At 43.8% G+C, this 220,146-nt stretch overlaps 7 protein-coding genes, 2 non-coding genes and 2 pseudogenes across 13 annotated transcripts; 5 read left to right on the top strand and 6 right to left on the bottom strand.

Annotated features, from left to right (window-relative positions):
• Nucleotides 1-2,203: 2,203 nt before the first annotated feature.
• Gpn3 (GPN-loop GTPase 3) lies at nucleotides 2,204-14,518 on the bottom strand. The gene is made up of 8 exons (XM_020159757.2): nucleotides 14,359-14,518; nucleotides 10,682-10,790; nucleotides 6,933-7,100; nucleotides 5,444-5,568; nucleotides 4,588-4,703; nucleotides 4,370-4,466; nucleotides 3,748-3,876; nucleotides 2,204-3,125 (listed from the first exon to the last, which is right to left on the bottom strand). Exons 1-8 carry the CDS (start codon nucleotides 14,404-14,406, stop codon nucleotides 3,063-3,065), a joined length of 855 nt encoding a protein of 284 aa, XP_020015346.1. The 5' UTR covers nucleotides 14,407-14,518; the 3' UTR covers nucleotides 2,204-3,062.
• LOC141419094 (small nucleolar RNA SNORA14) lies at nucleotides 11,077-11,208 on the bottom strand. The gene has a single exon (XR_012443758.1). It is a non-coding gene; the product is annotated as a small nucleolar RNA SNORA14 (small nucleolar RNA).
• Fam216a (family with sequence similarity 216 member A) lies at nucleotides 14,405-30,150 on the top strand. Its single transcript, XM_074060827.1, has 8 exons — nucleotides 14,405-14,584; nucleotides 14,895-15,232; nucleotides 17,430-17,470; nucleotides 22,520-22,641; nucleotides 24,130-24,259; nucleotides 24,335-24,509; nucleotides 25,312-25,394; nucleotides 27,424-30,150. The coding sequence occupies exons 1-8, from the start codon at nucleotides 14,405-14,407 to the stop codon at nucleotides 27,540-27,542; spliced, it is 1,188 nt and encodes a 395-aa protein (XP_073916928.1). The 3' UTR covers nucleotides 27,543-30,150.
• Nucleotides 28,450-37,329, bottom strand: Vps29 (VPS29 retromer complex component). Its single transcript, XM_020157546.2, has 4 exons — nucleotides 37,232-37,329; nucleotides 31,853-32,044; nucleotides 29,156-29,391; nucleotides 28,450-28,927 (listed from the first exon to the last, which is right to left on the bottom strand). The coding sequence occupies exons 1-4, from the start codon at nucleotides 37,232-37,234 to the stop codon at nucleotides 28,810-28,812; spliced, it is 549 nt and encodes a 182-aa protein (XP_020013135.1). The 5' UTR covers nucleotides 37,235-37,329; the 3' UTR covers nucleotides 28,450-28,809.
• A 98-nt stretch (nucleotides 37,330-37,427) lies between these two features.
• Rad9b (RAD9 checkpoint clamp component B) lies at nucleotides 37,428-84,109 on the top strand. The gene is made up of 11 exons (XM_074061199.1): nucleotides 37,428-37,572; nucleotides 39,433-39,503; nucleotides 40,784-40,930; nucleotides 41,138-41,252; nucleotides 49,584-49,683; nucleotides 54,244-54,350; nucleotides 61,914-62,020; nucleotides 62,137-62,201; nucleotides 63,098-63,220; nucleotides 69,152-69,395; nucleotides 82,982-84,109. The coding sequence occupies exons 1-11, from the start codon at nucleotides 37,536-37,538 to the stop codon at nucleotides 83,108-83,110; spliced, it is 1,245 nt and encodes a 414-aa protein (XP_073917300.1). The 5' UTR covers nucleotides 37,428-37,535; the 3' UTR covers nucleotides 83,111-84,109.
• On the bottom strand, nucleotides 39,723-39,836 carry LOC141419073 (U6 spliceosomal RNA; annotated as a pseudogene).
• Nucleotides 84,110-84,972: 863 nt separating the features above from the next.
• Nucleotides 84,973-123,412, bottom strand: Pptc7 (protein phosphatase targeting COQ7). Its single transcript, XM_020164224.2, has 6 exons — nucleotides 122,876-123,412; nucleotides 100,503-100,682; nucleotides 94,935-95,133; nucleotides 91,265-91,388; nucleotides 89,658-89,787; nucleotides 84,973-88,668 (listed from the first exon to the last, which is right to left on the bottom strand). Exons 1-6 carry the CDS (start codon nucleotides 123,096-123,098, stop codon nucleotides 88,610-88,612), a joined length of 915 nt encoding a protein of 304 aa, XP_020019813.2. The 5' UTR covers nucleotides 123,099-123,412; the 3' UTR covers nucleotides 84,973-88,609.
• Nucleotides 123,413-132,871: 9,459 nt separating this feature from the next.
• On the top strand, nucleotides 132,872-133,233 carry LOC109686747 (elongin-C pseudogene; annotated as a pseudogene).
• A 7,479-nt stretch (nucleotides 133,234-140,712) lies between these two features.
• On the top strand, nucleotides 140,713-140,836 carry LOC141419117 (small nucleolar RNA SNORA40). The gene has a single exon (XR_012443780.1). It is a non-coding gene; the product is annotated as a small nucleolar RNA SNORA40 (small nucleolar RNA).
• A 1,169-nt stretch (nucleotides 140,837-142,005) lies between these two features.
• On the top strand, nucleotides 142,006-174,688 carry Tctn1 (tectonic family member 1). Of its 2 annotated transcripts, XM_020178837.2 has the most exons (15): nucleotides 142,006-142,301; nucleotides 145,677-145,797; nucleotides 159,928-160,058; nucleotides 161,187-161,338; nucleotides 163,731-163,830; nucleotides 165,423-165,532; nucleotides 166,812-166,832; nucleotides 167,457-167,591; nucleotides 168,060-168,185; nucleotides 168,561-168,646; nucleotides 169,088-169,228; nucleotides 170,337-170,499; nucleotides 172,898-173,020; nucleotides 173,576-173,720; nucleotides 174,550-174,688. In XM_020178837.2, the coding sequence occupies exons 1-14, from the start codon at nucleotides 142,082-142,084 to the stop codon at nucleotides 173,717-173,719; spliced, it is 1,773 nt and encodes a 590-aa protein (XP_020034426.1). In that variant the 5' UTR covers nucleotides 142,006-142,081; the 3' UTR covers nucleotide 173,720; nucleotides 174,550-174,688. The 2 variants fall into 2 exon arrangements, with proteins under 2 accessions (XP_020034426.1, XP_073917307.1); XM_074061206.1 differs by lacking the exons at nucleotides 142,006-142,301; nucleotides 145,677-145,797 and having other exon boundaries at nucleotides 161,217-161,338.
• On the bottom strand, nucleotides 173,252-197,465 carry Hvcn1 (hydrogen voltage gated channel 1). Of its 4 annotated transcripts, XM_074061210.1 has the most exons (8): nucleotides 197,355-197,465; nucleotides 197,074-197,170; nucleotides 192,718-192,757; nucleotides 181,196-181,474; nucleotides 178,305-178,409; nucleotides 176,422-176,653; nucleotides 175,238-175,350; nucleotides 173,252-174,924 (listed from the first exon to the last, which is right to left on the bottom strand). In XM_074061210.1, the coding sequence occupies exons 3-8, from the start codon at nucleotides 192,736-192,738 to the stop codon at nucleotides 174,859-174,861; spliced, it is 816 nt and encodes a 271-aa protein (XP_073917311.1). In that variant the 5' UTR covers nucleotides 192,739-192,757; nucleotides 197,074-197,170; nucleotides 197,355-197,465; the 3' UTR covers nucleotides 173,252-174,858. The 4 variants fall into 4 exon arrangements, with proteins under 4 accessions (XP_073917311.1, XP_073917308.1, XP_073917309.1 ...); XM_074061207.1 differs by having other exon boundaries at nucleotides 173,252-175,350; XM_074061208.1 differs by lacking the exon at nucleotides 197,074-197,170 and having other exon boundaries at nucleotides 173,252-175,350; nucleotides 197,355-197,420.
• Nucleotides 197,466-220,146: the final 22,681 nt, after the last annotated feature.

The raw sequence follows: 220,146 nt of genomic DNA, 5'->3' as shown, positions 1-220,146 counted from the left end.
TGAGCTCAAACCCCAGTACTGCAAAAAATAAACAAAAATAAACAACGAAGTATCATTAGGTTGGGTGCTAGTAACTCACGTCTATAATTCTAGCTACTTGGGAGCCAGAGATCAGGAGGCTCACAATTCGAGGCCAGTGTGGGCAAAAAGTGAGATCCTATCTCAAAAAATATCCAAAACAAAAAGGGGCTGGTGGAGTGGCTCAAGTGGTAGAGTACCTGCCTAGCAAGTGTGAGTTCAAATACCAGCACCCACAAAAAAAAAAAAAAAAGAAAAAGAAAAAAGAAAGAAAGAGAAAAAGGGGGACTTTGTCCTTTTGTGTGCTGCTGTACTTCCCACACCTGTGGCAGTGATAGTGATGGCTTATGGTAAACATTAGTAAATTTTGTTGAGTAAATGAATGAACCAACCCACTACTTCTTATAACCAGGAAACTAAAGGGCAAAGGCAGGAAGTAATTTGAATGTTCCTCTGTTCCACTATTCTTTCTTTCTCATGAGACAGGGTCTTCCTATGCAGCCTAGGCTGGCCTCATGATGCTCCTGCCTCAGCTTCTAAAGTGCTGGGATTACAGGCAAGTGCAGCCTCACCGAGGTATACTGCCATTCTTTGTGTAACAGTTGAGGAAGTGGCCCTGAGTTTGAATTGTACTTCCAGCATGTATGGGCTGTGTAATTCTGGGCAAGTTAACTCACCTCTCTGTGCTTTGCCTGAAAATGAGACAATATTTACAGTATTGTTTTTTGAGGATGAAGTAAATTACATGAAAAGTGCTTAGAATTTACATGCCTGGAGCACACTGAAAATTCACAGCCAGACAGCACCTTAAGTGAAAAGCCAAATTCACTGCTGCCTCGGAGCCTTTTCTTCTGCCAGTCCCTCAGTCTGGAATACTCCACCTCATATTCCCACATCTGATTGATTGTTCACCTGGGTATGTAGCCGAAGAGCACTTTTTGGAAGAGCCCAAAGTAGCCCCTCACTCACTATTTTGTTACTTTCCCCTACTGTCCCTTAGCAGTTTCCTTTTTTGAAGTTGGTCTCACCAGTCAGCATGTTACCCCATTCAGGTTAAGGTCATCTCTGCCCTGGGCCTTCTCATTCTACCTGCAGTGCCCAGCATCCACAGGACCTCATTATAGGGTTGAGAAGTGGGGTCAGGCTCCCCTCTGAGACAGTCAAATCCCAGATTCTTTAAAACCCTGCTGTCCCAAAGGGATGAATGCCACTTGGCCCCTCTTTTTACTCCATGGGCACATACTAGAATCTTCAGAACCAAACCAGGGAGGCAGAGCTTAGGAGCAATGAAGAGTGCAAATAAAAAGTTGTCTCTTCTGTCTTCCCCTCTGAAGTGACAAAGTTCCTAAGCACTGGTAACACTAGGGGACCAGGAGGCTCAACCATCAGGTAATTGGTAGGTCACAGGCAAGCAAGTCCCCAGGCTGCCCTACTCAGCATGGTCTTCCAGCACTGGCCATGGGACAGAAGTTCACGCTCAGTCCAGTCCAGACACCTGACTCCTCCCCCTGGCCTGGGCCTTCAGGTGCAAGCTGCCACCCATACCTTTGCTCATTTCACTTCTCTAATTAAAATGGATCAAATTGGACACTGCAGGTATACTTTTGCCATTTAGGCCAAAGAATGATAAAAAATTTAACCTGAGCTGCAGGGTTTCTATGAAGGTTCAATTTGAATCCGCTGGCAGATCAGTCACCAAATGATGAATGGAGCCTTGGGCCTGTTGTAAGGATTAAATCAGACAGATTACAGTAAATGCTTCTTAGCACGATGTCTAGCAGTATTTAATAAGATCAGCCTTGCTTTGGCAGAGCCAGGCCAACAGCAGGTACTAGAGAAGTATCTACTGACTGGCCAGGGCTTCTGGTCACATCCAGCTAAAATTTACTTAGAATTTCTGAAAACAAGTCAATGTGCTATGCAGTTTAAGAGAAAAATTATGTCTTCTGCATTCTGGTATGTATTTATTATAGGAATGTATACACTTTTAAATGCTCAGAGACTACAAACCAAATTTCTAAACAATCACTACCTGAATTTTCACACTTGGCAAAATCTACCCATTTGAAAATTGCCTAGGGTTTCATATTTCAAATTCTAGCCTTGAGGTCAAACCCCAGTCCTACAAAAAAAAAAAAGAAAAAAAAATTAAATTCTGCACAGAAAACAAAAATGTAATGAAAGGTTAGTATTACCCTTTTTATTATCTCTTTTCTATATGTACATATATATCGCAAAACAGTTACATTTACTTTTAAAATTAAATAATTCATTTTTAGTGTAGGAGGATAGTAAGATACAGATAAGCAATGGTCTTATCTATACCCTTCCAGATTTTTCCTCTGGATGTACATATGTGTATTTTGTCATAATAATTCGTATCTCTCAGAAACAAAAACAAAACAAACAAACAAACAAAAAAACCTCCTCAAAAATCCACTAGGTGCTGATGGCTCATGCTTGTAATCTTAGCTACTTGGGAGGCTGAGATTGGAAGGATCATGGTTCCAGGCCAAACGCCATCTCCAAAATAATCAGAGTAAAATGGGCTGGAGGTGTAGCTCAAGCAGTAGAATGCCTGCTTTGCAAGTGCAAAGTCCTGAGTTCAAACTCCTGTCCATAAAAATAGGCTTGCCTTAACTATACAGCAAAGATATTTATTTATATTATATAGAAATCTATATGCAGTCATTTCAATTTGGACTTTTAAAATAAAAATGATGGCATTAGTATACTTCGGAAAGATTTGTAAATTTTTCTTTTTGCGGTGCGGGGGATTAAATACAGAGTTCTCTGAGTGCTATGCAAGCACTCTACCACTGAGATGCACCCCCGACTCCTAAAAGATCCCTGTTGAAACAGCAACAGTTTCAGAGTAACTCAGTACTGTGGTCAGGCATGCTCCCAGTGAAGAGCCACCTACTTTTTTTTTTTTTCCATTAAAAAAAGTAGCATTCTACTATTGCATCCTTTAAAGGGAAGAATGTTCTGCCAATTTGGCCACCAGCTCTTCACATATTTATAGTTACTTTTTAGTAAACTCTTCATTCGTTCTGGCGTTCTTGAAAATATTCATCAAACATAGAGGAAGATCCATCTTCATGTTCCTGGCACAAAGTGAACAAAGCAGAAAATGCACTCATTTTTTCTCAGTTAACAAGTGTGTTCACGTACTGCTCAGATAATGCTCTGCATGGAACTAACACCCAAGTGTCGCTCGTTGCAATCATTAATGGTAGGAAAAACCATGAGAGAATTTTGCGAACAGTCGTACACGCCTGTAATATTAAGTACTGTGCAAGACCCTGTCTCAAACCAAGCAAAGCAAAACAAAGGAAATCTGTGGTAAATCTGATAAGCTTAAAAGCATTTCTCACTTAAATTCACATTCATAGCTGATTCTCAGCTAATTTGTTTTGTTAGTGTTCTCATTAGTGTCTTCAGTAACTATGTGAGAGCAGCCCAAGTTCAAATAGATTTCACCTCCTCTTTGCACAAAACCCCAAGCCTGAGTATAAAAAGACTTAATAGTATTTTTCAACACCAGGTAGAGTAAAACTCATACCACTTTTGAGCACAGCTGTCAATTTTGGAGATCACCCAGAGAAGCCCCTGGCACCACCACCATAAAAATAAAACCTAAGTTAAGGAGTTGCCTGGATTATGCAGAGGCTGGTGAATGCTGGCAGATATTTTCCCCAAAGCCAATCTACACACATCAGAAATTACCTTAGGTTCTTTAAATTCCAAGTCTTCTCCATATTGAATGGCGAAATCGATATGCTGTAATACAATGTTCATGCTTTCCTCATCTGACTGATCGTAAGGCAAAAATCGAACCATGCTGTAGTCATCAATCTGTGAGTTGGGGATTTCAAGAAAGGCTCATTCTGAAGTCCCACAAAATACGTAATTTTCAGCTTACATCTGACTTTATAACCACTTGTACTTCCAATTATAATGTGTGTTTGGGTAGAGGGGGAGGAGGGATGGCCAGAGACAGAACAGCACCAAATCATTACTGATTTTCTGACCTCTAACTGACCAGAGCACTCATTCATTGCCATGGCTTCCAAAGTGCTGGGATTATGAGAGTGTAACACTGTACCCAGCACAAAAAGTTCTGAACTATCCAAATGGCTTACAATAATAGACACATTAATGCATTGGTCACTGTCAATAACTTCTCACTTAAGTTGCTGGGTGGCCAGCCTACAGACCCTCCATACTTCTTTGGAGGAAATGGTGTTGGACCATGTATCCCATGAAGGTGGCTACTGACTGGATGTGGGCAAACCCTTAACCAGGTCATTTAGGAAAACAACCCCATGTCTACATTTCAAAAGCTTACCAGACCGCATATAGCATTAGTCAATTTTTTGAATTTTTTGCTTCTTAAGTCACTTGTTGAATCTTGTAACAAGGAATACATGTCTGGATCTAGAAATCTTTAAAAGCAAGAAAGAAGATGATGAATAAAAGACTAAATCAGAAAACTAGATTGACATCTCAGTAAAACAGGCTCATATCTGCAATTGAGGCCTGATGGTCGCAACACAGTGAACTTACTTCTCAATTTCCTTTTTAGCTTTCTTACTCAGCAGATCCATTTTCGTCATGATGTTAATTTGGGGAATTTCTAGAGAGATCATGGCACTTAGGGCTGCCAGGATGCCAGAGATAAACTAAAGGAGGAAAAAGAAAGAATGTGAGTCAACTGTTGCCAACTAAGTCTCCCAATGGAGAGAGGCTCCTATTCATCACCAGAAAAATACTGAACCAAGTAAAACAAATGCTACTCTTTCAGAAAAAGGCCGCTCAGTACTCAGATGGCACCACAATTTAGACAGTACCGTTAATGTCCTTTCTCATCTTATACTCCCCAAGAGCTATTAGTGAAAAATAAAATTTGGTTTAGATAGTTCATTAAATGCACAAAACATCTTCAGAAAATTAGATACAGACTTTTGCTGGGTGCCAGTGGCTCATGCCTGTAATCCTAGCTACTTAGGAGGCAGAGATCAGGAGGATCGCAGTTCAAAGCCAGCATGGGAAATAGTTTGAGACGCTATCTCAAAAAAACCCAACACAAAGAAGGGCTCAAGGTGTAGGCCTGAGTTCAAGCCCCAGTACTGCAGCAAAAAAAAAAAAAAAAAAAAAAAAGACTTTTATTTTTATTTACAAGTATAGCAGTTTATAAAATATTCGTATGTGTCAATATTTTCTTAGTAAGCAGCTCTCCAAAATCTATATATCACTTACTATTTTTGAGCTTAAAATGTATTGCAATAATAGTTAATAATAAGGGATACTAAATAACTCTACAATAGTCTGTGAATAGTCTGTAAGTGTTCAGAACCACAAATAATTAAAGGAGACTGCCCCCTGCATGCACCCATGATTGAAAACTCTACATACAACAGACCTTGAATGACTCCACCATGAACTGAGAATCAACAAGGAAAACTCCGCAGACTCGGAACTCCCACTGCTCAAGCTGCTGGACCAGTTGTTTCATGACAGGCAGGTGAGTGTACAGCTCGATCTGACCTGCAGGAAGAACAGCAGAGGCAGCACCCACAGGACATGGGTTAAGTCATCAAACACAGAGCATCCCATGAGATAGTTTACAACAGGGAAGTAGGGCCCTAGCAATAATACATTCAGTTTTTGTTTTGTTTTGGTGGTCCTGGGCTTTGATCTCAGGGCTGTGGTAGGCAGGTACTCTACAGCTTGAGCCACACCCCCAGTGTAATGCACTCAATTTTTAAGGGTCATTACAAACTGTCAAAACAACATAAAGCTTGAGGTTCTGCCACCCTAGGAATCTCAAGCAACTATCCAGTTTCAGGTAGAAAATGAAGTTTTCACACTTTCAGTTTGTGCCAATCAGAAGAGTGCTAAGACTGGGGCTGAAATGGAATGGTGGAGTGCTTGCCTGGCACTACAATTAAATAAACAAATAAGTAAACAAACAAACAATAAAATAACCCCCCAAGTGCTACCAAGGGATATGCAATTTTGGACTATTCATCAAGCTTCATACCTATGATACGTACCCTTTTCTTTGAGTATATGTTCAATTAAAAGAAACGGAAAACAAACGAGGACCATGAATTATCAAAACTAGATTAGGCTCAAGTTCATAATTTGGGGCCTGGCATGATGGCACACGCCTATAATTCCAGGAGGCAGAGGTCAGGAGGATTAAGGTTTGAGACCAGCACAGGGAAAAAGTTAGTGAGACTCCCATCTTGATCAATAAGCTGGGGATGGTGATGCATGCCTGTGATCACAGCTATTTGAGAGGCAGAGGTACAAGGATTTCAGTTCAAGACTGGCCACAGGCAAAAACTCAAGATCCTATTCAGAGAAAAAGAGCAAAAGGTCTGGTGGCATGGCTTAAGTTGGTAGAGTATCTGCAGTACTTACCTGCCTAGCAAGAGTGAGGCCCTGGGTTCAAACCCCAATTCCATAAAAGAAAGGCTCAGGCACCTCCAACCTGTCTGTTCCTTCCTGACTCAAGACTGTCAGCATGCTATGCCCTCTGTCTGAACCAGTCTCCTTCACTGTCCCCATCGCCCAGCTTAAAGGCCACCAGATCAGAAACCTTCCTAATCTCCCTGCCATGTGAAAGTCTAGGTACTGTGGAATACCAGTCACAAATGAATATAAAAAGGTCGCGGGGGTGATTCTGTCCACACTGTGTCGCATGCTATTGGACTGTGAGCTCCAGGAAGGCTGAGACCATGGCTTGCTTGCTCTCAGTAAGTTCAATGGGTGAATTAGAACCAACTAAGAGCTTGGCACCCTACTGCCATATGGCTTAGGGCTACAAATACTCCAGTTTCTCCCACTGAGAACACAGCCATCACAGCTCCAAGCACAACAGCACATTCAAACTGCTGACTGACCTGGACAGTCAAAGAGGATGTAGTCGTCCTCTACATGGCCAAGACAGTTCTCTAGCCAGTCAAAATTATTGGCAAAATACTCCATGCAGAAGACCAGTCCTCCGTTGGGGCCAAACCGCAGAGAGTCATCCTCCATCACATCATCCACTTCGATCAGTTCTCGGATGTCTGAAAGGACCAGTAAGGCTCAGAATGTAAGTAATAATTAACAACTTTATAAATATCAAAAAACTTCACATGTATGAAATTACTTATGTACATGGTTTTCATGGAAGCAGTGTCCATCAATAGGAAAGTGAGCAAATAAGTTATTAAATAGTCAGACACTGTATAGAGGAATATATGCAGATATAAAAAAGGGAGGAAAGCTTGAAGTACTGATCTAAGACAACCTGACATACTAAGTGAAAAATATAAGGTAGAGAACTCTATAACAAATCCCATCACGTGGGCCGGAGGCGTGGCTCAAGGGGCAGAGCACCCGCCTAGCAAGTGAAGCCATGAATTCCAACCCTAGTACTGAAAATAAATAAATAAAAACTTTGGGCTGAGGATATAGCTCAGTAATAGTCTAGCACTCACAGGGTCCTGGGTTCAATCCCTAGCACTGAAAGAAAAAAAAATCCTGTTATGTTCATTAAAAGAAAAAAGATGAAATAAAATCACTACATCTAAATAATGTGCACAGGCACTGGATTTCACGTGTACCGGCTATTTATGGAAGGACACACAGAAATTGGTAATACTGGCTACATAGAGGATTTTTTTTTTTTCTTGTGGTATTTATTGTTGGTTGAACTCAGGGCCTAAGCTTACTAGGCAGGTGTTCTACTGGTTGAGCCACACCCCCTACTTGGAGAGGATCTGACTGCTACACACAGAGCTGGGAGACATTTTCCTGTACACTTTTACTGTTTTGTGTTTTTTGCATTTTGAATCATGTAAATGTGTATTACTTAAAAAAAAAAAAAAGTAAAACAAAAACAAAGCCAACTGCCATTCTCTCTCTTTTCTCCCTCTCCTGGCATAGCAGTAATGGGGTTTGAACTCAGTTTTAACTGGGCCTCGAGCTTGCTAGACAAGTGCTCTACCATTTGAACCACCCGCCAGCCCTACACTACAGTGTCTTACCACAATGACAGAAGAGAAGCTACTTAACCTCCCTGAGCCCTGCTTCAGTTTTTATAAAGATGGGAAGCAGGGGTGGGAATCATACATCCTGGGGTAGAAGGATGAAGACTAGGAAATAAATCACCATTTGGAAGGGCTTTAAGATTCTGGTATACAGATTATTCTTTAATTTTCAGAAATCAGCATTTAGAATTTTCTACCTTAGATTTGTATTTATTTTTGTGCTCTGTTTGTGGAAAACTATACTTCATTCACAAGCACATTTATGCTGGCGACATCTTCCCACTGCTCCTCCAGGAATAAACAATTGACCTGAGTTGGGACAACAAAACCGGTCTTCTGAATGGATGGACCAACATTTGTCAGTCAGTAAGACACTTGGACCAGAAAGTGATGTGAACTTGGGGACCTTGTTAGGCCACCTGCACCATGAAGTAGAGAAAATTGGTCCTTAGGGGAGAGAAGACATCAGAGACAGCTAGAAAGCTGGTTTGGTTCCTGTTAGTTTTTGTGTTTGGGGTTCTAGTCTCTTACAGAGTCTTGCTCTTGGGTTATCTAAAAGTCCTACTAAATCTTTTTTACTTCAGCTAGCTTGAGCTTTCTGTATGCTGCAAACAGAAAGTTAATTTTTATTTTTAATTGTGGTACTGGGGCTTGAACTCAGGGCCTTCACCTTTAGCCACCAGCCCTATTTTTGTGAAGGGTTTTTCAAGATAGGGTCTTGTGAACTATTTGCCTGAGCTGACTCTGAAGGCAAGCCTCCTGATCTCTGCCTCCTGAGTAGCTAGGATTACAGGCGTGAGCCACCAGCACCTAGCCTTATAGTTACTCTGGACTGCCAGCTTAATTGGCTTGAGAAACACCTAGGAAATTAGTAAAGCATCTGGGTTTGTGAGTGCTTCCCAGAGATGATTAGATCACGAGAGCTCTGACCTAATGAATGGCTTAATCCCTACTGAGTTCATAATGGAAGTGATGAAAAGAAGGAGGTGGGGCCTGGATGGAGGAAGGGGGTCACTAGGACTGTGGCCCCTTCCTTTTTTCTCCTGTCCATGTTTTCCTGCTGCCGTGAAATGAGCCACTCTGCTCCACCAGGGGAAGTGAACCCTCCGAAGCTGAGCAAAATAAACCTTTCCTCCCTTAAATTGTTTCTCATGGATTTTTTGGTCACAGCTATGCAGAAGTAAATTAATACAATCCCAAAGCAATGTAATGTCTTTTCCCAAGGAAGATGATGATTTCTGCCTCCTCTCCAACCTGCCTTCCTCTCCCACTCTCAGCTAAGATCACACATCATTATCAAAAATCAGAAGTCAATAAGAGCTTTTTTCTTTTGTTTTTTGAGGCAAGGCCTTGTTAAGTAGCCCAGGCTGGCTGCATACCCATGATCTTCCTAACTCTGCCTCCAGAGTGCTGGGATTACAAGTGAGCATCACCATGCCTGGCTGAAAATTTTTCATAGTCCCACAACCAACACCACATGAGACCTTCTGCTGGTCTTTCCTCTTGATACTGGGTAAGAACTTCACTCCTCACAAAGGCAAACCCCTTCTTTGCTCAGGATCTCCTCTCCCTTCTCACTCTTGTAGTTATTTCTGCTTTCTCTGGCACTAACAGTTTCTTTCTTCACTGGATTGTTTTAGTGAGTAGACAAGTACATCCAGTTACAACCTCCAACCTGAAAACCAAAACCTCCCTTCCCTTCCAGTCATCAAACCATCTCAGCCCCTTTCACCACTCTTCATAATCCCTCCTGCTTTCACTCCTACCACTCCACTGACGTCACTGGCCAAGTAGCCAGGGTCTCCAAGTTCCCAAATCTAACCACCACTCCTCTGTCCTCATCTTACAGCTTTTCAGCTGTACTTACATTACCAACCCCCACCTCTTTCTTAAAACACTCTCGCCTGAGTGTTTCCCTTCCACCTTACTGACGCCTCCTCCTCTACCAGATCTCCAAAGAGCAGACAACTTCGATGCTTAGTCTTGAGTTCTTTTCTCTAACCATACTCTCTACTCCATACTCTTGTTGCAGAGGTTTTATGTAGCTATATGCTGTTGACACAAATATTTACATCTCCAGTGTAAGTGAGCTGTTTTCACTTAAGCTTAATCTTTTTTACTTAAGCTAGCTGTTTGCTGCAACCAAATCAGCTTCATTACAGATTTACTATGGCAGAACTATGTAAGAAGGGGTTGAAGGACAGTGAAGGAGGAGTCTACTCACTTTTAAGCCTTACGTCAAAAACCATGAAAGACGCCAGCAAGGTAGTATATGCCTGTAATCTTAACTAGTCAGGAGGCACAGGCAAGAGGATTGGGGGGGGAGGGGTTTCAAGGCCAGCCCCTGGCAAAGTTACTGAGATTCCATCTCAAAAACAAAATACAAACAAAAGAACTGGGGCTGTGGCTCAAGTGGTAGAGCACTTGCCTAGAATGATGTAGGCCTAGAAAGGATACTGTCACACACATCATGTGAACATGTCACCAAATAACACTCAGTCTCATTCCATTCACCGAGAGACCAGGGTATGAGACAACAATAATTAGTTTCTCAGTTTCCAGGTAAACAGCCAGCACTAACTTCCTGAAGCTGGGAAGGCTCTGCCAGGACTTACCAGCCATCACAGGGTAGTTGAAGTGCTCTGCTGCTGGGTCTAGGTTGACCACCTGGACAGACCGGTTGAGGGCTTCACAGTGCTGGACCATGGTGGCACAGTACGTACTCTGTAATGTCACACGGCATGAGGAGTTACAGCAATTGGCAGTGCTACCTGCCACACCCCCATAAGGAGTTTTTTTCTTTTTGCAGGGCTAGGGTTAAACTCAGGGCTACACCTTGAGCCACTCCACCAGCCCTTTTTTGTGATGGGTTTTTTTGAGATAGGGTTTCATGAACTGTTTGCCCAGGCTGGCTTCCAACTATGATCCTTCTGATCTTTGCCTCCTGGGTAGTTAGGACTACAGGTGTGAGCCACCGGCACCCAGCGAAGATTCTTTTTCTTTTCTTAAAAGATGTTGCAGGTATGAAATAAGACTGAGCCACAGGAAGCACAGCCCTTTGGACTCCCTGCAATTTCTCTCGCATTCACTCATATCTTGGAAGCATGAAGAATGAAGCCACCAAGAGGGTTTAAGAATGCAACCCAGAAGGATTCTTGACACCCTTTTGGAGCAGTGTCCACTCAGACCAAATGTATGCTTTCAACCAAGAAGATGGCTGAAAATAAGGAAAAAGGCACTGATCTGGCAGGCACTGATCTGCCTGGGCTGCAAATCCATACCAGGCCTGAACTCAAGGGTAACCTCCGGAAGTGGCTTCTCTACTCTGTCCCTCAATTTTCTTGTCTCTGAGATATCCTTTGTGATCACTAAGGCTTCTTACCAAGTGGACTTTAAAGGAAAAGCTGTCTGCTTACACAGGTCAGCACCTAACACACAAGTCTCTACTACAACTTGTACAGTCCAAACAAAACTTCAGGTGTACGGGCAGGGATGATGTCTCTGAGGTGGTACGTGAGCACACGGGAATGTGCTTCCAACCTCAGAGAGCACTAAAAGGTCAAAAGGATAGCTTGAAGGTTGGCTAGCAGTTTACACTTTTGGTTGCGAGAATTCTTTACCACACATTCCAGAATATTTACCATACTATGTTAAAGTCTCTAGGTTGCTTGCCCTTCTCCCATCCTGTTTAAAAACAGAGATAGCTGTATGTACGTATGTTTTTTTTTTTGGTGGGGGGGAGTACTGGAATTTGAACCCAGGTGCTCTACCACTTCAGCCACGACCCCAGTTCAATTTTTTGCTCTAGTTATCTTTTCAGGTAGGGTCTCCTGTTTTTAAGCAGGGTCAACCTCATGCTGACAACCTACCTACGGCCTTACTCTGAGCTGGAATGATAGGCGTGCACCACTACATCCAGCTTATTGGTTGAGATGGGATCTTGCTAACATTTTGCCCAGGCTGGCCTAAACGGAGATCCTCCCAATCTCTGCCTCTAGTAGTTGGGATTATAGGCATAATCAACTGTCCACAGCTTAAAGCCAGAGATATATCTTAGTCAGTGTTATAAACCTAAGTCCAAGAACTAGCACAGAATCTGTTATATAGTAAATGCTTGTTTTCTCCTAAATGACCGACTATGTTTTGAATATAGCTTCCACAAAAGCAGGAATTTTTGGTGTGTTTTATTCACCACATAATCCTCAGGGTCCAAAACAATGCCAGCATAAAAAACATGCTCAATGAGTGTTTTTGATAGAAGACAACAGAAAGTTATAGAAAGACACTTATTTAACACAAACAGTACAAAAGTTAATGCAGAGTATAGAAATAACTTCCATCATGCTTTTCTTTCTTTTTTTTTTTTTGCAGTACTGGAGTTTGAACTTAGGGCCTATACCTTGAGCCACTCCACCAACCTCTTTTTCAAGATAGGGTTCATAAACTTTTTGCCCAGGCTGGCTTCAAACCATGATCCTCCTGATATCTGTCTCCTGAGTAGCTAGGATTACAGGCGTGAGCCACCGGCACCCAGCCATCATGCTTTTCTTTACATATACTCTTATTTCTACCTACCATGTATCAAATGGTGCCTTAATGGACAGGTCAGCTATCTATCTCTTCAAATACGCTACAGGCTCTGGGTAGGTCAGGGCTACATCTTAGTCATATGTAAATATCTGATACCTAGAATAGGTCAATGGCCCAGAACAACGCTTTTGCTTAAGACTGAAGTGACACACTTCCATAGACTCTCAGTAACTTCCTACACTTTTGTATTTGTTCAATATCTTCCCCATTTCTACTATTTTAGGACCCCTAATATTATTCCTGTTTACAAGGAAAAATTATATTACTAAACAGAAACCAATTATGATTACATTGATCATGATGTGAAGGTAACCATATAATCATATACAGCTTTAGATGTTTTCTTTATTATTGTTTTTATATACAACTTTAAAATGCTTACAATCTTAGCTAAAATGCTTACAATATTAGCTAAATACTGTTGCCTATTAAAAGCTGAGTCATGAGGAATGGTAACCTCAAAGTTCATGAGATGCTCATCTCAACCAATGGCTGGGTATAATAGTGTGCACCTATCATCCCAGCTATGTAGGGAAGCAAAAATAGGAGGACTGTGGTCCACAGTCAGCCTGGGCATAAAGTGAGACTCTATCTCAAAAATAATTGAAACAAAAAGGGCTGGTGGAGTGGCCCAAGTGGAAGAGCACCTGCCTAGCAAATGAGGTCCTGAATTCAAACCCTGGTGGTGCTAAAAAAAAAAAAAACAAAAAACTCTCTTAAAAAAAAAAAAAAAGACTTGGGGATTAAAAAAGAGTTGAAGACACACTAAACACAATGTCACCCCACTGTGAAGTGAAGAGCTGAAAGAACTGAGAAGGGAACAACTTTCTAGATACACGATCCCACATTCCTTAACATAGGGTCAATCACCTCAAATACCTTAAGTTCATGTCCCAACTTCTGACAGTGAAGACCCTGCTTTACCCTCTTGGGTATGAGACAGGGTGAGATTCAGGAGTTGAACCAAACTAGACTCAAATTCAGCTGTAACTTACTGGCTATCCTGGCAAAGAACTTTACATTTCTGAATCTCATTTTCCTCTAATTGGGCTTTGTGGAGTTTTTGGTTTTGCTTTTTTGTTGTTGTTGTTTGTTGGGAAGAGGATCGCACACAATGTAGCTCAGACTGGCCTGAACTTGAGGTCCTCCTGCCTCAGTCTGCAGAGGACTGAGATCACACACGTGCACCACCATGCCCGGCTCGTTTTCCTTTACTTGTAAAATGGGAATTAACAAGACCTGCTTCACAAGGTAGCTATGAACGTACAAGAGGTGCCAGGCGCGGTAACTCACACTTGTAATCCTAGCTACTTAGGAGGCTGAGATAGGGAGGATCGCGGTTCGAGGCCAGGCCGGGCAAATAGTTCACGAGCCTCCCATCTCCAAAATAACCAGAGAAAAATGAACTGGAGATGTGGCTCAAGTGGTAGAGCGCCTGCTTTGCAAGCGAAGAACCCTGAATTCAAATACTAGTCCCACTCCCCCAAAAAAGAAAAAAATACAGCAGTATACCTGGAGTATAAGTATTCAATAGATATTAACAACTATCATTACTCCTCTTCCAAACAAAAAGAACCTTGAAACACAGAGATGTAAAGGAAGCTCCCCAAGATGTCAGGATCCGCAGTACACACGCCCGCTGGCCCCTCCCTCGCGACCTAAACCCCCTGCCTCCCGCGAACTACAACTTTTCGCTCCTCACCTTCCCGCTGCCGGCAGGGCCCATGACCAGCTGTGCATACCGAGGCATGCCTGCTCTCAGAATTCCCGGTCCTCTCCGCCACACTCCTACAGCCTTCGCGCGACGCCCACTGAGTTCCGGGAACTCGAATCGCGAGCCAATCGCAATCCAACTTCCTTTTACGTCATCAGCACTGCCACACCTCCGACTACGGAGCGATCCGCGGCCCAAATCCCGTGACAATCGCGTGCTAAGAAGACGAGGGGAGCGGCCGGGAGGATTCGCGCGTGCGCAGAAGTAGTCTAGGGAATTTGGCAGTTGGGAAGCCCGCAAAGCCTGGTTGCCTAGGTGATAACCGTTAACGGACAATCTTCCGCACCCATACGCTGGGTGCACTAGTCCTTATTTGCGGCCTAACGTTTGACTTATAATGGTGACAAATAAGATTTGCAGATTTGCTGAGTCTGGAAGAGTTGAAGTGAAGAGACATCGTTTGTTTTAGGAAGCGTGTATATTCCCTTCCCCTCACGCATCCTTCCCAAAGAAAGATGCCTTAGGCGCCCGAGCGCCATCAACCGAAGGACTCCCGCCCCTCCCCCACCCGGACAGCGGGGTCGTGCTTCTGCCCCCCGCGCGCTCCCGAAGCGACTCGGGCCGTGTCCGGACGGCGTCGGAGGGGCTGGAACCCGGCGTCGCGCGCCACTTCAGCCCACTTCTCGGCGCCTGACGCACGCGTGCTGACGGGGTCGAGAACCGGGCAGGAGCCGCTTGCGCACACGGCTCGTGAACAGGGCAGCGGGAAGATGCCGGGCCAGGGTTTGGGGGCAGAATGGACCCAGTACAGCTCTTCCTCAGGGCTGTCCGCAGTGGCCGGGAACCAGGGTGGCGGCGGCGGGTGAGGCCGGGGTCCCCGCGGGTAAAGGGGACGATGGCCGGCCCCGAGCGTCGGGTGGGGCGGGCAGCTCTGGGACGCGGTGCCTGCGTCCCGAAGCGAGAGGAGGGAACCCTTGTTAAAGGTGCCGGGATGGGAAAGATGGAGGTGCCTGGCCGTGCCGGGGGAGGGTTTGGTGCAGTGACGAAGCGCGGTGACTGCGACAAGTCGCGGGCGTGCGTTTTTCTGCCCCGAGGGGGCGCAGCGAAGCCGCCACCATCTCTAGCCCCAAAGCGTGGCTCCACCTGCACCCCTGGCCGAGTCTCAGTTTTGTTTTTAAATGTCTTTGTTTTCTGAGACCGGGCGGGGGGGTCTGCCAAGTTGTCTTTCCACCCTCCTCTCTCAGCCTCCCGAGCCCTGTACTGTGAGGACCTGAAGATGCGACTAGGGGTTTATTTATTTATTTTGGTGGTACTGAGGTTTGAACGCAGAGCCTCACTCTTGCTAGGCAGGCACTCTACCACTTGAGCCACTCCGCCAACCCCCTTCTCCTTCCTCCCCCCCCTTAGGGTCTTTCGAACTCTTTCTCCGGGGCTGGCTTCGAACCCCCATCCTCCTGATCTCTGCCTCCTGAGTAGTTGGGATTACAGGCTTGCACCACTGATGTCCGGCGGAAACAATACATTTCAATTCCAGCACAGGTTAATTACTCCTCAGAAACCCAAGTTACTTTACTGGGCTGGCACAGTGCTCAAGTGGTAGAGCCCTGAGTTCAAATCCCTGTCCCACGAGAGTGAGAGAGAGAGAGAGAGAGAGAGAGAGAGAGAGAGAGAGAGCGCGCGCGCAATAAGGTAGCACAGGAACCCAAACCTACTTAATTGATTTGTTGGCTATGTAGGGGTTTTTTTTTTTTTTATATGACTGGAGTTTGAACTCAGGCCCTCTTGGTTGGTAGGTGGTCTATCAGTTGAGCCACCCCTCAAAGCCCCCCCCCTTTTTTTTTTAACTAAGGGCTCTTCACATTTGCAAAGCAGGTGCTCTGCTGCTTGGGCCACATCTCCAGTCCATTTTGCTCTATTTATTTTGGAGATGGGATCTTCTGAAGTATTTGCCTGGGCTGGCAAATCTGCAGTCCTCCTGATACCAGCCTCCCAAGTAGCTAGAATTACAGGAGTGAGCCACCAGTGCCCGGCCAGTTTGTTTTTCACATAAGGTCTCTCTGGTCCTTTTGTCTGGTTTGATCTCTGAAAAACCATCTTGTTACCTACTGTTTGCCTTATGTCTGGGATTACAGGTGCACCACCATAGCTGAGCTTATTGATTGAGATGAGATTTCCCTTTTTTGCCCCTGCTAGCCTGGAACCAGGATCCTCCTAATCGCTTCTCCTGAGTAGCTGAGCTTATAGCCATTAGTTACCATGCCCTGTGCTATGTAGTTTTTTTTTTTTGGGGGGGGCGGTAACTGGAGTTTAAACTCAGGGCCTCACACTTGCCAGGCAGGTATTCTACCATTTGAGCCACTCCTCCAGTCATCTATGTAGCTTTTTTGAGGCAGTGCTTCACCATATAGCCTAGGCTGGCCTCACACTCAAGATCCTCGTCTCAGCCTCCCAAATGCTGGAATTACAGGCGTGAGACACCTCTCCTGGCCATACTACTTAATTGAGCTCATTGTAGGAATTAGATTAGGAAGCTATGAAAGTGAAACCAAATCTGCCTTAAAATAAATCTGTTTTTTTTAGCTGGGTGCTCGTGGCTCATGCCTGCAGTCCCAGCTACTTGAAAGGCAGAGATCAGGAGGATTGCAGTTTGAAACCAGCCAGGACAAAATGTTAATGAGACCCTATCCTTGAAAAAACCCATCACAAAAACAGGGCTGAAAGAGTGGCTGAAATAGTAGAGCACCTGCCTAGCAAGTGTGAGGCCCTGAGTTCAAGCCTTAGTGCTGCCAAAACAAGAAAAAAATGTTTAGCATGGTAAAAATCTCAGATAACTTACCTCAGAAAAACCTGGAGCCATTAGGATTTAAGTAGAATTAGGGCAGAGAATTTGAAGACATTATTTCTGATGGAAACATGAAAAATTAAAAGCATATGTGGTCAGATGTGGAGAGGAAAAAAAAAGAAAAGCATATATAATGCTATCCCTTTGTTATTTGAATATGTTTTTTAGTGCTTATAAAACTCAATAATTAAATATTATTTATATCCTTTTTTAACAGATCAGCTGAGCATTCTTATTACCAGAGTTCCAAAGGTACTGGTAAGTAGTGCCTATAAAGCAGATGTGCATATAAAAGGTTCAAGAAGCCAATTTGCTTGTAGCCACCCACACAATGGAGTTTTAAAAATAGACTTTATTACCATCCCCAGGAAGCTCAGTCTTTTAAGATTTTCAAAGAACAATCTAGCAGGTTCTTTTTTGTTAATATATCTCAAGTCAACCATTTAAAACATTACCAATGAATTCTAAAAGAACTGTATTCAGAATTGATGTCTGAAAGCACAGAATACAGCTTGGGGGTTTATATATGGATGGAAGGAAAAATTCTAAACTGAACAGCTTCAAAGAGCATAAAATATTTCTCAATGCTAACACTTTCCTCTCAAAGGATAAAGCTTTCAAAATATTTACCTCTTCTATGCTGGACAAAAACAACCCCTAAAGGCCTCTTACTAATCTGGGGGGGGGTTATATAAAGGGAGGTGAGTTTACTGACCTTAGGTGTATGTATGTAAATAAATATATATATTCTAAGTGTAGTAGTCATTAAATGTTTTATTTAATAATATGTAAACTTGGATTCACTTCGCTTTTCCATAGAAAATTTATAGTCTTTGCAACTGCATAAATATATACATATATATATACACACACGTGTGTGAGTGCATCTAAGTATATATACATATATATATATATATATATATATATATATATGTATATATATATATATATATATATATATATATATATGTATATATATATATATATATATATATATATATATATATATATATAGCATGGCCATATTTATAGTGTATTGTACTGGGGTTGGTTAATTTAGATTCCTCACCAAAATTACTGAATTACAGTTAAATGTAAAAAAGAGTTGGGTATGGTGGGGACCACCTATAATCCCAGCACTAGGGAGGCTGAAGGTAGGAGAATTGAGTTCCAGCCAGCCTAGGCTGTATAGCAAGACCCCGCCTTAAACCCATACAAACAAACAAACACACAAAAAACCAAAAAGCTGGGCATGGTGGTTTACAGCTGTAATTCCAGCTACTTGAGAAGCAGGGGCAGGAGGATGGCCAGTTCGAGACCAGCCCTGGTAAAAGGTAGTAAGACACTGTTTCAAAAACAGAAATAGAAACAAAAGGGCTAGGACAACTGGTAGAATGCTTGCCTAGGAAGTGTGAGGCTTTGGGTTTACTCTCCACTGCCACAGAAAGAGAAAAAAATGTAAGAAAAGCAAAACACAAGCAGAAAACAAAATTAATACAACTCATATTTGGAAGGAAATAGAAGAATCTTAATAACTGTTAATGTATGAAATAGATTGATTTAATTTTACAAAAACAAAATTTTCTAAACAAATATTAAAATAAAAATGAAAAATTTACACATTTTAAAACTACTCAAAAATACTATATATAAGCTTAATAAAAACTCTTTTTAAGTGCTGGCAGAATGGCTTAAGTGGTAGAGCACCTACCTAGCAAGCATGAGGCTCTTGAGTTCAAACCCCAGTACTGCCCCCCCCCCAAATAAAACAAAAAAACTAAGCTGGGAGGTGTAGCTCAAGTGGTAGAGCACTTGCCTAGTATGCTGGTGGCCCTGCGTTCAATCCCCAGTAGTGCAAAAAATAAGCAGAAAACCCTGAAAGGCAATATATCAAAATACTTTAATTATTAGGTGGTTGGAGATGTTATTTTTACATTTAGTGTACTTCACAAATCAAAAATGAACGGTGCATATTGGTGTTCATAATTGGAGGAAAAAAGAGGAGTATGCAACAATTTTTTCCTCCATATTGAAACTTAAGTTCTCATCATATTTTTAATATAGAATTTAGCTAACTGTTTATTTATTTGTTAAGACTGGGGTTTGAACTCAGGGCTTCACTTTGTTAAGACTGGGGTTTGAACTCAGGAGGGCTTCATTTTATTTGGTAAGATTGGGGTTTGAACTCAGCTTCACATTTACAAAGCAGACATTCCACTGCTTGAACCACATCTCCAGTCCATTTTGCTCTGGTTATTTTAGAGATGGGGCCTCAAGAACTATTTGCCCCAGCTGACCACAAACCATGATCCTTCAGATCTCAACCTCCCAAGTAGCTAGGATTACAGGCATGAGCCTCTGGTGCCTAGCACTTTAGCTAACTCTTGACAGAATCTAGGTATTATTTACCCTGTCCTGTTTTATTGTTTGCAGCACAATGCCCAGCATAGAACATAATTGTAAATATTTGGCCACGAAAAAAAAAAAGAGCTAGTGCTCATTTACAAATGGAAGACATGGTCCTTTTATTTTAAATAAATACTTAATCATAACCTCAATCCTAGAAGCCCTAGAAGTATCTGGAAGGCTTGAGGCATGGTGTAAGCCATAAAGCACCTGCCTAGCAAGCACAAAGCCCCAATACTACCAATTAAAAGTGGGGGGAGGGCACTAGAAGCATCTGGATTCTAGGTCTGAGTTGAAGAGCTACCTTTCCCACTGGTCTGCAATAATGCGTGACTACACCTCCACCCCAATAATCAGTAGATGGATTTGAGGTGTCAGTGGTGGAATGAGATCACAATAAGCACCTCTCCTAGAGCCTGCTCCAGCCCAGTACAGACATGATGTGGCCAGGACAAAGAAGATTGGAATTTCTCACAGGTCAGCTGTCCCTAACATTTCCTGTGGTCCGGTTGGTGCCTGCTGATATGTGATCATTATTACTTTACGGTATGGGGGATGGTACTCAGGGTCTTGCAAATGCTAGCCAAGTATACTACCATTAAGTTCTACTCCCAGTTCCTGTTTTTCTTTTCTTTTTTTAGCAGTGCTGGGGTTAGAACTCAGGACCTTGAACTTGCTAGGAAGGCTCTCTACCGCTTGAGTCATTCCGCCAGCCCTTTTTTGTGTTGGGTATTTTCGAAATAGGGTCTCAAGGATTTTCCTTTGCATTTCATGACATTGACGTTAGTGAAGAATACAGACCAGCCCACACCAGTGGCTCATGCCTGCAATCCTAGTCACATGATCCCTTAAAAGCACAGAAGTTTCTCTGGCTAAGGGGAGGCAGATGTGGGAGAAAAGGGTTTGGTCTGAAGATGAGGAGGGCTCTATGTCAAGGAAACTTGAGTCCTCAGTCCCAAATCTGCAAGGAACTGAATAGTGTCAACAACTTGAATGAACCAAGAAGATTCTCCTCCCATAGTTTCCAGATATTATCTTAGGCAAGCCGACATCTTGTTGGCCTTGTAAGGTTCTAAGCAGAGGACCTGGCTGAACCATGTTGTACTTGGTCTTCTGGCCTATAGAACTATGCCCTGGTGTTGTTTGAAGCTATAAATTTATTAATTAGTTATGGCAGCAATAGAAAAAATATAGAGCCTTTTTAAAGTGGAGAACAGTACTTAGAAACTAGGCTCTGGGCTAGGAGTGCTTAATGGATGAGCATTGCTTCTAGCTGCAGAGCTAGGAAAGAAATGTGTGTGCATTTATATATAAGTACATGCATACTTATCCACACATAGCAGTGTTTATTTCTGTTTCTACTTTATATAAAAGCATATAACACACACAAATATACATACATACATACATACTATGGGGCTTAACGTGTAGCTCAGTGATAAGAGTGCATGCTTTAGGTTTGATTCCTACCACCAAAACAAAAACGAAAACCCACCAAACACCTATGGTAGAGAGCTTGCTTTGCAAGCATGAAGCCCTGAGTTCAAATCCTAGTCCCACTTAAAAAACAAAAGCCTACTAATTAGAGATCAGTGTTTGCTTATAGTACTTTTTGTTTGAGGACAATGTATACAAAAGTTCTTGGGTTAGGTAATAATTTATTTACTTACTTGTGGGGAAATATAAAATGGACCATTTTAACCATTTTTTGATGTGTATAGATGAGTGGCATTAAGTTCATTGACGTTGTATAGCCACCTTCCTAAACCAAAATGTCATCCAATGAGACTATACTAACTCCCTAGTTCTTCCTTCCCCCGCCTGTCACAGTCACCATTCTACTTTGTCTCTATGAATGTGACTTTCCTAGTGTATTAGTCGTACTTTATGTCACTGTGACTAAATACCTGAGAAAAGCTATTGAAGGGAGAAAGCTTTCTTTTGGCTCATGGTTTCATTGCATAGTCTTTGGCTTCATGTTGCTGTGCCTGTTGTGAGGCAGAACATCATAGTGGCCAGGAGTGTGTGGTGGAGGAGGCTCTTCATCTCATGAAGAGGGACTGGGACCAGGAACCAGATAGAACCTATAAAGGCATGTCCCACTGGCCTTCCTCCAGCTAGGTCCTGTCCCCTGAAGTTTTCAGAATCTCCCAAAATAGCACCGCAGCTGGGGAACAAGCATTGAATACATGATCTGTGGAGGACATTTCCTATTCGCAGCATAACACGTAGGTGGAAACATACACATATTTGTCTTTTAACTTTTTAAGTATTTATCCATTTGTTTTTTGAGAGTCTCACTATGTAGTCCAGGCTGGCCTTAAACTCTTGATCTTACTGCCTCAGCCTCCTGAGTGTTGGGATTACAGGTATGTGCAACCACACCTGCCAGTATGTCTTTTTGTGACTGGCTTATTTCACTTAGCATAATATAGCTAAGGTTCATCCATGTTGTGAATGTGTCAGCATTTCCTTTTTAAAGCAACAATATAATGCCCCATTATATGAGTATACCACATTTTATCTGTTTATCCATTGGTGAACACTTGAGTCTCACTTGAACAGTTGTTTTTTTTTTTTTGGTGACAGCTGTCCTGAAGGGTGTGAAATGGTGTCTCATTGTTTTTGATTCGCATTTCCCTAATGACTAGTGCTACTGAGCATCTTTCTATGTGCTTATTGACTACTTGTAGATCTTCTTTGCAGACCTGTCTATTCAAGATGTTTGTGTGCTCCAAAACCAAAGGGCATATCACACATTCTCGTCATCTTTAACTATCTGGTGTAAAATATCACATTACTTCTCAGGATAATGGTTGATACATACAGATATCCACATATTATTAAATTTGTTGAACTGATCTTTGCCTCTGAAATTCACAAGAATGTCCTTGTCTACAGACAGAATCAAAGGTGGACACAAAGCGCACTCACACATAGGCAAGTTGCAACAGTTACGGAAAACTCCTCAAATTCAGACAATCCATATTTCTAAATCAACGATGGATGCATCCTTTCTAAAGGTAAGTGAATGGAATTTTTTTAAGGGGTGCCAAGGATCAAACCCAGAGCCTTATGCATGTTAAGCAAGCCCTCTACCACTAAGCTGTAGCCCCAGCCCAGAGCTGAACCTTTTATTCAAGATGATCAATTCAGAGAGAGGGTAAGGCACCAAAAATTACAAAGTGTCCTCTGCACACGGTCAATGAGTCAATAAGTATCTGTTGGGTAAAGTCCTGAGTGAGTGTAAGGATTGAGATTCCCTGTCTTTAGGGTGCATCTAGGGCTTCAGAGCTAATGTGTCTGTCCTCGGGAGGCTCAAGGACCCATCAGAGATGCTTAGGTTCCCTTAGAGAGGAAATCCAGCCATTGTCCTAAAGCCTTCACGCAAGGAATTAAAATTAGAAGCAGGAAAAGAAGATGGTAATTAGGATTTTATGAGTGTTGACTTGCACTGCTCATTAAAGAGCATAGCTATGAGAGCCAGAGATGGTGACATGTACCTATAGTCCCAACTACTTGAGAGGCTAAGGTGGGAGGGTTGCTTGAGTTCAGGAGTTTGAGACTAGCCTGGTGACATAGTGAGATCCCTGTCTGGAAAAACAAAAGACCAAATCTACTAGAAGTATCATCTCTAGAGCTATGTGAGTATGTGAATTAGATTTAATAGATTGCTGTATACTGGTAAACTTTCTGGTGAACATTTTGATACTTCTCTGGATTTATTACCTAACTATAAATCCTATGTGTATATACACATGCATATATAGTGGAGTCTTGCACCTTAAGTGAGCATTAACTTCTAAAATCAGTCAGTATACTTGGTCAAAATTACTTAGATTGGAAACCAACATACTATCCTTAAGTATGTCCAACACAAAGATTCTTCTGGTGCTGGAAGAGACTTCTGTTTTTGATGGCACTGGGGTTTGAATTCAGGGCCTCACACTTATTAGGCAGACACTCTTGCCACTTGAGCCACTCCACCAGCCCTTTTTTGTGATGGGATTTTTTTGAGATAGGGTCTTGCAAACAATTTGCCTGGAGCTGGCTTTGATCTCTACCTCCTGAGTAGCTAGGATTATAGGCACCTGTGTCCAGTAAGACTTGTTTCTTTAGTTGAAACTAGAGTAATTGGGTTGCTTTTAAGTACCAAGTTATCCAAAAATCCTATTGAGAAGGCAAGATGCCCACAGTGACATGTATGTAGGTACTAAAACTGGCTGACAGAAGATTCACTCCTTCCTTGTTCCTATGGGATTCTTCCTTTGAGAACCTTGTTTCTTTGGTTCTCAAAGCTCAAACATCTGAATCACTTGAGAGGAATGGCAGGTAGTTACTTGCACCCTTTACATGGCCATTTCTTTTATGTCTGGCTAAGTTAACATAGTTGAATTTGCTTAAGTAAAATATACAGATGGTATATCTTTGTCAACATCACTCTTTCAGATAAGGAAGATTGCCAGTCTGTGTTTTACAGCACAGATGATAAATCTTATTTTGTCTTTTAGCATTCAGATCTCACCACAGGCCAGAAGCGTTATCTGTGCAGCATTGCTAAGATCTATAACTCAAACTATCTGAGGATGTTAATGAAGAAGCAGTACATGCACGTGATTCAACGCAGCTCACAAAAGCCAGGCAGGTGCACTTCCTGTTGGTTTCCCACTAGTCCTTACCAGAAGTGAGTTTTGACAGAGATGATTTGTCTGACAGGTACCCTCAGTCATCACAGGAGCCGCCTCAGCTCTCGCTCCTCACAGAAACATTCACCCTGTACTACATGGCGACACCAGGTGGAGAGAGAGGACTCTTCTAGCATTGAGGCCATATCTACATCTGAAATGATCATACAGCATTCTCTTTGGCGACCAGTGAGAAACAAAGAAGGGTCTGTTTCTTAACAGTTCCGAATTTTATACAAGGGGTAGCTACGCGATATTAAAACTTGGGTTCCCTAGTATGTTTGTTTTGCTAAACTCAGAATAGGATGCACAAAAAGCACAAAAGGTTTTTACTTTCTCTATTTAGCTGATTGGGATATGCTACTTCTTTTAGATATTTTGTGGAATAATAAAAACTTAGGATCAGCCAGAGATATGGACTGCCCTTTTCAGTATGTTCCCATTCAAATTCAAAATAATGCAAGTACTTTCAAAAGGAAAAGAATATGGTTGCTTCTGCACAGGGCAATTCTTACAAAACAAAAAAGGAAAAAAAGATTAGAAAGCCTGAGTATTCAAACTGTGCTATGCACATACGAATAAAATAAAATAAGAACTGTGCTATCACAGTTATCTTTGCATTTCAGGGTTGATAAATCACAGGCAAATGTGGGGGCTGAAACAGTTTCTTTGATAATGCTAGAAGCTAATAAAAGTAATTTGTATGTTGGGTACTGATGGATCACACCTGTGATCCTATCTACTTAGGTGGCTGAGATCTGGATGATCATGGTCAAGGCCAGCCCAGGCAGTTCAAGAGATACCACCCCCCCCATCTCCAAAATAACCACAGCAAAAAATGGACTGGAGGTGTGGCTCAGGTGGTAGAGTGCCTGCTTGGCAAGCGTGAAGCCCTGAGTTCAAACCCTAGTACCCTCCCTCAAGAAAAAAATATTTTGTGTGATTTTCCACATATATTAGGCATGTTCACTTTGCTTGCTCCAATTAAGATACTTCTCTTTATTATAGGTTAAAAACTGGATATGTGTCTAAAACAAGATGTAAATCACTAAAGATCTTTAGAAGACCAAGCAGACTGTTCATGCAACCAGGTAAATGTGGAATTTAAAATAATATATATGCATTTTTGAACATATGCTTAATATTTATTAAACCAAATAGTTTCTACTATGTCTTCATTAAAATTTTTGGAATGTGATCTACTTTGATTGCTACAAATAAAAAAACTAAATGTAAATCAGGCATGGTGGCACATGTACAATCTCAGTATTAAGCAGGTTGAGGCAGGAGGAACATGAGTTCCAGGTCAAACTGGGCTATATAGTGAGACCCTATCTCAAAAAACCCAAAACTTCTAAAGAATGAAATTATGTCATTTGCAGGAAAATGGATGGAACTAGAGATTATCATATTAAATGAAATAAGCCAGACTCAGAAAGACAAATATCGCAAGTTTTCTTTTGTATTTTGCATCTGGACCAAAAAATTTATGTATATGACATAAATGTAAAAGGGGGACAATTTGGTGGAGGGACTGGGGAGGCAGAGAGGATGATGGGGGCGAATATGATCCAAATACATTATATGTATGTATGAAAATAGCATAATAAGGGCTGGAGTTGTGGCTCAAATGGTAGAAATGGTAGTATTTGGCTAGAAAGCACAAAACCCTAATGAGCTCAAACCTCAAAACCACTACCACCACCATCCAAAAAAAAAAAAAAAAAAAAAATATATATATATATGCGCTACGAAAATAACATAATGAACTTCATCCTCCAAAACCTCTAAAAATGAATAAAAGAGTTTGTGCTTTTTTTTTTTTTTTTTTGGTGGAACTAGGGGTTGAACTCAGGGCCTTGTGCTTGCTAGAGGAGCTCTTTAAGTGAAAGCACTTATGCTTTCACTTAAAAGAACTCACTGCTCAAGGGAGTCAGATTCAAGTTTTGTTTTTTTTTTTTTGGTAGTTAGTGCTGAGGATTGAGCCCAGGGCCTCATGCATACTAATTATGCACTCTACCACTGGCAGCACTGGGGTTTGAACTTGGCCTAATGTTTGCTATGCATGCACTCTTACAGCTTAAGCCATTCCACAAGCCCTATTTTCCAGTTCTAAATAAAGATATTTTCATTATCAGGGTCAGAAAATGAACTTGTCAGAACCCAGATCTACAAACATGCTCTTCTTAAGCCATCACACTTTTTATGAGATAGTGCCATTTTTGGATGAACAGTATATTTTGTTTATCATTTAGTAGTTTACAAAGGGCTGTATCATTTAGGTCATTTTGTTTTGTCATTCAACAAACTCATGAAAGCAAGCCAAGCAGATGATATTGTCAAAATTTTGCAGATGATGGGCTGGAGGCATGGCTCAAATGGTAGAGCGCCTGCCTAGTAAGTGTGAAGTCTTGAGTTCAAATCCCAGTACTTCCAAAAAAAAAAAAAATTCTACAGATGCAATTCAGACAAATCCAGACTTTAGAAGGAGCTGCATAAAGGATCCTTCTACCACAAGTATGGAATACTACAAACTGAAAAAGGCAAAACAGGAAGACATATACTGAATGATCAGAAGTATTTCTTAGAACTATAAGGTGAAAAGGATTAAGTGGAAGTTAATTTCCTGGTGAATACCACAGTAGGTAGGAAGTAGGGAAGTTAGGGCTTCTGAATTGATATTCCATCACCATATGACAGTATAAACCAGATCTGCTATAAATGTCATTATTATGCCTACCCTGGAAATAAGGAAAGGGCAGGGGAGAAGGTACGGTTCCAAAAAGAACAGTTAGGGAAACCCCAGATGAGCGAAACAGGGAACTAAAGGAAAATGGGGAGACACTAAAGAAAAAACTGACTACTTTAACTTACCCCTAACCAAGATTTTGAAAATCAATGGAATGTTGTACTTAGAATTTGTTATACAGTAACATGGCTTGAAATATAGTACTATGACACTTAACAAGTAAGTGATTTGGGGCTGTGGGGGAGATGATTAAGAACTGAAAACTACACAGAATTTGTTTTTGCTAAATAAAGGTTTACTAATAAGCTAGGTCATTTTCAAAGCTGTACTTAGAACTTTAACGGACATTATAAACTCTGATTTTCCTTCAGTTTCTTCAAATGATTCTGAATCGTACATGAATGAAGAAAAAAAGGAAGAAGACTTACTAAACAAGTGTATGCAATCAATGTCAATTCAAGAACAGGGAGAGCATGTAATGTTAACTTGAGAGAGTCTTGTGTACCAAATGCGAACACCAACTGACACCCACATTGTGCCAAAGGTGGAGGGGCGGGCTGTGTACTGTGCCCTTTATATTTAGGATAGTGTTATTCACCATTAGGCCATTAGTTTTGGTTTGTTCAGAAACTTTTACAGTAATTTACTTGGTCTGATGTAGTTCTGTGTACCAATGACATTTGTTTACTAAAATTTTTGTGGAATATATGCTTGTATTTGTAGCTAGGTACAATTAAAGTTTTTCTTGTTGCATAAAATTGAATTTAAAAAAGTCTGACAAATGGATTGTATAATTCTGTTTCTAATAATTCTAACACAGTAAATTAGAATATTCTACAAGCATTAGTAATAGAATATTCTACAAGTATTTTCTTGATTAGGCTAAGAGAAACTCTGAAATATCCAGAGAATAGCATTTGATAGAGATAACACCCTGACTTGCAAAGTAGGTGCTCAATAAATATTTGATACTTGAATACAACTTAAAAACATAAATAATAGATTTTTCTATACCTTATAAAAATTGCCTCACAAACACATGGATTCCCAAACTAGATTTAGGTGGGAACAGTTGCCCTAATGAGAGGATTCTTGACATTATATATTTATTTAGTCTAGTTATACTTCTCTGCTAAACTTTAGTGTTTAAAAAAATTTTTTTTGATTAAACCTTGAAAAATGGGAGTAGCAACAATTTGAAGAATCACTGCTGATTTAATATGGCAAAATGGTACATTATTTAGAAAGTAAGATGTGAGTTCACAGTAAGATACAAATGTAAAAGAGAGCTCAGAAAGGTCTCATCTACCTCTTCAGTTTAACACTTAGATCTGCACAGTTTGATTTGGTCTCTCATTTTTATATTTTAAAATTAAACACAGGTTATCAAGAAAATATAAATGAGAGGTAAACATTTATTACTGGAGAAGAAAAAAAGTATACAGAAAGTCTAGATTCTTTCTGTTCATGCATTAGTTTTGTAATAAACTCCAAATACCAACTTTGAAGATATTTACAAGGATAAATTTTTCTTAACATGTAACCATTTACTGTGTTGTGGACCTTTTTTTCATAGAAACAATATACTGCAAACTAAATATATTCTTATAGTTTACAAGAAGCTCAGAGCAAGTATTAACAGAAGATGTATTATATTTTACTGCAAAATATTATAAAAGTGATACAATTATACGGTTCTTTTAATTACTTGATTTGAACAGGGGAATGAAAAAAAAAATCACCAAAACATCGTGGCTTTAAGATTTTTTGTATTCAATTCGTTCTACTTTCACATCATCTCCAATTAGCTGATAGACATAAGTGACCACTGTAGAAGCCTGGATATCCATCAACACAAATGAGGGAATAATATTTCTGGAAGAAAAAAAATAATGTGTTTTGTACTAAAAAGCAATAACTATAAATTTCAATTTAAGATAAGTTGGACTCGAGAAATCTGATTCTTACTTGCATATTAAAGAGAAGAATTACCAAAAAAGAACAGAATGATTTAAAAGGTTACAATTCTTTTTTATGAAACATCACACATGTAGTTGTTAACTTTCCCAAAGCCCCCTAGTTTCCAAACTGTTATCTACTTACGTTTCCAAGGCATTATATGCTCCAGTGGCAGAACCTGGGTTGATGTAGAATTTATTTTCATGCTCAAATGCTTCAAATTTGTGTGTATGTCCTGAGATAAGAATGTCCACATCAAACTGCCTCTGCAACAGGGCCAAGCTGGCCATGTCTCCCCATGGAATAACTTGATGTCCATGGATCAAACCAATTTTGAATTGTCCCACTGTCACAACTTTCTGTTCTGGGTAATTCAGGTTCTAACATAAGAAACAGATGTAAAGAAAATAAGTACTTTATAGATGATGATGTTAAAAATTTTGTTTACTCATCATATAGATGTCTTGATTAAGAGTATCCCACAAAAAGCACATTTATAAATATTTGACTTCTCAATCTAAGACTGCAACTATGCTTAAAACAATATATTCAATGTAAATTGGAATTTACACAGCAATCCCTTTACTGTGTTTATTTCTATAGAACACGGGTTCTTTTGAGCATGTTCTAAATAATATTACCCTGCACTTCTGAGTTTCTTCAACCTAAAACCTATGACCTATTAAGTATGTTCAAATGATATCCCAGGCTTTACAGTTATCCCCATTTTATGAAGAGGAAGCAGAGGCACAAAAAGTTAAAATAACTTGTCCAAGGTTACATGCCAGTAAGTGGTTGAGCTGAGCTACAGACTCTGGTAGCATGGCTCCAGGGTTTGTGAATTTGACAAATTAGAAATTTAATTCTTATTAAACTCTCCTTAACGTAACACAGATAGAAACCATATTATGTTTTAATAAATGAGATATGTATTCTAATTAGCAAGAAGTTTATCCTCCCTATTTCCCTGGTTTTTCACCTCTATACCACCTCGTTTATCCAAACTCTTTTTTTTTCAAACCTGCTAAAAATAATGTAATACTATGTTCATTTGGTTTGTATCCTGTTAAAGAGCACTAAGTTAAGTAATTTATGAAAAGCTTATATTACCAGTACAAAATAAAATTTTCATATTGGAATCAGGTTTATTATTCTGAATGTACAATGTTAACACTGGCAGGGATTTTTAAAAATCAACTATTCTAATCATGTTTGTTTATGAAAGGTCATAAGGGGAAGTAATTTGTCAAAAACCTCATTATTAATAATAGGCAAAGGTGGAATTCCAAAACTCCTTACTTTTTTTTTTTAAATCAGGTTCATTGAGGTAAAATTTACATACAGTAAAATCATTCTTTTTAGTGTACAATGGGTTTTAACAAATACACACAGCTGTGTAATACCAACAAGTGCAAGATACAGAACAGTTCTCTCCCTCATAACCCCTTTGTGCCCCCTAAAATTAACCCTGAGAAAGGGAGCCAAGGGACAGTTGTCAGCAGAGTAGTGAGGGGATCTTACCTCACTTAAAAAGGATCTTTCTAGGGAAAAAAGGGATAAAGGAGAACTATGGAGGGGTGAATTCAACTATGATATATTTTAAAACTTTTGTAAATGTCAACCCCCAGTATAATAATAATAATAAAGAAAAAGAAATCAAGGGGAAAAAGAAGGATGTTTCTTGGTTCAAGTGATAGAGTGCATGCCTAGTAAATGCAAGGCCTGGAGTTCAAAACCCTCATCCCCATCTCCTCCCCCAAAAGGATCATTCTGGTTGCAACTTGGAGAACAAACTGAAGGAGAGGATAGAATCAGGAAGATGGAACAAAGGAAAGTAATGTGGTAGCTTGGTATGGGGTTAATAGAGGGTGGTAGTAAGTGAGAAGATCATGATGAAAAAAATTGTAAACTAAGTGATGGTATCACAAAAAATAGTCACAAAGCGACTTTTACTATTGCTTTATTTGGTTATTTAGTTAGAACAAGTATTTAATGTTTACTGGGTGATCTAAATCAGTGACTTTCAAACGGGGGTGGGGCAAGTTGAGTATCACTAAATTAAAAATCCAAAATCTGAAGTACTCTAAAATCCATAAATTTTGAGTGTCCACACAACACAAATGGAAAATTCCATACCAGCAACCTGTTGGGCTGCAGTCAAATGCAGGCATAACAGCGAGGCATGGTGGCACATGTCTGTAAACCCAGCACTTGGGAGCCAGAGGCAGGAGGATCTCAAATTTGAGGCCAGCCTGGGTTACACAGCAAAAATCTTGTCTCAAAAAAATAAAGGAAAAAGGCAGGTATACTAAAAATACTGTGTAAAATTACCTTTAAGCTACATATACAAGATATACATGAATGAAACATAAATGAATTTCATGTTTAGACCTGGGTCCGATCCCCAACACTTCTCACTATGTATATACAAAAAAATCCCCAAATTAGAAAAAGTCCAAAATCCAAACCAAAGTGCTTAGGCTAATGGATACTTGACCTATAATTTTATATTTTGAAAAAAATTTTTTGTGTGGTGTTAGGGATTGAACACAAGGGCCTTGTGTTCTACCACTGAGCTACAGCCCCAGAAAGTTTTTTCCCCTTGGAATGTTTTTTAAAAGAGAGGAAAAGAAAAAGACATTAGCAGTTGAGAAACCTTAGTGTAAAAGGTAAAGTTTTGCTGGCAGAATGGCTCAAATAGTAAAGTGCCTGCCTGGCAAGCGTGAGGCCCTGAGTTTAAACCCCAGTACACTAAAAAAGAAAAGAAAAAAAAAAAAAGAAAAAGTTTATATAAGAATTAAGAAAGGGAGCTATATGGAAAAGGAAATGGAAATACATCACCTCATCGAAGTCTCCTCTCACAATGTGAACATCACCAGCCAGAGTCTTGAGATAGTCATAACTCTCTTTGGTGCAAAGATTTCCAGTGCAGAGAATGTGCTGAATCTTTCCTGGCACCAGGAGTTTTTTGAATTTAGCTGGCAAACTGTTGCACCGGTGGGGAATATGCAGATCTCCTAATACCAACACCAACTTTAAAGTGTCAAGGAGATAAGGCATAATATTAAACATGATGTCAAAACAACATTATCCTCCCATGATTCTCCTTTTAAATTAAACTTATAACAGATTTCAGAACCCAATAAAATAGAAGTTAGTCATACAGTTCCTATCATGATCATTAAACAAACATACATATGGTAATATACTCTGTTCTAAATCAATCTTACTTTGGATATAAACAACTGTGCATGTACTATAGAGGTAATCATACTCATTTACCAAACTGATTCATTTAAAGAACTATAAATTATGCTAAATAAAATCACAAAATGAAAAAGTATACTACTGGGTCCTATGGAATTTTTTTGTGTGTGTGATACTGGTGTTTGAACTCAGGGCCTACACCTTGAGCCACTCCACCAGCCCTTTTTGGAGATAGTGTCTCTCAAACTATTTGCCTGGGTTGGCTTCAAACTGCCATCCTCCTGATGTTTGCCTCCTGAGTAGCTAGGATCACAGGCATGAGCCATCAGTGCCTGGTTGGAATTTTTTTTTTGGTGGTGGTGGTACTGGGCTTGAATTCAGGACCTCCTAATACTTGAGCCATGCCCACAGCCTTTTATGCTTTGGATTTTTTTTTTTTTTTTTTTATGGTGGCAATGGTATGCTTTGGATATTTTTGAGACAGGCTCTTGCATTTGTGCCTGGGCTGGCCTGGTGATCCTCTATTTACGCTTCCCACATATGTGGGATGACAGGCACATGCCACTATGCCTAGGTTTTATTGGTTGGAATGGGATCTTGAAAACTTTTTGCCCAGACTGGCGTTGAACCACAATTCTTCTGATCTCTGCCTCCCGAGGAGCTAGGATTACAGGTGTTAGTCAACATGCCCAGTGGAATCTGGCATTTTTGAAGACTGATATAGTAATTCATATTTCTGCACTTGTAATATAAAACCCATATAATTGTAAAAACATTAAGGGGAATTATTAAAAATTAATGATAGAGAAAAAAGTTAACTCTATAATTTATGATTACTAGACTGTCAACTATTTGGGAGAATAGCAGCCAATATTTACCACTTTTTTTTTTTACTTCAAATTATTAGCTATACATTATAGGGGTATAAAGGCATATGTTTCAATAGATAAATATGTGATTTTTAATTACAGTTTTTGACATTTTCACTTTCCTTCATTAGAAATCCTCATTGTCATATTTTTATTACTGGGATTGAATTATCTGTATAGGTCACAAACTTAAAAAAATGTTTTCACAATCTTTCATGTGTATTACAGCATTAAAATAAAAAAGAAAGGTCAGTTAAATGATGACTAGCAGGAGATGGTTTAGAGCTGCAACATAGTCTCAGATGACAATAAAATTTGCTCTTAATACAAAAATGCAATCTTGTAAAATTTTAATTTTTAGGATTTCAAGATTTGACAAATTATTTAAATTTATTCATTTAACAGAATATTATTAAAAGGGCTATTTAAAAATAGTATCTATCCTCCAAAGGACAACAGAATTAACTTTTTCATGCTGACCAGTATAAGCACCTCCTTCTACACAGGACTCTTTTCACACAGACATCCCGCTTGCAAATGCATACACTTTTCAACTGCTTGTCAAGGCGTGACGTCATTAATATTATCAAAGAAAACATTAAATATCTAATGGAACAAAATAGTTTTTCCAGCACAGACTTTGTAACTAAAGTTAATAAAAAATACATTATATGTGAAATTAAAATGATTACTAAAACAAGCTTGATTTATCTGGCAACAAAAATTTAAATGATTGCAAAGAAAAAGAACTGTTATTAGACACAGAGTAACCAAAATCAGCACTCATTAAAAGAAATTGTTAAATTTGAGTTTCTTCTTTATAAAGAATAGTTTCAGTTAATATTTATTCAATGACCATATTAATTGTTTCAATGAAGATCTTGGTGGACAAAACAGTTGTAAAACTAAAAACCACTATGAAGTATCCACCCTCATTGATAATCAATATAAAAGTACCTTCATAGAGAACAATCTTCATTTTAGAGGGGGATCCCTTCAGATATAGTTTGAAATACATATTGTGAGAAGCTGGCATTTGAAAAAAGGTTAAAAATAGATTGCTATATTAAAAAAAAACAAGTTCATAAAAAAGTGTGTATCTGTAACAAGTTGAAAATACTTGGGACTAAAAATGAATGAGCTGTTCAACTGGAAAGTACCAGAAAGAATGAGACATGGTACGTTAGGATTAATGACCTAAATTCTACAAAGTACCATGCTTTATTTCCAAGTACACCCAAGACTATTAACAGTCTAAAGCTATAAGTATATAAATGACCACAGAAATAATTTCCTATGAATTAAGGATCCTTAGTAGGACAAAATCTGGTTTCCTGCTGGTGATTAGGTTATAAGAGAACTAGTGTTACAAAACATTTGTTGAGGAGTGTCCCTGCTCAAATCACACACGTTGACAAATCAGGTTAGTCATAGATTGCAGAGTCCTTTAAGACAGCAAAAGATCCTGAAAATGGCAGTCTTGTTAAATTCATATAAAGAGACAATCCAAATAAAGCATGGAAATCTGGTTACTTCCTACTTGATAGATCTTAAAAGGCTGAGAAACCCAGTCAGTAACTAGCCACCCAACCACCATTGTTAGTAGGAGCTAAGAGAAGGAACTTACTCTGTGCCCAGCCTTAGTGGAATGAAGAAGTTGATTGCAGACAGGGGAATGAAAAAAAAAAAAAGGGTGAAATATGACCAATGTTAAAAGAAAGCAACAAAAAGAAACAAACCAAAAAAAAGAACGAAAAATCCATACCAAATTAATATGCAAAAAATTGTTAATGATTTCTGAGTGTTATGAAAGAAAATGTTAAAAATACCAAAAGAGCCATTTGCTGTATTTTTAAATATGACACACACATAAGTTTGCCTTGCCAATTTCTTTTTACTTTTCCTCATCTTGTTCTCCACACTGACTCCCATCCATTTTGTTTTCCATTTGGTTTAGATTTTTATAAGATTACATGAAGTAATTAATTTAAATTTTTACAAGATAATTTGAAAAATTCATCAGCTATTGCTTAAAGGCTAGTATTTTTGGATTCTTGGAGTCTAATTACCCCCCACTTATATTGATTTTAATTCTTTTATGTTCAAAGTTCTAGTAATGAAACTATGCTGTAGCTACATCATAATTTGTTGTAGAAGATGTACTATAACACCATGAATACATTATCAAGTGTTGAAAATGTCAACTAAAGATGGAGATAAAGATAATAAAAACTGACTGTGAGGGCGATCTGGCTGTGACCTTGGTCATCCCACTGATCACCAGGGTTGACTGGACTGATCTGGTTGACTAGGCATTGTTCCCTTTCTCCCTCACTACTCCAGGTGTGACCCTCCTGAAGCTGCACAGTTGTGGGTGGAAGAGGACGACCTTCCCAGACAGAGGAGAACCATTCTTCTGTCAAGGATGTACAAGTAGCTGTGCCTTGCTGCTGGAAACTCCAAATAATTTCTCAAGATAATAAAAACTAACATATTCCTAGCTAAAACTGGGCCTTTCCCACATCTATTTATTGCCTCTCATAGACTTAGGACACTGTGCAGAATGCTGAATGCCTCTCTCCTTTACCAAATAAAACTGGCCAATGATAAAAGTTTGCACAGTTCTTTTTCATATGAAAAGTGATATTCTAGTACAACCACCCCCAAAGAGTGTTCACCTTCCAAAACAACTTAAGAAATATTAATATGGAATCACAGCAGGTATTTATTCTTTAGTGAGTGTCTAAAAATCACCATAAACTGTACTACCTAAGCTGAAGAACTTTTTAGAAGCAAAAATCAAAAAAAAAGAGAATGACTCCTTTAATGAAGTTAAAGCACCATAAATCTTTGGCTGTCGTGTTTATAAACCATCACTTGAAAGGTTATGCTTGCCAGAGAACAGTAATCATCTTAAAAATGCAATGGATACCTATCAGAAGGAGAAGTTCCTGGAATTTAGCCTCCATCAACAAAAACACCAAGACAATCAGAGCTCCTTTGAAAAGAGCTGACTTTTTTTTTTTTAATTCTCTGTCTTTGCAAAATTGGCTTTTGTGTACAAGAGCTGACTTTTTTTTTTTTTTAGTATAGCCCAGGCTGGCCTCAAACTCATGATCCTCCTGCCTCATCCTCTTCGCCTTGTTGATTACCAGCGTGCACCACCACAGCTGACTTTTTAATTGGGCCAAGGGCCTCGATAATCTGATTCCAGCTGTGCGCTCCCCAGATGTTACGCAGGAAGGTCTTAAGGGCAGCAACTTATTGGGGTTCTTAAGCAGGGTGAGGGAGACTGGGGAAGCCTGTAGAACTAAAGAGGCAGAGCTCCCTATAATACCCCTTGGAGTCAACACTGACGCTAGGACTAGCTTTATTTATTTATTTTTTTGACTGGGGTTTGAACTCAGAGCTTTGCGCTTGCAAAGTAAGAGCCACACCTCCAGTCCATTTTGCTCTGGTTATTTTGGAGATGAGGTCTCGAGAACTATTTGCCCAGAGTGGCCTCAAACCGCGATCCTCCTGATCTCAGCCTCCCAAGTAGCTGGGATTACAGGCGCGAACCACCGCGCCCGGCTTCATCCCAGCATCGCAGGCGCCCAGCGCTGCCCTCGTGGTGCCGGCCACTGTGTTTCAGTGGCAGCGGCGCGTTCTCTCCGAGGCCCCCTTCCCTGGGTGGCACACTCAAGCGAGGCGCGAATTGGGCCGCGGCTTCCCGTTTTGCATGGGGAGACCGGCTCTCCGCACACGGGCGTGGACAGCAGCGCACCCCAACCGGCGGGCGGTGCTTTACGCTGCACGGGCGTCGGGAAACGTCTGGAAAGCGGGCCGCCGCAGGCACAGGCCCAAAGGCCTTCCCCAGCCCGGGCGTGCAGATCTCGTGACCGCACGGGCGGCTGCGAGGAGCCCTGTCCCTCCGCGGACGTCCTCTGGACCCCGGGGCTAGGAGGCGACGCCAGGGCCGACCGCACCCAGAGGCGGCCGCTCCCCTTCTTCCCCGACCCCCCTCCGGGGCCTTCCCCAGGTCAGCGCTTTGGCCGCGCCCGCCAAGGCCTCTAGGATCCCCCAAACCCTCACCCCGAGACCCCTAACAATTCAGCACCCTGGCCGAGAGCCGGGCCTCGGTCGCCGCAGCGGCGGTGCTCACCATCCTGTCACTGGGCTCCGCTCAGTCACCACAAGCGCCGCCGCCCTCTTCCTCAGGCTCCTCGTAGACCCGCCCACTTTTCCCACAGCCAATGAAAAGCGAGGCCGATAGGAGACCTCTGTACGGCGGCTCGCACAGGCCATTTCCTGCCGGAAAGCGAAGCTGTACTTTGGGAATTAGTGGAGGCGGGGTGGGGATGGGAAGGATGACATTGAGAAGCTTGGAAAGCGCGGGCAACATCCGGGCACTTGGGTCCGTCGCGCTGAGGCGCGCCTTCTGACCCTGCCTTTCAGAGCCAGTAGCCATGCTGAAATGCACGATGAGCGGCAGCCAGGTGAAAGGTGGAGCGACCGTTGTTGCCTTTTGCGTGACCTCGGACAAGCCACTGAGTCAAGTGGAGGCTTAGTTTCCTCAACTGTAAAATGGCAATAATAATAGTAGCAGCCCTCATTGAAATGGAAAGAGCTCAGTAATTAAAAAAAAAGATGGTGGTTGGGGGTGCGGCTGGAGTGGTAGAGCACCTGCCTGGTAGGCCCTGAGTTCAAATCCCAGTACCGCCAAAAGAAAAAGGAAAGTTTGGGAACTATTTTTATGGTAAATGACCCTTTACAAGTGGAAGTTACACCAGGAACTTTTGCAGTGTGTACCTTATTTGTTGGGAGGGAATTATAATTTTGGAGCTATGGGATTTGAACTCAGGGCCTTGGTGCTTCAGCACTTGAACCACTCTCCCAATACCTTAAATTTATTGTTTATTTAGGACAGCCTGTACTTGTAATTCTTAAGCATTATAATCTGATTTTATGTCCCGGAATTATTTTTCCATATGTATATATATATGTTTTGGGTTTTTTTTGCTTATTCCTAATTTATAAGAACAAGAACAGTGTCATACTGGGTCAGACCAGTATTTCATCCAGTTCTGGCATCTCTTTAAGACAGGGCATGTAAGTGTGTTTAATAGAAGTCTGGCATCTTCCACGCTACCCTGAAGCTTCAGAGATGCATCTTGAGTATCTTTAATCTCTCTGTCATGACTCTTGACTTTGCCATCTGTGACGGTATTAAAACATTTCAAATCGTCCTCTCCATGTACTTTTCCCAAACTATTTCTTGACAGATTTATTTCAACCAAGTTTAAAAATACATTAGAAGGAGCTGGGGGTGTAGTAGAGTGCTTGTCTAGCATGCACAAGGCCTTAGGTTTGATCCCCAGTACTGCAATAAATACTCCAACACTTAAGTATGGAAATTGGCTTGCCACAGTAGCTCCACGCAACATTGCAAACATACAGAAGAAAATCTTTGCTGAATTTTATATCATACAATCATTCTGCAAATTTATTGAGCTCTTACTATGTCAAGAATATTATACTGTATTTTTTTTTTTTTCTTTTTGGTGGCACTGGGGTTTGAACTTGGCTTCATGTTTGCTAGTCAGGTGCTCTTACCACATGAGCCATTCTGCCAGCCCTTTACTGTATTCCTTAAAGCAATGTAGCATTGCTACATTAAAATGATGTATGGATCAATTGAATAATTTGTCAGATGTATTCAGATAATGAATTTGTCTCTAGATATTTATACCAAAGCATATGAAAATCAGAAATCAAAACATCATACTGGTTAACAGAATGTTGTCCTAATATGTGCAGGAAAAGGGATTTGAAAGAATTATTTCCAGATAATTGCATCCCTAAATTTGGCCAAATTGGAATTACCATGTCATGATGAACTCTCATGATCTTACACTTTCCTTTGGATTTGCTCAATAGGACTTGACACAGAATGAAAGTTGAAATCATTATGGTTAACCTGATCATACTGGAAGCCAAGGAGAGGCTGAATGTTACTACAGTATATGTAGCCCATGAATCAGGGTGAATAGTAGACTCAGGCTGAACTATGTGGTACAAAATAGGCAACAAAGTTTGGGTAGAATGGTTGCCAACAATTTCCAAATAACAAATTATGGGCTGAGTAGCATCTACAGTTCCAAAAGCTCCTGTTTCCCCGTCTCGGAACTCAACCCACAGGGCAGGGAGATATCATTCAATTGAGGAATCAAAGAATTCAACATACAGGAACAAATTTTTCAGTTGATCCCACTGGTCTTTACCAACTTGAGTCCTCTGCATGCTCAAGTAGCCTGTGATTTATGTTAGAAAGGATGTAAGCAGCACCTTTCTTTATCTCCATAGTATTTGGGAAAGCAATCCAAGCTCTATCCCGAGTGAGTGGCGAGCTGTGGCTAGACCCATCGGAGAAAGGTGTAAGTAAGAATATTAAGTAATAGTCAAGAGAAGTGTTTAAAGATTCCAATCTGAGCCAAGCATGGTGCTGCACGCCTTTAACCTATAGTAGGAGGATCTGAAGTTTGAGGCCAGCTTGAACTACGCAGTAAGACCCTATCTAAAAAAAAAAAATAAATCCCAGATTGAACGTTAAATTCAGAAATCGCAACCATACCTTTCACCTATCTTCTTTTTTTTTAACTATGGAACACCTCACGAATTTGCGTGTCATCCTTGCAAATTAGTAAGGGGCTATGCTAATCTTCACTGTATTGTTCCAATTTTAGTATATGTGCTGTCGAAGCGAGCACATTCTTTTTCTTTATTTTATTTTATCGTTTTTACATTTACTCATACATTGTTTGGGCCACCTCCCTCCTTATGCGCCCCCCCTCTTTATTTTACATGTTCAAATATACTTGAAGCATAGTAAACCTGAAATCATGTGGATAAGAATAATTGATTTGGGCTGGTAGAGTGGCTCAAGTGGTAGAGCACCTCCCTAGCAAGCATGAGGCCGAGTTAAAACCCTAGTAATACCAAAAAAAAAAGAAAGAAAGAAATAATTGATTTAAGTCAGAAGTTACAAATCAATGATAAGAGCCTAAATATGGTCTTCAGAACTGCACTGTATTTTTTTTTAACAAATTGAGTGGCTGAAGGTGTAGCTCAGAAATGAATACTTAATATGCAAGTTCCTGAGTTCAATCCCAAGGAATGCCCCCCCAATTGAAATAATTTCTAGCATTTAAAAATTGGAAGAGTGTAAATAAAAATCTTGATTTTCTGCTTCTGTTAAAAATTCAGAAGACCTGACAATTCTGGGCTTGAATTTCCAAAAGGAATTAATTGGCTGGAATTAGTTCCTCTTAGACAAAGTGTGAGACTGCCAACTTGCTGAAACTCCATTTTATATTGTCTTCTATCATTAAAGTTAATAATGCAGGAAGTAATTTGTAATTTACAAGTTCAACATGTAAAATTTTAGATTTAACGCTGTTACATATTCAGTATAGCTATGTACACATATGTATATACAATATGTGTGTACACATATGTATATGTATTTGTATACACATTTGCAAATACAATGAACACTATACAGTGCAGTCCATAGTTAAGATCTTATGTTCTTATTTGAACATATTCGTGAAGTCTTGGAACATAGTTCCACTAGTATACATAGTGGAATTTTAAAAATTAAACTGTCTGTTGAAGGAAGTTGGTTTTCTCATAAACAGCTAACTTATTTTTCCAGCTTGCTCTAAGATCTATGAATTCTTCTCGGTCAGCATATGGATGTGTTCTGTTCTTTCCTGTGTTTTTTCAACGTTATCAATGGTCAACTTCAAAGACAATGAATGATAACAAACCATTAAGTTTAAATTGCCAACTGGCAATGAAGGTAAATATAAGTGTTTTTCTATGAATGGGAAATATTCATTATGTAGGATATGACATCTTTTCTACACTGAACAGTTGAAATGGCATTCGGGATAAGTCTAGTCATTTGTGAACACACAGTTTTTTTTGTTATTGTTGGGTTTTAAGAACCTAATCAAACAGCCATATTACATATGTGCTTACTATGTGTAATGTATTTGTATTACAGTCAGTTTTGCCCATCTTTAAATACCTGAATTCTCTCGAAAGAAATGTAGAGAAGTGCAAAATATTCACCAGATCTGATAAGTGCAAAGTTGTTATTCAGTTCTTCTGCAGACATGGTAGGTGCAATTCAAAGTGATTTAAAATATTGTGTTCCTTCTTAATATTTTTATGTTTAGAATATTCAAACTCCTGTCAAGACTTCACATAGCATTGTTGCTTAAGATGAAAAATATATGTAGTTATGTGATAGGGTAGGTATATTACCTTACCTGTCTTTGTAGAAGTATTGTTAAGATAATTGGTAATAATGATTTCCTTTTATATGTTACGTATGGCACAAGCATAAAAGACAATATATTTTTTTTTAACCATACTGGGGTTGGAACTCAGGGCCTCCCACGTGCTAGGCAGGTGCTCTACCACTTGAGCCACACCTCCAGCCCTTTATTGCTTTGGCTTTCAGTTAGGGTTTCATGTTTTTGCTTGGGGCTGGCCTAAGTCCTTGATCCTTCTACCTAAAGCCTCCCATGCAGCTGGGACCAAAGATGTATGCCTCCACACCTGGCTTATTGATAGAGAGGTGGAGTCTCAATAACTTTTTGCTGTGATCCTCCCAATCTCCACCTCCCAAGTAGTTGGGATTATAGAGGTGAGTCACAGTGCCTGGCATCAATTTTTTTAAATGCTCACTTGAATTTAAATTGGTTGTTCTACCCAGTGTGGTGGGGCATGCCTTTGGGAAGCTGAGGCAGGAGGATCTCAAGTGTGAGGCCAGCCTTGGCTACACAATGAGATCCATGTCTCAAAACACAACAAACAAACAAAAAACCCCAAAACCTCATACATGTGGTCCAAATCTTTTTTTTTTTTTTGGTAGTGTAATGGTCTTACTCTAATGTTATCTTGCTGTTTCAATTTATCTTATATTACTTAATTTTATCTTATTTATCTTAATAATATGCTTTTATTTCAGTCTGCATTTATAATCATTAATTTTTTACTCTACAAATACCAATGATTTAACATATTTTCCCTCTTCTTCAAACTTTAGTTCATGTAATAGCAGAATCCCTCAAAGGGCATGATTAAAATCCAGCAAGCCTAACATCACAAAGATGTGGGTGTGAATTTTGCTTTTCTTCTTCCTAGCTTTGTGACAGTGCATAAACTCTCTGAACCCTTGTTTTCTTCTCTGTACCCTGAGGATTGTCTTGCCTGCCCACCTGTTACAGGTTGCTCTGAGGAGGGATAACATAACACTAGTTTCTGCTATCATTCTGGTTAGCCTCTTCCCTTGTCTCCAGCTAGATTTTAAATGACCAAGTGTTCAATTTCTGAAGTATCTCTCAAGTGGTATGATTAGAGTAACATCCAATAAATATTTGCGATTGGTTCATTTTTTCAACAGTTTTTGTAGCTCAGCTGTATTAAATAGAATGCTTTAGATTACAAATATCAGAAGGAAAAATTAGATAATCAAATGGACTTAAATAATAAAGAGGAGTACTGACTCACATAAATAACAAGTTTCATGTTAGGTCATGGCATGGTTCAATCCAGAGCTCAGATTTTTTTTAATTTGCAGTATTAGAGGTTGAACTCAGGGCTTCATGTTTTGTTAGGCAGGTAAGTGCTCTACTGTTTGAGCCACTCTGCCAGTTCCAGATTCTTAGATCTACTTTCCTCTTTGTATTTTATCCGAAAGCCAGCTTCACTTATGAACTTTCAGTGGTACTTTTTTTTTTAAGTGGGATAGTTTACTGAACCAGAAAAGTAGCAAAGAGTACAGCCCCCAGAACTGGGAGGGGTCCCAAGAGGTGCCTGGTACTGGGGTTTGAACTCAGGGCTGTCACACTTGCTAGGTCAGTGCTTATGAACTTTTAATAGAGACTGGGGTAATAACTCAGTGCTTAGTGTATGTGAGGCCCTGCGTTTGATCCACAGCATCACCACCATTGCCACCACTGCATCAACAGTACTTATAATAATAAGGTAACTTCCAGCAGCAGTAGGCACTACATACTTTCTCTTTCTTATCCAGGATTAATGAGAGCCTTGCCTTATATATTCATTGACAAAAGTGCTTGACCTTGCTCTGACTGGACCAACCTGAACTCAGCCTGGTGACCAGGAGGATTCTATTTTCTAAATGTCTTGGCCATATCTGGACCACATTCCACCAGACAGGGATAAAAGCACACTAATTGGTTTATGCCAAAGATGGCCCATCCCAGAGCTAGAAGTAGAGCCAGTCCCAGCCAAAACTCATGGCCACTCCACACTAGGGAAGGGATGGTCAGGAAGGAAGGGGACATGGGATATAGATTGTGCTCTAATTGAGTTAAGTAGTTACACTTTCAAAAACTGTATGTGCTCAGTAAATTATTCTTGTAACCTTACATAAACTGGTGGAGTGGGCTGGTGAAGTGGCTCAGGTGGTAGAGGGCCTGCCTAATAAGCATGAGGCCCTGAGTTCAAACACTAGTAGCACCAAAAAAAAAAAAAAATCTGGTGGAGGAACATTGTTAAAATTTATTTTAGAAGAGTCACTTGAGCAGAGATATCCAAGCAGCTTCTAGAAACACAGAGTTGAAATTTGGGAAGAAATGAAGGGTTAGTGAAGTAAGTTTGACTTTCTTCACGGGTGGAAAACAATTGCCAAAACATGAGCTACCAAAAATGTGGGGAGTGGATTTTGAGAAGCCTGTGAGACCTTGAGTTCAACCTCTAATACTGCAAATTAAAAAAAAATCTGAACCCTGGATTGAACCATGACCTGACCTAACATGAAACTTCTTATTTATATGAGTCAATATTCCTCTTTATTATGCCCAATAATCTGCAGGCTGAGTTTGCACGGCCCCAGCTGCAGAAGGGGGTGAGCGCAAAATGCAGTACAGTTGCTTTTCCTAAGATGTTTACGTTCAGAGAGTAGCAATGTCACCCCCGCTCCCCCTGCCAAGAACTGTTGCTCCACCTCCTTGTTTGCCACAGTATATAATAAACTCTCTGGAGGTGGAGGAGGGCTGGCTGCTGCTGCTGCAGCTGCTGCTGTTGAGGCAGTTGTGTGTCTCTATCCCAACTTTCTGCACTGAGAACTCTATATGTAGGCTTTAAGAAAGTTATGCTGAAGAAAACATGGGACAGTGAGATTCTAAGGACCTAGACTTTAAGAATTATTCTAATGCAGTTTTTAGATTTTGTACAGGAATGCAAAAAGAACTAAATGAATAGAAAAGAAGTAAACCTGCTGTTGTGTGTCTCCATCTGAGCACCCAGCCCACCTGACCCCAGCTTTCTGCATGTTTGTCTTCTATCTTTTGTCCTTTCTTCATTTCCCGTCACTCTCAGGTTTCTAGGACAAGCTCATTCAGGTTGCAAAACAAGACCTAGTTTCTCTGAATCAAACGATAAACAGCATCTAGAATAGTGATTTCTTAGCATCTACTAAAAGGAAAAAAAGGATGCTTTCTATCGTTTATATTGTCAAGAGCCAGATTCTTCTGAAATATTTTATCCACCTATTGATGGTTCCTCCACCAGTCGTCTGTATTTCCTTTTGTACTGGACCCAGAATTGCTAAGAATGAGTTAATAGGTTGTCCCTGAAGAATTGTTGTATACAAACAACCTGCTGAAAAGTTCTTTTGGGGCTCAAGGAGACAGGTCTTCAAGCTGGGTGCTGGTGGCCCACGCCTGTAATCCTAGCTACTCAGGAGGCAGAGATCAAGAAGATTGCAGTTCGAAGCCAGCTCATGCAAATAGTTCAAGAGACCCTATCTCAAAAATATCCATCATAAAATAGGGCTGGTGGAGTGGTTCAAGGTGTAGGCCCTGAGTTGAAGCCACAGTATTGCAAAAAAAAAAAAAGAGAGAGAGAGCAAGACAGAGACAGAGACAGGTCTTCAGTAAAGAGCATGCACTGAGTTAAGAGAAAACAAAACTGATTTGTGCCATGGATTAATGAAGTGAAGAGGGCTAGATTCAGGTGCTTAAGTTTGTCAAATGGTACTCTACAGGTATGCTAATGACTTTAATGAGGTTAAAATAATGTGGTTGAATAATTTACAAGATTTTTGAAGGTGTCACTGGCCTCTGAAATTGCTCCATAAATGTAATGATTCTGAGAGTCCTCTGGACCCACTGAGAGAAGTTCCAAATTGAATTTATAAATTGGGAAACAGATGAATTTATGCTGAGAAAGTTTAAAAAACTAAGACGCTGCATCCCAGATTGAACCATGCCTAAGACCTAACTTCAAATCAGGTTGATCAGGAGCAGATAGTGTGACGTGCTAGTCTTTAGAGTGGTTCATGGACTGGCTGCTAGGCCCAAAACATTTGTTACTAGTCAGTGAGTCTGTGGTTTGATAAGGAGCTTATGATAGAATTTAAGTCAACCACATCACTAAATATTCTTTTTAGTTCAGCTGGCATTTATTTATTTAATTAATTTAAATTTTTTTTGAGGGTTAGTGGAGTGGTTAAAATGGTAGAGCACCTGTCTAGCAAGCATGAGGCCTCCAGGTCAAACCCCAGTACTGCTTTTTGCTTTTGGTATTTTTCAAATAGAGCATCACCTTTATGCCCAGGCCAGCCTGGACAACAATCCTCCTATTTATGCTTCCTTTGTCGCTAGGATGCATGGTGCATGTCATCATGCCTATTTTTTATTGGTTGGTCCTGTGAACTTTTTTTGCCCGGCTATCCTTGAACAACTATCTTCCTGACCTTTGCCTCCCCAGTAGCTAGGATTACAGATGTGAGCCACTGTGCCTGGCTTCTAATTTATTTTCTAAGAGATAGCATCTCACTAGATTACCCAGTCTGGCCACGATTCAACTGATCTTACCTCAACCTCCTGGGTAGCAGGGACTACCAGTGTGCACCATGGTGCCTAGCTTATTTTTTAAGATTTCTTTTCCTTTCCTTCTCTTCCTTTCTTTCCTTTCCCTCTTTCTTTTTTTTTTTTTTTTTTTTTGCAGTATTGGGGTTTGAACTCAGGGCCTGCCTCTTGGGCCACTCCACCAGCCATTTTTTGTGATTTTTTTTCAAGATAGGGTTTCATGAACTATTTGCCTGGGGCTAGCTTCCAACAGCAGTCCTCCTGATTTTTGCCTCCTGAATAGCTAGAATTATAGACATGAGCCACTAGCACCTGGCTCTTTGTTTTTTTGAGATAGGTTCTCTGTGTAACCCATATAAGTTGTGGTCTTCCTTGCCTCAGCCTTCTGAGTGCTGGGATTTCAGACATGCACTACCAGGCCTGGTACAATAATAAGACTTTCTTGATGAAGGAAGTAAATTCTGCTGAAAACTTCTTATCTCATTGCAGTCTAGTACTTTGTGCAGCACTAAAGTTATTAAATGACCCAGAGAGAAAATAAGACTGTTAAACTTTGATCCCAATTTGCATCCTATCTGAAAAAATTATTATTAAACTAGAAGGGGTAGAAAAACAACAGTGATAAGGTACATTGAGCCAAGTTGTTTTAAAATGGTCCATTGAATGTTCTTTGGGCAAGAAAGTCAAAAGAGGGAAAGGTGAAGAGGGAACACTTTCTGGAAAGTGGTGACACATATGGGAAGTTTTCAACAGTCAGAAATGGGAAGGCATTCTAAGAAGAATTATCAAAATATAGGTTGAGAGTGTTTAATGTGTGTCCATAAGGAAAAGGGGAAGAAAGCCAGTAGCAAGAGAAACAGGGTCAGGGCTGACAACGAGTGAGGACATTTCTCAGCGTGTACATCCTCAGCAGTAGCAGTGTTCATGCAATTCAAGTATTTGCTGTGCAGGGGTAAAAGTGCTTGTCTATGCATAGGCTGTTTCTGAGGAACACCTAGGACACTGGGTACAGTAGCTGCTTCTGTGGAGGGGTCTAGTATGGCAGGAGTCATGGTGGAGAGTGACTTACTCTTCAGTCAGTTCTTAAATATCTTTTGATTTTGTTGTCATGTTAATCTATTATCTATCTCTCCATCAGTAACTTGAAAATATTTTTTTACAACAGGTAAGATATGGCCATAAACAAGGGACCCTATTTAAAAAATAGCTAATGCTAAAAGGGCTGGGGGTGTGGCTCAAGTGATATAGTGCCTGCCTAGCAAGCACAAAGCCTTGAATTAAAACTCCAGTACTGCCAAAAAAAAAAAAAAAACAAAAAAACAAAACAAAAAAAAAACCAAAAAACAGGTAAACTATGTCAACTTTTGAGCTTTGTGTATTCCCCAAACAGCAGCCACACTGACTCCTTTAAAATAGGTCAGATTATGTCAGTGCTCAAAACTCTCCAGTGGCTTCCTGTTTTACCAAGGGTAAAGTAGAAGATCTTAAAATGGCCTAGAAGATTATCCAGGGTTCAGGGGTCCTGGCATGCTTTCCCCTTGGGTGCAGGTCCAGCTCCCTGGCCTATTATTTTGTTTATTATCCATTTCCCATTGCTAGAAAGCAAACTCTGCAAGGACAAAGATTTTTGTCTGATTTGTTTTCTTAGTTCCAGCTCCTAAAGTTGCCCCTGTATTGTAGATTACAACAACAACAAAAAAAGTTCCTGAGTTATTTTAGCCCCTCCCTTCACAGTCTGAGGATCAGGGTTATAGTTCAATGACAGAACACTTACCTTGGATGCCCAAGGCCCTGCGTTCAGTCCCCAGCACTGCAGGGCAAAAAAAGTTTCCAGACATTGCAAAAGCTGGATTCTGGTTCCCCACTTTGAATGTTGGCAGGCCATAGACTTGCTTTGTCACCAATAGGAGTGATACTGTGTGAGTTCAATCCAGGGTATCAGAGACCCTGTCAGCGTCCACTGTTGCCCTATGAATCTTTCCACTAGAATGAGAACAAGCATGGTGTAGCCTCCTGGAGGATTGGAGACCATGTGGTGAGAGGCCTTAACCATCCCAACCATCCAAATTTTTCCTGCTGAGGTCCAAGACAGGAAATGAGGCTGTCCCAGGTGATCCAACCACAGCTAAGCCCACCATAGACCAGAAGAATCACTCAGCTGAATTATGAGAAGTATAAGTGTTTGTTATTTTAAGCCACTAAGTTTTGGCATGGTTTATTATGCAGCCAAAGCTAATTAATACATCCTGATACACAGATGTGCTCAGTAAATATTTATTAAATTAAAATTGTTATTAATTCAGTAAAATACAACAAAACATCAAATACATTAAGCTGATAAATGTTTCTGGTAGGCCCTTTTGGTTCTCACTGCAGTAGTGTTATGCTGTATACTAGGGGAGCATGATAGAGAAAGAGTAAGTAATGGGGGGAGTCAATCTAATTAAAGCACAATACATACATTTCTGAACTGCTAAGGTGAAACCCCCCTTTTTAAACAACGGACAGGAGGGTAAAACAGGTCTTCTCCAGGGGTGAGTACCAGTGGGACCAGGGAGCATAAGGAAAGGGTTAATGAGGTTGAGTATGATGGATATATTTTGTATTCATATATGAAAATAGAAGAATTAAATCTGTTGAAATTGTTTTAAGAAGGGGAAAGGGAAGGAGGAATAGTAATGGAGGGGATGAATGTAAGATATATTGTAAGCACATATGTAAATATCACAATGTATCCCCCTGTACAACTATTATATAGTACTAATAAAAAATTTTAGAAGTATTATGCTATAGAAAGTTATAGCCCACCTGGATTTAATTACATGGATTCTGTATATAAATGAATTCAAGTTCTAGTTGTATTTGTAGAATAGTGTAACCTTGAAGAGTCACTTACCCTCACTGAACTGTAGTTTCATCTTCTGAGATTTAAGTCCTTCCCTCTCCCAAGGAATTTTGTGAAGATCAGAAAGAATGGATGTAAAATCCATGCTACAGTTTCTGGCACTTAGAGCCACACTCATTACAAGTTGAACATTCCTAATCTGAGAATGTGAAAGGCTCCCAGATTTCATGTTCATATTACAGGTGCTCAGCCTGTAAAGTCTATGCAGCTATTCCAAAGTCCAAAGAACTTTCAAATCTGAGACTTTTAGGTCCCAGTATTCAGGATAGAGATACTCAACCTGTATTGCTACCTCTCCTGCTCTTCCTCTAAAGGAAAAAATTCACAGACTGGATGTTGAGGTCTGACTGCCAAAAGCCCAGTGCAGAAAGGCTAACTCTAGAAAGAGATGCAAAAAGAGGCTCATAAAGCTATGATCTGTGGTGAGCAGTCACTGCCTTACAGAGACTACCTGTCTTTCGAAGGAATTCCAGCACTCTATGGTGTGATTGGTCAGAGTGTGACATGCCAGTGGTGTCCACTAGAGAGCGATAACACGTTTCATTAAGGAGCAGTGTCACTCTAAAATACAGGCACCTGCCACATAATAAACATTACTTTAAATTTATTGTTTTAATTTGACTGTGTAACTTAAAGGCTTTAGAAATCTGTTCATTTTGCAGTTACAATTATTAAGAGGTTGCTTTATTCTTTTTAAGGTATTACAAGAACTCATAATTTGTGTTTTCAAGAAAGTCGGCCTTTGCAAGTTATTTTTGAAAAGAACATGTGTACTAATATACTAGTGATTCAACCAAGGTAATGAGTTTATTTTTCCTTTTTCTGAAATGGTTACAGAGGGAAGAATTAGTGCCCTACTGCTTTTCAGTCAGTTACAGTTTTAAAATTATTTTTTATTTTGATTTTTTTTCTTGCAGTGCTGGGGATCAAACCCAGGGCGTTGTGCATGCTAGGCAAGTGCTCTACCACTGAGCTACATGCCCAGCCTACAGATTTTTTTTGTTTGTTTCTTTTTTCCTTTCTTTTTTGTGAACTCAGGGGCAGCACTCTAGTGTGCGATTGGTCAGAGTGTGACATGCCGGTCACACTCTTACTATGCAAGCACTTTACCACTTGAGCATGCTTCCAGCCTTTTTGGCTTTAGTGTATTTTTCAGGTAGGATACTGGGCCTTTGCTGTTGGGCAGCCTCAGACTTGGACCCTCCTACCTCTACCTCTTGAATAGTTGGGATTACAGGCAAGCTCCACCACACCTGGCCCCCACAGTTTTTGTTTTGTTTTGTTTTTTAAGCTAAACTTAACTTTGAGAAATCACCTTAGAGGGTCAAGGGGAAACCTGAAGAAAGGTAGTAATAGATAATAACTGCCTAAAGTTAGCAACAATAATTTAGTGGACAAGAAAGCTCTAAAAATATACCACCAGTGCCTTTTAATATCAAATTCTATCTAGAGAGGAAAATATATTACCTCATAATACTTTGCATTTATATAGTTCTTAGAACATGCAATTTAAGGAAGTGTTGAACTTTTTTTTTTTTTTTTTTTGCGGTACTGTGGTTTGAATTCAGGGCCTACACTGTGAGCCACTCCACCAGCCCATTTTTTAAGATAGGGTCTCTCAAACTATTTGCCCAGGTTGGCTTCAAACCAAGGTCCTCCTAATCTCTGCCTCCTGAGTAGCTAGGATTACAAGCGTGAGCCACCAGTGCCCAGCTAACACTGAATATTTTTTGATGCAAACTGATTTTATCCCTAAGTGTTTCACATTTTTCTTTTGATAATGGGAGAGGCACTCATTTCAGGTCAGCTGTAGCATTAAACATTAATTAGCATTACTTTGTGAGCCAAAGTATATTTTATCCTTATTGTTTTTAAAATTATGAAAACAATGCATGATCCTTGCAATACATCCAAAATATATAGAAGAATGAAAAAGTAAAAATATAAGTCTTTCTCCTTTACCACACCCTATATCTCACTTGGTAGGATAACCTTTTAACAATTTGGCATCTCTCCCTATGACACTCTCTCCCCCCTCTTATTAATATCACCCACTAGACACTTATACGTAGTTTCTTTTTTTTAAGAAAATATGCTACTATCAGTTGTTTGGCATTTTTTCTTTTTTGTTGTTATTGCTGTTTTTGGTGGTACTGGGGATTGAAATTGGGGCTTCTAGCTTGCTTTGCTAGGTCAGTGTTCTACCACTTGAGCTGTGTCTCTAGTCCGACAACTTGCTTTTTTAACTTAATATACTGTGAGCATCTTTCTGTATCAGTTCATTCAAATCAATCTATTCTTTTAAATAATTACATATATTTTCATTATATACCTGGACTGTAATTTACGTATACATTATCTCACTGGTGAAAATTTAGGTTATTTTCGCTGTCACAAACAATTTTGCTAGTAGAACATAGAATAATGTATTAGCTATCAGTTGCTGCAGAACAAATTCCCCAAAAGCTTACAGCCTTCAGGAATCAGACACTTATTACTCTACAGTAGTAAATATGTGAGGTTGAAGACAAGGTGCCACAAGGGACGTAGTCTCATGTGAAGACTCACTTCTAGGGGATTCTCTTCTGAGCTCACTGATAAGGTTTTTGGGAGCCCAAGAGGATTCATTTCCAAGCTCCTCCACGGGTTGCGGATTGGCATGCCTCAGATCCTTGCCATGTGCACCCAGCTGTAGGCTGCCGAAGTATCCTCCCGAGTGGTTGCTGCTGCTGAGAGAGAGAGAGAGATCCCAAGACAGAAACTATGATCTCTTTACACTTTAATCTCAGAATCATCATCTCATTGCTTTTCATTTTCTCTTTGTTTAAAGTGAATCTGTAAATCTGTCCCACACCTAAGGGGAGGGGATTAAGGGCATGAATTCCAGGAGGTGAGCATCATTCGGGACCATGTTGTAGGCTGTTTAACAGAGTCTTAGAGATGGAATTAGTGGGTGAAAGGCTTACTAAATTGCCATCTGAAAAGTTTGTGTTAGTTTATATTCTTACCAAAGTGTGGGAGAACTCTTCTAAATAAAAGATGCAATCATTCTTTAAAATTTTTGCCCACCTAGTTAGGTGCTGGTGGCTCATGCCTGTAATCCTAGCTACTTGAGCAGCTGAGATTGGGAGGATTGTGGTTCCAGACCAGCTCAGGAAAAATAGTTCATGTGACCCTATGTCCAAAATAACTAGAGCAAAATGGACTGGAGGTGTGGCTTAAGTGGCAGAGCACCTGCTTTGCAAGTTCAAAGCCCACCAAACTCTAGGCCCACCAAAAAAAATTGCCAACATTGAGCATATTTTATATATTTATTAGAAATTTATATTTTTCTTCCTTTTTATTTTGTTTGTTTTGAGACAGGGTTTTGTAGCCCAGGCTGACCTGGAACTGTTTATGTAGCCTAGTCTGACCTCCAAATTGCAATCCTCCTGCCTCTGTCTCTGGGGTGCTGGGATTATAGGCATCTATCACTATGTCTGGCATTTTTCTTCCTTTTTGAATTTCACGTTTATGTTGTCATTTTTTATATCAAGTTACTTGGCATGTTAGAGGCTAGGGGTGTAGCTCAGTGGTAGAATACTTGCCCAACATATACAAGGCCCTGCTTTTGATCCCCAGCACTACAAAAGGAAAAATTATTGGGCCGTGTGGTACAACAAACCTGTAATCCTAGCACTCGGGAGATTGAGGCAGTAGGATCCTGACTTCAAGGCCAGCCTGAGCTAGGTAGTGGGACATTGTCTCAAAAAAAAAGTTATTTGGCATCTTGTATAACATGACAGAAAAGTTTCCAAACAAATTTTCTAGGTGTTCCTGACATTTTGACATGGAGAAACACTGCTAAATTAATGTCTACCATCAGCTTGACACCAAGATTGCATAAATTCTGATTTCATTTTTATGTAACAACATCTCAATTTCAAAAGGAGGTCAGAACATGTAATGCAGTTTTTAAAGACAACCCTCCTAAAAAATGGCCAAAGATTTTTAGTAGACATTTCTCCAACAAAGACATAAAATATCCAATAAGCACATGAAAAATTCAACACTCTCAGTCATTAGGAAAATGCAAATCAAATAATTTCAGCTCTGTGAATTGTGTCATATGTGAATGATAGCTCGATAAAGCTGTTTTTAAAAAGTGAACCTAGAATAAAATGGCATTTGGGATGTCAAGAGAATCTTGAAAGTAGTAGGTGTTAGGTAATCTAGGAAAGTAACACAGGGAAGCTGGTACGTATAAACTCTACCCCTCAATGGGCCTCTATCATGGTTTGCCTCAGCTGTATTTGAGCAGCTCCATTTTCTCCTGTCTCCCTTTATAAAACGATCTCGGCCAGTTTTTTAAATTGTATATATTGGGTATATAAAAACATATAATTAAAGATATTTGATTCTGGTGTTTTTTTCCCCATATATTGCAGCTTTTACATGTTTTACTAACGTCATGTTGATATCCCAAATGCCCTTTTATTCTGGGCTCCTTTAGTTGGCCTTCAAATGAAGTTCCAATTTAAAAATATACTACAAGTTTAGCAGTTCATGTGTGTGTGTGTGTGTGTGTGTGTGTGTGTGTGTGTGTGTGTGTGTGTTGTGTGTGTGTGTAAAGTGTAAAGATAGATCTTTTGGGCAAATTTTTCTAAACCCAGACCTATTTCCAGAGTAAAGATTAAAGATTGATTAATAAGGCTATGTCCTGCTGGGTGCCAGTGGTTCAGGACTGTAATCCCAGCTTCTTGGAAGGCAGAGATCAGGAGGATCACAGTTCCTAGCCAGCCCAGGTAAATAGTTAGTGAGACCCTATCTTGAAAAAAACCCAACACAAAACAAGGCTAGTTTAGGCTGGTGGAGTGGCTCAATGGTAGAGTGCCTGCTTAGCAAACGTGAGGTCCTAAGTTTAAGCAAATGAATAAATGAATAGATACATAAAAAACTAAATAATGTGCCAGGCACATTATTGTGAACATTAAGGTGAACATCTGTAATCCCAGCATTTAGGAAATGGATGTGAGATCACAAGTTCAAGGCCAGCCTGGACTATGAATGTGTGTGCACTATAAGATACTGTCACAGAGAAAAGAAAAAAAAAGGTCTGGTGGAGTGGCTCAAGTGGTATAGAGCACCTGCCTAGCAAACATGAGGCCCTGAGTTCAAACCCCAGTACCACCAAAATAATAATAATAATAATAATGCTATGTTTTTCTGTTTTGTTTTGTTTTTTGATACAGGGTCTTACTATGTAACACAAGCTTGCCTTGAACTAGCTGTGTAGCCCTGGCTGGCCCAATCTCCCGAGTGCTGGGATTACATGCCTGTACTACCACATCCATTAATAATTGTTACTCCGTCTTACAGATTGCTTGCTGAGGCAATTGTTCTTTTTACATCAAATCAAGAGGAAGTTACCCTTGCTGTCACTCCAGTGCATTTTTGCCTCAAGAGTTCTACTGAGGAATCAATGGGTAAGGATAGTACCTGTCTGTCTTGGTCTATGATGAATTTATTTCCTGGCATTGATCATTACTAGCCATAGAATGCATATTAGTAGTGTAATAGATATTCCTGTGTAGGAAGCCATAAAATGTAGAAAGATTGCAAGAATTTTTAAGAGATCTGGCAAGTTTAACACAATTAGCATTTGGCTTTGAATTTTAAGCTCTAAAATTAAGAGAATGGTTTCTGAGGAAAATACATTTTAAGTTAAAGTTTTAATGTCTGTTGCTCATCCTTTATCATCCTTTGTGTTTAGCATAAAGAAAAATTGAGATCATTTTTGACAATTGAAGGAGAAAAAGTAATTTTGAATTAGAATTGTAAAATATTCCAGATGGCAAATACATAGGGCAGAAATGTGAATACTTCCAAGAGCTATCTAGATGGAATAGAGTTTTGGTATCATGAAATCTTGCTAGGTTCTTTTTGGCACAACAATCTGTTTGAAACTTTTTTGACTTTGGATAATTTGTTCTCCATAATAGCAGTGAACAGAATGTAAAGGAAGGAGACATTTATTATTATTATTATTATTATTATTATTATTATTTTAGTAGTAGTATCACTATTATTATTTTGCAGAGTTGGGGATGGAACCCAGGGCCTTGTGCATGAAGTCTAGTATGCTATACTTCCTACCTTCCTAGACCAGGAACTGTATTATTTTAAAGTGAAAACCCAGTAAAACCAGGGTGTATGTTGGGTCAGATGACTGTTGTATCTACTTTGAGCCAGGATCTGTTCTAAATTGCTTACATTATAAATCCATTTGGTCTTCATGATAACTCTATGAGTAGGTACTGTTACTGACATATGAAGAAATTGAAGTACATAGAGACTCTGTGACCTGCCTGGTGTTAGAGTTCATAAGCAGTAGCTTGTAATTCAAATACAGGTACAGGCTTGTTATTACTGCATTTTATTACTTCCCTCAGATCTCCTCCAGCACTGACTTTGCTCTTGTGAGACAAGTGCTCTTCCACTTGAACCACATCTCCAACCTTTGTGCTTTAGTTATTTTGGAGATAGGGACTTACTTTTTGCCTAGGTTAACCTGGACCTCAAGCCTCCTTTTAAGCTTCTCACCATTGCCTGGATGACAGGCACACACCACAACACCAAGGTTTTTTTCCATTGAGAGGAAGTCTTACAAACTTTTTTGTCTGGGATGGCCTGGAGCTGAGATCCTCACAATCTCAGCTTCCTACATAGCTTGGGATAACAGGTGTGTGCCACCACCAGCTATGAGACTGAGGATGGGGTCTCCTTGCCTAGGCTGGCTTCAAATCATGATCCTCCTGATCTCAGCCTCCCAAGTGCTAGGATTACAAGCATGAGTAAGTGGTTCCTGGCTCAGCATAGTATAGTATAGTATAGTATAGTATTATACTCTTTCAGACTGTAGTATAGTATTATTTCAGACTATAGTATTATTTGGAAAATATGTGCTTGGCTAGTGAAAGGGTCTGTTTTATGTTCCAACATGCCATCTCTAAATAAAGATGGTTGTTTAGTAACCAGTAAACCGTGCCTCGTGAGTAGGTTTCTGATGAGTAGTGTAGTTGACTGGGAACCAGTTATTTAGTATTACTATTAAACTTCCTTGATGCTAGCACACTGGGAGTGATGTGAGCCTTCTTGTTTGAGATGAGTATGATACTAAGGTTTTACTGGGTCCTTTTAAAAACATCATTTAGCCTTTGTTTTTCATATGTATGCATGTATGTGTGTGTGTGTGTGTGTATATATATATATATATATATATATATATAACTTATGTTCATTGAAGAAAATGAAAAATACAAAAAGCACAAATAAAATACCCACCTGAAATCCCACTATAAAAAATATAAGCATGTTAGTAGTTTTGTGTATCTTCAGATCAAACACCGGGAGATTGAGTAAAGGTAATGAAATACAAAGAAATTGTTAAAAGTAATGTTATGTGTGTGTGTAAATATATTCCTTCTCTCTCTCTTAGTATATTATAGATATTTACCAAAGCAATTTTTTAGTGGAAAACTCAAAATACCAACACACACAAATAATTATAAAAATGTGCTTACTGATAATCATTGAGTAGATTATAAAGTGCCATATACAGTATGATATTTCATTTAAATATGTGCTTTATAAAAGCAGAATTATATTTCAGTAAACAAAATTCAGTACCTCATTAAAGAGATCACTAGCTATGACCAAGTGGGATTTATTCCAGAAATGCAAGGTTGATTCAATATTAGAAAATCTTTTTACATAAAATGCTATAATAGTAGGTCAAAGGAAAATATTTTTTGTGGTAGTGGGATTTGAACTCAGGGCCTTCGCCTTGAGCCACTCCACCAACCCTTTTTGAGATGGGATTTCAGGCTTGAGCTACTGGCACCCAGACAAGGAAAAGATTTCTATTGTTATCTCTATAGTTGCTAAAAGAAAAAAAAAATAAGCCTTAGAGGTCTGGCAACATAGCTCAGTGCGACAGCACTTCCTAGTATGCACAAGACATTGAGTTTGATCCCCAGCATGGGTGGGGGTGGGGGTAAAAGCCTTAGAAAAAGTGTAACACCTATTCTTGATATAAAACACTGAAGAATATAGTAATTGATGGATACTTTCCTAATATGATTAAATCTATGCATTTTCCACATGCTAAAGTCAGTATCTTACTAAATAGGAACATATAGTGTAACTCCCACGAAGATCAGAAACAAAGCAAACAAAGTAAGGGTACCTCCACTACTGCCCAGCATTATGCTAGAGGCACTAGGCAGTGCAATTAGATAAGAGAAGTGGATTAGAGTCACTCAAGAAAAAGTAACACTGTCTCCATTTGCAAAGGACATAGTAGTATACCTGAAAACCCCCAGCAAAGCAATGAGAAAACTAACCCAAAAAATAATTCAGTAAGATAGCAGGATATAACACAAACATGAAAAAAAATCAAATTGTTTTCCTATAAACAATTCCCAGTAAGAGGACAGAATGCTAGAAAGCTCATTTATGGTAACAAAAAATAAGAGAAATATCTTGGAATGAACAATAAATTTAATGAAAATCTGCACATAGTTACAAGGAAATATTGATGACTAATTAATGGCCAGATCTAACTGACACAGATGCAAGAATGGGACTTTTTAGTTTTTGCTCTACCATTGAGATACGCCCTCAGCCTGAGAACAGGAATTTATAAGAAAAATTTGTTCAGCTGAAGTTTGTTTTCCAAAATAGGCCTTATCTATAGATATAATTATCACTCAAGATGCAGATCCATGTGTTAATGAGGGGACTGGGGCTGGGAACCAGTGAGAGCAGGGAGGAGGAAAGGAAGGGGGAAAAGGGGTGAATAAGACTGAAGTGCTGCATACAAATGCATGAAAGTAGAATAATGAAACCTGTTAAGATTGTTTTTAAAAGGGAAAGAAGGGGTAAGAATTACTAAAGGGGGAATTTTGATCAAATATATCATATGCATGTATGGAAATATCACAATGAAACCTCTTTGTACAATTAATATATACTAATTAAAAAAGAAAAAAATTCATAATGAGAAAAATCCACATTTTGTAGGTTAAAAAAACCTCAGAGAACTCTATTAATCCTTAAATAAAATCAACTTAAGTACAAAAAAAACCTTCTTGTTACGTGTAGATTCTATTAAAGATACTGAGTGATATTTAAGTTATTAAAAATATGAGTGAAAAATAAAGCGAAGACTATATGTGAATTAGAATTATATTTTTATACCTTTTCCACTAGAAATTTTATTCATCTCAAATCAATTTAGGTAAGAACTCTGGTATTCAACATAAATTGTTTGATTTATGTGATGTGGACCTGTAGCAAGTCATAAATTGTTACAGAGTTCAGGAGGATTGTAAACTTACCGTATTGAATTTCTCTTTTGAACAAAGGTACTTAAAATTAGCTTACAGATGTTGTGGGGAAGGGGATAGTGAAGAAGGAGGAGATGGGCTATGGATAGAAAGACAAAAACCTTCTTTTTCCCTTCAAATTCATCACTCTTTTAAAAACAGCTTTATTGAGATACAACACGTATACCATACAATTGATCCATTTAAAGTGTACAATTCAATGATTTTCAGTAGAATTTGACTTGTGTAATCATTATCACAGTATAGAATATTTAATTTTAACAATATTTAATCACCCCCAAAAGAAATTCCATATCCATTAGCAGTCTACTTCCCATTTCCTCCCAACTCCTGCCCTGGGCAGCTACTAACCTGCTTTCTGTCTCTTGGATGGCCTGTTCTGAACATTCCCTATACTTGGACTCACACAACATGTGGCCTTTTGTCTGCCTTCCCTCACTCAGCATCACGCTTTCAAAGTTATTCCATGTTGTAGTATTTGTCAGTACTTCGTCTCTTTTTATTGCTGAGTATTACTCTTTTGTATGGATATGTCACATTTTATTTACCCATTTACCATTCGGTGGGCATTTTGATTGTTTTGCTTTTCGACTCTTAGTGATAATGCTGCTGTGAGCACTTGTGCAGGTTTTCATGTGGACATATGTTTTTACTTATCTTGGGTACATACTTAGGAGTGAAATTAGTAAGTGTTGTGGAAACTCTGAGTTTAGCGTTGTGAAAAACTGCCAGATGTTTTCCAGTGACAGATGTATCATTTTTCATCCCACTAGCAGTGTAGGATGTTTTCTCCATGGCCGTGACAATTCCTGTTATTGTCCATTTTTTAAATTATAGCCAGCCTAGTGGGCATGAAGTAGTTTCTCATTGTGGGTTTGATTTGCATTTCCCAAATGACTAGTGATGTCGAGTATCTTTCCATGTACTTATTGGTTATCTCATACCTTTTTTGGAGAAATGTCTGTTCAAATCTGTAGTCTATTTTTTCACTTAGATTGTTATTTGATTCTTCTGTACACTAGCCCCTTTATTTCCTCCAGTTCATTCGTTTTTTCTCTGTATCTCCCTTCCTCCCTCCCTCCCTCCCTCCCTCCTTCCCTTCCTCGCTCCTCTCTCTCTCTCTCTCTCTCTCTCTCTCTCTCTCTCTCTCTCTTTCTCTGCCTGCCTTCCTTCCTGTTTTTTGTTTTGCTTGGTTTATATCACTATCTAAACCTGGGTGGTCTGAAAATCACAATCCTCCTGCCTCAGCCTCCTGAGGACTGGGATTACAGATGTCCACCACCACTCCTAGTTTCTTTTTACTTTCTGATGGCTTCCTTTTTTTTTTTTTTTACAATAAAATACTGCATTTTATAGAATGCACCTTTTGTAAAGAGATACTCTGAAAGTCATTCTTTTTATGCAATAGCTTACATTTTCTTTTTCACATTGTAGAAGCAATTTCTATAAAATAAATATTTAAAATTTCATTTTTGTTGTCTGTAAAATATTCTTAAGTATATCTATATTATAATTTCTTTGATGATGGACTCAAGGCTTATGAATTTTCACCATCATAAATGTCATTACAACTGATGGCTTCCTTTCTGAAGCACAAAAGTTTCAAATTTTGATGGAGCTCAATTTATCTGTTTTTCTTTTGTTGGTTATACTTTTGGTGCATCATTCTTTTTTAAAATAATGAAAGAATATGTGATAAAAGGCATAAAACCTGTATCTTTGATTATCTTGGAAAGTCCATGTAACATTCCAAAGATCATGAGTTACTAGGATGGTGAGTCACTGAGAAAAATCCAAGTTCATTAGTCTCTTCTTGAACAAAGACACAGATGAGAATTTACCTCTGTTTCAGGAAATATAATATTAAAAAGTTGTAGGGTGGGCTGGGATGTGGCACAGTGGTAGAGCACTTGCCAGTGCAAGGCCCTGGGTTTGAACCCTAGCACTGTACAGTGTGTTATTTAGGATTACCTTCAACTGTGAGAGGCAGAAAACACAAAATAAAATAATAGTGGTTGGTATAGCTACACCAGGTTCTGTCTCGTCCTCCACCATCTTTAATAAGTGGCTTCTCCCTCAGAATCCACATGAATAGTCATAGCAGCATTATTTACAAGAGCCCAAAGTCATCAACTTGTGAGTGGAGAAACAAACTGTGCTGTAGCCATACAGTTGAATATTATTTGGCCATAAAGAGGAATGAAGTACTGACACATGCTGCAACGTGGATGAACCTTGAAAACACTGTGATTGCATGATTCTGCATAAAGAGAATATAAAGAATAGCTAAATCCACAGAGCAGAAAGTAGATTTACTGGAAGAGAGGGGAATGGGGGATGACTGCTAACAGTATGGGGTTTCTTTTTGAGGTGATTAAAATGTTCTGGAATTAGACTGTAGTGATGGCTGCACCATCTTGTGACTATACTAAAAACCACTGGATTGTTTATTTTTAAATGACAAATATTATAGTATAAAATTATATCTCAATTAAAATTTTTTTTGCAGTACTGAAGTCTGAACTCAGGGCCTATACCTGGAGCCACTCCACCAGTCCTTTTTTGTGAACTTTTTTTTCCAGATAGGGTCTTGACAACTATTTGCCCAGGGCTGGCTTGGAACCATGATCCTCCTGATCTCTGCCTCTTGAGTAGCTAGGATCACAGGTGTGAGTCACTGGCGCCTGGCTTTTTTATTTTTTATTTTTTGCCTGAAGTGTTCCCTGGCACCTGACACTAGCTGGGCAAGCACTCTACCACTGAGCTATATCCCCTGTCCTAAATTTACTTTTTAAGCCATGTTTTATAATTTAGTATGATGCATTTATTTTTATCTCAATCTATTTTTTGTTATTTTGCAGGGAGTTGAATTTTTAAAATATTTTTGAAAGAAAATGTGATATTATTACATATATCATTTGTCATATATGAACTATATGTATAATCGGTCATTTTAGAATAAATTAGCTTTTGTGGTATTCTGGTTACTTATTGCTTAAAACAAGCCACCCCAAAACATAGTGGCTTAGGGCAATACTTTATTATTGTCTCTCAGGCTCCTGTGGGTTGATGGGACTCAGCTGGGCAGTTCTCACTTGGGACTATCATGCAGCTCTTGGTAGTGACTGGGGCCAGAATTATCTGAAGATGTGAAGATGGCACAAACACATGGCTCACAGTGGATGCTGAGCTCCGCTGGGCTGCTAAGCAGGGTACCTGCCCTCTGGTGGCCTCTCCATGTACCCTGGACTCGGTGGCTGAGTTACAAGAGCCATAGTTGCAGGAGAAAGGAAGTGGAAACTGCCAGTCTCTTAAGGTCTGAGCCAGACACTGGCACAAGTCACTTAGCCCATAACCTGTTGGTCAGAGCAGTCACAGAGCCCATCAGATTCAGGAGGAGAAAATACAGACTTAGGCCTCATCAAGGGCTACAAAGAACTTTTTCCTTCTAATTAACTGTCAAAGAATTTGTGGCTAATTTAAAACTACCACTTATAGTTATATATTTGCATTAAAATTTAAGCTGTTGAAGTGGCTCAAGGCATAGGTCCTGAGTTCCAATCCTAGTACTGCAAAAAAATAGTTAACAAATACTTCTGGGACCAATTTTCTTCTTTATTTTCCTATAATGTTAAACAGCTTTGACCAGTTCTGTGTACAGTGAGATGTTTGTTGCCCGAGATGAGTTTGATTTATTTCAGATTGGAATGGATACTGAAATAACATTTTGCTTCAAAGAATTGAAGGTAAGCAAATGTTTGTGTGAAATTCAAATTCAAATTTTCATTGGTAGTTGTTTGGTTTTTTTTTTTTTTCTTTAAAAATACAGGTTTCAAACCCTTTTCTTCTTTTCTTCCTTCAGGGGATGCTGACATTTTCAGAAGCTACACACGTTCCTATATCCATTCACTTTGATTTTCCTGGGAAGTAGGTCTTTGGGAATTTTTCTGAGTTTGTTTCTTTTCTTTAGTGATATATAGATAACAAAACCATTTTGATCATGGTAAAATTAATCTGTGCCTTAGGAATTCCTTAACTTTACTAGCAATACTTGTAAAACTAAAACTTTTGGAAGATGCCATGACATTTTTAATTGGCAAAAACTAATTGATTGAGAAAGATAAATCTTTTGCAGAATGAAACATTTATAAATTTGACATGTTGCTAAATAAATGGCCTAATTAGAAAACTCTGCACGACTTGCCAGGATAGTGGCAGATAACTGCAATCCCAGCATGTAGGAGGCTGATGCAGGAGGATGATGAGTTTAAGACCAGCCTGGGCTATGTAGAGAGACCCTGTCTCAAAATAAACCAACCAAAAAGAAAAGACAAAAAGAAAGAAAATTATACATGGCTTAAGCAAGTTAAATCTCTATGAAGCTATACGTTATATGTTGCAGAACTAAAATTTTAATGAGATTGGGTTACATTTTATAAAATTGAATCTCATAATTTCTAAGGGCCATTTCAGATTTTAGGATTGAATTTGTGAAAACACAGCAAGGACACCACTTGTACTGTTTCTTTTTACTCTGGAATTATGTATCATTTCCTAATATGTTCCTAAACAACCATCAGAAAGTAAGTATGAGCCAGGCACTGCTGGCTCACGCCTGAAATCCTAGCTACTCAGGAGGCAGAGATCAGGAGGAATGCAGTTCGAAGCCAGCCCAGGGAAATAGTTCATGAGATCCTATCTCGGAAAAAAAATCACAAAAAAGGGTTGGTGGAGAGGCTCAAGATGTAGGCCCTGAGTTGAAGCCCCAGTACTGCAAAAGAAAAAGAAAAGAAGTGTGATTTTTGCTAACTTTGTCTCTTTAGACCAGTGGCTCTAAGTATTGATGATATGCTATTGGAAGCCAACTTTATTTTGGCTACATTGGCTGATGACCCAAGTAGAACATCTTCACCGCAATCACTGTGTCTTTCCCAGGCACCAAAAAGGTAAGTCCCTGTTTCAACTTGATTATTGGCTCAGAAGTCATTGACATTCTGAAATGTGGCATTCACTTAAGAAAACAGGAATGAAACCTGAGATATATTTTGACAGAATCTGGAAGAGCCCCGGTAAGACTGCACTGTAACAGAAACTTCACCAATCTTGTACTGGTATTTGCTTTTCCTCATCTGACCAGACTTTACCAGGACTGTCTAGTTTACTGTCTTTGTCATCACTCAGAACTCATGTCCAATTTTCACTTGTTTTTTTAAAGACTGATACAGTATCAAGTGTCACAGGAAAGTCTCTGTTCAGTACCTACTACTCTTTCTTAGATATAGGGACAGCCACTGATTTTCTTTCTTTCTTCTTTTTTTTCTTTATAACTTTTTTGAGAGGAGGCATACTTCATTGTAAGGTAATTCAAACTTATTGTGAGAAATTTGGAAAACATAAAAGAGTACAAAGAAACAAATAAAACTCACTTATAACTGCACTACCTAGAGATAGTCACTATTAACATCTTGACGCACTGTTTTCTCTCAGACTTTTTGTTTTGCATATACATACACGTGTATGTGTGTATGTGCTACAGTTCTAGGGAAGGAACCCAGGGCCTTGTGTGTACTAGGCAAGTGCTCTACTACTGAGTTATGTCCCTAGTCCTATGTATTTATATATTAAAATAATTGTACATCAGTTGTACGATTTTCCCCCGCAAAATACATTGTGGTCATGTTCCAGTATTGCTGATTGTGACTTAGAAATATGGGGTTTGGGTCCCGGTGGCTCACACCTATAATCCTAGCTTCTTAGGAAGCAGAGATCAGGAGGATTGCAGTTCAAAGCCACCCCAGGCAAATAATTTGCTAGACCCTAGCTCAAAAAACCCTTCACAAAAAAAGGGCTGCTGGAGTGGCTCAAGGTGGAGGCCCTGAGTCCAAGCCCCAGTATGAAGGGAAAAAAAGCCAAAAAAAAAAAAAAGTAATAAGGATTTTCATGACCTTATAAAATTATATCATTCAATGTCTGATAATTTAATTTTTTTCATTTCATCCTGTTACCACTTTATACAATGTCACGCACACTGAGTTGCTTTACAGAAAGACTCAGTTCTTTCCAAGGAATTTCAGAATGATCATATACAAGCCAGGTGCCAGTGTTTCTTACCTGTAATCCTGACTTCTTGGGAATGATCACAGTTTGAGGCCAGCCCAGGAAAAATGTTCACAAGACCCCATCTCAACCAATAGCTGGGCATGGTGGTGTGTACCTGTCACCCCAGCTATGGCAGGAAACTTTTTTTTTTTTTTCATTTTTCTTTTATTATTCATATGTGCATACAAGGCTTGGTTCATTTCTCCCCCCTGCCCTCACCCCCTCCCTTACCACCCACTCCACCCCCTCCCGCTCCCCCCCTCAATACCCAGCAGAAACTATTTTGCCCTTATCTCTAATTTTGTTGTAGAGAGAGTATAAGCAATAATAGGAAGGAACAAGGGGTTTTGCTGGTTGAGATAAAGATAGCTATACAGGGCATTGACTCACATTGATTTCCTGTGCGTGGGTGTTACCTTCTAGGTTAATTCTTTTTGATCTAACCTTTTCTCTAGTACCTGGTCCCCTTTTCCTATTGGCCTCAGTTGCTTTAAGGTATCTGCTTTAGTTTCTCTGCATTAAGGGCAACAAATGCTAGCTAGTTTTTTAGGTGTCTTACCTATCCTCACCCCTCCCTTGTGTGCTCTCGCTTTTATCATGTGCTCATAGTCCAATCCCATTGTTGTGTTTGCCCTTGATCTAATGTCCACATATGAGGGAGAACATACGAGTTTTGGTTTTTTGAGCCAGGCTAACCTCACTCAGAATGATGTTCTCCAATTCCATCCATTTACCAGCGAATGATAACATTTCGTTCTTCTTCATGGCTGCATAAAATTCCATTGTGTATAGATACCACATTTTCTTAATCCATTCGTCAGTGGTGGGGCATCTTGGCTGTTTCCATAACTTGGCTATTGTGAATAGTGCCGCAATAAACATGGATGTGCAGGTGCCTCTGGAGTAACAGTCTTTTGGGTATATCCCCAAGAGTGGTATTGCTGGATCAAATGGTAGATCGATGTCCAGCTTTTTAAGTAGCCTCCAAATTTTTTTCCAGAGTGGTTGTACTAGTCTACATTCCCACCAACAGTGTAAGAGGGTTCCTTTTTCCCCGCATCCTCGCCAACACCTGTTGTTGGTGGTGTTGCTGATGATGGCTGTTCTAACAGGGGTGAGGTGGAATCTTAGTGTGGTTTTAATTTGCATTTCCTTTATTGCTAGAGATGGTGAGCATTTTTTCATGTGTTTTCTGGCCATTTGAATTTCTTCTTTTGAGAAAGTTCTGTTTAGTTCACATGCCCATTTCTTTATTGGTTCATTAGTTTTGGGAGAATTTAGTTTTTTAAGTTCCCTGTATATTCTGGTTATCAGTCCTTTGTCTGATGTATAATTGGCAAATATTTTCTCCCACTCTGTGGGTGTTCTCTTCAGTTTAGAGACCATTTCTTTTGATGAACAGAAGCTTTTTAGTTTTATGAGGTCCCATTTATCTATGCTATCTCTTAGTTGCTGTGCTGCTGGGGTTTCATTGAGAAAGTTCTTACCTATACCTACTAACTCCAGAGTATTTCCTACTCTTTCTTGTATCAACTTAAGAGTTTGGGGTCTGATATTAAGATCCTTGATCCATTTTGAGTTAATCTTGGTATAGGGTGATATACATGGATCTAGTTTCAGTTTTTTGCAGACTGCTAACCAGTTTTCCCAGCAGTTTTTGTTGAAGAGGCTGCTATTTCTCCATCGTATATTTTTAGCTCCTTTGTCAAAGATAAGTTGCTCATAGTTGTGTGGCTTCATATCTGGATCCTCTATTCTGTTCCACTGGTCTTCATGTCTGTTTTTGTGCCAGTACCATGCTGTTTTTATTGTTATTGCTTTGTAATATAGTTTGAAGTCAGGTATTGTAATACCTCCTGCATTGTTCTTTTGACTGAGTATTGCCTTGGCTATTCATGGCCTCTTGTTTTTCCTTATAAATTTAACAGTAGATTTTTCAATCTCTTTGATGAATGTCATTGGAATTTTGATGGGAATTGCATTAAACATGTAGATTACTTTTGGGAGTATAGACATTTTTACTATGTTGATTCTACCAATCCATGAGCATGGGAGATCTCTCCACTTTCTATAGTCTTCCTCAATCTCTTTCTTCAGAAGTGTATAGTTTTCCTTGTAGAGGTCTTTCACATCTTTTGTTAGGTTTACACCTAGGTATTTGATTTTTTTTGAGGCTATTGTAAATGGAATTGTTTTCATACATTCTTTTTCCGTTTGCTCATTGTTAGTGTATAGAAATGCTAATGATTTTTCTATGTTGATTTTATATCCTGCTACTTTGCTATAGCTATTGATGATGTCTAGAAGCTTCTGAGTAGAGTTTTTTGGGTCTTTAAGGTATAGGATCATGTCGTCTGCAAATAGGGATATTTTGACAGTTTCTTTACCTATTTGTATTCCTTTTATTCCTTCTTCTTGCCTAATTGCTCTGGCTAGGAATTCCAGTACTATGTTGAATAGGAGTGGAGATAGTGGGCATCCTTGTCTGGTTCCTGATTTTAGAGGGAATGGTTTTAATTTTTCTCCGTTAAGTATAATGCTGGCTGTAGGTTTGTCATATATAGCTTTTATAATGTTGAGGAACTTTCCTTCTATTCCTAGTTTTCTTAGAGCTTTTATCATGAAATGATGTTGGATCTTATCAAAGGCTTTTTCTGCATCTATTGAGATGATCAAGTGGTTTTTGTCTTTGCTTCTGTTAATGTGGTTTATTACGTTTATTGATTTTCGTATGTTGAACCACCCCTGCATCCCTGGGATGAAGCCTACCTGGTCGTGGTGAATAATCTTTTTGATGTGTTGCTGAATTCGATTTGCCATTATTTTGTTGAGGATTTTTGCATCAATGTTCATTAAGGAGATTGGCCTATAGTTCTCCTTTTTGGAGGTGTCTTTGCCTGGTTTTGGGATAAGTGTAATACTAGCTTCATAAAATGTGTTTGGCAGTTTTCCTTCCCTTTCTATTTCATGGAACAGTTTAAGGAGGGTTGGTATCAGTTCTTCTTTAAAGGTCTGATAGAATTCAGCAGAGAATCCATCAGGTCCTGGACTTTTCTTTTTGGGGAGACTCTTGATTGCTGCTTCAATTTCATTTTGTGTTATAGGTCTATTCAGGTGATTAATATCCTCTTGGTTCAGTTTTGGATGATCATATGTATCTAGAAATCTGTCCATTTCTTTTAGATTTTCAAATTTATTTGAATATAGGTTCTCAAAGTAGTCTCTGATGATTTCCTGGACTTCCATGGTGTTTGTTGTTATCTCCCCTTTTGCATTCCTGATTCTACTAATTTGGGTTTTTTCTCTCCTCATTTTAGTCAGGTTTGCCAGGGGTCTATCGATCTTGTTTATTTTTTCAAAGAACCAACTTTTTGTTTCATTAATTCTTTGTATGGTTTTTTTGGTTTCTAGTTCGTTGATTTCAGCTCTTATTTTTATTATTTCTCTCCTTCTATTTGTTTTGGGATTTGCTTGTTCTTGTTTTTCTAGAAGTTTGAGATGTATCATTAGGTCATTGATTTGGGATCTTTCAATCTTTTTAATATATGCACTCATGGCTATAAACTTTCCTCTCAAGACTGCCTTAGCTGTGTCCCATAGGTTCCGGTAGGTTGTGTTTTCATTTTCATTGACTTCCAGGAACATTTTAATTTCCTCTTTTATTGCATCGATGATCCATTCTTCATTAAGTAATGAGTTATTTAGTTTCCAGCTGTTCGCATGTTTTTTGTCTTTACTTTTGTTGTTGAGTTCTACTTTTACTGCATTGTGGTCAGATAGTATGCATGGTATTATTTCTATTTTCTTATATTTGCTGAGACTTGCTTTGTGCCCTAGGATATGATCTATTTTGGAGAAGGTTCCATGGGCTGCTGAGAAGAATGTATATTGTGTAGAGGTTGGATGAAATGTTCTGTAGACATCTACTAGGTCCACTTGATCTATTGCATATTTTAGATCTTGGATTTCTTTATTGAGTTTTTGTTTGGATGACCTATCTATTGATGATAATGGAGTGTTAAAGTCTCCCACAACCACTGTGTTGGAGTTAATATATGCTTTTAGGTCTTTCAGGGTATGTTTGATGAAATTGGGTGCGTTGACATTGGGTGCGTACAGATTGATGATTATTATTTCCTTTTGGTCTATTTCCCCTTTTATTAGTATGGAATGTCCTTCTTTATCTCGTTTGATCAATGTAGGTTTGAAGTCTACTTTGTCAGAGATAAGTATTGCTACTCCTGCCTGTTTTCGGGGGCCATTGGCTTGGTAAATCTTCTTCCAGCCTTTCATCCTAAGCATATGCTTATTTCTTTCGGTGAGATGAGTCTCCTGTAAGCAACAAATTGTTGGATCTTCTTTTTTAATCCATTTTGTCAAACGGTGTCTTTTGATGGGTGAATTAAGTCCATTAACATTAAGCGTTAGTACTGATAGGTATGTGGTGATGGCAGGAAACTTAAAATAGGAGGATCGTGGTCCAAGCTGACCTGAACAAAAAGCAGGCCCTTATCTCAAAAATAATAACCAGAGCAAAAAGGGCTGGAGGCATAGCTTAATTGGTAGAGCATCTGCCTAGCAAGCATGAAGCCCTGAGTTCAAATCCCAAAACTGACAAGAAAATTACATACATAAATCTTAACTTTCAACAAGTAACTGTGTTATTTCAGTACATTTCCTAAACCACTACTATTTTCACCCCACATTGCTCCATTAATAATCTGAAAATATATTCCAAAGTAAACAGCTCTTTCATTTAATCCCTGTTAATATCTCAGGTCAGATCCAATAGAGTCAAATTCAAAGGCTGATAAAATTGTAACCAGCCAGGCCCCAGAGTGCATCTCGAGAAAAACAGCACCCAAAAGACTATATCCTAGAGATCCTCCCACAGAGAACTCTGCAATGGAAGACTGCTGTGGCCCTCTGACGAAGAAAGCCAATGGAGACAACACCTGTGATGTGCCGGACAGCAGGGTCAGTGACACAGGGGAAGAGCCAGGCTCTTCAGACCTCAGGAAGGTAAGAGAAGAATGTTGAGCTGTGACCATATCTCAGTTAAGAGTTCTCATCAGCAGCCTCATTTGCTGTCTTTCTGCCTCAGCCCACTTCCAATGTCCTGACAGTTAGTTTCCTTCTCAAGTCTATGAGCATGTGTCAACCACTGAGCTACACTCCTGACCCCGATTATTTTATTTTTATTTATTTATTTATTTATTTGTTGCAGTCTGGGGCTTGAATTCAGGGCCTTCACCTTGAGCCATTCCACCAGCCCGATTTTTTGTGATAGGGTTTTTTCGAGATAGGGTCTCATGAACTATTTGCCTGGGTTGGCTTTGAACTGCAATCCTCCTGATCTCTGCTCCTGAGTAGCTAGGATTACAGGCATAAGCCACTGGTGCCTGGCTATTGTTTTATTTTTTAATAGGAGAAAGGTGAAACTAGACTCACATGTAGCAAAGTCTGATTTATAGACGATCAATACAAAATAGTTAAATTGTTCAGTCAGTAATTTTTTTTTTTTGGTGGTATTAGGGTTTGAACTTGCTAGGCAGGTGCTCTACTACTTGAGCCATTCTGCCAGCCCTTTTTTTGTGTTGGGAACTTTGAAGATAGGTCTCTTGAACTATTTGCCTGATTGGCCTTGAACTTCGATCCTCTTGATCTCTGCCTGCTAGCAGTCAGTAATTTCTAACAAGGCTATACTCAGGTAGAGATTGGGTACTTGTTTTCAAGAATAAATTATGGTGCCGGGTACTGGTAGCTCACATCTGTAATCCTAGCCACTCAAGAGGCAGAGATCAGTAAGATTAGGGTTCAAAACCAGTCCAGGCAAATAGTTCACAAGACCCTATCTCGAAAAAACCCATCACAAAAAGGGCTGGTGGAGTGGCTAAAGCTGTAGACTCAGTTCAAACCCCAGTACTGCAAAAAAAAAAAAAAAAAGAATAAATTATATTCATAGCATAGTCTACCTTTGTATAGAAATAATATGCTAAGTCATAAGGATAATTCTTTTGGTCCCATTCACTGCACTTCCTTCTTCACAGGCAACAACAGGAAATCATTTCCCTACTGCTTCAGGTCCCTGAAATTCACTACTACTGCCCATTCCTCACAAGAGAAAGTGGTGTTTAGCATTGTAAGCATGAGCACCATTAAAGCTCCTCACTCCAAATTTCCTATCATGTCTTTAAATTCTAAAAAGAAGCACTATTTTAAAGGGAATTATTTGCCTTAATGTGGCAAACTCCTGCAGAACTGAAATTCCATTATGGATAAACTACATAAGCCATTATCACGTTCTACCTGAATGACCGTGGGTCTTCTATAGCCTGAGTGCCTCTGCTCTCCTCTGCCCAGGGTTCTCCTCCTCCACCATCATCTGAGAGAATCATTTCAAATCTCAGATCAACAGAGTCACAAGGTGCAGATCCCTGGCTCTGCAGTTCAGATTCCTGGGTTCAAACCTCTCTTATTAGCTGTGTAACTTGGGCAAGTTACTGATCTTTGGTTCTACTTCCTTCTCAGTAAAATAGGGATAATAATTATAACCATCAAATGGAATTGTTGTGAAAATTAACTGAACTAACTGATATAACTGGCACATGGTTTGTGTTCCATAGATGTTAGTGATTATTGTTTGAGGTCATTCTCCTTTTAGAAGTGTTACATTAGCTCACTTCTCCCATACGGCTGAGCTGGCTTTCCCTGGGGAATTTAATTCAGTCATCACCTGGCCTCCTCCTTCCCTCCCACTCCCCCATATAAAACGCACCCTGTGCCACCCATGGCACATAGGCTTCCTTTCCAGTAAGCACTCAGTTGTTTGGCTGGGCATGCTGTTTAGGACAGCCAGTCTTTGCTTGATTAGCAGGGCTGCTCTGCCTTGGCAGCGTCTGCGAACAGGACTAAAGCCACAGTCCCTGGATTGCTGGTAACACTATCATAATATGACTGCCCTGCTTATTGGCAGCAAATTCATTCGCCTTTTACTTCAAAGTAATTTCAGACCTTCTTAAAAAACGGTACAAGGAATTTCTGTATGCCTTTTCTCAGACTCCCCAAATGTTAACATTTTATTTTGAGGTACAATTATTATTTAATTGGAGGTGAGGGGGTAGCACAGTGGTAGAGCACTCATACAAGGCCTTGGGTTTGATCCCTAGCACCAAAAAAAACAAGAAAAGAATTATTATTTCACTGAAGGAAATAGACAGGTCAGGTGCCACTGGCTCACATCTGCAATCCAGTTACTTGGGAGGCTGAGATCAGGAGGATCGAGGTTTGAGGCCAGGCAACTACTTCACATGCGATCTTATATCCAAAATAACCAGAGCAAAGTGGACTAGAGGTGTGGCTCAAGTGGTAGAGCACCTGCTTTGTGACCACATGCTTCGTAAGCACAAAGCCCTGAGTTCAAACTCCAGTCTTCCCCCCTCACACACGAAAAAATAAACAGGTAATTATCTTAATTTTGTTTTTTGGCAGTACTGGAGTTTGAACTCAGTACCTTGTGCTTGCTAGACAGAGAAGTAGAGAAAGCAAGGGGGCCAAGGACAGAGATACCCTTCCAGGGCCCACCTCAGTGACCCACTTCTGCAAACTAGGCCCCACCTCCTAGTTTCTGCCACCTCTCCAAATGCCATCAAATTCTGAATCTTTCAGATTCAGAATGAGGGAAGAGCCCTCAGGACCCAATCACTTCTAAATAGTGTTACCTGCTGGGTACCAAGCCTTCAACACAGGAGACTTCACTCAACAATGTCCTCTCGTAGAGAACATGGCCTCTTATACAGAACAAATCTCATTAGTTCTCACTTATTATTTTGTGGTTCTTTTTTTTTTCGCAGATAAGCAGGTACATAATATTTTCTTAGACTCCAAGTATTATTTTTCACTTGCCTTTTGCATTTAACAGTATACACTGGAAATCACATTTTAGTTTCTGTTTCCCCACAACAGCTGTGGTGTACTCCATGTGTGACTGTCTGTGTGGGCATTTAGATTTCCCTCAGTATTTCGGAATTACAGTAGCTGCAATGAATAACCTTTCACCATGAATTTTCCTGTTTTTGGGAGTGTGTCCTTAAGGTAAATTCCTGAAAGTGTGACAGCTGGCTCAGAAGACAAGTGCAGATGTAGTTTTTTGAGGTCCTGCCAGGTCCCCTCCTGCAGACTTATGCCAGTTTGTGGTCCCTGCAGCAGGGGAGGGAGTGAGTTTCCCACAGCCTGGCAAACTGCATAAGGTGTCAAAACCTTAGAAAATTCTTTCCCAAACCAATAGTCGGAAAATGGTATCTTAATGTGGCTTTCATTTGCATTTCTCCGTGAATGACATTGACTCTTTCAATATGTTTAAAGGCCATTCTGCAACTTCTGTGAATCGTCATTAATGCCTTCCCGTTTTTAAGTGTTTTTATGTATGTGGGGTTATTAGCCATTGATCTGTGCAGATGGTGCTCAACTACTTTCCCTACATCATCAGCTATATCTTTTAAAGATTTTTGCCATGCCAAAAAATGTTATGTAGTCAAATTTATAAATAAAAAAAAAAACTGTCAGCGGAGAACCGGTGGCTCACACCTGTAATCTTAGCTACTCAGGAGGCAGAGATCAGGAGGATTGTGGTTCAAAACCAGTCTGGGCAAATAGTTCACAAGACCCTATCTCGAAAAAAACCCTTCACAAAAAGGGGCTGGTGGAGTGGCTCACAGTGTAGGCCCTGAGTTCAAACCCCAATATTGCAAAAAAAAAAAAAAAAACAACCCAAAAAAACCCCCAAAAACTGTCAAAAGACTTTTGAGTCAATTAGTAGAAAGTTTTTCCTTGCCTAGAGGTTAAAGGATTCATCCATGTGTGTGCTCCTAGAACTTGTGTGATTTTATTTATTTATTTTTATTTATTTTTGTGGCAGGACTGGGGTATGATCCAGGGTTTGCCCTTGCCAAGCAGGTGCTCTACCAGTTGAGCCACTCCTCCAGTCCATGATTTCATTTATTTATTTTTATTTATTTTTATTGTTTTATTATTCATATGTGCATACAATGCTTGGGTCATTTCTCCCCCCTGCCCCCACCCCCTCCCCTACCACCCACTCTGCCCCTTCCCTCTCCCCCCCACCCCCTCAATACCCAGCAGAAACTATTTTGCCCTTATCTCTAATTTTGTTGAAGGGAGAGTATAAGCAATAATAGGAAGGAGCAGGGGTTTTTGCTGGTTGAGATAAGGGTAGCTATACAGGGCATTGACTCACATTGATTTCCTGTGCGTGTGTGTTACCTTCTAAGTTAATTCTTCTTGAACTAACCTTTTCTCTAGTACCTGTTCCCCTTTTCCTATTGGCCTCAGTTGCTTTAAGGTATCTGCTTTAGTTTCTCTGCATTAAGGGCAACAAATGCTAGCTAGTTTTTTAGGTGTCTTACCTATCCTCACCCCTCCCTTGTGTGCTCTCAATTTTATCATGTGCTTAAAGTCCAGTCCCCTTGTTGTGTTTGCCCTTGATCTAATGTCCACATATGAGGGAAAACATACGAGTTTTGGTCTTTTGGGCCAGGCTAACCTCACTCAGAATGATGTTCTCCAATTCCATCCATTTACCAGCGAATGATAACATTTCGTTCTTCTTCATGGCTGCATAAAATTCCATTGTGTATAGATACCACATTTTCTTGATCCATTCGTCAGTAGTGGGGCATCTTGGCTGTTTCCATAACTTGGCTATTGTGAATAGTGCCGCAATAAACATGGATGTGCAGGTGCCTCTGGAGTAACAGTCTTTTGGGTATATCCCCAAGAGTGGTATTGCTGGATCAAATGGTAGATCGATGTCCAGCTTTTTAAGTAGCCTCCAAATTTTTTTCCAGAGTGGTTGTACTAGTTTACATTCCCACCAACAGTGTAAGAGGGTTCCTTTTTCCCCGCATCCTCGCCAGCACCTGTTGGTGGTGGTGTTGCTGATGATGGCTATTCTAACAGGGGTGAGGTGGAATCTTAGTGTGGTTTTAATTTGCATTTCCTTTATTGCTAGAGAGGTGAGCATTTTTTCATGTGTTTTTTGGCCATTTGAATTTTTTCTTTTCAGAAAGTTCTGTTTAGTTCACTTGCCCATTTCTTTATTGGTTCATTAGTTTTGGGAGAATTTAGTTTTTTAAGTTCCCTGTGTATTCTGGTTATCAGTCCTTTGTCTGATGTGTAGCTGGCAAATATTTTCTCCCATTCTGTGGGTGGTCTCTTCAGTTTAGAGACCATTTCTTTTCATGAGCAGAAGCTTTTTAGTTTTATGAGGTCCCATTTATCTATGCTATCTCTTAGTTGCTGTGCTGCCGGGGTTCTGTTGAGAAAGTTCTTGCCTATACCTACTAACTCCAGAGTATTTGCTACTCTTTCCTGTACCAACTTTAGAGTTTGTGGTCTGATATTAAGATCCTTGATCCATTTTGAGTTAATATTGGTATAGGGTGATATACATGGATCTAGTTTCAGTTTTTTGCAGACTGCTAACCAGTTTTCCCAACAGTTTTTGTTGAAGAGGCTGCTATTTCTCCATCATATATTTTTAGCTCCTTTGTCAAAGACAAGTTGGTTATAGTTGTGTGGATTCATATCTGGGTCCTCTGTTCTGTTCCACTGGTCTTCATGTCTGTTTTTGTGCCAGTACCATGCTGTTTTTATTGTTATTGCTTTGTAATATAGTTTGAAGTCAGGTATTGTGATACCTCCTGCATTGTTCTTTTGACTGAGTATTGCCTTGGCTATTCGTGGCCTCTTGTGTTTCCATATAAATTTAACAGTAGATTTTTCAATCTCTTTAATGAATGTCATTGGAATTTTGATGGGAATTGCATTAAACATGTAGATTACTTTTGTGAGTACAGACATTTTTACTATGTTGATTCTACCAATCCATGAGCATGGGAGATCTCTCCACTTTCTATAGTCTTCCTCAATCTCTTTCTTCAGAAGTGTATAGTTTTCCTTGTAGAGGTTGTTCACATCTTTTGTTAGGTTTACACCTAGGTATTTGATTTTTTTTGAGGCTATTGTAAATGGATTTGTTTTCATATATTCTTTTTCCGTTTGCTCATTGTTAGTGTATAGAAATGCTAATGATTTTTCTATGTTGATTTTATATCCTGCTCCTTGCTGTAGCTATTGATGATGTCTAGAAGCTTCTGAGTAGAGTTTTTTGGGTCTTTAAGGTATAGGATCATGTCGTCTGCAAATAGGGATGTTTTGACAGTTTCTTTACCTATTTGTATTCTTTTTATTCCCTCTTCTTGCCTAATTGCTCTGGCTAGGAATTCCAGTACTATGTTGAATAGGAGTGGAGATAGTGGGCATCCTTGTCTGGTTCCTGATTTTAGAGGGAATGGTTTCAGTTTTTGTACTGCTGGCTGTAGGTTTGTCATATATAGCTTTTATAATGTTGAGGTACTTTCCTTCTATTCCTAGTTTTCTTAGAGCTTTTATCATGAAATGATGTTGGATCTTATCAAAGGCTTTTTCTGCATCTATTGAGATGATCAAGTGGTTTTTGTCTTTGCTTCTGTTAATGTGGTTTATTACGTTTATTGATTTTCGTATGTTGAACCACCCCTGCATTTCTGGGATGAAGCCTACTTGGTCGTGGTGAATAATCTTTTTGATGTGTTGTTGAATTCGGTTTGCCATTATTTTGTTGAGGATTTTTGCATCAATGTTCATTAAGGAGATTGGCCTATAGTTCTCCTCTTTGGAGGTGTCTTTGCCTGGTTTTGGGATAAGTGTAATACTGGCTTCATAAAATGTGTTTGGCAGTTTTCCTTCCCTTTCTGTTTCGTGGAACAGTTTAAGGAGGGTTGGTATCAGTTCTTCTTTAAAGGTCTGATAGAATTCAGCAGAGAATCCATCAGGTCCTGGATTTTTCTTTTTGGGGAGACTCTTGATTGCTGCTTCAATTTCATTTTGTGTTATAGATCTATTCAGGTGATTAATATCCTCTTGGTTCAGTTTTGGATGATCGTATGTATCTAGAAATCTGTCCATTTCTTTAAGATTTTCAAATTTATTTGAATATAGGTTCTCGAAGTAGTCTTTGATGATTTCCTGGACTTCCATGGTGTTTGTTAATATCTCCCCTTTTGTATTCCTGATTCTACTAATTTGGGTTTTTTCTCTCCTCATTTTAGTCAGGTTTGCCAGGGGTCTGTCGATCTTGTTTATTTTTTCAAAGAACCAACTTTTTGTTTCATTAATTCTTTGTATGGTTTTTTTGGTTTCTATTTTGTTGATTTCAGCTCTTATTTTTATTATTTCTCTCTTTCTATTTTTTTTTGGGATTTGCTTGTTCTTGTTTTTCTAGAAGTTTGAGATGTATCATTAGGTCATTGATTTGGGATCTTTCAGTCTTTTTAATATATGCACTCATGGCTATAAACTTTCCTCTCAGGACTGCCTTTGCTGTGTCCCATAGGTTCCGGTAGGTTGTGTTTTCATTTTCATTGACCTCCAGGAACTTTTTAATTTCCTTTTTTATTTCATCAATGACCCATTGTTCATTAAGTAATGAGTTAGTTAGTTTCCAGCTGTTCGCATGTTTTTTGTCTTTACTTTTGTTGTTGAGTTCTAGTTTTACTGCATTGTGATCAGATAGTATGCACGGTATAATTTCTATTTTCTTATATTTGCTGAGGCTTGCTTTGTGCCCTAGGATATGATCTATGTTGGAGAAGGTTCCATGGGCTGCTGAGAAGAATATATATTATTTAGAAGTTGGATGAAATGGACATCAAGTAGGTCCATTTGATCTATTGTATATTTTAGATCTTGGATTTCTTTATTGATTTTTTGTTTGGATGACCTATCTATTAATGATAATGGGGTGTTAAAGTCTCCCACAACCACTGTGTTGGAGTTAATATATGCTTTTAGGTCTTTCAGGGTATGTTTGATGAAATCGGATGCATTGACATTGGGTGCATACAGGTTGATAATTATTATTTCCTTTTGGTCTATTTCCCCTTTTATTAGTATGGAATATCCTTCTTTATCTCATTTGATCAATGTAGGTTTGAAGTCTACTTTGTCAGAGATAAGTATTGCTACTCCTGCCTGTTTTCGGGGGCCATTGGCTTGGTAAATCTTCTTCCAGACTTTCATCCTAAGCCTATGCTTATTTCTGTTGGTGAGATGGGTCTCCTGTAAGCAATAAATTGTTATATCTTCCTTTTTAATCCATTTCGTCAAGTGGTGCCTTTTGATGGGTGAATTAAGTCCATTAACATTAAGTGTTAGTACTGATAGGTATGTGGTGATTCCTGTCATTTAGTTGTCTTAGTTGTTTGAAGGTTTGATTGTGTGTGCCTAAATTGAGGTTACTCTCTACTTTCTTGCTTTTTCTTTTCCTGTGATATGGTACTGCCTGTCCTTTCATGGTTAAGTTGGGTTTCACTTTCTGTGTGCAGAATCCCTTGCAGAATCTTTTGTAGTGGTGGCTTTGTGGTCACATACTGTTTTAGTTTCTGCTTATCATGGAAGACTTTTATTGCTCCATCTATTTTGAATGATAGTTTTGCTGGGTAGAGTATCCTAGGGTTGAAGTTATTTTCATTCAGTGCCCTGAAGATCTCACCCCATGCTCTTCTTGCTTTTAATGTTTCTGTTGAGAAGTCTGCTGTGATTTTGATGGGTTTACCTTTGTATGTTATTTGTTTTTTCTCTCTTACAGCCTTCAGAATTCTTTCCCTAGTTTCTGAGCTTGTTGTTTTAATGATGATATGTCATGGGGTAGTTCTATTTTGATCTGGTCTGTTTGGTGTCCTGGAGGCCTCTTGCATCATATGGGAATATCTTTCTCTAGATTTGGGAAATTTTCCATTATTATTTTGTTGAATATATTACGCATTCCCTTTGCTTGCACCTCTTCTCCTTCTTCGATGCCCATGATTCTCAAGTTTGGTCTTTTGATGGAGTCAGTGAGTTCTTGCATTTTCTTTTCACTTGTCTTGAGTTGTTTAATTAATAGTTCTTCAGTTTTTCCTTTAATTACCATTTCATCTTCAAGTTCTGAGATTTTGTCTTCTGTTTGTTCTATTCTGCTGGATTAGCCTTCCATTTTGTTTTGCATTTCTGTTTCATTCTTTTTTCTGAGGTTTTCCATATCCTGAGTCATTTCCTCTTTAATGTTGTCTATTTTTGTCCTGAGTTCATTTATCTCTTTATTAATTGTGTTCTCTGTTTCACTTTGGTGTTTATACAGTGCTTCTATGGTTTCCTTTATTTCTTCTTTTGCTTTTTCAAATTCTCTATTTTTGTTGTCTTGGAATTTCTTTTCTTGAGTGTCTCCTGTACATTTTGGTTAACCCTATCCAGTATCATCTCTATAAAATTCTCATTGAGTACTTGTAGTATGTCTTCTTTTAAATTATTCTTGTGGGCTTCATTGGGTTCTTTGGCATAGTTTATCTTCATTTTGTTGGAGTCTGGATCTGAGTATCTGTTTTCTTCATTTCCCTCTGGTTCCTGTACTAATTTTTTGCTGTGGGGAAACTGGTTTCCCTGTTTTTTGTCTTCCCGTCATTGCCTTTGGTGTTGTTATTGTCCCTATACTGTGTGCAATTAAGTATTTTCTGGCTTGTAATAATAGCACTAGTTGTATTTAGAATGGAAGGGTGAGAGGGGATGGAAAGCAAAGAAGTTAAATGAAAAGGAAAAAACAAATAAACAAGTAGAAAAAAAACAAAACAAAGAAACCAGCAAAAAGTTTCAAAGATATAAACAGGGAGAGACAGTGTACTAATCAACCGTAAGCTGAAAAGGCATTAGAGAGACAGAGAGAGGATTGAAAAATAAATAAATAAATAAATAAAAAGAACAAAGATAAGAGTAAAAATAAAAAATAAGTAAATGAAAGAAAAAATATAAATAAAAAATAAAAATAAAACAAAATTAAAAATAGAAAAAAAAAACCTCCAAGTTCAAATGCAATGAAGTTTCAGTCTTAATAATTTTGGTGTCCGTCTCAGCCTCCAGTCCTGGAGATGGTGCCTCAGATGTTGTTCTGTAGTTGTCTCATCAAAGGGGACGCATAAAATAGAACAAAACTACACACACAAAAAAAACAAAAATCAAAAACCCACAAAGTGTCCCAAGCTCAAGTGCAATACAGTTTCAGTAAATTTTTCATCATGCAGGTGTAGTTTTGTTGTTTTCTCATCAAAGGTAGGGAGAGAGGCAAAAAAGAGAGTCTGGAGACAGTTCTGTGAATGACTTATCTGTGGCTGTGGCTTGCCTGCCCACTGCTGTCAGCCTGCTGTTGCTGGAGGATTTATTTATGCAGATCTCAGGAGTGAGCTTAACAATCACCTGGCCCCGCAGGTTTGTTTACTCAGAGTTCTGTGCACGATGCCACTGCTACAAGCTTTCCCCTTTCCAAGCATACTGGGGCAGGTGACACTGCATCCGCTTTTTCAGGCCTGCATGTTTATTTACAGTTCATGTGGGAGGTGGGTCTTCCCCTCTCTCCTGTGGAGTTTTCCTCCAACCGCGGCTTTTACAAGCTTTCCCGCTCCTGATTGTTGGGCGGTGCTGCTGCTCCCGCCAGAGCCTCTCTGGCCAGGCCCGGCTTGTTTATTTACAGTTCCGGGAAGGAGTCCTCTCCCCCTCTCTTCGGCGCTCAGTGTGCCCCACCCTCTTTGCAACGTGTCTTTATTCTTATTACTCAGTTTCTCTTTTTTCCCTGGGTGGAGGTCGGTCTGTCCAGGGGGCTATGCTGCTCTGGCCCAGGATTGTCTGTGGGAGTACCGCCTACCACTTAGCTCACCTTGTCTGCATCTTCCCAAGCCATCTGGGTGCGGGCAACTGGCAGCGGCCTGGGGGCCCTCCTGGTTTCTCCATTTAACGTGAAGTGGTGATTCTCTGCCCCGGCTGGAGGTGTGGAGGGGTCAAAGTTTTGCCTCTTCTCTGTGGTTTTGCCTGCAAGGTATGTCTCCAGCGTCTCTCCAAGATTTCACTATAGGAGGCACTCTTTCTGCTTCCTCCCTGTAGCTGCCATCTTGGAATTCCCATGATTTCATTGACATGTTGAAAATCTAATTTCATCTTTACAGAATGGCTATCCAGCTATTCCAGAACCTTGGTTTTGTTTGTTTGATTTTAAGGAGGGGTCACTCTGTGTAGCCCAGGCTGACCTCAATTCACTGTCTTCCTACCTCAGTCTTCATACCTGGGTTTACAGGTATGTACTACCACACCTGGTTAGAACCATTTATTATAGTCTATCTTTGCCCTAGTGGTTGGTGTGTCCCCTTTATCATATGCAGGATTTCCTTACATGTTTGACAGGACTTTCTTTGGACTTTCTGTTGCTAATTTGTTAGTCTCTGCATGTGTCAGTTCACACTTCATTATGGTGACTTTAGGGTATGAGTTTGGTAAGATTAGTATTAGTATCCCAGTGTGGGTTTTCTTAGTTTTTTTCCTGAATATTCTTGTTTTTAATTTAAACTTTAATATCAACTTACTCAGCTTCATAAAAAACTGTTGGTATTTTTTATTCGGATTTCCTTACATTTGTGTTAATTTAGGGGAAACCGAGATATTTATCCTGTTGAATCATTTATCCAAAAATAGCAATGTCATTTTTTGTTCAAGTCTGTGGTATTTCAGAAGTGTTTTACAGTTCTGCTCATGGAACCTTTGCACATTTATTGTTTATTCCTATAGAACTAATCTTAATCTCTGTTGCTATTGCAGATGAGCTTTTCTCAATAGTATGTTCTCTGTCTATTGCTTGTATATATGTGACTATTTTTGTTTCTTTCTTTTTTTTTTTTTTTGCAGTACCAGAGTCAGGGCCTTGTGCTTGCAAGGCAGGCACTCTACCACTTGAGTCACTCCACCACTCCTTTTATGTCATGGGTATTTTCAAGATAGGGTCTCTCTAACTATTTCCCTGGGCTGGTTAAAAATAGTGATCCTCCTCATCTCTGCTTCATGAGTAGCTAGGATTACAGGCATGAGCCACCAGCACCTGGCTTAAAGTAATTTTTTTTGAGGTTTGAATTCAGGACCTTATGCTTGTTCTACAACTTGAGCCACTCCACCAGCTTAAAAACACTTTATAATGATTTCTCTTCTTGCTTAGTTCATGCTGTACTTGAGGCCAGTGCTCACTTGCAGATAGTCTCAAAATGTTCTCCACCAATTTTTTTTTTCTTTGTTGTCGGCCATTTGCGATTTAAAGGGGAAGGTGAGGTGGGAATGAGGGAGGGCAACAAATAGCACTCACCCTAGCCAGTGGCAAAATCAGGCGGCTCAAAGACCTTGCCTCAGCAGGCACCATGGACAGCACCGAGAGCTTCTGGCACACAACCATAGGCCTTCTGTAGACACTGGTGCTGTTTAGGTCATTTCCAGAATTAGTACCTTGACCTTGGTCAAGACTAGACTCTTCAGAGGCAGCTGACACTGTGCCTCCAGTTACGATCAAGGCCAGTGTATCAGTTTCCTATTGCTCCTACAACAAATTCCCAAAAATGATGTGGCTTGAAATATATTTGTCTTATAGTCCTGAAGTTCAGAAGTCCAAAATGGCAGAAGTGTGTTCCTTTCAGGAGACTCCAGGGTAGAATCTGTTTTCTTGTCTTTTCCACCTTCTTGGGCGCTCACAGTGCCCTTTCATCAACCTTGGTTTGAGACTGGGTAGAAGAGGGCAGCCACTGAGCAGACTGAGCGGCCAGTGTGGGATGGGAGGAAGGCTGGGGAAGGCACCGTCACAGTAGCTCTCAAGTGGAAGGACACCTAACTGGGACACTGACTTAAAGGACATGGTTACATCTGGTGATTACAATAAGAACTTCTGGCCTGGTACCAGTGACTTGTATCTGTAAACCTAGCTACTTGGGAGGCTGAGATTGGGGGATTGAGGCACAAGGCCAGCCTTGCAAATAGTTCACGAAACCCCATCTCCAAAATAACCAGAGCAAAATGGACTGGAGGTGTGGCTCAAGTGGTAGAGTGCAGTCTTGAGTTCGAACCCAGTCCCACCAATCAATAAATGAAAAATTTGTTAAGTGGTGGGGTCAGAAGCTTTTAAGAAAGAGCCAAAGAGGAAAGGCAGTAGCAAGCTGAGGGGGATGCAGTGTGGGGAGGCATCTGCATTTTAAAGATGGCATTAGATTATCTGAAATGCTAATGTCCCTCCCCAGCCCAGGAAGGCCTAGGAGGGGCTGGAAGGCAGATAGGAGGGAAAGACTGGCTTGTCCTGGAAAAGTGGCTTGTGAGCAGATAGCCGGAGGGGAGGGAGTACAGCTCAGCTCATTTCCGTTGCTTGCGGAGCCACTTTTGTTTCTCTGACCTGGTGAAAATCTCCAGTGAAAGTCTCCAGGAGAGAAGTCAGCGTATTGCAGACCCCAGACAGAAGATTGCCTGGGACCTTTGAATTAGGGCAGAGTCTGGTTTTAGGATATGGTGTGCATATAAAGAAGGTTCTGGGTGTTCCACAAGCCATTACTCACTAAGACAGGGATACCATATTGGTCCCCATTCCTTAAAGAGCTGTCACCTGGAGCACTTAATGAGCAAATTCTCACTTTGAAATAAACAGTGCAATTTTTTTCCCCTTCTAGTTTTCTTCCATGTTCTTCGGGGCAGTTTCTTCTTACCAGCAAGAACACATCGACCACCCTTTTGACAGTCTGGCAATAGCGAGTGACAGTGATGAGGACATGAATAATGATGGCGTGTCCACATTCTGATGCTTAGTGGTATGAAGCTGGGCCTGGGTTCAGTGACGGGCCCACCTGCACCTCAGCAGGAGCTTTTACTTTACAGTGTGTGGGAGCTGCTGTCCCAGGTGTCTCTGAGGTGAAGGAAGGGCCTCTGCTTTTCCAAACAGCTGCTTGTCAAGTGTATAAAATTTCCTTTAAATGCGTTGTTACTTGGGAGGTAGAAAAATGCCCATCAGAGTTCCATGCATAGGCACCTGGAGCCTGTAATGGTTCCTGCCCATTTTGTGAAAGGTGCCCTCCTCGGCTGTCATGGGGGTGTGGGAGCCGCTGCAGGCTCTGTACCTGATGCCAACACAGTTTTTTGGTGCTTTCAGAAATAGCAAACCTTATGCAATGTCTTTTCACTTAATGACTTTTTTTGTCCATTGTTGTAAGATTTTTAAAGTAATCTGTAGAAAAAGAGGTCAAGGGTCTTTTTTATACATTGTAAAGTTCTTTCCTGGCCATCAATTGTTCTGCTTTCTGTTTGGCTTTTTATACTGCGATGCAGAAAAGAATGGTGTGAGAGTGTGACAAGTCTCTGTACAGCGGCTCTGATAGAGCAGCAGTCTCCACGCAGCCCAAGTTTGAGTGACACAGAAGTCTATTCTTGGCTCCTTTAAGAATTCTCTCTTACTTGCACCAACAGATTAAAAAGTCTAGCGCCAAAGCACTGTCTGTAATACCTTCTTTATGTATCTCTCCCGCCCCAAGCCTGTTTGCAGTCCACTGTAACCCAACCAACGAGCCTCACACCCTGCCTGTTACATCCCTAACATCTTATTTCGGTCTTTGGAAGATCATCAAACCATAGGAAATGCTCACTGGCAATCACTTGTACTTCAGATTTTGTGAGCACTCCGAAAAGGTGGCTGACTGGATTAGCACACTTTAAGCACTGCGAGAGTTCTAACTGAACCCAGAATGAATTTGGCTCTTGTGCCTTAGTGAGTCACAGCTGCCCACCGTAACCTAATAAAAACTCCTGTTCACCCACGATGTTCCTCTGAATGAAAATGGCTTTCACCAGGCTTTGTGTGGAAACAGGCAGTGCCCACAGAACTTCAACTCCTTCCCCTCACTCTGATGCTTAAATGACTATCATGGAACTCCTGATATTCCCAACAAATGCACATGTCTACACAGAGAACTTTTCTACACGGAGTAAGTCTGTAGGGCTGCCTTGTGAGGAGAAGCTTCTAGTTTATCATGGACCAGGTAGGGTTACTTTTCACAAGTAACCTGTAGGCAGTCTGGGCGCAGCACTGTCTGCAAAGCATAGTGGTGCTGTGAAAGCTGTGGATTTTAAAAATTCAGTAGAGTGCCACTAAGCTTAATTACTCCTAAATGTTTTTGTGGTGCCAGGGCTGAAGCCCAGTGTGTGACACACTAGGCAAGTGCTATACCCTGAATTTAGTGTGCTAAGCTTTCATACACCAGCGTTTTGATGGCTTCACTCTGTACCATTTGGAAGGCACAAAGCCTCAGCTGGGAAAACCTCTTAAGCACAAAGGAAGCTAACTAATAGAGCAATCTAGCTGGTGAGAAAAAGAGCTATAGCAGAAAGGACAGAAAATGGCAGCTATGCAGCGTAAGAGTCTCTTCTTAGTCAACCTAGACTAAGAAGCTTGGAAATGAGGACTTGGTAGAGACCAGCAAACTCAATGTCAAGAGCTGATTTTTAAGTTAGTATTCAAATCAGAAAAGCAGGGCGTGTTGGCACACAACTGTAATTCCAGTATTTGGGAGCCTAAGACAAGGAGAATTGTGAGTTTGAGGCCAGCCTGGGCTATACTACAAGACTCTGTGTCGTCTCACCCCCCCCACCAAAAAAAATAAAAACAAAAAGATACAGATTAGTATAAATACTATATTTATTAAATATCTTTACAGTTTATTTAAATGTATTTACAGAACTATTCCTGCTTAAGTTATATTTCAGACATCCAATTCAGGTAATTGCCTCTTGGGTAAGACAAATAATGATAGTCTCAACATAAAAAAGCAGCTCATTAGTATACACAGATTCAAATTTGCTTCATTACTTAGGCATCTTTACCAGAAACTACCTGCTAACAGTTAAGTGTTAACATGGACACTGTTTTCAGTTGAGAAGTTCAATTTTGCAACAAATTTAATTTTTTCAGCAATAGAACCCAATTGTTTTCTGCTTCATATTTTGCTTTACAAACAGATATTGTTAAATGCAAAAATATGATTCAGTTTCCACAGAAACTGACTGTGTACCTTCTACCAAAGCTAGCTGGTATAAGGTGAAGAGGACTTACCCAAAACTACCAACAGTTACAGGCTAGCCAATCTTGTTGATGCCTCCAAACACTCAACTGACTCGGTAAGTTCCATGCTCTCGCGTGCTGCCTGATGGAGCAGTGGTGCTGCAGGTGGTTTCCATCTGCGGGCTACTCTACCCAGAACAAGCGCAGTGACAGGAAAGGGCACTTTCCCATCATGCAAAGCTTGAAACCGAGTTCCTACCCTAGACACAGCCCAACCCCCAGACACGCACACACCTGGAATGGATTCATGTGTGAGTTAGTACATCAGCCACGTCAAACGAGTACAGTAACTCGGGACAAAAACTCTGTTTCCCCTCATTTCTTCTTTCAGTGTTTAAGAGCCTGTGGACTCTATCTACTTCATCTCCATTTGGTAATTTTTTTTTTTTTGTGCGCAGGCAGCTTAAGTTCATAGGAAGAAATAAGGTTTTGATATGTTTAGAGTGCACATTTTAAAACAAACAAAATAAAAATTTCAAGCATGTGATAAAAATATTGATTTTTATAATACAGTATTGCTTTATAAATATAGATGGAAAAGCTATAAACTTTACTGGTCTTTGGTGCATCCAGAGAGGGATAATTTGCCACTTGTAAATTAGAAATCCAAATTTTTTTCTTTTGTTATAAAAGACCATTACATGAGGCAAGTGTGTGTGTGTACACTGCTTGATTTAAAATACAATCAACACACACTCATCAGGTTCAGAATTAGACCCGCCAAGTGGTATAGCTCAGCCATGCCCCTGGGAAGCCAGGTTTGTGACATGGAAAAGTGTACGGTGGGTCCAACCGAGCCTCTGACCACGAGGACAGGAGAGCACTCCACCTGACCCCTGGCAGTCATGAAAATAAGTGCATAACAAAACGACGGGGGGGAGCAGAAAAGAGAATTTTATGTCACTAACTTACAGGCCACGTCCAAAGTCAATCCACTGTGAAAGTCACTTCTTGCCCCACTGTTCTGAGCGGCACTAGAACAACCAATTGTTGATTTCTAACAATCACTGCTCAAAAAAGTAAGTTGATTAAATAAGTTGTGGAAAACACCATCAATCCGGCTTTACAAAGACTGTTTGACAGGTTAAGTGAGAGCAGAGAAATGCCAATAACTTGACCAGCACTGCTCTACCAGGAATTAAACGTCGGCATTGGAAAATTAATGCAAAGTAAACACAGATCATAAGGCTACATGCCTCTGACCCAAAATAATTACAAACCCAAACAAAAGAGCTGAAGTCATCAGTCCTAGTACAAATGCATTCCTTTTAACAAACCCCATCTGGATGCAACTTTCTTTACTTTTTAAGTACACAGAGACTGCAAAGAGCTTGTGCAAAATAAATACCCACACTTGCCACGCACACTCCGTGTTCCATCAGAGCATAACGATGGCTCCTTAGACAGTCTCCCCGCCCCTGAACCCCTGCCCTGCCCCCACCTCCTCTACTGAAGATTTCTGTTTTGTCAAGTTAGGGTAGTTAAGGCATTCTAACATGTCATTAAAGGTGATTCAAAATAGGTACCTAACATTATGCCAATTTAGGAATAGTAGATAAATTACTGAACGGCTTACAAATGAATAACTCATTCTTATTATAAACGAAATGCCTGTTACAAGCATGATGCATTGAAATATAGTAATGACATGTACATGGTACATGTTAAACAATTTTAAATAAAACAAAAGCTTGACAGTTACTCAAATATACAGTACAAATTCACAAAACACAATTTTTTGAAACAAGGTGAGGTAACCTCAAACATAAGTCTTAATGCAATAAACCAGGGAGTCAGTGTCTCCTTCAGAGAGGATCTCATGTCTCCTCCAGTGGCTCCATCAGGTTTAGCTGCACTCTCATCTATCCACTCTTACCTGACGTATATAAAACATGGCTTTAATTTAAGGATTTCTAAATATATATATATATATATACATATATATATATATATATATATGTATATTCTTCTACCACCAAGTTAATGAAGAAAAAAAACTGACCCAAAAATATCTATCTTTACAGCAGTCAACTTGTACACACACCTGCAGGTAACAGGACCGAATGCGGGGTAGCTTTAGAAGGACACTACACACTGCTACTCGGAAACTGTAAACATTAAGCTTGACCCAGGACCCCACAGTTCTGTCTGGGTGACAGCGAGTGTCAGATCATCACGAGGAGTTTTCCTGGTGGGCTCTGTGCTGCCACCGCCGCTGCACGCAGTGCTCTTGCCACACAGACGCTGTGAACGCGCGTGCTCTAAGAAAGCCAGGCTCCTAAGGGAGGTCTGAGGGCACTATGGCAGCACGGCCACCCAAAGTCGCTGTCTATTCTCAACCCGTCAGCCTGGGGCCTAGAGACCCCCCCCCCCCAACGCCAGGGGCATCCTTTCCAATGGTGGGGAAGAATTTCAGCCATAGCGTTAGATTTCTAAGCTTTGAGGGAGTCTATAATCTTGAGCAGTATTTCCATTAAAAAATTCTGGGAAGGAGTCTCCTTCCGTCCCCCTCCTGTGATTTGGGCTAATTGATAAACTGCCCAAACTTTAATCACAGGAACACAATTAAGCATCTTTTTAAAAGCACAAAATACTTGCATCCACAGAACTAAAAATTTTCTTCCAATTTGTAACAAAAAAGCTCCTGGGATGAAGACTTCATAGCCCAGAGCACAGTTTTAGAGCAAAGTTCGAAGCTCCTGCAAAACAGGAGCTGACGATGAGAACACAGAGCCACGCCAGATCACCACAACAAAGGCCATGCCTGTGGAGAGCACGTGGACACTTCTTCTGATGGACAGTGTATGTTTCTAGTAGACGCAGCATTACACACAACCTGTATTAGACTTTTAAAATCCCATTACCACACTGTAATTTTGAATTCGCTTTACCAACATAACTCATTTTCAATACTTCAACTGCTTTTGAAAAGAATAGGCTTTGAAAACCTCCATGAGGAATGAAGGCCATGCTTCAAATCTTGCTTCTCTTCGGTTGTTGCCAGCAGGGACAAGCTAGTGGATGATTGCAGTGGTTCTCAACAAAGATCTCCACGGGTCTCAGGCCAGAGCTTCCGTCACTGGCCGCTGAGATCAGTGGCAAAGAAACGCGGTCCTGCCAGCAGGATCAGCACACATGGCAGGGAAAATGGGGTGATGATGGGAAAGGCAGGAGTCGACGGCTCGGCCAGTCAGTCTGTGTACTCGGCCACTATTGAGAGGAGGACAGTAATGTCATCTGGCTTTCCACCTAAGACACAAATGGAAACCCATCAGTACGTTTTAAGAAGAAAAGCCAGTCAAGAATGTAAGCCCAAGTAAAACCAGACACAAACGCTTGCATTTCAGCAGGTTTGGCTTGCCAATATGCCCTCGTAGAAAAAAGAAAAAAAAAGATTGATAAAGAGAAACCATTAAACAACAACAAAAAAACCACTAGGAAATGTCATGTAATTTAACTGAGGTTTTTAAAAAAATCTTCACTGCTCCTTTGCATCACAAGCTCTGTGAAAATGGCCACCATATCCTCTGTTTACCTCAACCACAGGACAGTCAAAATCTGTTAGGATAACTTCAGCCTGATGAGAAAGTTACATGCTTCTTCCACAAGCCTAATTTGGACAAGCATGTCCAATGTTTTGAAACTAGAAATAGCCTCGTATTCTAATCTGCCAAACAGCCGTGGCATGAGCTTTTCTCTCTGACGGTTTCCTGGGCTCAGAAATGCTCTCCGTGTCACAATATTAATTCAGCAAAAGCCTGACCCACTCGCCTAGTTCTGAGATGCCAGCACCAGCATGTCGCCCCAGCTGGGGCCGCCTGCCCATGCATACCATGCAGATGATAGAAGGACTCTTTAGTCAAGGGCAGGTTCACATCGCTTCCCTTTTCAAAATCTGCTGGGGCAATATGGCAGGCAAATACCATCAACGAGTCCCACAGAGCCAGAGGAAGGGAGCAGTGACATGTCAGCCACATGGGCAAAAGTGAAACTGTTAGGAACGCACAGGCCTGCAGGCTGGCTTGCAGGTTGGAGCAGTGTAGTGGCTGCGTCAAGAGGGTTAGGTTGTGTCAGCGCTGCCGGAGGGCAGCCTCAGGATAGTGGGAACATACCACAACTCAACTTGCTCTTGCCCTCCTGGCCTTGCTCAAAGACATACATTCTCGGCCAGAGCCCAGAAAGCTCCCACTCTCCCATGTACCCAGTCAGTCCCTCTGACCTTCCCAAAGAATGCTTACCTCTCACATTCAATCCGTTGTCACATGCAAACTGTGCAAAAGGTGACATATAATTTGGATCATAGGCCAGCTCGTGAGCTTGCTCAGCAATGCTTCTTGCAGTCTGTTGTATACTCTCATAATTTGAATTCTAAGGTGAAAGGACGAGGGAGTTACTTCCACCAGAACGCCTCCTGTGATCTCTGCATGCAGGCACACTTAAGACAGCAACAGTTGGCCAAACACATTTTCTACCACTCAAGTTTTATTCTAGTCAGGCAAGACATTAAATAACTCACTAATAGGACTGAAACTCCCTGTCACCTCCTTAAAAGACCCTTTGGTGGGTGGCTTTGAGCCCTGAAGTTCCATTTTTATTCTTGCTTTCCTACTTGAAGTTCTTAAGGTATTCTTGCTAAAATGAGATGGACTGAAAAGGTGAGTTCTGACATCATTTTCACAATGACTTTAAAAGTTTCCAAGTTTGGGAATGAACCCTGGCCAACTACAGTCTGCTCTCCAGGTAAGAGTTTCCAGTTGTCCTTCTGAAAGTACCTTTAGGCTTTATAGCGTAAGAGAAGATTCTTGTCTAGCTATGTACTTTTCAGTCACACCCTCACACCCTTGCTGCTTCAACCTCATCTGCAAAATGGGGTGGGAAAACAAGGTCCATTTCAGCTCTAACAGGCAGAAATTCTGAATCATGTGAGTTTAACTATTAGTAAATGCTGCCTCCTGAAAGAGGCCTTCCCTGACCAACCTATTCCCTCAGCCTGGCTTATTTCCTTCTTATTTACCATCGGCATTACATCTTATAGTTGTGTCTCCATGACAGAAGGGACTGCTTGGTGTCTGCTCCTGCCCATCACCTCAGGGAGCACAGTGTCCACTCACGTAAGCACCTAAGAGTTCCTGACCACCACAGACAAGGCCGGTGTAAGGACTTCCGTCACATGGCTCAGTTAGTTGTCCTTGCAGCCCTGTGAGGCAAGCCAAGCACTCCATCACCCCCCCCCCGTCCCCCTACCGTTTTACAGATGAGGAAACTACTGTGTGGACAGCTGAAGAAACGCACCAAGGTCAGAGTAGGTTGAGGTAAAGATTTAGAGCCAAGACTTATTTTCCCAGAGCCAGGGGACCCTGAAGAACTTGTTTTCTGCCTCCTGCTACTCTAGGGAGTCGAGTCTGAACTGTCTCACTACTGCTGAGGCTCCAGGCGCAGCAAGGCTCCTAGCTGCGGCTGCCTGGGCTGGCTCTGGTATGACTACTTCCTGTCTTTCCAGCCTAAGCACCTGCTGGGTGTGTGGTAAGAATAAAGGAAAAGAGCTGACAGAAAAAGATTAAGAGGAGAAAAGGGGCCATGCCACTAAACTACAAAGAATACAGACGAGCAGGTCCTCCTACAGGCTTTTCCTGCCTTTACCACCCTGCTAAACACGCGGATGAAAGCCTGCTCTCTCCTCAAGTTCTTATGAGCACTGCCATTTATAACCACTTGGAATATTGCAATGATTATCTTCTACAAGTCAACAAAATAGTCCTTTGCAGAACTACAGAAAGACAACTGATTCAACAGAGCCCGGTGTGCAGAGGGCCAGTGCTCCCCGGCTAACCGCTGAGTCCGTTACCTTTAACTTTTTTAGCTCCTGAAGGATCATATAATCAGGCATGTTGTCAAAGAGTCCATCTGTCGCCGTCAGGATAATGTCTCCTAACTGGACATCGAAAGATGTGCTATCAGCAGCATCTGGGCTGTAGCAAGGACAGGGTAAGGTACAGTTAGGGAAGCCCTTCAAGATATGATTCAAAGGTCACTTACACAGGCACCATTTTATAATACAGTAAGATTTTTTAAATGGAGCCAATTAAAAAAAAAGTTCTTCTGAAGTTTGAGAAAACTTAACTGAAAACCCTACTATAAATGTTTCAAAAGCTTAGCTGAAAGCAGTCTCTCACAGCTTAGGAGGAAGACTTCTCTCCGGAGTGAGACCTAACAGCCTCTAAAACCCCACACATGGCTCCTCCTTTCCCAGCCTCCCTCTCCACTCCCAGCCCGCATGGAGAGGAGCCTGCCAATCCCGTGGGCTCCCTCGCATGGACACCCGCAGAGTAACTAAGGACTGTGTGCCCCCTAGGGTCACAAAGTGCTGCCCCTCACGCACTAGCATTAATTTAGTATGCCTGGCACATACATCTTCAAGAAATATCTGCTAAATGAATGACTGACTAAAGAAATAAAGTATTTGACCCTAAAAATTGGGAAGATACTCTTCTCACGCTGTTAAGAGAAAAATGCAAGATGCTGATAGAGTGTGGCACTGCGGACATCTTGGTAAAAGGGGAGAAGACACAGATGTAGATGCTTCTCAATGCAGAGGATCAATCCAGAAAGGCCTAAACTAACAGTGGTTCCTTTGCACATGTGTGGCTTGGAGCAAAAACACAAAGATTTCTCACTTTTTGTGTGCATGTACAACTTTTTTTTTATTTGTTTTTGAGACAGGGTCTGGCTATGTAGCTCAGGCTGGCCTCGAACGTACGGTACCCCTGCCTCTCGTCTCCCAAGTGCTGGGATTATACATATGCACCTCCATACCTGGCTATGCACAACTTTAAAAAAAAAAAACAAAACAGACAGGAGATCTTTTTTCTGACAATGCTTGATGAAAAGAGGGCTAAGAATGGGGGAAAGCCCAGATGGGAGAAAGATCAACATTCAAAGTTCATGGCCCCTCTGAGGCTCATCCTCAGCCACTTCTGAAGGCCACCTTCACTTCTTCCAGGCCTGCAAGGGGTGGGAGAGATGAGGTGTCTGATAATCTGCCTTACCCTATGATTAGTGAATAAGAGCCAGGAAAAAAAACTCAAGACATTTCTTGACAGAAAAACCCCAATACTTGGGTAAGTGACTCCCTAAGATATGTGAAGAAAAAACATAAACCCATCAATGCGTGGAGATTTACACAAAGTACTCTGAGAAACTCCTGGCTCACCCTGGAGTGGCTAAGGAAGCACATGGGAGGGAAACTTATCACACAGTTATTACTTAGTAATTATCTGTGAAATCAGCTACTCAAGGAAAGCTTCCAAGTTAAGTTAAAATACTGTTTAGATAAGAGCAATGAATAACTAAGGACATGCCCTAGGAAGAAAAAAACACTGTACAACAGCGGCAACCAGGTCGATTCCTTCTGTAGAGTAAAGAGAAACAGCAAGAGACACTTTCTTCATCTGCTGTCTTTGCAAACAAGTCAGGTTCTTAAAGTGTAGATTAATGAGCAGGCTGGTATTGGTGCTGTTTCATGCTGCAGTTTTCTTTCCCTGGAGTGGCCTTTGCTATTCTGCCGGGAGAGACTGGCTCCCATCGGAGAGCTCTTCCTCTGCCAATGCCCCTACTCATGAGCTTGGTGTTCCGCCAGCTGCAGTTCTGCCCATTTTGACTGAACACACTGTGCTGCTGGAAACTTCTGACTGCAATGAAACCCAAGTCGCGATCACAGGCTAGTGAGCGTCTCTGGGTTCCAGGGAGTCACCTCCAACTTGCTATTAGGCCAGCAGAGTGTGACCTTAACCAGGTCGCCTCAAACACAGCATGTGACATACAGCAGGACTGCTCCAGAACTTAGAAACCAAAACAGGCAGCACCATTCTCCAAACCTGTTTGCTGAGGTTGGCATTTACTGAGGCCATGGGGTTCTGAAGTCTTCCACTCCAATATGGCTAATATTAATGCATATTTCAGTAAAGTGAAGAATATAATAAAATATATAACCAAACAGACTTCTAATTAGGGCAATCAACCGAAGTCTGAAAGTAGAAAGGATTTCCCTCTCTCTCTAGGGAGTCAGCAACAGACTTTTTGTTTGATTTTTTGAGACAGGGTCTCACTATGTAGCCCTGGCTGACAGCTCTAATTCACAATCTCCTGCCTCAGACTCCTGAGTGCTGGGATTATAGACGTATACAACTGTGCCCAGCCAGTATTGGCAACACCAATACCCACTATGTAACATGTTCATTCCAGAGTCAAAGATGCAGAATTAACCATTTTATCTTAGCCTTGAGATCTGCTTTAATATGAGTCAGTAGAAAACAAAATGGCACTTGCCAGAAGACGTCTGTTTTTACAAAAGGTTCCTTATCCATTTATGGGTTGCCATTGTTACACCAGATCCTGTATAGTTGCTAATGGAAGTGAAATCTGAGACTGTTTTAGCCTTACTCTAATCTAAAATAAACTGTAAAAGTTAATTCAAAGAAGTATCAATTATCGTGGAAGATTCTTGACAATTTAAGAACGAACAGAGAGGCTGGGTGCGAATGGCTCACCCCTATAATCCTAGCCACTCAGAAGGCAGAGATCAGGAGGATCAAGGCCAGCCAGGGCAAATAGTTTAAGAGACCCATCTCAAAAAAACCATCACAAAAAAGGGCTGGTGGAGTGGCTTGAGGTGTAGGCACTGAGTTCAAACTTAATTGTGTGTGCACGCGCCCACACACACACAAATGAACTCAGAGAAGATGTCACAAAGAGAGAGCACCTCATGACACCCTCACAGAGGAGATGCAGGACAAGGACGCTTCTATTTCCTGCAGTTCTATTAGATGTATGGAAGAAGAGGATGTGAGAATCGGGAAGTTATTCTGACAAAGCACATGCTTTCTGCAAGTTTCCTTAACAATGTATGTATGCAAAGCCTGGACAGGCAGAGGTGCAGGAACAACGCCTCACACCTCCAGACAATTAAACACTGCGTGTGCCATGTGCTAACGGCAGGAGAAACTGACAACCCGTAAGCTCTAAATAGGATTTTCTTTCTTTTTAGGCAGCAGTGGGGTTTGAACTCAGTGCTTGCTAAGCAGGCACTCTCTCACTTAAGCCACATCCCAAGCCCTTTCTTTGGTTGTTACTTTTCATATGGGGTCTTTCGCAAATGAGTCAAAATTGCCCCGGTTGGCCAGATTTACATATATGTACCCCCATTCCTGGCTTGTTTGTTGTTTTTGACTGTGCTAGACTCAAACCGTGATCCTTGGATCTCTACCTCCTGAGTAGCTGGGATTGCACGTGTGAGTCACCATGCCTGGCCTCAAATGGTATTTTCATAATCCTGTCAAGTTACTTGGTATCTATCAGAACTCAACATGGCTGTAATATCTGCTTCAAAAAAAATACCTTCCAAAGGCCCAACTAGGTCCTCTTGATGAGAGCACTGCTGCTGTGTGGCTTCGTTCATCACAGGCAAACGAAGATGCCTATCCCACTATATTCAAAGGGCAGGGCTGAGGGGAGGTTACCTGTCACTCAGGACGACTCCCTCGGCTTCTGGGGGAGCGATTGAGAGCTGGAATGGAGTGTTGAAGTAGTGCTGCTGCTCGTCGGATCGGTGTACCACTTCACCGCCCCTGACCACCAGGAAGCCCGAATCGCCCAGGTTGGCTGTGTGTAAGCGGTGACTGGTTCTGTCTAGCACCACGATGCAGGCAGTGCTGCTACCTAGAAACCAAACACATACCCACTTATTTTCTCTCCCAAGGCTGCCTCTACACACACATCTTTATCCATAACTCCAAAGAGCAACGTGTCTTCATCTGAGTGTCTTGCATAAACAAAACTGTTCTTAGTACTGCTCCGCCTCCCCCTGAATGTCAACAGTAACCCGATGAGGGTCACCACAGGGAGTAAGCAGGCTGCTGCGGACTGCATTCTTCCGGCTACAGGACTGGGGACATACATCTGTGCCAAAGGCGCAAATCTTACATGCCAGCAAGGATGCTATGCAGGGAAGCCTCCTCCACAAATCACTAATACTGAAGACAGGGTGCATGACCACAATTTAAAACCAGACCCCATCTGCTGAAACCATGAAGAACTCTTGTTAGAAACCAAAGACTCCCTATGAAGTAACAAGACCAGTTTTCCCAGGAAGCTTGAGGAATCAACCTGTTCATGCCACAGGGACAATGATGCCAGAGGGACAAGCCCACATTTGAAGCAGTTACCAGAGCCCTGGAAACCTCTGCTGCACAGAGGACCCTCCTCAAAAGGAAGGCTGACTGGGCAGCTAAAATTAAACCTGCACCACGTCTAACAGAAAAGCAGCAAACACAAAAACTTGCAGTTCACCAAGAAATACATGTAAATGGACTGTAGTATGTGCTGGTTATTGCACCAGTAATCATTTTTGCCTATTAGTTTAGCAAAAGTCAAAAAAAACCCCAAAAAACAAAAAAGACAACCCACAAAAGTCCAAAGGAGACAATGCACGATGTTGGCAATGGTGCCAAGAACACATCTGCTCACCCTTCCCCTTTCTAAGGCCTCACAGTTCTGGAAGGTACATGTCCTATGACCTAGCAATTCCACCTGTGAGAATTTATCCTAAGAAAATAATTAGAGATGCAAGACTTAAGTATAAAAACCGTTTTAAGATCAGGAGAAAACTGGACGTGGTATGCACACCTATAATCCTGGCACCCAAGAGGCTGAGATAGGAGGATCGTGAGTTTGAGGACAGCCTGAGGTATCTCAAAAAAGGAAGAACTGGAACAATTTAGACACCTACAATAAAGGGCTGCAGCTGGGGCTCCACGGCAGGGTACTTTCCTAGCATGCACAAGAAAATGAGTAAGTAAAATTAAAATTAAGGAGTGGTTAAATAAATTACAAAACGTTCACGGAATACATGAAATACTTGGAGGAGCAGACTCTGGAGCCTGACAGCTTGCCTACATGACTCCCAGCTCTGTACTTGCCAGCTATACGATCTCAGGCAAATAACTTCTCTGTGCCTCAGTTTCCTCATTTACAAAAATAGGAACAAGAGTAACCACCTCATAGAGCTGTCCCTAAGGATTAAAATTAGTTTTGGCAAACACCTGAACAGGTAAGTGTTAGGTTTTTTTTTTTTTAAGCAGTAGTGGGGTTTGAACTCAGAGCCTCCTGCTTGCCAGGCTCACTACTTGAACCACTCCACCAGACCTATTTAGGTTGGGTATTTGAGAGACAGCGTCTCATGAACTATGTGCCTGGGGCTGACTTCAAACTGCAATCCTCCTGATCTCTGCTTCCCAAGTAGCTATGATTTTAGGCATGAGCTAAGTGTTAGCCATTTAGCAGCCATTACAATTATGCTAAAGAAATAATCTGGAAAGGAAAGATGGTAAGTAAATTAAGTAGTTTCCTTCAAAAAAAAAAAAACTGTACATCCCAAAGACGAAAGTTCACTGCAAGTAAATTTTGAAAAGAAAAGCAATAGCAGGCAAAGTCTAAACTGTTAAGATGATCAAAGACAACAGACTATGAAACCAGCTGTGTTAAGTCCTAGGTACCTTCATTTTCCAGCTATAACTACTACAGCAAGCCCCTTATTCTCTCTAGGCCTGTGTCTTCTTCCTGACCTGTGTTACCTACCCCATGGGGTGTTAGAAGCACACGCGACACTCAGCTCCACTTACCATTACTGTACGCACAAACACAGGATGGCAACAATCCAGGGCACAATTACTAATATTAATAGTCTTCTTAGTGGGATTGTGTAATTTTGTCATAATGAAAATATGTAACTTAATGTAAAAACTTAACTGTAAGCATCTTTGTCATCCTGACTACTCTGCAATCCTCCTTCCTTGTCTATAGTACACACTTTGGTTCTCACCTTTACAGTAATGCTAAGCTCTCAGTCCCTGTCCCTTAAATGTCAAAGAAAAGAGAAACACAGGAGCTGTTAAGTAACTAGCAGTGCCATTACAACCTGCTCCGTACTTACAATACAGTAAGATCACCAACTAGTTTTCCTTCCTCTAACCATTTGTCACTAACAGAACTGCCACACGAAAGACTTTTTGAAAGCTGATGCCATTAAACTTCAGAGTGAAAAATAACAGGAGAGCAGCACAGCCTTGAAAACCCTCAGGAGGAAGGACTCATGCTGACTCACTTATGAATCACTGACAAGCCCAGGTTATCCTTTCGCTAGCACTGTGGCACTAACATACTCAGGGAGAACCAAAATGGCCCTGTGGGTGACGGAGCTTTAGTTGCCAAAGCAGCAGCAATGGACACCTGCCCAGCCTTGCAAAACCATCGGGGTGTGCAGGAGATACTCCTTCCTCTGCCTCCCCAAATCCCTCATGTGTGCTCATGGCTCAGGCCCCGAGCCTCTCATGTGGAGAAGAACCCATCCTTCTGTGTTTGAAGAGGAATGAGGGCTGGATATCCAAATGGCTGACCCACACAGGCAGACACCCAGACAAATCCCTCATGCTAAAATGGAAATCTTTTTATCACTCAACTCCTTGTTTTTAATAAGCTACTACAAAGCCTTTTGTGCAGCAGAGAAAGAGACTGACCCCTCAAATTCTTTTTTTTTTTTTTTTTTTTTTTTGCAGCAAGGGGCACTGGGGTTTGACCTCAGGGCCTCATGCTTGCTTGCTAGGCAGGCACTCTTACAAAATTATAGCTTGAGCCACGCCACCAGTCCTGAAATTCTTAAGACCTTATGAATGCACTTAAGGGTTTCTAGGGAAATATGTCAACAATTACTGGCTGGCCCTTTATATTGGATTTGCTTTGTAGGCTTTTTAGCAACTGCTGGATTAAAAAAAAAATTCTTAATTTTTAAAAGTTATTATTATTTACACTTAAATCTAACTGAGGTTCAGTAAAACTCAGAGACCGATCACTGCCAAAATTTGCTTGAGTCTAGTTACAAATGTCCCAGGGATGTGTAGATTAAGTGAGGTGGGGGTGGGGGGTGGGGTGTGTGTGTGTGTGTGTGAGAGAGAGAGAGAAATATGGCAACAAAGGATTATATCAATGTGTTTTAGGACAAAAAAAGAAAAAAGTAATCGCAATAGTCAATGTAAGTAAGTGCACTAACACATCTAAAACTTGTTATTTATTTACTTATTATTATTTACTTTATTAACATCTCCAAGTTACATGAAGCTGAATAGGAAAAGCAGCAGAAGTAGGGGAAGAAAACAGCAAAAAAAAAAAAAAAAAAAACCAAAAAACAAAGTTTTTTTTTTGTCTGGAAACAAAGCTCAAGTAGTAGAGCACCTAGCTAGCAAGTGCCAGGCCCTGAGTTCAAATCCCCATACTGCAAAAAAAGCTTTTAAAGTACGAAAAGCAGGATAGTTAATGTGTGGTGCAACTAGACCCAAGCCAAAGTAAAAGGTGGGGTGGGGAAATGGTGGCAGCAGAGGTGTTCATGGGAAGATGCAGTCAGCCCCTTGAACCTCTGTCTAGGAGGTCTCGCCATTCAACATATGAAGCAATGGGGTCAGAGGATAAGTGGCTTGCCCAAAGACATACAGCAACTCAACAGAGACTGCTAGAAAAAGAATCTAGAATTTTCATCCTGTCAGGCAATCTCCAAATTGCATGTCTAAAATAAGAGATATTAAGTAAAGTGGTATATTCTGAAACCATAAGACAAGATTTCTCTTCAGTTGGGAGGAAAACAGGCTGGTTAACCACAGCACAGAAAAGACTGAAGAGGGTAGAGTGATAAAAAGAACCCCTTCCAAAAAGGATTTAAATTAAAGGCAAAATCTATTAGTGTGGCAGTAACACTGCACACAAGCAGATTTTAAATGCAGCTGGTGACTGGGAGGAACTGAGCCTTCTAGTAACCAGAATAATGCTGGCAATTACAGAGACTTAATAACACCCTTCCTAAGAGGCTGCTGAGAAGGCTGGGTACGTTCCCAAGAAACCAGTTAGTAGAAGGAGGTAGAAGCTTGGCCAAAGGATGCTCTATTTGCACTCCAGATAAACAAGCTAGCCATTTGGTTTTAAGTTTTCTAACACAAGATTAACAGGGATCTAATTTGTGCCAAGCAATTTCAGAGACTCATTGGCTACTAGAAGCCTGGGGTGTCTGTAGTTCCCACAGGTAATCACCTGAATTCTGCAAGCCAGATTCTAGTCCCTTTCATCTGGGGGGGGGGGTGGAGAGGGGAACCATATTTTGAATTTAACAACCTCTTGTTTTTCTTTAACATATTTTATAATCCCTTAACAATGCAGCTTAAAATTTCTTATGTTTCTGAATGTGGTGAACCACATGGAATGAATGAGATGTCAGGTGGTATTCTTTCTTTTTTGCTTGCACATGGGGTTTGAACTAAAGACTTTGCACTGGCTAGGCAGGCAGGCGCTCTACATTTGAGTCAATCTGTCAGCCCTTATCACTTTTAGTCATTTTTGGATAGGGTCTTACATTTGCTTGGGCCAGCCTAGACCAAGATCCTCCTATGTAAGTCTCCTACATAACTAGGATGACAGATACGTGCCACCACACCCAACTTTATGGTTGAGATGGGGTCTCACTAACTTTGGGCCTGGGCCGATCTACCTCCAGAGTAACTTAGATTGCAGGCCTGAGCCGCTGCAGCCAGCTCATCAGGCGGTGTTCGGCAGAACACTCTGTCCTCCTCTCCTTGAGCTCGCACGCAGCGTAAGTCCTTTTCACAGCAGTATACTTTTCCACTATTGAGCTCTCAGGCTGGTCCCAGTTTTCTGCTCTTACTGACAATGCTGCTACAATATTCTTACCCCTAGTTCTTGGTACACGGTAAGAGTTTTTTTAGGTGTATATATCTAGAGTAGAATTGCTGGGCATACTCTGTTTGTATCTAAAACTTTATTTGGTAATAACACCAGTTTACCAAGTGGTGGTACCTAGCTATATTCCCTCTATGCAGTATGACCTATGCTGGTTAGCCCACTGCTTCTCCATCAACTGTGGTTAGTAAGAAGAGCCTCAGAAAAAACCCAGACTGATAAATCGTTTTCTTGGTTTTGTTTTTAACCACTTAATGGCTGCTTGAAAGAGGAAACACAGAATAGTTACTTACCAAGCAAAGGTACTTTATTTTGCAGCAACTCACAGTAGCTTGTGGTGAGAATTCCAATGGGATTACTTGGCACGAACCGTCCTTCTTTTACTAAACGTTCACACGTTCGCATTAAAGTCCCTGAGAACTGAGACGGGTCAACTCCATAGTCTCTCCATCCTCCTACACCATCTGCAACCCCTACAAAAGAAAATTACACTTAATGCACATGGGCACCAACTGCTCAGGAATTCTTACTCCCTCTCTTCCTAACAGCTCACTTTACTACATGCTAGTGTATATATTTACCTCAAATTCAAAATAAAAAGTGCCTAAGTCTACTCTACTGTCCATTAATACTCCTAGGTCACATTCTCTGCTTACAATTTGGTCTTTCGTGTATTCATAAATAAACTTTTGAGCTACCACAGGGTGGCATTGCCTACTAGCCAAGAGTTCAATTTCAACAGGATTATCATCTTTGTATGCAAGTACCTGAGTTACTAATACTGTTGTTTATAAGAATGAAAATTAACTTAAAAAAAAAAAAGTGCTGCTGTCATTGATAATACATTTGAGCCAGAGCTGGCAATCATTTAAGAACACCAAAAGCAGGGCTGGGGCTGGCTCTGTAGTAGAACACATGCTTAGCATGCACAGGCCCTGAGTCTGAGCCCTAGCACCACGAAAAAAAAAAAAGAACACCAAAACATCAGACATTGGTCACTAACTGTAAATAAAGAACAAAATAAAAACCATATTCCATTCCCCTTTCCTCCTCATTTAGAAATAACCACCATCCTGTACAGCTGTGCTGTGAGTATAAAATATGCACTGATTTTGAAAACTTAGTATGAAAAAAGAGCAAAAATTCCCTTTAATTTTATATTGAAATAACATTTTGGATATAACACACTAATAACACATTAATTTCATCTTTTTTACTTTTATTTAATGTGAATACTAGGACATCTAAAATTACATATATGGCTCACGTTTGGCTATTTCTATTGGAAGGCACTAGTGTACATTTTCAGAGGTCCACAGGGCTGCTGATGAGTTCAGTCTGCTTAAGCCTCCTTTATCAAGAGAAAACTATCGTTGGGCTGGCAGAGTGGCTCATGTGGTAGAGTGCCTGCCTAGCAAGCATGAGGCCCCAAGTTCAAGCCCAAGTACCATCCCCCCCACCCCCCCCAAAAAGAAAAGAAAATTAGTGTTTAAGAAAGTCAATAAAGCATCCAAGTCAATATCATACAACCTCCTAGTCCACCCCTGGGAAAACACCAAGCTTGTTATTCTTTTCAACGTTCACATCTATTTCTGCCTACGAATTTCAAAGACACAGAGAATACATGTTCAGCATACACATTATTAAAGTTTTAGATGGTCTTTCTGATAGAATTTATAAGAAATAGTAATAATAAGTTTTGGAAATAAGGGACTGAAAGCAATCAACAAACAGAAGAATGTCTACCTTTATTTCATAACTATTCGACATTGTTTGAATTTTATCTTTACCATGAGCACATACCATGATTTTATTTTTTAAAAATTCAAAAGAGGAGGGTGGCAGCATGGCTCAAGTGGTAGAGCACCTGCCTGCCTAACAAGCACAAGGAAACCCTTTAACTCAAACCTCAGTACTAAATAAATACATAAGTAAATACACAAATACATAGATAATTTTTGTATATGTGTGTGGGCGAGGTGGTGCTGGGGACTGAACCCAAAGCCTCATGCATGCTAGGCAAACACTAATGTTGAACTGCATCTCAGCAGGAACTTAACAATTTTAAGATTTTTCTGAACAGGACACTGGCGGCTCACGCCTGTAATCCTAGCTATTCAGGAGGCAGAGATCAGAAGGATCACAGTTCAAAGTCAGCTGGGGCAAATAGTTCAAGAGACCCAATCTCAAAAACACCCATCACAAAAAAAAGGCTTGTGATGTGGCTCAAGGTGTAGGCCCTGAGTTCAAGCCCCAGTATCGCAAAAACAATAACAACAAAAAACCCAGGATTTTCTGAATGTGGAACACCTGCCCTAATATTTTTTGTACATTCAGCTTTCATACACATCTTTGAAAAATGTACTTGGTACAAAATTGGCTTACATGAAATAGACTCCTGAACCTATTTTTTCTGGTCATGACAGCTATTAAGCAGAAATGGAAGCCATCTTGAAAAATTCAGAAGAGGCAGAATGGAAGAAATGGTGCCAAAGAACTCCCTACATTAGTGCAGCATCTGCTCCACTTATGTGACCAACCAGTAAGCAAAATCTCACTTTGGGGCAATGCCTAACTAGTTGATTAAAATGAAAAGCCTAGGATTTGTTTCCAAATTACTGGGGTGGAGGAGGGTGACAGAGGAGGGTGACAGAGGAGTAGGCAGATGAGACAAGCCTGGTCATGATGGCATCATTATTGAGGCTGAAATTGAGCTGCACTTATCTTCTGTACTTTTATATTTGAAATTTTCCACAATACAAAATTTAAATAATAATGATGATAATGACAAAAGTTTAAAAAGAAAAAACTATCCTTCTGTCTGCTCTGTGTGGAGAGGAAGAACAAAGCAGGCAGCACGGGAAGCCATCAGTCTGACCTGCAGACAAGGGATATCCAGGAAACTTAAGGTGGGTTAGGGATGGAGGTAATAGGAAAGAGATGCATGGGGCTAGGGGAGGGGGCAGTAGACACATAGATGGAGACCTGCCTTACCAGCAGTAAATACTGTATTTTACTGTTTTCAGGCAGTTGTAAGGAGACATGGGAAACTCTTAAGAGATTTTAAGATAGTTTACTAGGAAGTTCTTTTGAGGAATTCTTATTTCACGGAGGTTAAGATTTCATCATAATTTAAAATGTAACAATTTATGTTAAAACAAAATACAAATACAGTCCTTGCAACACCATCTGATGAATCATTCATTCTTTTCAAACTACTGCCTGCCCAAGGGAAGAATTTTCTCTTAACCAGTCTCTGATCCAACAGCCACAATTAACTTTAAAAACAAATTGGTTTCATCTACAAATGGCCTTCATAAGAAAACCATTAAAGTTTGAGACAGCATTTAGAGTCAAGTCCTGGCACCCACTAAGCAATCTGTCAGTGAGTGGAGTGTGCTCTGACACAGCCCTTCAACCTTAATCACATTTCTCCCAGAATACAGCACAACCTTTTAGGCACCTGTTTGCTTTTCACACGGGCAAAAGATCCCAGGAAAATTCCACTGGCCAAATTTTTTTAGGGGAAAAATAAAATTCAAAATGCACATAAACTTTCCAGTAATGCTGAAGGAAAAAAGCCTTAGTTTGTATCTGTAATTTACTTATAAAGAACAAAGTTATACAATGGGAAGAGACACATTTGGGTTCAGAATGAGCTAAAACCAGAATAACCTGTACCACGTGCACATGTAAAACCTAGTTTTATCCACATTCAGTGGTGATTTCCACACAGAAATTACTAGGTCCTCTCTTGCACAAGCTAAAGCTTCACAAAGAACAAGAACAGCTTTGAAACAGTGGAGCTGTAAAGGAAATTTTATTCAAAATACATTCCAGAAGCAAAGAAAACAATTGGTGAAGGAGAGATTGCTTAAGATCCCAAGGTGCCAGCCTAGCATCTATCCAATAGCAAAGGGTAAGGATAGCCATCAGAGCAAACAGAGGTCACATGCGTGCTCCCACACAGTGCACGCTGCACTAGGAAGCCAGAGGGCTGTTGGAGCCCCAGCCTGTCTGAGCTGTTTGCCCACTAGTGGGAGTGCAACCAGACTACTCACACAGGAACCAGACTAATGGCTCTAAATGCTGCCGAGGGACAGTTAAGAATGAGTGGTGAGTGCTTACAGGACAGACAGCAGGACACCGTGGGAATGGATCAAGCCTTCTCTGAGAAGTGCCATTCAGGAGTGCCTGGAGGGTGGGTCCAATTTCCACAGGCAGGGAGAGAGAATGGCAGACAAGGTATGGGGAACCACTGAAAAATGAAGCAGGCCCAGGACACTAGTCCAAGAGCTCCAGACTACGCTACAGCCCTGCGCTATGTACCAGGGAGCTGCTACTTACATGTGGCTGCTGCGTGTCAAGTGTGGCTTTTGGGGACTGAGATGTGCTTGTGTTAAGCGTAAAATGCACTGTGTATTCAAAAAACATAGAACCAACACCAAAAAAATCATATAGTAGCTTCATAATAGTTCTATACTGAATATACTAAAATATTTTAGATGTACAGGGTTAAGTAAATATACTAATTAAAATTAATTGCACTGATTTCATTTCACTTTTTTTTTCCCCCCTAGATGGGGGTCTTACTTTGTTGCCAAGGCTGGCCTCAAACTCCCAGGCTCAAGCTATACTCCTGTCTCAGGCTTCAGAGTAGCTAAGACTACAAGCATGTGCCCACAGCTGGCTCATTTAACTTTTTTAATGTAGCTACTAGGAAATTTTAGATTCAACAGGCGGTTTGTGGTATGCTGCTACAGGACGGTGCTGCTATAGAAACAGAAAGTAATCAAGGTTTCTTTCTTTTTCTTTTTCCGGCAGTACTAGGGTTTGAGCTGAGGGCCTTGCACTCACTTAGGTAGGCACTCTACCTCTTGAGCCACACCTCTAGTCCTCTAATCAAGGTTTCTGAGTAGGAATGATATAAATCAATCTGTATTTTAGAAAAATAATCCTGACAAGTGTGAAGAATAGATTGAGAGAGCGTAAAGGTCAGGTATCAACTTTAAGATTTTAGGTTAGAAGTAATGAAAAAAGTGGACTTGACAATCACTGGGAATACAAAGAAAAGAATAAACACAAAAAATTATCTGGACTCTCAATATATCCTATCTGGATTTGGGTAATCAGAAAGAGTACTGAGCAAATGATCGTACTGTTCAAAAGGGTGTGAGAGAAAATACCTTTAAAACACTGAATTCTATCTCAAGTGTACTGGGTTCCAGTGGTCAGCAGCCCATCTCTGAAGAAGTGCTCTGTATGAAGTCAGGAACTCTGAGTCTGTAGGCCCGAGGTCTAATATTATACTGGTGGATAAAATACTCAGGGAAGGTATAGAAAGCAATAAATTTCAAGGTGTGTGTGCACAGACTTTATCTCAAGAATGAGAATTCCTGGCCAGATAGCTCAATTGCGGATTGTATCCTCCTTCAGGCATCAAATTACAATCATAGATATGATAACTGATTAAAGAACAGCTAAGTGTCCAGTCTGTCAGAATGACATAATCCCTACAGAAGTAGAGAGAAAAGTTGAAAAGGTGGGCTGAGTTAATAACTAAAAACTCCTCAAACTGCAAGAAAAAGAGTTGCACTGAGTACAGAAGCTACTTCCTTTAATTCACCATAATCATCTTATATCTCCATTAATAACAGTCTGTGAACACATGTCTAGCTTAAGTGTTTCCTTTGACCCAAAATCCAATTACAACTATATTATTAGATTAAGATAATGGCTATATATCTGAAATAGCTGAGCAAAAGGCTAAGAAAACATTACAGGGCACAGAAAATTCTACTAGTGATATATAATTTAAATGAAAATAATCAGCTTTTTAAGTGGGAAATGATCAACTAAAAATATTTATGATTTATGAGTTTTTAAATAAAGTGCTTAAAGTTTTCTATAGACTGATTTTCTAAAGGAAAGAGCTCAGAGCAGAGCGAATAATTCTGATATGTCTCTCATTATTTAAATGTATCTTTTTATTACAAGAAGAAAATTCTAGGGCTGAGGGGTGTGACTCAAGTGTTAGAGCACTTGCTTAGCAAGTATGAGAGGCCCTGATTTCAAACCCTAGTACAAAAAAAAAAAAAAATTAAAAAGGTGGAATAAAATTCTAAGTAACAACCAATTTTCATTTTCCTAGAAAAATACCATGTTTTTATCTTATAACAACATAGAAATAAAGTTTTAGAGCTGGGATGCAGTTCAGTGGTGAAGTGAAAGCTTAGCATGAATGGGGCCCACCCTCAGCACCACCAAGTTTTGCTGGACTTAAAAACCACTCTGCCAGGTGCCAGTGGCTCACGCCTACAATCCTAGCTACTCAGGAGGCAGAGATCAGGAGGATTATAGTTTGAAGTCAGGCCAAGCAAACAGTGTAAAAGACCCTATTTCGAAAATACCCAATGCAAAACAAGGCTAGCAGAGTGGCTCGAGAGGTAGAGTGCCTGCTTAGCAAGCATGAGGCCGAGTTCAAACCCCAGTACTGCCAAAAACAAAAAAAATAAAAAAAAAAAACACTTAGCTTTTCATTAATTTCTGAACCTTACTTAGTTAATTCGGTTTAAGAAACTCAAACAGTTTAAGGCAGAAAGGTTTGATAGGTAAACTCAAATTGTGGAATTTAAAAACATCCTAGCTTCCCAGTTGCACTCAACCACCCAACTGTGTACTTGCAAAAGTCTGACCTGAGAAAGATATCTGAACTAAGGTCAGCATGACTGTCTTAAGCACTGTCCTCCATTCCTGGCCATCAGCACTGTGTGATGTTGCCATTCTTCTGAATCCCCCCTCATACTACACTCATCTACAGACTGACATGCAATTACACTTACAAAACAAACAGGTTCTAAAAGATGATGCCCAGAAAATACTTTCAGTTTAATATAAGCATCAATGAAGAAAACATCTTATTTTATCAAAAAGTGTATGTTAGCTGGGCACCAGTGGCTCACCCCTGTAATCCTAGCTACTGAGGAGGCAGAGATCAGGAGGATCGCTGTTTGAAGCCAGTCCACGCAAATAGTTCTCAAGACCCTATCTGAAAAAAACCCTTCACAAAAATAGGGCTGGTGAAGTAGCTCAAAGTGAAGGCCATGAGTTCAAGCCCTGGCACCGCAAAAAAGAAAGAAAGAAAGAAAAAAAAGTGTATGGTAAAGTCTCCAATATCAAGCAGCAGCGGTTCCGTATAGTGGCAGCTCTATCCCTTATATCCTTGATGATCTTGACAAATTTCACACGTAGCCTCCCACTCCAGTGAAGCCAGCTGATTCAGTGACACACGTCTCCTGTTGCTAGGATGAGTACCTGACAGTGAACCACAAGAGCTGAGTATGGGAACAGCAGGGTCCGACCCGCAACAGGGTCCCACAGTTGCACAATATTTCTTGCAATGCTCCAGCCATCTTTGCAGATGCCAAGCTCTTCTTCAAATGCTTCAAGCCAGTGTTCTCAGAGCAGCTCTCACTTGTCTCAAGGCATCACAACTTGAAGATTACTAAAGGAAGATGAGATCTGAGTAGAGTCCATTTTCGATCAAATGGCACAGATCACAGTCACATCCGCACTTCTGAAGCCCCAACTATTGGGGCATTTAAGAACACTCCCCTGTAATTCAGGACTGAGAAATACTCTTATCTGCAAATAATTATTCCAAAGGGAACAAAAAGCAGCATTACAGAAAAAAATATATTCAACAGTCAAGTTATTAAGAAAAAGTGCAATGTGCTTTGACTAACAGTCTTTTCAGTTCTCCAGAGGCAAAAATCATACAGATTATGATGTTCTGCTTGCTTTAACAAGCAAGCCATGAATTTCCTTTGGGAGAAGTCTCCCCAAAGCACACACTCTGTATTAATCACAATAAAGCCTGTATCTTTTGACTCTCCAGAGACCAAGGCTGCATCAAGATCTCTAGATCTTCAAGCAGAACAGTGAACTCAAATGAAGCTTAGAAGGATGAAAGGAAGAAAGGTCCAACCCTGTAATAAAGTGTGAAAATGGAACCTATAGGCAAAACAGATTTTGCTAAAGAAATGGAAAGGCACAAGTAAGAAATCAAAAGCAGGAATAAATGGTCTATATTGTCTTAGAAATCCAAAATAGCTAGCTATTCCTACTAGCTTAGTAAAAGTGAAATTACTTAATAATTAATCAAAGAGGCTACAGAACGAGACAGAGAGAGAGTGAGATTTACATCTATTGTCCAGAATACTTCCTTCACTTGAAAAGATTATTTCCACACTATTCTGGGCAGTTGTTTGTCTTAAAAAGCAGCAAAAAATGTTGAAATGAGGGCTAGGAAACAACAGTGTAAAGGCAAAACTTAAAATTAACTTTTTAAAAACAATGTTCTTCCTCTAACTTTAGTTCTTCTGTTTAAACAGCAAAGACTTATTGTAGAATAATCCATTCTGGCTCACCTGTGGCTTGGGCAACCTGGAATTTATAGACTTGGCATGAATCACTGGCCTTCCCTCCACAGTCTACAGAGCTGAAGGTTAAGTCACTGAAAAGGTCAAATCATTCCCTTGAGGCCTTCAACAGTATCTTCCTCTAACTGATGTTAGCAATGCTTTGTGGATGGGAGGAAGCAATAAGCAAATCACCTGGGAGGAGCAGGGTGTCACTCTAGTATTAAAAGCTCTGAACAATGCAGACCAGCACTAGGGATGTTACAGAATTAAGGTCTCTAATAAAGCTGTAGTTTCTGTCAGTTTAGGATGTTTATTAGGAAATGTTATAGAAAGCCAAATAACTGATGGCTCAGGCCTATAATCCTAGCTACTCAGAAGGCAGAGAGCAGGAGGATCCTGTTTGAAACCTAGCCCCAAAGCAAATAGCTCCTGAGACCCTATCTCAAAAAAAAAAAAAATCATCACAAAAAAGGGCTGGTGGAGTGGCTCAAGCGCTAAGAGCACCTAGCGTTCCAACCCCAGTGCTACAAAAATAAAAGAGAGTGAAAAACTTAACAGTTAGGCTAGGTTCCCATGGCTCACACCTGTAACCCTAGCTACTCAGGAAGCAGAGATGAGGAGGAGCGAAGTTTGAAGCCAGCCTGGGCAAATAGTTCGTGAGACCCTATCTCAAAAACACCCTTCATAAAAAAGGGCTGGTGGAGTGGCTCAAGGTATAGGCCCTGAGTTCAAACTCCAGTATTGAAAAAAACCCCACACTTAACCGTTAAGTAAGGAAGTAATGAGCAATTCATGACCAGCTAGCTATCTGGTTTGTGCCTACTTGTACTGGCCTTTTATGTTTTTGTCTATGTAACTTACAAGAATTGATCTTGAATTGTGGTCGTAAACATTAACCTAATACTTGTGACAATTAAGCTGAATGTCCCATTTTATTTGAAACGGTCTTACTGTCATGCAGACTGGCCTGGGCTCAACTGATCCTCCTGCCTCTGCCTCCTGAGTAGCTGGACTAGAAGTGTGCTGCTACCTTGAAAGCCAGGTATCTTTGACTCACCCAAAGAGACTACTATTTACCCCTTGCTTTCTTCACTCCTCTTAAAAATAAGAGCTGGCCGTGACTAAAATACCACCCTCTGGGAGAGGTCAAGAGTCAGATGCAGCCCTGGCACAAGTGCTCTTTTATCCCCCTCACTCCCTTTAAATGAGAACACTATCCCTTTGAATAAACCTGCAAGTGGAGCAGTCTCTTAATTTCTGAACACTATTTTTACTCTACATATTTTTCAGTAAGGTAGTGATCTTTGAGTGGTATGGCAATGAGTAATTTTCTTTTTTGTGTCCCATACTTTCTGGTTTTTCAATAATTAAAACACATTACTTTTATGAAAGGGCTAACAAAAACTATTCTAAATCTACTTAAAACTACATTCTATGCGTACATTCACTATTAAAGCTGTTCACCACATTTTATTGAATATTACTACATGCAGGACAGTGTGGTGAGAGTGAGCTAAAGGGATCTACATGTACTCAGAGCTCCTGTCCAAGGGAACTTAAAATCAAGTGGTAACAACTGGGGCTGGAGACCTGGGCTGGAGAGATTTAAGATGAATGACACAATAAAACAAAATAAATACAAACCAATAATTAAACCAATAAAAACAAAAGCAGATCATATCTAGCTGAAGGAATAAGAAAAGGATTCATGGAGAAGTGTCTGAAATGAGCCTTAAAGGATGAAAACATGAGCAGTGGAGAGGATGTTGAGGAGAGAGGCATTTGAGGCAGTTATCCACCATTTGGGGAGTTTTTATTTATGAAGTTTTTATTATGAATTTTATTATGGGCCTTTCATGAACCATACTTTTAATCTAGCTGTTTACTGCATTTTCCCTCTAATAAAGCCCCCAAAATTACCAAAAAAAAAAAAAAAAAAAGAGAGAAAGTTCAAGACACAAAAGTTAGGTTTCATGAGAAACATGACCTCCAGGTAAAGCCTACTACACTGTGCATGAACTCACCATCAATCAGCCTGGAATGGGAAAGTGGGAGAGGCATGCAGGAGCTCCCCTGGAGGAGAGGAGGCTTTGGTTCCCCTAAAGTCAACAAGGTTTTGTGAGGCTTTTATTTGTCTTCATTAAGGGACTTTGCTCCACTATCAACTTAGATATAGCTAATAACTGAATAGTATTCAGACTCAGTAAAAAACCACCCCAGTAGGGGCTGGTGGAGTGGCTCAAGTAGTAGAGTGCCTGCCTAGCAAGTGTGAGGTCCTGAGTTCAAACCCTAGCACCACCAAAAAAAAAAAAAAATTAATAAAAGACAGTTTAAAAGAGACAGTGTATACACTGAGCCAGGATAGGTTCTGGAGGCAGATGTGGGTTCCAGCTCCAAGACTGGGAGGAGGTATCCTTGAGCAGCTCTCTGAGCCTCCATATCTTCAGTCATAAATGAGAATCTTTCTACAAAGCTTCACCAGGAATTTAAAAAAAAAAAAAAAAGAGAGAGAGAGACTCTTATCACCAACTTCACAGGCTGTGTTCCAAGTGCCTGCCACAGCACTCAACTCACAGTGGACCTTCAGCAAATGAGTCACACTATCTTTAAGAAAGACTAGTAGCAGCTGGATGCCAGTGGCTCATGCCTGTAATACTAGCTACTCAGGAGGAAGAGATCAGGAGGATCATCATTCAAGGCCAGCCTCATCACAAAAAAGGGCTGGCAGAGCGGCTCAAGTGATAGACCAAGCATGAGGTCCTGAGCACCACCAAAAAAAAAAAAAAAAACCCTAGCAGCACACAGACCAGTCTAGCCAGTAGCAATCAGACAAAAGTCTTTTTGAACCACGCTTGTCTGCTGCCAGCTCTACATACTGGTCTGTGGTCACAACCGAAAGACAATGCCCACTCACAGACTATGCATAAAAGATGAGTGGTCCATTCAGTAATTTCAGTCATACATCCACCACTGTTCAACAGCCTATTAAATATTCAACAATAACATTTTCAAGTACCAAGGAATAAGTGTTTTCACCTGCATTCTGAAGAAATGAAATGATTTACCCTCTCACCCCAACTGAGTCTGAAATAGCCTTATTTAACAAGCATCTCTTCCATGCCTGCTCCCTACTGTGTGTCAGGGATCAGACTTAAGAGCTCTCTCACGTTAAATGGGAAATCTTAAAATAATTAGTAAATTTTCTTTGGTCAGTACAATAATCCCAGTGCTTCTAACAGTCTTTACACACTCCCCCTCCCCACCAAGTGGCTAAGTACCTGGCACAGAAGTTCTCAACCCTTGCTGCCCTTTAAGATGACCTGTGGAGCCCTCCACCTTAGCTAGCATGGCCAGGGGAGACACAGATGACTCTAATTCACACCATTGCCCCAGCCCTCAGGCTGCAATCCAGGCCAGCTAGATGCAGGCCATCTACAACCTGGTCAGCCTGCCTCAGAAATGCCTCCTGTACCACCGAAGTCCTAAATTCCCAACTTGATCCTTCCTCTTTCATTTGTTTCCCAGCCTGATTAGTGACAGTCTCACCACTTACACTTCCAGGCTAGAAACCTTAAGGAATCTGCCAGGTGCAAGCCCTCAAAACCAGCTGCCATCCCTCTTTCTCTTTCATCCTCTATGTCCTGTTACCACTAAGTGTTGTTGCTTCTGTCTGCACTGGGAGCCCCAACTACTTCCACTGCCCCAGCTAAAGCCTTCTCTAGCTCAGGTTATTTCAGTGGTTCACTAACTGGTCTCAGCCGCCTGTTCTCCCATTACACCCTGTTTTTACAACATTGCCTTGTTCACATTACACCTCTAGTCACGGTCCTTGCGTGTATAGGCCATACTTTCCTATATATGTAAAAACATTCTCTAGACGGCTACACAAGAAACCAGTAACACTGCTTGCCTACTGAGAGAGGGACTTTGGGTGAACACCATTTGAATTTTTTACCATTTGAGTATGCTGTTTCTTGAAAACAACCAAACAAAAAACAAAAGCAAAAACATTTTCCACAGCTGAACCCCAAAAGAAAATGACCCTGCAGTTGCACAAGGCATTGCACCCTGGGTTGAGAGCTTGTTGCAAAGATGTTTCTCACACACACTGTGAAAGGTTGGTAGATAGAACACTAAAAGGAGTCTGGAGACACCATCACTCCACTCCGGCTTTCTTGGTTTCTGACTGACCCAGAACACTGGCCCAATTATTTCTCTAAGCTTTAGTTTCTTTTCTTGTGAAATGAGGGGCAGGAGGACAAATTCTCTATAGTTCCTTTTTCAGATCGAAGATTCTGGGATTCTAAATCACATTGCAAGAAAAAAAGCCTGTTTTGGAAACTCCTAATAAAATCAAGGTTAATAAATATGGCTATACTTTACATTTCCACATACAACATTATATTTATAGCACGACCTAGGTTTAAAGCAGAGACGGCATTTCAGGCTTCCCAACTCACCCCTGCCTTACTACATGGCCACGTGTGTATTTTCAGAGATTGCAATGACTCAGAATAAACAATGCTCTTATCTTTTTATTTTAGTTTTTAAAACCTGACTAAAAGTGTGGAGAAAGTTTTTCTCCTTTAAGTCACTAATAAAAATATCATTTTAAATCTGAAATCCGTTATAAACAGTATGATAGTTACACATTAGTACCCTTTACTGATTCAAGTGATCTGTAAATAAATTACTACGCATGTGTAGAATGTATTTACAAAACACCCTAACCCTCATTTGAAGACCACTGATTGTTCACTGAATGCAAAAGACATTAGCAAGAAAAATAATGATAAGATAAAAGTGACAGTTCAAGAACCAAGAGAAATGGATTTCTAAGAACAATGCAGGTATAAGATGCCACTGTTTGGACTTTCCTATTTCACTGAAAATCACTGAGACCATATTGCTAACTAGTGGTCAAACCTAAAGGCCATGTACAGTTTTTCAGTTCTTATGAAAAAAGCTTGGATTTATTTTCTTATCCAAGAGAGTACCAAACATCATGAAGTTAAAACAGAACCACTTTTCTGTTTGCTTCACTCAGCACAGCCAACCTTTTACATCTACCTCAAATGACAGCACACTCTAATTCTGGGGAGTCACAAAACTTGCTAGGTGATTGGTACCCTTGAAAGACCAAAATGTTCAGTCGTGCTAGTCAAAAAACAGGTAAATTCCTTTCTGTTCAAAATAGCCTGTTAATGAGTAAAAGAAAAATTGGTGCAAAAAGTGCTGGAACTGGCCTGAGTAAAAACAGTACAGGGCTCTTCAACAGAAAGCACTCATTGTAGGAAGTCATTGTTGTGATTTTTGCAATTATTTAGTAGTCCTTGGGATTCAGACCAACAACTCATTCAATTCTAGAACTGCTCCAGAGATACAAGCTTCTTCATCTCGTAAGTATGTAAAAGCCGAGTGCCAGTAGCTCACACCTGTAATCCTAGCTACTTGGGAGGCAGAGATCAGGAGGATTGTGGTTCAAAGCCAGATGAGGGAAACAGACACTATCTCCAAAATACTCAACACAAAATAGGGCTGATGAAGTGGCTCAAGTGGCAGAGTGCCTGATTAGCAAGTGTGAGGACTGGGGTTCAAACCCCAGCACTGCCTGCCCCCCCCACAACAACAACAAAAAAAGATGAGTAAGAACTTACCGTGATGAGAACAATCTCACAGCGGTGGGAAAAGCAAAGCTGTATAACCTTTCTGGAGGGCACTCTGGCACCCACAAATGCTCATGGGCTACATGACCCAGGGGCTCCTCCTCAAGGAGCTTACCCTAAGGAAACACTCAGCTGAAAAGAGAAACTCACTCTAGGTTACTTATAACAAAAAACTGGAAAAAATATAAATAAAAACACAGAACTGCTTTAGTAGGTTATAGACTGACTATACATGCAGTAGAATAAGATGCAGCTATACTCATTAATATGAAAACATGTCCAATTTACATTATAAAAAGAATTACAGATTACAGAGCAGAATATACATTAGCCCCATATTAATTAACAGCGTATACACATACGATTACATATACAAAGGCTGAAGGGAGCCACAGTGACTACAATTACAGGTGTTTTATATGGGACTTTTCTGAGCAGGTGTTACTTTTATAAGTGCAAACTAGAACCATTAATTTAAAAGCACCAGCCACCCAAGTAAGGATGCTAACTAAGATACCAACCTTACTTTCCAGTTAACTTTACAGATGCGCAAACATTCAGATTAGCAGAGGTAAGAGAAACTACTTCAGAGTTATAAAGATGAAAAAAAGTATAACATAACTGCTTTATAAGATCTAAAGCACTACATAAATTACAGGAAAGGTGACAGACTTGTTTTGTGTTAGATATAAAGTGGTTGACTTAGAAGAAACAGTAGAGTACTGTCACTCCTTAAAGAAAAGTAGCCGGCCCCTCTCCTTAATCCACCCCAAATCCTAGTTGAGTTTGTTTTCTCTTTTTTTTGCGGTATTGGGATTTGAACTTGGGACCTTGTGCTAGCCAGGGAGGTGCTCTACCACTTGAGCCATGCCCCCAGACTCTATTTGGAATTTTATGGAAAGCACTTACATCTCTTTTCTTCTCTAAAAATCCTAAACTGAGGGCTAGGGGCGTGGTTCAAGTTGAAGAGCTCCTGCCTAGCAAGCATTAGGCCATAAGGTCAAACTCCAATACAGCAAAAAAAAAAAAAAAAATCTGTGTACAAGCTGGGGTGCCGGTGCTCACAAATATAATCCTAGCTACTAAGCAAGCAGAGATCAGGAGGACCACTGTTCAAAGCCAGCTCAGACAAACAGTTTGAGAGACCCTATCTTGAAAAACCCTTCACAAAAATAGGGCTGGTGGAGTGGCTCAAGGTGAAGGCCTTGAGTTCAAGCTCCAGTACTGGAAAAAAAAAAAAAAACCTGTGTACAAACCCTCAAGGTAAGATTTACAAATTTTACTACCAATGACGAAAAAAAAAAAAAAAGAAAAAAAAAACTACTAGGACCCAGGGCACCATTTCTTGAAAAGAGACCAAAGTTAACAATTAATTTTGAAGTGAAAACTCACAAGGCACACTATTTTCTGACTAAAGTCAAATTTCATTACAGATAAAATAATATGCACTTATTTTCCCAAAGCATTTTACTGACAACTCAGGCCCCAAGTAAGGCCTCTCTGAAAGACATGAGGAAACTATAAAAAATGAACTTGACATTTAGCTTGAACTTGCCATAAGTGTTTGATCTATCCAAAGGACCTGGTTGTAGGTCACATTCTGACCTGGTGTAGTGCTTCTGGAGCCCCACACTAGTACAAACTCCACTTGAACACTGTTGCAACCATTCAGGTTATGTATTACCCAGTTTCCTAAGGTCATGCTGAAGCTCAGAAAACGACCTCCACCTCCCACCAGCACTAACACCCGCCCCCAATAAAACCTCCAAAACTGGCTTCCTCTGTATCCTACTTTGTGCTACGATTTAAAATCGCTTGACAAAAACATATCTTTTAAAAGGTATAGTTATGCTTCTAAAATACAGTTGCTTGCTCGACAGAAAGATTCATCCAGAATCTTGTAGAGATTATGAACCATCTGAGAAGCTGTAAATTAGGAAAATTTAAACTTCTTAAAGGATCTCTAGATAACAGATTTGTGGACAGGGAAAAGAGACTCAGAAACTACAACAAATGAGAAAATGATTTAAACAAAGTACAATACCCCTATGTAGAAAAAAAAATTAAATATATTGAGCTGGAGTTTTAAAAGCAAACAGCAAACTTCCTCTACCCATGAACCCCTGAAATCTTATTACAGAATGACAGAACATTCAGGAAAGTCAGACAGCAACCAGTCAGCAGCTTCCTGAACCCTACCTCTCTATTAGTCCTGGACAGCTTTTACTGACCCCACAATTCCCACATTTCCCTAAGAGTCTACATTTTTCTCTTAAAGCACATGGGTTAATTATGAAATTAGGCACAAAGTATGGATCCATCTCTGAATGTATAGATTGTTCCAATTTTAAAAAATAATTTCCCTTACAGAAAATATACATTAAAACTATAAAGCTTGCAAAGTTACACATTATAGTATGACCCAGCAATTCCACTCTTAGGTATACACCTGAGAAAACTAAAAACACATGTCCACACCAAAGCTTAAACACACGTATGTACAACACTATTCCCAACAGCCATTGGTATAGTCACTCAACAGAATGTTATTTTGGCATAGAAAAGGGTGAAGTACTGACATGTTCCAACATGCTAAGTGAAAGTGATACATGATCACGAAAGACCACATATGTGATTCCATTTATATGGCATAATTCAGAGACAGAATCTACTTTATTTTACTAAGGATGAGGAAAGAGGAGAATGGGAAGTGTCTGCTACTTTTTTTTTTTCCTCCGGTACTGGGGTTTCAACTCAGGGCCTTGCACTTGCCAGGCACGTGCTCTAACACTAGTATCACCCCCTCAGCCCTCTCAGTTTTTTTGCGGGGGAGGGTGATGAAAATGTTCTAGAACTAGATAAGTGGTGGGACTGCACAACCTAAAGAATACAAAAACTACTGAATTGTACATTTAAAATGTCATGCATGAGAATTACAGTTTAATTTTTTAAAAACCACTCAAGGTCAACATGTACATCAGGCTGAAATTTGACTTTAAGAAAATTATGACTGAGCTGGAGGCGTGGCTCAAGCAGTAGAGCAGCTGCTTTGCAAGCATGAAGCCCTGAGTTCAAACCCCAGTCCTGCCAAAAAGAAAAGAAAATCATGACTGTATAAGGATGAGACTGGCCAGGCACTGACAGCTCATGTCTTTAGCTACTTGGGAGGATAGAGGTGTGCAGCCAGCCCAAGGCAAATAGTTCTCCCCTATTGGGGGACAGGGAGGAACACCACAAAAAAAGGCTAGCAGAGTAGCTCAAGTGGTAAGAGCGCCTGCCTAGCAAGTGTGAGGCCCTGAGTGTAAACCCCAGGGCCACCAAAAAAGAAATAACCAGGGCAAAATACACTGGAGGTGTGGCTCAAGACATAGTGCCTCTTTTACAAGCACAAAGCTCTGAGTTCAAATCCCAGACCATCCAAAAAAATAAAAGGGGGGGGGAAGACTTTTTCTGACAGGACTTGAAGTCCAGTGGAAATTCCCAAGAGGACTTCTTGAAAGGTCCTTTTTTAATGAAAGGACAACTCACGTTCAGACATGACTATATCAAGTATATTAAAATTATCATGACTATAAGCACCAAATTCTATCCAATGTACTCACTTCCTAAATAAATCTGCATATTGTCCACACAATCTATACTTAAAGTTATTATTATTTAAAAAAAAATTTTTTGCATTACTGGGGCTTGAACTCAGGGCTGCCACTCCACCAGCCCCTTTTTTTTGGGTGAGGGTTTTTTTTTTTTCAGATAGGGTCTCTTGAACTATTTACTCAGGCTGGCTTCGAACCTCGATCCTCCTGATCTCTGCCTCCTGAGTAGCTTGGATTACTGGGTGAGACACTGGCACCTGGCAAGATTATTCCTAAGATTGGTAAGAGTCACAAAAACACTTCAAAATCCTGATCACAGTCAAAAATCAGATCCAAAAAAACCTGAAGTACAAAATTGTTTTATTCTCATGTTTAGGTTCCAAGTTAAACCAAGCTTAAACAAACATCACAGAGCTTTATAAGAATTGCTTTATATCTCAATATTCAGAGGTCAGACTTTACATGGCATAGCCCATGTTGCCATTTTCAGATAAATAGTTTCTGTAAACTGTGGTTTAGCATGCATAGGAGTTTTTGTTGCATTTCAGTTATGAGTCAGAGGAAATAAAGAAGTTATAAACACACACACACCCCAAGAGGGAAAGCATTAGAAGGACAAACAGTACCAGAAGTCAGACTGATTCAGAATTCATATATCGCACCAAGAAAACTTGACCAGAGTATAATAAAAACACTGGAGTCTTGGATCTGCCAATAACTAGTGGAGTAAATGTAAAGTCATGTGACCCTCTGTAGATCCGTTTTCTCATCTGTAACATGAAAGAACTGGATTCTAAGGGTTCTAAGTCTACAATTCTCAGCAGCCTTTGATTCTATTGTTAAATAGCTTAGGGCCATGAAACACCAGCATTACACTAGGCAGCTCTCATGTATTTGTGTACCTAGGAAGTCATGCTATATAGAGTAATAAGAGAACTGGGGATTAGCCACAGGGAAGAAGGAACAAGAAAAGTGTACATAGTTCGTGTCAGTACTGGTTTACTCCTGTTAAACCCAATAAAAGAAGGCACTGTTGCCAATTTTCCAGGGGATAGGAGTGGTGCCTATGTCTCACCACACCCACCATAGTTAATTTTTCCTAAAAGAAATTCAGTAGGGAGTACAAAAATGTTGTGAAGTATGAAGTACTTTTAGTCACTGCATGACTAATAGGACAGATCAATTTTAAATTAAAGAAACAGTATTTCTTTCTCACACACAAAAATCAATAGCTTTCATTCTAACAGCCAGAGTCCAAGCTGCCCGCAGGGAGTAATCTGGGTTGCACAGATGCTTAGCAATGAATATGGCATCAATCCAAAGAAAATGAGTTATCTACAGAACTAGAAGGTTCAAAAGCACTGAAAATCCAACTTTTTTGACAGCACTGGGGTTTGAACTCAGGGCATCAAACTTGCTAGACAGGCACTCTTACCACTTGAGCCACTCCACCAGCCCTTTATTGTGCCGGGTTTTGTCAAGATAGGGTCTCAGGAACTATTTGCCCCAGCTGGACTGGAACCTCAATCCTCCTGATCTCTGCCTCCTGAGTAGCTAGGATTACAGGTGTGAACCATCGGCACCCATCCTCAATCTAACCTTATTATTATTCAACATAGCCTTTTTTGGTTTTTTTTAGCAGTACTGGGGGGTTTGAACTCAAGGCCTCACACTTGCTAGGCAGGCGCTTTATCACTTGAGCCACTCTGCCATAGCCTTTTAATGCAATTCAGTTTATAACTCCAACTTCTAGGGTAGAAAGCAGTGTTACTGAAACTCTTCACTTTTCACACCAAGAGGTAATTAGTCCCATCCACCACCTGGAATGGCATTAATAAAACAGAAGTCACCATTACGTGAAGTGGCTCAAGGCCACCAATGATCAAATGAGGCCAATTTAGAAGTTGTTTCAGGTGACTTCCAAGATGGCTTTCTGGAAGAGCTCCTCCACAACAAGACAGGCCTGGAGAACCTGTACCTCCATTGTTCCCACACACACACCCCCATTTCTCTGTGTGTGTGAGTGATGTTTGTCAAATCTGGCTGACCACCACTCCTTAGTGATACAAACAACCATCCATCTGACTGTGCCTGGTGGCATTCCTTTCAGGAAATATACAGGGCTGGGGATCTCAATCTGATAACTAAGCAGAGACCTATAGGCGGGACATGGACGGGTTACGTGCAGTCAGTGAAATCCCTGAAAGCCCATGTGAACTTTTGTTTCTGTGCTCCTTTTTCTGGGGAAAAAGTCGTTGGACAAAGATCTTTAGACTCTGTGAAATAAAATTTCAAAAGTACCAGTTTAGTGCTAGATATGAAACAAAATATTGAACATGTCCATGTGAATGATGGAAGCAATGCATGTTATTAGTGGTACAAGATAAAGGGTGCCATGTTTTCAAAACAAAAGAAGCTTCTGTCCTAAAGAGTCAGGCTATCCACTCCTTTTATCCTAAAGTCTAGATAACGTACATGAAACTCAAGAGAGGCTTCACCCAAGACCACAAATCACAGAGCTGCTAAGTGGCAAAGCTGAACCTCAAACTAGGCCAGGTTTCTGCCAGAATGCTAGAGTATGAAATTATGTTTATTCTTTTTTAGAATGGGTTTGACCAACATTTCCCATGTCCTTATAAATATGCCACTCTACTAAGAAGATAGCATCTAACTTTTAAAATCAAGCTAAGCATAGGGATTTAACACATTTAACTATGGTAAGTTGGCCCTCTTTCTCCTTGGGGGAAGATACATTCCAGGACCTACAGTGGACACCTGAAACCACAAACAGTTCTATCTATCTATCTACATATCAATCCATCTGGTGAAGTTTAATTTATGAACTAGGTACAATAAGAGATTAACAATACCTAATAAGAAAATAGAACAATTAAAATATACTGTATTAAAAGGTATGTGAATTAATCACTCCCTCTCAGTTGATCTGATAACCCAGATGGTCACTAAATGACTAACGGGTGGGTAGTGACTACAGAGTGCATGTGAGTAATAATGAGGAGACCTGGCAGGGCAAGGTTGCTCTTGCCTACACTCCCACAACTCAGGTGAGGCAGGATGATCACTGCAGCCCGGGAGTTTGAGGCTATCCTAGACAACGGCAGGCTTCTGTCTCAAAACGAAAACCCAAACAGCAACGAAAAGACCCTCCTCAGGATGCAGGAGATTTCATCATACTACTCAGAACTTTGTGCAATTTTACTTATGAATTGTTCGTCTCTGGAATTTTTCAATGTAGTATTTTTAGACCTAAGGTAACTGAAATCATGAAAAGTGAACTGTGGATAAGGGAAGATGACTATAGTCCCAAATCATTAACCAAATCAGATTTTTTTTTTAAACAAAAACCTGTTTTATAAGCAGATTTGTAAGGTAAACCTTAGTGGCTCATTATCCCCTATCCTGTTGTTTTATGGCTGCTACTTTAGAGATTTTTTTCCTTAATTTTTTTGACATGCTGGGGATTGGACCAAGGACCTCATGCAAGCCAGGGAAGTGAGTGAGTACCACTGAGTTACACCGCCACGCCCCAACTTTAAAAGCAGCACAGGTTACAAGCTCACTGAGTGAAGCACTTCCAAATGTAACAGGAAAAGAAACCAAATGACAGCCCTTAAAAAAGATAACTGAGCCCATCAAGCTGACTTCAGAGTAGATTTGTACAGTTTCGGTATGTAGCTTCCCTGACCTTCTAAGGAGTTCTCCCTCTCAAAAGTTAACATTAACAGTGTTGCCTAAATACTAAAAGATTTTTTTTTCAACCCAGGTAATGGGGTCACTCAGAAACTCAGAGTAACCTTTCCAGTCTAGTGCTCATGAACCCTGTATGTGTAGAGCCAAAGCTACTAGGCAGTTATTCTGAGATTAGATTTAAAGAAAAAAAATTACCTTCATAAAAAAACTTACAGAACCATTTGTTCCAATGCCAAACTTTGCCTCAGCATGAAATTTAAGGTAACCAAAACCTCAATGTCACCTGAGAAGTGAAACCAAAGTGACATTTGAACCTAAATTCAATGACAGCATGCCCTTCAATTTCAAAGGAAGTCCTTTATTTACTCAAAGGGCTTTAATGGCATACAAGGGCATGACATAACCGACATCTCCAAAGACACACAGTAGCTGAAGTTTCTGACAGCTTGTAAGCTCTCTCTAGCCCTCTCTGAAGCTCTCATCTCCCACTCCCCAGACCTGGAACTTGAATGGGCCTTACGAGGTACCTGTGGCCTGGAAAAGGCAGTGACCAATTCTCAACACTGTCTTGGCAGCACTTTCCCAGCAGGTTCAGCTATTCTATTTTGGGTCAAGGAGAATGTCTGCCACCTCAAACGACCTCAAAATGGACAAGATCAGTTTGAGAGTTTTTGTTGTTTTTTTTTTTGCACCAGGCCAGCAGCCTCCCTCCCCACGAAGAGACTCCAGAAAGGATGACAATCTGGTCACGATCCAGGCAGTGAAAGAAAGCGGCTGGGCTGTCGGGGGCTCACGCTGGCTGTCAGCTCTGCCCTGCCCGGAATCCCGCAGCTTGTGGCTAGGCTGCGGCGTCTGGAGGACGCGGAGAAGCAGGGATCTCCCGGGCACGCAATGGAGTGAAGGGAGGGAGGAGGGAGGAAACCAGAGCGAGGTTAGGAGCCTGCCTGCAGGTGTCGCCGAGACAGAGGACGAGGTCGCCTGGGGCCCAACACCAAGTGACTAAGAGTGCGGCTCTCCACTAGGACACACTGGTCACATTCCCAGGCGGTGACCTTGAGCACGTGGCTCGACCGTTCTCGCGCCTCGGTTTCCCCATCTCTAAAACGGGGGTTGCCGGAGCGGAAAACGCGCCTCGGGGCGCTTGGCAAGGCGCCTGGCTGCTGGTAAGCGCCCGCCGCACGTGAGCTCCCGGGAGCCGGGGAAGCCCCGCGCGGGGGAGTCCCCGGGAGGCGGACCCGCGGCTGGGGCAGGGGGACCGGGGCCGGGGACTCACCGAGCACATCGGCGGTGCGGTGCCGGGCCACGAAGCACGCGTCGTCCCCGTAGCACGCGCCCTTCTTGAGGAGGCCCTTACGGAAGTCCTTGCCGAAGCCGCAGCCCGCCGTCACCAGCCCGTAGTCACCGCCACCACCGCCACCGGCCCTGGGGTCGGTCTGCGAGAGGCCGCCGAGCACGGCGCGGGCCACCAGCCGCCCGTACGAGAGGACCGAGAACATCGCCGCCGCCGCCCCCCCGAGGAGGCGGGGGGCCGGGGGAGCAGGAGGACACGGAGGCCCGGAGCCGGTTCTCTCTTCAGCCGCAGCCGCAGCCGCGCCGCCACCGCCGCCGGGGCGCTCCTCAGGGCGGCGCGCAGTGGCCGCTGCCGCCCTTGCCCGACGCGCCGGGCCTCGCACACGCTCAGCCGCACGCACCGGAGCCAGAGCGAGGTCAGAGCCGGCGGCTCCTCCGCCTTAACCCAAGTCGGGTCCCGACTGCAGCCGCCGCTACCGCCGCCATCTTCCGCTCCACTAGCGTGTTCCGGGCCGTGCCGGCAGCGCCGCCCCCTGCCTGACCACGCCCCTAGCTCCGCCCCCGATTCGCGGCCCTAGCCCAAGCCCCGCCCCTTCGGGCTCTCAGCCCTATGTAGTCACCGAGATTGAGCGTGCGCAGAGGGTATGGTCGCAGTGTCTTGTGGGAGTTGTAGTCCCAAAGTTGTAGTTTCCTTTGACTACTTGGCGCCTAAGATCCTGTACTTAGAAGGATTCCCCAGATGTGGGACTTCGGTTAAGCTATTGGGGGTTTTATTACCTGTTTCAACCATATCTTTTAATGGCTACTTTTTTTTTTAAAATAGCACCGCGATCCCTTTAAACAAAACCTGAAAGAAACCAGGATTAGAGGTCATATTATCTTACAGTACACATATTGAGAAACAACCTGCCACACCTTTAATGATACCACCATAATAATGTTCTAGAAGGGCTCAAGGCATCAGTCTATTTGGAAATGAGACTTGCATAGTGTTTTAAGAAGAACTGAGAAAATGTTATGTGTACCTGTCAGTGTGGGGAGATATCACTGTGGACATGTCACACATAAGTGTTTTAAACTTTGCAGATGGTTCTTTCAAATTGTGAGTAACATTTTCTGCCCCAAATCTTAATTTTCTTGACAGTACATCTGTCCAAGCAGGTCTATCCTGGCCTCCTGTTCGAAGGTCTAAACAGGACATGGAGGGCCAAAGACTTGCAAAGATGAGGCCCATTTCTCCTGCTGTTGTGCCACCTCTTCTCACCAGGAGAGCAGCCCTTGGCAAAAAAAAAAAAAAAAAAGCTTTCCTTTTATTTTTTGTTTTTTAAGCTGTCAGCCCAGCTCTACTAAAGATATCGTGTAGTCTTCCCTAGACATGGACTATTATAAGTAACTTGCCTCTGAAGATATTTAGGTTAAATAATATTCAATTTAACCGGGAGTTTGTAATCTTAATGAGAAGATTAGGTTACCAACCACACACACACACTCACACACACTTGTTTGAGTGCATGGCTGGATACACATTCAGGTCATGTACAATGTCACTTGCATTGGGTAGTCCGTGATCTTGGCCTTATATACCTTCCATACCCACTTGGTGCAAACAGATGCCTCAAGATCTTCACCCTTACTCTTCCTTCTTTCCATCGGGATGTAATTGCATTTTCTCTGAGGGTCCTGTGGCTTCCGTTGCTGTACATTTGGGCAAATGGCAAATATTTCTGTCAATGAATGACTGTTTCACTAGAGGCTACTTTCCCTCAAGGGCAAGGATCATTTGTCATTGTATTACTAGTATCTGAGGCTTGGCACAGAGTAGGGGAGTTTGTAAATGTCTTTTGGAAAGAAGGAATGATGGAATAGGAACCATAAGTAAAAGAAGAAAGTAATGTTTGTTGAATAATGAAATAATTGAATGTTATTGTTCACAAACAATAACAAAAATTTGAGCATTAGGGCAAGTAATCCAATTTGGAACAACTTTTGGTTTAATGGAAACGTAAATATATATCACCCAGGAACATTGGTCTTTTTCCAGTTCACTTGTGACCGGATTGCCGTTTCTTTGGGAATTCCCATCTGGTTCTTTTATGCTCCTTTTTTTATACATTCTTAATATACCTACAGTCCTGCCAACCATCCGCTCAACACATATAATTCCCCTAATTACTGTCATCATTAAACACTTTTGTAGTTTACAGGGTGCCAAGTCTTCTATATGTTTCTGTCCTCAAGGGTTTTCATCAAAATTGAACCGAACAAATCACTTCACATAGTAAGTGGGACTTAGTCAAATAGATAGACAAAAAAAAATTCATTTACAGGATAAAAGACATAATTCCAATAATGCAATCACACCTTGCCCCCTTTTTTTTAACTGGCACAAGCATTGGAGCGTGCCCAGAGAGGGGGTGGCGCCTCCTGGAATCCTTTCCTTGTCATTTCTGTCTCTGCCAGCTGCGCTAAAGGTTGTTCTTTAAAGTATGCACACCACTGCTAAGTCCCAGGCAGCCTGGCAGGTAATTCTACCCCAAGGACAAGCTTTTTAAAAATACGATGTCAACCCCTATTCCTTGCCTTGTCAGATCCTTCAGGCTAATTAATCCTCTCTGTCATTCACAGGGCACCTGTTACCCAATTTCTGACGAGTAGGAACGAAAGAGGTGACTGGGAGCTGGCCACCACTGCTCTGATGTGACTGCTGTTCTCAGTCAAGTGACCCAGCATCTTGAGTTTCCAACAGAGGAAATGCCTACAAATGGATTGCTTGCTGAAGCACGTGACAAACGGAATCCGTTGTCAACGCTCCTGTGCACTTTTTTTGGGAAGGAAGGGGAGACGGCTTCAGATTCCCTTGAATCATTGATTCCAGAGCCAGCTGTGGGGGTGGGGACTCTAAGAGAGGGCACTTTGAGAGTCACCCCCGCCCCTGCGGCACAATACACATTTGACATTTTGCTGGCCTTGGGAACCCTGAGTTTCTTTCTTAACAGAGTTACATGCCTGCCAATTCAAGGATTCCTGGGAGGTCAGTTGCTACTCACAGAGGCGAGCAAGTGGTGAAAATACCATCTGGGCTCCTGGGGCACCTCTGTGACATTAGGAAAGAGCTTTGCATTGGGGTTGCCACAAGCTCAGCTCCTAAAAAAAAGTGCAGAGAAAAAGTAGGCATGAATTTTCTAATGAGGATTTCCTGCCAGACTGGCACCCTGCTCTGATTTCTTTTTGCTAGCCTCATCAAAAGGAGCGCTCATTCCTTCATGGCAAGGGTTCTCAACCTGGACACTACTGATATTTGTGACATTTGAATTATTCCCCCTTCCACCAAAAAAAGTACTTGTTTTTTTTTTTTTTCTTTTGGCAGCAATGGGGATTGAACTCAGGGCCTCAGACTTTCTAGGCAGGTCCTCTACCACTTGATCCTCTCCACCAGCCCTTTTTTACAATTTTTTTTTTTTTCAAGATAGGGTCTCAGGAGCTATTTGCCTGGGCTGGCTTTGAACCATGATCCTCCTGATCTCTGCCTCCTGAGTAGCTAGGATTACAGGTGTGAGCCACTGGCGCCTGGCAGCAGGTACCTTTTCAAAAGATAGTTTTTTGTTGTGGGGAGCTGTCCTGGGCACTGGTGGGGCGTGGGGACTTAGCAGCATCCCTGGCCTGTACCCACTAGATGCCAGTGGCACTCCCACACCCCAAGTTGGAACAACTGAAAATGTCTCCCTGGGGCAAAAGCACTACTGGTTTAGAACCACTGGATTACGCAATGCTAGGTGAATGGACAACACTCTACCCAGTACTTACTGGAAACAGTAACTCCTCAGTGGAGTAGGAACAGTGACAAGTTAAAATGAAGTAAATATTAAGAAAAAGGAACTGCCACTGAGTGAAACAAAAGAGGCCCTTAAGGAAAAGTGGGGCCCGCTGGAGGTGGGGAACTCTCAGGGACACTCCTGAACAGGTGATATTGGGGAGAGGCCTGAATGGACAGCCAGAGGTCTCAGGAGGGAGTAGAACCATTCTAAAAGGAAGAAGGGGAAACTGGATGGATGCCAGTGTGATTGCAGCCCAGTGCAGCTCAACCTTAGGCTTTGAAACAGGAATCATGAAAACTGAGGCTAGGAAAATCAAGAAAGGAAGGACTGGGCACTGGTGATTATAATCCTACCTACTCAGGAGGCAGAGATCAGGAGGATCATGGTTTTAGGTCAGCCTGGCCAAAATGAAAGTGAGAACCTATCTCAAAAATACATAACACAAAAAAGGGCTGGCGGAGTAGCTCAAGTGATAGAGCACCTGCCCAGCAAGCAAGGCCCTGAGTTCAAATCCTAGTATCAGCCACCATCAACAACAGTAGCAGTAAAAAATAAAGGAACTTGAAGAGGATCTTACGTGCCAACCTGAGGGTACATAATGCTGGAGACACCAAGGTGTCGTCCAGTGCTTTTCTATGTCTAGCAACAATAGAGGTGATCATGGGAACAAAACTGAAGTCCACAGATGCCACAAACTGAGATGCCTCTAGCATCTCTGCTCACCTATGTAAGCCACCCAATGGTCTTCATAGCACATATTTGCATTTGCCTTTTTTGTTTCATTAAAACACAACTTCATGAGCACAGGGAACTTTGATCGTTTTATTCACTGCAGTGCTGCAGTACAACTGTAAGTGTTCAGAACACTGCCTGGCATGTAACAGGTGTCAAACAAACACCCTGTGAGTAACTGCTGTCAAATAAAAGAACATTAGAGATCACACAGGAAAAAGGAACTTATATTACAGTCAAAGAAAGGGTGAGTAAAAAGTTTATCCCAGTGGGGCATGGTGGTACACACCCATAATCCCAGCGCTCAGGAGGCTGAGGCAGGAGGATCAAAAGTTCAAGGCCAGCCTGGGCAACCTAGCAAAGCAAGACCACAATCCAAAACCAAGACCAAAACATGCTGGGTGTTCTGGTGGCTCATTCCTATAATCCTGTTTGGTGGTTGAAATTGGGAGAATTGTAGTTCCAGGTTGGCCTAAGCAAAAAAGTCCACAAAAGCCCATCTCAACAGAGAAAAAGCTGGGGATGGTGGTATGAGCCTGTCATCCCAGCTATTATACGTAAAATAGGGATGATGGTCCAGGCTAGCCCCAGCAAAAAAACAAGACCTTAGCTCCAAAGTAATGAGATTGAAAAAAAAAGCCTGGAAACATGGCTCAAACAGTAGCGTGCCTGCCGAGAGTTGAAACCCAATACCACCAATAAATAAATAAATAGTGGAAGCCAGTGGATAGAACTGGGCTGAACTGGTGAACTGAGACTTTTTTTTTTGTTTTTTTTTTGGCATGGCAGTACTGGGGCTTGAACTCAGGGCCTACACCTTGAGCCACTCCGCCAGCCCTTTTTGTGATGGGTTTTATCAAGATAGGGTCTCACAAACTACTTGCCCAGGTTGGCTTTGAACAATGATCCTCCTGATAGCTGCCTCCTGAGTAGCTAGGATTACAGGAGTGAGTCATGGGCACTTGGCTGAACTGAGACTCTTTTTTTGTTTTGCTTTGTTTTTTATTTTGCCTTTTGTTTTTTCTCTTTTTTGTTTTTGTTTTGAAAGTGATTTCATCTTTCTTTTTTTTTTTTTCTTGGTGGCACTGGGGTTTGTACTCAGGAACTCACGTTTACTAGGCAGGCACTTTACCACTTGAGCCACTCCTCCAACCCTGAACTGAGACAAAATTACCCACTCTGCAATTCTGGATCATGTATGATGGCCAGGTTTCCCTGGCTGGAATCCACTCCCTGGTGTCTCTGCCTGCAATATTTGATTTTCCTTGGAGGAAAATCCAACACATGCCAGGTTCACACAGTTTGGATGAAAATGGATCAGGGCTCCACCAGTGGTCCCAGGACCCAGGTTTGGCCAATCACAGCATCCTACTGTCTTAGTAAGAGTGACTTTCCTCCAGAGAGAAAGCCCATGACCCAAGCCAGACCACTGAAACTCAATTACGAGATTTTGCTGATGGTAGTAGAAAGGAGAAATTCTCACTAGGGTTCCTAAGCTAGTGCATTGCAAGCTCAGAGCTGGTGGCCATCTTTGCTACGTGTTGGGAGGAACCAGCCTAAGAACGAAGCCAAAACTGAGAGAAGCAGATGGTGAAACACAGAGGCCTGCCTGGTGACATGGCCCGTACCCCTGAACCCAGCTTTGCCTGAGCGAAGATCAGTCCCTGGAGTCCTATGAGTCCCCTATTGTGCGTAAGCCTCTTTGGTTTTGGCTTGCAAAGCAATGGATTCTGCACACACATCACGTGACCCAGGTACCATGGCTACCATTATGGAGCCAAGAACAAAGTTCCCAAAGGAAGGACAACTGTTAGCAGGGAAATTATCCTCTGCTTTATTTACATAGAGGAGAGGGAACTTCTTGACCCAAAAACTACAGAAGGGAACCCCTGGCCTTTTTCTCGTGTCCCTCTGGCTGTTGGGCTTGGAAGAAGAGGCTGATGAACATGAGTGTGTTGCTTGTGCTTTTCCCCTGACCTTTGGACCTGACCTTTGGACCTCACAATTTCTCCTCCACTATGGGGTTCCATCCCTGTGGAGAAGGCGTGCAGTAACCCAGCCTGACAGTGGCTAAAGCATTTTGATCCAGGGAAAGACAACTAAGCCAGGGCTCCCACCAGTCTTGTAGATAAGGACCGTCCTTGGAGTTCTGTTTGCTTGATTGCTGCTACCCACTTCCCTGTGGACGTGCACTTCGGAAAAGCCAGGAAGAGTAATCACTTATCACCCCATAAAACTCCAAAAAGATTAATTGAAATGTTCTCTTCAGAAAGCTTAGGAAGGCAGAAACAAGGACTGACATTTGGGGGCTAAAATAACACGTGGAGATCAAATTTCTGGTGCAGTCAGGGCTTAAAGGTAACTGTGGGTCAGGATCATTCTTGATCTGGGCAGCTTGTGATAGCTAGGGTTGTTCAGCAGAGTTTGAACAAGGACAAGGGCCTCTGGGGCTGGCCTTGACCTAACCCTAACAGGTGTGAACATGGCTTTGCTCTTAGCGGGCAGCTAGAACGGGGATTAGATTATTGGGGGGAAAAGCCTTTGTGTCCTGTGGAGGCTTAACCTTAAAGCAGGCAGAGTTTTGGCTTATAAGCTTTCGGCCCTGGGGAGGAAAAGGTTTTCACTTCCTGCTGAACCCTCTTTCCAGCAAAGCTTAGGCAGGCAAGTTAACTATGGTTTGCTTATTGCATGACCCTTGACCATGGCTTTGGATTCAGGGACCCCAGACTCTGAGTTTACCCAGGGAATGGGGTATATTTTATTCATATAAACACATGGGAAGGACAGGACCCCATCATATAGGAGGTGTGCTTTTTCTCGGGTTGACACAAGGGAAAGTCAAGCTAAGAAGAAAGTTCCTGGGGCTGAGGCCTGGGAACCGTTGTCTGGGGGAAACAGGTTTGTTCAGGAAATGGAGGACTTGGATTGCTTTTCAAAATATGCTTTGACAAAACCTATCAAAGAGGCTGCCTGAACTGGAGGAAGGCAGACATCTTCAAGCTAAAATGGTGATCTTAGTAGACACCGTTCAAACAGATTTGAAAGGGAAATGATGCTTAAAGCCTTGTTTGGGTAGATATTAAGAGGGAGACCCAGGGACATGGTGAAACCTGAGGTAATAGTATGAATTAGTGGGAAAAAATATTTTTTAAATGCCACAAGCTTTATTATCCCTCTGGGGAAAAGAATTAAGTTGGAAGCCAGGCATGGTAGTGCAGGACTCTAATCCTAGCACTAGGGAGGCTGAGACCTCAGGATGGAGAGTTCCAGGCCAGCCTGGGTTACATAGTGAAACCCTGTATCAAAAAAAAAAAAAAATTTAAATTGGATCCTTAACTCAGTCGATATACAAGACTAAATTCCAAAAAATGAAAAGATAAAAAACAAGAAAGAAAAAAATAATAAATCAGATAGGGTGGGGTGAAAGCCTTTTCTGAAAAGGTATCATTTGAACTGAGACTTAAATGAAGATTTGAAAGCAGCCAGCCATTCAATGTCCTGGAAGAAGGACCAGTTAGGCAGAGGGAACAGCAAGTGTAAATGTCCTGGGGTAGGAAAAAGGTTGGCTTGGTCAAGTAGAGAAAAGGCCGGTGTGGCTGGAATGTGTAAGGAATGATACGGGGGAGGAGGTGAACTTAAGAAGCGGGCAGAAGGGCTGGGTGTGTGGCTCAAGTGGTAGAGCTTCTGCCTTGCAGGCGCCAAGCCCTGAGTTCAAGCCCCACCCAAAACAAACAAAAATATAAGAAGGGGGCAGAAGCAGATTGACGGAGTTGTGGTGGGGGTTTGGGGTTGTATGCTAAGGCAATGGGAGAAATTAGAGTGTTTCATCAGCATCATCATGTTGGTGGTGGAGTGCAGTCATGTTGGAGGTGGGGGTCAGAAGACTTCCAAATTCCCACCAGGAAGACTCCATGGCAGGACACGTGGGCGCAAAGGGAGTTTACTAAATTACAGAAGGGAAATACAAAAGGGGGCATGGTGGGCCCAGGTGGACTCTGGAGGCCAAGAGAGCATGCATCTCTTCTCCAGGTGCTTTTAAAACCTACTCTAACCTTCGGGAAGGGAAGAACCAGGAGATCCCCAATAATCAATGGGTGGGGAGGGGAAAGGGTGGTAACCAGGCCAGGTGAGGGCGGTCCCTCAGCCAGAGAGTGGTCAATCTGAGATGTAGTACTAAATTTCTATGAGTCCTGAACTTCCCCTAATTTTAGACTGCCTCAATCTGGCTGGCAACCTGGCAAGCATAAAACCCTAAATTTAATCCCCAGGACTGCAAAACAAAAAAATTTTAAAATATGTAAATATATCATTATTGCCTAGCATGCTTCACCAGAGCAATGGTGCAATCCTAGTTAAAAGCAAAGCCTGGGGCCAGGTGCTTGTGGCTCACAGCTGTAATCCTAGTTGCTCAGGAGGCAGAGATCAGGAGGATCAAAGCCAGCCCGGGGAAATAGACCCTACTCGATAAAAACCCATCACAAATAAGAGCTGGTGGAGTGGCTCAAGGTGTAGGCCCTGAGTTCAAACCCCAAAAACAAAAAACAAAGTCTGGTTGATTTAAATGAAGAACTGGATACTTTTTGTTCAATGTACCTAAGGCCTGCATAGGGGACAGGACTTGCTTCAAAATGTGGATTTGAGGAATCCAGGGCTTCAGGACTGAAGTGTGGCAGTGAAATGGTAGAGATTAAATCTGACCCTGGCTAAGACAGAACCACCCTTTGGTAGGCCATTTTTGGAGATAGAATTATGCCTCTCTCTCTCTCTCTCTCTCTCTCTCTCTCTCTCTCTCTCCACTGAGTGTGACAATGGAATGGGAACCAGCTCCTAAATCACTCTGTTCTTTAGGATACCCCTGGATCACAGGCTCATTGGTGCCTGCTCATGACTAGAGGAGTGACAAAAGGAGAAAAAGCCAGAGCAGTGGTGTCAAAAATTGGGGGAAGGGTGAAGGAAGGAGATGAAGGTGAGGGTATATGGTTGATGGACTTCATATACCTTCAAATACTTCATATGAAAGAGAACTAAAAAAACCTCTTGCAATTGCTTTAAGTGGGGTGGGGAGGGGGCTGAGGGGGAGAAATGACGGGGGCAATGTAAATAATGTACAATATAACCCTAATCGGAATTGTCACTACAAACCCCCCCATATAATGATTATAACCTAATAAAAAATTTATAATAAAAAGAGACCCTAAGTATGATTTAAAAAAATGTCAAAAATTCAAACGTGACTCATTCAAAGTGAGAAGGACACATGCCAAAGAATAGTAAATAGCAAGGGATGGCCCCAGAACCCATGGGGGTGGGCAGCAGGGTGGGGGAGTCCTGGAGTGGGGTGGTGGTACACCAGGGAGACAGCTGTGGTGGCTGCAGGGCGGACAAGAAACTACTGAAGTTTCTGTAGAACCAAAGTAGGATTTTATAAGAACATGAGGGAAGGAGAGGAGTAAACCTATGGTGGCTGTGAAGGCCCTGATCCCATGATGTTAAATTGATATCTTCTGATATTAAATTGATATTCGTCATGAATTTATTGCAAACAGAGATAACACACTAACATCAGGAACAGTAAGAGCCACGTTCGGTGGCCAAGGTCAGTTTGCTGAGCATGAAACCAATGGTGAATTTTAGAGAGATCCCTTCCCACTTTCTTTCAAAAGCCTGCATGTATTTTAGCTAGAAGTTTCAATACACTAACAGCCACACTGAGATTCCCGAATTCCCCATTGCACCCAAAATTGCACTGGAACTGCTGATGGCTGCAAACTTGTTAGACTGTTCAATAAAATAAATTATAATAAACTGTTAATTTCTTCAGTATTTAATACCTGTAGTTCAGTTAGTAATTGCTTCATATGTAGCATGTTGCCTGTGTGCAATTGAACTATAAAGTTAATTGCAAAGAAGATTATCTTCTGTTCTTTTGCATAGCAATCAGAGTTGAAATTTGTTTGCTACATCAGAAAGTTAAGGACATTTTCACAAACTGAGAAAAAAAATAGCAAGACAAACACAGGTTCATTTCCTGGCCTGAGTATGTGCTTGGCGGGCCAAATCTGGCCCTGCAATTTGGGCTTTTAATAAAATTTTATTGGAACACAGCTATGCCCGTTTGTTTATGTATCACATAAAGTCGCCTTATTCTACAGCCGCTGAATTCTATGACAACAGGGTTATCAACAGAGAGCAGGCAGCACACAAAGCCTAAAACATCATGTGCTCTTCAGATTTTTACAGAAAATCTGTAAGATTCTCAGACTCCTGTTACAGAATTTGACTTAATTTTATTAATTTTGAATTATTAAATTGAATTTTATTTTACAGCATTAATCTTTGGATAAACTTGTTAAGCCATGTTCTAAATGGTTTCAAAAGGACTCCTTTTGCCCTTTCTTTCCAAATGTTGAATAATTCTTCCTAAAAAGGAGATATTTGGTTTAATGTTTTGGCAGCATTTTGAGAGGTTATCTCTGGCCTATGTACTCCCCCTTCTCCCCCATTGGTCACAATTTCAATGTCCCTTAGTAGTCCAAACCTTAAAAAGACAATTGTGGGGTGGGCACAGGTGGCTTATGCCTGCCTACTCAGGAGGCAGAGATCAGGAGAATCGTTCAAAGCTAGCCTGGGCAAATAGTTTTCTATGTCGAAAAGACCCTTCATAGAAAAAGGCTGGTGGAGTGGCTCAAGTGGTTGAGTGCCTGCCTAGCAAGCATGAGGCCCTGAGTTCTAACTCCAGAACCACTCCCCCCAAAAAGTAATAGTAAAATGAAAAAACCCACACAATTGGTGATAAATAATGTCCTTTGTGTTTGTGGTACTGAGGTTTGAACTCAGGGTATACACCTTGAGCCACTCCACCAGTCCTATTATTATTATTTTTTTTTGTGTGATGGGTTTTTTTGAGATAGGGTCTTGTGGAAATATTCAGCTGCATTTGAACCTCAATCCTCCTGATCTCTGCCTCCTGAGTAGCTGAGATTATAGCCATGAGCCACCAGTGCCTGGCTTGTTTCATTTTGTTTTTCAAAGAAGTTGGCCTGTTTTTCCTGAGTAAGGCCTCCAGTCAGGGTTCTGCCTCCCGGAACACAGTTTCATGGATGGTTTCCTGAGGAGGCCCTCTAGCTGCTCTGAATGCACTGAAGCTTGTTGTCCACTGTAAGCTCTGAGTGTTTGCCTGGCCACCACTGTCCCCCTGGTTCCTGGCTCATGACAGGTGCTCAGTAAATGTATGAACTGGAGCCAATGAAAGAATGAGGTTTTTCTGTTCCATTCAGGGTCAGCAGGAGAGGAATCAAGTTTTGATGACAAAGGCTGCCGCCTGCAGGTAGAAGGTAGAGCTGCAAGAGTCAGAACTGAGAAGTCCGGAAAATTAGTCAAGGTCAAAGCAAGGTCAACACAAAATTTTTCTTTAGCTTTATGTGGAACTCATTAGTATCATTTTTTCCTCCCAATTGAGGAACTTTGCCCTCCTCAAATAATTTTTTTTGGGTAATACGAGGGTTTTGAACTTGGAGCCTCACACTTGCTAGGCAGGCACTCATGGCTTGATGGGTTTTTTCAAGATAGGGTCTCCTGAATGGTTTTCTGGCTGGCTTCTAACCTCGATCCTCTTTCTGACCTAGTGTCATCTGCCTGCCCCAATTTTGCAGTAGGAACTTGAGGATAAATATCATGTCCAAAGTCATGCTGTAAGAAAGTGGCAGAACTAGGGGTTTGAACCCAAACACTGTGGCTTCAGAATGTGGGCTTTTTTTTTCTTCCCCCAAAAAGATTTTATTTATTTATTTATTTATTTATTTATTTTTGTGGGACTGAGGTTTGAACTTAGGGCTTCACAGTTGCAAAGCAGGCACTCTATCACTTGAGCCATGTCCCCAGCCCATTTTTCTCTGGTTATTTTGGAGACGGGGTCTCCCAAACTATTTGTCTGGGCTGGCCCTCAAACCATGATCCTCCCAATCTCAGCCTCCTAAGTAGCTAAGATTACAGGCATGAGCCACTGGTGCCTGGCTACCCTAAAAGAGTTTGGTTAGAGTAGTTTTAGGTTCACAGGAAAATTGAACAGAAGGTGCAGAGATTTCCCATGTGCCCCCTGCCCCACCGTGCATAGACTCCTCACTTATATGATGTGCTTTTTTCAGTCTTTTCACAGTAGCACCTCTCCAGCCTGATAGGGAAAATGTTTCATAAAACACAGAAACATGGCAGATGGAGCCCATGTGGTTATCTGTGCTCTCTCCAGAAACACTCCTAAAATAATACTAAAGGAATCCGAAAGGTACAACTCCACAGAGACTGAGAGAGAAGAGGGCTGTCAAACCCTGTTTGGAAGACGGGAAGTAGACAGATGACCCTAGTACTGGCTGAAGGAAAGGGCAGCAAGTGGCAAGTGGTTGGGGCTGAGGAACCCCACAAAGGTGCAGAAGTTGAATGTCCCAGATCCCTGGGGTGAGAGATGGGCAAAAGAGACAGTAATAATTAAAACCGAACCTTCTGGCACATGCCTGTAATCTCAACTACTTGGGAGGCCGAGGTAGGAGGATGGAGGACAGAGGCCACCCCAGGCAAAACTGCCAGACTCTCTGAAAACCAGTCTAAAAACAAAAGGATTAGAGATGTGGTTCAAGTGAGCCCAGTACTGTCAAAGAATTAAAAATAACAGTGATTAATTGACCACCTCAGATTCCTGACCTGATGACTCCCTTACCCCAATCCCTGCAGATCAGATGTTTAGTCTGGAGAACTTGAACCTGAGAAGACCTGGGTTTAAACATAGCAGTCAGAGAAAAAGGTGGAGGTGAAAACAGGAGTTAAATAGAAGTATGGGAGTGAAAATGTCTCAACCTAGCCGGGTGCTGGTGGCTGACACCTGTAATCCTGGCTACTCAGGAGGTAAAGATCAGGTTCCAGCAAACAGTTCGAGAGATCATATTTCGAAAAAACCCATCACAATAAAGGGTTGGTGGAGTGGCTCAAGGTATAGGCTGTAAATTCAAGCCCCAGTACTGCAAAATACATAAATAAAGTATTCTGAACCAGTGCCTGTGGCTCACACCTGTAATCCTAGCTACTTGGGAGGCTGAGATTGGAAGGATTGAGGTTTGAGGCCAACCTGGGCAAATAGTTTGTGACACCTCATCTCCAAAACAACCAGAGCAAAATGGACTGGAGGTGTGGTTCACGCAGTAGAGCGCCTGGTTTGTAAGCATGAAACCCTGAGTTCTAATTCTAGTCCAACCCCAAAAATTGTTATTTTGTATTGGTATTGGTATTGTGTCATCAGCATTGTAATTAATGCTAAATACATATTTGGGGAAAAGGAGAAATGATACATTATGTTGGCGTTGCTGAGAACCTAACTTTATGGTGTGGGAGAGACAAGACATAGAGATTAGATCAACCGCACCTCCAGCCCACTTTACTTCAGTTATTTTTTTGGAGTGGGTTTTTGCATTTTTCCCAGGGCTGGCCTCAGATTGAGATCCTCCTACCTTAATGGCCTCCCACCTAACTGGACCGTAGCTCAATTGCTTGGACAAGTCTTGGACCATGATCCTTATCATCTCTGTGCCAGAGTGGCTGGGATTACAGATGGGACTCATCGTTTGTTTTAAGGAATTCACACGTTGTCTCCATATGAAAGAGGAAGCAATTTGAGTCGTTGTCCAAACAGACCCATCAGTTCATCTTTTTCCCTTCTAATCAACTGACAATAATGTGGTGACTTGGGGACTTTAGGGTCTTAGAGTTAGGGTTAGTTCCATCCTGATTTCTTTTTCTTTTTTTGTGTGTGTGGGATTTGAACTCAGGACCTACACCTTGAGCCACTCCACCAGATCCTTTTTGTGATGGGTTTTTTCCAAGATAAGGTCTCCTGAACTATTTGCCTGGGCTGGCCTCGAACTGCCATCCTCCTGATCTCTGCCTCCTGAGTAGCTGGGATTACAGGTGTGAGTCACTGGCGCCAACTCCATCCTGATTTCTCATCACTATGGCCACAATAACTCTGAATTACAGAACATTCCAAAGTTTCTACTGTCTTCATAAATAATCATCCTTGTCAGACCATGGGTCCTAACTTGGGGGAAGACCATGTTTCTGATACTCTGACCTGCGTCAGGAGACTGTTACCCAGTCTTAGTTTGTCTTTCTTTGTTGGGGTTCATGAGCACGTGCTTTTACATAGGCGATTCCTTGCCCCATAGCTGGGCACAGGAGGCAGGTCTGAGCTCAAGAAGAATTCACTAGCAGGCTGCCAGGAAGAGGAGAATGAAAGAGGAAGTACCTGCAGGGCTGGGGACAGGGGTGACAACATGTTTACAACATAGAACCTGAAACAGAAGTGGGGGTGGCCGAACAGGACAGCAGAGAGTCTCAATGGAAACAAGAGGCCACCTCATTTCCAGTTTTTTTGTTTTTTTTCTTTTTTTTTTTTTTGAAACAGGGTCTCACTATGTAACCCAGGCTGGCCTTGATCCTCCTGCCTCAGCCTCTGGAGTGCTGGGATTGCAGTCATGCCCCACCACATCTGGCTTAACTTTCATTCTTTGAGGCTCCTTGTCTACAGAAAAATGAAGATTTCATTGCTTCATTTAACATGTGACATGCTTTTGGCACCTCAACTTTAAAATGATGTGCCATTGGGAGGTGAAGGGATTTATTAAAAGCCAAGTAATTAATCTGCAATGAAATACCACTGAGGGCCTATCAGAATAGCTAAAAACAAAAAGGAAAACAAAACTGATAGCTGGGTGCTGGTGGCTCACCCCCTGTAATCCTAGCTACTCAGAAGGCAGAGATCAGGAGAATTGCAGTTCAAAGGCAGTTTGTGAGACCCTATCTCTAAAATACCCATCACAAAAAAGGGCTCAAGGTGAAGGCCCTGAGTTCAAGCCTCAGTACTGAAAAAAAAAAGGAAGGACTCCTGGGTGCTGGTGCTCAGGCCTATAATCTTACCTACTCTGGAGGCAGAGATCAGAAGGATCACAGTATGAGGTGAGCCCCGGGCAAATAGTTTTCAAGACCCTGTCTTGAAAAAACCTACCACAAAAAAGGGCTGGTGGAGTGTCTCTAGTGGTAAGAGCACCTGCCTAGCAAGAGTGAGGCCCTGAGTTCAAATGCTTCCACCACTCCCCCCCCAAAAAAAGGGAGGGACTGTCACTAGATGATTGTAGCAATGGTGCCAAGTCTAACAAATGCTGTTGGGGAAATATGCATACAGTGGATCATTGCCTTAGAGCAAAGACAAAAATTCACTCAAAAGAGGGAAAGAGTGCACTGGAAGAGTCAAAGCTCTTACCCTTCCAGGAAGCTTATCTGCAGGACATTGCACTCAGCAATGACAGTCCTGGTACCCTCTACAGCGCCTTCTTTCCGACACTGCTCATTCTATTTGGAAAGCTTCAATCTGAAAATAAAAGCAGAGACCATTTCAAAAAAGCCAACTCGTTTATTTGGACTGCAGTATGGTCCGGTGACAGGATTCAGGGTTAAGATTGTTGGGAGACTATGGGATGCAATGTCAGTGATCACACCCATGACTTCATTTTGACAAAACATCAAGTGTTAACATGGAGACCTTGCAAAAATGTGAATTCTACTTAAATAGACCCTTTGCCCCTCCCCCCAGTGTTTCCGAAAACACTGGAAGAACAAGGCTCCTGGGGAACAGATGAGAGCAGCCGAGGATTGTTTTCTTCTGGGTGATGGTCTAGAATTCAACCTTTTGCTTTCTTACAGTCTTTTTTTTTTAAAATTTTTTGGCAGTGCTGGAGTTTGAATTCAGGACCTCAAACTTCCTAGGCAGGTGCTCTACCACTTGAGTCACTCCACCTGCCTTCTTTGCTCTAATTATGTGTCAGCTAGGGTCTGGAGTATTTTGCCCAGGCTGGTCTTGGACCTGGATCCTCCCAAATCTCTGCCAATTGAGTGGCTGGGATTATAGGTATGAACCTCCAGGCCCTACCAATTAATTTTTTTTTTCTGTCTAGCTACTCCTGTCTGATATTTCAGGCTTCTCACATGGGTGTCTTCTAAACACAGAATTCCAAAAAACTGACTTGTCTTGAGTCCTTACAACATTGGCACAGACTATAAGGAATGGAGAATGCTAATAACCCTGGCATAACAGAAGGAGATTTTATTTTTTATTTTTTGGTGGGAATGGGGTTTGAACTTGGGGCTTTACATTTGCAAAACAGGCACTCTACCACGTGAGCCACACCTTCAGTACATTTTTGCTCTCATTATTTTGGGGATGGAGTATCTCAAACTATTTGCTTAAACTGGCCTCAAGCCAAGATCCTCCCTAGCTCAGTCTCCCAAGTAGCTAGGATTACAGGTATGAGTCACTGGGGCCCACAACAAAATGGACATTTAAAATCACAAAAATTTATGCAAAATCCAAATGCTGAGGTTTGGAGCAAAATGTGGAACTAAATTTTGGCCTCTCCTTTTGTCCCTCCCTCCTAAGCAGGGAACCTACTGAAACCAGGGCAAAGCAAGAGAGAAGGAATGCTCTTGGCTGGATGATAAAAAGAGCCTGGCAGAAATGGGTGACCTGTGACAGAAAGTTCTAGTGTTCCTAAAGCTTGCAAAACATATCTAGGTTGATGTAATCCACATTTTGACTTTGTAAGAAGTTAAATATGATAAAATTATTTTGGGGTCATTTAGCCAGTGTTTGAGATTGGACCAAAGAGAGGAGTGAGATGACTTCCTAAAACTTGTCCTTGAGGGGGGTTCTTGAAGGACGCTAAACTTGAAGAGGACCTTAGAAGTCATTTAGTCAGGGCTGGAGGTGTGGCTCAAGCAGTAGACCGCCTGCATGAAGCTCAGTTCAAACCCCAGTCCCTCTGGAAAAAAAAAAAAATAACTGGCCTGGAGGCTAAAGAGGAAGAGCAGTTGAATTCATCCAAAATAAAAACAAAAAACAAATCCTGGATGTAGAAGTCATGAGATTAAAGTTTAGAAAATGATTGATGTTTTTTAAAATGAAATATTTCATCAATTATTAAAAGTGGTCCAGAATTTCCATCAGATGCTAAAGCAACTCTTTGTCAAAAAAACTTGTGGTAGCACTAGTGTGTGTAGTACTGGGGCTTGAACTCAGGGCTTACACCTAGAGCCATTCCACCTGCCCCCTTTTTTTGTGTGTGTTGGGTATTTTTGAGATAGGGTCTCTTGAACTATTTGCACAGAGCTGGCCTTGAACTTCAATCCTCCTGATTTCTGCCACCCGAGTAGCTAGGATTACAGGCATGAGCCACCCTGCTTATGTGTGTTTTTGTTTAACTTGTGGAAAGACATATAGACAGGTGCAAATAATAAATCGTTTTTTGCAATCCAGAACTCATTGTTCAGTATGAATTTCGATACATAAGGAACATGATGCAAGAAGAAGAAAAAAACTGGAAATATCCTTATTGTACATTGCATAGTCCAATTATATTTTTATATACTGTCTCTGGAATGGCACATGCCACTTTGATGCTTTAGAATTGCTTTGTTTGGCATTCTTCTGGATTGGCAAATTCATTTTTTGAATAAATACAGTGATATGTTTAAATATTTTGACATCTACTTCTGAGCTGTAAGATTGTCGGATGTGGTCAACATCCCTGGACTTGGACTGCCAGTTTAGAATGGAGCACTTTTTTCGGTACTGGGGCTTGAACTCAGGGCCTTCACCTTGAGGTACTCCACCAGCCTCCTCCCACTTTTTTTTTGTGATGGGTGTTTTCGAGATAGGGTCTCGCAAACTATTTGCAGGTTGGCTTGGAACCACGATCCTCCTGATCCCCGCCTCCTGAGTCGCTAGGATTACGTGGAGCAACTTTTTAAAATCTTGTGGTCTCCAAGTCATTTTGCTACATTTGCTTTGTTTTTCCTTTAACATTTGTAAATTATTCTATTTCGTTTTTGTCTGTAAAAAAGTTTTTTTGTTCCGTTGTTCCCCTTATCACAGCACGATGAACAGAAGTTACCTGGGGACTTCCTGAAATGTATCTTATGCAAAGAAGGCAAAGCCAGTGTGGACAGTTTTGGATTTAGAATTCAAGGATGGTGATGCAGTGGAACCCCATGCACCTTCAAAAGACTCATAGTGGCGTTAGTTTCCACATTTCCGTCCACCCATCGGCTGCGTCGGGACATTTAGTAGAAATACTGAAGGCTAGGCTCTCTCCTAGGTTTTTCGACTCAGGATTCCCTGAGGCTGTACCTGCGAATCCGCGATTTTTTTAAACAGCGCCAAGGTCCGCAGGTAACCAGAGTTAGGATTTGCAATCCTAGCGTGGCCTCTGCTCAGGACCCGCCCCTCTCCCCGCCTCCCTCCCCGCCCCCTCCCCGCCCCTCTCCCCGCCCCTTCCATTATCAGCTTCCGCCCTGTTCTCGCTCAGGATTCGTCCCTTCGCTCCGCCCTCTTCAGGCCGGCTCCTAACTCCGCCCCCTCGGCCTCACCTAGGCCCCGCCCTCCTCCCTCCGACTCGCGCGGCCTCTCGGGCCCCTTCCCAGGATGCCTCGCGCCAGGTTATCCCTGTTGCCGGGCAACGCGTGGTTTTTTTTTTTTTTTTTTTGTGTGTGTGTGTTTTGTTTTTCCTCCTATCCCGGCTCCGGCTGTGCGGAGGCTCTGCCGGGCCATGGGGCCGCGGGGCTTCCCGCCTTTTCTGCTGGTGCTCCTGGGTTGCTGGGCCTCTGTGAGCGCCCAGGGCGAGGTCACCCCGGCGGTGACAACAGAAGACCTCAACTCCACCGAGGCAGCCCCAGCCACTCCCAGACCCTCCCTGTCGCCTAGGACCCTGGAGACCCCCAGGGCTCCGGAGCACTCATCTGGCCCTAGGCCCACCCCGGTCACGGACGGTGGGTAACAAGTGCTAACTCCTTGGGACCACAGAGACCCAACGTGGAGGGGTAGCCCGGGTGAGGACGTAATAATGAGAGCTAACGCTGTGTGCTGACATTGCTGAATGTCCAGTGGTAGAAATCTGGAGAGGTGAATATGATCTGTCACTTAACAGAGCGTAAGGGACCGTCTCAGATCTTAAAAATACTTTGCCGGTCCTGGAAACGTTCGTGCAAAGGCAGTAGTGAACAAATCCAAAATTAAATAGAAAGCTTGTAGGCAATGGTGGAAGTGAATGCAAGGGCTGCCTTGAATTTCACTTACATGACAAACAGGTGCCAAAAGTCTAGCTTACTAAGTGTGGTAAGGTAAAGGTCCTTGTGGGTTGATTTGAATTCAAACCAAAACCTCAGGATTCCTCCTGTGTTGAGCTGGAGGTGGGAAGGTATGGGGTGAGGGGTTATGTCCTCTTCTTAGGAATTTACAGTTAGGTATAGTTAATGTGTCTTTTAGAAAGATTTTTTTTTTTTTCCAGTACTGGGGCTTGAACTCAGGGCCTTCGCCTTGAGCCACTCCACCGGCCCTTTTTGTGATGGATTTTCGAGATAGGGTCTTAGGAATTATTTGCCGGGACTGGCTTTGAACCACCATCCTCCTGATCTCTGCCTCCTGAGTAGCTAGGATTATAGGCATGCACTGCTGGTGCCTGCCAAAAAGTGATCCTCTAATGCAGCACTAGTGACTTCAGGGGTTTCTCTGACCCCTAGAGATTGAGTGCATAATTTTGTGAATATGTATTTTTCTGGGGTGAGGATTCATCCCAGCATCCAGCAAATTCTCAATGGAGTTTGTGACCCAAAACAGAATTAAACAAAAAAAAAATCTTTTGTCTACATTGAGAGTGACATCAATGGGTATGAATTTTTTTTTAATCCCTTTTGAGAGAAAAAGATCATTAGCTGAGTTAGGCTCCATATTAATAAATAAAAAATGTTGTCATTGTCTGATCTCGAACTCTAGGACTTAATTTCAGTTACTGAGCCATTATTTCTCAAAGGCCTCCTTTGTAGTCTGTGTGAAAAATTACAGGGACCAGGGGAGGAGGGATGTCGCTCAGTCATAAAGTCTTTAATTAGTATCTATCAGGCCCTGGGTTCGATCCCCAGCACCCCTCCCATACAGAAAAATACCTACTTAAATATATAAACAAAACTGTTTTATATTTGACTTGTTTGGTGGTACAGCGACTCAAGTGGAAGAGAGTCGCCTAACTAGGCAGGCACTCTTACTGTTTGGGCCACTCTGCTGTACTTCGTTTTAAAGGACCTTTCTTTAGACCTGTGACAGTAATAACTCATTAGCTACTTACTGGGTGGCAGACACTGTGCTGAACACTTCGCCTGTCATGTTTCTTATTTAATCCTGACAACAGCCCTAAGATGGGGACACTGTCACCCCATTTTTCAGGGAGGTGAACTGCCTAATTCAAGTGTTGGAACAGGAAGCTGATTCTGAATGGAGAATGAGATGGAAACCTGCAGGATGGGCTGCAGAAGAGAGTGATAAGCGTTCTTGGCCCCCAGCCTGAGCCAGGCGTGCAGGGGATAAGAGGCCTGGAGAGCAGCTGAGTGCTATTCAGATCCACTGAGTGTTCAACAGATTCTTGTTGGATGATTAAGTGTACGCACATACTGGGTAGAGACTTTTCTTCCCCCTCAAGTAGAGTTATTAAACAATATTGCTTCATCTTTCCTAGTTTTATAGTGACTGACAAGGGTTTTAAGTTTTGCAAACAAATCAAGACTGTTATTTTAAACACCCAGAACAAAAGACCTAGCTGCTCTTTTTATTTTTTACATTAGTGTACACAAGTTGCGTGATTTTGTTAAGCACACACAGGAGGTCTTATTTAGAAGCATGTAACCTTAAGGGGGAACACAGTTGTGTATTTACTGATAAACCTTTCCCTCCCATGCTTTTCTCTAGAGTATATCTTTTAGGGCTACATTTTTATAAACTTCATTTTTATCATGAAATACTTGATACATACAAGTACAAATGTTGTACGACCTATCAGCATTATCTTGAGGTCTTTTTTCTGTTAGTCTTTAAAACAATTTTTTTTGTTCTAGATCTTTTTCTGGCAAAAGAAGCAAAATATTACAGATAAGATTGAAGCTTTGATTTTATTCCTCAGATTTCCTCCCTCTCCACAGTAATCTCTACTCCTAAAGTCAGTGTTTATTCAAGTTTTATTCTTAAAATTTTTGACATTACTCAGGGCCTCACACTTCCTAGGCAGGTGCTCTACTACTTGAACTACACCTCCAACTCCCAGTGTTTATTATTTTCATACTGTTATTTCTTTGGAAGGAGTTTTTCCCTATTTGAGAGAGAATGAATTAGTAGGGACGTTAAATCAGTGATTAACTGAGACAGAATATAGCTGAGAATTCAGCACCCAAAAACCTCTAAGATGTTTGGACTGGGTTGTTTTTTGTCCACATAGTACTCCATCTGTTAAAAATGGTTATTAAAAATAGAGTGGCCGGGTGCCAGTGGCTAACGCCTATAATCCTAGCTACTCAGGAAGCAGAGATCAGGAGGATCGTGGTTCAAAGCCAGCCCGGACAAATAGTTCCAAGAGACCCTATCTTGAAAAACCCTTGGTGGAGTGGCTCAAGGTGAAGGCCCTGAGTTCAAACCCTAGTAGTGAAAAAAAAAAAAAACAAAAAAATAGGTAATGAAAACTCTGGATGATCATATTATTAATAATTAAAAATTGCTCAGTGGGGAGATTCCTGCCTCTCCTCTGTGCTTTTGTCCTTACTGTAAATCCATTGTGTTTTATCCTAAATTGCAAGGATATCTTAAGCCCCCAAACCTATCTGATTCTTGGCCAAGAGCCTGTGAGTAGGAGCTCCGCTTCAAAGCTGAGGTTGTCTATGAGGAGTGGGACAAGACTGAAAACCGTCCGCCTAGGCGGTGTTCACTGGGCACTTCCAGGGGCTTAGGAGTCAGCAGGTGATGTTTCTTCAGGTCAGGCAGGTGAGGTGTGCTGTTCATAAACCTGCCTCAATTTTCACCATCACCTCTAAGTTTTTGAAAACTTCAGGTGTCTAGTTTTCATATTCAGATTATGAAATCAGAGTCCTTGTGTAGCTTGAGCACAGACAGAACTTTCTGAGGGAGTCAAGTGAGCCGCTTTGGGAGAGACTGTGTTCATATGGAGGGCTCAAAATGATGAATTTCTACTTGGCCCACTTCCCCCAAAGCTCAGTAGCCCACAAAATGGACCTTTTGTGTGGGATGGATTCATGACACCTTGCAGTGGTAGTGGCAGCCACTACCTGCCACTTGTGTTCTGACTCCTGCCCTTCTGGTTTCTGCAGTTGCTGCTTTGTGTGTCTGTGACTTGTCCCCAGCACAGTGTGATGTCAACTGCTGTTGTGATCTGGACTGCAGCTCCACGGACTTCAGTGTCTTTTCTGCCTGCTCAGTTCCAGTTGTCACGTAAGTGTATGATGATAGGGTTTTGATAGAATTGGACCAGGATAATAAAATTTGGGGACAGAAAGTAAAAACTCATCCAGTTTGAAAATGCTGAACCTGATATTTCTATTGCCCTACTGTGCAAAGCAATCTGCCAATCAGTAGTGATGCTTTGAGAAGAGAGGGAAGTTCAAGTCTAAAGACTCTAATGAAATCTCTCAGTGTTTGGAGATGGAATTACATGTCAGTTTGAGTTGTGACCAGGTATTGAGTCACATTTTGTATCAGTGAGTTTAGATGAATGAAGAGCGCACTTGAAATTGACAGCTTTTGTTGTGTTGTTTGCGAAAATTAAATAGTCAGAAATGCTTTGTGCATCCTTTTCTGATTGTGAACCCAGAGATTCTCACAGTTCACCCCATATTGAACAACAGGAAATGACATGCCCAGAGGATCACAGGATAAAGGAATAATCTCTTCCTGATTTGTTCTCAGAATTCAGGTCTTTTTAAAAACAAATAGCAGCACCTGGGAGAGGTTCATTTATTCAGGATGGAACCAACTTACCATTCACAGAGAGCTTATTTGCATTTAGCCTTCAAGCACATTTTAGCAGTGGCTATTTGATAGGTCGAATCCTTTATGGAAGTATAATAGGTTTTCCCATGAGAAATGGACCCAATGGGAAATTCAATCTGTGTTAATAGTGTGAAAAAGCCTGGAGAATGGAACTTTTTTTTAACCCTGAACTGGGTCCTTTTTCCTTGTTGGGACCGTGGAACCAATAAGATGGAGCATCAATTGAGCAGTGAATGAGACTTCTTCTTATTATTTTGTCAGTATTGGTGTTTGAACTTGGCCTCACCCTTCCTAGGCAGGTGCTCTTACTGCTTGAACCACTCCACCAGCCTTTTTTTTTTTTTTTTTTTTTTATGGGATTTCTCGAGATAGAGTCTCCTGAACTATTGGCTTCCAACCTCGATCCTCTTGATCTCTGCCTTCTGAGTAGTAGTAATTACAGGTGTGGGACTTTTATTCTTGGCCAAGAATGGGAGAAGTGGGAGATGAAGTCACACATAACTTTCCAACCTGTGGGGGGTCAGGAGGTTTTAGGTAGAGGGTAAAAGAAATGAGGAGGGGGATCAGCAAATGAAGGGGAGGAATAGCCATGTCTTTTCTGGGAGTGGATGGAGATTTTTCAGGAATTCAGGCAGCACCTCTTTTTGCTTCTTTGCAGTCCTGGCCTTGCCAGTTATCAACTACCATGGTGCTTGGTTGGTCATTTAGTATGCAGATGAGTTATAATGAAGTGAGACTCCCACAGCCGTCTTGGATCTAACCATTTGGCTAACCCACCTGAGGAGGGACTTCTGGCCTGCAGGCTTCCCTTCCCCAAAGATAGGACTAAGGCGGGGGAGAAATGCAGCTAGGTCACCTAGGCAGTCACTTCCCCCCTGCCCCTTATTTTCACTCCTCATATTTCTTTTTTGTTTTTCTTGAAGTGCTGGGAATGGAACCCAGGGCTTTGTGCATACTAGGCAAGTGCTCTAACACTGAGCTGCACCTCCAGCCCCATCATTCTTGAGGTGTTCTGAAGGGCAAAGGTCTGATTGTATAACTTCTTAAAGCTGAATTTGGTTGCCACTGAGGGGTCCACTGGAAAAGTGAAAAATTTCCCTAGCTAATCTTTTTTTTTTTTTTTTTTTTGCGGTACTGGGGCTTGTACGTAGGACTTACACTTTAAGCCATTCCACCAACTCTTTTTTGTGATGGGTTTTTTCGAGATAGGGTCTCCATAACTATTTGCCCAGGTTGGCTTTGAATCACGACCCTCCTGATCTCTGCCTCCTGAGTAACCTAGTAGCCTGTAAGGCATGAGCTACAGGCACTCAGCTCCTAGCTAATCTTAAATTTACTGCTTGGTCTTCGGCCTAGTTATTTATATTCCTGAGTAATTATCATTTGTAACTTCATGGCCTCCAGTCTTTTACTTACCATTGAGACCTGAAGTGAAGATGCTGGTCCAAGGCACAGGAGGACCAGGACAGCAGTTAGGGGATTTATCAAAAAGGTTAAGTTTGACAGGGCCTCTTTAACCATGTTTCAAATATCTTGGGCAAAGATGGCTGGATATAGATGGAACTATATCGCCATTTATAAATGTCTAGCATCTCCTTTTATGGCTCCACTGGCGTTTATATAAAAACAACAGAGTGTGGGAGATGTCCATCATTGTTTCTAGACAGTATTACCTTAAAAAGAAGCCAGAAGGAGCCAAATGTAATCCCAGCTACTTGGGAGGCATAGAAGGGTTGGAAGGTTGGAGTTGGAGGCCATCCTGGGCATAGGTAGCAGGAAGACCCTGTCTCAAAAACAAAATAAAGCTGGTGTGGTGGCTTACACCTGTAATCCCAGCTACTTAGAAGGTGGAGATCAGGAGGACTGTGATTTGGGACTGGCCTGGGGATAAACGTTGAGACCCCATATCCACCAATAAAAAGCTTAGTGTGGTGGCATATGCCTGTCATCCCAGCTATGTGGGAAGCACAAATAGGATCACAGTTCAGGCCCACCCTGGCATAAAAGTGGGACCCAATCTCAAAAATAACCAAAGCAAAACAGGCTGGAGGCACAATTCAAGTGGTAGAGTGTCTGCCTGACAAACTCAAGGCCCTCAGTTCAACCCCAGTACTGCCACAAAAGAAAAATGAAAGGAAGGAAGGAAGGAAGGAAAGAAAAGGAAAAGGAAAATAATGGAGGGGCTAGGGTGTAGCTCAAGTGCAGAGAGCTTGCCTAGCCTGCACAAGGCTGTGAGTTTGAGCCCCAGCTCCATGAAAAGAGAAAAAAGAAGAAGGAAAGCCTGAGGTTTACTCCTAGAGTAAGAAGGATCATTGTTATAAATCATAGGACACGAATCCAAATGAAGATATCTGTGCTCCTGTGTGACCATTGGGCCATCAAACACCCACAGACATTTTGGTACAACTTCTATTACAGGACCCAGGTCCTAGGATCTGGCCTGTACTTTGTAGGCCTAAAGATGTTTGCCATGAGAGACTTAATAATCCAAATGTATGGGGAGACAGCAGAAAGTCAGTGTACAATGAAAACAATGTTTTCACTCTCAGTAGTGAGAGTGTTTACATTGGCATTATCAACCTGTGGGTGAGCCTATACAGGCTGGCCTCAGATGGCAGTCCTGCAAGGAGCTAGGATTATGAGTCACCAGCATCCAATAAGCACAGGCTTTTCTGATCGCATATAAAGACCCTTCCTTTATGTCCTCCTGGCCCTAGTCACTCATGTAGGGTGACACAAGTAACATGTAGGGTGCCATACTGGGGTTTGAACTTAGGCCTCATGCTTGCTAGAGAGGCATGCTGCCACCTGAGCCACTCCGCCAGCCCAAGTGAAACCATCTTGATTTTGTTGAGTCTTGAGTTGCTGCAATGCCTGGTTATAGTTCCAGTTCCATTTAAATGGATCTTTTCTTTTTTTTTTCTTTTATTGGTGGTACTAGGGTTTGAACTCAGGCTTACTAGGCAGGCACTCTACCACTTGAGCCACTGTTTCACTTTTTTGTGTTGGGTGTTTTCGAGGTAGGGTCTCTCAAACTGTCTCCCCAGGCTGGCTTCAAACTTAGATCCTTCTGATCTCTGTAGCCTAAGTAATTAGGATTACAGGTGTGAGCCACCGGTGCCTGGCTTTAAAAGGAACTTTGAATGGTTTTTCCCTTTGGATTGTCTGCGTATGACTTTGACTTTTCCACCACCACATAGCACATTTGTCTTTGGTTGTCCTTCTCTGCTGGGTGTTCAAGACTGAGTAGGTGGTTTCTATGTTGGTCAAAAATCAACCTTGTTCCTTCTAACTGTTAAGGTCAGCCTAGACTCCTCAGGGTTCACTTTTAGGGCCTTAGGAGGACTCTCTTGGCTCTTTCAGTCTTTTCGCTCTACTAGTTGTGCCATCTGTGGGAATATCTTGTTGCTGGGAGACTGAGCGCTCCTCAGCTGTGTGTATGGACTCCCTATAATTCAGCTCTAGCGTCTTTCTTAGAGGATGTTTGCAAAACCATGACATGTCTCTCCTTTTTGCAGCATGCCCAGTGGTTAGAGTCTAACCCCTGAGGTCTCCACAGCCTCTACTGGAGGATGGGTGACTTACCAGAGTTGTAGGGCCAGCTTCAAAAGGACCTTGTTGCTGGGCGTCAGTGCCTCATACCTGTAATCCTAGCTACTCAGGAAGCAGAGATCAGGAGGATCGTGGTTTGAAGCCACCCCAGGCAAATAGTTCTCGAGACCCTATCTCAAAAATACCTGACACAAAAAAAGGGCTGGTGGAGTGGCTTAAGGTGTAGGCTCTGAGTTCAAGTCCTGGTACCACACACCCAAAAAAGGACCCTGTCAACCTCTGTTGCCCAGCTGACCTTGCAGGGCAAGTTTTGCATGATATTTGAGCAGGGAACTGGGACACCAAGGCTTTTCAGGAAGCAGTATTTATTAGTGCACCAGCAGCGGCTCAGCGGATTCCCATTCAAAGTCTGAGCTCCGAGAACAAAGGGGCTTTTCATTATGTACCTTTGCAAGCAGGTTACAGAAGCAAGAAGCAAGGTTTAACCCACATATGGTTGTATAGATCTCTATTGGCTACTTCACACTCTGTGCTATGTGACCTTCCTCATGTTCACATTCTCTTAAGTTTTATCTCCCTGCCATCCCTCCCTGCTACATCATTACCCCCTTTGATGCTTGGACCCATCTAGGGTCAAACAGCATCATTCTGATTTAGGGGTTTATGCTTCCACAGCATCATTATATGGGCGGCCATTTTTCTTTCTATAGAGGCCTCCACAGTGGTCCTGACAGACCACAATACCAGGTGACCAGGCAGGGTGACATCAAACATGCTCCCAAGACTGGACCCACCACTCGTATCAGGGTTTTGAATCTACCCAAGGCAGAGAACCTCCTGCTAAGCAGACTGTTTGGGTCCCATCCTTTCCATACCTGTATGGGTACATGTGCCACTTTTCTAGTATTAGTAGCAATTTCCGTTACTGCTTGAACGTTGTCATCTATGTGGAGGCAACAGTCCCTTCCTCAGCTAAAAGATAACAAGGCCAGGCAGTTTTGATAGATAGCAGCTTGCTTTTTTTTTTTTTTAATTTATTTTATTTTATTTTTATTTATTTATTTATTTATTTATTATTCATATGTGCACACAATGCTTGGGTCATTTCTCCCCCCCCCCGCCCCCACCCCCTCCCTTACCACCCACTCCGCCCCCTCCCTCTCCCCCCCACCCCCTCGATATCTGGCAGAAATTATTTTGCCCTTATCTCTAATTTTGTTGAAGAGAGAGTATAAGCAATAATAGGAAGGAACAAGGGTTTTTGCTAGTTGAGATAGGGATAGCTATACAGGGAGTTGACTCACATTAATTTCCTGTGCATGTGTGTTACCTTCTAGGTTAATTCTTCTTGATCTAATCTTTTCTCTAGTTCCTGGTCCCCTTCTCCTATTGGCCTCAGTTGCTTTTAAGGTATAGCAGCTCGGTTTTGGGTCTGTTGCTTGGCCACTAGCTCTAGGGCAGAGGCAGTCTGGTTGGTAGTAATTTCCATGACTGCCTGAAACCTGATGACTCTGTTGAGCATATAGATAGGAGTCTGGTAACCCCAGCTCCCTTTCTGTGCCCAGGTGGCTGGTCCATAATCCTCTAGGGAGCCCATTCATCTTCTCCCCATCTCTGTTGACCCCCACTTCAGGGTCCCTTTTTATTCTAGGCCTCAGAGTGTTCCCCTTGGAAGTTAGGTAAGAGGAAGAACCCAGGCTGGAGAACTATTGTACAGCTTCCCTTCCAAGTCCTAGGGAGTTCAGTGTATGTTTGCTTCCCACATATCCAAAATAACCCATCCAGTGCCCTCTACCACCCCAGGTCAGTATTGGTGAGGTTATTCCAATATTTGCCAATTTCAGGGATGCCTCGGAATGGGTTTGCCTCACCAGGAGTAGAGCAATTTAAGAGGCTGTCATTGGTTGGGGAATCATGACATTGGGGACTATTTTCTGATGGAGGCAATGCCCAATACCATTTAGGCTCACAGGGCCACCAGGTTAAATTAGTTCCATTCCAAAAGAGTACCCATTACAAGGGGTTCCCCCCACCCACTTTTCATATTTTGACCTGGTTCTTTGGATACATTCTTCCCCAGTTACCTCTGAGGTGAGAATCCAGGTCTGAGGTTAGTTATTCTCTTGTCTAGTTATAGATTGATTCCACAATAAACGTTGGTAAGTATTTAAATCGGTCTCTTTCCAAGGCCATTCCTCACTCATGAGGGCACCTCTGCACACCCAGCAGTTTGAGACATTTAGTTCTTTAGCAATCCTTTGCGCCAGGTCTACAAAAGGATTTTTTCCTATTGTTGGGAGGTCTAATCCTCTGCCTGATTGACTTCTGATTTTATTATACAGTGGCCCAGCACTTTGATTGACAACTGGCCCCGGTCTGGGTGTGCTGTCTCTCTAACAAATTGTTCCTGAGCTGGGTCCTGGACTTCCCCACCATCAGAGCTTCCCCAATATCCCAAATAAGCCCAGCAGACCCATTCTCCCTGCTTTCCATGATAAATGTAGCTTGCATTGTTCCCCTTACTCTGGGACTTCCAGTATTGCCTACCAGCAACCTCACAAACATGAAGAGTATATGAGCCAATGTAACATCTGACCCATTGGTGGATGTATGATACAAAGTATGGTGGAGGTCCCCAAGAAAGGCTCTCTTATAACATTCAGTACTTGGGGGAAAACTTGAAAGGGCTAACCCAAAAGGTAAGAGTCCAAGTGTGTAGAGGAAGGCAGGAGTGTGTCCCATGTTTGAACTTCCACCGTGTGTAGACTAGTCAGCTTCCAGAGTGACTAGAGTAAGGCTGTCATCCTGTTGTTTATGGTCCCCTGTTGTTTCCCAGGAAGCACAGTCCTGTTGAGGGAGGGCACAGGTGTTCCCAGAGGTGATCCTGCACAGGGAGACTGGGTCAGGGATGCATTCCCACTTGAGTGAGGCTGGCTTTACTCAGCCGTGGTGGATCCAAGGAGCAATCTCTGCAACTTTAACTGCTGTGGGAGTAGACAAAAATAACAACAAAAGGGCCTCTCCAATGAGGTTTTAGTGGTTGGACATTCCATTCCTTTACCCAGACAGCATCCCCTGGTTTGTAAGGGTGTGTGGGAGTTGTCAGGCTAACAGGAAGTCTTTCCCAGACCCAGTTATTGATTTTCAATAGAGTCAACCTGAGGGCCTGCATCTGCTGTCTCAAGGTGAGGTCACCTATTTCTTTGAGGTATGCCCTTGATTAAGGGGGGGTGGGTGTCCGTAAAGGACTTCAAAAGGTAAAAGCCCTGTCTGCTTTGTGGGACTAGACCTAATCCTCAGTAATGCTATGGGTAGTAATTGATCCCACTGCAGATGGGTCTACTGACACAGTTTTCCCAACTGTAATTTTAGGGTTCTATTCATACATTCTGTTTTTCCTGAACTTTGGGGGTGGTAGGCCATATGTAACTTCCAGGTGATTCCTAAACCCTTGGCCTTCAGCTGTACCACCTTGGCCACAAAGGCTGGCCCATTATCCAACCCAACAGACACAGGTATTCCAACCCGAGGGATGGTTTCCTTTAGCAGACACCTGGCCACCTGGACTTTTTCAGTCCTCATAGGGAAGGCTTCCACCCATCCTGAGAAGGTGCAGATGAGCACTAATAGATATTTGTATCCTTGAGCGGTGGCATTTCAGTGAAGTCCCTGGTCAAGTTTTTGAGAGGAGTTGCACCAGTGCTCTGCACCTTGGGAGGAGCCCTTGGACCTTGCCAGGGGTTGTTTTTGACATGTAGGCTACATCTTTCACATACTGCATTACTTATGCTGGAGAGTTTGGGGGCATAAAAGTGCTGGGCCAGGGTGGGCTCAAGGGCTCTTCACACTGAATGAGTTCCTTTATGGAACTGCCTGACAAATGTAGGAGCCAGTGACTCAGGGATGGCAATGTGGCCATCAGCAAACTTCCACCATCCATTTGGTAGAAAATTTCCCTCCTCTGTCTTAAACCAAGCCTGTTCTTTGGTGTGTACTGTGGGTCCCACTCAGTTAAGGGATATGGGAACAAGGCAGCCATCAGGGCAGTTGGGGCTGGTCCCCTTGTGAGGGCTGCTTGTTTAGCTTCCCTATCTGCTTTCTGGTTTTCCTCAGCAATTGTCTCCCTTTTGATGCCTTTGGCAGTGTATAACCACCACCCATTTAGGGGCCCATACAGCATCTAACAGTTCGAGGATATCTTGCCCATCCTTGATAGTTTTTCCTCCTGAATTAGTGAGGCCCCTCTCCTGACCCCAGGGACATGAATAGTTGTGAAGGCATATTTAGAGTCAGTGTAGACATTCACCCATACTTCTGCAGCAGGTTGGAGTGCCCCCATGAGGGTGACAAACTCAGCCTTTTGTGCAGAAGTCCCAACTGGCAGCAGGTGGGCCTCAGTGACTTGAGTCCAGAGTTACTATTGCATACCCAGTAAAGCATGTGCTGTCCCAGATAAAGCTGTAGCCATCTGTGAAATATTCAACATCCAGATGGCCGATAAGCTGGTCAGTTAGATCTGGCTGGCTCAAGAAAACCTTATCCATATCCTCTAAGCAGTCATGCTCTGGGGGGCCTGAGTCAACTGGCAATAGGGTGGGTGGCTGGGTTTAGAGTCTTAACAACCGCCAGCCGGATGCGTGGGTTTTCACATAGCATACTCTGGTATTTAACCACCTGAGAATTAGTCAGCCAATAATTTCCCTTATGCTCCATGACAGTTAGGACGGAGTGGGGAACTCAGTGAGCACTTGTTCCAGGGCAAGCTTGTCTGCCTCAGCCACCAGGGCAGAGGTGGCTGCTAGGGCACGCAAGCAAGGCAGCCAGCCTCAGGCAATGACATTGAACTGTTTGAACAAGTAAGCCATTGGACAATGCCAGGAGCCTAGTAGCTGAGTCAAGACCCTGACAGCTGTCCCATTTCATTCATGGACATAAAGGAAAAGGGGCTTCATTAAACCTGGCAGGCCTAGAGCAAGGGCATTTGTGAGTGCCCTCTTGATTTCTCTAAAGGCTTTCTCTGGTTCCTCTTCCCATACTAAGGGCTCCTGTTCTCCCGGCTTTGTGGTTTCATGGAGGGGTCTGGGCAAGAGAAAGTGGTTAGGGATCCAGATTCGGCAGAAACCTGTGGCTCCCAAAAACTCTCTGCTTGGCCACTGGGTCTTGGGGGCTGGAATGGAACAGACAGACTGTTTCCTCTTGGGGCCAAGCCTTTGCTGTCACTGCAACTGGTGAAAGCCAAGGTCTTTGATGGTGTTTTGGCAAATCTGAGACTTTTTTCAAGAGACTTTGTATCCTGCCTCCCATAAAAGAGAAAGGAGGCATCCCATCCATACAGTCCTCCTGAGTTGGTCCAGCCAGCAGTACATCTATGTACTGAAGGACTGTGCAGCCATGTGGTTGGCTGAGAAAGCTTTGAGGTTGGATGCCAAGGCAGTTCCAAAGACAGTGGGGGAGTTTTTTTTTTTGTTTGTTTTTAATTGAAATTCACACACACAATCCAAATTTCTAATTTCTTTTATTTCTTTTGGTGGTTCTGGGGTTTGAACTCAGGGCCTCACTCTTGCCAGGCAGGTGTTCTACCACTTGAGCCACTCCACCAGCTCCAGTGGGGGAGTTTTTGAAACCTTGTGGCAACTAAGTCCAGGTTAGTTGCCCCTTTTCTCCATTATTGGGATTCTCCCACTGGACAGCAAAAATAGGCTGGCTCTGTGGGGCTAGGCAGATGCAGAAAAATGTGTCCTTAAGGTCTAGGCAGGTAAAAAACTGCCTCAGCTGGGACAAGGCCTAAAAGCGTGTATGGATTTGGGACTACAGGGTGCAAAGTGATAGTTGCTGAATTTATTGCCCAGAGGTCCTGAACTGGCCTGAAATCCTCAGTCACCGGTTTCTGGTCTGGTAATAAGGGGGTGTTCCGGGATGACTGGCAAGGTTGGAGGATCCCATATTTTAGGAGTCTGTCAAAGTATTTTTGACCTGGGCCTTGTGGGGAATGAGAAGTACTGTTTTTGGTTGATGGGGTGGGTCCCAGCTTTAGTTCCACCACTTCTGGGGGTGCTGATCAGCCTGTACATCTGGAATCTTGAAGCAGGGAAGCTCAGGAATCTCAGGAGGCCTTTCCTCAGGTGCATAGAGCTGCCATTCCTTCTTGTGTGATCATTAGGATTAGTGTCTTTGCCTCAGCTCCTCTCAACTTTAAGGCTGCCATACCATCTGAATCAAAAGTTATCTGTGCCCTCAGTTTGCATAATAAGTCCTTGCCCATCAGGATCATGGGGCAATTAGTGGCTTTTCCTCAGGTTCCTCGGCCAGTATAGGCTCCTTTGTTTTCTCCCTACACTTGGGAGTTGTGGCCACCCTAGCTATCATAATCCTGCAAGCCTCTTCCAGATAGGGCCTTAGCCATGTGGGCTGACTGAAGACAGCATTCTGCCAGCAATCAGTATAGGGAAACTGATCTGGGTGCCCAGGATTCCCTACAATTGCCCTATAAACTTCATTAACCACAGTTTTATCCAGTGACCCTTATGGGGGCCACCCTACACCAAAAGCGGGCCAATCTACTTCACAAAGGGCCTTAAGCTTGTTGGGAGTTAACTCCATAGTCTCCATTAAATCCCTTTTTAAAGTTTTTAACCATACACTCCAAGGGTGTGTTTTTATTCTGATTTCTATCCATTTCCTCTTGTTACCAGATGTCAAGACAGGAACGGAGGGGTAGAGGTTTTGGAGGAGAGGTAAGGGGTCCTTTTCTCCAACACAGGGAGGAACAGTATGTGCCCCTTCTCCAACCACTCCCCTTGCGGGGATTTAGGCATCTCTTAGCCATAGTGAATCCATATAATCCCTGGACTAGAGGCCCTGTTAGGGCTCACCCTAGACTGTGCAAGTTCGCCACAGACCCATGGATAGGGACTCCAAACTTGCTTCAGAGTCAAGCTACGTCTCATTCACACACGTTCACATGCAGGCATCTAACATTTTTGCTCAGCTCCCAGTGCCCAGGAGTCATGGTTTTGCTTTTGCTCAAAGTTACTTGGGTGACTCTGGAAGGTGATCAGGCTTCCCCTCTGCCACTTAGGGGCAGGCCTAATATTTGAACCTGGGTTCTTAACAGTCTGGTGGGCAGTGTTCCCAATTGGTTCCTGAGCCTTCTCCGGGTTCCTTTTTGCAACTGAGACTTGCTCTCTGGTGTGTCGGGAGAGGTGAGTTCCTCCTTCAGATCAACAGGTCTGGTGGCACCTGGGGGATGGCTCTCCTGACAAGCCGGGGATGCTGAGTCCCAGTGACAAGGAGATGAAAGTGCTGTCTCCAAATCCCAGACTGAGCCTCCAGAAAAGCTGCTGGATATTTGAGCAGAGAAACGGGACACCAAAGCTTTTCAAGAAGCAATGCTTATTAGTGTGCCGGGCGTGGCTCAACAGATTCCCAGCCAAAGGCTGAGCCCCAAGAACAAAGGGGCTTTTCCTTATATACCCTTGCAAGCAGGTCATAGAAGCAGGAAGCAAGGCTTAACCCATATGTGGTTGCATCCATCTCTGTTGGCTACTTCACCCCCAGTGCTATATGTGACCTTCCTCGCATTCACATTCTCTAAGTTTTATCTCCCTGCCGTGTTGTTCTCCTCCTCCCTGCTACACAACAACTGTCCTCTGAGCCCTGTTATTCTCCTTAGCATTGGTCTCCATGTCTTGGTTGTCAAATACCCAGAAGGCCTGTTCCACCAGTCTTGGAGTGGGAGTAGTAGGTACAGTTAATTAATCCCAACTTTTGTAATTTCTCTCTGGATATCTAGGTGCTCTACCACTTGAGCCACTCTGCCAGCCCTCTCTAGCTATCTTAGAGAAAGGAAGTGATAGTTGCCTGTTCCATTCTTTTTTTGTTTTGGTTTGGTTTTGGTGGGACTAGGGTTTAAACTCAGGGCTTCATGCTTACATAGTAGGCACTCTACTACTTGAGCCACATCTCTACTCCATTTTGCTCTGGTTCTTTTGGAGATGGGATCTTGTAAAACTATTTGCCTGGGCTGGCCTCAAACTGTGATCCTCCTGATCTTAGCCTCCCAAGTAGCTAGGATTACAGCTGTGAGCCACCATCATCTGGATGTTCCATTCCTTTCTAAAGCCTTTTACTTTTTTTTATTACTTTCTCCAACCTTTCACAAATTGTCCAAACCCTTTGTTCTGTTCCAAGTCTCTTTCTATTTTGATATCACAGTAATTTTGGGGCCCACAGAAATCTTTGGGAAGCTGAAGGATAGCTTTTGACCTTTTGCAGGTTTAGGAGATAGTGCCACTGGGTCTCAGAGGCCAAGCCTGGTGGCAGAGAATCAGTTAAGATACTATTGCAGTTAAAGACCAGTGGCTACCCTCCTTCCCTGGAGACTGTGACAGTGGGACCAGAGAGCAGTATGGGACCTGATAGCGGCTTCCCAGGACTGGAGGGCTGACTAACTGGAGGGACAGTCAGGATCCCCATTTCACAGTCTTCCTTCACCATTGCCCTTGTGTTTGTCCATTTCTCTTGCTTTCGACTTTGTGTCATTCACTTGCTAAAAACCCTTTAGGAGCTGGTGGTATGGCTCAATTGATAGAGCACCTGCCTAGCAAGTATGAGGTCCTGAGTTCAAACTCCAGTACCACACACACATACACACACAAAAAAACCCTTCAGAAGCTTTGGTAACCTATAAACCCATTAGCCTGGATTCAGATTCTATTTTCCACCATTAACCCCACCTCAAGCCCTCTGCTCCAGCTAAGTCTTGGTATTCTCAGTTTCCCAAAGACATCTTTGGCCAATGCTGTCCTATATCTAGTCTTGGCCAGAAAACCAGAAAACAGGGAGTAGGCACTCTTACTGTGGTATTAGTGAGGATGACTGTGACCTTTCTGGAGGGTGGTCTGGCCATGTGCAGAAGCTCTAAGTAATGTGCCTACCTTTTGACTCAGCAACTCCACTTCTGGGAACTTATTCTAAGGAAATGACTGGAGACATTTATAAAGGTTGTGGGGATGTCGTTATAGCTTTCTATGCAATTGGGGACAATTAGAAACAATCTAAGCCAACATCAGAGAATTGGTTAACCAAATTGGTGTACAAAGCCATTTGGTGTAACATTGCAAAAGCATATTTGATGATATGGGAACTTTCAGGCATTATGTATTAATGGAGAGAGGCCTTAAAGCTGGGCCAAATATGACCGGTTTTGTCAGAGCTCTGGCTTCGTACTGTATCTATGTCTGCTTCAAATCACATTTTCTCCTGATGATTATTATTATTCTTTTTTTGCAGTGCTGAGGCTTGAACTCAGGGCCTACACCACCCTTTTTTGTGATGGGTCTTTTCAAGATAGGGTCTCAGGAACTATTTCCCCAGGCTGGCTTTGAACCACAAACCTCCTGATCTCTGTCTCTTGAGTAGTTAGGATTACAGGTGTGAGCTGGCACCTGGCTTCTCCCAGTTCTTTGAAGACAGATTTATTTTATTTGGCAGTACTGAGATTTGAACTCAGGGCCTGTTATGTAGGTGCTCTACAACTTGAGCCACTCCACCAGCCCCGGATTTATTTTAAAGATGATAAATTTTGGATCATTTCTGGGTACTTGTAAACAATTGAAGCTCTAAAAAATTTCATATGGGTGGTAGAAGGGGGTGCAGGGGGAAGAAATGGCCCAAACAATGTATGCACATGTGAATAAATGAATAAAAAAATCATATAATTTATTTGATCAGAGTTTACAGGTTCATTTACATTAAAATTATACCCTGATCTATATTCTGTACTTGGTAAGAATCCCTTAAAGGTTATTATAGTTATCTTAATTTTTTCTCTTAGAGGAAAAAGTTTCAAAGACCAAACATTTTAACACCAAATAAATTAAAATGAATTTATTTCTAACATCAGTTTCATAAACTGTAGCTGTTAACATAGTATAGTACAAGAACCTGACAGTTTTAAAATAATTTTGCTAAGACTGTGTATCTCTTCTTTAAAACTTTGTTATTATTTTTAATTTTCAGGGGTGATAGCCAGTTTTGTAGTCAAAAAGCAGCCATTTATTCACTGAATTTTACAGCAAACCCACCGCAAAGGGTATTTAAACTTGTTGACCAGGTCAACCCATCCATTTTCTGCATTCATGTTTTGAACTGTAAGTATTTGATGTCAGTGTATTTTGTGAAACTCTGGAAAGTTTTTCTCTAAAAATTATTTTATGGAAAAACATTTCATTCAGTTAGATTTAAAGCAGTCTTTTGTGTATTTTGGTTATATGAATAAAGAATAATCTCCTGAGGTCATTTTACAGGTAGCTAAAAGTAGCTATAAGCTACCTGTGGCATATACTTTTTCTTTAAAAGAAATTGTGCTTGCTTTTGAATTCTTAGCACTTTATTTTAAAAGTATTTCTACTAAGTAATACACGTAGGAGCCCAGATTTACATATGTACATGTTTTGTTTTTTTTTTAATTTCCTCCTGGTGTAATGGTTGAAGGTCAAGTTCAGCTTTAAACATCACCTGTGGTTTCTATTTCCTTTTTTTCTTTTATTTTTGCTAAGGATATTTGCATGAAAACAGGATCTTTATTTTTATCTGAACATTTAGCTCAAGTAAGTGTCTTGGTCCAAAGTACACGTGAGTGTGAAATTCTCAAGATACCAAAATCAGAGACAAATTTATGGTTTTATCAGTTAAACTTAATCTTTTTGCCATGTCTTTATACATTTTGGTCTTATTTGCTTGTGATTAAAAACTTAGGTGAATGTGGTGTGATTTGTTATCTGTGACAAATTACCAGTGACAACTGACCAGTGACTGTCACGTTTTCTGCCATAATACCAACCAATGAACACGACAACCCATTCCCTCCTTCTTTCCCTTCATATGCTGTGTGACAGTAGGAGAGTCTCTGGTTCGCTCAGCCACCTGGAGAGAGCTTCCTCCAAGGTTGGTGCAGCAACTTGTAGTCTCTGGAAAAAGTGATGGTTTTTCTCGGCTCACCTATTTCCTGCAGGCCCCAGAAACCACCAGTTCTCACTGCTAGAAGCAGGTTGAACCTAGGAATCCTGTTCATTTAACAAGCCTCAAGAAATCCTGGGATCAGGACTCTGACACTGTAAAAAAAAAAAAAAGAAATTCTGGGAGAAGTAAATATGCATAAGGATATTTAATGCTAGTCTTAATGCCATAATTTCCAAAAAATTGTAGATGTCATATATAATATGCTATATAATAGGCATTTGATTATGCTGATTTAAAAATACTTTTTCTAAAAACAGATAAACCTGCATTATCATTTGTTAATCCAGAAGTGCCTGATGAAAACACTTTTGATAGATTCATGAAAACATCTGGTGGTTTTACACTGAATGCAGAATCAGATGCTTCTTCCACAACCAACTCGGGTGCTTCTGGTGCTGCTAAATATAAGGTGAGGCAAGGACTCCATTGTGTGTCTACTCAGCATGGACAGACACCTTCCCTGTAAGTTAATTTCTAATATATCACCAGTGAAACTGACTTCCTTGCGACGTAGAATTGATTTCATAAGCTGAAAAAAATTAATGCTTCTGTTTCAAAGTCAAAGATTATGAAAATTAAAACAGTATTTAAATTCTGACCATAGATGACGAAAAATAAAACTGAACAGTTAAGCCTGTAATCTTAGCTACTCAGGAGACAAAGATCAGGAGGATCAAGGTTCAAAGCCAGCTTGGACAAATAGTTCTCAAGAATCTATCTTGGAAAAAACCCATTACAAAAAAGCTGGTGGAGTGGCTCAAGGTGTAGGCCCTGAGACCCCAGCACCAAAAAAAAAAAAAGAATAAAAACTGAGTAGTTAAATTCTGAACATAGATCACAAAAATTAAAATGAATATTTAAATTCTGAACATGTATTAAAGGTGATTTCTTCTGTGGTAAGCTGGCATTTTGTCTCTGCAGAAATCTCTATTTTTCCCAACCTAAAAAGATTCAACAAAATGATTGAGGCCTGCTGCTGGGCAATGGAGGGGATTGGTTGGAAGGCTCTCCTCGCCTTAAAACTGTGTTTAGGATTATAGACTTTGGGAAGATTGTGCTATTTTGTATCTATTCATTAGTAAACCTTTAAAATGTGACATTGAATAAACTTGAACTTTTCAAAAACATCTTTTAAGAAGGAAAGGATAAAGGCAACATGTACTAGTTCTAAAAGTATAGAGTTACATAGGTAAAAATTGAAAGGCCCACGAGGCAGACCAACTCCATTGAGATCTACCCTTTAGGGTGTGAAGGTGCAGCTCAGTGGTTACAGTGTGTGCTTTTTTTTTTTTTTTCTTCAGTGCTGGGGATAGAACCCAGGTTCTTGCACATACTAGGGAAGCAGTGTACCCCTGGGCCACTTCCCCCCTTTTTTTAGAACATATGCTTTACATGGCCAATGTTCTGGGTTCAGTCTCTAGTACTGGGAAAAAAATCCACATGCAAATGCAAATCACTGTGACCCTTCCTGATTCTTTTTTTTTTTTTTCCAGTGGTACTGGGGTTTGAACTGAGGGCCTCACACTTGAAAGCAGGCACCCTACCACTTGAACCACTCCACCAGCCCTACTATCTATTAGGTTTTTTCAAGATAGTGTCTCAATAACTGTTTGCCTGGGCTGGCTTCAAACCATGATCCTCCTGATCTCTGCCTCCCAAGTAGCTTGGATTATAGGCGTCAGCCAAAGGCTCCAGACTAGAAAATTCTTTTGTCAGCAGTAAATTCTTGTGCATCTTCCCATGTCACATATAAGTTACTGTTTCTTGAGCATTTTCCATGTGACAGGCACTGTGCAGAACTTTTCAGACATCACCTTATCCAACCTGGGAGGACACATCAATGTTGCATTTACCTGATGAGAAAAACTTGGGCACAGGAAAGCAGCATTTGCAAAGTATTCCTTTCTATGTGTATTTGAGCAGTGCTGGACTTGAACCCAGGGCCTTTCTCATCCTAGGCAGATACTCTTCCACTGAGCCACATGCCCAGCCATTCTACTCTTACCAGACATCTGTTTCTAGTTTTTGCTATTGTAGGTAATCTGCGACGAGCATTCGCATATATGTGTGTCTTCGTACGCTTACCTGGTTAAGTCCTTATGATGTGTTCTACAAATGGGTTAGCTTGGTCAATTGAGTGACGTGTCTTCAGGTTAAAGAGCAGGTTGTCATCCAACAGGCCTGCAGTAGTTTATTCTTCCAGCTGCAGTGGATGGGGCTTGTTTTCTTGTATCCTCACTGACACCAAGGCATTTGGGTAAATTTGCAAATTCAAGAAAATGATCTATATGCCCAATAGCTATAAATCTGGGTTGAGTATTGGAGAAGAATTTTGTGAGATGTTTGGTTTGGGGAAAAAAAGGCATCGTATCATAAAATTGATTCATTAAAAATTCTGAAAGGATTTTAATGTCATAACTGTTATTTAAATAATGAATACTAGTGAAAAATAATTTGCTCATCCCTGTGCCTAGCCATCAATTCCAGTCTGCAGAGACAGACGCTATGTCAGCTTCTCGTATGCCCTTCCAGAGGAACCCCATAATTAAAAAGCTACAGTATAGTAATGTGCGCACGCAGATGCACACATCCTTTTGAAACGATGAAGTTGGCACTGTTGCTTGCACCTTTAATCCTAACACTCAGGAGGCTGAGGTGGGAGGGTCACCTGAGCCCAGGAGATCAAGACCAGCTTGGGCAACATAGTGAGAACCCTGTGTCCCCCACATCTGCAGTGCCGTGGCACCATGTTGCATGAATGCTTGAATAACCCATAACCACCGTTGGTGTCGTGTTTGCAGTATGGGGTCCCTGTGCAGACTTCAAGTGCATCTTCAAACTCATTTCTGAGACTTCCTTCGCCCCTCGCATCATCGCTGTGCTCTGATAATAACCCTGCAGGTAAGAGTGGCCATTGTTCCTCTCTCTGTAAATGGCTTTGCTGTTAGTAGTTTACATTTACATACTGGGTGCCAGTGGCTCACGCCTGTAATCCTTGCTACTCAGGAGGCAGAGATCAGGAGATCACAGTTGGAAGCCAGTCCGGGAAAAATAGTTCATGAGACCCTATCTCGAAAAAAACCTATCACAAAAAGGGCTGGTGGAGTGGCTCAAGTGTAGGCCCTGAGTTCAAGCTCCAGTACAGAAAAAAAAGATACATTTACAATAGTCATAGTTAAATAGGCTTCATAACTGGAACCAGGGTTTGGGGTTGAAAGAGGCCTTAAAGGTTGTGAAGTTTGGTTTCCCACCCAGTGCAGGACTCTTACCTGTGACATAGGGGTAGTGATGGGTGGTTCACCACCTGAAAACAGCCCACTCAGGTGTTGGGCAGTTCTAAAGCTCATGCTTAATAAATCTGCTTTATTAAGCACTTCATAGTGATCCAAGGTCAGGCTAGTAGCGTGTTTAGATAAGGAAATGGAGAGCCATAGCTTCTTTTTTGAGACAGGGTGTTGCTAAGTAGCCCAGGCTGACCTTGAACTCTTAATCTTCCTGCCGCAGCTTCCCAGGCACTGGGATGACAGGCATGCCACCACCACACCTGGCTGCATACAGTCCCTTGCTTGGGCTCGCTCATGTGGTGGCTGGTGGTGGAGTGCCAGCCGCCCAGGCAGCGGAAGGCTACAGGCTTGGCTTGCTGATCCTCCAGTGAGCCTTGTTGTGAAGGACAACAGGGAGGAGTGCTCTGTGGAGAAGCCGCTTCACCATGCACACACTAGGAATAGTGCAGATGGAAGCCAGACTGAGAAGCAACTTCCACCTGCTCAAAAAGCATGCAGCTGTGGGAAGCCAGGCACTGTCCTATGTAGCTGCTGGACTGTGCTTCGAGCCCAACCCTGTGAAGGGCAATTCAGCATATGTGTCGAAATAACCACCAGATGTGCCCTTGGAGGAATTGATCCTGCAGAAACACTGGCCCACGTGCAAAGTAACATGTCGCAGTATTGTTCAGATAGCAAAGGCAGAGATGACCCATGTCCATTAACTAGGAAACGGCCACAGTAGTTTTGTCCCCTTTGCGGTATAATGCTGACCGTCCCTAAGAGAGGGACAGAGAGTGTACAGAGACGAACCGATCTTCATTGGTCAGTGGAAAAAACGATGGGCAGAATAGTATATCATGCATTTGTTTCCAAAAGGGGAAAAATAATTGCAAAAATTTTACGCAGTATTTTATTTGCATAGACTGTTTCCAGAAGATACACCAGCAACTTCATGCTGGTGCCTCTGGGGAAGGGGGTTGGGGGGCAGGGCAGGAGTTGGAGGAAGACTTTGCTTAATGTCTTCTTGTGCCTTTTGAGCTTTTTTTGTATGTGTTACCTAGTTGAGATGTAGTTTTAAAGCCCTGTTTTAAACATACTGCATTTCTGTGTTGTAACTTATTTTGCAGCTTTGCCTAGATTACCTTTTGTTTTTTTGGTTACCATTGGACAGTTGAAAATTTTCTTCTCTTCTCTATTTTTTTCCCTTGGGAATGTTATGATTTCCAGCATTTCTGGTGAACCAGGCTGTCAAGTGCACCAGAAGGATGCATTTAGAACAGTGTGAAGAAATTGAAGCCCTTAGCATGGCTTATTATAGCAGCCCTACAATTTTGAGGGTAAGAGTTATTTTAAGTGGAATGGATTCATTAGGTATATTTTCTGTTCTTTGTATCCTTTTAAAATATGACAAGTACAGAATAATTTCAATACATGATTGACATTGAAGCTTAAATTTCTCCTTTCTAGTATTTTTGTATCAATAATTATTGAAACAATCCTTTAAATAATTTTAATTTTTACATAGTTAGATCATATTTTCCTTTCATCATTTTTGACAGTAACCAATAATGTCTGTCTCCTGAATAAGACAAAATCTTTTCTAATAACTAACAACTGTAAAAATCATAAAAATATCAATGTCTGTGACAGACATACCGTATCAAGCCCCCAAAGAGCTCTCAGAAACAGACCAGGCAAGAGAAGATCCCCTTCCTTGGCTGGCAGATGAGCTGGAAAGTTGGGGAAGGACAGGAAGTAGTATTGCTGGGGCAGGGTTAAGAGGTGATGGGTGATGAAAAGCCATATGCTTTTTGTCCAAGACCCCTCCCGATTTTCTGTTTTAGGGCTACAGGAGTAGGGCAGTTATAGCCCCATTACTCTTCCAGGCTTCTGTGTCCAGAATGAAGTTTAATGTTTTCCTCTCCCCGCCTTGCCCTCCCCCTCTCTAACTGTAAGAGGCCCTTTAGGCCTGTGAGTTCTTCTGGTTGACTTCTCAGTTGTCCTGAAGTCCCTCTGGCATCCGGGTAAAGTGCTTTCCCAGCATAGGCTTCCCAAAACCTGTCTCTCTTTTCCCCTTCTCAAAGCTGCTTGGAGCCCTATAGGGTGTCTGGTGATGAGGCTGAGGGAAATGGGCCAGGAGATGGAGAGAGAGCATGCCCTTCAGAAGGAAACTCTGAAATCCCTTGCACTGGGGAGGCAGGAACTGGCCATTGGACTGGGGATGGCAGGAGATCAGTGGGGAGGCTGAGGCCTTCTAGTGAGGACCAGTGCAGAGAGAGTGGCCAGGAGGGCAGGGACTCCCCTCTTCCAGTGTGAGGGCAGTGATAGCCATGTGTCAGTACGGAATTATGACCAGAAGCCTGGAGACCTCGAGACTGGCTTAATGAGCTGGCCTGTTGTGCTGGCAGCTGTAAGGAAATAGAGGAAGAAGGAAAATGCCGTGGTTATGATATAGACACAGATGTGTAGATGGCAAGTTTGAGTACAGAAGTTGTGCTGTCCTCTGTGCAATCTGTAATAGGATGAACTTGACCTTTAGCCAGAGTCTGACAAAACTGTGAAAATGCATCTCTTTGTTGTATGTAACAAAATTCCTTGTGGTTTCTTTTCGTTTAGGTACCTAATTCAGCAACACAGGTAAAAGTATTTCTCTTCATTTTGTTAATGGAAAGTTAGTTTATGATACACTTTTATTTCTGAGTCCCATGAGATGAATACAGGCTTGGTGACAGGTATCTTACTGCCAGTCACAGGGAAGTTTGCCAGAAAGCAAGCAGTGTGAAACAGGGACTTACTTCCTAATGGGTGAGTCCTGGGGTCACACTTCAGATTGTCGGAGCGCCTCACTTTTTCCAGTTTGTTTTCATTTTTTGTGGCGCTGGGGATGGAAGCTAAGGCCAGGCAGGCATTCTACCACTGGAGCCTTTGTGTGGACAGACGGACACACTGTATTTACCCATCTACCAGACATTCCTTTGTTTCAGTCTGTTAGAAGTAGGCTAAGCCAGTTCACTTACAAGTTTTTGTGTGAGCATGTCTGCAGAGGAAACTACTTTAAAGTTTGGTTCTGCCCGTCTCTAGTGTGTTCTTTGCATGTATGTTTATATGTCGTTTGTGAGTGTGTGACAGTAGTACACACAGCGTGCAGAAGTATGCTTCCTCACGGGCAGCGCAGGTATGTTTGAGGACTTTGTTAATCTAACTGGGTCCCCTCTGTTGGAGAGCACAGTGTCTGATGACCCGGATTATCTTACTTCACAGGTCCCCATCACCGTTCAGTCCATCACCATTCAGTCCTTAAATAAAACGCTGACCCGGCTGGAGTCCACTGGTGTGCTGCAGCCAGCTCTCATTGGTGCCGGGGAGGACAAAACCTGCACTAATGTCGTTCTCCAGGTGGGCACCCAGCTTGGCTCTGCCAGCTCTGCCTGCCTATGGCAGGCTCTAGCCGCTTGACCTGTGGGGTGATGGGATGCCCTGCACCGGGACCTGGCCTGACATGCACTTGCCTGTATGCTGTCTGACGTCTCCGCAAACCTTGCGGCCTGCAAGGGTGCCGCAGAACCTCCCTGTTGTGCCATCATGTCTTCGTGGACACAGTCCCTCGCAGAGATGAGCAAAGGTGTTCCGCGTGAGGCAGCTGACTTGAAACTTGTTTATGTAGCTGGGCACAAGAGGCTCAAAGGACCCCATCCCCTGGGGTGAGGCTGAGGGACACTGTTGTAATATGACAGACAGCAGGGAAAGGTTGCCAGAAACGGGAAAGGATTGGCTACTTTGTGGATATTTTGTTTGAGTTGTTAATACAGCTTTTGTTAACACGTCAGTGGGGACAGGTATATTTGAAGCATCATTTTGTTTTAGGTAAAGTACAGCCTCACGTACACAGACAGAGGTAAAATATTGGAAGCAGGTGTCTCGTTTCTACTAGGGACAGTCCGCAGCACAGTGGCTGCCCTGCAGCAAAAGTTTGAAATTCGCTTTATCCAGGTGAGTTTGACCAGTTTTGCTCAAGTGTTTAACTTCAAAGTTAAAAAGAAATCGTAACTTCTTAGTAAGACAAAATTAATTTGGACGTGTTACCATTTCTGGCCCTTTATACTGACAGAGGCCTGCGTGTGGCATGTGGGGTTCGAGATGAAGCCAACACAGGCCTTGTGATAAGACTCCCTTTCGTGTCACTTGTTCTTTTACAGCATGGTGTACTCCCACACTCAGATGATGTATTTATAGTTCTGAGTAGGGGGAGAAATTCTTTTATTGGTTGGTAATTCCAGATTTGATTATAAAAACATTTTGTTTTCTCCCTGTCATTTCCTTATTAAAATGAGCATAATCTTGGGGCATTTCTGCATTGTCTTTCAGCAAAACACAAAACCAGTTCCTCTCAGTGGAAACCCTGGTTATGTCGTGGGCCTCCCGTTAGTGGCAGGGTTCCAGCCTCAGAAGGGATATCCTTTTTGATTCTGTAGAGAAGTTGATTCTCCACTTATGTGTGTGTGGTGGAGGGGGGTTCTGGGCTGCCCATGGGAGGTCGGGCACTTGGGGGAATGGTGTGGTCTGAGGAAATGCCAGTGTTTTAAAGCAGAAATCTTAAGACAGAAAGACTTATTTGATGCATTCAATCTCACATTTAAATGGAGACTCCCAAACAAACAGTGATTTCAAAAATTTGGACTCAATTTAGAAGGCCAGGTTCTGAGGCTTTTTCTTCTGAGAACAAACCAATCAAGGAAAACAGAACAGTTAGTGCTTCTCCTGGGAAATTAGCCAGAGGCCCAGAGAAGGGGGATTTGGGTTTCACTCATGTATCATGTCACACAGTGACACCATCTTACTGGAGCATTGGACTGCTCTAGCGCTGGGTGATTGTGCCTTAACTGTCTGTGAATGTCGGGGATCACTCACACCCTGAATAGATATGGGCAACTTACTGTTCTTCGTAGCACGACTGAGCAAGACTGTTTAGCAAGCGTGGGGCTCCGGACCCCGGTGTTGTTTGGTTACAATGTCCTGTCTGCTTGTCAGCTGAGGTGAGAGTAACTTGGTTCTCCTGGGACTTGTTTGCATGGACCAGAAAAGTAAGCGTTCCACCCTCCCCCCACCCTCCCCCAGTTGGCCAACCTCTGCCTCCGCCAAGGAGCCCGCAAGAGCTACATTGTTTGGAAAATTGCTGTTAATCCATGCAGCAAAACGATCACAACCGTTTTTGTTGCCAGACATGGAGGACTAAAAATCAAAGCTGTGTGTTTCATGTTTAAGGTTGCATAGCACTTAAGTTCTAAGCAAGAATAAGGAGTTCCCCTCAAAGGCCTTCCAATAGTTCCGAATTTTAATTTACACAGCAAAAGACCAGTGAAAGGGAGCTGAGGGCGGTCTGTTTTTATCTTTTCATTATCAGACAGGGACATAATGTCGAGTAACTCTGCACAGCATGGAAAACCAGCAGTTCTCGCCCTCGTTGGCCCCATCCCCTGGCAGTCCCGCTCACGTCTACCTCCAAGTGTTTAAATGATAGTTCTTGGTTTTGGGGTTTTATGAGGTTTTTTTGTTGCTGTTGTTACTGAGTTCCCACTCTGGAAGAATGCTTGACTGTTTCCCACACACACTTCCCACGTCTCCTCAGGGTAACTTTGTCATTTTGGTTAGACCAATGTTTACTGTTTGCATTACTCTCATTTCCTTAGACCGGCTTTTCGTTGTCTGTTTTTGGAGTACTGGGGTTTGAACTCAGATCCTCACATGCCCTAGCCAGCCTTTATAAAGGGGATTTCCTTGAATACATTTCCACAGGACGTCAGGAGGCGTAGCTCTGTGGCCCACTATGTTTGAGAAATGAGCAGTTATAGTTAAAGCCATGATCCTTCCCATAGGACTTCTCAGAGCCTTTAAAGTGCCAGAGGGCTTCAGATGGCATGGGCAGTGGACAGGTAGTGTTTCCCCAAATTTCAACCATGGCACCCTTGTGCAGGGAGAGCCTCAGTGGAACGCAGTTTGACTTAAATTGTGGCCAGGATTCCCCAAAGTTAGGGTCACTTCAGCTGTGGTCAAGTGAGGCTGGCAATGGTGAGCGTGGACAGGCAGGCATGGCGTGAAGGCCTTCAGCTGACTGCCTCTGTTGGCCTTTTTTTCCCTTCAAAGACTGACCAGTGCTATCTCATGTCAGCTGGCTGCGCAGAAGGTGAGGGACCTGCTGAAGGGCCAGGGCTTCCCAGACTACGTGGCCCCATTTGGAAATTCCCGACCGCAGGACCTGCTGGACTGGGTCCCTGTCCACATTGTCAGTCAGTCATCCAACATGAAGGTAAAGGGGAGAATGGTTCGTGTCGTGGTCTCTTCTGCATCCAAGCAGGTGACAGAGGAGCTGGAGAGTGACAGAGGCAGCTGGGGACTCACCTGAGAAGGAGCTGGATGGTGCGTGGGCTTTGTGGTCAGATCGGCCTGAGTCTTGAAAGCTGCCTCTGCCCCTTGTTAGCAGTGTCACCCTTGGCCAGCAGTTCTATGGCATGAGCCTCTGCTTCCTTCTCTGTGAAGCAGGGATGACGTGCTGACCTCATGGGCCTGTCATGCGGTACCTTGGCAGGTACGCCGTGGCCACTCCACAGATGGGAAAGAAGAGCTACTGACCCCTGTCCTATTAGTACAGGTTGACTGACCCTAATCCAAAATGCTCCAAACTCTGAAACTTTTTTCTTATTTTTAGTCGTACTGAGGTTTGAACTCAGGGCCTCATGCTTGCTAAACAAGCATTCTACCACTTGAGCCATACCCCCAGCCCTCCTGAAACTTCTTGAGTGCCGATGTGACACCACAGGTGGAAAATTCCACACCTGGCCTCATGGGATGGCTGAGTCAAAATGTAGGCACGCTAAAAATACCATAGACACTATCGCTGGGTTGTATATCACTGGGCAACAACGGGTGAATTTCCATGCCCAAGTTCTCTGTCTATGCAGACACTCCCAAATCTGAAACATCCAAAATCCAAACCACTCAGGTCCCATGCACCACTGTCTGTGAGTGCTGGTGGCCCTCCCCAGGCATTCTGGGCAGAGATGGAGGTGTTCTCCCCATGAAAGGATCTGTAAGGCAGCGCACACGTGAACACTTTCAGTTCCAAAGTTCCCCAGAGTGTAATGGAAGGTGACATCCCATAAATAGTTCCCAGTCATATGTGACTCGTCCGCCCACTCTTTCTTTTGTCTTAACAGTCAAGTGGGGCTGTTCGTAATGGAGGCGTGCTCCCGTCTTACCGCTAATTGCCCAGTTTCTCTCATTATCCACGTGGGGTATTTATAGCCTGGCCACTGGTGAGGAGGCAGCACCAGTTCTGCACAGCCTCCCGCCAGTCCCTGCCTGGGCCCTCAGCCCTTCTTCATCACTGTGCCATGAGCCCTGTGAGTGACTCTGGGTGAGGACACATTAGCACTGCTCCAGAGGGAAGGCTGTGCCTGCTGTGCTGGCCTGGGCTCAGGCCCACCATGCAGGAAGCTTGGAGCCGCTGCACCTGCACTGTCACCTGGCCCTGGGATATTCCAAGACTGTTCCACTTCCATGGCAGGCACAGCATTTAGGCCTATTGGCTTTTTTTCAGCTTTTCGTGCCCCTAGAGATGTATTTAGAAGAAAAGTTTATTCCCCCCCAGTGCTGGGGCTCAAACCCAGAGCCTTATGCATACTAGGCAAATGGTCTACAACTGAGCTACACCCCAACCCAGAAAAATGTTCTTATTGTAGAAAAATGCCAAGCCTACAGGAAAGTGCTATAGTACAGTGTGGTCCCCACACTGTCACGCTGTCTCCACAGCTGCCACACGTGCCAACTGAGCAGATTCTAAAGACCGGACAAGGACTGGAAGTCCCACTGCCTAGTTTTCCTTAGGGTTGACCAAGCAAAGGGCCTGGGGTGAAGACAGCGTCCAGCCCACAGTCAGGGCAAATGACAGCATTCGTATCTGACAGCATATGGACACTGCGTGCACACCCAGTGTTGAATCGTAGCTGATAGTTGATGAGATGAGCTCAATGAAAGCGCACTTGCATTTCCTCCCAGTGCATGTTAACATCAGGTGCAAGCAGGTTCAATTTTTTTGGGGGGGTGGGGCTGGGATTTGAACTCAGGGCTTTGCGCTTGCAAAGCAGGAGCTCCCTCATGAGTCACACCTCCAGTCCATTTTGCTCTGGTTACTTTGAGGATGGGGTCTCCTGAACTATTTGCCTGGGCTGGCTTCGAACCTCCCAATCTCAGCCTCCCAAATAAACTAGAATTACAGGTGTGACCCACCAGTGCCCAGCCAAGTTCAATTTGTCTGTGAAATTCCTCTGTCTCCCCTGTGCTCCCTCCAGCCAGTTTCCTGAACATCTCTGACATGGGCAGGCAGAGAAGATCAGAGCTGTGAAGGCCCTGAGGTTGCACAGCTGGGTGGTGGGACTGCCACAACTCCCTGGTGATGGTAGCTTCTATAGAAATAGGAGGGGATGGAAAAATCACAGTAGGTAGCACAGTATTCTTGGAGCACTGAGTGCTTTAATAATATGTGCTTTGCCAAGGCTGTTTTTATCTGAACTTCTGCAGTCTGTTCATCCTCTTGCTTAGAACATTTTGTAATATGTGAAACATTTTATAATTAAAACTCCACACTGCAGATTAAGTATGGCTTAAGGCTGTATAATACGTTGATTAATGGCATTTTTGTTTTGCAGGGTTCTTGCCAGCTCCCTGTAGCTTTGGTTATCGAGGTGAAGTGGACGAAGTACGGGTCCCTGCTGAACCCCCAGGCCAAAATAGTAAATGTCACTGCAAATTTCATATCCTCGCTTCCTGAGGTAGGTGACTAGTGCACCGATACAGACTGGGTGAGGTTCATGTAGAGCGAGGACTACACATGCTGGAGGCCCTGGGCTCCACCTCAGCCCCACACACAAATAAAATAAAATAGGACTGGTAGAGTGGCTCAAGTGGAAGGGCACCCTGCCTAGCAAGTGCGAAGCCCTGAGTTCAAACCCCAAGACCACAAAAAAATAAAGTATAGGTTAAGATAGAAGTCCAGACCAAACTCAAGTGTGACAGATAAAATTTATTACTTGGTTAAAAAAATTATTCTCTAACCAACTTGGACTCTTAAAACAATTTCGCAGTCACTCTTTTACTCAAAGGGAAAAAACTCACAAAGGTTTTACTTGCATCGGAATGCCTGTTTCAGTTTGACCTTTCCAATTCTTATGAACAGTGAGTCATGTGCACCTTGGGTAGTCTTGGCAGTCACCTCCCACACGTATGAGACTCATGGCCTGACAGCGGGTGAGCACGGACGGGGAAAGCAGTCCTGTCTGCGCCCTGACTCACTAGAGGGGGGGCCTGTGGCTCTGACTTTATTACAGACCCGCTCAGGCAAGGACAGGACGATTGTCATCTCCACCGCAGTCACATTTGTGGACGTGTCTGCACCTGCGGAGGCTGGTTTCAGAGCACCACCCACCATCAATGCCAAGCTGCCCCTCAACTTTTTCTTCCCGTTTGTGTAATGTAAGTAGTCACCGAAGGAAAGCACACCGGGCCTGAAGGGCTTCACCTCTGGAGCAGCAGGCACGTGGGGCCATGGGTCCCTCAGAGACATCCCACTCGTCACCTTTCTCCCACCCCTGGGTGTTGCCCCAAACCAGCCCTCTGCCCTCTCCGCTCTGACTCTTTTCTCCTCATGGATATTTCAGTCTGCTTGGTTTGGTTTTGGAACTAGTTGTTCCCAGCACTGTGAAGCCCTAGGTCATGGGTGGAAACCAGATTGTCTTTGGGGAGGTAGCAGAAAGGACAGAGCTTGAAGTAGCATGGGCAGAGGGCCTATCCGGTTTATCCATCCCGCTGTAATGGGAGTTATTTTAGAAGTGTTCATTGTTTCTAGCTCAGGTTTTCTTTCAAGTCCCCTTGAAGTACAAAAATAGCAAAATATCATATAAAACGGTATAAGTAGAATACAAAGTCTCACGAGGGATTCTCCCCCAAGCTCATGTTAATTACAGGCCAGCCTTGTAATTGCCATTTCTTCACTGGCCCTGCAGCGAGCTGGCACTCAACTGCTGGGCTGGTGTGGGATGCCAGCAAGGAAAGGATGTGGCGGGAGGGCCCAAGGGAAGAAGAGCGTTCATCTTATACATTAATTGCACAGTAATTGAGAAAAATGTTGTCAGGTGGCAGAAGTAGGCGGAGCCAGCTAGAAGTTAGCTGGTGCAGCTGGATACCGCAGAGGAGGGGCCTGGGAACTGGAACAACCTCCCTGGGGGATGTAGAACAGCGTGGAAATAAAGACTTTTCTAGAACGGGCTGGTAGCTAAAGTATCTGCTTTTCTTTTTCTTTCAGAATGCTCCTGTGAAAGGCTGCGCTGGTCCACCACCCACGTGAAATTTCAAAACTATATTTGCTGAGGTTAAATTTTATATACAACTAGTACTTGTCCAGCTTCATTGGTCATTTTTGAGCAAGAGTATACAGGGTGAGGTGGGGAGTGAGCTGGGCATCTCCCAGCCAAACCAAGGAAGAAACAGTTACTGAAAGGCGGTGTCCCCCAGATAAGGGGTGGTGGGGGGCAAGGCAAAGGCGTTGCACCAAACCTCTCACCCCAAGGCACAGACCGGGCAGGGAGAGTCTTCTTGGTGGAGCTGTCAGCGTCTAGCTCTCCTCACCAAGAAGTCCGTGCTGTCTCAGCAGCTTGCTGAGCCTCTCAATTTCTTGTTCCTGTCACAAAAGCAAAGACTGAATGCTGAGCCTTTGCAGGCACGCAGGAGTCATTGAGTGAACCCCAGAGACACAGAGGCTAAGAGCTACACTCTTGGAATTCAGGCTGCCAGAGACTGTTCTTCAGGCAGGGGACCTGGCACAACTTTGGGGGCGGTGGTCAGGGCTCCAGGAGGGGGACACTCAAGCTAGAAGGATGAGGAGCGTTGGCCCAGGGAAGGGGGATCCAGGCTAAGACACCCCAGGAATATGGGAAGCACTGTGCTGAAGGTGGGGACTGCTGCAAACAAGCACTGTCCCCAGTGTGCCTTACCTTCTCGGAGCAGCTGAATTCGAGGTGCTGGATCTTGGCGGCCAGTTGAATGTTCATCTGTTTTAACCTTAGGAGATGCCGTTCTGAACGCGTCTTAACTGAGATAATTATCCCTAAAAGATGGCAGAGGGCCTTGATCATACTGGCTTCTAAAACAAGAGTCTGTACTTGAGAAGAGAGGGGACTGACAAGGGAGACTGTCATCCCTGAGCAGCAGACCTGGGCTGGGAAATCCTTAGAGGAGTCAGGATGAGCACGAGCTCCTTAACCCTGAACCTGCTCAGACCAGTAGCACTGGTGGGTGACATGGGGCAGAAAGCGCATGCCAGGCCAGCTGTGCTCTTGGTCCCATGAGCAGAAGCCTGTCCAGCAAGAGCAAAAAGCTTCCTGTCTTCCCTGGCTGACTCTAAAGGACCGTTCCATACGGCTTTATTGTCATCACTGTCTGCAAACTCACTCATGACTGGCTTCCATAGTCAGCAGGATTTCCAAACCCCAAACCTGCTGGCCAGCCAGGCCACCTAGGAGGGCTTCAGAGACACCCCAGGCCTGTGCTCACCCCGAATTTTGGCCGTAGAATATTGGGAAAACTGACTAGGTCCCTGCCAGCTGGACTGCTAGTGGTCACCATGTCCTCAGCAAATCAGCATAAGTACAGCTCCTCTGAAACAACCCTGAGCCTCAGGGGAAAGCAGGGTTTCCCATGCATGCTTTCCAGTGCCAGAGTCTGGGGTGAGTTCATAGCTGTGATTTCCCCAAAGCATCAAAACAGTCAATCCGGAAAACAAAGTCCCAGAAGCTGCCTGAGCCAACGTGCTTGTGGAGCACGGCTGGTGCCTTCTGCAGGGCGTCTCCTGATTGGCTGGATCCTCTCAAGACCGGCAGTTAAAACAGGTGTTCTGAGGAAGCCTCAGGGATGCCTCACCTTTTCCAGAAATGAGGCAGGAGGGAGTCCTCAGAGCACTCCTGGTCACAAACTGTGGCACACAGGTAGTGGCTGGCTGCCAAGCCTCACCACCTCACCTTTCTCTGCACTCAGGAGGGGGTGCTGCAGCAGCCATGATGGAAACCATAGGTGTGTGAGCCCAGGCCCCTGGGTGTCCAAGTAGCAATCCTCACACCCACTCCAGCCCCCATCTGCGCTCCTGTCCCCTCCATAGCTCAGGAACATGGGACACACATACCATTGATGATTCGAGCCACCCGCCACAGCCGCAGCAGGATCAGCAGGCCGAGAGCCTCAAACTCGTGCTCCCGAAACACGAGGATGATGTCGAGGAAGAAGGAGACCACCACCACTATAGCGTCCAGGATCTCAAACTTGTGGTCAAAGAACTCCAGGTGGAAGACAAATACCTTAGAGATGACCTCCATCATGAAGAACACCAGAATGGCGATACTTAGGTAGTGGAACACCTGAGGAGACATGGCCTCAGTGACAGTGAGTGACAGGCGGACCCTGCTATGCGCTACGCCCCCGGCAGACCACCCTGGGTACCAGGGAGACCCCGGCAGCACTCGGTGCTGTCCTTGGTGCTGGAAACGGCTGCAGACCCCACAGCAAGGCTTTGGCCCTGCAGGGGGCAATTAGGTGATGCCAGAACTGAAGCCTTCAGCACGCCCAAAACCTACACCGGCAATGTGTGCGCTCTGTCTGCAGGACCAGACTGTGCGGACTGTCGGACAACTGCAGGGTCCCCTAGAAGCACCGTCATGTGAACCCTGGCACCTTCATGCCATGGCAAGGGCTGGACAGAGCCACACACAGCCCCTGGTAATGAGCACCAAGGGAGGTGGAAGACGAAGAGGGGACCACGCCCTCTCTAAAGAAACCACTTCCATAAGATGAGGGGATATGGTGGATGGACTTCACGAACTTACATGAAACAGAACCAAGAAACCTCTTGCAACTGCTTTAAGTGGGGCAGGGAGGGGGCTGGGGGGAGAGAGGATGAGATGATCTAAACAATGTACAGTATAAGCCTAATTGGAATTGTCACTATGAATCCCCCCACGTATAACGAATATATCCTAATAAAAAATTATTTTAAAAAAAAAACCATTTCCAGTTCTGGGGGTGGGGGAAGTGAGCTTGCAGAGTGAGTAAGGGTATCTGGTGCCAGAAACCAAGAAAATGCTCAAAGTCATCTCTGAAGGCAACACCACCCAGATGGAAGAGGCTCACGGTGACCAAAGTTGGGACAATGTGAACATCAAAAAGAATGGGTTAGTCAGACACTGGTGGCTCACACCTGTAATCCTAGTGACTCAGGAGGTAGAGATCAGGAGGATTGTGGCTCGAAACCAGCCAGGGCAAATAGTTCTCGAGACCCTATCTCGAAAAAACCCTACACAAAAAGGGCTGGTGGAGTGACTCAAGGTGTAGGCCTGAGTTCAAACCCCAAGAAGAAGAAAAACCAAAGGCAGCAGGAGAGGAAAGACACTCATCCTTTCATGTTCCACGTGGACTCAGACTGGTGGAGGAGTAGACGAGGGAACAGGGCTGCCCCTGGACAGTGAGCAGAAGACAGGTGACGAGGGGGTTTGCCATTTCCCTCTGCCCTTTTTACTGCTCAAAAAGACAAGGGCTTGCTTAGCAACTCCATTTCCCTCAAAAAATGTGCATGGTGGGGGGAGATGTCTCTGAGGCTCATACCTCCTCCTGTGGCCCCTTGGTGCATCCTTAGTCCCCTGGGTAAATGTCTGGGCCAGGGTGCCTCAGTAACTTGAGTGGTGGATTAGCGTATCGGCCACCACAAAAGACGGGACACAAAGGACATGCCTGCCCAGCATGGGAATATCAGTCCTGGCCCTGATTAAACGGTTCCCCTAGAGCCAGCTTTGTGATCCAGCTCAAAGGCCTGGCATGGCTTTTGGGGCCAGCCACTGAGTGAACGTTTCCTGCTTGTCGTAAACACTTCTCTACAATTTGGATGGAAGACGTTTTCTCTGCCTTTGACCCCCCGGGAAGACCCTGCCGCTCCAGTGGGTGTCGGCCCCACTCTGCCCCCTCAGTGAAGGTAACGAGTGACCCCATGGGCGGCCCCCGCGCGGGGCGGTGCACTACCTGGGCCGCATAGTTGTTCTTGTCGGGCTGGATGATCTTCAGGTCCAGGATGAGCTCGGCCAGCACGAGGAGGGCGTCCAGGACCACCAGGCAGATGATGATGACCTGTGGGCCACAGGGAGGGGCGCGAAGCCGTGAGACCTTGGGAGCTGGCACAGAACGTTGTGGGAGGCCTGGGCGAAGACGCCAGCAGCAATGCCCAGCATATCCCGCCCCTCTGGCACAGGCCCCGCCCACAGCACCACTGGTCTTTTCCTTACTCTGTCACTGCTTCTCCAATACCATCTCTCAAACCAACTGCCACTTCCTAAATGGCAAAAAGTAAATCACTTAAAAAATTTTTCATTTTCCTATTTCTGGGGAATCGCTGCTGCGGCCGGTATGCACAGATTAGGTGCTTGACAAGTCAGTCAACACACACCCCTCAGGACACTGAGTTTTGGAGGGGACCCCAGGGCTGCCTACTCTTCGGGGATCTGGGGGGCAGTGATGCCACTGTACAGAAACCAGCTGTTGCCCAGCATGTCACATGGTCACCCCCGCCCCCGCCCCCGCCGCCTCCCTCACTGGGCCTGGCAGGAGCCAGGGGGAGGAGGCCAAGGCTCCTGGAGAGCTGAGAGGAGCTAATGAGGAAGAAGTCACCTTGGGGGCTTTGTCACCTGCTGGCAGGGAAGCCAGGTGGGGGCAGAGCATAGTGAGCTGGTCTCCCTGAGGTCAGGGGTGGTCAGGGATGGCGTGGGGGGTGCTGCTGTACAGGACTAATGGGAGGGGGAGGTGACAGCTCAGGACACCATGTCGGCAGTGGACATGGCAGAGGGAGGAGCTCCAAATGACCATGCACGACCCCTCTCCTCTCTGGGAAGCTCAGATCCCTGCCTCCTGCTCTCAGAGCAGTAGGGTTTGACCTCTGCAAATTACTCTGCCATGTCCACACAGGTGAAATCCAACAACTTCAGCCCTTACAAGGAGGGACCGCTCAGCTTTCTGGTCGTTCCAACCCGTAGTTAATTGTGTCGGTAACTCAGCTGCTGATGTGTACGGCAACGTGGCCAATTGCTCTGCACGTTTTCATATGAAGCCCAGTTAAGCAGAGGCTTAATAAAGAGTCAAGCCTGCGGTGGTTCCTTTTTGGTTTTAATCCTTGGTTTTGTTTTAGAGCCAGCGGATCAGAGAGTTCATGTGGTCTAAGAGCAAGGCACAGAGGTATTAAAAACAGATCTGAAGCTGGGCCTATATGCCTATAATCCCAGCTACCCGGAGGCAGAGGTGAGAGGGTCGTGGTCCAATGCCAACAGTGGGCAAAAGCAAGATACCCTATCTGATAAACTAAAAAGTGAAAGGGCTGGGCCCGTGGCTCAAGTGGTAGAGCACCTGTCTAGCAAGCATGAGGCCCTGAGTTCAAATCCCAGCACTACAGAAAACACTATTCAGCCTGAAGCCTTTACCCATGATCCCTGCACCCCAGGTGGCCGCCCCGACATGTGCAGCAGCGTGTGTCCAGGTGATGCCCCCCCGGGCCTCAGGGAGGACGGGCAGGGGTGCTGCTGTATAGTGACTGCCACAAGGGTGGACAGCTAACATTTTCCAACAGTCGTCTTTGTCCCTGTCTCTCGGGTCCCAGTTCATGGCAGGCCACGTGGCCCAGTGCTCATCTTAGGAGGTGGGGACACTGAGACCAAGGGCCAGGCTCCCGTGCAGCTGGAAGGAGGTCACTCCTCATCCTGAAATTGAGGGTTTGGGATTTCAACCCCAACATTTACTGCCGTGTTCCCTTTTGTCTCTGGGGCCACGAGGGCGCTGGCTCCCTGCCTGGTTTCATTTCTTAAACCACAACAGTAGGAAAAAGACCAAAAGCGTTTTTCTGTTTTTCTGTTTTAGTCAGTGATGGGAGAAGCAGAGGGGACATGGGCCCTTGGGAGGGTGCCTACAGCAGTGCCCCCCAAGTGCCTCCCTGTGGCACTGGACATACAAGTTGCTGTGAGCTCCCCAACATCACAGGGTCTCCCTCAGTCTCACCTGCTCCAGACCCCATGTGGGCCACCTCAGGGACCATACTTATTCACTCAACTGCATCTGTCCTTCAAAATCAGAAACTCCTTCAAAATGCTGGGACAGACAGTGACCCCACAAAGCCCAGCTCCCTCTGCTCTTCCAGCCACACCTGGAAGGCGAAAGCCAGGCACAAACTCTTAGCATCGCTGTCCAAAGATGACCTGAGCCTCACTTGGTCACGAGCGCCTGCGAGGCAGGGGACACTCTTGGCCACTCCATGTCGGTGAATGAACAGAATGAATGCAGTCTGCCTCCAATTGTCACCCTTTAACTTTGTGTGTGTCTGGGGGTGGGGAATTTGCATAACACAAAGTTGTCATTGTAGACATTTTTAATTTGGCACAAAGTTCAGTGGGGTGACCATCAGCACTCCTGAGTGGAAACCCATAGTCATTGAGCAGTCACTCCGTTCCTCCCTCCCTCCAGCCTATGTCCACCACAATCCATGCCTATTCTGGACATTTCCTATAAATGAAATCACGCCGTATGTGACCTTTTGTGTCTGGTCTTTCTCACTCAGCATCACGTTTCAAGGTTCACCCATGGTGTAGCATGTGCCAGTGCTTCGTTCCTTTTCCTGGCTGAATAATATTCCATTGCGTGGATAATGGATAGGCCACATTTTGATTATCCATTCAACCACCGATGGACTTTGAATTTTGGATTATGAATATTTTCCCCTGACAACACAGATCTGCCATGGCACACCCAGTGCTTCCCTGCAACGCCAGGCACGTGGCAGCTACTTAGTCAACCTCTCTGGGATGAACAAGTGGCAGTGGCAGAGGTGGGTCCCACCCCGGCCAGCCTTGTGGCTTCCCTCCCGGGGCCCCACCTACCTGAAACCTGTGGGAGCTGAAGAGCTTCCTCAATGTGCTCCTGAAGTCACGGGGGGGCCTGGGCGTGGGGACAGGGCTGGCCTCAGCATCCGCGGGGCTGCCCTCCTCGCCCGCCGCGGGCACAGCTGGCGGCTGCTCCTCTTCCTCCTCCTCCTCCTCATTCTCCCACTTCTTGTAGTTGATGTTCCAGGCGTGGTAGTCGTCCCCTACCACGGTGAAGTGCCGCAGGAACTTGCTCATCCTCTCAGCAGGAGCCACCTTGGCCCTGCGGGTGACGGCCTGGAGGGGCGGGACAGCCAGCCAGCACTTGACCCAGGGCTCCGGTGGCCCCACCTTGCTGTGACGGGGAGCAGGGTCCAGGCACGGCCCCAGGGAGCACGGTGCACCTGAGCACAGAGCCCCCGAGGTCACGGTGGTTTCTCGTGAGTTTATTTTTGAACCCAGGTCTCAAGTGCAGGGGAGGCAACAGGAAGCCCCGGACCCCACCAGACCTGTCCCTGCGGTCTGGCTGGCAAGTAACCAACAGAATCGGTACTACGGCCCAGGCACCAAGCACCCACCACAGGTCCCAGGGCAAAAGTGGAGGTGAGAGAGGGCAGGGCGCGGGGAGGAGACAGCCAAAAGTAAAAGTGTCTGAACTTGAGGGGAAAGTCATGGGACCTCCACGTGTCAGCCATGGACAGGTGAGCGGCAGGTGGGCTGTTCTAAGCTTATTGTGCTAAGGACCGTTGCTTAACGAGAGAGAACGCCAAAGAAAAAGCAAATCTGCCCTCCACTTGGCCAGCCTTATCCTACCAGAGATCAAACGCTTTAGGAAGTACGAAAACTTCCAAGCCGGCGCCCGTGGCTCACATCTGTAATCCCAGCTACTCAGGAGGCAGAGATCAGGAGGGTCAAAGCCAGCCCAGACAAACAGTTTGCGAGACCCTATCTCGCCAAAACCCTTCACAAAAACAGGGACAGTGGACTGGCTCAAGGCGTAGGCCCTGAGTTCAAACCCTACTTCCACAAAAAAACAAAACAGAAAAACCTTCCAGGTATAAGTACAAGAACAGGTGCTAGGAGCAGTGGAACAGGAAGAGAGGATCCAGACGGACCCTTGGGGACCCAGCAGTGAGGTAGAGGCAGGCTGGGGAGTCAGCACATCTGGCCTGCCCCATCGGAAAGCCAGAAGGTTCTGCTGGTTCCACCTTTGAATTACTTTCCAAATAGCACCAGTTGTCACACTTCTGGCCCCAGACAATCACTTCTTGCATCTCCTGCCTGGATTACTGCGGTGGCCTCCTGCCACCTTCCAATGTCTGTTCTCTAGATGTAACTGGAGAACTTTCTAGCACGTGAGATCCCAACACACTCTCAGATGGCATCCCATCCTGGAATTCTCTCCCTACACATCTACCTCCACACTCTCACTTAGGGCAGACTTCTGCTCAAACCTCACCTCTTCTGAGACCCTGCCCAACACCACCCAGCCTCACTCATCCCCCCACCTCATTTTCCTTAATTGCACCACTGCCATCTGAACTTATCGACGACCTGCGCTCTGTTCATTATGTCTCCCTCACACTCTCAGCTCCACGACAGTAGGACGTTTTCTGCCTTGTGTGACTTGGACACCCAGCAGCTAGAACAGCGTCTTGCACCTAACAGACACTCAGAAGCACTCAAGTATATGTTAGGCGACAGTGAAAATAGCCACGTGGGCAGACCTTTAAAATACGTTCAGTGTAGTGAGGGGGGTGGCTCAGTGGTAGAGTGCGTGCGAGCACATGCAAGGTCCTGAGTTCTATCCCCAGCACCACCGAAAAGAAAGGAAGGAAGGAAGGGAGGGAGGAAAGAAGGAAGGAAGGGAGGGAGGGAGGGAGGGAAGGAGGAAGAGCTCAGTGTAAAAGATATACAAGAATACAATTCCATCTCATTTAAGTCAGTGTTTAAGATACATGGGAAACACATCACTTTGGGATGCATGAAAATGTGAGTGTAAACCTACAAGTACGGGATTTCTGCTTCTGGCTGTGACAAAGTCACCAGTACCAGGTCACCCTCCTGCTGTAAACTGGACAAAACATGCAATGTGATCCCCAGGAGGAGAGAGACAAGTGAGCGGGTGGAGGTGGAGGCCGAGGCCGCAGCTCGGGGCTCCGGAGGCTTCCTCCCCTGGGGATCTACGTGGCAGGAAACCAAAGAAAAGGAAGCTGTGCCGAGAAGGAGCCCCAAAACCTGGATCCTGGCTGAGTCTAAACTTCACATGTCCAGAGCAGACCGCGGGGCAGGCGAAATACAACTCAGGGAAAACCAAAGGCAACGCCCTATACGAACCCCAGCGTGGAATACACACTGTCCAGCAAACGGTGAAAATTACCGCCCAGAGCAGTGGCTCAAGTGAAGAAGCGGCTGCCTAGCAAGCGTGAGGCACTGAGTTCGAACCCCAGTACCACCAAAATAAAAATATAAAAGAAAAGACTAGGGCAGAGGGCTTTTACCCACCACACTTGGGACCTTGGGTTTGATCTATAGAACTGGGGAAAAAAAAACTAAAAACGCTCTTGGGAGTAAGACCGAAGCTCTCTGGCACGATCTCAGGGCTCCAAAATGCTCTAGCCTGTCGTCTGCACGCCCATATTGTTTGGTGTCTTGCAGTCCCCGGATTTGAGATTTCCCCGGCTGCTGAGAGGCCCACGGAGCACAAAAGATCTTGCAAAACCTCCTGAGGACGCCTGCCTCCTATTGCCTCCTGGGTCTTTCCCTGGCCTTGATCCTGGGCCCAGTCTGTTTCTCTTCTCACCCTGCCTCTCCCCACCTTCCTCCTCGGCCACCGCTCCTCTGAGCCTTGTCCTCTGTGCTGGGAAGACGACGCAGTCTCTCCTGACCTCTTGCCTCTTGCAGTGCAGCCTGCAGCCTTCATGAACCCTCACTTCCCTCACTGCCCTGGCGTTAACTCCTTTGTGCTCCTCCAACTAAAGTCCAAGAGCCTCCCAGGATGGGCACAGCCCTGTGGCTTGGCCTCTCTGCCTCCCCGCAGCCTGCAACCAGGCTCAGGCTGTGCCAGGCCCACCACCGCTCCTGGCTTGGAACCCTCATGCACACGGGCTGCTCCATGAACCTAGGCTGCTCTTCCTCCCACTCCTCACTTGGCTCACTCTTACCCATGCATGCAGCCTTGGCTGAAATATCACTTCCTCAGCGAGGTCCTTCCTGGTGCCTAAATCGAAATCAGATCCTCTCCGACTCTGGAATCTTTCTGTCCAAGAGCCCTTACCCAGTTTCCAACTGGAAATTGTTTTTGTCCAGCATTTTATAAAGTACTTTTCTCTGCACTAGCATTTAAGTTCCACAAAGGCAGGGTCTGTGTCCCCTGAGGCTCGTGGGACATCTGACCCACAGCAGAAGCCCCCAAGCACCTGTCAGCTGAGGACACGGGTACCCTACCTTACCTCTCACACGGGTCGTGACTTCCCCCAGGAATGCCGCACCCAGCAGACAAAGCCCCCGAGCCCTTTCTCAGCACGGTGGGAACCTTGGGGTGCTTGGCAAAGACCCACACATATCTCTCAGGAGAGGAAAATCTTCTTTCTGAAACTCACAACCAATCAGGAAGCAACTGTTAGTAACTGGGATGAAAATATTTGTGGCACCCAACAGAGCAGAAACTAATTCTGGTTTTCAGTCAAGATTCTGTCATACCAGAGGCAGAAAAGTTCCAGAAAGGAGCTAAAATAGAGCTGACCAAGAGGTCCCTCTGCACTTGCGGACAGACTGAGAGGCACAGAGGCCCCGGGCCCCGCCAGGCCTGGCTGGGGCAGCCGGCTCTGCTGTGTCCTTCCTGGGGATCTCAACGTCTCTGCTCGTCCACCCACTGCCCACCTTGCAGTCCCCAGACTTCAGTCACGTGGACTGATGGTGGAGTCCTCTTGTGCCGTATGCTCGATTGAGCTGTGCTTCTGTCACTTGCAACCAGAGAGAAAACACAGAGTTGCTGGCACAGACACCCCCATAGCTCCACCCAACCAACTTTGTCTTCACATTCTTTTCTCCAAAGCCCAAGACTTGAGCCAAGTGTGGTGGCTCATGCCTGTAATCCCAGCTACTTGGGAGATGAGGTAGGAGGATCATGGTTTGAGGTCAACCTGGGGAAAAGCACGAGACCCCATCTAAAGTATGTGGAGTGGGGGGCGAGTGGCCAGAGAATGTATACACATGCAAGTAAATGTAAAAACGATAAAATAAAATTGAAAAAGTTTAAAAAATAAGTAAAAAGGCTGGAGGCATGGCTCAAACAGTACAGCGCCTGCCTAGCAAGCAAGAGGCCCTGAGTTCAAACTCCAGTACTGCAAAAAAAATACCAAAAAAAAAAAAAAAAAGACTGACAACTCCACCTTTCAGGTCAAGGTCTCAGCTCTGCTGGACGGCATCAGCCCTGGTTTCTCGCCTCTCTCAGGTGGCCCTTCCCGGGTCACCAGCCCAACCCGAACCTTGTCCTCGGGCTGGGGACCCTCCCTGCCTTTGGTGATCTCAGCACACCTGTGCCAGCAGTGCTGTTCAAGTCTGCAGCCTGACTCAGAGGTCCTGCCAGGTCACTTGTTGGTTGTGACCCCTCTGAACTCATCTCTCCCCACACCATCTCTGCATAAAGTCCCTGCTCACCCACTCACTCTCTGCTGTCCTCAGCCTCTCTGCCTCCCCATCCCCTCTCTCTGTGCAGGACTCCATGTGGCCTGTCCCCACAGTTGCAGTCCCCCTTCCCATCTCACCCCATCCATCTTCCAGGTCTGAGGCTGGAGCCTCCTTCCCCTCCCCAGCAGGTCCTGCCTCCACGGGCACCTTCCTGTGGACGGTGTGCTCTGTCCCCTGAGCCAGCCTGAGGAACTGGGGGCAGGAGAGACTCTTCCGCCCTCAGCCACAGGGGGCGCTCGCACCACAAGGGACCCAGGGGTGCTGCGGATGACAGGCAAGTTACTATGGGAGAGGGAGAAGACAGGACAGAGACTCCTGTGGACATCTACTTTTTCGGGCTCAGAAGCCACCTTCTGTAAGAGGGGGAAGTCCCAAGTTCATGGCCATCCAACAATTGCAGAAAAAGGTACTTTTTAAGAAATGCAGCCAACACCCACATCTTACAGCCCGCCATTCCTTCAGCCACCATCTTCCTATTCCTTCCCTGAGTCATCTTTGGAGACCTGATCTGTTTGTGGTCTGTCACCCTCACCCCGAACTCCAGTAAGACAGGAAAGCAGAGCCGTCCCTACCACCGATGGCGCACAGCTTCCTTCCCTCCACGCACCACCTCATCTGAACGCCTACAGGCGACTCGGCCAGGCCATCACTTAGGGCCTTGGTGAGGGAGGTGACTTGGTAGAAAACGGAGGAGTCAGCCAGGTCAGGTCCTGGGCTGTATGGAGAACATGTTCTAGAACACTGGGCCAAGAGAAGGCAGGCAGCCAGCGAGCAGAGATGCCCTGGGTTGTTGGGTTGAATTGTGGCCGCCCAAGTTCATGCCCCCACGGAACCTATGAGGTGACCTGATTTGGAATCCGGGTCTCTGCCTGTGTAACCAAAGATGGCGAGATAGAATTATCTTGGATCTCGAGCAGGTGCCCTTAGGAGAACAGAGGACACTTTGAGGACCAGGTCGGGTGAAGATGGAGGCAGGGATGAGAGGATGCGCCTGCAAGCCATACTGCGACAGCCATCTGAAGCTGGGAGACAGGCCTGGGACAGTGTCTCCTGCAGACCCTCCAGGAGCCAATGCTGCCACACTTCCTGTATTAAGGTGCCCTGTCACTGGCACTCGTTCCAGTAGCCCCAGGACACTAATACAGACAGAAGGGGTGGTCTCTCCCTTTACCCCCACTGTGCACTGTGCATCTGCCTGGGCCCTGGGGAGGAAGCAGCCTCTCTCGAATCACAGAGCCCCTTGGTCACAGCCACCTCTGTGACTGGCCCAGCCAGCTGCTCCCTCCAGCTCAAGCTCCACATCCCCCCCCCGACTCTCACATGCTGTGTGCAGTGCTCCTAGATAGTAGATGGGGCTGGAGGGGCAACTGAGGCACAGGGAGGCAAGAATTTGGGTCCTGAGAAACCCAGTGTCACAAATCAGAGACAGGCGTAGGGAGGTGGGCTCTCCTATAGATCTCCGGGGGCATGCCATTGGAACTTCCTTGTAAGAGAAAGTCCCTCCCTCCCTCCCTCCCTCCCTCCCTTCTCCCTCCCTTCTTCTTTCCTTCCTTCCTTCCTTCCCTCCCTTTTTAGACAGGGTCTTCGCTATGTACCCCAGCTTAGCCTCAAATTCACAAGCCTCCTGCCTCTACCTCCCCAGTGCTGGAATTACAGAGATGCACCACCACACCCAGCTATAGAAAAACTGATTTTTTACAAAGCAACAAGAATGATGATATTATAAGAGGTGGAATCAAGGTTCTGAGATGTAGCCTTCCTGGGGAAAAGGAGGCCCTGCGACATGACATCTGGGACCAGTCAGCAGCAGTCTGTAGTCTTCTCCCTGGGGCTCCTGTCTCCTGGTTCGTGACCAGGCAGGGTCAGGGGAGTTGTGCCCAATATGGCTTTCACTCCTCCCCCAAATCTGCCCATCACTGCATCCTATGCATTTCAGCAACTAAGTGACCCAGATCTGCCACTGTCCTGACCCAGCTTCTCTCCTCCGTGCTCTCTGAGGTCTCCCCTGCCTTCTCTGTCAGCTGCCTGAGGGCACTGTGCCAAAGGGAGCCTTGTCACAGCCTCAACAGAAAGTGTGGCCCCCACAGCCTGCAGCTACATCCTCGGGATGCTGTGCCCAGACTGTTGGTATCAACACCAAGGTTTATGCCAGCCTCTTACTGTCCTTCACAGCACCTGCAAGGTGCCTATGGGGTGGTCCCCAGTTAAACCTCTGAGAAGAGCCAGGTGTGGTGGAGTGTGCCTTTAATCCCAGACCTTGGGAGGGGGATGCAGGAGGATTGTGAATTTAATGCCTAGCCTGGGCTGGGCGCTGGTGGCTCACACCTGTAATCCTAGGTACTTGGCAGGCTGAGATCAGGAGGATCCCAGTTCAAGGTTAGGCTGAGCAAATAGTTTGAGAGACTGTCTCCAAAATAACCAAAGCCAGGTGCTGGTGGCTCATGCCTGTAATCCTGGCTACCCAGAAGGCAGAGATCAGGAGGATCACGGTTTGAAGCCAACCCGGGCAAACAGTTCACGAGACCCTATCTCAACAAAACCCATCATGGAAAAGGACTGGCAGAGTGGCTCCAGGTGTAGACCCTGAGTTCAAACCCCTACAAAACCAAAACCAAAATAACCACAGCAAAATGGACTGGAGGCGTGGCTCAAGTGGTAGAGCGCCTGCTTTGCAAGCGTGAAGCCCTGGGTTCAAACCCCAGTCCCACCAAAAAAAGAGGTTTCTGACAGAAGGCAAACTCATCCCACAAACAAAACAACACAACACCATGTGGCATCTCATCTCTAAGGAGCTTTTCCGGTCTCCAACCTGTCACCTGTCCTGTCACACTCTTGCTGGAGGAGACAGGCAAGTCCCTGTGACCCCAGGAGGGGACTCTGGAAGCTTTGCGGCCTGTTCCTCTGGACTCTCCCGTGCACCTCGTCCCTTTGCTGATTTGAACCTGTGTCCTTTTGCTGCGATACATCTCAGTCCTGAGTGCACGTGTGTGCGGGCTCCTAGGAGCCCTCCCGGTGAGGCGCTGAACCTGGGGTGGGCTTGGGGACCCTGCCATTCTCCTTTATTTAAAATTCTTAAAACTAAAGAGCCTAACACCATCCAGAGCCACATCCCAGTGGCTCTGCCACCTTCTGACCCCACCTTTCCCTCTCCCTGCACGGTCTTCATTCAGCCTTCCCATTAGACAGGTGCCTCCGGCCACAGGGCCTTTGCACATGCAAATTTCTCCAAAAGGGGACTATGTAACTCCCTTTCACCCTGTCACCTGCCTTCTTTCTCCTCTTTCAGGTCCCTCGCAAGCACCCCCGCTTCAGGGAGCTGGCTAGGCCTCCCCACTGCATGCGCATGAGGCCCCCACATTCCTCTCCTGTGGGGTTACACCTACTTAATATTGTGGAGTCCCTGCTCACACCACAACTTCATACCTGGAGACCTCGGCTCCCACCCGCACACGGGGACGGGAATGCAGCCCAGGGCAGCCGATCTCCCGGGGGCGGGGGAGGCAGGACGCACCAGGCCCAGCTCACCTGACCCACGCCCCGCCGCGCCCACTTGTGTCTGAGGCTGCCTATTTTTAAAATCAGGGAAGTCTTTAAATAAGCGTAGAAGTTTTTCCTTCCCTAGGGTGGGGAGGAAGTTCGAGGTTCAAGAAAACAACCCGTGCCAGCTGATGGCTCAGCCCTGGTCTTGCTCCACAACCTCCTCCCCCATTCCTATAGGGTCAGGAGGCCCAACTGGCAGACCACAGGCTCAGGAACTGAGAACAGAGAGGCCAAGTGACTTACCCCAGGTCACACAGCAAGTGAGAAGCAGAGCCAGAGCTCCAACCTGGGCTGCCGGGCACAGTGCCCTCTCCTCACTAATGAACCCTAATGAACCCCCTGCCTGGTGGGGAGTGTGGGGCTGCTCTTCTCCGTAAGATGTCACACACTCCGTCTCCTGGCACACTGACATGCTCGGTCTGTGCCAATGGATGGTTACTGTGTGACACACTCTGCTGTTACCCATTTCATTCTGCGTTTTTGTTTTGGTTTTTTGGCAATACTGGGATTTGAACTCAGGGTCTCTCCCTTGCTAGGCAGGTGCTCTACCACTTGAGATACTCCCAAGCCCTTTTTCACTTCAGTTATTCTTCACGTATTGCATTTTTACCCAGGCCAGCTCAGACCTGGTTCCACCTACCTACGCCTCCCAGTAGCTGGGATGAAGACGCACGCCACCACGCCCAGCTTTTTATTGGTTGCGATGGGGTCTCCAGAACCTTTTGTCCAGGCTGGCCTCAAACCTCAATCTTCCTGATCTTTGCCAACTGTGAGCTGGGATTACAGGTGTGCTCTACCTTGCCCAGCTCATTCTATTTCATTTCTTTCTTTTTTTTTTTGCAGTACTTAGGTTTGAATTCAGGGCCTTCACCTTGAGCCACTCCACCAGCCCTTTTTTGCGATGTGTTTTTTCAAGATAGAGTCTCGAAAGGGAGGCGGGGAAAGGTTGGGGGAGGAGGGCAAGGGGTTGAAATGACCCAAACAATGTACGCACATGTGAATAAATGAATAATTAAAAAAATTAATTAGTTAATAAAGATAGAGTCTCGAGTACTATTTGCCAGGACAGGTTTTGTTTTTTGATTTTTGTTTGTTTTTTGTTTTGGCAGAACTGGGGTTTGAGCTCAGGGCCTTGTGCTTGCTAAGCAGGCGCTCTACTGCTTGATCCACACTTCCAGTCCCCAGACTGGTTTTGAACCTCGATCCTCCTGATCCAATCAGCACAGGTATGGCAACTGCCAACTTTCAACAAGGTGACAGCCAGTGCAGGAAAAGAGTCACAGCTGCTCCTGGAGCAGGAGGCCTTGCACACCAGGCTCCACTGTGCTTTCCCCAGAGAGACCTCTGCAATCACCTAGCCGGAGAGTGGGGCCAGAGGTGGGCTGCAAACCACTCTTGTCCCCCTGACAGAGGCATGTCTCCCATCCTGGCCATGGTGGCTGTCCCAGGCACCTGCTAAGCGCACTATCTTATTAAATCTTCACCTCGACTCTACGAGCCAGTGTTATTGCTCCATTTTACAGAGGACAAAACTGACGCTCAGAGAAACTGAGGCTCATGTTCACAGCTGTCCCTGGGGCTAAGCACCCCGCTGCCTTCTCTGGTCATGGCTGCTTTCTTCCCAAAAATAAGAAGAGTGGGAGGCTAAAAAACTCCACGAGCAAACCTGAGAACTCAGGCTTTTCAAAACAGAGGCACTTGACAAGGGTCAGCCTGGAAAAGGAGTGGTCCTTAGACCAGGAAGAGGTGAATAACCCCAAAGTGCTCCTGGCCTGTGTCCCCGGCTCCCCACAAAGGGACCAGCCTCTGTGTGGTGACACAGGTGCCCCACCTTCAAGTTCCCCAAGGTGTGTCCCCTGTCGGTTCTGCATTCTAGTCCCTGCTTTCCCTGCAGGATCTGTGCCCTGGGGCAGGCCTGTGACAAGTCCCTGCCAACCCTGCTTCTTGTCCCTATACACACACAGCTTCACTGAGACCCCAGACCCATGAGGACCTCGGTCCCATTCCACCTGCTGTGGTTCGCGGGGGCGATCAGCCCTTTCTCTGCATCTATTTCACTTAGTGTCACTAAATCCACCTCCATCTACCATGTCTCTTCCTGTCCCCACCTTTTGGTTACAATTGAGGAGTGCGGGGCAGTGCCTTTCTTTCCATCGGTCATTTTCAGCGCTGTGTCACATGTGCACCCCAAATGGCAGCACGTGTTTTCTTCTTCACAGTGCGTGAAATCCGGAATCTCCGATCAACAGCGCCCAACGCGCTGGGAAACTGAGGAGCAAGCTGAACCTTCTCCTTTGCACGAGCTGCTTACTTTCCCATTAGTGCAATGACCAGGCGTGGATATGGATGTTTTCAGGATTGCTTTTTTTTTGGTGGTATTGGGATTTGAACTCAGGTCCCTGCACTTGGTAGGCAGGTGCTCTACCACTTGAGGCACACCCCCAGCCCTTTTTGCTTTTAGTTTGTTTTTCAGATAGGGTCTCCTGCTTTTGCCCAGGCCGACATCAAACTGAGATTCTTCTACCTCCACCTCCCAAGTAGCTGGGATTACAGGCGTGCACCACAGTCTAACCAGCAGCAAGCTGGTTCTGGTTTGCCTGACTTGAGTAGGAAACTGGGAATGTTTTGTAGAAAACAGGAATGATCTGTGTGTTGTTCTCCTGTCTTTCTTCCACACTCACTTTTTTCCCAACAATACCTGGGGTGCACAGAGCACCCCGCTCACAACTCGCTGGGGTCATCAATGTGAAGAAATGCAAGGTCACCATTGTTACCATTCCCTAGGCCTGTTTACTGTCACTTTGGCTTCTGGGGACTTTGCCCACTGCTACCCAGTTAGTACTGCCCTGGCCAGGCCCCCAGAACCCCTGTGGGAATAGGTGAACAGGAAACTGGTGCCCATTTTGGCCTAGTCCTCAGTTCACAACCAACACTCCCCATCCCAACAAACTTGTACCCCAGATGTCCATAACAGAGCTTATTAGTCCCACTTGGGACGGCCACAGGGCACAGGAAGTAAATCATTTGCTTTGAGTCAGGCCTAGCTGTGTGGTGCTGAGCCAGTGTCAGTGGCAAGGAAAAGAAATCTTTTCCCATTTTCCAGATAAGGAAACTGAGGCTCAGAGGGGTGTAGGGCTTGGCTCTTTGGCTTGTGATTAATTAAACTACAAAGCTGAGATTCTCAGCTCTCTAGAGGTTTTGTGAAGCCCTGCTGTGACCACGGGGACAGTGGACACACCCTGACCAGGGCTTCTGGTCTCCCAGCTGGGAGGTCCCTTCAACACTGCAGACCACTCAGCGCGATTTACCTTTTCGTCCCAGGATGCCATTTTCCTGCTGTCTCTGGGTCTGGAAAGTAAGAGGACAATCTGTCAGCTGTCACCCTGCTGTTAGCTTTGAGTTAAATAGTATCTGTGCTCAAAACATATATAGAAGGACCTGACACCTGGTGTGCACCCAAAAAAATTGGAAACAGCACACAGGAGTGTTGGCAATGGCCCAAGGTGGAAACAACCCCAGTGTTCCTCCACAGACCAGCGGATACACAGAATTCAAGACCACATGTAGGAATATTATTCGGCCATAAAAAGGAGAGAAGCACTGTCACATGCAACACCATGGAAGACTCTTGCAACACTGTGCTAAGGGATGGCAGTTAGACACAAAATGTCACAAGCTATGATGCCCATTTCTATGAAATGTCCACAATGGCCAAAGCCATGGCGACAGAGGGCGGATTGGTGATGGCCAGGGGCGGGGAGGGAGAGTGGGGAGTAGCTTATTTATGAGTATGGGTTTCCTTTTGGGGTGATGAGAATGTTCTGGAAGTAGATACAGGGGATGGCTTCAGAGTATTGTGAGTGTATTAAACACTACTGAGTCGTTCACTTTAAAATGATTCCTTTTATGCGATTGGAAGTTCAACCCAACAGCAAAAGACAGACAGACAGACGTTACACTGTTGGGTTTGCTCTGAAAAGCAGCAAAGGATCCAAACGGCCACCCACGGGGCACTGGGGGAGGTGATGACATCTGATGGTGAGAGACGCTCAGATGGATGTGGAAAGGCAAAAACCCCAAAAATCCCATTATGGTGCAGCGTGCACAGGATGACCCCAGCTACGTAACAAAAATACACAAGTTCTTCACATTTTTTAACCTATGTGCAGAAAACCAGCTTCACAGTGGTTCTCTGTGGAGGAGAAGGGGTAATTTGAGCAGCAGTGTTGGGAGGTTTTTCCCCTTCTCTTTGCTTCTTGGGAGCCTGAACTTTTACAATGACTATGTGTTACTTTTCAAAATTATTTTTAACTTTGGTAACATATGCAGTTAGTAAAATATTTAAATAATACAGAAAGAGAGGCAATGGCAAGGAGTTAAGTCTCCCCTTCTAAGCCCTCCACCTTCCTGCAAGCACCCACCTTACCAGTGCCCTGTCACCTCCCAGGGTGTCTGTGCCTCACTCTCCCACCTTCCTTCTTAAACAAATGTGAGCCCACACGCTCCCCTTAGGGTGTTGCAGGCAGAATAATGCCCAGCCCCACGCCGGGCAAGGCCATGGCTTGATCTCTGGAACCCCTGAGCAGGTGGCATAAAGACTTTGCAGATGGGGCGAAGGACCCCATTAATCAGAATGGTTTTGTAAGTGGAGGCTGGAGACCCAACAGAGTAGAGTGGGGAGCAGAGAGGGCTGGCTTCGGAGAGAGGAAGGGGCCCCATGCCAGCAACGTGGCACCGTTAGAGGCTGGGAAAGGGAGGCAGAAATACACCCCCACACCCCCGAGCCTCCCTGGCAACACGGACCTGGCAACACCTTGATTTGGGCCCCTAGGACTGATTTTGGTGTGTGACCCACAGAACTGTAAGCTGACACACGTCCAAGTTTGTGGTCACTCATTCAAGTCCAAGGGCGCTCACTGGACCACACAGGCCTCCCCTGTAGGACACAGCCAGTCCACATTCACGCAGTGCTTCCCAGCTTTCCTGCTCCAGAGCTCCAGTGACCATGCTTGAGGATTTTTGTTTGTTTGTTTGTTTGCTTGCACAGCACTGGGGTTTAAACTCAGGACCTCACTTGCTAGGCAGGCTTGCACACTTGAGTTATTTTTATCATTAAAAAATACTACCATTTTGAAAAAAAATATTCACAGAGGCTGAAAAACACCCTTTTCCTCACTGCAGGGGCACGCTGAGGACACCTAGAAGTCAAAGGGCTTCTTGCTGGTCAGCTGACAGCGCACCTTCCTGGGCCAGCCCCCTGGGCCTTATCCTGCCTGCCCTCAGGATTGTGTTGGTGGCTCACCTACTAAGGCGGCAGAGATCAGGAGGATCACAGTTTGAAGCCAGTCTGGGCAAATAGTTGGAGAGACCTATCTCGAAAACACCCATCACAAAAAGGGCTGGTGGAGTGGCTCAAGGTATAGGGCCTGAATTCAAACCCCAGTATTGCAAAAAAAAAAAGAAAAAAAAAGGACCCATTGCCAGGAGCCTACGGGGGGCCAAAAGGGTGAGGACCACAGACCCTGGAGATTTCCCTCCCCAAGCTAGGAAAAGAAAACTTGCCCAGGACCGGAAAAAGCCCCAGCACCACCCATTCAGGTAGCAGGAAATGTTAGACAATCTTGTCCTTCCAGGCAAACTAGCCAAAACAAGTAAAAATGGTAACACCCAATGCTGGTGGGGCTGTGGAGAAACTTACAGTGCTGGGGATAATTGTTCTAAGTGCCTTCAAAATGATCTACCCTGGACTCCAACACTTCATCTTGGAAACTATGTTTTAAAGAATATATTTAATAGCAAACAAACAAACAAAAAACCCGTGCACAATATAGACAACAATGTTTACAGCTAAAACCTGGAAAGACCTTGCTTAAGGGAAAAGCTGAAGATGGCAGCAGGCTGGGAGGAGAAACATTGCTGAGATCTAGGCAGAAGTGTAGAAAGAACACTGTTAAGCAGCCCCAAGCTGGAAACAGAGAACTCTGATGGTTGGATACACTGCCTGCCACTGGGCCTGCCCCAGGCTCCGAGCTGGGCTCTGGGGAAGACAAGGGGAAGATACAAGGTGAAGGTTAGGGCTTCAGCAGGATGGTGTTTCAGTGAGAGACAAAACACCAAAGCAACAGAAGCCAGATTACACCCCAGGGCAGTGCTGGGGAGAAAGCAGAACAGAGGAAGCTATGATAGCTGGTGAGCGGGTGCAGTGGTCAGACTTCTGAGGAAGTGATGTCAACCGTGTTTGCAGATTTTTCAAGGGGCAAAGTCTTCTTGAAAAGACTAAGGGGAAGGGGTTACCCACAGGGAAAGGAGCATGTGCACAGGAAAGTTATCCTACAGGAAAGTTGAGTGTGGTGGCTCATGCCTGTAATCTCAGCCATTCAAGAGGCAAATATCAAGAGGTTTGAGGCTTTAAACTAGCCCGGGCAAAAAGTTAGCAAGACCCCATCTCAGTAAACAAACTGGCCATGATAACACACACTGTAATTCTAGCTAAGTGGTAGGTATGGGTGGGTATCTCAGTTTGATGACAGCCCTGGACAAAAACATGAGACTCTATCTAAAAAATAACCAAAGTAAACAGGACTGGGATTGGCTAAAAGATAAAGCACCTGCCTAGCAAGTGCAAGGCCCCGAGTTCAAAACCATCACCTCCCCCTGCCAAAAAAAAAAAAAAAAAAAAAAACTCTTAGAGGAAAGAAAGCCCTGCTAGGGCAGGAGAGAGGAGGTCACCAGGCGTCTGGGACTTCTAAGAAAGGCTGAGGATTTGGAGGTCAAGAGCAGCAGTAGTGACGCCATGGGGAGGCCAGGGATGAAGGTAGCCTAGATTTGGGGGTCTCAGTGGGACTGTGGTGGCCAGATTCAGTACATGTTTAGGGGCAGATCTTGCTGCTGGGCTACATGGGCTGGGGGAGGAGATGGAGGATGGTGGCTCCGGAGACACCAGTGCTAGGAGAGGTGGTCTGAGGACACCACCACTCTGGGCTTCCTCCTTCTTGCTAAACCAGGGGCAGGGAGGGCTGGAGGGTGGCACTGCAGCAATGGACTTGTGCAAAACCCCGGGCTGCCCCAGTCTCCCGCCCAGGGGAGTCACAGGGGAGAAGCAGGGGAAGAAGTGGCTGCCCCCAGCCTTGACCTTGCTCAAGAGTTGCCAGTGGAGCTGTGTGGAAATTCTGCAGACCGCAGACAGCTTAAAGGGGTCCAGGACAGAGAAACGCTTTCAGAGGGGCCGGGACGAGGGTGATCAAGACACAGCAGCTAGGCAGTGGCTTGTGCCAGAGGCTGGGCTAAGCTGTCACACCAGGCAGCTCACTTAATCTTCTCACGGGTCTATGGGTTAGCACTGCACAGAACCCCATGGGGCAGATAAGGAGACTGAGGCTCAGAGAGGCACAGTCACACAGCTAAGCCCTTCTGGGTAGAGGCCCAGATTCCTGGAAGGATCTGGGGAGAACTGGTCTCCCTGCTCTGTCCTGGAGTTTGCTGGGGTCCCAAGCCCTCCATTCTTATTCCTCAGCAGCCTGACCCCAAGGGTGGCAGTTTAGGGTGCTGCCTGATCTCCTCCCACTGGGATGGGGGCTGCTTCCTTCTCTCTCCCTGGGGGACCTCAGGACCTCTGTCCCCCTCTCCCTGGAGGCAGGGAGTCCAAAGGCCGGGGCTTCACAGACCTGCTGCACAGTCAGGCTGGGCTGCCCTCACTGTGACCGAGGATCAGGCTGGACTCTCCTGGCGGTGACAGGGCCAGGCTTCTGCACCTTTCTCCACCTGTAGAGGAGCCCGCGATGGTACCGCCTTGCACTGGCCGGGCAAGCGCCCACTGGGCAGCGGCTGCCCGCGGCTCCCCAGCCCTCACCCCCCTCCCCACCCACCTGATCCCCTCCCTCCCGGGGCAGGACGGGGGTCCCGGGGTGGTGGGGACGAGGGGACCCCGTTCGTCCCCAGCACTCACCCCGCCCCGCCCGGCCGGCCCCGCTGTCCTGCGGACGGACAAAGGTCCCGCCTGGGTCGGGTTGCGAATCACTGGAGTCCTGGAGGGGCGTGGCGGGGGCGTGGAGGGGGCGTGGCGTGGAGGGGGCGTGGCGGGAGGGGACACGCACTTCCTTCCTCCGCCGCCCCCCGCCCCCCGCAGCCCGGCCTCGGCGACTTCCGGCGATGAACCGCAGGGTGGGGGCTCCCCGAGGTGGCGCTCAGGCTGCAGGCGAAGGGGACGCAGCTCCAGGGCCACGTGGGCAGGAGGAGGGGACCCTCGCCACCCCCCCTCCCCGCGCTGTCACCTGGGCTAAGCGGTTCAGTCGCCTGCTTTCCCGTATGGGCCAAGGCGGGTGGAGGGTGGGGGCGGCCCAGCTCCCTGGGGTCCGTGAATTTCCTGCAGCTGCGGCCTAAGCAGCGCCTGCAGGGTCGAGACTGCAGTGTGGCAGGGCTGTCTGTGCCCATGCGGGGGCTGGGGTCACCAGCCTGGCTGCCCAGCTCACAGAGCCGCCTGGGGCCCTGGCTTAGTCTTTCCTCCTCTGCTTGCAACTCAGTCTCCTCCCTCCCTCTTAGAAGATCACTGGGGTTACTGTCTGGACAGGTCCCCTACCACCCTGTTCCTACTGTGGGTCCTTGGCTGGATCCAGGCTGCGGGTGAATATCAGAGCTGAGAAAGGACAGTGAAGGTTTTAGCAGTTTCACAGGTCCCTGGGCCTTTTCCCAAGAGTGAAGGCAGTGGGAAGAAATGGCCAGAGCACCAGGCTTTATTTTCTCAATGCAGAAGGGACAGTAAATTGGTGAAGGAAGGACAGGACCAGGGCAGGGACACATGTCACTGAGATGTATGGGACAGGGGAGGGAGAAGCTGGGGAACACTAGGGTTACTTCAGAGTGTTCAGGTTCTCTGCAGCACCTGTGATGGATGGTGACAAGCCACTTTCCAGCCTCAGTGGGTGAAGGGCATCCTTCATGGCTTACTGCTGAGTGTAGGCAAGCATGGACCAGACGACTCTGTCTGACTTTACACCTCAAGTAACCCAGCTACCAAGCTGGCGGATTTGGAGACGGCCCCTCTTTACCTTTTACCGACTTCGTTTCATTTAACTCACCTGTGTAATCCAGGACAAAAAACAAAAAACAACAACAACAAAAAAAAACCACAATGGCTCAACGCCTGTAATCCTAGCTACTCAGGAGGCAGAGATCAGGAGGATCTCGGTTCAAAGCCAGTCCAGGCAAGTAGTTCTCAAGACCCTATTTGGAAAACATCACAAAAAAGGGCCGGTGGAGCGGCTCAACTGGTAAGAGCGCTTTTTAGCAAGCATGAGTTCAAACCCCAGTGCTGTGAAAAAAAAGGATTGATACTTTGGTTTGGGCTTTGTTTCTGGCTCAGTGGCCTACGTCTAATCCCAGCTACTGTGGAGGTGGAGTTTGGAAGGATTGCAGTTAGAGACCAGCCTAGGCAAAAAGTTACTGAGACCACCATCTCAATGAAGAAGCTGGGTGTGGTGTTGCCTGTCTGTCATCCCCTACCTACAGGATAGGTGTAGGTAGGAGGATCATAGTCTGAAGTCAGCTGGGGAAAATCGTAAGACTCTTTCTGAAAAATAAAACAAAAAAGGCTGGTGGCATAGCAAGGTGAGGTCCTTGAGTTCAAACCCCAGTACTGCCCCAAACCAAATAAACAATAACAAACCCTCACCTTAATCACATGGGCAGGCTTCTCTTTGCCACCCAAGGATCTGGGATTAGATCGGGAAGCATGTGCGGAACACTTCTCTGCCTCCCACAGGGGTTTTGTCTCCATTGGTGTCTACTGACTCTGCCTTCCCCATTCTGCGGGCTGCACACTTCCTTAAAACCAGTTTAGTGGGATCTGACTCCTCGCATTTTGTCATTCTAATAGTCCCGTCCCAGTTCCTAAGGTGCAGTCTGACCCATCATAAACTTTGGCTTCTTCTCCCACAGGGCATCTGGGCAGAGTGGAGAGACCGGAGCCTCCCCCAACCCCCTCCTCTACACTCTCTCCCCTCTGGTGGGAAGGCAGAGGAGAGGGAACAGGTGTCCCGTCATCTAATGGCACATCTGGATGGGCCACTTGTATGTTGTGCTCCTGTATTGGCTATTAGCAATTGGTCCTGTTGGTAGTTGTAAGCTTAGGACAGACAGGTAGTGGCTTAGAGAGGCAAGACTCAAACCCTGGCCCTGGCTGCATCCTCTGTCTGGTCCCCTCCCTGCTGGAGGCCTTGCTCAGTGTTCTTTCTATGAGCCTCTTTGCCTCTCTGCCCCACACTGCAGAGGCCCTGGCAAAGCCTGGAGCTGTTAACCCTACCTACCCTGGGGTCCCCAGCAGATGCTCTCCCAAGGGAGCAGCTCAGCATTCTGAAGAAGCTGGAAATGTCCTCCACGTTGCCATCATCATGGAAATCCTCTGCTACTCAAGTCTTCTCAGAGGACAGAAAAAGATTTCAACTGTGTATCTTTATTCCCAGCTTAGACTTTGACACACAGTAGGTACTTTACATTACCATTGAGTAAATTAGTATGTAAGAATTGGGCGTAATAAGATAGACGTACCCACCATCAGTGTTGCTACTCAATATTGTACTGAAGATCCTTGCCAATGCAATAAGACAAGAAAAGAAACAAAGAAGTTGCAAAGATTAAAAAGAGAGACTATCATTTGCAATCAGTGTGATTATCTATGTAGAAAATCCAAGCGACTCAACAGACCGATGTTGGGCCTCCTACCTGGTATCCTTTCCAATACTCAATATAAGATGAAGACGCATCCTCTGTTCTCATAGAGCTTCCATTTAGTTGTTCTAGTTCCAACAAAACTAGAGCAACCTATATGGTCCACGGAAAGAATCCAGGGAGCCCGTGGACTTGGGTGGGGGAAAAAAATTACATTTTAATTTTCATTAACCTCACTGAAATTCACCATTTCTTTCAATTATGAATTTAGGTAACAAATGACAGTTGTATTAGCAATACCAATCCTGTGTCATCAATTGGAACTGTAGCTATTTTGAAATCACAGTAGCTATTGTAGATAACTTAAAATACAACTTATACTTATCAGTACTTCAAAATTCTAGTCCTTAAAGTTTAATGTGTTCACAAAGAACTTCATGCATTTATCATGATTTAAAAAATGATTTAAATTGCATTTCAAGATGACTTGGGCTTTATAATATGATGCACTGAAACCCACTGAGAAGAGGTTCAGAGACTTTGTCAGTTGTCAGAGGGCCCCAGGTTACAAACAGATTTGGGGCTGTGTTGGAAGAAGGACTTGTTCTTTGAGCAAAGCCAAAATGGTTCTCTTGCACAAAGAAGTTCCTGCCCCACCCCTCTCCTTCACATTTCTACCCAGCAGGGAGCCAGATTTGCTTTGAGTAAGTGTCTACTGTCATCCTGGAAACTGTCCTGGCTTCCGCTGGTCAGGGAGCATCTCAAGAAAGATCTGAGCCCCTTCCTGGGGGAGGAGCACAGCTATCTCTGCTGGCCTCAGTGTCTCCAGAGCACTGGCAGTGGTTCGCCTGATCACTTCCCTTCCTAGGGCACAGCCAGCTCCTGGCTCTAGGAGCATGTGAGAAAATGAAAGAGAGAAGTACATGAAATTTTCAGACCGGAAAGGGCTGTTTGGATTTCCCAGAGTTACATCTGGTGCTGCCTGCGTCCAGAGGCACCTTTCCCAGCATGTGATTCAGCTTCGGCAGTGACAGCCACATGACAAGATCTGCACAAGGCTTGGGTTCTTATGTGTGATGCTGCAGCTACACTGAAAGGGTGTGGCACTTGCTCAGCACACACAAGGCTCTGGGTTCAAACTCCAGCACTGTATAAAGGGAAGGGATGGTTAATTCCGACCTCCCTGCCCTGATAATAGGTTCCAACTTCTGCCTCATGTCTTAGAATCACATGGAAGAGCAGGACTATAGGAGTTGCCACTAAAGACACCCAGGGCTCAGTCCTGCCTCCGTCCCTTCCCTTCCTCGCAGAGCAACCTGTCAATAACTGAGCATCCAGAGGTGAACCAACCAGGCAGGTCCCGTCTGCTTGCATCAGACCTACTGTGTGCAGCAGGGAGTGAAGACCAAATTACAAAGGGAAAAAATATTATAAAAGGAGTAACACCAGGGTCATGGCAAACAATAACAGAGGTGGGGATAGAGATGCACTGGGGTTTGAACTCAGGGCCTCATACTTGCTGGGCAGGCACTGTACCACTTGAGCCACTCCACCAGCCCCAGGGACAACCTTCTAATTAGAATAGCATGTGCAAAGGGCCTGAGGTGGGAGAGAGCTTGTCCCGATAAGAAACTGAAGGAGGCCAAGATTATCGAAGTGTCATAGGTGAGGAAATGCGTGTGAAGTGAAGCCAGAGGGGAGGGGGAAGCTCATGCACAGAGCAAGAAACCATGGGAGTTTTAAACACGGATGGCAACAATATAATTTTTTTATTATAAAATATACAGTGGGTGGCACTTAGTACACTTAGCACACTTAGCATCCTGTAGCTTTCATTCCTGCCACTTCCAGATCTTCCTTGTCTCACACAACACCCCTGAAAGCAGCAACTCCCCCAAGCCCCAGGCTCCCACAAATCTGCCCTCTATCTCTGGATTTGCTTATTCTACAACTCACGGTCTGTGCACTTGGGATCAATTTCTTGAGGCTTCCCTGGTCTGTAGCAGGTGACAGGGCTTCGTTCCTTTGTGGCTCAACCACATTCTGTGACATGGACATGCCATGCTGTTTATTTACTTATCTGCTGATGTTGTTTGATGTAAAAAAGATGACTGGCAGTCATCTCCCTGTATAGCTATCCTTATCTCAACTAGCAAAAACCCTTGTTCCTTCTTATTACTGCTTATACTCTCTCTTCAACAAAACTAGAGATAAGGGCAAAATAGTTTCTGCCTGGGTAGTGAGGGGGTGGGGGGGTGGGGGAAGGGGGAAGAAATGACCCAAACATTGTATGCACATATGAATAAAATAAAAATTTAAAAATAAATAGATAAATAAAAACATAACTTCTGTTGATTCAAAAAAAAAAAAGATGACTGGCTATTGAGCGGGGGTGGGATGACTGTTGGGAGTAGGAAGGGAAAGGGGTGTGGACTTGGGAGACTGAGCAGATGGAGGGGTGAGGACGAGGCAATGCAGCTGTGCCTGGCCTAGCTGTGCGGTCATGTGGTTTGAACTGCCCATGTGGACAGCAGCTTTGAGCTGGGAACTGGGTGGCCTTGGTGGTGATGCGGGCTGCTCTTGCAGACCAGGGCTGGGCTGAGATCCTCTTTAAGATGCAGAGGAGAGGAGGGGAGGGGAGAGAAGGGGAGGGGAGGGGAGAGGAGGGGAGGGGAGAGGAGGGGAGGGGAGAAGAGGAGATGAGGGGAGGGGAGGGGAGAGGAGGGGTGGGAGAGGAGGGGAGGGGAGAGGGGAGGAGAGGAGAGGAGAGGAGGGGAGAGAAGAGGAGAGGAGAGGAGAGGAGGGGAGAGGAGAGGAGAGGAGGGGAGGGGAGAGGAGGGGAGGGGAGGGGAGAGGAGGGGTGGGAGAGGAGGGGAGGGGAGGGGAGAGGAGGGGTGGGAGAGGAGGGGAGATGAGGGGAGGGGAGAGCAGGGGAGGGGAGGAGAGGGGAGGGGAGGGGAGAGGAGGGGTGGGAGAGGAGGGGAGAGGAGAGGAGAGGAGGGGAGAGGAGGGGAGGGGAGGGGAGAGGAGGGGAGGAGAGGGGAGGGGAGGAGAGGGGAGGGGAGGGGTGGGAGAGGAGGGGTGGGAGAGGAAGGGAGGGGAGAGGAAAGGAGGGGAGAGGAGGGGAGGGGAGAGGAGAGGAGGGGAGAGGAGAGGAGGGGAGGGGAGAGGAGGGGTGGGAGAGGAGAGGAGAGGAGAGGAGGGGAGGGGAGAGGAGAGGAGAGGAGAGGAGAGGAGAGGAGGGGAGGGGAGAGGAGAGGAGGGGAGGGGAGAGGAGGGGAGGGGAGGGGAGGGGTGGGAGAGGAGGAAAGGAGGGAGGGAGGAAGGCTCCTCAGAGCTGGAAGAAGCCCAGGAAGGCGCAGGGTGGTGGCACAGGTGTCAGTGGGCTGAGTCCTCGACTCCCTGGGGGCCTGCACACTGGCAGGGTGGGCCCAGCACACTGGCCTGGCCGTGTCTGACTCCCACTCAAGCTGGTGGCCGCAGCACCTTGTTCCACCTGCTGGCCACACGTGGGAATGACTGTTAACAGCCTGGCTTGGCCTCCTGGCTAGCAGCGAAAGTCCCATTAGCTGTGCTAACACTGGGCAGAGGTGGCCCTGGGGACCTCCCTTCTCTCCACCAAGGACACCGGACCAAAGCTGAGGGACAGTGCTGAGTCCTGTCTAAGTGCTCAATCATCCCGTCCATTCCCTGAGATACCACTTTACCGCAAAGTCCCCCTTCTGGAGGTTGGCTGAGGACATCCAGCCCGGCCACACTTGCCTGTATTGGCTTTGCCTCTGCTCAGCGCCCACCTCACTTTTCTCTTGTGGGGAACCCACCAATCCTGTGGAACTGCTTGTGCAGGGGGCCCCTCTTCCATCTGAGAGGTGGGCACAGGTCCAATGGGACCAATGGATGATCAGGAGTGAGCGGCTGTGCGTTTGGATGGCTGGGGCTGGTCTCTGCCCTGCTATGTTGGTGTGAGTAGCCACTATGTCACATGAAGGCCGGGGCTAGGCGCAAGGGAGGGAGAGACAACAATGTCCCCACAGTAAGGAGTGGTTGCAGTGGGAGGCAGACCTGGGATAGCCATCGTGGATGGGAGGTGGCAAGAACACAGGGGAAAATGGCCATGTGTGTCACCCTTCCAACAGCCTGCAAGCAGGTTCTCTGCAGCAGGATACCACTCACCACAAAGAATTTCCACATCAGCAGCTGAATCGAGTCCCACGTTGTTCTTTGTGCCCTGGGGGAAGACACAAATCCCAGAGAGAGAAGGGACCCTGGCTTTCTCTGATCACTGCTCTTTCGTTCTTCCTGGCCAGAAACACAGCGCTCGAGTTTCAGGCAGGAGGACACAGGAGGAGATGATGGATAAAAGACATGTACCTGACTTCTCTGCTATAGGTGCAATTAGACAAAAGAACTGGGGGCAGGGGACAAAGGTATGCATAGCTGAACAGTCAGTCACAGGTGTGGTTTGGTTGTCATTATCTCAGTCTTTGCTCTGGGAGAGGTTCTGGAGTTGTCATCTGGAGCCAGGTAGGTGGTCCATCCTGAGGAAGGTCTCCTGTTGCAGGTAGTTTCAGTCCCTTGTCATAAAGATGTTATCCTCTGTCTTTCCTGGAATCCAAGGTGATTGCAAAGTTGACTACAAATGAGAATGGCTTAGAGCAAAGGCAGATACAAAATGGAGGCAGGGATGTCATGCTTTTCCTATCAGTTAATTCGTGGGCCCAAAAAGGTGTCAGTGCTTTTCAGCAAAAGCAAAGGCCAAACTCACAGCCATGAGTCAAGCAAGTCTTCCTGGGGAGGTGGAAATTTGGCTGGGTCTCCAAGGCTAGGAAAACGGGAAGGAGGACGCCATAAAGCTAAGTGCTGGAAGCAATTACCTTTCAAACCCCTTTTCTCCAGGTAGCATCTCACAAAAGCGCCCTCAGGCACAGCCTATCTTTGGCAAGCTCATGGTGCTGGCTGGGGACATTTCTAACCAGAGTGCTCCCTGGGAGAGTGGGGCCATCATGCGTTTTCCCTGAGGGTCGTCTGCTCCCCCCTGTAGCAGCGTCAGCTGTCCCCTTCTTTCGGCTCGGGTGGTTTGAGTCAGGCTAACCCAACTGGACCAACTCTGGCTGGAGCTCTCAGCTGAGGACTGCGGGGGTACCATCGGCAAGATTGGATGGGCCCCCTGAGACATGGGTAAAGGCTTCAGGGAGCTCAGCCGACACGGAGGAGCCGTGGATGGAGACCATCAGCTGCATCCTGAGGCCTCATCAGGCCCTGTGCCCCGCTGTGTTCAGAGCTTCTCTGGCAGGGTGGTCGTGTGGATGAATCCCTCTCTGCACACCAGTTTGCCTGTGTTGCTGCTGCCTGAGGTAGAGATGTCAGGTGTTTCTGTCACTGCCTAGGGGGGCCGAGGAGTAGCCGTGTTTTAGGGATGTTACAAGGCTTGGAGCAGTGCTTCTCCACGCATGGGCTGTGAACCACCTGCACCTGCCCTGCTCTGACATTGAACTCCCTGGAAATGTACATATTCCTGGGCCCTGAATGACAAACCAGCATCTTGTGGCCAGGCCCAGGACCCCGATTTTATTTAGCACTCTAGGGGATCTTCATGGCACCCAACTTGAGAACCAATGGCTGAAGTAGGTGATCTGGGACCCAACCCAGAGCTTGCAACCAATGTGGATGTTAAAACCAGTCTCACTCAGTGACAGCCATGATGTACTGCTGAAGGACCCTGTGTGTCCACCCAAACTTACCCCTCACGGCCATTATCAGTGAAGCTCAGGATGGCTTGCACTGCCCCTGATGTTCTGGTGCTGGAGAGCTGGAAGCCCCGTGCCATGAGCCCCTCCATCTCTAGAATGCAAGCCTTGCCTTGGAGCTTGCAGGCATGTGGGCTTACTAGCAGCAAGCTAGACATGGGGTCTTGGCTCCCTTTCCTTTGCCTCTCCTCCTAACAGTTCCTCAAGCTCTGCCATGATCCCTCCTGTGATGCTGGAGTCCAGCCTGTCCTGTTCACTCCATGTCATGAGGACCATGGTCTCCTGTCCAAGCCAGGCCTCCTCCGCCTGTCTGCTTTTCACTCTTGCCTTCCTCCAGTGCCCTCCCCACAGTGGGTGGGTGCTTTGCATAAATCACATCTATAAAGACACGTGTCAGACTTCAAACGCTTACACCTTGTGCTAGACTCATGTCCTCACACCAGGCTAAGTGGTAAAGCAAGTTTTCTTGAGCCACAAACCTTAGGACCCTTCCCTGGTGTCCTCCTGCCCCTGGGACAGGAGTCCTGACTGCCTGGACACCACTCCCACAAGCCCACTGTGTCCCTCATGGAACACTGTGATGCTTGCTAGGGCTGGCCCACTGCTGGGCTCCTGGGAGGTGTCTGCCCATTCCGGCTGTCGCTCTTCCTCGTGCTGAGTCTGTTGCAATGGCACGAGCTCAGAAGACCTCCCAGCACTGCCTCATTCTCAGCTTAATGCCTGCGGGCCTTGTACAGGCAGGAAGGAGCCCTGCATTCCCGGCCTAGCACCAAGCAGCCAGTAGAAATAGTCCCCAAGCAAAGAAGTGTGCCTGCCAGACCTCAGTGCATGCTGGTGCCAGGCAGGCAGATCTGTCTTGGAAACGCACCACTTGACCTTAGCAAACAAACATAGCCCAAGCCCCAGTCTCCTTACCCTGTCCAGTACAACAGGGTCAGAGTACCTGTCAGGCTTGGGGAGGCTGATGGACTGACACAGGGACAGATTTTGGCAGGATGCCCAGCTCACGGGTTAAGGAGGTGATGAGGTAGGTAAGGGGCCAATATGGTGGGAAGAGGGAGGCCATGGCCAGGCTGTCTCTTCACTCTCCAGCTGCTGGCTGTTGTTCTAACAGCCAGGCTGGAAGGCCTCGGTCCTCCCACAGCGAGGGGGAGGGCACAGGAATCACTGCGGGTTAATTCTGAACACGTAGAGCCATCTCACAACTACACCAGCCAGCTGCTAGCGATGGGCTGTGTTGAACACGGGTGGTCCAGAAAGGCTGTTTTGGAGTGCCGCCCAGGTGTAGGTACTTGAAGGACACAATGGTTGGTGTTTGGTAGCAGCTGTCAGCTTTCTGTGGAGAAGCTGCTTTGGGTCCTATTGCGATGCTAAGTTGAAAGAAAACCCAGAAGATGGTCTGGCTAGCAAGCGTGACATCCTGAGTTCAAACCCCAGTGCTGCAGTAAAAACAACAAAAACCCAGAAGCTCATTTTGGTTGTAGACTCAGTAGCAGAAAGCTCAATTCAAGCTGACCTAACTAATGAAGGAAATGAATTTGTTACCAGAACTAGCAAGTGGCAAGTAGGCTTCAGGCATGTCAAGGCTTGGCTGTTTATCTGACCTCTGGGCTCTGCTTTTTCCTACCTTGATTTTTATTCATGGATTAGTTTTCCTCCATGTTGCAGGTCTAGGCTTCACCTGCTAAAGGAGAGAGTTCTATCCTCCACCTATCCATGGAACAATCCTTGGCTTCCCTGACTGAACCAACATGGGGTGCCTTCCCCCGAGCTCTCGTCAGAGGCCTTGGGCTGGTTGCCCACCTCTAAACCAGTCTATATGCCCAGGGGTACCGGGGTTCCTTCCACCCAGCTGCCCCTCACAGGGAAAGGGTGGGGTACAGACCACACAGGGAACAGCCAGTGTGGGTTATCTATGTCTAAAATGTGGGGGCCTCACTCTTGCTAGGCAGGCGCTCTACCGCTTCAGCCATTCCATCAGCCCTTTTGGGGGTCAGGTATTTTTGAGATAGAGTCTCACGAACTATTTCCTTGGGCTGGCTTCAAACTGTGATCCTCTCGATCTCTGCCTCCTGGGTAATTAGGATTATAGGCGTGAGGCGCCAGCACCCCGTACGGGGTCATTTTAAGTGTGGGTACACAGATTCCCGACCAGCCTATGGGGAAACGGTCATGCACCATGCTCCACAGGTGGCCATCTCTACTGATGGTTCCTAGCAGTTCCGTGGGCTGTCGGCTGGAACTCAGCCCAGACCACGTCCTGGGGTAGCCCTGTCACTTTCTACGTATCTCCAGTCTGAGAAGGGTGAAGAATGTGTTTTGGGGTCTCATGTTCACTCATGTCTGTCTTTGGAGGAGGAGACTGAGGATGTGTTCCTATAACCAAAGGCCTGGTTGACAAGTCACTGATACATCCAGACATGCACACGCAAACACACATGGATGTTGGTAAACACTAGGAAATGATCCAGGAGCACACAAAAGAAATGGCATCAAAGTGGCCCTGATTTCTGGCTCTAAAGCAGCACGGCCCTCTCCTTCTCCCACTCCCTGTCTGGGCCTGGCCCATGTGAACCCAAGTCCACCATCTGTGAGTCCACATGGAACCCTGCTCACCAGGGCTCAAGGGGCCAAGAAGGCGCCTGGCAAATGGGTATTCCAGATGACACGGCCCACTCATGCCCTGCTGGTGATATGCGTACACATACTGTCCTTTGACAAGCAATTGGTCCTGTGACCCTGTCCCAAAGACACTGGGCCAGGACAGGACAAGCCACACGTGCAGTTGCTCGCTGTGGCACTCTTGCGAGAGCATGGGCAGAAACTGCCCCATGTCCACTGGCAGTGTTTGAATGAACTGTGTGACAGCCTCACCCTGGAAGGTCACAAGGCTGGAAGAGGGCCAGAAGAGGACACATCTGGCCGGAGTGGCTGCCAAGACTACGGCTAAGGATAAACGCAAGGAGGAGATGTCTGCGGGCCCGTTGTCTCAAGAGGGGGCCAAGAGCACATGTGCAGGAGCCCACCTCTACAGATGGGGAGACCCACCCTCTCCATGCACGGGCTTCCAGCTGATTAAAGCCACTCATTTGGAGCTCACGAAGCTCAGTGTCTCCACAGCTCTGCTGCATGTGACGCCTTTGACCTGTGGGTCACAGATAACCGCTGCACAGGCTGTTTTGCAGGGACTAAACTACTGACTCTTTACTTGGGCCACACAGGCATCCCATGGCACCCGATAGGTGGTCTTTTCAGGCCAGGAAGCCAAAAACTCTGCCACTGTATGACCACGCATCCCACAAAGAGCCATGAAGCTGGATCCCCCGCACAGACTGTTGAACCCCTAAATATCCACAGACCCTGTCCTCAGGGAGGTGGAGTTGAGACCTGGGTCTCCTGTCACCATGCTTGGCCACCTTGAAAAAACACATTCTCTTTTATAAAATAGTTCAGGAGAACTAGTGGGCCTACTTCTCCTCCCCGTGCCAGACAGTCAGGATAAGAGACAAAGCGAGGAAAGGCCAGTGGGGGGAGGGAATCAGGGGAGGGCTGGAGGTGTGGATTGAGAGCACCTGGTCAGCAAATGTGAAGCCCTGAGTTCAACTCCTGGTACTGCCAAAAAAAAAGTTAGGAGGGCAGGGGGAAACACTAGACTTCTTTGAACAGACCCTGCTGTGTACACTTTTGATTTTAGAGCCAGGAAAAGGTTTTAAACATAGTATACAAGCCAAAATTAGGTAAGCATAAATTAAAAAAAAAAAAATGATCCTCATTGTTGTGGTACGATCCTGAAAGGAATTATTTCAGGTGACTCTACAACTGTAATTTGTGCATCCCAGTAGGGTTAGAAAGCACTTGAAGAACAAAAAGAACTGCCAAAAAAAATTAAGAGATTTTAGCAAGCTCACTGATAACATTCATGCCACTCTTCTGGAACTTGTGCACCATCTAAGCTGAAGAAAGTAACGTTAGCATTTCTGGGAATTAAGATTTGCAAAGAGTTACAAATGTAAAATCAAAGAAGCAAAAAACCATAATCTTAAATTTTGAATGACAGGTATCAGTATGAAGCTTTTTCTTTTAAAAGCATGTGTTTGCTTGCTTTGGAAAGGTCCGGACGCCAAGCCCTCTGGTGGGAGCACCACCCGGGCCCCTGAGAAGATGAAGTTCACAGTGACTGAGAACCTCTCCTCAGAGCAGACCGGCCCCGGGAGAGCTACGGTCTCAGGGGTCGTCTGAAGGCCGATTCGCTGAGGATGGCGATGTGAACACCAGCCCGAGGAGGAACTGGATTGAAATGCTCCAGATTCCCTGAAACCACCAGTGCACAGCAAAAACAAGTCTTCCAGAGGATGATAGGGCTGACTCTGACCTTCTGGGAACCTGTAAGGGGAGTCATGCCTTTATCTGCCTCTCCTGTACAGGTTGCTAACGGGGTGATCACAGAGCTGCAGAACTATTCTAGCTAACAATGGAGAAGGAAGGACAGAATGGTTGGAACAAGCCAATGAAGGAATTCTAGGTGTGGACATGTGGCAGTCCTCAATGTACCAACGGGATCAATGGCGGCAGCTTGTGCTCCTGGAGGAAGACCACTGCTGATACATCCCGTCCAATGTGGAACCTACATCTCATCCCGTCTACAAATGTCACTGACTTTGTGTGGACCTTATTTGGAGTCTTTCAAATCAAAAGCATTTACACAAAAGAATCTGGGAGGGCTGGAGGTGTGGCTCAAGTTGGTAGGCTCCCCACTTAGCAAGCATAAAGCCCTGAAATCAAACCCTGGTACCTCAAAACAAAAACAAAAACAAAACCAACAAAATGAAAACACCATCTAGGAAATGTTAACATGACTGGGTATTAGATGTGATAAGGGTTATCACAAGAGAAAAATCATCTTGAAGAGATACAAATGAAATATTTATAGATACACGTGTGGTGGCTCACTCCTATAAACCTTTAACTTAGGAGAGGCTGAGTGAGGAAGCTCCTGAGTGGGACGCTGGCCTGAGCTATACAGCAAGACCCTGTCTCAAACAAAACAAAACACCATTCTGGCCCGAGGCTGAATGGTGGGCACATGTGGCTACAAGACTCTTCTACTGTTTAACTTTTTTGTTTTTTGCAGTAATGGGACTTGGACTCAGGCCTCTGCTTGCTGGGCAGGCACTCTACTGCTTTTCTGCTTTTTAAATAGCATATCGTGCTAACTTTTTCCCTGGCTGGCCTCAAAACGTGATCCTCCTACCTCTGCCTCCCAAGTAGCTGGGATCAGAGCTGTGAACCACCATGTCTGGCCTTGTGTAAATATTTTCTTCAGAATGAAATATTAAAAAAGAAAGAAGTGGACCTGTTCAATTTGCTCAAGTTTGATTTCATATAATTTATCCAATTAGTAGCACTTGAACTGAACATGAGTACACTTAAGTATGGTCATGATATTTATTTTGGCATTTTTTTTCTTGTGGGACTGGGGTATGAATATTTGGGTTTAACTGAAGCTGAGGATTGAGCTCAGATCTCACGCCCGACCCCATTTACCCTCAACAGACCCTTGTCTCCCAATAATCAGGTAATTATGTTTTACTGCTGTGAGATTTAGTGACCAGGAAGAGGGCCTGGGGCACCTAGCCTTTAGCCTGTCCACTGTGAAATGTCAGGCACCGCACATGGATCAACCAATCAGCGACAAGAGTCTGAGGAAGTAAGGACCTTTGCTCTCAAGCTTTGCAGCTGAAAAGCATCTCACAACTAGGCAAGCACCAGGCTCCTGTCAGCATTCTGAGAACCTCCCACCTGCCTGAATAAACTACTCATCAGCTCCAGCCCTTCCTTACCCAGGTGGGCTTTTGGAATAAAGTCACTTCCTTGCCTCAACACCTTGTCTCTCTAACTGCCTGCTGTTAGGTTTCCTAAGAAAATCATAAAAAGGAATACTGTGCAGCTCTTGAAAATAATAAGGGAGCAATATACACATAGTAATTATAGAATGATCTGGACAATTTATTACTCAGTACAGCTTAATATACTTACCTAAGTCGAGGTAGACGTGTATGAAATTTAGTGTGTAAGGAAAAGAAGGCCAACGTCTTGTCCTTTTTTTCTTAAGTTTTATTTTTTTTTGTGGGACTGGGGTTTGAACTCAGGGCTTCATGTTTGCAAAGTAGGTGCTCTGCCACTTGAGCCACACCTGCAGTCCACTTTTGCCCGTAATTTTGGAGCTGGGGGAGCTCTTCAACTACTTGCTAGGCCTGGCCTTGAACCTCAATCCTCATGATCTCAGCCTCTCAAGTAGTTAGGATTACAGGCATGAGTCAAGTGCCCAGCCACATCTGTCCTTATAAATACACAGAACTGGTAAGTTGTCTCTGGGGAGGAAACTTGGGGCTTAAGGGATCATTCACTGTGTGTCCTCTTATACCTTCAGAACAGCATGTCCTACAGAAAAGCAACTTAAAAGCTAGAACAGGCTGTACACGTTGTGTAACGTCAGGCACTGCACAAAGACCAACCATGGGGTAGTGGCGCAGAACTCCCTGGGTGAGCAGCAGGGCCGCAGGCCAGGCTTTAGGAAGGCTCCTGCTCCTCCTCACCGCACCATCAGAGGCTGTGCTGTGCTGTGCTGTCCTCATCTGGACCCTGCCGTGGGCCTCAACCCAGCCACCTGGAGGCAGGGGGCAGGGCTGGGAGTGCAACTTCTTTAAAGACTGAGTGTTTCTAGGTAAATACTGCCACTTCCGTTAGCATAACTAGGCCCCATGTCTGATCAGAAGAGGGGGTTTCCTACATGTTCTCTTTCTATTGAACTCCTGGCTTCACACTTGTCTATTTTCAAAGGGAAGTAGAATGTTCTTTTAATAAACTGACGTTAGGGCTGAGTTGAAGGAATGAGGCAGAGCTCTATATTGCATTAAATGGGAAGTCTACAAGATCTACTAAGTCATGAGAAACAATGTTTTGGTATCACTAAAAGAAAAAAAAGGAAAGCTGGCAGAAGATACGTACTCACACCTCCTGGCCTATGCACAGTACATATCTGAAAGGTACACAAAAATGAGCAGTTTCTTAGAACAGCTAAGAAGTCAGGGATGAAGAGTTAGCATTTTAGAACCAGGCATGGTGGCACATGCCTGTAATCCCCACTACTTGGGAGGCAGAGATAGGAGGATCACGGTTCTGAGATTAATCAGGCAAAAGTTGCAAGTCCTTAGTTCAAAAACAAGCTAGGCGTGATGGCCCACGCCTGTGATCCTAGTTACTCAGGAGGCAAAGGAGGATCACGGTACAAACAAAAGCATGAGACCGAATTTTAAAAACAAACTAAACGCAAAAGGGTTGGGGCGTGGCTCAAGTGACACAGCCCTGCCTAGCAAGCGCAAAGCCCTAAATTCAAGTCCAGGACCTCCCAAAACAAAACCACCCCAAAAGATTAAATAAATTTTAGAGTGTTTGGCTTGTTTTACAAGATTTTTTTTTTTTTTTACAGTTGTGTTAAGTTCACAGTAAAATGGATAGACCCTTTGCTGCTACCACAGGCATAGGAACGTTTACACATATTTCTACCCAGGGAACTAATTTTAAGTCAAATAATGCTGGGGGAAAAAAAAAAAGAACCCATTGCTCTGTACTTGTGGAGATGTGAAATTACCTTTTCTCGTTTCCTGGATGGCTCCATGTTACTTGTGGGTCTTTATAGAACAGAATTTAACAATGCCTTTTGCAAACTAATTCCATCAACTAGGGGTTGGATTTTAAAAAAATTATTATTTATTTTTTATTGAACTGTTTTCTGCCTTTCATCAGTGCTACCTGGGTTAGGTGACAGAAATCAGCCTACAACAATAAAGCCTGCATTTACTGCACAGCTATGAGGGTCTGGGTCTCCTTTCCACAGATTACCTAGTTTCACCTCACAGCACCACTGATGTGGATGTTACCAGTTTTAATCAAGGGAAACTGAGGCACAGGGAATGACTTGTCCCAGGTCACAGTCCCTGCCCGGCTGGCCTCTCAGGAGGTCAGTTTTAGGGTGTTGCCCATGCAGGATTCCGCAGACTTGGGAACCTTCGTCCTGCTCACGTCACACCGAGCTTGAGCAGTGCACTTTCCACTTTTTCTAACAAATGGCTCCTGAAGGAACAGAAAGCTTAAACGGTATCTCACTTGTCTGTAATGACATGGCTTCATTGTTTGAACACGCATCAAGACAAGCCGCATACATGCAACACAAATGTTATTACCAATGGGATCTTGTTTACTCTTGGCAAAAAACCTAAGAGATGATTACTAACAAGTGTGCATAAATACCACTTTAAAATGCTACACAAAACACTTCTAGCTCAAGCAGCCCTCTTTGGAGTTAAAGCAGTCATTGACCGGTATCTTCAAGCCAACGGAAGTCAGGAGGACCCAGTCCCACTCACTCCTGTGAAGCCACTGCTTGCCCAATTTCTTTACAGCTCATTGGAGCTATAAATCCTCTCCTGAGGAAGATCGCACGCACCCATGGTAATGTACAGCGTGGAAGGTCAGGGCGCTCACACCCCAGCCCAGATCAAGAACCAAGAGGCGGGGCGGTGGACCTAGGGCCAGGTGCTGGAGCCTCGGCTGCTGTCCGGTGCTCTGTGCCCACAATCTTCCCACACAGAAGCTCCGCGTTCCTGTGCAGAATCCAAGCGGTAGAAGGAACTCTCAGAGGAGGAAAACTGCATGGCAAACCCACAGGAGTCTTTGAGTGACACACACCCCCCACCGCTGTAACCACCTTCTACATCAAACCCATCTTCAAAGGATCTGCAGGTGGCAACTTCAAACAACTTTATACAAAGTAAAAGATAATTCTTGATTGAAGGGGGTCCTTGATCAAAGGATGGAACTTCCTTGAGACATCTGACACCTGAATCCTAGTCTCTGGTCTGGGGGGTGTATGTGTGTGTTTGAATTCATACAAAACAAAGACAGCACACCAAGGATTCAACAATTAATTAGAGCAACAAGAGAAACAGGAGTGAGTTCAGAGACATGCAGTAACCAAAATATAGGAAAGACCCCAGAAACCCTCCCAATTAAAACAATTGTGAGAGTGAAATACAGCTTCTTTTTTTTTTTTTTTGATGGGTCTCGGGTTTAAACTCAGGGCCTACACCTTCAGCCACTCCACCAGCCCTTTTTTTGTGAAGGGTTTTTTCAAGACAGGGTGTTGCAGGAACTGTGTGCCTGGGCTGGCTTTGAACCATGTTCTTCCTGATCTCTGCCTCCCAGGTAGTTAGGGTTACAGGCTTTATCCACCCGGCACCCAGTGTAACAATCACCTTTTTAAACAAGAAGCCTCGGGGCTGACGTGAGATGAACAGGCCGATCATAAAGCAGAGGCAGGTGAGCCCAAGATGGCAGGGGACTGGACAAAACCCTGGAGACCTTCTGCTTTGGATCTGACCAGTTATGAGTGCTGGGGACAGGAGCTAGAGCCCAGTACTGACTGGTGGCAGGCAATCTGTCATGCAGCTGCCATCTTTGTAGGTCAGGATTTCACAATGTTGCTGAATTCTGTGGATGCAGCTGAAAGGAACTGCAGAAGACCCTGAAGACAGCAGGAGCAGGGCACAGAAACTTGCCTATCTTGGTGCTGGCACTGAGTAGAGGGGACTAAAAAGCTCTACCCAGAGTTCACAATGAAGACCTGCAGGCTGTTGTTCTAATTTCATGAGACCGCATGACCTGAAAAGCGACAAGGGGGGAACCGAAAGATTCCAGGTTGGTACCACCCAGTCCACCGCAGCGGCAAACTCATCTTTTCTGGAGGAGCTAACATCAATCCAGGCCACAGGGGACCCCAGTGGACAATGACAGGAAGAAAATGGGCAACTCTGACAAGAATCACAACACACAACAGACAACTATGAGAATCAGCAGGAACCATAAATGAGAAGACTCAGATACTGGGATAATCAGACAATTACATTTATCATGCGTATTATATTTACAGAAATAAAACATTAAGTTTCAGAAAGATCAGGGAATGACAGATCAAAGCAGATTTTGAAAAATAAAGACAAAGCAATCAAAATTTAAATGTAGTAATTCAAATGAAAAATTCACTAGATAGACTTAAGTACTGCTGAAGAGAACATTAACAAAGAAGACAGAGCAGAAAAGATTATCATGAATGCCAGTGATGAAAAAAATGAGGTTGCAAGAGGAATGGTGGACAGAACGAGATCTGTCTCATTAAGAATTCCAAAGGAGATGATGGCCGGCACTGGTGGCTCACCTATAATCCTAGCTACTTGGGAGCCAGAGATTGGGAGGATCACAGTTCAAGGCCAGCCTGGGCAAAAAGCGTGTGAGACCACCTCTAGCAATAAAAGCTGTGTATGGTGGTAAGTGCCTGTCATTCCAGCTACTCTGGGAGGCATTGCAAGGAAAGTGGGCAACTCTGTCAAAAGTATGCTGGCCTAGGTGTAAAGGTGAGACCCTACTGAGAAAATAACTAAAGCAAAAAGGGCAGAGGGGGCAACTCAAGTGGCAAGAGCAAGGTCCCGAGTTCAAACGTCAGCACTGAGCGAAAGAAAACAAAACCCTAAAGGACAATGGGAAGAACAAAGAACTTCTTCCAGCATTAACAAAAATTAAAATTGGTGGGTAACCACAAAAAAGAAAATCATAAATAATGTAACTTCAATCAAATAGAAATAAACGGAGAGAGGAGACCCACTCCCCCCCAGTCACCTACCCCACTCCTAAAAAAAAAAATCACACAAGAGAACATGCTGGGCAAGTGAGCTGTGGAGCACCAGGAGCTGCTGAGAAGCACCTAACCAAGGGCGTGGAGCCTTGCGTGCAGCCTGCGTGTGAATTTGCCAGAAGCCCACCAAGCGCAAAGGGAAACTGGAAGCCATGACGAAGACGGATGAGGCCTGTTATGAAAGAGAAATGAAAGCTCGGTCCCTCCCTCCTTAAGGGAAACAAAAGTCCAAGGATTCCATCGCACCCAGGAGGCCTCCTGTGACCTTTTCTTTGAACTGTTGAGTGTCACCCAAAATCGAAGGAGAACACCGCTCAGATGAAAAGGTGCTAAGGTGAAGGTCAAGTAGGAAAAGGACATCCTGCATGGGCACTCAGGAGCTGAGGCAGGAGGACTGCAAGTTTGAGGCCAGCCTGGGCTACATAGTGAGACCGAGTCTGAAAACCAAACAAGGAAGATGAAGGTGACTGTGCTGGCTGTAGTGTGGGTTCCTCCCTTGTCTATAAAGAATTTAAGCCTCAAATGGCACAGAAATACTGAGATGGTAAGATTTGTTTTGAAACTGTAGTGTCTTTAGATAGCCCAGTCTCAGTAGTGACATCAGCAGCCTCAGCCCTGGCTTGGCTCAGTGTGTGTTGGACACTGGCACAAAATTATGAGGAGTTTCACCTTCAATTGCCTCTGCTGCAGCAACTGTTCCTTAGCTGAATGCCCCTCTAATTGCAAAAGACAAAAAGTTGTAAATGTTGCAGTTGTTTTGCTGACATTCTAAATTAATCTAATTTTTAAAAAACCACAAAACAGGAATTGAGCAAGGCAACATGGATAAATCTCTAAATAAACAGAAGTTGAAGAAAACCACTCACAGAATATGGAAATTCTATGAAATTCAAAAATTGGCAAAGCTTAATATACACACAATAAAGAAAAGCAAGGAAGTGATTCATTTCAGACTTGAGGCAGTGGCTGACTCTGGAGGGGACAGGTGCGTAACTGGGCTCACATGGTAGGTGGCGGGCATGTGTGTGTTTAGAGTCTTTCGTTAAGACCCTGAAAGATGCTACCTCAAGGAAGCTTCCCAGGTACACCATATTGCTTGACAGGACACTAGGTTGGAAACCAGCCAAGTAACTGAAAGCAAGTAGGGGTTTCTTAGCTGCTTGAACCTTAGCCCAGGCATCTCAGAGTTGGTAGACTGCCTGAGCAGGGGAGAACTAACTCACCTCTCAAAATGCTAGTCTACAAACACAGGCCTGTCAGCAACAAACACCAGCCCCTGCTTCTAACAGATCTGCTCTGATCTTACTGCGTTTAATATGAAGCCTGTGATTACAGCCTTGTTTGAGGGGCTCCACATGGCACTTTTCAGAGGAATCCCAGCTTTCGGTAGTGGAGGACGCCGATCAGTGTTCTCAACCCCTCTGCTCTATAAAATGCAAAAAGAAGTTGGGATTATTAATTAAATACTGACCCAAGCAATATTAGGGATTGAAAGAACCATCTTATAAAATGTGCACCCAATAAGCAGTTTTCACAACAGCAAATTCTAGGATTGCCTGCTGTTTCTTACCCTAAATTCAATAAATGCCAGTGGTCAGCAACAGTGAGGAACAGACAGCAGACTTTGAGACCCATCTGAGTCAAGCTCAGCTAAATTCCGCCTGCTCCATCCATGGCAGACTGGTGGTGTCATAAACTCCTAGGGGAGGGAGGGGCGTTAAGTATACCATCTGTCAACTCAAGCTTTCTTAATCTGAAGGGATAGCATCAACCACAAGAAGGAAACTATATGGAGTCAAAACATTAGCAACACTTTCATCTTGATAACCAACAGGTACGAAATCCTACTCCTCTGAAGGCTCCCAAGCTGGTGCATGGCAAATCCTCAGCAGAGGGGAAATTAACTTCTGCCATCCTCAGCAAGAATGTCTTTTATTCCACCCGCCGTCTCTGCCACACCTACCTAAAGTGCTGGGGTTCGCTGAAAAGGTCAGGCAGCCAGTCTGTCCGAGAACATGATGACTGGTTTGCTGTTCTCTTGCTCACAGCCCTGAACATCTGGTGTGTAGGCTACTCCTTGCTGGGACACACAGGATTTGCTACTGTGCTAACTGGGTGACTAGAAGTAAAAAGGAACATACATTTTTAAATGGCACTACAGTCCGGTTTCTAGATCACACCACATACATCTTGGGCTAAATAGATATTAAATAATATCTATTTAATAACATCTATTTATACACAAATAGTGTTTGGTCTGAGCTAAATATCACTGTTAGAGAAGTGGCTGTTTAGAGAACAAGGATGAGTTTGAAATTCTAGCCCCCAAACTTGTTACAACTACTAAAATTGTCACAACTTTCCAAAGTTCGATGCTAGGCAGGAGCTTGTGAGTCTTCCCTACACATGCAATTACAAATGTTCCCTTTTATCCGGGGTTGGCAGAACTCGTTTTGTATTTCCCACCCCAGTTACAATTCCTAGTTGTGAGGCTTTGTGCAGTGCCTCCTGATGTTTTCTGAATATTATCAGCAGCATTAAGGCTGTCCCCACAGATTTACTTCCAATGTTTTGCATACTTTGTATCACTAAAAAAAAAATTTTTTTTGGGGGGGGGGTGGTGTTAGGATTGGAGCTTGAATTCAGAGCTTTGAGCTTGCAAAGCAGTCACTCTACCATTTGAGTGCCTCCAGACCAATTTGCTCTGGTTATTTTGGAAAGGGGAGTCTCCTGAACTATTTGCCCAAGCTGGCCTCAAAGTGGGATCCTCCTGATCTCAGCCTCCCAAGTAGTTAGGACTACAGTAATGAGCCACCAGCACAAAGTTGTATCTTTAAATGCTTATAAGCTTTTGTTAGCCAATAGTACTGTTTTTCCGGAGTTTATCTAGGTAACATTCTATTTCCCTACCTGATTTTGCAAACGTGATTACAAAACTGCTTACTTAACTGAGGTGTTTTAGTAGACTGTGTAACATATCTCACGTAACTGACAAAACTTGTAATTCTCACACATAAAATGCATACCTGTATTTGAAATTATTCAGGTTTCACAGTAAATCCAAGTGTTTGGCTACTGACACTGCTGTGCTCATCAGATGGGACAGCCAGAATCTATGTGGCCGCAGTCGCTGATCTGGTACCGAACTCAGGGTGGTCAGGAATTCCAAGTATTCCTTCCGCTTCAGTCTTGGGCCCAAGTTGCAGGTCTCCAAGGTCAGCCTTCCTCTCCACTTCGTGAGCTCACATACCCAAGACGGCAGGACAAGTGAGGACAGACTGCTACTTGTGCCAGAACCAAGTCTTCCTAATGGAACCCTGAGTTCCTTTGTGTTGCTACTGGTTCACATCTTAGAAATACTGTTTAGTTAACATTTACTATTGGCTTATTACATGTAAGGCCAAAGGTAGTTTGTGTGGGTGAATTCTCACTCCTAGCAGTATTCTAGTTATCCCTGTCTTATAGGTGAGGAGACCAATGCGGGGGGGAGGGGGAGGCTGTGTAAACTACACATCAGACGTGCAGAACTGAGAAAGGTCACTTATTATTTTTTAATCAAAAAATAATCTCTGCAGACTCAA

The sequence above is a fragment of the Castor canadensis genome, chromosome 18 (assembly GCF_047511655.1).
Source record: "Castor canadensis chromosome 18, mCasCan1.hap1v2, whole genome shotgun sequence".
Taxonomy (NCBI): Eukaryota; Metazoa; Chordata; class Mammalia; order Rodentia; family Castoridae; genus Castor; species Castor canadensis.
Note: the sequence above shows the minus strand (reverse complement) of the source record. Positions and strands in the feature narration are given on the sequence as shown.

What these genes read in the sequence shown, in the direction of transcription:
- Fam216a (XM_074060827.1), top strand. Translation starts at nt 14,405, where the DNA reads ATGCCTGCTCTCAGAATTCCCGGTCCTCTCCGCCACACTCCTACAGCC. An exon ending in CCAGAGTTCCAAAGGTACTG is followed by an intron (nt 17,471 to 22,519) that starts GTAAGTAGTGCC and finishes CCTTGTCTACAG; the next exon opens with ACAGAATCAAAGGTGGACAC. An exon ending in CCAGTGAGAAACAAAGAAGG is followed by an intron (nt 24,510 to 25,311) that starts GTCTGTTTCTTA and finishes TCTTTATTATAG; the next exon opens with GTTAAAAACTGGATATGTGT.
- Gpn3 (XM_020159757.2), bottom strand. Translation starts at nt 14,406, where the DNA reads ATGCCTCGGTATGCACAGCTGGTCATGGGCCCTGCCGGCAGCGGGAAG. An exon ending in CAACTACCCTGTGATGGCTG is followed by an intron (nt 7,101 to 10,681) that starts GTAAGTCCTGGC and finishes TGGTCCTTTCAG; the next exon opens with ACATCCGAGAACTGATCGAA. An exon ending in TCATGGTGGAGTCATTCAAG is followed by an intron (nt 4,704 to 5,443) that starts GTCTGTTGTATG and finishes TTCCTCCTTTAG; the next exon opens with TTTATCTCTGGCATCCTGGC.
- Vps29 (XM_020157546.2), bottom strand. An exon ending in TGAGAGGAGACTTCGATGAG is followed by an intron (nt 29,392 to 31,852) that starts GTGATGTATTTC and finishes TTCTTATGTTAG; the next exon opens with AACCTGAATTACCCAGAACA. An exon ending in GCATATAATGCCTTGGAAAC is followed by an intron (nt 28,928 to 29,155) that starts GTAAGTAGATAA and finishes TTTTTCTTCCAG; the next exon opens with AAATATTATTCCCTCATTTG.
- Rad9b (XM_074061199.1), top strand. Translation starts at nt 37,536, where the DNA reads ATGCTGAAATGCACGATGAGCGGCAGCCAGGTGAAAG. An exon ending in ATACTAGTGATTCAACCAAG is followed by an intron (nt 49,684 to 54,243) that starts GTAATGAGTTTA and finishes TCCGTCTTACAG; the next exon opens with ATTGCTTGCTGAGGCAATTG. An exon ending in TTTGCTTCAAAGAATTGAAG is followed by an intron (nt 62,021 to 62,136) that starts GTAAGCAAATGT and finishes TTCTTCCTTCAG; the next exon opens with GGGATGCTGACATTTTCAGA.
- Pptc7 (XM_020164224.2), bottom strand. Translation starts at nt 123,098, where the DNA reads ATGTTCTCGGTCCTCTCGTACGGGCGGCTGGTGGCCCGCGCCGTGCTC. An exon ending in AAATAAAGTACCTTTGCTTG is followed by an intron (nt 95,134 to 100,502) that starts GTAAGTAACTAT and finishes TTTGGTTTCTAG; the next exon opens with GTAGCAGCACTGCCTGCATC. An exon ending in AGGAGCTAAAAAAGTTAAAG is followed by an intron (nt 89,788 to 91,264) that starts GTAACGGACTCA and finishes CTTTCACCTTAG; the next exon opens with AATTCAAATTATGAGAGTAT.
- Tctn1 (XM_020178837.2), top strand. Translation starts at nt 142,082, where the DNA reads ATGGGGCCGCGGGGCTTCCCGCCTTTTCTGCTGGTGCTCCTGGGTTGC. An exon ending in CTGGTGCTGCTAAATATAAG is followed by an intron (nt 161,339 to 163,730) that starts GTGAGGCAAGGA and finishes TCGTGTTTGCAG; the next exon opens with TATGGGGTCCCTGTGCAGAC. An exon ending in TCATATCCTCGCTTCCTGAG is followed by an intron (nt 173,021 to 173,575) that starts GTAGGTGACTAG and finishes ACTTTATTACAG; the next exon opens with ACCCGCTCAGGCAAGGACAG.
- Hvcn1 (XM_074061207.1), bottom strand. Translation starts at nt 192,738, where the DNA reads ATGGCATCCTGGGACGAAAAG. An exon ending in AGAACAACTATGCGGCCCAG is followed by an intron (nt 176,654 to 178,304) that starts GTAGTGCACCGC and finishes ATGTCTCCTCAG; the next exon opens with GTGTTCCACTACCTAAGTAT. An exon ending in GGTGGCTCGAATCATCAATG is followed by an intron (nt 175,351 to 176,421) that starts GTATGTGTGTCC and finishes GCCATCTTTTAG; the next exon opens with GGATAATTATCTCAGTTAAG.